Source organism: Arachis ipaensis, chromosome B5 (assembly GCF_059453495.1).
Source record: "Arachis ipaensis isolate K30076 ecotype BB chromosome B5, ASM5945349v1, whole genome shotgun sequence".
In the NCBI taxonomy this organism is placed as follows: domain Eukaryota; kingdom Viridiplantae; phylum Streptophyta; class Magnoliopsida; order Fabales; family Fabaceae; genus Arachis; species Arachis ipaensis.
In genome coordinates, this window is record NC_142440.1 from 155,228,953 (window position 1) to 155,450,733 (window position 221,781).

General features: G+C 30.9%; 19 protein-coding genes, 1 long non-coding RNA gene, 1 other non-coding gene and 3 pseudogenes across 33 annotated transcripts; 10 read left to right on the forward strand and 14 right to left on the reverse strand.

Moving 5' to 3' along the window:
* Positions 1–1,196: 1,196 nt before the first annotated feature.
* On the reverse strand, positions 1,197–8,929 carry LOC107641458 (subtilisin inhibitor CLSI-II-like). 2 transcript variants are annotated; one of them, XM_016344949.3, is made up of 2 exons: positions 8,688–8,929; positions 1,197–1,575 (listed from the first exon to the last, which is right to left on the reverse strand). In XM_016344949.3, the coding sequence occupies exons 1-2, from the start codon at positions 8,927–8,929 to the stop codon at positions 1,197–1,199; spliced, it is 621 nt and encodes a 206-aa protein (XP_016200435.1). The 2 variants fall into 2 exon arrangements, with proteins under 2 accessions (XP_016200435.1, XP_088344145.1); XM_088488019.1 differs by having other exon boundaries at positions 1,197–1,576; positions 8,683–8,929.
* On the forward strand, positions 4,327–8,099 carry LOC148566320 (uncharacterized). Its single transcript, XM_088488991.1, has 9 exons — positions 4,327–4,343; positions 4,406–4,467; positions 4,549–4,616; positions 5,597–5,972; positions 6,089–6,327; positions 6,406–6,618; positions 7,374–7,470; positions 7,597–7,694; positions 7,803–8,099. Exons 1-9 carry the CDS (start codon positions 4,327–4,329, stop codon positions 8,097–8,099), a joined length of 1,467 nt encoding a protein of 488 aa, XP_088345117.1.
* Positions 8,930–20,316: 11,387 nt separating the features above from the next.
* Positions 20,317–21,338, reverse strand: LOC107644663 (kunitz-type trypsin inhibitor-like 2 protein). Its single transcript, XM_016348574.3, has one exon. The coding sequence runs from the start codon at positions 21,282–21,284 to the stop codon at positions 20,655–20,657; it is 630 nt and encodes a 209-aa protein (XP_016204060.1). The 5' UTR covers positions 21,285–21,338; the 3' UTR covers positions 20,317–20,654.
* A 9,628-nt stretch (positions 21,339–30,966) lies between these two features.
* Positions 30,967–35,736, reverse strand: LOC110271654 (kinesin-like protein KIN-14I). Its single transcript, XM_088487503.1, has 10 exons — positions 35,422–35,736; positions 35,254–35,302; positions 33,821–33,901; positions 32,989–33,080; positions 32,520–32,547; positions 32,163–32,285; positions 31,978–32,065; positions 31,719–31,862; positions 31,365–31,406; positions 30,967–31,047 (listed from the first exon to the last, which is right to left on the reverse strand). Exons 6-10 carry the CDS (start codon positions 32,174–32,176, stop codon positions 30,967–30,969), a joined length of 369 nt encoding a protein of 122 aa, XP_088343629.1. The 5' UTR covers positions 32,177–32,285; positions 32,520–32,547; positions 32,989–33,080; positions 33,821–33,901; positions 35,254–35,302; positions 35,422–35,736.
* Positions 35,737–49,727: 13,991 nt separating this feature from the next.
* LOC148566321 (kunitz-type trypsin inhibitor-like 2 protein) lies at positions 49,728–50,586 on the forward strand. The gene has a single exon (XM_088488017.1). It carries the CDS (start codon positions 49,778–49,780, stop codon positions 50,420–50,422), a length of 645 nt encoding a protein of 214 aa, XP_088344143.1. The 5' UTR covers positions 49,728–49,777; the 3' UTR covers positions 50,423–50,586.
* Positions 50,587–52,133: 1,547 nt separating this feature from the next.
* Positions 52,134–53,069, reverse strand: LOC107644664 (kunitz-type trypsin inhibitor-like 1 protein). The gene has a single exon (XM_016348575.3). It carries the CDS (start codon positions 52,996–52,998, stop codon positions 52,303–52,305), a length of 696 nt encoding a protein of 231 aa, XP_016204061.2. The 5' UTR covers positions 52,999–53,069; the 3' UTR covers positions 52,134–52,302.
* Positions 53,070–61,689: 8,620 nt separating this feature from the next.
* LOC148566322 (kunitz-type trypsin inhibitor-like 1 protein) lies at positions 61,690–62,502 on the reverse strand (annotated as a pseudogene).
* A 9,867-nt stretch (positions 62,503–72,369) lies between these two features.
* Positions 72,370–75,175, forward strand: LOC107641459 (uncharacterized). Of its 4 annotated transcripts, XM_088488014.1 has the most exons (3): positions 72,390–74,545; positions 74,628–74,671; positions 74,765–75,175. In XM_088488014.1, the coding sequence occupies exon 1, from the start codon at positions 72,409–72,411 to the stop codon at positions 74,209–74,211; it is 1,803 nt and encodes a 600-aa protein (XP_088344140.1). In that variant the 5' UTR covers positions 72,390–72,408; the 3' UTR covers positions 74,212–74,545; positions 74,628–74,671; positions 74,765–75,175. The 4 variants fall into 4 exon arrangements, with proteins under 4 accessions (XP_016200436.1, XP_088344140.1, XP_088344139.1 ...); XM_016344950.3 differs by lacking the exon at positions 74,628–74,671 and having other exon boundaries at positions 72,370–74,545; XM_088488013.1 differs by having other exon boundaries at positions 72,390–74,671.
* A 1,918-nt stretch (positions 75,176–77,093) lies between these two features.
* LOC107644667 (uncharacterized) lies at positions 77,094–79,101 on the forward strand. Its single transcript, XM_016348577.3, has one exon. The coding sequence runs from the start codon at positions 77,258–77,260 to the stop codon at positions 79,055–79,057; it is 1,800 nt and encodes a 599-aa protein (XP_016204063.1). The 5' UTR covers positions 77,094–77,257; the 3' UTR covers positions 79,058–79,101.
* A 600-nt stretch (positions 79,102–79,701) lies between these two features.
* LOC107644670 (ENTH/ANTH/VHS superfamily protein) lies at positions 79,702–81,210 on the reverse strand. The gene has a single exon (XM_021103147.2). It carries the CDS (start codon positions 81,208–81,210, stop codon positions 80,041–80,043), a length of 1,170 nt encoding a protein of 389 aa, XP_020958806.1. The 3' UTR covers positions 79,702–80,040.
* A 3,868-nt stretch (positions 81,211–85,078) lies between these two features.
* LOC107644673 (Class I peptide chain release factor) lies at positions 85,079–88,029 on the reverse strand. 3 transcript variants are annotated; one of them, XM_016348592.3, is made up of 7 exons: positions 87,572–88,029; positions 87,408–87,483; positions 86,773–86,903; positions 86,593–86,663; positions 86,168–86,249; positions 85,955–86,003; positions 85,079–85,504 (listed from the first exon to the last, which is right to left on the reverse strand). In XM_016348592.3, exons 1-6 carry the CDS (start codon positions 88,004–88,006, stop codon positions 85,983–85,985), a joined length of 816 nt encoding a protein of 271 aa, XP_016204078.1. In that variant the 5' UTR covers positions 88,007–88,029; the 3' UTR covers positions 85,079–85,504; positions 85,955–85,982. The 3 variants fall into 3 exon arrangements, 2 of the variants coding, with proteins under 2 accessions (XP_016204078.1, XP_020958807.1); XM_021103148.2 differs by lacking the exon at positions 85,955–86,003; XR_002347552.2 differs by lacking the exon at positions 85,079–85,504 and having other exon boundaries at positions 85,953–86,003; positions 86,773–86,899.
* Positions 88,030–92,441: 4,412 nt separating this feature from the next.
* Positions 92,442–105,697, forward strand: LOC110262384 (histone-lysine N-methyltransferase ASHH3-like; annotated as a pseudogene). Its single transcript, XR_015883475.1, has 20 exons — positions 92,442–92,578; positions 92,815–92,926; positions 93,013–93,073; positions 93,675–93,713; positions 94,318–94,430; positions 94,574–94,799; positions 94,905–94,951; positions 95,158–95,251; positions 98,657–98,745; positions 98,891–99,020; positions 99,258–99,366; positions 99,479–99,578; positions 100,164–100,242; positions 100,350–100,521; positions 100,619–100,699; positions 100,862–100,967; positions 105,081–105,108; positions 105,300–105,384; positions 105,510–105,555; positions 105,628–105,697. The product of XR_015883475.1 is annotated as a histone-lysine N-methyltransferase ASHH3-like (transcript).
* Positions 105,698–114,479: 8,782 nt separating this feature from the next.
* Positions 114,480–116,965, forward strand: LOC107644671 (peroxidase 47). Its single transcript, XM_016348591.3, has 4 exons — positions 114,480–114,874; positions 115,701–115,889; positions 115,974–116,136; positions 116,398–116,965. The coding sequence occupies exons 1-4, from the start codon at positions 114,626–114,628 to the stop codon at positions 116,775–116,777; spliced, it is 981 nt and encodes a 326-aa protein (XP_016204077.1). The 5' UTR covers positions 114,480–114,625; the 3' UTR covers positions 116,778–116,965.
* A 7,996-nt stretch (positions 116,966–124,961) lies between these two features.
* On the forward strand, positions 124,962–126,782 carry LOC107644672 (peroxidase 47-like; annotated as a pseudogene). The gene is made up of 4 exons (XR_015883569.1): positions 124,962–125,208; positions 125,696–125,884; positions 125,965–126,127; positions 126,359–126,782. The product of XR_015883569.1 is annotated as a peroxidase 47-like (transcript).
* A 3,676-nt stretch (positions 126,783–130,458) lies between these two features.
* On the reverse strand, positions 130,459–131,886 carry LOC148566323 (protein NUCLEAR FUSION DEFECTIVE 4-like). The gene is made up of 2 exons (XM_088487504.1): positions 131,864–131,886; positions 130,459–131,268 (listed from the first exon to the last, which is right to left on the reverse strand). The coding sequence occupies exons 1-2, from the start codon at positions 131,884–131,886 to the stop codon at positions 130,467–130,469; spliced, it is 825 nt and encodes a 274-aa protein (XP_088343630.1). The 3' UTR covers positions 130,459–130,466.
* On the reverse strand, positions 131,133–134,349 carry LOC107641460 (protein NUCLEAR FUSION DEFECTIVE 4-like). The gene is made up of 3 exons (XM_088487655.1): positions 133,791–134,349; positions 132,166–132,728; positions 131,133–131,268 (listed from the first exon to the last, which is right to left on the reverse strand). Exons 1-2 carry the CDS (start codon positions 134,161–134,163, stop codon positions 132,178–132,180), a joined length of 924 nt encoding a protein of 307 aa, XP_088343781.1. The 5' UTR covers positions 134,164–134,349; the 3' UTR covers positions 131,133–131,268; positions 132,166–132,177.
* A 12,722-nt stretch (positions 134,350–147,071) lies between these two features.
* On the reverse strand, positions 147,072–151,703 carry LOC107644674 (large ribosomal subunit protein uL30y). Of its 3 annotated transcripts, none has more exons than XM_016348595.3 (7): positions 151,375–151,703; positions 148,827–149,005; positions 148,616–148,713; positions 148,448–148,505; positions 147,835–147,914; positions 147,644–147,746; positions 147,072–147,560 (listed from the first exon to the last, which is right to left on the reverse strand). In XM_016348595.3, exons 2-7 carry the CDS (start codon positions 149,001–149,003, stop codon positions 147,345–147,347), a joined length of 732 nt encoding a protein of 243 aa, XP_016204081.1. In that variant the 5' UTR covers positions 149,004–149,005; positions 151,375–151,703; the 3' UTR covers positions 147,072–147,344. The 3 variants fall into 3 exon arrangements, with proteins under 3 accessions (XP_016204081.1, XP_016204080.1, XP_016204079.1); XM_016348594.3 differs by having other exon boundaries at positions 150,207–151,698; XM_016348593.3 differs by lacking the exon at positions 151,375–151,703 and having other exon boundaries at positions 148,827–149,012.
* Positions 151,704–151,909: 206 nt separating this feature from the next.
* Positions 151,910–154,457, reverse strand: LOC107644675 (uncharacterized). Its single transcript, XM_016348596.3, has 4 exons — positions 154,325–154,457; positions 154,113–154,190; positions 153,602–153,700; positions 151,910–152,226 (listed from the first exon to the last, which is right to left on the reverse strand). Exons 1-4 carry the CDS (start codon positions 154,325–154,327, stop codon positions 152,155–152,157), a joined length of 252 nt encoding a protein of 83 aa, XP_016204082.1. The 5' UTR covers positions 154,328–154,457; the 3' UTR covers positions 151,910–152,154.
* A 495-nt stretch (positions 154,458–154,952) lies between these two features.
* TRNAY-GUA (transfer RNA tyrosine (anticodon GUA)) lies at positions 154,953–155,043 on the reverse strand. Its single transcript is given in 2 exon segments — positions 154,953–154,988; positions 155,007–155,043. It is a non-coding gene; the product is annotated as a tRNA-Tyr (tRNA).
* Positions 155,044–158,552: 3,509 nt separating this feature from the next.
* Positions 158,553–162,555, reverse strand: LOC107642192 (putative xyloglucan endotransglucosylase/hydrolase protein 32). Its single transcript, XM_016345494.3, has 4 exons — positions 162,222–162,555; positions 161,341–161,441; positions 160,995–161,212; positions 158,553–159,131 (listed from the first exon to the last, which is right to left on the reverse strand). The coding sequence occupies exons 1-4, from the start codon at positions 162,445–162,447 to the stop codon at positions 158,765–158,767; spliced, it is 912 nt and encodes a 303-aa protein (XP_016200980.1). The 5' UTR covers positions 162,448–162,555; the 3' UTR covers positions 158,553–158,764.
* A 7,849-nt stretch (positions 162,556–170,404) lies between these two features.
* On the forward strand, positions 170,405–171,508 carry LOC107641461 (protein FAR1-RELATED SEQUENCE 5-like). The gene has a single exon (XM_016344952.3). It carries the CDS (start codon positions 170,405–170,407, stop codon positions 171,506–171,508), a length of 1,104 nt encoding a protein of 367 aa, XP_016200438.3.
* A 54-nt stretch (positions 171,509–171,562) lies between these two features.
* Positions 171,563–172,384, forward strand: LOC148566325 (protein FAR1-RELATED SEQUENCE 5-like). The gene has a single exon (XM_088487505.1). It carries the CDS (start codon positions 171,563–171,565, stop codon positions 172,382–172,384), a length of 822 nt encoding a protein of 273 aa, XP_088343631.1.
* A 21,889-nt stretch (positions 172,385–194,273) lies between these two features.
* On the reverse strand, positions 194,274–201,880 carry LOC148566326 (uncharacterized). The gene is made up of 5 exons (XM_088487506.1): positions 201,706–201,880; positions 201,384–201,616; positions 201,018–201,274; positions 200,255–200,459; positions 194,274–194,330 (listed from the first exon to the last, which is right to left on the reverse strand). Exons 1-5 carry the CDS (start codon positions 201,878–201,880, stop codon positions 194,274–194,276), a joined length of 927 nt encoding a protein of 308 aa, XP_088343632.1.
* A 14,710-nt stretch (positions 201,881–216,590) lies between these two features.
* On the forward strand, positions 216,591–219,532 carry LOC107642193 (uncharacterized). Of its 3 annotated transcripts, XR_001620637.3 has the most exons (4): positions 216,591–217,351; positions 217,448–217,577; positions 217,696–217,793; positions 219,388–219,532. It is a non-coding gene; the product is annotated as an uncharacterized LOC107642193 (long non-coding RNA). The 3 variants fall into 3 exon arrangements; XR_015883239.1 differs by having other exon boundaries at positions 217,696–219,532; XR_002347553.2 differs by lacking the exon at positions 217,696–217,793.
* The last annotated feature ends 2,249 nt before the right edge of the window (positions 219,533–221,781 follow it).

Here is a 221,781-nt window from a genome sequence, read left to right on the forward strand (position 1 = left end):
TCATATAAAAAGTTTATAACCTAATTCGTAACATCCATATGATTATCCACATACAAATATCTTTATATAAAAATAAATAATAATTATCATAATAACACGTATTATATTAAAGAGTTTAGTTAAATCATTTTATAATATTCAACTATCACATTCATATAAAATCATCTTTATTAATGTGACTAGTCATGTTTTTTAATAATTTTCTTATTGTAATTACTCTAAGTATAATTAGACAATTATTTTATAACGGAAGAACGAATTATCAATGAATTTCTTCAGAAACGTAGCAACAGTAAGACAAAAAGAAAAATTTAAGAAAAATATAGGTAATCAATAACATTTTTGAACAATGTGTAAACAATATAAATTAATAGAGTTAAAAAAATAAATTAATTTTAAATTTAATTAATAGTATTAAATTAGAATATAATATATTTTTATTTGATTGATAGTTGTTTATTTTATTCAAGATGGTCATTGTTTACTTAGCACTCCCAAAATTTAAGAAAATAATCATTCATCGTCAATTAAAGTGATGAACATGAAAACATGACAATTAGAAGAGCAATTGTCACACGTATTGTAACAGATGCAAGATGTGTCACACATCACAAGATATAAGCCAATTTATTATATGACATTGATTGCTACATTATTCTTCAACATTATACACTAGCATATGATGATCATTTGATTCATGCAATAATGGAGTATCGTCCATCGACAACACCGGCATCTTCAAACACAACCTCATAGTTATCAATTAAAACTTTTTCAATATAAACAAATTTTATTGGTTGTACAAATAATTTAACTTTTCTAAACAAAATTTATGAACTTATGATAAACCTACTTTCATATGCAAGAAAGTGACTCATAGAAAAAGTTATTATATTTATTAAATGTGTTCGATATATAGTGAACACTTTTGCATCAAGATTCTTCTTGCAATTGTATACATCACAAGAAAAAGAGGAGTGCTAAGGGCAGTAAATTTTGTGTTTTGTAACCGTCAATTGGCTATCAATAGTATTTTTAATAGTGTGAAATTAAATCCAATAGTGTGAAATCATTCAATTTTTTTTTTTATGGTTAAATGTTGGTCAACTTTTTAAAAAATTACTGAGCCCGAAACTTTCCCTAAAAGAAATTATGATGATTATTCATTCAACCCTACTTTTACATGCATATTCAAATTAAACTACAGACCTAATTCCATTATTGTAAGAACTAGACTCTATGAACACAACATCAAAAGGTTCACCCTTAGTGAGATACAAACGCCTTCCACCTTCACCATTCTTATTAAACCTTCCAATATCCATACAATTTGATTCATAATAACAGAACGCAAGCTTGTACCCGAATTTGGCCCTCTTAATGGTAAATGTTCCTAGGAAAATATGCGGGTCATCAGGATTATGGTCATCGGGATCACCAATGCCCATGCAAGCTTTCTCGATTTCATTGTCAAAAAAGAGAATCCACTTGGAAGATTCTACGCATTTTGGCTTCTTTGTGAACTCTATTTTCAGAGAAGTATTCTCGTAAATCTGGAGGGTACTTATTCCCACACTACAACACACGCGGTGGATCTCTGCGCCGAACTTCCTGCGGTTTCACAAAACGTAGCGACTAAGGGTGAATTGCTGCGATTCATCTCCAAATTAGCCTTTCAACGCTTATTCGATCTGCTTTTGCGTCGAACCCACCAAACCCGCCGCTAATCCCAAACCATCTACCGATATTCTAACCCAACCTCGCCTCAGAATACCCAAAATCAAGTATCTGAGAAACCCGCCAAAGGAGAAAGCAGAGCGCGCGAAACTCTTCCCTGCTCTACCCTGGCTCAATCTGTGACCGTGGAGTCTCGTGGCTATCCATCCAGCCCTCTCCCTCCTGCCGTCGACCCTTTCCAGAATCAGATCCACAGCTCAGACTCTTCATCGCGCGAACACACTTTCGGGCAGAGGCACGAAACACATCTCCCCGCGCCTATCCTTGCCGCTGTTCTCCTCCGGACACCACTACTAGCTGCATCGCGCTTCCCGTTGCTGGTGGATCCATCGTCGACCAACTTCGTGGTTTACAATTCTGGTATGTACAAAACCCCTCTTTTTTAGTAAGGTTCTAGCTTGTTCTTCGTTTGTTAGCTCTGTCTCGCATATGAATTGTTCCATTTTTTTTTCGACTAAAAGTAACCGGTATCTGAAAGGGTAGATCAAAGGTTTGTGGGGGACTTTTTCAACAATTTTGCCTGAAACGATAAGCCATAGAAATAAATTGAAAGTGACAACTCCTTTCCATGTAGCAGAACCTACCACCAAATTTTCAAGTGTGCAAGTTAATGAGGTTGGATGAGTCCTAAAACTAGAAGCAGATAATTTGTATCAATTATATCTAGAATTATAGTCCAAAATAATGAATCCTGTTATCAAATATCAATGAAATAAAAGACTTGTTTGAATTTGAATATATACTATATCAATCCAAAGCTCTCATTTTTTTCCTCTGGCTCATAAGAGATGTGATAAGAACTTGGATTGCTGATACATAACAAAGCAGTACAAAGTTGCATTTTCAGTGACTTGGACATATAAGAGTTTGTCTCATGGTGGTGGCGGCTAACACTGGCCGTGTCGGATTGCATGAACGTTGAGACTGGAATGGCTGGATGAGCGGTAGCTGCATATGTAATGGAAGGGTAAAGTTTATACCAATAAGAAACACAAGCTGGTTGCCAAATATCCCAAATCAAGATTCAAGAAGCAAGAATTCTTTTTAGTGTTAACATAACAAAAGTTATTCATTATATAAACTGAAATGGGTAAATGGAGAATCTCACCAAATGAAGTGAAGATAAAGTTTGAGTTCTAAAGTTTGATATGTGTAGGACTGTTATCTTTGCAAAGAACTCAAGTATTATATCATCTATAGCATAGTACACCTTTTAGATTATTACTCTTATTTCTCAGTTCCTGTTATCTCATTATTACTTATTTCTCATCCCAATACACTGATCAATTACTCATACATATACAAAGAATACAGCTCCTACTACCATTCACAATCAAAAGGCCTAAGCTACCAACGGAAGTCATTGTTAAGAGTAAAGAAAAGTGCTGAAAGGACTAAGCTGCAACATTGGTCCAGTTAAAAATATTTCCTTTATTCCCTTGTTCTTTACCCCTTAAATATTTCCTTTTATTCCCTAACTTTGTAGAAATATTTTCTGCTAAGATGCAAGATTATAACCCCCATATTCCTGCTTTAGAATTCTTAGTTACTAAGTTTGGCTTTTGTGTTTTGAATCACATTTTTGTTTCCTCTTGCTCTGTTCAAGACCTTAGCACAAAAATCAGTGCTCTGTTCAAGACCTTACTAAGTTTAGCTTTTCTGTTACTTCGTTGACCGAGCTTGTTCCTTAAGATTGTGTTGGAGTTCTAGCACTGTTAGTATTTCAAATTAGTTCATGATTATTTCAATTTGTATTATTTTGTTCGCTGTAGTATTAATTATTGATTTGGTAATATAATATGACTAGTTGAGCTGTTTATGTAGCCTTGTATTAAGTTGAAAGTGAGGAAGTTTTGTCTGGTTGGTCTAAACAGAACACAGCAAGGTGTATCTTTTTGAGACTCATAGAGGCTTTGTTTTGGGGTATACTAATCAATTTTGTGTTCACTTTTTATGACCAAGTGTTGTGGTTTTTCCAATGGTGTAATTGATGATAGTGCAGCGGTATGCTATGTACAAGTGAAATATTTTACATCAACTTTGTTTTATGTTAATATATGATCGATGATATAATAAAGCTGCTGATTAGACTTCTTACTATATTTTTCTTCACTTGATATCTATTTGATGAGGTTATAAGCTATGGATTCTTCATTCGTTGTTTCTATAACTTGAATTTGCTGCTGAAATTAAGTGGAAAGTGATATATAGAAAAAAAGAAAAATTATTGAGTAGTGCAAGTTGTTCATCTATTTTAGTATTGAAGCATATTCACTAATTATTATAAACCTGAAAGTCTTGCACTATCGGATGTTCATCTTAAATTGGTTTTATTATTAATTGATGCAACTTCCTTGGCAGTCCTGTTATAATTCTGTTTAAAGGAAGATTGGAAGTTATATATAAGGCCACGCTTGTGCCAATGTGGATGTTACATATATATTGTGCCAACTTGTCATGTTTACCAAGGTATCTAATTCCCCATTTGGTATAAATTGGTCCAGACTGTTGAAGAACAAGTCAGAGCTTCTGTTGAGCACAACCTGGGAGAGCTTATTCTGGGTTTTTTGACAATAATACAAGGTTGACATGGTACATATGATGCTGTAAGTTCATCACAGAATTGGATTCAGCTCTGAAGTTGTTTTTTTGCCTATATGTTTTACAGTGGTGAGGACCGAAGAGAACACTTGGAAGCCCTCCTGCGTGAGTGCAAGAAAGAGGACGCAGGTACTTCATTACTTGAAAATTACATCATTTTCTACCCCTGCCTGCTACTTCTTGATTCATTTGATAATAAATTGGCTTTAGGATTTGCACTTTCTATGTTGTACTATAACTTGGTTTGCTTATTGGGAATGAATAGAAATCTTAGCAATGTGTGTTTGCGTCATGTCAATTAGCAACTCTCCTAAAGTCTGATTCTCGGCAATATTGCGGTATTGTACATGTATTTATGTTTATCTTGGCTGGTGATTATTCTTATCCAACAGAACTTCTTATGCTGTTAATAAGTTATGCTTCATGGTTTATGGTTGTCTATTATATTGAGATTTTCATTTTCATTAATTAGCATTCTTTTTCCTCCTTAATTTTTTCTTGATGAGCATACATGAAACCTAAAAGTATATAGTATGAGCTTGTTTAATTTGTGTCTGTGATCGGATTCAACAAAATTTGGCTTGTCATAACTACTTTTGAGAAGGATGACTCCGTAACATTAAGCTAGCTTAGTGGTTTATATTTAGATTTAGTTAGTTATAATCAAGTAGTGTGAGTTATGTTCAGGAGAAATCTATGAGAGCAGAATTATGCTGTGAATTCAATTAAAAATATCTGGAATAAATACACCTGTAATAAATAAGAATATTAATAATTGTAATTAATAATCTAATGCACTGGACCTGGCTCATGATATTAGAGAATTAGGAAACCAAGTAATTTATTTATGCTATGTGTACTAGGTTTCATTTTTCCAAAAGAATGAAATAAGGCTTTATTAGTGTCCCCGTCCATTAACAGCTTTCCCTTTGGACTTTGATTTTTCTAATTTACATGTAGTTGGATCATTTGGAAAAAGAGACGCTGTTAATATAATTAATATATGTACGTATATATATTGGTATTTACTATCTTGTAACATAGTTATAATGTGAGTAATGCTATTAGCCTAAGACGCGGTGGAACATAATTAACAGCCTGTAAATGTAGTCAATTTTAGCTAATATCGACTGTTTAATTAATGGGATTTAATACGACATAGAAGGTGAAAGAGAAATAGCAGTTATTTGTTGGTTAATTATTATATTCTTCCATGAGATATTAATCTATGTTGGCATGCTACATGTGTTTACAATAGGATTTTAAGATGCCCAGGAAAGCTCGCTTCAAGAAAGACACAAGAGTGGAGCCACCGCGTCAGCAGCCTCCAGCTACACCTCCTGTGTCTTCACCATCCGATGACGATGACTGGCTCATCCCTCCGCCCCCCAGTAATGGTGGTGTCTCCACAGCGGCTCTTCTACAACCCTTTCGTCCACCTAGGAGCGAACCAAGACCTGAGCCACAGGCCGCTAACGGTTCACAAGTGACAGAACCGTGCAATGAAGACATTGACCCGGAGGCGAACGAGGTAGATTCGTTTGATGAATACATTGACAGGATGTTTGCTACTTCTAATGCTGAAAAGCGCAAAGGACGAAAGACTACTGAGTTTTGGAATGTTGATCTCACTGGTAACAAGTGTTGAACTATAAAACTTGAACATTGATTAGCTAATGATATACTTATGTATGGCTCACATGTTGGGCACGTTGAACACGCTAATACCATTTTTTTTATTTTTTTATAGATTCTGAAGGAATAGTCAAGCAAGCTAAAATGAGTGTGAGGGAGGCTATGGAGCAGTCTCTTAATGGTAGCAAGATCATGCTGAGGTTCAATGAGGAACTGCAAGCAGTCGGAGATGGAGCTAGCCTGTTGAGTGGCATTCTAGGAGCGTTGAGTTCTGATTACAGCAAATTTCCTATCTGTGAAAAGAGTTGGGGAAAGGTGCGGGGCAAAGATAGGGTTTATGATGATTGCATAAAGGTAATGACTTTCGGCATTGTTTAATCATATCAAACCTTACAACTTGCAATTACTTACGGCTGGACATTGTCGTCGCAGGAGATGTTCCACTTTCAGGATAACAGTGGTAGAATCAAGAAAACACTTTTGAAACAAATGGGGAGGTTCTGGAAGGACACAAGGGGGAGGCTGTATGACTCGCATTACAAACCAACAAGGACACTTGAGCAGAATCTTGAGAAGTGCCCGGAGGGAATTCCTAGAGAGCATTGGAGGTGGTTCATTGACTATCATAATGATCTTGCAACAAAGGTACCCCATTTATTTAATTATGACCAGGCCAATTCAATCTGTAACACACAGATTCAATCTAATTAAGTGATTTAACCGGTTCAATTCTAATAACTATTGATCTAAAATCTGATCTAATACAGGTAATTTTTAAAAAAATGAAATCCTTTCAAATCTAAACATGCAATTTTGATCATTTTTTGATATGATCTGATATTCTTAAATAGTTTTTATTCCAATTTATTTGAATATGAACCCTGTTATTTAATATACATGTGTAATTAAATTTAATATAAACATACTCAGCACATGTCACGGTTCAGAAGGAATGTTTGGCTAAAATCATAATATATACCTGCATGATGATGAGATTGATGTACACCAACTTTCATTATTACAACCTTGCTATTTGTCTGTTACCGTATAAGACTTTTGATTTAATTTGAGTACCCCTATTATTATAATTTATGCTATATAATTGTTATTGGGCTATGTCACACATGCCTGCTAAAGCTTTTTAAACAAGGGTTGTATTTGCATATTAGAAATACAATAACATTGTTAACTTCTTATATGTAAATAGGGACCGCATGCATATAACTATTGTTCTTGTTAAAGCAATACTTAACTTAAGATTACGTACAGTTTATTCAATTTCCACACTTTCTTACTTACTGCTCCATTATTTTGAGTCTATTGCAACGTAGGATACATATATGCTACATAGTTATATTTATTACTTTAGTGAACAACAGTTTACTGTTGATTTTAAATAGTTGAAATGCAAGCAAAACGCGCTGAATCGAAAGAAGCAACTTTATACGCACACTGGCGGTTCTAAAAGCTTGGCTAGGGCAAGAGAAGAAGAGGTAATATAAATTTGTAATCAAGTATAAGTGGCATTTAGTGTTGATTTATTTATAGAGTAAAACAACAAAGAATTATTGGAAAATTTTAAAGAAGTGAAATTCATTGCATAAATTGTATTGTCACAATTAGAAAAGCAAGGGAGGAGAGTTGGTAGGGAAGAAGTATGGATCCTAAAGCACAAGAGACCTGACGGAAGCTATATACATGAAGAAGCTCGGAGAATTGGTGTAAGTACACCTAATTATTTATGCTGTAACATGTTGGGTTTAGTTCTTAAAATGTCTTGATTATGCTATTAGCCTAGTGTGATTGTGTAATTTTATTTATGTCTGCAGGAAAAAATATCTGAGATTGAGCAGCTGGATGAATCTACAAGAATATTGTTAGAAAATGATTTCCTTGCCCAAGCTCTCGGTAAAGAGCACACGGGTAGAGTGCGTGGGATGGGACACGGGCCGACACCAAGTCAACTCTTCCGTCAGAGCTTGCAGCCGCCGGTGGATAGAGCTCAAGTAGAAGAGGCCCAAAGGATACTGACCGGACATCGCTGCACGGATGAATTCTCTGGACGGACATGGCAGAAAATAGAAATTAGGTTTTATGTGATACTTTATTTTTTGCTATATGTTTAGTTTATGTTAAGTATGCAGCATTAATTATTAGCCAGGTACTTTATCTTTTTGGGTGACTATTGAAATACTTTATTGACATTATTAAAATAGATATGTTAGTTTGCTTCGCAGTTAAATATTCATGAGCTTTTTTTCCATAATAAAAAAGGTATAATATTCTTTAAATAAAAAAATGAAAAAATAATAAAATATAATAAAAAATATAAAAAATATTAAATAACGATAAGATTCTTTAGATAAAAAGAAATTAAAAAAAATTACCCAGGTTTGTCGAATTAATCAAAATAAATTATTAAACAAAATTCCTCGGAATAGCGGCGGTTTTAAACCGCCGCGAATAAAGTCCTTAAAAAACGAATTTGCAAATAGCGGCGGTTTGTGGTTGTCGCAAACACGCGTGGAAAATCACTTTTGGATGATATAGCGGTGGTTATAAACCGCCGCTAACTGTTCGCCGCAAAATGTGTTTCCTGCGCCTTTATCCGTTGTGGATACTGCTTTGTTGGCAACCTTTTTAATTGCGGTTTAAAACCGCCTCAATTCGGCAATTAAACCGCCGCCATTCTACGCGTGTCCTGTAGTGCTAGAATAGTAAATTTCACAGGGATGCCATTGACAACTTCAGAATAACCTTGAAGGACAGTAACTGGACACTTTGAGTTTCCGGTTGTGCCGAGCTTCACTCCGCCGCCGGGTGGGCCAGCTACGGATGGCAAGATATAGTACTCGCGACCGGGGAAAATGGGGTTGCCATTTGTGTCCAGAACTTGTTGAGCAAAGGCCAAGGGAAATGCAAAGAAGAGGAAGAGAGAAACTAGTGCCGCCTTCATTGTGTCTACACTACTACTAATGACTAAATTGAAAGAAATTTATTGAGGTTAAGTTGTTTGTGACTTGTGTTGTGGAGTTTGAATCGTCTCTTAAGTAGTCTTAGGTGTATATGATAGAAGAATGCAATATGGCAAAAGGAGCATGCATACTTGTGGTGTAGCTAACGGTGTGCAACGTATCTTTATTTGTCAAGATGGATTTCTTTTCACTTCAATATGCATGTATCAACTAATTAACCCATCATGATAATTGTCGAATATTAGATGTATCTACATAATTGTGGGTATGTATTTATTTGCAATCATAATAAATGTTACTAATATAAAATATATATTAAAATTTAATTAAATAATATATATTTATACATAAATATATATAATTGATTTTAATATATACAAATAATATTTTTTATTTACTTAATATTCTATATTTTTTGAATATTTGATTTTATAATATATATTATCAAAATTTTAAAAAAAGTTTAAACTTGGGATCTTTATTATAGAAAAAAAAAAAGAATTTAACCAAAAAAAAATGTTTATACAAAATTTATTTCTTAGGCTTAAAAAAAGATATTATTATATAAGATGTGCTAGATACATTATTATTTTGAAATAAGTAATTTATATGCAAATAAAGAACATTTGATACATAAATAATCAAGGTAGAGAAAAATTTAATAAACAATTTTAATTCATATTGGACAATATTTTTAGTCTAACGGTCAAATATTTTTAATTTAATAGTCTAATATTTTTTGTTTGGTCAATACTTTTAAATATTATGTATTAATTGTTAATGAGTTATAGTTTAAATGGTATAAATAAATAAATTATTCGACTAATTTAAATTGATTAAGTGTAAAATTTTATTTATATACGTCTAAAATACATAGAATTTGCTAATGAGTTATAACTCAAATGACATAGTCTCTCCATACTCAATTAAAAGGTCGCAGGTTCGAGTCTCCTATCTTTGATAAAAAAAAATACATAAAATTTATATTCTTTAAATTTTAAATTTTATTTTAAAAGATAAAATATGATCTTTTACTATTTATTTTATAAATAAAATAAAAAAAAAATAAAAAATTTATTTAAAATTAAAAGATTATATTTTATTTTCTAAAATAAAAATTTAAAATTTAGATTCATGCGGGGCTGTATGCATGTCTTCTGTGCCGTTGCTGCAGAGATACTATAGGGACGAGGTGCATGAATTAAAGATGTGGACCCAATTATTCGGTCAAATTTGATGACAATGACCTTGTGTATTTATTAGTTTATAATCATATGTTAACGTTGTTGTGCCGTGGAGTTTAATTTGTCGGAAAAAAAGTTTTAAATAGTTAATATTTAATTTAAAAATATAAAAATTAATAAATTTTTAAAATTTACAAAAATTTAATAAATTTTGAGTTTTGATATTTGTTTAAAGAATTTTTTTTAGGAGCCAATAGAATATTTGTACAATGTGTACAATAAGATTATGAGTTAAAAAATGAATATACTCTACTTAATTTTTTTCACAAAAAAATAAAATAAAGTATAAAATACAAAAATTTAAAATTTTCTAATTATTTTAGGTAAATACTTATTTGTACACCCAGAAATAAATTACTACTATAACATTCTAAATTTTTTAAAATTAAATAATAAGTTATTCATAATTTATTATTTTATTTAAAAAAATTATTCTTCTAAAAATAATTAAATTAAATTTTATGATACTTTAAATTTAAAATTTATTAAAATTTTTAAATAATTTTTATTATAATGAAATATTTTAAAAAAAATAATAAAAGAATTATCATTATTATTATTATTATTATTATTATTATTATTATTATTATTATTATTCAAAAAGGAGAAAAGAAAAAAGAAAAAAGAAATGGCCGAAGCCTTAAGGCAAAAGAAAAGAAAGCAATGAAAACGTGTCTTGTAAACATATTTGTGATTAAGAGGTTTCAAGTAAAGGCTTTTCGTTTTTTTTATTAAAATTCTATCCCGTATTTGCGAAGGCTCAATATTAAATAGAATTAGTATAAGATAAAAAGGTTTAGAGTTGAGTAGCGCTCAGACTTTTAATACGGTCATGAGGTGCTAAAAGTTAGATTGTTACATTATGGTATTAGAGCAGTTCGTTTCCGTTAGAGTCTTGGGAATGGACTGACTATACTTTACTACATACTCTGAGTGTCTGTCATGCAGTAGGACTTGTCCTAATGATAAGAGTTTGAGTTTCAAATGCATGATTGTCTATTGATTAATGCTGTTAGTCGACCGTTGCATCTCTCATGGTATTAGGTCTGGCCAACTTATTACTGATAATTTGTGCATATGGAAACACTAATGGATTGTAATAGACGAAATAGAATTAATAGGTGATGCGAGTTATGGGTTTTGGGAACTTTAAAAGTTGCATCTCGGGATTGCTCGGTCACGTATTTTGTTCTTCAATGGTTTATCTTGAAGTTTTGTTTGGGGATTCTTTCTAGGAAAGTGAACTAATTATTCCCCAATCCTGTTCCTTGTTCATATGTTATTTTCATTTGATCTTAACTGCATATGTTTACTTGAATTTCCTGAGATATCTGTTTTTCTTAAGATGCGGTTTGGTTCTTTTGCTTCTACTACAAGAATTTGACAAATTAGCGACGAATTTTTGTGAGAAATATTTTTTGTCACTAATTCATCACTAACTTGCCAGGAATTAGTGACGGACTAACGACAAAATTAATGAGCGGTCACAAAATATCCGAACTTGAAAAAAGCGACTGATTAGCGAGAGATTCACGAGTAAGTTTGTTTCTCGCAAATTGACTTTTGTAGCTAAAAAAAGAGCGGGGAAAATTTCCTCGCTAATTTGTCAAAAATTAATTAGCGAGTGACAATGTTCTAGCAAATCAGTCACTTAGGGGTTCAATCGAATAAAAGTAAAGTAGCGAGGAATATTATTGTCACTATTCCGTTGCAAGTGTTTGATATACAATTAGCGAGAAACAATTCACACACTAGTTCGTCGCTAAATAAATTTTGTGTGAAAAGTCTAATTAGTGAGGAACAATGTTACTAGCTAATCCGTCACAAAGACTAGAAATGCAATTTGCGATGGATAATTTCCTAGCTAATTTGTCACCAAAATTTCTATTTTTAGCGAGCAACTAGTTTCTCGCTATTTTTTCGCATAATATTGTAAAAATTCAAAATTAAGGTAGCGACAGAAAACAGTCGTCGCTAACTCGTCGCAATGGATAAATCATTCAGCTAGGGAAGTGTTCCTTGCTAATTAGTCGCTAAAGTGGAAATAAGATATTGAGCGACTGGGATCTAAGTAGCGAGAAATTTACGACCGTTTAACAACTGACACACTTCGTTCGCTGATTTTAAGTCGCTGATTAGCGGGCGAAATACATTTGTCGCTAAGTTGTCGCAATTTTAATTTAGCGAGCGACTTGGCAACTGCAATCTTGTCGCAAAGCAAAAGCTATATCTTACCTATTTTGTAACAAATTACTCGCTAATCTCGTTGGAAATCCGTCGCAAAGTTATAACAAACCCAAAGCTGATCAAGAAAATTTTAGAAGTAACTGGTCGCAATTGAGTCACTAATCAAAAGCTTATTTAGTGAGGAATTAGCGACCGTTTAACAACTGATAGACTTTTTTTTTGCTTATTTCATGTTGCTACTAATTTGTCAGAAAAAATATTAGTCCTTATTTTGTCCTTATTTCATGTTGCTACTACTCACTAACCTCTATATAAATCCATGAAAAATTCACGAAAAATTTGAAGCAAATTTGCCAAGCACACTAATATAATTTGTCACAATTTTGTCACTAATCTAAATCAATTTTAAATGAGAGAATAATTAAAATCTCAAAGTTGTGACTAATAATTAGCTAGCTAATTTTTAATAACTAATAACTTACAATATTCTAGCAAGATGTCAATTCTCAAAGTTTTCACAAACAACTCAAATCAAAAGCTTTTCCTTAAAAAAGATTTTTTTTCCCAATTAAATCACAAACTTGTGAATTTTAATGAAAAGTTTGCTATTAATTTGAATTGAAGTTTAAAATTAATATAATTTAAAGACAAATTTAAAAATTCAATATTTTTAGGAAATAAGAGCATAATATTGATAATTTTCGATCACAAAATATACTAGAAAAATATATAATAGATAAGATAAATAAATTGTTATATATGAGGATTTATGTATATGTCATTCCGATTGAATTTAGTTCTTTTGAAGTTTTTGTTTCGAACCTTACATTCTGAATTATTCCCTGCCTAATAGTGTTGTTAAACATTCTCTTGAATTCATGTGAACCCCGTCCATAAATTTTGTTCTTCTCTCCCTAAGTTTGATATCTTTTTAGGTAACTCAAGCTTGTTTTAGAGTAACATGCGATTCCTTGGATATCTGTCTTATGCTGTTTAAACTCCTTTTCTTGGCTCATGTATTCTCTGATGTAACTTTGGACTTATTGATGCATCAAAGAGAAATATAGAAATCTTTGTGAACATTGTCCTTGTTGCTTGTCCTTTCTCTGAGGTCTTGTATCTTTTTGAGTGACTTAAGACTTGTTTTGGTGACATGGGCAATCGTTAGATATAGCAAGCGATATGTTAGTTCTTTAGGATACGTTATGCGGACGTGGAAGGTGGAGTTTGTAAGTGTGCAACATCGGAGGATGTTGAGGAGCTTGATTCTTGCGAAGGAGTTTGGTTGATGTTAGACTTGTGCCTGTTAGTGGGTTGCGGAGTATTTGATGAGGTTGAGGATTCGCGGAGAATCTGTTTAATATGGTATGGTTGGGAGTGTTGAAGTTACGTTATGTTGAAGTTTAGGCAGTTGAAGCTCTAGATTTGGTATGAGTTCAGTGTGCAAATGATATATCCGTCGTTCTAATACCAGCCTGCCTTGTAATCTTTCTGCATCGAGCCTATCTTGTATCTTCCGTTTTGCGCCAGACTTTTCTTGGGTATATTAGTATGAGAAAATGACAAAGTCTTTTATTGTGTTTTGGTTTCAAGGAACGATTAGATGGCTTTCTTTAAAGAGATATTTGTCCCCACACTTAATTGCTATAGGGTTGATGGCAATACTCGCCCAGGATACAATGAAACCTAAGAATTTCTTAATTAGCAACAGTAAGAAATTCTCAACTCTTTTGAATAAAGAAAATATCTTAATAGTTGAGTAAATTGTACACTCAGTACTTACATTTTTGAAATAGTGGACAAGAACTTATTTATATATATTGCACGTAGCAATTATGATTAGTTACGTACTCAAATGGTTGTGTCTTTTCTATTACCAATAGATACAATGTTTTGAACATACACAATTCTGAAAGAGTTGTATCCCTTTAGCCAATAGACACAATATTTTGAACATACACAATCCTTAAAAGGTTGTGTCCTTTCAACCAAATGGTACTAAACGATTAGTAATCGTTCATTCATATTAATAATAATATTAATAATAATATCAATAATGTTAATAATATTAATTTAATCAAATTTGTAAATATCCTTCAATCCCCCACTATTTACAAAATTTAAATGACATACAAGTATATGCATAAAGAATATGTCACTAAGATTAAACATTCTTTTAGTGTAAATTTTAAAGTTCTAACGAAGTAATAGGTGTCTAGTCGATTAAACCTATACTCCATATGCTAGTACTAAAAATCACACATATTACTTATACCCTCCAAGTTCAAGAGTTTATAATTTTAAGCACTTATATGGCCTTGTGCTCATCCTGATTTCATGAATATTTACGAGAATAAAACCTCTAAAATTCTTGATTAGAGCGCCACCACTCTTATATTCATATAGGTATAATCTTTTGATAAATAATATTATCATTTCGTTAAGAGTTTTAACCCACCCTCCTAATTTATTGTAAATAGCAGTAAATCCTATACCTTAGTGCTCCAATTGCTAAATAACTTGTTATTACCCATTAAACCTTGAAACTAGTGGTCTACTAGAATAAGGTTGGGTTTTAATCATTTAGCAATAATAGATTTTAATTCCATTTTAGCATTAGTCTCTTTGATTTTATCCCTTGACAAACCTTTAGTCAAATGGTCTGCTAAATTTTTTTGAGATCTTACATAAGTGATGGTAGTTACACCATCATCTATTAGTTGCCTCACAAACTCATGTGTCAAACTTATATGTCTAGACTTTTCATTATAAACCTTATTATATGTTCGAGACATGGTTGATTCTCTATCACAGAAGATTGAAATGGCTGTCATCTGCTGTGGCCACAGCTTTATATCATACAACAAATTTCTTAACCATTTCGCTTCTTTATCTGCGGCGGCTGATAAAGCTACAAACTCAGCCTCCATAGTAGAATGTATAATACATGTTTGTTTCTTTGAGACCCAACTTATTGCTCCACCACCTATGGTGAAAATCTATCCTGAAGTAGATTTGTTATCACTAAGATTTGTAATCCAACTTGCGTTAGAATATCCTTCTAAAATTGTGGAATAATCACTATAATGTAATCCTAAGTTTATGGTTTTCTTGAGATAACCAAGAACTCTTGTTATAGATTTCCAATTTTGATTGCTAGGCTTTCCTGTAAACCTTGATAATTTACACACTGCAAATGCTATATCAGGTCTAATTCAATGCATTGTATATATTAAACTTCCTATAGCACTAGCATATTCTAATTGTGCTATAGGTATTCCCATATTTCCTTCTAATTTAAGATTAGGATCATAGGTCGTATTGGATTCTTTAATTGTGAGATGATCAAACTTTTTCAATACCTTTTTGATATAATGAGATTGACTTAAAATAAAGCCAACTTCATTCTTATGCACCTTTATGCCTAATATTGTATTAACTTCATTCAAATCCTTCATCTTGAATTTAGAAGTTAGATACTCCTTTGTTATACGAATTCCTTCTAAATTTGTTCCGATGATTAACATATCATCAACATATAAACAAATGATTACTCCATAATCGTTAGTAAATTTTGAGTAAATACATTTATCTGCACTATTGTGTGAGAAGCCATTTGATAACACCACTGAATCAAACTTCTCATGCCATTGTTTAGGCGCTTGTTTTAGCCCATACAAAAACTTAATTAATTTGTAAACTTTCTTTTCATTTCCGGGTAGCACATAGCCTTCTGGTTATTCCATATAAATTTCTTCATTAAGATCTCCATTTAGAAAAGCTGTTTTAATATTCATTTGATGTATATGAAGCTTGTGAATGGATGCTAATGCTATAAGAGTCCTAATAGAAGTCATTCTTGCCACAGGTGCGTAGGTATCAAAATAGTCTAGACCTTCTTATTGTCTAAATCCTTTGGCCACTAACCTTGCTTTAAAGGTTTGTAATGAACCATCAATATTATACTTTCTTCTAAATACCCACTTACATCCTATAGGCTTTGATCCTGGAGGCAAATCAACCAAGACCCAATTATTATTTGATAATATTGAGTCTATTTCATCATTTATTGCTTCTTTCCAAAAAGCAGAATCCCTTGAAGCCATAGCCTCTTTGAATGTTTGAGGATCACCCTCTATGTTCATCACAATAGGAATCTTGTTTGTCACAGAATCCCTAGTTCCTTCTACCAAAAAAGTGATAGCCTGAGAAGAAATAAAATCTGGACCCAAGTCCTTTTCTTTTCTCACTCTTAAGCTCTTCCTTAGTTCAATCAACTCTTTTTCACTTAGACGTTTATTATTTTGATTATTTATTTCTTGTGAAATATTAGTATCATTTTGGGGATATTCTAAATTAAAAGTTGAATCATTGATAAATTTATTTTCAATAAATTCTACCTCTCTTGATTCAACAACTACATTAGACACTAAGTCTAATATTCTATATGCTTTAGAATTTTGAGCATATCCTATAAAAGTGCCTTTTATGGCTCTTGGCACCAATTTGGTTCTCTTTTGATTAGAAACTCGATAAAAGGATAAACACCCCCAAACTTTAAGATAATTCAAATTAGGTTTTCTTCCTTTCCAAATTTCATAAGGATCGGAGAAACCTTTCTATGTCTTGATGGTATCTTATTATTATGAATATGACATGATGTCAATAATGTTTCACCCCATAAATTGTAAGGTAATTTTACATTTAATAACATTGAATTAACCATATCCACTAAGGTATAATTTTTTCTTTCCGCCAAATTATTTTGTTGCGGAGTATATGGAGCAGAAGATTCATGCATAATACCATGTAATTCACAAAAGTGATCAAATTCATTAGAAAAATATTCTCCATCTCGATCACTACGAATAACTTTTATTTTCTTATCGTGCATATTTTCTACTTCCATTTTATATTTTTTAAACATTTCAAAAGTTTCATCTTTATTTCTAAGCAAATACACATAAGTAAATCTAGAACAATTATCAATGAAATTAAAGTTATAAAATATCTTTTTTCTCCTCTAGTAATATTGCCATTTAATTCACAAATATCACTCTGAATCAATTCTAATAAATGTGTATTTCTTTTAACTTTGGAAAAAGGTTTCTTAGTAATTTTGGATTGTATGCAAATATCACATTTTTTATTAAAATAATCGTTGTTACTAACATCAATATAGTTATTTTTATGCATATATTCAATTGATTTGTAATTTAAGTGTGCTAATCAGCCTAATCTACTATGTCATAAATCACAAGAATCAACAACATACAAGAAAATATTCACTTTATTAATAGTAAGTTTAAACATGCCATCAGTACAATATTCTTTTCCTATGAATACATCATTCTTAAGCAAGATCACTTTATCGGATTCCATTACAACTTTGAATCATTTCTTACACAAGAGACTAACAGAAACTAAATTTTTTCTCAAATCTAGAACATGAAGTACATTTATTAAACTTAATTTCTTTCCAGATGTGAAATTCAATTCCACAGTTTCTTGACCACAAACTTTGGCTGAGTTATCATTGCTCATCAAGACTTCTCTATTGTTCACTTCTTCATATGTTTTGAATTGGTTGCTATCATTGCAAACGTGAACAATAGCCCCAGAATCTAACCACCACTCAAGTGATTTTCTTTGTGTTGCTATGTTGACTTCTGTAACCATGACAATATGCATGTTTTGTACTTTTTCTGCAACCATAGCAATTAGATCATTCTCTTCCACTAAGTTGGTCTTTGGTGCTTCCTTTTTCAGAAGTCTACATTCTTTGATATAGTGTCCTTTCTTGTGACAATGATAACACTCTCTTTGTCTTTTCTTATCTTGCTTTGAATCTTTAGATAACTTTTTTGTCTTCTTATTGGTATTATTTTCACCATTATGATTCACTTTAGAACTTTGAGAAATATACACAACATCACGTTTTTGAGTTTCCTCCTCTATACGTATATGCCTTGGTAATTTCTCAATTGTGGATTCCTCACCAAGATGTAAAAGTTTCTTCCTATAACCATTCCAAGATGAAGACAATTTTGAAATAATTGCTCCAACTTGTAATGATTCAGGGATCACCATTTGTAGATCACGAAGTCTACTTACAAGGATTTACAATTCATGAATTTGATCCATGACAGACATAGTATCATTCATAATAAATTCAAAATATTTCATCATAATAAACTTATATGTTCCTTGTCGTTCAGTATTGTACTTTTCTTCGAAAGATTTTCAAATCTCCAATAGTGATTGAATTGACATATAAAGATCATAGAGTCGGATAAAGTATTAATTAAGAATATGATCTCGACATGCAAAAGTATCTTCATCACGTTTCTTCTCCAATTGAACAATCTTTTCTTTCTTCTCTTCCAGTGTGGAATTTTCAGCGGCATCGGCAATTGGTGTAGTCTTTGGGTCAATCACATATGCAAGATTGAGAACCGAAAGAAGGAACATCATCTTGTCCTTCCAATGGTTGAAGTTTGTTCCATCAAAGCGATCTAACTTGACAAACTCTTTATTCATGACCTTGAATGTGGTGTTTTGATCTTCTGTCATCTTCAAGTATTATCTCTCTAAAAATGTTGGGTATATAAAGATGGTAAGATGACAAAATCTATATTGTGTTATGGTATCGTTTTTTTTAGAGAGATATTTATCCTTATACTTAGTTGCTATACGGTTGATAACAATACTTTTTTAGGATACAATGAAACCAATAAATTTTTTAATTAGTAATAATAAGAAATTCTCAACTCTCTTCAACTTAAAAAAAAGGAAAAAATAAGGCTTGATAAACAATTTTGTCTTGCCTTTTTTATTTTGAGTATAAGGGATATTTATATATATGTTGCATGAATAACTAGAAGTCACGTACCATGTTGAATGATTGTGACCCTTTGTTGTTTTGTGAATAATCATAATCCTTTTGTTGTTACATGAATAGACACAAAGTATCATTTCACATACAAACCATCACATACATACACATATCACCGATTAATCAATTAACTAACTCAAAACCGGTTAAGAATTTTAACTGTTCACTTAAATATTAAAGTGTTAATAATATAGTATTTTGAAATAATAAATATCTAATGTAATGAGCATAAATTTATCTTCATAAGTGTCTTTAATTGGAGGCCCACATCTGTAATAATGGCTGCAATTACTAGCAGTTGGTGCAGTAATAACATGCATGCATGCCCACATAATGTCTATATGGGTGGAGACAAACTAGTGTCGGCACTATTCCCAGCCAGATGCATGCATGCATGAACCCATATATATCAAGTTTGCAAACTAGATTTCCAATTCAAATTATTCATAGCCATGAGAGTGTCTCATCATATGACACTTTGTAGTTCACCATTTAGAATGTATATTATTCACCTTTTTCCGTTGTTGTTATTATTATTATTATTGTCTAATCCCTTAAGCTGATTTGTGTCAGTCTACGGATTATACTAATTTTTTTGGCGTATTTACTGACTCAATTTTTAGATTTTGACCGTTTGTAACAGTCCAACCAGTTATACGGACTGGATCATTTTTAAAAAATTGAAAAAAAAGCCTGTTTTTGGGAAAAAACTGAACAATGGGAATTTTTTTTTTGAAAAAGTCTAGGGATAAGTAATTTTTATGTTTTGTGGTTAGCAATTAACCATAAAAAAAAAGTGATTGATCTCCCATCATTATTGGATGAAATCTTACACCATTAAAAATGCTATTGATGATTAAAAAATACAAAAATTACTAACCCATAGCACTCTTTTTAGACCTTGTGAACTTTTTTTGCATTCCACTCTGTAAGACCTTTTATTGAGCTGGGTTTTTTTTGTTTTTTTGTTCTTAGCAACGTATTAATTAAGACAAAAGAAAAGCTTATTACCAAACGAAAAATATTTGGTAACCAAAGAAAATCAGCCAAAAACAACCATAACTTACTTTATTTAGCATTCATTAATTGTTGTGACATTTAATTAATAATAAATAAGACAAGTTCTGGCTGTTTTTTTTTGTCTACCTAACATTATCCCAACAAACTAATCATTCATCAATTAAAGTGATGAAACATCAACACATACATGACAATTAGAAGAGAGCAATTGTCACACTTATTGTAACAGTTGCAAGATGTCACAAATCACAAGATACAAGACAATTAACCCTAGCTACTAGTAGATCACATTTATTATTATTATATTATTCTTCAACATCAACATACACTACCACTAGCAGCATATGGTGGTCATTTGATTCATGCAACAATAGAGTAGTGTTCGTCAACAACACCAGCATCTTCAAACACAAGTTCATAAGCATCTTTATTCGTGAGAATCAAACGCCTTCCATGCTTATCATCGTACCTCCCAATATCATAACACAAACCAGGTGGTGCAGTTATACTGGGACAAAAAATAAGCTTGTAACTGAATGTTCCAACTTTCTCAATCTTAAAACTACCATCAATGATTATCTTCCCAGGATGATTTTCAGCACCACCAATAGCTACATATGGTGCTGGCAAATCATCAATAACCACCCATTTTGAAGATTCAGCGCAACCGGGTTTGTACTCAAAAGAAATTTCAAGTGGGGTTCCGGTGAAGATTATGCCGGGGCCTATGTCTTGCTTAATAGCAAACTTCACAGGAAGACCCTTTATAACCTCCGAATAATCTTGCAGGACGGTAACCGGACAGATTTGGTTACCAGTCCTGCCGAATTTGACTCCACCTCCAGCGGCGCCAAAAATATTTGGCATAATGTAGAATCTTCCGCCAGGAAAAATTGCGTTGCCGCTCGTGTCCACCACTTGTTCTGCTGCCATGATTAATGGCAGCAGAGTGGTGCTCAACGCAAAGAGGGCAAGCAACGCAAGCTTCATGGGATTTTTTTTTTTTAATTTCTTGAGCTATTAATTGAAAATATTGATGTGTTTGTGTGTGTTTGTGCTTTACGATTCAACTTCTATTTATAGTGGGAGTCTGTATACCTTTGTTTATTTACGAGAAATTTTAGAAGATTATCAAAATTTATTATTTTTAATAATTAATTAATTAGTTATTAATATTTAAAAATATAGATTGATATATGTTATTAAATTATTAAATTAAAAAAAATTGGATTAATAACTAAAAATGATGATTAAATAAAATAAATTTTGATAATTTTTTAATATTTTATTTATTTATTTGTTTACTTATTTATTTAATTTTATGGTGTTCTTCCATGAAATTTTATATATTATATTATTATTTTTATTCTTATTATTTAATTTTTTTTTGTGACTTATCTTATTATTCTTATTATTCAAATATAAATTTCTTACAATAAGTATGTCTAGTTAATGTACTCAACAGGTTTCAAAATAACTATAAAACATTACATTTTTAATAATAATAATAGTAAATTAATCTTGACAATGCATAAATTTATCTTTATATAATAGACCAAATTTTCTTTATTAATTATTATATAACAAGAATTAATATGTTTAAATTAAAATCATAGTCTTAATTTAAAAATAATTTTAAGAAAAAAAAGTTGCAAATGTAATTAATTATGCACATGATTGTTCATAAGAACCTCATTATTATTTGTTAATTGAAATGAGTAAGGAAATATTTTTCATCGAGAAGTGCACTTTACTTGCATGTCAACGTTCTCGTGTTGTTATTCGTGGTGGTTCAAGAGAATTATTAAAAGAGGAGTGTTAGGTAAATAATGACTATTTTAAACAATATGAATAATCACCAATCAAATAAAAATACATTACATTCTAATTTAATGCTACTAATTAAATTTAAGATTAATTTATTCTTTTAACCCTATTAATTCACATTATTCACACATTGTTCAAAAATATTATTAGTTACCTATACTTTTCCTTATTAAAATTAAAGTAATTTTTTTTCTTCTTGTACAATAATAAAGAGACATATATACATGTCTCTAGATATATTCGAATTAAACTAACTCTTTTCTTAGAATTTCGATTTAACTGATAAAATTTTTTAATATTATAATTTTAAATAAACTAATAAATTTTACAAAATTTATATTAAATATTATTTAAATCTTATTACGATTTCACGTATTTAATTAACTTTTTTTATTTTAGGTAAGATTTTGATTTTGTTTACCTTGTTAATTATACGGGCTACGTTCTGAAGGTCAAGTTAAGCATGTAATAAAATAGTTGCGCGCGTGTAAAACATTTGCATATATCTAAGGAGAAAATAAATAAATAAATTATTAATTAGAGTTGTTAAAAATGGAGTAATCAGTAATGTTATAATACAAAATAATCATAGTTAACTTAATATCTATAATAATCTTATTTTGCATATAACTTTTTTCATTTATTTTTTTTATTTTTTATTTTGTCTTGGAAAATAAAAAGAATTAAAATTTAGATATTTAGATCATAAAAATTTTGATATCATATTATAATATTATTTTTTTATAATTTAAATTAATAAAAAATATATAAATTATTATATTTTTAACCGTAAATGACAAAAAACAAGCAAACAAAAATTACTTACGGAATCTTTTTGTTACAAATATAATTTATGTTTTTTTTATTAATTTAAATTTTTATAAAAAATTTTTTATGAAATCTTAAAACTTAATTTTATGGAGCATATGAATCATGTCGTTGGAATTTCTTGTCTATGATATTAACAAGTCCTTTCATTAATTTTTTGGAGCAAAAGAATATCATCGATATTGGTGTTCAGAAAAATTAAAGATGATATATATAATGTAGAACTTAGGAAAATAGGTAATATTACGAATTTAATTATATGCTATATATGTCGTTCGTATTGGATTGCATTGCATTGTCGCTTTTCGTGGTTCTTGTGGATTTTTCATAAATAGTAAAAGAAAAATAAATATAGATAGACAATAAAAATATTAAATAATGTAAATAATAGATATATTAAATATTTATTTTATTAGATATATAAATAATTATTTTAATATTAAAATTTAAATAAATAATTTAAAAATATAATAATATATTTTTATTTAATTAATAATTATTCATATTATTTAAAATAGTTATTGTTTATCTAGTGCTCCTCCTAGTAAAACCCTAAGAACTTGCATTGTCAAAAGGATAAGCATGAATATTAGGTGGTGGCAATTTTAATACATGTTTTGGTTTCTTGCTTCAAAGCATAGCATGTGCAGGAGGCTCAACGTGTCAATCAATTATAACGAAGCATCTCGAAGAACTTAAACAATCAAAATAGATAAATGCTGAGTTATTTTGACCCAATTAAAATATAGATCAAGGTGGTTCGGGTCATTTAAATGAACTAACTACTAATAAAGTAAGTATCATATTCATTCACGAGCTTCACATGGGTGTTTAATTTACTAGGTATTACTCCTTAGGGCGAATATATTATAATTTTTCTCAACAAACTAAGAAGGGCGGATGATAAATGTAGCCATTAAAATGGGTCAAATAATGCATTGAGCTAAATTTAAGTTAATTTTCTATTATTTTTCAATTTTTTGTAGATAAATAACCAAGATGCTGATAACCCGGTGATAATAGGATTAATAGTCAAATTAATTTAAAAAATGAGATGTTTTTTAAATTTATTTTTAAAAAATTTTATCAATTAAATTAGTTTTTTAAAAATTATAAATTAATCATATTTATTTTTTAATACTTTATTTATAATTTTTGTATAATATATATGACACTTAACATGTTTAATTATTGGATACTGACAAAATATACTTATAAAAATTTATCTATTTAGTCGTTATGTCATATTAAGAATACCGTTTATGTAATTGGAAAAAATAACTAAATTAATAAATTTTCATAAACATATTTAGTTAATCTCCAATTAGACATGTTAGGTATTATATAGATGGAAAAGTATGAGGAGCCAATGTAATTGCTCTACAATATGTACAATGAGGATAATTTTGTAATTAAAATCAAATGATTAATTAAAATAATTAATTATCATTTATTTTAAATTTCAAATTAAAAGAAAATTAGGATTTTCTATTTGTTGTTACCTCCTTCATCTAACTCCCTCTCCTTTTGACCTAGCAGAAATTCCTTCCCCCAATTTGACGAGCAGCCATTGAAGAGAGTCCCACTGCCGGCACTAGAGAACCAATCTCCATGAAGTCCGCTGCAACTTGAGCAGTCGGCTCTACCCAACCGGTCCTCCCGCACGATTGGAATCTTCCCTTCATGCTTGGTGTTCACTGCTGCCATCGTCCCGTGTGCCTCCCTTGTGCTACCGTCAAGCGTCTGTCGTCGACTAAGAGCTCTCCATTGCCGTCGCCTGGCCGCTAGACATCCACACGCCCGCGCGGACCTGTGTCGCATCATACTCATCTCTGAACGCCGCGTCTTCTTTGCGCCGCCTGTGGTTTGCCGTCAACGAATCCAATGCCACCATTTTCTCTGCCTGATCGCGATGCTTCTCTTCGTCCCCCTCTTGGACTACAAAAGGTCAGTATAAAGCTATCTACTCTATAGTGTATGTTTGTTTGATACCTAAATTTCAGATGTTCTTTGATTTTGGGTTTGGCTGTTTAATGTGATTGATGTTAGATTTTAATTGATGTAAATGTTATGAACTGCTATGTAGACCAAATATAAAAGTTCAATTCCTGATCTTGTGATTGTTATTAGTTTTTTGAAATCCAAAAATAGTTATAACTCAACATAATGTAGCTTCATTTGAAATTGGGTGCGAATCTAAGGTTCAAGTACTATATGCAGTAGTTATTTTTATGGACAAAGTGGATATTTATCTACTTTATGCTATTGCTTTGTTACTTGATTTACTAGATTGTGCATGCTCATACTCCGCATGTTTCTTTTATTATGTGGTTTAGATTGGATTTTGTTTAATTTTGGTTGAATTAAAGTTGAATCTGAATTAAGCCATTTAAACATGATATTCAATCGGATACAGCTTCTTCTTACACAGAAACTCTAGAGCCGTGGCAAAAGTTGAGCATTTGGAAGCCACTTTTTTGCTATTTACACCATTAACCCCATAGACCAAGATTAAATAGATGATTTAACAAACCTTGAGTATTTTTCTCAAGAGGTAAAAATAATTTATTTATCTTTTTTAAAATAAATAAATAAATAGCTAATTGACTGCATAATTTAAAATAGTAGCATGAAAAAAATGAGGTATACAGGATGTGATGATGGAGATGTTAGCCAAAGATACAAAACTGTTCAAGTAAAGAGCGTTCGTTACTTATTTATTTCACTCAAGACAAGAAAAAATGAATGGATTAATCATCAGAGATGATAAAAATCAAGATTAATATAGGACATGTGCATTACACATGATCTTTTTTTCTTTTTTTTTTTACCTTTACCTTTATAAAAAGAACCATTTTCACTCTTCATTCAAAAACACTCCTCACCATAGTATTACCCCAATTTGTAACTTTATTGTGCAGGGAGGACTTGCTGGATATTTTGAAAGAGATTTACTACTTTAGTTGAAGATCATTTATATTACACTCTACTAATGGACAATCATAAAAAAATTAGATGTAAATATTGTATATGTTAAATTTGGTTGATTTAAATGTTGTATATGTTAAGCCATTTAAACATGTTGTAAATGTTGTATATGTTGCTTGAAACTTTTTAGAGTTTGTAATCTCGTACATAGTACGTATGTATGTATTTATTTATTCTAATTTTTCTTTATCTTGTATGTATAAGCACAAGACTTAGTTTCATTGAACATCTTGTTCCTCAATGAGTAATCACCGATGCTCCTATTGATGAATGCAGCAGCCCCTGTAAACTTGTTAATATATTCTATTAATAACAAAATTGGTTATTGATATTATATTATTAATATTATTGCTGAAATTGTTTATTAAATTGACAAAGATATAGTAATTTCAGCATGTGATTTTTTATGTATGTGCTTCCATGTCAAAATGTTTATGATGATTGGCTTAATTTGTATGTGTGTTGAATTAATTTGGTTGCTTAGTGAAGGTTTCTATAATTGCTATTTAGTTCATCGTGCGATACATAATTCATTTTGTTTTGGATTTGTGTATTTATTTGAGAATGAATGCCATGCAAGTTTCGAATCTTATTCAAGTTGGAAGTGATGAGACAGATCTTGGTCATCAAGTTTGGAATATAGTTTAATTTTGTTTTGTCATGAATCGCAGGTTTAAGTTGGTTTAATTTTGTTTTGTACTACTATGTTTTGCAGTGTAAAATTAGAACAAGGAACTGTCACATCTCTATTAGAAAAAAATGGAATTATCAAAGGAGTTCACTACAAAAATAAGAGTGGATAAGAACTTCCAGCAAAGGCTCCTCTCACCATAGTTTGTACTACTATGTTTATATTGCTCTTATTCATTGCCCTTTCTTTTTGGCATCAATGATTGAGATAAATCATGTACTATACTTTAAGCCATTTAAACTGAGGCGGATGTTCATTTTAGTATGATTGCGGATGGTTCTTTTCATTCTAAAGTGGATGATTACTGTGGGTATACAATTTATAGTATAATTTATGATCCTATTGTGTTCATGTAAACAAAAAATTAAAAGAGAAACTAAAATAGGCCGGATGTTCATTTTACTAGGTAGGACGATGGTTATTTTCATTGTAATTTGGATGTTCTATTTATTATTATGTTTCTTTCGGAGGAAAAAATAAGTTAATAAAGAAGTTGTAATTGTATTCATAAACGCATAATAAAAGACAAATTAGGATTAGTGGTCACTGAACATAGCCGTTACTTCCTATTTGAGATCCTACAAAGAAATTGACTTTGCTCTCTAATTTCTCTAGCATTTTTATTTTTGGTCCATAGCCAGCTATCCACACATTGAAGAAAAAAACAGTATCCTTAAGCATGCAACCACATAACATTAGAAAGTGTAGCTCCGTGTCTCTAACTAGTTTGACATATATTTATTGAAGACAAAATTAAGTTGGATATTAGCTTCAGTCTTACTATGATTAGTAGTTTAGTACTATTTTATTTCAACTTTTGCCCACAATAGACATAGTCCAATCTAATGCTCTTTTTCTTGTATTTTTTTTAAAGCTTTTCAAACATTCAGTTTTTTGTGCTTTTTGCCAACCCATTGTACACAAATAAGAACACGTTTTCTCTTATTGTAAATCACAGCTTTATAGGTTCTTGAGTTCATATATATAACATAAAGATTAACAAAATCAGAAAATTTATAGTATGTTATCATTTACATTGTTCAGTATTATAGAACAAAGAAATTCATGGAGCAAGCAATATCTTCTCAACATGTTGGCTGCTTTTTAGCTATGATGCAATGTGCCCCGCTGCCTCAGAGAGAGGGAAGTATTTGTACACGACAGGCTTTACCTTTCCTTCTGTAATTGCTGGCCAAACATTCTTCCCTTTATCTAACAATCACAGCTTTATTTTCAATGCTTCTATTCCGCAAGCCATCCCCTGCATTCAATCCAACAAAATTCTAGTTATTGGTTGTCATCAAGACCCCATAAGGCAGCACCTTTGATCACATTAAACCTCTTTCATACCCATTCAACAGATTTGTTTTCTTTACTCATTGCTTTTTGCTCCCATTCATTTCTTAATTTAAACTCCTTTTCTCATTTGAAGCTAATGTCAATGTTTATGAACCCCTGCTTCATGTTATTAGCCTTATTTCTCAAGAACCGTAACCCCCAACATGCTTCCTTCTTTCCATTAGGATACGAAAAAAAAGTAAAGCATAAAGATGTAATCACCAACCGTATATGTAAATCCATTTTCTGTTTGCCATGCAAGTGATAATTTTTAGCAGGAATTTAATTGGTCACACAGACCTGGTCAATCAATTAAAACTATAACAGCCACCAAGATAAATTATTTTCATACAATGCAACAACATCGCAGCCCCATAAAGCAGTTTTTATAGCGAAAAACAGCCATCCGAATAGATAATAAATTAGCCATCTATTTCAGTAAAAAATCGGTACTTACTATCTCAGATTATAACCCCATTTGAGCATCAAACATGCATTTGTTTACCTAACAAAAGCAAACCAAGAAAGGGAAAAAAAATAGCATGCAACCATAAGCTGATTCAAAGAAGACTTTAACATAATAAAATCAAACCAGTATTCACGATCATCAAAATCAATCAGCAAAATGTCCCAATAGTAACCATTTTTACTTAAGAGAAAAACCTTGTTTAGGCAAGCATGAAATTGAATACGAAAACCAACCATCCGATAACATATTGAAATAACCATCCAATTAAATAATCAAAGGATCTATCATACAGACCAACCATCCAATACCCTACTAATGTAACCATCCAATAAGGGATCAACCATCCCAGCAACACAATCTGTCTCTAGAACAAGATGCAACAGCAATGATGAATCATGAAATGAAGAAACTAGCCCACTTACCCTGGATGATCGACGACGCTCTGGTTATGTTGTTCGTGATGGTTCCGGTGAATGGTCCACGTCAGCCGGTGACCCAAGGCGTGGATCCTCCGCTGCGAACAGTGGCACGGGGATGCTTCAAGCAACAGCGTACAAGCGCGGGAATTGGGCGGTGCTCGGCGTGACGGACTGGTGGTTCAGTGCCGAGGTTGCAATGCGGATGCTGCCGGCGATGGTGTATGGTCGCGAACAGGAGTCGCCGACGCAGTTCGCGTCGGAGCTGATGCGGGTCATGCAAAAGGCGGGTGCGCGGCGAAGGGAGGTGGTTACCAACTACAGTGACGCGGCAGAGGGGGTTTGGGAGCAGCGACAATGATGTTTTTGAGGGTTAGGGTCATTGGGCGGTGCTCGGCGTGACGGACTGGTGGTTCAGCGCCAAGGTTGCGATGCGGATGCTGCCGGCGATGGTGTATGGTCGCGAACAGGAGTCGCCGATGCAGTTCGCGTCGGAGCTGATGCGGGTCGCGCGAAAGGCGGGTGCGCGGCGAAGGGAGGTGGTTACCAACTACAATGACGCGGCGGAGGGGGTTTGGGAGCAGCGACAGTGATGTTTTTGAGGGTTAGGGTCATGGATGGTCAACAATGGTAAATTGAGGGTAATTTGATTTAGGGATAGTAATTAGGATAAATTGGGATCATTAATTTAATTTGGGCTATATAAATAGCCCATTGTATACATTGTATAGAAACTTCATTGTCTCCCTAGCGGGACTCTATATATATTGTCAATTAACGTTTTACAATATCAATTGTTAGAATATATTAAGATTAATTATCTTTCATTAGAATTATTTAGCATATTTAAATATTTATTATAGGATATTATGTCTTTATAATTTCGATTCTCTAAACACTTATAAATATCTTTTTATATTGTATTATTCGATACAACTTGAATACATACAAACGTTTTCTCTACCGCTCTCTCATACCTTTCTAACATGGTATCAGAGTCATGGTATCCTTCTTAAGGAGGATAAGTTGTTTTTCTTCTGATAAAATCACCATATTTTTTATACTTTTCTTCCGTGTCATTTTTTTCCTTCTCTTTTGTCAATACTTTGATACTTTCTAACCTAACCGATTAGCTCATTCACTACTTACTTATTCTCATGGAGAAACCATATATTTTTGTCACCTTCTGATAGTTTGTCATCTCCTCGCACTTTGTCACTTTTCAACAAATTTTCGGCAATTTGCCATCTTTTCAGAAGTTTTCGACAATTGGCCACTCTTGCGACAATTCTGTCTGCACTTTCCTTGTGGCAGTTCTGTCTGCGTTTCTCTATAGCAGTTCCGTCTACGCTTCCTTGTGGCAGTTTCGTCTGCACTTCCATTACTACAAAAAATTTGGGTAAAAACGACGGTTTTTTGGGTAATTACGGCGGTTTGAACCGCCATTATTACCAAGTATGGCGGTTTTGAAAAACGCCGTAATTCAGAGCACCATTTTGGTTATTACAGCGGTTTTCTAAAAACCGCCACAATTTCCTGAGGTTAAAACGGCGGTTTTCTACTGGGTTAAAACGGCAGTTTTTTACTGGGTTAAAATGGCGGTTCAAACCGCCGTTATTTCCAGGTTAAAACGGCGATTTAAGGATTGGTTAAAATGGCAGTTTAAACCGTCATTATTACCCTCACAGAATGGCATTTTAGTCGGTTAAAATGGTATTTTTGAACCGCCATTTTTACCCTAATATTGGCATTTCAGTCGGTTAAAATGGTATTTTTGAACTGTCGTTTTTACCCTTACAAAGTGGCTTTTGATTGGTTAAAATGTCATTTTTGAACCGTCGTTTTAACCCTAACAGTGACACTTTTTTATCGTTTAAAAATGCAATTTTACCCTCGTTTTTATCGTATTAAACAAATAATATTTATTATTAGAAATCATAATCCATAAACAAAATATTATATAACTCAGAAACAAAGTATTAAACATAATATATGATTTTTTAGTATTAGAAATCAAAAGTAATAACTCTTATACAAAGTATCAAACATAACATATGTTTTCAACTATAAATGTCATAACATGTAACTCTTAATACATAAAATCTCCATCATATTTCATGCTGCTCTATTGCTTGCTCTAGAAGACCTACTTCCTAACTCTTTTGGCGATGAAATTTCACTCTCTTGATTCACTTCCTACAACAAAAATATAATTTAAAAACATAATAAACAAAATTACCCTTCTGATATTCAAGGTTTCCTAGTAAAGCTCTAGCTTCCTATGAGAAAATGGTCATTTACTCATTTAGTTTCATCTTATAATGAAGAGACATCTCAATCAATGAAATCATCAAGAATATATTAAGAAAGGAAGCAGATTTTCTCACACAATATTCTGCTAACACAACATTTCATAAATCATAACCATCACACTAAAAAGAAAAACAGGCCTTCAATAATGTCATTACAGCAATCATGCCATCACCAGTTACCTACCAAGCCCGAAATTTTACCTGTAAGTAATATGCATGCTCCCAAACATCTATGCCTCCTTCCTGTAAATAATGAAGCATTAAGCAAAAGAACTACTTAAAGATAACTCACACACGACATTAAATTGAGGCAACGCACAAACTTACCCGATGAAAAAATTTGCATGATGCGGGGAGTATAGAATATATTAATTGTTATTAGAATATCAGAGAGTGAGGAAACTAGTAAATACCACTTAGCAACCTGCTAATTGAATTCATGCCTCTTCCACCAGCTAAGTAATAATTAAAAAAAAAAAGTGGGAAGCCCCAATCTCTTTTATAATACTTTCATTTATCATTTCTTTTATAATAATAAAAAAAAGTAATAATCACCTGTTCCAAATCAAAAGTTTCAAAAGTGGGAAGCCCCAATCTCTCAAGAGCAACAAGAAAGTTCCTCACATTTTCAAAGTATTGATACATAGATAGTGCTTTTCCATCAGGAAAAACATCAACATCACTGGGGGCTTCAACCACCTAATAAACCAATTCAAGTCCAACAATTAGTCGTGATAATCAATAAGAACAATGTGAAACCAGATGAGCATAGAATATGACTGATTCCATGGAAAATAGAATAGAATAAACATACCTTGGATATGGCACCAGGTTGGATTTTGTTAAGAGCACTGCAATATCCTCTTACCATGATCAAGATCCCCTTTAATTTCTTGTTTTGGCTACATGATTTAAGAAATATTATAGGAAGAACATAATGAGAACAGATTAGAAAAGCTAAAGGGTAGTTTAATAATTAAGATTATAGACATAATTTACCATACAACTAACATGACTAATTTGATCCATACAAGTGATTTTCTCCCATATAAGTAATTTTGCTAGATACTGCTTCTCGGCAGTCATGGTGTTCACAGTTTCGGTGGTTGGACTGTCGTCCATCTACAAAAAAAAAAAATCCGCCAATTGCCAAAAGCAAAAAAGTAAAACACCACACCATGGTAGACTATTAAATACAATGAATTGATTAGTAAATTACGTTGTGCAGAAAAGGAGTGTCAACAAACAAGAATGTTGAAAAGGAGAATTAAGCAAGACAGAATAAATGCTGTGATAAAAGGTATGAAGAGGAAACTATAATTTCATTACGATATGGAAAGTATAAAACACACTTACCATGAATTAAAGGAAGCCTGTAAGTATGCTGCAACAGAGGAAAGTATAAATAATTGTAAAAGTAAAAGATAAATATAAAAAAAACCAAACCAAAGCACAGAGAAATTTCATCATGCTATTCATGTTTCATAGTTTACATGGATAATTCAACAACGCTAATAACTGATATGCTAACATAGAGTTGCTTTCACTCTGGAGTCAGACCAACAACCCCTGAATATCAAAAATATATCAAAAATGAATATCAAACAAAATGAATATCAAACTTCATACTATTTCATCTGTATTTGATGCTTTTTCTTCTGTGACAAAAATATATCAAATAAAATGAATATCAAACTTCATACTATTCATTAGCTTATTTTATCATATCTTCCTTCCTACATTTCATTGCTCAACCAACAAAAAGTATATGAATATTTACGAAAAATAGAAAATTATTAGTATTTTTCCATGCTATCATACATACCATTTACAGATGCCTCAGAAAGAAACTCAGAATTCAAGCTTGATAATGTTGTAAGAACAAATGGATGGGTACTGAGAACAGATTTGGGAATCCTGAAACGAACAAAAATTTAAAGAGAAATAGTAAAGCCAATGAAAAAAGAAACACATAAACCAAGATAATAATATTATTATTTGTCAGGATTGTGCAATAAAAAAGCATTGCTATTGCTATTGCTATTGCTCTAGAGTACTTCTAATTGGAAGAGAGACAAAAAAAACCTACCTTTATTCATTGTTAATGCTGCTAGCTTTCTTTTGGAAAAAATTGCTGCTCATTATTATTATTTTTAAATTATTATCTAATAAGGTCATATCATTTTCCTATTACTAAAGAAAAAATTGGCTAATATATATCAAATTTGCTCTGTACCGAATCTGTAGGAATTAGGAAACTAGGAATTGGTTTTCCAAATATTGCAAATAAGCATGCAAAAATTTTAGAATTAAAAAGTGCTTTACTAATAAGTAATAACTCGTTGCCAATTATTTTTGGGCACTTCTTGCGGCGTAAATTTTGCTTGATTCTTTGCCCGAACCCTGTAACTGATGACTGCATAGCATTTAAGTGGTAACTTTTGTAGATACTTTCTAGTTTAATCTTAAAAGTTAGTTTAATTAATAGTAACTTCTAAAACAGTTTGTGATTTCCAAAAAGCAATTAAATAAAGTTAACCAAAAAATGAATAAAGCTCACACTATAATTGCTCTAACACAAGTTAACAGACTGTTTTTTAGTTGTTCGAAAAGAAGAATACTCAAGAATACTCAAGAACTTCTACAACATGTCTTACCCTTGATTGTGCATCTGATGAATCCTGACCAGCACCTTTCAAAGGAAGTCCAAGAGGTGCTTCCCCTTTAGCAGCCGCCGCCTAAAAAAGTTGAAATGTCAGCAAAAACTATTACAATAACATTGATTGGGAGGAATCATACAAAGAAATGAATTATCTACATGTCATGGTCTGTTTTAGAGTTGTGTAGATCTAACAACCCCAGAAGCTAGCTGGTGGGGGGTGAGAAGCCCAAGCAATTATAAAGGCTATCATGCCCATATCTCCAAGCAATGGACACAACACACAAACTCTAAACCTAGGGCTGGCATCTACAGTGGCCCAATAACAACAATAGATTAGGGTCTAACACATCTCAAAACTGAGTAGGTCTAAATTAATACCAAAAGCTAGCAGAAGGGAAGAGGGATGTCCAAAGACTTAATAAACCGACAATGGCAATATCCCCAAGCAAAGTGGAACTAACCAGTGTGAAATGCATAATCAACGCATAATCTTTAACTAAATGAAGTCATGGATCCGCATTACAGATTAATATCAACAATCTACCTACTGCATGCATGAGTAACTTAATTATTCGAGTTACTCATTATATTATTGTAATAAGATAACTTGGCCAGTCTTCTCAAATTAAAAACTTAATGACATCCTATCATTGCTATTACGATAAACCTCTTGTGTTGTCCACAATGGATAAGCCCATGGTGGTGGTTTTGGCAAGAGAGCATCTCCATTTGCCAAGGGAATTCCACCTTTGGAAAGTTTATGAGGACTGGACGTGTCCTTGGAATTGCTATGATAAATGTTTTGTAGTGAAGGGAATATATCAGAAATATGTTTCTCATTTTATGAACTGCTATATTCTTTAAAACTCATGGGGATTACTATTGAAGTAATACATTATCATGTCACATCTCAATACTTCAACACAGATCATGTAAGGCGCATTCTCCCTAGAATTCAAGAGAACAGCTTCATCTTCAGGAATATAAAGCACACGGTACATGCCCTTTCCCAAAGGAAAACAAACTCCTAGGAATAAGGAAAGCAAGATTCATAGATAAATAAGAACCAAGTGAACCCATAAATAAAAGAATGCATACACACAAATTACACACAAAAAATGTGAGTTTAAAAGCAAAGAACTAACAACAACCAACAATTCCTTGAGTGCACAAATGAAAAGTTGATTAATAGTACCACTAAAAAAATGGCCCCCCAATAAACATCAGAATGGAAGTTTCTAAACATGCAAAGCAAGGCAACTAAAGAAGTATGGAAATTGGTGCTATTGCCACAAGGAGAATTTCTCAGACTAGATTTTGGGAATAAAATGCCATCTGATTCTGTTCGGACGAAACACATGACAAATAGTAAATCCTTTCAGCATCAAAGAACAATATTAACATCATATCATTCACAGTAAGAAGTACCTCCAGTATTCTGTGCCTCTGTCAAATGTAAATTGATCTCTGCTAGAGACTTAAAAGTTAAAACACAGAAACAGCAACAAATAGGTGTCAGAAGCCAATGATGGAACAGGTTCAAATAAGTAAATATATACATACATATTATCATTAAAAATATAATAAAAAAACAACCTCATGCAAAGCATGTTTGCAGTCTTCAACTGGAAATACATCAACTAACCCAAATGATGTCTCTTCTAATAGAATTAATCATACTTGTAAATCAAGAGGAAGTGAAACTTGTGTCTCTTCTATTTTAGCAGCAAGAGAGATGCAAGCGGCTGCTTCTTCTTCATGGTGAAGGTGAAGAGGAATCTGTGAAGGTAGTTAATAGCAAGAAGCTGTGAAAGCAGAGAATGAGAAATATGCATTCACTCTCAGAATCCATTCCTTGTTCTAGAAACACATGATCATGTTCCTCATCATCAAAATAATATTGTTCTAAGTAGTACAAAGAATCTATGTGTTCCTCATCATATGAAATAGAAGTATCAACGAATACTTGTTTAGCATGAGAATGAAAACTTAACTAGACATATTCTAGCAAATAGAAAGTTAAGTATTTATCCGGACAACCTTGGCTACCAGCAGGATTAACAATGTTTGATCCTTCTTCCAAGAAGGACCAACTGCTATCAATAATCGAAACATAGAAAGAATTCAAGCAACCAATAACTTATCCAGTTTTAAACAAGCAGAATTTAAGTTAAATCACAAAATCCTTGAAACTCAATTGCAACGAAGAACAAACTCCAGGTCTTAAACTGGGAGATACAGCCAAATACAGAACTAACAGAAGCAATTTTTAAGAAGCAAAATAACAAACACATAGAGTGCAATCAATGCATTATTACTAAATGTTTGTGAATCAAATTCACGCCGCCATTGATCTGTCCATGCATCATTCCTGCAATCATTGAAGTAATTAGAAAAAGAGGATGTGAATTTAGTTACAGATCTAGAAGTGAGAAGTTAGAACGCAAACTGAGAAATAGATCGAGGAGGAGAAGGCACGTCAATGCATGAGGAGAAGCTAGCAGAGCAGAAGCTCGAAAAAGGAGGAGAAGCTCACAGATCTAGAGAAAATCTTGACGGAGGAGGAGAACGCGCCGCCGGAGGAGAACATCGCCATAGGAGATTATCGCTCGAGAGATCGTCACTAAAGGAGATAAGGAGAGAGTTTTGGTTCACAACACAGAATCTCGATGGAGAGGAGATTCTGGTCAGAGGAGAACGCTGTTGAGAAGATCGGCGCTGGAGTAGATCGTCACCGGAGCAGATCAGAGTGACCACGTCATTTTCGTCCTTCTTCTAACACAGTGGCAGCGTCATTTTTGTTTTGGTATATAATTCTAGGGTTGAATCAGAGTTTGAGACTATTTTAAATAATGGGCACTGATAATGGCGGTTTAGAATCACCAAAATCTCTTAAAACTGCCATTTTATACAAATTAATTATGGCACTAAGATCCAATGCCATAATATCTGAATATTATGGCAATTTTTTAGAACCGCCATAATATAAATGCCATTTTAAACAGATTTTTTTGTAGTGCATGTGGCAGTTTTATCTGCACTTCCTTGTGGCAATTCTGTCTGCACTTCCTTCTGGCAATTCCGTCCGCGCTTCCTTCCGGCAGTTTCATATACACTTTTTTCTAACAGTTCCATATGCACCCATTTTATCAATTTATGCATTTTTTATTTCGTTATTTTAAATAAGTTTCAAACTCAAATTGTCACTTAAGTTTGAGCGGGATGTTAGAATATATTAGAATTAATTACCTTTCATTATAATTATTTAGTATATCTAAATATTTATTATAGGATATTATATCTTTATGATTTTGATTCTCTAAACCTTTATAAATATCTTTCTATATTGTATCATTTGATACAACTTGAATATACACAAACATTTTCTCTATCGCTCTCTCATACCTTTTTAACATCAATATTTGAAGAAAATTATTAATAGAGTAACTGGTGGACAAATAGGATTAAATTTTAATTTTTGATAGACTAATTTAATTGAAAAAATATTTTAAGAATGAATTTAAAGAACGTTTTATCTTTTAGAAATTAATTTGACTGTTAATCCAGTTATAATACCGTTGATTTTTATTGGCCCGTTTAAATTAAAGCTCAATTATGAAAAAGGCTCGGCCTGTGAAACCAAAAAACTGAATATTAATGAAGTCCACTGATGAGTTATCCACCAAGGTTATGAAAATCAGTTTGAACTGGTCGGTTGAACCGGTCGAACCTTAAATTGATAAAAATAACAATTTAATGGATGTTAAAATCGCAAAATAAAAGAAATCGTTGCTAGACCGTCAAACTAGCCAAAAATCGATCGGTCAAACCGAATCGTGATCTGGTCAGTTTTCAAAATTTTTGAAAAAACGACGTCGTTTGGCTTCAGGAGCCCTAACCATTACCAACCCAACCCTAACTCTACAACGCGCAGCACTCCCTTCAGTCATCTTTGAACTCGAGCTCCCCCTTCTCTCATCGTATCGAGATCACTCTCTCACTTCTGTCGAGCCACCGGCCTACTCCTGCCGTTGTCGCAACTTCCTTCCCCTCTCATCTTCGATCTTCAAACGTAGAAAAAGAGGCAACCCTAAGCCTCCATCTCCTCGCCCTTCTTCAAGCTGTCCAGCCACCTGCACTGTCACGTTTGCTCTGCCGTCGCTTGCATTGCTTCAGCGTCACATCAACGCGTCTATTACGCGTCTTTTCATCACGCTTCCACTACTTTTCAGCCTCTGTTCCATCGTGCTTCCGTTGATGTTCATCCTCTGGTCCGCCATGCTCCAGCCCTCGTCTTCCACTTCAAGTTCCTCATCTGTGCTCCCGCTCCCTTGCGTGTTTGAATTCCAGCCTTCGTTTGTGCTCCCTTTCCCTCATCTATTCGAGTTTGTACTCCATCTCCCTCGGCTATAAAAGGTGAATTCTTGTTGGTGCTGATTTCTTCTTTATTATGTTGTTTTTCTTGCTGCCATTTAAAGTTTAATTTAACATACATTTGTTTTATTTTTTTATTTAGATTTTAAACTCTTGTTTATTATGTTGTTATTTTGCTTTTGTTTCTTATCTAGTTCTGCTAGTATTTTTACTACTATTTTTAAAATTGCCACTGTTGTTACTGATGATGTGGAAACTCTTGTTACTGATGTAGTGTTATTAATTTCTTTTTATCTACAAAATTTGAATTTATGTTTTCTATTTCAATATTGAAAATGACAAAAGTTTAACTGGTGTTTGATCTTGTGAAAACTGAAAACTCTTGTTGCTGATACTGTCTTATTAAAATTCTGCCATTGTAGCATTCATGCACATGGTGTTTGATTAAATGCCTAAAAGAAATTAGAAAAACTTCTCGATGAATGTAATGAATTATTTGACTTTAATATTTATATTTTTTCTTTTGAATTTCTATGTTCTGATGGATAAATGGGTATCATAAGTATGTAAAAGAAAATAGTAATACTGAAAAAATTTATTATTAAAGATGAATGTTTATCAATTGATTTATATTTGTGTTAGTTGTGGTAGTAGTGTTATGATTCTAAAAAATTGTATGAATTAAGTTAAATAATTGTATAATTTGAATGATATTTTAAAGTTTATATTATACTATAATTATATTTTAGTGTGTTGTTTTATCCAAAATATATAGTATTTGACTATTTGTATTATAACTTCCAGCTTTTTAATTTATATTCGTTTGATACTGTTGAATTCATTTACTAAAGTTTGCTATCATTTAACTGAATTTTGTGAATTTAATGCAAATTTTTATTAGGATTGTTCTGGTATTTAATTTTGTCCTTTTGAAAAAGCTTTAATTTTAAATTTTAGATGCTTCTTTGCTTTATAAAGGGTCTAACTTAGTGCCCTTCTAAAAGTAACAACTTTTTCTTAGTATTCATAGTCAATAATAATCTTTTAGGTATTAGACTATTAATACGTGGATTCATAATTTGTCCTTTATTGGATCTTGTTATATTAGACATTATCATTACTAGCATCAAAGATTTTCCAAATAAATATGATAGCTATTTTCCATTGTGTTTTCTGTTTAAATGTTCCATCTATAAATTAAATAACTATCACTATATATATGCATGTATCTTTGACTTCAATTGCAATGTGGGTTTTCCAACTCTACATCCGTTATTGTGAATGTACAAGTTGCATTGCAAGCTAAGGTAGAAATTGTTTAGTGCCTATATGTGTCATGTGTATGTGTTCTTATCTATAACGAGCTATAAGCTACATTAATTAGCAACCATATAATTATAAATTTGATATATTTGTATATGTTCTCATAATCTTATTGTTTAACGTTTTAATAGTTACTTGAATTAATTATTTAATTTGTTCATTTATTTTATTAGTTGATATCTTAATTTGTAGTTTAATTAATCGTGAGATCGTGAGGTGACACTGATGAAGACCTTTAAGTATACCCATACTTTAAAGACAAACAACAAAAAATTTGCTTACGAGTTATCTGCAACTCATTATGTTAGTTTAAATTAATTCTAAGTTTTAACTTTATTTGGTTTAAAGTCAATTATTTAACTGTTATCCTAATCACAATTAACGTGTGTGACACAAGAAGATTACATGCAGAGGTTGAAGGTCGCAACCCAGCAATCTCAGCCGCCTAGTGGGAACGATGAAATCAGCTCCAATACCTCAATAATAAATCCTGGTAGGGTTTGGCATGAGACCGGTCCTGAACTCCACAAGAATTGCCGCTTCGGGTGGAGTCATTCTTCGCCAGTGACCTCCGCTCCTCCACGTTGGCGGCTTTCTCTGCTTCTATCTCTTCCACCAGCCCTGTTGATCCCCAGGAAGTTATTGACTTGAGGGAGGAGGTGCAGAAGCTAACACAGGAGCTTCACCGGCAAGCGGAGCAGTCTGAGCATGCCGTCAGCTTGGGCCTAACGGAGAAGTTGGAGCAGCTCGATCGGTTGCGACAGCGGATGGAGGAGTACAGCCAGCAAATGCACGCTGGAGGCAGCGGGACTGTTGGTTCCAGCGGCAATGCGGCTGGTGGGCACCGACGGTAGCACCTACTACGCCGCCTCAACATTGGGACCACGATGACGACGACGATTACTGGGATATGTAGGGTTAGATTTTTATGCATTTTTTTTCTATTTCATTTATTCTACTTCTGTAATATTTTATTGTATTCAGACCATTTATTTTTTTAATAAAATAATTTGTTAATTTTTACTAATTTTAAATTTCTGCTAACAATTTTGTTAACAAGAGTCTATTAATTATGGCTTAACTGTGCCAAAAAATATTATCGTCGGATAAATCTAATGGTAAAATGGTGCCAATGAGATGCAAGAAGTAATTATAATGATGATGATGTAGAAAAAAAATAATAAAAAGAACTCAAATGAAAAAAGAAGAAGAAGAAGAATAAGTGTATGATGACTTGATCGGACTTACTTGATTAAAAAGCTTAACATTTTTATTTTGAAAAGATACATTAAAAATAAAAAAATTTTATTTATGTTATTTTTTTCTTTGTTTCAAGATAATTGTCTTCTTCATTTTTTAAAATCATTGAAAAACTAATGTAATAAATTTACAAGCTACTATTATTTTAAATAATAGCTCCACATCCATGTCAAAAACCTAACCAAGTCATCCAAGTACTTTTTTGTCAACGCGCCTCCCCCTCTCCTAAGTTATGTGAAATACACGCGCTCCCCCTCCCCTTCCTATTAACGTAACAGAATTATGTAAAACTTCTTCTTCAACGTAAACATTCTTCAACGTTAATGATCTGATTATAATTTTTGGATCTGCTCTGCTGCTTGTCGTTCTTCTTATTTTTCTTCTCTGCTACTCGTCATTTTTCTCTGCTGCTTGTCGTTCTTCTTCCTATTCTTCTTCGTTTTCTACTTCGATATGTGGATTTATCTTCTTCGTTTTTAGATTTCAATAAACTATCAAAACAATGAATGACTCAACTTCAAATCAGTTGAATGAGAGCGATTTGGATTATTCTTTTGAATCGAATCAAGCGGACAAGGTTTTTATTATTGAATTGAATTGAATGCAACTGCTAAATTCTAGACGCAGGTGTTCTGATTTGGATTGAACCGAATTGAATTGAATGGAATGCAATCTCTGAATTTTAGATGCAGGTCTTTTGAATTTGATTATATATATACAATGTTCGAATTTGAATTTATATAATGGATAATGTTCCATTCATTTAGTACTATACAATGGTTTCACTTTAATAACATGTTCAGTTCATTATGCATACAGTTGTTCAAATTTGAATTTATATAATGAATAATCACTACAAGAAAATGAAGCATTTGTAACAAAAATTTTATATCAATTTTTAAATTGTTACAAATTGTTGTTTTTTTTGTAACAAAAATTAGTTATAGTTACAAAATAAGAATTTTTTGTAACAACATGATTTCTTTTGTTACAAATTGTGTTGGTTTTTGTAACGAAATGGTATTTTGTTACAAAAATTTATAATGTTTTGTAACAAAAAATTAAGTTACTGTAAAAGTTCAAAATATTTTATAACAAAAAATTAATTTGTCACAAAATTCAGTATTAAAAGATTTTTTGTAACTAAAACAGATTTTGTCACAAAATTTAAAAATTTTTTGTAACTAAAAAAGATTTTGTTTCGAGATATTAAAACCTTTAGTGTTGGAAAAAAATTATTTATATAATTTTTTACATGGTGATTTTTTTTCAAAACTTTAGTTTTCTAAAATATTGGTTTTGATAATTAAGTATTTTTTATAAAATATTAAAAATTAAATTATTAATTTAAAAAAATTGTAAAAATGATTTTTTTTAATCTTTTAAAAAAATTAATATATCTAACCCTTAGTAATCATCAGTTTTTTAAAAAATTAATATATCTAATATCTATTAGGAATCAATTCAGAATTCTCATTAGAAATTAATTTTTCAAATAAAAAATATTTAATAGTAAAATATATTTTATGATAATTTTATTTAAAGAAAATTATTTTTTCTAAAAGTAATTAAATTAAATTTTATGATACTTTGAGTTCAAAATTTATTACAATTTATAAAAAATTTTAAATAATTGAGTATTTTTATATTAAAAATTTAAAATTTTAGTAATTAAAAATAATGAGAGTTTTATACAATTTAAATTAAATATTTAAAAATTTTGATTAATTTTATAAATTTAAAAAATATATACTATTCTTAAAATTAATTATATTAAATTAAATTTATTTTTTAATTAATACTCTAATCAAATCCTAATCCCCAAATTAAAACCTTAATTTTACCTCACCTATCCTAACAACCCTCACATCTCTTCTTCCCACAGACCTCCTACACACACAGAAATAACAAAGACAGAAAGGTGAGAGAGTGAGCTGCAATAGAAGAAAAGAAGGAATGCGGCTGTCCCGCGCCGGCGTAGCGCCTCACCGTTTGTGAAGCCATGCGTCTTCGTCTCACAGCCGCTGAACGCCTGCTGTCGTCCCAGCGTGGCCGTCGAGGAGAGAGAGAGAGAGAGAGAGAGAGAGAGAGAGAGAGAGAGAGAGAGAGAGGGAGGGAGGGAGGGAGGGAGGGAGGGAGGGAGGGAGGGAGGGAGAGAGGGAGAGGGAGGGAGGGAGGGAGGGAGAGAGAGAGAGAGAGAGAGAGAGAGAGAGAGATGGGAGCTACAGTCACGTTCCGTCGTCGTTGTGGTGGTCCACGTCGCTATCGTCACTGCGAGTGCCACTGCATGCGTCGTCACTGCCGCTGAAGGTTCGTCGCCATCGCCGTTCGCGCCTCTATTTCACGCCACTGTGACTCCCGTCGTCGCCAGATCTGTCACTGTCGGGAGAGGACCAGAACGCAATGAGGAAATAGAGTTGGTTTCTGCCATCGTCGGGAAACGAAACCAGCATCTAGTCCCTCAGCTGGTGGTTGTTATCATCTTCGGTCAGCTTCCGTCACTGTCAGTTAGTCCCTGGAGGTGAGCTTCCTTCAGCCATATTCTTTTTTTTTTCAATTTCATTGCTGTAAATCATTACTATGCCTTCAATTTTTGGATGAAAGTTGAATTTGTTGCTGAAATTATGACTAAACTAAATTTTTTTTGTTGCTTAAAATCATATTTGGAGGTAAAATTTTGTGTTGCTGAAAAACATCACTGAGCCTTGTCTCTTCTCTATTTGCCAATTACTGATTTTTTTTATTCTGAGTTGTTGATGGTACTATGATGTTTCACTGCATTGTTAAGTTTTGTTAATTTTATAGATTCTGATTTCGGAGTTGTTAGTTGCTTATTTTTCTGATTTTGAGTTATTGATGGTGCTATGGTGCTGATTTTTTTTATTCTGAACTTGGACAGAATAACGTTGTTGCAACTTCTGTTGTTAAGTTTTTTGTTTCTATATATAATCTTTATGAAACTGGAATAACTGTTGATGGTTGATTTTAATGATTCTGGAATAATTTTGTTGATGGTGTTGTTAAAGCTGAAAAGCAGGAGCAATTAGAGTTCAAGAAAGTTTAAGATAGTGTGGCTTAGCTGTCAAGTTATTCAGTTTGTTATAAGTTGGTTAGGGAGCCTTTAGCTTTATTATCAACAGTCTTCTTCTATATAAGCCTAATACTTATTGTAATCCGATAGCATTTTTTATTCATTGTCAATTTGAGTTAATTCAGTTTTATTTTTCCATTCTTGCTATACTTCTCTATTTCTAAACTCTCTACATCACTATTGCTTCTGCAATAACATAAACTTGTTCAGGTACTTCACTGCTTTGTTAAATTTAGATGGTGTACTGCTTTGGAACTTTTTCTTTTTATGTTTGGATTTTCATTAGGATAATTATTGTAATGTTCTTATCTTGTGTTTTGACATAAACATCATTATGGAACTTTATGAGTGTAAAAGCATAAAAAGAAAAAAATCAAGTATATTTGTTATGAGAATTTTGGTGAAAATTGTGTTTTGTAGTGATTGTTTGACAATTGATACTTATGTAAATTTAATTAATTGAATTATGATTAATTAGCCCGAGTTTATATATTGAATTGTCAATTATTCTTGATCATTTGCATTCTTGATTGGCTAGTTTTAAACTTTGATAATAGATTCTTAAAGAATTAGTTAATTTTAACTTGTAAGTTCTAATTTAATTTTCACTCGGATAAAGATAGTATTATGTGTTGTTTTTTAATTTTGGTTTCCATTGTTCATATTTATATAGGAGTACAAAATTAATGTCAACATGCTAGACTTTATATTGGCTGAAATATGCTAGAAGAGTCAAGAATTATAAATTCAATATGATACAATTTTATGTTAGAAAAAAGTTATGTTTAGTTGAATTTGTAGAACTTATTTTATTGTAAAAGAATCTTAATGATATGTAAGATATTCTAATTATCTATATGATTATATATTATATAAATGTTAAGTTAGCATGTTTAGAAAATTAATTGATATATCAATTATTTAATTAAATATTTTAAAATAAATTTTCTATTTTTATAACTAAGAATAAAAAATGTTACAAAAGTAAGTAGTATTTTGTAACAAAATATTATGACACAAAAATTTAAATTGTTACGAAAAATATTTTAAAGGTAAAATATTGTTATCACTTTTGTAACAAATTTTAGTTTTTGTATTAAAAAAATTTGTTACAAAAACTTTTTGTAACAGGACATACTGCAACAGCCCCCTTTTTTGTTACAAATATATTTCGTTTCAAAATTTAGATTTTTTGTAACAATTTTTTTTGTTACAAATACTGCTTTTTCTTGTAGTGAATTAATGTTCCGTTTATTTAGTACTATACAATTGTTTCGCTTTAATAATGTGGTCGGTTCATTATGCAGACAGTTGTTCGAATTTGAATTTATGTAATGGATAATATTCCGTTCATTTAGTACTATACAATGGTTTCATTTTAATAATGTGTTCGGTTCATTATGCAGACCAGGTGTGTTGTGGATAAACAATTTATCCCAAAAGTTGGTATATATGATTTTCAAGACACTAGAAGAATTTAGAAAGTTCTACAAAAATTATTCCAAACTTGCCGGTTTTTCTACCAAAATAAGGAACACGACTCGAAAGGGAGATGAGATTAAGAATCAACTAATCGTATGCAGTAGAGAAGGGCTCTTGAGGTTTAGGTGTTTCTGAAACTGAATACTGATAAAAACATTTTTTTTCAAATTAGCTTTCTGCAATAGTGCTACATACACTTTTTTCGGTTTATCTAGTGTATTAATTTTGGTTCATTTGTGTTTTTGGAACTCTTGATGTTTGATAAATACCCTTAATCCATTCACTGTGAACCTAGAATAAAACAGCAGCCCAAACAGTTCTAACAGATATATACATTAACATTAGATTTTTTATTAACATTCACATATATACATTAAAATTAGATTTTCATTAACATTTACATTAATATTCATATATATATATATATATATATATATATATATATATATATATATATATATATATATATATATATATTAAAGAAGAAGTGTTTGCTTTTTTAAACAAGTTAAACAAATTAGTGTTAATTACAACGAGTAAAAGAAACTACAACCTATTTACTATCTATATTGCCAGATATGAATTTACAAAAAGAGTTTCAGAGGGCAGCAGATGGCTTGGGAAATCTTATGACTTCAGATACCTGAATTACTTGATCTCTTATTTTGTTAATTTTGTTCGTTGACCGCTGAGCTTGATATATTCTGCTTCAACTCCCTCTTCGTCCTCCATCAAAGGTTCTACCCTAACATAAACCCTCATCTGGGATATTATTAATTCCTGAAAAGGATATAAAATAAAATCAGGCATAAGGGGTGATTGAATAAAACGTGATAAACATTCAATCAGCAAGAAAAATATTTTTTGCATGCAAATGAACTCAAGTGAACACTTAACAATCAAGTGAATCTAAATCACCAACTCCAATGGACCGAACTCCTTTCATGTTTGAATAAAACATGATAAACATTCAATCAGCAAGAAAAATATTTCTGTATGCAAAAGAACTCAACTGAATACTTAATAATAAAGTGAATGTGAATCACTAACTCCAATGAACTGAACTCAATTCATATTTGAATAAAACGTGATAAACATTCAATCAGTAAGAAGAATATTTCTGCATGCAAAAGAACTCAACTGAACACTTAACAATCAAGTGAATCTAAATCACCAACTCCAATGAACCGAACTCCTTTAATGTTTGAATAAAACGTGATAAACATATTTCCATTCGTAAATCACCAACTCTAAAATATTTCTGTATGCAATTGAACTCAAGTGAACACTTAACAATCAAGTGAATGTAAATCACCAACTACAATGAACCGGGTTATATATCACAGAAATTAAAGCAAATAACAACACATGTCCAATCGTATGTCCTAGTTATAGAGAAAAAAATGGAATCAAAATAAGTCGATCTACTAAACGCACCAACTCAATCCACTAAACCTTAAATCGAACTAGGAGAAACGTGAGTTTTGCGCGAAATTAAATGAACATAATAACAATAGTTTTTCTCATACCTTGGGGAGTCTCTATTCTTATTTTTGTTTGTTTTTTTTCTTCCTTTCGAAAGCTTGATACGATTCTGGAGTAGCGGTAGTTTTCGCAAAGAACACGAACGAGGTTTGAGAGAGATTTAAAATTTTTCAGTAGTGGTTTCGACAGTGAAAAATGAACGTTGTTTCATATTCAAGCGCGAACGATAACATTTGTGGGAGAAGGGTTCAGCGCGTGTATACACATTTTATTTAATGAGATTGAGGTTTTTTAATTTTGGAACTGCTTGGATGGACTTAGATAAAAAATTGTTTGGATGTTATGTAGCCCAACTATATTTTAAAATAAAGTGAATATTTATTAGAATTTCAATTTAAGGTATTGTGAATATAAAATATTTTATTTATGTATTTAATTATATAAAATTTTGTCAATAAAATTAATTATTTTTATATTTTTTATTGTGCGAATAATTTAAAAAAAATAATAATATAAAATATTTTATTAAAGAACAAATGCTCAACGGTGCAAAATCGATTCGGACAAAACTTTATGGGAAGACCCAACACCGTTGATTTATATAAAGTCTCAACACCGTTCATTTGAACCTTGATCCTGTATGTTTTTATATATATATATACACACAACTGTGTTTGACAACTACATTAAGTTAGTATATTTCAAGTAAATTCAACAGCTGCTATGATCTTCGAACGACCCAATATCTACGTGGTTGTGGTCTTATGGACTATGGAGAGCTGTTTCTACTGTAGTAGCTTATATATTATTGGCTATGATTTCTTGATGTAAGGTTCTGGTTGGGGAATCCTAATTATTTGTGGTCTATTTCTATTTACTTTTTTTAATTAAAATATCTATCAATTTTGTATATATCTATCCCTCCTGTCTATTTAGATTTTAAATCTCTATGTAAAAAAATTTTTTTTTCCATAATAACACATATTTGTTGTTGAAAAATATTAGAGTATAACACTTTAATTTTAGTACAAAAAATAACAAATAACTAATATTGATTTAAATGTAAGATAAAAAAATATTAATTATCTAATTTTTTTATTTGTTATTTATTTTTTTAATGGGACAAAAAATGCCAAAAGGAATTATACATTTTTTTTTATAAGATTACACAACAATTATTTTAGAACTTACGCTCGCCTTATTAGCCTATTAGCTAAACAAAGAATTAAAAATAAAGTATTATTTATTTAAAGATGGTTAAAATAATTTTCTAATATATTCAATTAAATTATTTAATATAATTAACTGCTATCTTTAGTTAAAGAAACTAGTATAATCAACTTGACGTGAATAACCGTGTCAAAAATGTAGTAACTATAATGTAAAAAGTTATAACCAAATCTAGCTAATCTATAAGCAAACATATTAATAAATTTAGATCCGCTAAAATATTATTAAAAAAAGTAATACAGTAATATATATATTTTTTTTAGTGACCACAGTAATATTTTATTTTAAGAGTATATACTTATTTTGGTCCTCAAAGAATTTTAGACCAGACACTTTTGCTAACTAAAATTAATTACTCGATTGGTCCCTAACAATTAATTATGTCAGTCACTTAGGCCCTTAGCTCCGTCAACTCTAACGGAAGATAAAATAGTTCCTGACAACTCTAATAGGGGACAAAATGATCCCTGACAACTCTAACAAGGAACAAAATGATTTCTGACCCCTTTATTCGAAACGACACTGTTCTTCCCCAATTTTTATCATATCTCGCATAACTTTAATATTCATACTCTCCTTCTTCACTTTCACAATCTTTTTTTCCATCTTTTCCTTTCTCCTCTTTAACTCCAAGATTAAGCCATGGTATAATTGTCACACGTGTCGCACTTACCTCAACATGTCATTGAGCACACACTTCCTAAGTCTTTGTGACTAGTACATCCACCTCCTCTGCACTTCACCCACGAGAAGCATCTACTTCCACATCTTCGATAACATCATCTCCAACCCCGACAACGTCCACGACATCCTCAAGACCAAGTTTCACAACTACTCCAAAGACACGCCTTTCTCCACTCTCTGGCAAGTAATATAGATTGTTGGACATTAGAACATCATGAGAAGATTCTCCTTCGACATCATATGCAAATTCTCATTTGAAATAGATACGGAGTGCTTCATTCTTTCTTTCTCGGAGTCCAAGTTGGCAGACAGTTTCGACCTCGCATCCAATCTATCAGTACAACGAGCAATGTCGCTGTTGCTGCTCATATGGAAACTGAAGCGATTACTGAACATTGGTTCGGAGAAGAAGTTAAAAGATGAAATTGGAGTAATGGACAACGTGGTCATAGAGATGATAGGACAGAGGAGGAGGGAGATGGCAATGACGACGACGGGTCTTAACAAATTAGACTTGCTGTCTAGATTCATGAGATCTATCGAAGACGACAAGTAGTTGAGAGATATAGTCATTAGTTTTCTGAGTATGAATTAGTTGAGAATAAGTTGAGAATTTTTCTTTTTGTGAACATTAAAGTTATAGAGTATGTATTGTGTAACTTGAAGTTACAGTGTTAGACTGTTAGTATTATGCGAGATATGATAAAAATTGGAAGAGAACAGTGTCGTTTCAGAATAGAGGAGATCAGGAACTATTTTGTCCCCTGTTAGAGTTGTTAGAAACTATTTTGTCTTTCGTTAAAGTTGACGGAGTAAAAGACCTCAGTGATTGATGGAATTAATTATTAGTGACTAATTGAATAATTAATTTTAGTTAAAAACAAAAGTGTCTGATCTAAAATTCTTTGACAACCAAAATCGATATATACTCTCATCTTAATAATCAATCTGACCATGCTATATAAATAGTCGTCCAAAACACAAAGAAAACAAGCTGATATACTCTCACTAATAATAAACACCATGAAAGAAGCAGCCCTCTTCGTCTTAGGCTTTATTTCCCTTTTAGCCTTCTCATGTTCCGAAATAGTGCTGGACCGGGATGGCGACCGGGTAGTCTCCGGTAGCCCATACTTTCTTGGCGCAATTCGATGGTACCCCGTACATAACTATGAACGCGGAATAACCCTCGGCGCAACCGGGAAACAGGTAGACCCGGTTACCATCCAAGTTGACGATTCCATATCCTACTTCGACGGCATCCCAGTGAGCTTCTCCATCGTTGGAACACCAGATCCCGGTGTACCAATCGCCACGGAATCTCCGTTAGAGATCAAGTTCACAGGCATAAACACACCGATCTCAACAACGTGGATGGCATTCGTTAACAGCGAGATTCAAAGCTTGAGCGTGGGAATTGGAGGTCCTGAAGAACACTCTGGGGAAGCAACAATTGGAAGCACGTTTAGTATCCAGAAAGACACAATTTCGTACATCCTTAGGTACAGTGTGCCAACTCCTGGAATAGGGAATGGAATAAACTACCTTTTTGGAAACGTTACGGATTTCAAACCAGGTGAGAGCCCTCTGGTTCTCACTCAGGACTTCCCCACCTTACACTTTGATATCTTCAAAGATAGACCTGGTCCCACTCATACTGTGGTTTGAATGAGTAGAGTCAGTTACTATGGAAGCTAAGCAAAACCTCATCATCATCAACATATGTATGTAACTAATAAGTGTGCTTCCCACGTAGCTAGTGAATGGCTCTGTATATGTAACTGTAAGAGGTCCTGTATCTATATGATGAATAAATGATTACTAGTTTATTACGTGTGTTTTGCATTTTTATTTGTTGGAAAAGTATTGGTAAAAAATTTCTAACCATCAAACTTTAAACAATTATAATTAATAATCATTAATTTTATATTTTTAAAAAATAAAATTTAAATAATTATTAATTAATGATAATTAATTAATATAGAATGTAATACAAAAATACTTGTTGACTTATAGTTATTAGTTAAATCTTTGTTAGTTGTTAATAATTAAATCCCTATTGGTTACCTGAGAAATTGTTGTTTGTTGATTGCTTATATATGCATGTGCCACCTTTGTATTGCCAATTTTAATTTTTAATTTAAAATACTTAACATGATTTAAGTAAAGAGGGATGAATACTTGAATAGGATTAGCAGTAATCTACCATCTGGTATATATATTATTATAAATTTTAAACGGGTAACCATTTTTTAAATATTTTTATTCGACTGAACACATTTATAAATTAAAATGTTTGCACACAAAAATATTTGAGTAATGCACGCTTAAAGCGGTATATTTTATATTAAGGCGAAAATTCATATATAAATATATTTATATAAAATTAATAGATAAAATTTATTAGATAATAATTTAGTCAAATATATTAAATTATTTTATGATTTTTAATTATTAACTTTGTTGCTGAATCCCTACCGTTAAAATAACAGAATCAAGTTAGTAGAAAAAGTTTTCAAAGAGATTTCATTCGTGAGGGCAAAAATGATTGCAAACCGATTTCAGCAAAGTGCAAGAGAAAAAAAAAAGAAAGTAAAATATATTTTTTATTTTTAAAATTCGTTAAAAATTTTTAAAATATCTTTTAATTTTATTTTTTTAATTTTATCCCAAAAAATTTTTATTTATGACAAATATATTTTTAACGGCTAATTTTTTAAAATGATATATATGAATTTATTTTATTTCGTAGTTTTTTATTATCATTTATTTTAGTTTATATCTTTTAATTATTATTGGAATAATTAAATAATGTTAAAATAAATAAATATATTTATAAAATATTACATATATAAAATTAAAATATTAAATTAAATTAAATAATTTTAAGTAAACAAGTTTCCAAAACAGAACAAGCAGCAAGCGCATATATATATATATATATATATATATATATATCTAAAGCCTTATACTAACAGGACCAGACTAATTAGGCCTCATAAGAGAAAATATAATTCAAGAATGTGTGGAATTGTCATGTATAAGCTAAAGAGAAATATTAGAATCTAATTATTAGTTGATATTTAGCTAATATTTACTTTTATATTATTAAAATTTGGAATTTAAAATTTTATAGTTAGCTGATGCTTAATTAGTTTTTTATACTTATTTTAAGAAAAAATATTAAGAATTAATTTTTAATTATTTAATTTAAAAATTTAGATATATAATTTAAGATTTAAATTTAAATATTTATAATTTGAAATTTAAAATTTATGATTAACAAAATAATTTTTAAAAAATCAATTGAAATTAACTAAAAAAATTAATTTCTTAACATTAGACTGCTGAGTCTCATAAACAAACAAGCGCCAATATATAAGAAAGCATTTTTTATTTATTACATTAGATAGTACATCATATGTTCAACGCAAGCATGCATGAGTTGAACTTTTGCTTCCAGCACCCAATAACAGAAACTTACATCATTATTATTCATTTCAAAGCATATCATGAACATAGCCATGATAGCTCTATACATGCTTGATTCAGTAGGCAACAGTCTTGATAATTCCAGAAGAGTCTGAATCGGTTTTTTCAAGCCCAAAGTAGAAGACGGGGTCACTCACGAGGTTACCAGCAGTAAGAACAAGAAGGGAAGCCGGATAGTTTTGAAGGTGGGTCCCAACATCAGAACAAAGAGGTGAACCCTGGAACATATAACAGAACATAAAATTGTATCCAACTTGAGACTCTCGGATGTTAAAATACCCAAATAGTGTATTTTGGTCAGGGTGGTCCAAAGGACCACCAATGCCCACAACCGCTTTTTGGGTCTCAATATTGTCACCATAAACCATCCATTGGGATGATGAAGCACACTCTAGTGGGTTCTCATCCGAGAACTCAATCTCCAATGGGACACCTTGGGGGACTATTTTGCCGGGGGTGTTTGCCCATTCCGGTATGTTGAACTTCACCGGAGAACCAAACATTAAACCCGTGGTGTATGCGACAGAAACTGGGCACGTTGAGTTCCCAGTTTTGCCGTGTATAAGTCCGCCGCCATGTGGGGTTGGGTTTCCAGGTGTAAGTTGCCGAATTTGGTAAGGGATACCGGTGACAACGTCGTTGCCATGAATGTCCTTCACAGGTATAAAAACAGTCTGTGAGTAGGCTAAAGGAAAGGCTAAGAGGAGGAGGAAAGAAAGGGTAAGTAGTGATGCTACTGCTTGTTTCTTCATGGTGATGAATCTATGCAAACTCTCAATAATTGAAGATTTGATGGTGTTTGTAGCAATTGAAGTTTTGGTTTGTGTGTTTTGGAGCCTGCTAGCTAAGCTCTATTTATAGATGCATGTCCACCTAGGGTTACTTCATTGAACTTTTTTTTAAATTACTAGATGTATGTTAAAATTAGTCGTTAAAATTAATTATTATATATTTATGTGTAAATATTTATATAATTTAATTTATTTTTAATATATATTTTATATTAATAACTAATAAATATTTAATTACTTCTGTATATAGTTTAAAATAATGAGGTTAACAACATTATTTTTTTAAGAAAAAATAAGTATTTCATAAAAATAATAAACATTTTTTAGGATAATTACAAATAATTATTTGATAGAATATTTTTATGGTGAATGATTATAAAAAAGTGTTTAATATTTCTAGTTACCAGTCATTATTGTTGAATAATTTCTAGAGCAATGCTAGGAGACTAGCAACTTTTGTAATTGGTAACCATCAAATAGTCATCAATGATGATTTAATGGTGTGAGATTGGTATGAGATTTCATCTAATGACTAACCTTTTTCTACTAATTATATACTGGCCAAAATTCAATAATATTACTGCCCCTAGACTTTTTCTTCTAGAAACAATGTTCTAAAATTATATGATTAATAAAGTCGTTTATATAATAAAGTATTTTATGAGCGTATAAATCTCTTTCTCCATCCCTAAAGAAGGATAAAACTTGTCTAATATAATTGTTGAATATATAGGCTATTAATCTATTATAAGTGTCCAAAGAAAATTAAAATTTTAATTAAGATTGTAAAAAATTATTCCATGCATATTCATTAAAGTTCAACTATTAAATTAATTATTATATATTTTATTAATTAAATAATTAGTTATTAAAATAATAAAATATATACAATATAATAATTAAATATATAATGAACAAAAAAATTATTTACAATAATATAATAATATTTTTTATAAAATCTCAAATACATTATTTTTATGATGAATAAGTATGTTTTAATATACACAATAATAGGAATGTAAATTGTTTTTTTAAAAAAAAGCTATATATATTGTTAATATTCACCCAAAAGAACTTAAAACATTTAAGTAGGCCAAATTAAAAATATCCTCAAAGGCCGTTTCTATTAAAAATATTACCTTTCCTCTTTACATGTGAAATATAATGAAATTTGAAATTCTTTAAAATAATCTTACAATTAGAAATAGTGAATCCAAAATAATTATTTAGGAACTAGTTAAATGTGTAATAGGACCTGCGTTACTTAAAGGTTATTCCCCTTTATCACAATGTCAGAAAAATCACTCTCTAGTGCTAATTTGAGCCCAACAAAACACGTGATTATACATATATCTCTTTTCTATGGAATTTAATCATATATATTCTTATGTGATTGTCATTGTCTATATATAGGTGCCTATTATATTGAGTTGAACTAGTTTATTATTGTAAATCTATAGATTTTAGTTCAATCCGATAAAAAAAAAAGAAAGTTGTTGATTTGAGTTTGAAAAAAGTATCAATCTATTAATAAGTGGGAATTGATTAGTAGATTTAACAATTTTAAATTCATAAAAAGTCACGTAATCCATCTAACATCAAAGTAAAAAATACACATAATTTTAGTTAACTGAAAATAAATTATTATTTTTTGTTTTAATAAAAAAGATGAAATAGATCAATAATATGAGGAGTTAACTTATTAGTCATTGATCTAAGTTACGAAAATTCTACACGTAACATTTTAAAGACACAGATAGTTATCCTAAATATATATGTATTAATTAAAAAACTAGGAGATTAAACTTATGGTGGGCCTTTCACGCCTTAACCAAACTCATTGAGAACTCTTCAATAAAAATTATTTTTTATCATATTATAATAATTAATTATTTTAATTTTTAAAATTTTTAATTAAATATTTATCTTTTATTTTATTTTATTTTATTTAGTTTTATTCTATTACTTTCTTTTTTTATTTTAAGTATAATAAAATGAAATAAAAAACTAAAAAAAAAGCAGCATATATCACAATTTATTTCGTATTTATTCTCTATATTATTATTTCATCATACTTTATCTTCCATAAAAAAATTTATCATTTTTTCAATCAATCTATCTTTAGAATATTTTTTTATTAAAAATAAAAAAATGACAATCAAATAAGGATGTAACTTCATAATCATGTTCTACTCATTTGGGTATAAAAGAGTCAAATAAAGAAAAGGAAAAAGAGAAGCAAAAGAAAAACACACATATTCGAAGGTAATTTAGAATTTTTTAAAATAATAAGAGTATCACTATAGCAATTTAGACCCAAATAAATTATTGTTAACTATAATCATCATATACTTCTTTCTCTCAATTTCAATTATAATATTCATTTTATTTTATTTTATTAAAGTAAATTTATCTCTATCTCTACTCTACAGTCTTCATCGTTTCTATTTCCGTTGCTCTATTCTTGGAAGATCACAACTATGAACATTCTCAACCTCGTTCTTTTGTCTTGAGTTTTAAAACTTGAACACTTAGCTTAGAGATGTTCTTGACGCCAAGATGTATGTTAAATAAAGATGGAGAGATATCAAATTATCAATGGTATTGCGGTGCTTTTTTTTCCATAATCCAAATCTATTTGAAAATTGCCTCATTCCACTATTATTGCTAGCTTTGTGTTTCGTCGTTGAGAAAAAAGGTATGGATTGATCGCTTTGGCTAATTAAACATACGATAACAAACAAATGAATATCAAGTTTTAATTTGTTTAATTTCTTTTTTTGCATTTAATGATTGATTTTTTTATGTATATAATATTTTTATATTTTTTTATTCAATTCACAACAAAATACTATCTATTTTGATTTGTATTTCTATTTTTTATTTTTAAAATTAAAAAAAAAAAGAACACTTCGTTTATCTTTATTCAATTCTTGTCTTCCAAGTGCAGTTTTCATCGCCTTGTCACCGCATTTTCTCCCTCTACAGCCATGCTATAATAAATTCTATTATGATATATCGACTGTATGGATTTAGAATTATTGTAATCTTTTTCGTATAGATTTTTATTCTCTAGGATGAGCTGTACCTTCTCTGATGAACAGCTTCTCTATAAACTCTAGGAAGATTTTCAAGTGTACTGTCATATCAGTATATCAGTAATTTTTAATTGTTGATTTTAATTATATATATTATATATATATTTTTATAATTAAAATAAACGATTAAAAATAACTAAAATACTAGTATGACGGTAGACTTAAAAATTTTTTTAAACTCTATCAAGTGCAGGAAAGATTATAAATACTTATATATTTAAAACGTGAATTAACATAGATATATTTTATCTTATATTAAAATTTCATCTTTAATTTTTTGAGAGAGAGAGAGAGTCCCACACAAGACAAGTAGACAACCGTATCAATTAATTAGTTTATCCTAGTAATAATTGAATTATTCACATTAAAGGCACAATCATGTTATTATATATATATATATATATATATATAAACGTGTTTTTCGTTTTCCGAGATTTGGTCACTAAGAATAATAAGTCAATTGTCGCATACGTCTTTTAGTGTAAGATTTTTTTTTATTTGGAGTTTGAAATATAATATCAAAATTTTTTATATCAACTATATCAAATTTGTTTTTTTTCTTTTCCTAACAGTAATAATTGCATGTGACACATGTTTGTATATATACAGTGCAAGTTTATATTAAAATGAATTTTATAATGTCTATAATTTAATGTTTAATTTTTGTTTAATTTATTTTTAAAATTTTAAATATTTAATAATGATTTATTTTATATTTTAAAATTAAATATTAATTTTTAATTTTTTTAATAAATTAAATAAATATTGTTAAATATTATAATAATTATTTTATATTAATTAATACGAATTTATCATGACATGTTTGTAGCTATTTAATTAATTATTGTTGTTGCATATATGGGGAATAATGGTTATTGTCGTTTGGGATATGATATGGATAACAGAGAAACTGAGGAACTAGTCTTTATTGATAATGTAATTTACTAAGTTTTTCTTTTTTCTTTTCGTTAATGGAAAAAAAAAAGAAAAAAAGAGAGTAAGAATCTTAAAGAGCGCATAAAGACATACAAGAGTTTTATTCGTATTCTAACCCAAACAACTAGAGCGTCTAACAAAAATAAGGGGTTTAATCTATAAAAGGGCTTTTAATTTGTGGCCGATCTCTTTAAAGAGGTCGGACGCGCTGACAAAGGATTGAACCGTCTTTTTAAATCTCTCTATTTATTTTTATATTTTTTAAAAGATAGATTTTAACAACTTTAAGATAAAGGGAACGATTATTCTCTAATAAAAGTGGAATTATTTCAATAAAAGTGGTTAATATTTTACTATAAATACACTGCCGTCCCTCATATATAATTTATGTTCTAATCTATTAAAAATTTGTCTAAAATTTTTGCTGACGTAAATATTAGAGTCTCTTTATGAAGAATTCAAACAGCGGCACGTACTTCGACACTAAACAAGTTGGACGCTGCCTCACAAGAGACATAAATCTCACGTTCAGGCCCAAATCAACGTTTTAAGTAACTTTCGGAATAAATTTTATTGTTTGTGATACATAAAAAAAGGAAATTCATGTTATAGGAGCGAGAATAATTTTATGAGACAATTTGGGAGAGATGTTTCGTGAAGATGGAGAAGGGATTTTTTTATAAATTAAATTTTATATTTATACTTATATATGCATTTTCAAATTATTTATATTTCTATACTCTATTATTTATCTAGTTTATATTAAGTGAGTGATAGATATACATATATTACGTTTATATAATTTTATTATTTATTTTATTTACACTATAAATGAGATATATAAAAAAAGTATTTTTATAATATTATTTAAAATAATTTATTAGATAAAATCAATGCAATTTATTATAATTTGTTGGTTAAATTAGCAAACGACAGAGAGAGATAGAATCATCAAAAATTTGATAGAGAATAAGTATTTTTTATTAACTCTTTTGTATAAGTGTTGCAGGACGTAAAAATATTTTCGGAGGATCAGACGTCACAAGTTACAATATCATTAGAATTATTTGGAGAAACTTAATTTCACTTAGAGTAGAGTTATTTGTTTGGTTGTCTTGATAAATAGAATTAATACCAAGAAAAAATTGAGTAGAATGAGAATTATTCACTAAAAAAATAATATTTGTGTATTATATAAAAAATGTTAAATATATTCATTAATTATTTTTTGATTTGTGAATTTACTTAGTAAATATGATGGATGACTATCTAATTTTAGAAAGATTTGGTTTTTTTAGGCATGTTGAAGGAACATTTTGAGATTCTTGCATAATGCATACCATGAATCCATGATAATGAAATTCTTGCATTATTACACAATTTATTTAAAAGAGTTATTTAAATAAAGATACTTAAAACATTTTTTTTAAAGATATTTTTCAATAATTAAAATTTAATATATATTTTTATTAAAATAATTTACGTGTATTTTCTTGAGAGCACTTCAAAATACAAATTGTTTTAAGGAATAACGGTTAATTAACATATAATTTAAAACACACATCTCTAAAACATTTTATATATTATTAAGAATATAGAATTTACGTTTTTAAAATTAGTTTAAGAAAATGAGATAATATTACTAATTACTCACTCTTTATTTTATTTAAATAAAAAACCTGTTCATGAAGTGTTCCAATAAAGGGAATTTAACTCATATGGTGGCGGTGCGGTAATGGTTGAAAATTTACCTCAAGTTTGAATCTCGTCAATATAGCAAGAAATATTACAAACAAGAGAAAAATCTAATTACAACTTAGAACTGTGCCATTACGAATAAACGTAGCCTAATTTGGGGGAGAAAACAAACGCGTGCGAAAAGGATTAAGAAGGTAGAGAACAATGTGTGGCAATGTTTTTGAACATTATTATCATAATCGAATCGGTTCAGATTATTGAATTATTGGGTTATTAATTTAATTGGTGTATCACAGATTGAATTAGTTGATTCCATCATAATTAAATAATTACATCAAATTTTTTTATTTTCATAATAAATATATTTTTTTAATTTTTAATTTATATTTAATTAATTATTATTTTTAAATTTTAATAACTCATCAATTAGTTTATATTTATTATACTCTTCAAATATTTAAAAATTTAAATTTATTATACTCTTTAAATATTTATAAAAAAATAAAAATGACAATCATACAAATAAAAAATCTATTGTAGTTAATAAAATATTGTTTTTCCTTTAAATTTATAAATATAATTTAATTTTATTTAAATAATATATTTAATAAAAAAATATGTATAAAAAATAATTTTTTTTTTTAGCTTAACCGCGGATTTAACTGGGTCCATTTAAATCGATTTTGAATGAATTTGATTGAATTTTATCATGTTTATTTGACAAATTTTGATTGAATTAATTATTTAATCTATTCAATGATGATCCAAAGTTTTCAATCTGACCAACCGAATCGAACCAGATTTAATAAACGTTTTTGGACCCTCTCAAAAGTCTTAATCATAGTCATAGTGCAATTTTTTTTTGGGGGTAAAATAATATATAGTAGATAGTTGTCCCTTCGGAGTCATCCGATAAAATTGGAACCATACGGGAAAAATAATAGATAGTATGAAATTAGTCCCAAACGTGGTGCACGAGATTGGCTTTTTATTTATAATTAAATATATTTTATAAATTATATATGCAAAGCTATACAATTTGAGAAAATAAAAAATTAATTAAGATTTAACCAATAAAAAAATATAAATAAAAAACTTTTAATTAACCAATCAATTTTAAATAACTGTAATTAATAATTATTATTAATTTTATATTTTTAAAAAATTAAAATTTAAATAATTACTAATTAAAAATAATTAATTAGTATAAAATATAATTTAAAAATACTTATTAATTTACTATTGACTAAATTTTTATTAGTTACCTAGCAGAATTGCCAATAAAATGCAACAGGATTGACAAACAAGAAAAATCGTCACGTCCTTCTGTTCCGGTTAATTGTGCTTAGATACATTTCTTTCTACTAATATATTACTTTGTTTAAATATATAATTATTTAATATTGAAGGGGAAATTATGGTATAATCAATATTATTTAATTTATATAGTTAAATATTAAGACTGAGTTTCAGCCAACTCTCAAGTTCTTAGAACTTCTTTAAACATTATTGGGCTTCTATTAACTAATGAGTTCTTAATTTTATTATATTAAAAAAAGTTGAATAGAACCAATTTGGTTTAGTCATCAAATAGTCTATTTATTCGTATATTTAAATAAATATTAAAATTTGAATCATGCTTTAATTTATATATATACAGTTTTTTATTAATTAATAATAAATTTTTAAATAAAATTTTAATTTATAATAAATTAATTTTTAACTTGCTGAAGAAGACATATTATTGGACAAAAAAAAAAGAATAGATATATAATTTAGTAATTTTAAAGAAATTATTATGGCGTTCATCATGTTATTAGACTTTAAACTTAATAGTTTTTTTTTTTTTCACAGTACTTTAAACTTAATAGTTATCCGTGTACGTTAAATGTTAGTCTAGATCAGTTTAGATTATATGGTAACGATCCAAGTCCATTACTTGACGGAAATTATATGATTAGTTTAAATTATGCTAACTATAAACCCCATTAGTTGACAGAAATTATTTGTTGTGGAATTTTGGTAAATAGATTCTGTACCTTTTCATATAAAAAAAAAATATGATCCAATACCCATTGGGCCGTTGCTTCGGCGCATAAAGCAAAAATTATTCGGCTTCGTACACAAGATAATTATTCACATAAAAATAATTTTATCTAAAAATAATTAATAATTAAAAATTATTAGATAAATTTAATATATTTAATTAAATTTATTTATATAATATATATTTTTATTTATGTGTGAGAACTAAAGTTTTGTATTAATAGGATGAGATTGAATTTTTTTTAATTTTTTTATTTAAGGGAATAAAATATAATTTTTTATTATTACATATTTTATAGATAGAATTAAGAAGAAATATATAAAAAAATTAAAAAAATTAAAATTTATAATTTATACCAACAATTAAAAAAATTGAGAGAATATATTTTTTCGAAGAAAAAGGGATCAATATTCACATTTTGTATGTATATTATTGTTCATGCCGCATGTATTCAATGCTTTACATTATTGGTTGAAAAAGAGGGTACAAGATAAGCTAACAATAAGAACCATATAAGTATGACGCATTATTTTTCAATCTATATATAATGAAAATAGAATAAGTATACAATGTGTATAATGGGCTGATTTTTTGACCTAATAAAAAAAGTAACTATTGATTATCGTACAGATTTGAACATCTAGAGTAAAATACTACTAATTTATCAAACATAATACACTTATACTATCCAAAATAACTATTAGAATATCAGGGATAATAAACATCTGTTATCCTACTGAATCGCTTTAAATAAACATCCGATACTTTAATTTTAATTTGAAATTAATCCCATTATATACATTGTACGGAACATGTATTCGCTCCTTAAATTTCCTTTCAAATACATGAATAATGGACATTATTTCATTGAAACTATATGGTGGCGTCATCAACATTGGTGGCATCTACAAACACAATTTGAAAAGGATCATTGTTATTAGTCAAAACCAAACGCCTTCCATCTTCATCATCGTACCTTCCAACATCAGAGCAAGTAGCACCACTTATATTGGGACAAAACACAAGCTTGTAACTCAAATCATCATGTCTCTCAATGATAAACCTACCATTGATCAATTTCTTGCCCTCATGATCCCCAACACCACCAATACCAATCCAATCTCTTGGGAATTCGCCGTCTCCGACCACCACCACCCACTTTGAAGATTCCGCACACTCGGGCCTCTCTTCAAATGATATGTCTAGTGGCGTCGTGTCTGTGAAGATGATACCAGGACTTATTCCTGGTATCGTAAATTCCACAGACATGCTATTTATAACTGCAAGACAGTGACTAGACACGTTGAGTCAGGGATGGAGCTAGATGAAAGATTAGAGATGGGCAAAAAATATTTATATAATAAAATAAGACTAAAATAAAATTTTAAGGGGGCTAAACTAAAATTTACATATAATTTACATGTAAAAAATTAAAATTAGGGAACCATTGCCCCTTTTGTTACAATGTAGCTCTGCCCCTGCGTTGAGTTTCCGATCCTTCCAAGCCTAACTCCTCCGCCCGCCGCGCCAAAGATAGCTGGTTTGATATAGAGACTTTGCCCTGGGAAAATAGGGTTTCCATTTGATATCTACCATTTGTTCAACTGCAGCGTAAGAGAAGGATGGTTGAATGTAGGTGATTAGGGCAAAGAGAAAAGAAAGAGTTATGAGTAATGTTGGCTTCATGATTTATATATCAAGAAGAAAGTTTTGTTATATTTATTTGTGTTCATGCCCTTAATAAGGTCTTAACCTCTATTTAAAGTATTTATAGAGTTACAAGAGTTACATGTTTGAGAGAGTACGTATAGTGTGCGTGTGAATCTAAAACATCGGATGCATGCATGGAAAAATAGTATATATTTCTTTTTCCCAAATTGACACTCAAGTTCAAATTTATAAAATATTTTTTATTATGTTAAAATAAATATGTACACATTGGTTACTATTAGAATCTTTTGTATTAGCATCAAACTTTTGTGATGGATTTTTATGGGTTAATAATGAATATCAATGTTACTAACGAAATTAACTACGAATATTATTGGACAATAAAAATAGAAGAGAGTTAGGGACAGTGACGGATTCAGAAAATTTTGATAGTGGGAAAAAATTGATATAACATGATAATAATTTCTATAATAAAAATAATGTGTATATAAAAAAATTAAATATTAAATTATCTATTAGCCACTATATATCTATGTATAAATACATGTATTGTTTAACTTATTTTTAATGTGTATTTTATATTTTAATATATATTTTATACAGATAATTATTTTTTATGTATATATAACATGATTATTGTTATGATTATATTTTGTTATTGTAAAATATGATTAGCCTTCAAAATATCTAATATACAAATTAAAACACTAAAATAGTAATTTAAATAATATCTAATTTAAAATTTTATTCTTTTAGGTTTTATATTTTTAAAAAATTAATTAATTTTTTTCTTAATACTACCATCAAACTTTCTCTCTTTCCATATATATTACTGAACAATTATTTAAAAATTCACTCCCCAACACAATTAGAAGCCGACTCTTATTGATATTCATAGTTAAAAAAGTTCTTTCAATTAATATAGTTGCTACGCAAAAATTAAAACTAATTTGAAAAAAAGATAAATAATATTTTTTTGAATTGATTTTTAAAAAAAATATTAATTTCGTTTAAATATGAGAATTGATCATTCTAACGAATATCTAATATAAAATTTTTAAATTGACGATTAAGTACTAAAAATTGAGTAAAAGATTATTGTGATGTCAAATTTAATAATCTAATGGGGACAAATAAATATTATTATCATATACTACTAAAAAAATTCCAAATTCTAGTGGGAGCGTTTGCCCCCACACCAATATACTTGGAACCGTCCCTAGTTAGGGGTTAGTATAGATTTTGTAATTTATAATTATTAATTAATTATTATTAATATTTTAATGGTATAAAATTATATTTAATGATATGGAATTACTCACTTTTTTTTGCTGGTTAAATAGTAACCAAATTTTAATAAATACTGGTCTTTTAGACTTTCTGATAAAAATATTGTCACTAATAATGCAAAAAATTATAGTACGGAAGATAATTGCAAATAATTGTCTCATTTGTTTTAGCTCATTTAGGATTGAAATAGTATACTTTTAAATTTTAATATAAGACTTAGTTAGTTAAAACACTTTTGCATACAAAATAATAATAATAATAATAATAATAATAATAATAAATATTACTATTATTATTATTATTATTATTATTAGTAGTAGTAGTAGTAGTAGTAGTAGTAGTAGGTATTCCATTTGATATATATTGTGTTTTTATGTGTAAGAAAATACTTGTAAATAGAAATACTATATGATGATAAATAGAAAATAGCCCATGTGTTGGTACTTGGTAGAGTATGTTCCGTGCGGTTTTTATATGATTGAAAATAATAAAGGAACGATAAACGGCATAAACCCATTGATTGAAAAAAGTGGAACATAACATAATATATATATTATATAATATAATATAAAAGTAATATTAGAAAAAAAATTTTTAATTATTTTATTTAATTTAAAATATTTATTATAATTTAATATATATAATATCTAAAATTATATATTCATTATATTTAATATTATGTATTTATTTTAAAAATAATTAATAAATATAAAATAAAATAACTTTAAATTAATTTCAGCTGATTTTTATTATCTTAGATAGATAGATAAGTTAGTAGGACTTATTAAAATTTGGCTGATTTTAGTATATAAATAGTATTTTTATAGATTAAAACTTGGAATATTTTAGTAGAATTTGATATATTTAGGTTGAATTGTTATTGAAAACATTAAAAAATAGAAAAAAGACAGAGAAAATTTTAATTAGGTTAAACAAACCAACTCCTTTAATTTATAGGTTAACCAGTTCAAGTTCGTTACACTACAAAAAAAAGTCTATGGTCACAGTAAAAAATCGTGACCATAGCTAGTAAAAAGGGTGACGATAGATCTATGGTTACGGTTTTGGACCTATGGTTACGATTTTTTACTGTGGTCTATTCTTTCGTGGCCATAGGTCTATGATCACGATTTTTTTATCTATGGTCACGATTTCAATTTTTAAAATCTGACACTTTAGGCCACGTTTTTTCACCGTGACCATAGGTTAATCTATGGTCATGCGTAAAAACCGTGATCATAGTCTCTATGGTCACCCCTCCCTAAAACCGTGACCATAGCCTCTATGGTCACTCCTCTCTAAAACCGTGACCATAGCCTTATCTATGGTCACCCCTCCTTAAAACCGTGACCATAGCCTTATCTATGGTCATAGTTTTTCGCCGTGACCATAGCCTTATCTATGGTCACCGTTTTCACCGTGGCCATAGCTTATCTATGGTCACCCTATTTTTAAATGGTGACCATAACCTATTTTGTTTTATGAGATTTAATGTTTTTAAAAGCATAATCACATCTCAAAATGATGATAATCACAAAATAAATCTAAGAATGAGAAATTCAATAAATCTAAATCATAAAAGTTTCATTAAAAACTAGATATCCATTACAACACTAATTAAAATAAGGTGTAATTTATCCATTATTACATATAATATCGGATAAGGTCTCTTATAAAAAAGTAAAGAACATTCGAAGTTGTTATAAATGGTGCCGCAGTAACTAGTCAACTCCTGTTGTCTTTACCAATATGAAAAAATTATCTTGTACACAAAATAAAGCCAAAACAATTTTCAAGAGAAGATAAAGAACATTCGAGAGTAAGAAAACAAAATAATCAATTAACAAATACGAATCCTAAAAGAAACGAAAAGAAAAAGATAAAAAAAAAAAGCATTCTGTATATAGTTATCTCCATCAAGATACAAGAACTTAGAACCCAATTGCATGAAAGTAATTAAATTATCCCAACAAAAAAATGAGAAAGAAAGTCTGCATCAAAACTTTAATTTTTCTTTTCTTCTTAGCTGTACTTCAAATAATTAACGCTAACACAACCAAAGTCCATATAGCAGTCCTTGTTGTTTAATATGATTTCAATAAAATATACTAATCCGGATGAAAATTTTTGTTGAACTATATATTAATTATTCAATTTAATTCTAAAAGAATGCAACATTAACTTTTACCTATTTTGACACTCATAAATTACTAAGAATAACTTAAAGCAACTTCAGTTATACATAAAAACTGATTAGAAGAAAGGAACGGATAGCATTAGTGCTACACTGTTATAATTTCACAAAAGACCTAAATTAAAACTAATTAAATCAATAACAACAAAAATAGAAATTTTCTTGGACATTTCAACTTTTAGATCATAACCCATTTCTTAGAAAAAGCCTTGATGCCTACAATATATGTAACAAAACAAACAAACAAAATTTGGATAAGAAAGAAACATTAAACAAATCGCATCAACATTCAATTTTTTCGTTAATTAATAGGTAACATCATGCATATGAATCTTAATTGATGGATACTATTTAACTAAAAAGCAACGTGAGGAAACATCATAATGCCTTAGAACAACACAATTAGGCTAAAAAAGGAAACAGAATATTCATCACTTACATCATAAACTAACTTGTGTTAGTAGATATTATTACATAAGCATAAGCATTCTAAGTAATACAAGCATTTGAACATAGTCTTTCTAACTCTTACCTATTTGTACAGACTCAGATTCACAAGGTCAAAATCACAAATTCCAAATCTCTAAAATCCCTTAATATGAGTCACCCCTTTTACACAAAGAGACCAAACCCAAAAAGCTTAGATCGTTGACTATGGGTAACACACAAAACAAAGAACCCAAATCTACCCGGTTCTCAAAAAGGTAAACTTTTTATATCAAAAACAGCAAATACTTTCTGGGTATGGCAAATGTGAGTGTAAATCTGAACTTTCAGTGGTGGATGAAAATTGAGAAGAAGATTAATAATTTTAACAACAAATACACACATATGATAATAGAAACTTGAATAAGTAAAAATAGTTTTAACAGTTTCAATTGGATTAAAATAAAATATTATTTTTTCTAGCCATATTAAAAATTCAAGCTAAATTAATGCAACCTTAATACATACAAACAACACCACTGCTTTAGCTTCTTGCCCATGTGCTTCAACATCAAGCGACAGTACTTTTGTACCCTCTGCTCTCACCGTCTTCAACTCTCTTACCATCACTAGCTATTACTTCTTATTCACTCATTCAACTCCATAATGTAAATACTACCTACTAATCAAATCAAATGATATTTTTTTCTTTTTATTATCACATCTTCTACTAAGCTTCGTCATCTTTATTATTTTTCCTAATTTTTGAAATCAAAGCTAGCTACATTGTTCAACAGCAGAGACAATTTTTTATTTATATTTTTTTTCCAAACCTACTGATAATTTAAATTTAAGATCAGGGACTAGAAAAATGAAGTCTAAATTGCTAGCTAGTAGAATTTTAGTTAACTATGAAGACACAAGCAATTGACCCAAAACAAGAAAAGCCAGAAGAACTGCACCAATGCTTCAGACCAGATACATGATTTCCATACCATCTTGTCCACTTATTTTCTTCTTACTCTGTTTTTTTTTATTTCTCTTTCCATCATCTCGTTTTTTGTTTTTAATATTTTTCTAAAAAATTCGTACTTTATGAAAGCACTACTGATTTATTTAGCATTTATTGTCTATTTTATATCAATCAGAATCATATTTTCTATTTAAGATAGATAAGCTTGTTGGTTCAAGGCATTTTCAATTCAAAAAGTTTCTTTTGTTCAAGAAGGGAGAGATTAGAATTTAGAAATCAAAAAGGGCAAAACTTGTCGAGGTAAAGACTCGTGAAATAGACCTGTGAACAAGAACTTTTTATACATGATTTAAAAAAATTAAAGAGAAAAAATTAATTAAGCAAAACAACAGAATGCAAGTAACCAAACTCAAATATGAGCATGACAGAGAGAGTTAAATTACATGAATGTCTAAGTCATCCTGCATGTGCTTTGAACTTTGAGTGTTTCCCAACACCGCATCACCATCTCAAACTGAAATTAACTATGACGGAGCTTCCAATCACGGCGACACAGTTTCCAATGACGGCGACGGATCTTCCTGCTGTGGCGGTGGAGGATGCGTGGGTGTGAGGCCTGCGGTGGCTGTGGGGTTACGGGGAGGTGCAGCGGCTGCAGGAACAGATGCAGAGACTGCGTGGCTGCAGTAGCGGCAGAGAATGCGATGGCTGCGGGGGCGGGCTGCAGTGTTGGGTGGCTAGGCGCTAGGTTTAGTTCGTTGATACTGTGTAGTTTTAGACAGGAGAGGATCGTGGTGCTAAGTGAGTGTGGGTGTGGCTGCGTTGGTTTCTTAGCTTCTTTAGTTTTAGGGTTTTGACGTTTGTTTTTTTTTTTTCTAAAAAAACACAAAACTTAATAATTATTAAGTTTTAAATCATTTTTAATTTAAAATTAATAATATTCAACTTAATTTTTTATTTATAAAATTAGATTTAAAATTTTAATATTTTAAAGTAAATCACATAAAATTTTTATTAAATTTTAATTATTAAAATTTTTAAATTTTAAATATATAAAATATTTAAAATTATAAAAAATATATAAAAATCTAAATTAATTTTAATTTAAATGATTAAAACTGTGACTATAAATCCTTTTATATTAACTCTCAAAATCGTTATCATAGACTATTTTAGATCACCTCTCAAAACCATGACCACAGACCCTTTTAGGTCACCCTTTCAAAAAATCGTGACCATAGACCCTTTTAGGTCACTTCCCAAAACCGTGACCATAGACACCTTTAATTAGATCACCTCCCAAAATCGTGACTATAGACTTTTTTAGGTCACCCTTTCAAAAAACTGTGACTATAGGTCACCCCCAAAACGGTGACCATAGACCCCTTTAGCTCACACCCCAAAACGGTGACCATAGACCCCTTTAGGTCACCTCCCAAAATCATAACCATAGATCCCTTTAGGTCACCCCCAAAACCGTGACCATAAACCCTTTTAGGTCATCCTTCTGAAAAACCGTGACTATAGACCCTTTTTGGTCACTGTAAAAAACCGTGACCATAGATCCTTTTAGGTCACTCCCAAAATCGTGACCATAGACCCTTTAGGTCACCCCCAAAACCGTGACCATAGACCCTTTTAGGTCACCCTTCCGAAAAGTCGTGACCATAGGCCCTTTTTGGTCACTGTAAAAAATCGTGACCATAGACATCTTTAGGTCACCTCCAAAACTGTGACCATAAACTCTTTTAGGCCACTCCCAAAACCGTGACCATAGACCCCTTTAGGTCACCTCCCAAAACCATGACCATAGATCTTTTTAGGTCACCCTTTTTTGAAAAATCGTGACCATAGACCCTTTATGGTCACTGTAAAAAACCGTGACTATAGATCATTTTAGGCCACTTCCTAAAACCGTGACCATAGACCCTTTTAGGTCATCCTCCAAAACCGTGATCATAGATCCTTTTAGGTCACCCCTCAAAACCGTGACCATAGTTTTTTTTTGTCACGCTAAAAAATCGTAACTATAGAGAGTTTATGATATTGGTTTTTTATCGTAACAAAAAAAACTGTGACCATAGACCCAAAATATTGTAGTGTTAAGGTCTCATTTTCACAAGTCTATTTTTGGAGCAAAATATCCACCTAGTTCAAGTAGTTAATTAAACAGAAGAGTTCGACGAACTTAGCCCATTTGACATCCTACTTATTGGTTCCTATGCATACTTTTTAGTGTCAAGCTAGCCTAACAAATCAAGGGTTTTTCTTTTTATCCTTAAATTAATTTATTCTTGTCTTATTATACGAATTAAGAAACGCGTTCTTTTGTTAAGAATAAATATTATGCCATAACATACACATATTTTATATATATATATAGGGTAAAAACGTATTTAAAACAAGGGAAAAAATTTGTTACACAGATCAGACAAATAGAAATCTGATACATCAATCAACCAAAGCATGTTATTACGTAATTCGAAGCAACTTCTTTCGAATTACATTCCTACATAATTCGAAACAATATAGTTTGAATTATGCACAACGTTTTGTGAAGGTAAATCGAAGCAATTTGGTTCGATTTACTCCTTGGTTTTGTTTCTATATAATTCGAATGGGGCTAATTCGAATTACTATGCATTGAGCTATTACTCTATTACAAATTTTTATAGTATTCCAAACATCTTTTAAGTCATTTTTTAAAATTATTTTACATGGAATAAAATATTTTTTGTGATATAATTTAAAAAAATATTAAAAAAATTTATTAAACTATATATTTACTCAAATTTTAAATATAATACTCTTCTACATAATTAATAATTTAAAAATTAAAAAAATTATTTAAAATTTGAGTAAATATATAGTTTAATAAATTTTTTAAATATTTTTTAAAGTAAACCACAAAAAATATTTTATTCCATGTAAAATAATTATTTAAAAATTTTTTATTTAAAATTAAAAAAATTATTTAAAAATTAATTATGTAGAAGAGTATTATATTTAAAATTTGAGTAAATATATAGTTTAATAAATTTTTTTTATATTTTTTTAAATTAAACCACAAAAAATATTTTATTCCAGGTAAAATAATTTTAAAAAATAATTTAAAAGATGTTTGAAATACTATAAAAATTTGTAATAGAGTAATAGCTCAATGCATAGTAATTCGAATCAGCCTCATTCGAATTATATAGAAACAAAACCAAGGAGTAAATCGAACTAAGTTGCTTCGATTTACCTTCACAAAACGCTTGTGCATAATTCGAACTATATTGTTTCGAATTATGTAGGAATGTAATTCGAGAGAAGTTGCTTCGAATTACATAATAACATGCTTTGGTTGATTGATGTATCAGATTTCTATTTGGCTGATTTGTGTAACAAATTTTTTCCCTTGGTTTAAATACGTTTTTTACCCATATATATATATCATAAGAGGAGTTGTTAAAGTTATTAAATTAATAAAAAAATTTATGATAAAAAATTATGTAAAGTTTATTTTTTTAATATAATTATTGTGTATCTATTAAAATAAAATATTTAAAATTTTTTAGTAATAATAATCTTAATTTGTGTTCTAAAGATATATATTTGCTAAACTCTATTTTTGTTTTTGTTGCAAATTAAGTGTTATTTTTAATTTCAAGAAGCTATTAATTAATTTTTACTTACATTTTGGGTTTTAAAATAAGTATCACTTTGCTTTTTAGGTTCATTAAAAAATTATGTAGATACTAAATAGAAAGATAATTCTAGGAGATAAAATAATTAATGAAGAAAGAGATAGTATTAGAGATCTTTTTACTTTTTTCTCTTTTTTTTTTTTTTTTTTACCAAAGATAGAAGACTCGATCCCGCAACCTCTTAATTGAGTATGGGGAGACTATGCCATTTGAGCTATTACTCATTGGCAAAATTTAGAAAGATATGTAACTCGAACCCGCGACCTCTTAATTGAGTATGGGGAGTCTATGCCATTTTGAGTTATAACTCATTGGTTAAAAATTTGGAAAGATAGGAGACTCGAACCCGCAACATTTTAATTGAGTATGGGGAGTCTGTGTCATTTGAGCTATTATTCATTGGCTTAAATTTGGAAAGATAGGAGACTCGAACCCGCAACCTCTTAATTGAGTATGGAGAGTCTATGCCATTTGAGTTATTACTCATTGGTTAAAAAATTTGGAAAGATAGGAGACTCGAACCCGCAACCTCTTAATTGAGTATGGGGAGTCTATGCCATTTGAGCTATTACTCATTAGCTAAAAATTTGGAAAGATAGGAGACTCGAACCCGCAACCTTTTAATTAAGTATGGGGAGTCTATGCCATTTGAGCCTCGAACCCGCAACCTTTTAATTAAGTATGGGGAGTCTATGCCATTTGAGCTATTACTCATTGGCTAAAAATTTGGAAAGATAGGAGACTCAAACCCGCAACCTCTTAATTGAGTATGGGGAGTCTATGCCATTTGAGCTATTACTCATTGGCTAAAATTTTACTTTTTTCTCTTTTGAGTTTTGATTGCTTAAACTTTCAATATGATCTAATAATTGTCTTAATACTTATGCAAAATTAAACAGAGATACTTAATATAACAGGAGGAGGTACGAGCAACTAAGCTCACAATTTAGTAATTAAATAAGTTTATCAATTACATATCCTAATGTCACATGTTAATGTTATCAAATAAAAAAATATAAAAATACAAAATTTAAATTTTTAATATATTTATTGCTTATTTATTAAAGTAAAAAAAGTTTAAAACTTTTACTAATAGTTAAATTTAATATATTTTAAAGCTCTATGTATTTGAACTTAAAAAATTTAATTATAGAAATCTGGGCCGAAGCCCAAAGTTGCAGTGTAGAGAAAGATTGAGATTCCCATGGCTTAGGAATATTGGGCCAAACATGACTGGACTCATTGAGCCCAATTCTCAGTCCGAGTTGAAACTGAAACTCAACTCAACTCGCTCTCTGACTCAGTCCCTTACTCTCACTAGTCGCTCCAGAATCCATAGACATTAGACAATGCTGGGTTTACGAAAAACAAATTCCAAGTCTTGTTTGCTACGCCTTCAAAGGCTTGTTACACTTTCGAATCCCATAATTTCTTATAATTTCCCTTTTTCTTCTTCAAATTATTGTACCCATGATAGTCGCATAGGTGTTCATAAAACGGTGAACAGAACTCAACTCTTGAATTCTATTAGGAACCTCAAAAACGTTGATTCTGCTTTCAATTTGTTTCACAAAATGGTTTCAATGAATCCTTTACCATCTGAGAAGGACTTCAACTTGCTGTTTGGTTTCATTGTGAGGATGAAGGATTACACAACTGCAATTTCTTTGATTAAGCACATGTGCTCATTAGGTGTTTGTGTTAATGTCTGTACTCTCAATATTGTTATCAATTGTCTATGCCGTTTGGAGAACACGGCATTTGGTTTCTCTGTGATGGGGATGATGTTCAAAATTGGTTTGGAGCCTACAATGGTGACACTTAACACCATTGTTAATGGACTTTGTGTTGAAGGGAACGTGGATAGTGCTATATGGTTGGTCGAGCACATGGAAAACATTGGTTATCAACCCAATGGTGTCACCTTTGGAGCAATTATTAATGGGTTGTGTAAGATTGGAGACACAAATGCTGCAGTTGAGTGGTTGAAGAAGATGAATGAAAGGGATTGCAAGGCGAATGTTGTTGTTTACAACACAATTTTGGATGGTCTATGCAAGGATAGGTTGCTATCTCATGCTTTGAGATTGTTCGCTGAAATGACCAACAACGGTATTCGGCCTACCGTTATCACTTATAATTGCTTGATTCATGGCTTGTGTAACTTCGGTCGATGGAATGAGGCTGCTTCTTTACTGAATGAGATGATGCAGGGAGGAATTATGCCGGACGTGCACACTTTTACAATCTTGGTGGATGCTTTTTGCAAGGATGGCATGATTTTGGGGGCGAAAAGTGTGCTAAGTTTCATGCTGCAGATGGGAGAGGAGCCTAATGTTGTTACCTATAACTCTTTGATTGATGGATATTGTTTGCAAAGTCAAATGGAGGAGGCCATGAAATTATTTGATTTGATGGTTCATAAGAACTGCTTGCCAACCATTGTGACTTATAACTCTTTAATCCATGGATGGTGCAAAGTTAAAGACATCGATAAGGCCATGTGTCTCTTAGGAGAAATGGTTAACAAAGGATTACATCCAGGTGTTGTAACTTGGACCACTCTTATAGGTGGGTTTTGCAAAGCAGGTAAACCACTAGCTGCAAAGGAATTGTTTCTTGCAATGAACAAACATGGACAAGTTCCCAATCTCCAGACCTGTGCTGTTATATTGGATGGCCTATTCAATTGTCATTTCCATTCTGAAGCATTTTTGTTGTTTAAGGCAATGGAGCATAGTAATCTGGATCTTGATATTGCAATTTACAATATCATGCTTGACGGATTGTGCAAAGGTGGAAAATTCAATGATGCACAGAAGCTTCTTTCTTGTGTTCTAGTTAAAGGGATGAAAATTGATGCGTATACTTATAACATAATGATTAGAGGTCTATGCAAAGAAGGATTGTTGGATGATGCTGAAGACTTGCTCATGAAAATGGAAGAGAATGGTTGCCCACCTAATAGATGTTCTTATAATGTATTTGTCCAAGGGTTGCTGCAAAGATATGACATTTCAAGGTCAAGAAAATACCTTCAAAGAATGAAAAACAAGGGCTTTCCCTTAGATGCTACCACTGTAGAATTGCTTATCTGCGCCTTCTCAGCTAATAAAGGAGACAATGCATTGCAAGAGTTGCTGCAGAACTGAAGATTGTATTTAATCTCTCTTTTCATTGTTTAATAGGACCAAGGTATTCCTGCTGCCCCAAATGGTTGGAGTCTTCCTTGAACATGTTGTGGGTTCAATATCCGAAAACATTCAAAATCGGATGATTGAAAGTAATGAGTGGAAATTAAAGAGGAAAAGCAAGACTGAATAGTGTGCATCTAAGAAATTCCATCCTGAATTTTAAGATAAAGGTAGTGGGTTGGTAAATGGTAATGCATCCAAAGAGTTCAGAGAAGCAGGCATGTTTTGCTATGACATTATCAATGGCTACAAGAGGCTGTGTTTCTATAACCTGAAAAATTCCTATATGCAGGTATGTGTCAAAGCACCTAGACTAGAAACATATTCGATTTGATTAAGAATAATTCAATTTAGGTTGTGATTACTGATTACAGCTTGGCAGTCGGCAGATATCTCATTGTTTTCCTAGGCATCATGAGTATGTATTTAATGTGGAACAGAAGCATTGTGATGCCTAAAATATTGATTGATGTGTTGGTGATAGTACAATGGTGGTTTTCCTTGTTTTCAGATTGCCACAACAGAGCAAGAATCTCCTTTTGCAGAAGGCTGGCTGTGTGCTATAGCATTCAACCATTGTGTTTTTATAGACATAATTTACCGAGCAATATAAACAATATGAACATTGGTTTGAATGGTGAAATTTGACTTCAAATTCCAACATTCTTTTGTCTTATGATCACAGATCACCAGATTAAGAATCTCCCTATACAGAAGGTTGGCTTTGTTCTTGTACGAGCAAAAAATTGACACTGTATATATGTTATATTTAGATTTCATCTGATTCAAGAGTAGAGAGTGAACTAGTGATATTTATCATAGATTCATAGATCATGTTATTCTCAGCAAAATATGTGCAATATTCCAGGTTATGTAAACATGGAATAATTATTTTATTCTAATTCATGCTATTTTATGTCACTTTTAAAATACCCCTCATATTTAAATTAAACTGAATATTTCTAGATATATTTTTATGGGAACTTAATTGACAAATTTTGTAAACATTCAAACTTAGATTTCACATCTATCTATTCTTTTATCTTTTATTATATATAAAGGGGATATGTGCAATTTAGTGTTAAAATTATTTTCTTAAAATGTTTATTATATAATTCATAAAAAATAATTATTTTTAAGATTTGAACCCAAGATTTTTTAGTTAAATTATAAATTATTTATTATCTCGATTAAAATATAAATTAATTATTATCTCAATTAATTTAATCTTTATTATTTTTAGGGTACAGTATTAAATTGGTCTCCTATATTTGGGCGTAATTCTGTTTTAGTTCTTAAGGTTTAAAGTGTCCTATTTGAATCCAAAAAAGTTTCATTTAGCATCAATTTAGTCTCAGAGTGAGGTCAAACTTAAATAATTAACTGAATGTCCTACATAACAACAGTACAAGAACAAAATCAATAATATGGAGAACAAGTACAAGTTCTAGATGCACAAAATCAACCGTTGATGTATCAATATATTTATTTATTATTTTTCTTATAATATAAATAAAATATTTTCTATTGAACTAAAGAGAATGATAAATAAATGTATTGATGCATCAACGGTTGATTTTGTGCCTCTGGAGCTTGTACTTGTTCTCCAGATTATCGATTTTGTTCTTGTATTGTTGTTATGTAGGACATTCCGTTAATTATTTAACTTTGACCTCACTGTGGGACTAAATTAATGCTAAATGAAACTTTTTTGGATTCAATTCATTCAAATAGGACACTTTAAACTTTAAGGATCAAAACAGAATTACACCCAAATATAGAGACCAATTTAGTACTTTATCCTTATTTTTATACACAAGTAAAAGTAAAATGTTTTTATTCATCTATATTTTTCATAATATTAATGAATGATAATATATTTAAATTTACATATGCATTTGTTTTTTTTTTTAAATATTTAATTTTAATACACTGATAATGTAAAAGAACTTTACATATGCATTCAATTACTTATCGTCATATAAAAAAATAATTATCTTTTATAATCATTATGTAAATAATTATTTAAATAAATGAACGCAATTGAATGACTGAGTATCAAAATTAAATACTATATTTTTAAATTGTCAAAATAAAATAGTTCACACTATCGGCTATTATCTTTTATTAAACTTTTTATTATCACAAGATAATGAACAATTAGAAGTTTTGTAATAATAAAAAACAGATATGCAATAATATAATTAAGTTTTTATTATTTATACTTTTTTGCTTATGAATATTCTATTTTTTAATTTCTTTTTCACAATAATAACTTAATTAAATTTGTAATAAAATAATTTTAGCGTGTGTAATAATCTAATCACATATGTTCTCTTGAATAATTACTTATATAATTTATTAATTTTATTAATGTGAAAATATATAAATAGATAGATAAACATAAAAAATGAATACATGAATATTGAATCGCATGTATAAAATATTGAGTGTGTATAAAAATTAAATTATTTGCTAAAATGATAATACCTCCATATTAGTTAAAAATCATCCCTATTTTAATAATTTCATTCTACACGTAATTACACGTTTTTTTTTTCATTTGTACAAATTTATTAAAAAAATGATATTTTGATAAATACGAGTGGCAATATTTTCTTCTAGAAAAAGTCTAAAAGGCAGTAATTTTTGTGTTTTTTGGTGAATATTTAACAATCAAAATAAAAGTGAGTAATCTCTCATCAAGATGTCTCACATTATTAAAAACACTATTAATGACCAATTGATGGTTACAAAATACCAAAATTAGTGGCGTGGCATTCCTCTTTTTTCTATTAATTAAACAAAAGATGTACAGAAGCTAACTGAATCAACTTAATTTGTTGCCAGTACCCACCACACTCTGAATCACTGCGAAGTTCCGAAGAACAAGTGCTTCATCTTTATCTTTATCAATAATAACTTAGTAGCATTTTTAATCCCAAACATTCAGGATTCTCAATGATGCAAATGCTGTCTTGGATTCATTTCCATTTGAGGTGAGATGTTTCGAGGAAGAACATGTGCTTCTCTGCGTTTCTTACGCTATCACCATCTTCAACAGATTCAAGTTGGTATCTTTAACCCTAAACCCTCCTTTCTCCTTCACTCTCATCCATATTGTTCCACCATTGAGATTGAGGCAATGAAACACAAATCATACCGTGTAAGTTGTATTAGGAATCTGAAAAACGTTGATTCTGCTTTGCGTTTCTTTAACAGAATGGTTTCCATGAACTGTTTGCCATGTATGAGCGACTTTACCTTATTGTTTAGCTCTATTGTTAAGATGAAGCATTACACTGTTGCCATTTCTTTAATCAAACACTTGTTCTCCTTAGGAGTCAAATCTGATATCTCTATTCTCAATATTGTTGTCAATTGTTTGTGCCACTTGAACCACACAGCCTTTGGGTTCTCTGTGGTGGGGATGATGTTCAAAATCGGTGTGGAGCCCGATCTGCGCACGTTTAACACCATTGTTAATGGCCTTTGTATTGAAGGCAATGTGGATCATGCTATGTGGTTAGCTGACCACATGGATAACATGGGGTATCAACCCAACAGCCACACTTTTGGACCAATCTTACTTGGATTGTGCAAGAAAGGCAACACGCCTGCTGCTATTGAGATTCTAAGGAAGATGGAAGCAAGAAATTTCATACCACAAGTTTTCGTTTACAACATAGTTTTGGATGCCCTTTGTAAGGATGGGCTAGTAGATGAGGCTTTGAGTCTGTTCTTGGAAATGACGACAAAAGGTATACAACCCGATACTATCACTTACAATTGTTTAATCCAAGGACTTTGTACTTTCAGCAGATGGCAAGAGGCTGCATCTTTACTGAGTGAGAGGAAGCTAAAGGGCATTATGCCGGATATGCATACTTTTAATATTTTAATGGATGCTCTTTATAAAGAAGGAAAGATTTCAAGTGCTAGAGCTGTACTTGGTCAAATGGTTCGAGTGGGAGAGGAGCCTGATGTTGTCACCTATAACTCAATGATTGCTAGTTATTGTTCCCAAAATCAAATGGAGAAGGCCATGGAAGTATTTGATTTGATGGTTCACAAAGGATGCCAGCTTGACTCTAACACTTACACTTCATTAATACATGGATGGTGCAAGATCAAAAGCATTAATAAGGCTATTTATCTCTTGAATGAAATGATCAATAAAGGATTAAATCTAGATGTTGTGACTTGGACTGCTCTTATTGATGGATTTTGCAAAGTGGGGAAACCGTTAGTTGCTAAAGAATTGTTTCTTACAATGCACGAATTTGGCCAGCATCCTAATCTACAGACATGTGGAACTATATTGGATGGCCTATTTAGATGTCATTTGTTTTCTGATGCAATATCATTATTTAGAGAAATGGAGAACAATTTGGATCTTAATATTGTAATTTACTGTATTGTGCTCGATGGGATGTGCCATGCTGGAAAACTAGATGATGCACGAGAACTCTTCTCTTCTCTGCCAGGAAAAGGCTTAAAACCTAATGACTATGTTTATACAATAATGATCAAAGGTCTATGTAACGAAGGACTTTTGCTTGATGCTGAAGAGTTACTGATGAATATGGAAGAGGTTGGCTGCCTACCAAATTCCTGCACATATAATGTCTTTGTCCAAGGATTACTGCGAAGAAACGATGTTCCAAGGTCAATAAAATATCTTCAGATTATGAGAGACAAAGGTTTTACAGGAGATGCTACCACCACAGAATTGCTTTTAGATTACTTTTCTGCCCACAAAGGAGATAATGCTTTTCAAGAATTTGTGCAGAAATTTGTTTGAATATAACCTCCTGTTTCATTCTTTGAATTGAGGGTTTGATGTTTTAGCTGTTGTGTGGTATATATTCTATATTACTTGGTTGTCAAATTTTGAGGCTTTAGATTGGGATAATTTTGTCTCAACTTGCTGAAGCCTATGAATTTGATCCTTCCATGCTGTTCTTTGTTTTCAAATTTCCCACAGCAGAGCGAGAATCTCCTACTTGAGAAGGTTATGCTTTGTGTTATTCCAGTCATCTAGTTCCTTTTAAGTTTCATTCATGTGGATTTTTACAGAGCAAGGTAAAACATAGGATATCGTGGTTTGTGACCATTGAATTGGAATTGTTTCTTGATTGCTGTTATGTGTTTTATAGTGGACACAGTGGAGCAAGAGCCACCCTTTTGGAGAAGGTTGGCCTATTCTTCATATACCAACCAAAGCTCAATAGTCAATACTCAATACCCCCTTTTATTTATTTTTTAAATAAAACCATGTACCAAAGATCTTGTTATCAAGAAAATTTGTACAATAAAATAATTCTTATACTACAATCAGAATTAGTCTTTTGGAAAGTTCAAATAATCCAATATATATGGTTTCACCAAATTTTGAAACAATAACAAATACCAATCAATAATAACATTTTCCGTCTATGTATGTTGAATGACCAAAAGCTTTGTATACAATAATGAATTAAAACTATGAACATAGCCTTATATATAACTGAAAATAACCTATTCTATTGTTGTGCACTTCTATAACATTTGTGTCCTATATTTTCCACAGCAACATTGTTTTTTCCCCTCAAAAAAATTACATTCTTCTTTACCAAATTACTCTCCAATTAATAATATATTTGGCACACCACAGTGAAAGGGATTCACAGCATTATTAGTTTACCAAAACTATTGAAGAAACTCACCCAAACCTATATAGTTGATTTCAGGTTCAAACTTTGGAGAACATTCTTGTATCAGCAATAGGTGAAAATGGATTCAGCACTACACTTGTGATTCATTGGTAGGTTCGTCTTCAAATACCACCCATACCTTGCTTATTTTAGTCTCTAGTGTCCATGAAAAATGAGTAGTAGGTGGTGACAAATTTATCTCAATTTTCTCTTCCTTCTTTTCCCTTTCTGGTAATGATCCTTTGAATTGGTTTGAAATCTGAGGTGGGTTTGAGATGCCCATTCTTCTTGATAAAGAGACATGTGATTGTGAAGCCAAAGGTTGAATTTTTGGACTACCATATTGATCCAATGCAATTATATGATCCATGCTGATTAATTGGACAAACGGATATTCCAAACTTTTGTTTCTAACAATTTTCTTGCAACTTGCATACAGATCATGGAGCCTTTGGCTCTGCAATGAAGCTTTCTTGAGAATCTCACATGCTAGGCCTCTTGCCGATGGTGTTAGATCAAAGAGCATGTTGTCAAGTGCTGCGATCCCCTCAGAGAATGTCACATAAACTTGGAAGCTTTCCCTCAAGGTGTTGCTCATGGCAACTTGAGCAACAAGGCTATGATCTGACCCCAACATATCATTTGATGAGAATTCCAAAACCTTATCAATGAGAACTTGGCATTTTGGTAATGTTCTGAATACCATGTCAATGGATTTCTCATCATAGCTCCTAAACTCTAACCCTTTTGACACAATTGCTGGTTCAAGCTTCCCCGCTTGGTTGATTAGCCAACTCATCCTTTCTTCAATATAAGAAGCATATTTTTGTAGGAATCCAAGTGAACGATCATAACCATTCTTTGTGAAACATGGCCTTGTACTGATTTGTAAATGGCCAGAAACATGTGCCTTGCATAATTCCTTTTCAAATGACCTGTTTCCTCCTCGGAGGAGGCGGTGGATCAGGACAAGGGTCTTGAGGGCAACAAGGCTGTCCTTAGTTTTGGCAAGGCGGCAAGAGATCCTCTCGGCAAGAAAGGGGATGGAATTCGGAGAGTTTGAGACAAGGAAGAGGATCTCATGCATGTATTTGTCATCAATGGTGCCATTGTCATGACCGGTGGCGCGCAGAACTGCTATATTTATGCTGGTAAAGCCATCATATTGGTGATGGTTCATCAAGGCCTTACCAATAGACGCATGATCTTTCATAGAGCCAATAGCCAATTTGAGCTTGCCTTGTATATCTACTACACCCATATTCTTCTTAGCTTCTTGTTGAATCAAAAAGGAATGAAGAACTTCAATTATGATTAGAAGAAGCTAAGACTAATATGGAATAATTTGGTGTGTGTAGAGGACTAGAGGTAAGAAGTTGAAAGAGTATAAACATATAAAGGTGAGTAGGGAGAAGAGTGAGAAAAATAAAAGTGAGGTCCTTAAAATATTGGGGTGTAATTACAAATCATAGAATCAAATCTTTCATTTTTTATATACTGAGAATTGTAATGTGGACAAGAACATTCATCATGTAGAATAGTAAATTGGATTTATATATATATATATATATAAATTCTTGTGATGGATTAGCAGTCTACGCACCCAACAGCACTGCAATATGTCCTATAGGGGAAAAAGGCAATAACCTACATGCAAAGTCAACGAGTATATAATCAACAAGCTTCCTTTTCTTTTGGTCCTTTTAAAGTGGCTGAATTGCAAGATCAATGAAAATGCAAAGGATTTTGTTTTGTATAGTAAGCCTCTTTTGTTTTAGCCATGAGCTAACTACTAGAATGAATGGAGGAGAATGATGTAATTTTAACTAGTATTCATTTTAGACTTATCTTAAATTTTTAAAGAATAAACCACATTTCATCATATGGTAATAAAGTAATTAGTCTTGTGACTTTGGTTTGATATAAAAATACTTTTCTACCTCTTATCTGTATATCTTCTTATTTAACAATTTTACCACACAAAAAAAGTCACATAAATATTTTCTATTTGGAAGATAACCTACAACACAATTTACCTGGGGGCTAGGATTTAATTTTCATTTTTATCCTTGATGTTATATATGCACATGAGTATATTTGTTTTTGTTTTTCGGTTTTTCTTTTCCTCTTAAAGTCTTATTGTTCCTTTTTCTAGTTATTGCCTAACTTTCCTATTAAAGGTTATTTTATCTTTCACCAGCTTTACCTCACTCTCTTTTAGGAACTTTCTGTTTTCTACTAGAATTGAAGTAGCAATTATTTAGATAAGCTTGAAGTAAACCAAAGGTCAAAAAGCACTAAGGGATAATCAAATTAAAGGATAGTCATCAAGGTTACCATTTATTAAAGGTGTAATTGATTGATACAGATCAATATCATAACCAACATGGAATAATAAAGTTTGCCTTAGAAGGCTTTTCAAGGTTAATTAAGACTTTTTATGTCATTCTAAGAGAGTCAACGGTGGGAGGAAAAAAAAGTGGAAGGTGAGAAAGAACCTCATTCCACAAGCATATGATTCTTTTTAGCATTTAACTCTCTTGCCATTCACAAAAATACAAAATAATTTGACTTTGCCAAATCTTTCTTCTCCTCCACAGGTTCTATATATATATACATATCATGTAAACTTTGATTTTGGTGGGGAAGTTGAAGCCCCACCCACTGCCACAGAGATCCAAAGACAAAAAAGTGTTGTATGTTGTTGCTATATTCTATTCTACCAATAATAAACCAAGATGTTTCTACACCAAGGTAATGCATATAGAAAATAGATTTTTTTACATAAATTCTTGTATTTCATGTTCACATCCACTTCATTATTTTTAGATTTTAGTATGACTTATATTTTAATACATATGCTTTTTTTAATATTGGATTGCAATAAGCGTCTATAATTTTTTTTTTTTATTCATAGAATAAGAAAAAAGTTGCCTTATACCATTTATATTTGAACACGTCAGTTTTGTACATTATGATTTATTCATGCATTTGCTACATGTGTAATACAATAATTCGTGTTAGATTATAAAAAGTTGATGGAATAACTTTTCTTATAGTATGTAAGCATCTAGGATTTTTTCACTGTTTGTTATGTTGGGTGGGGGGGATTATAAACAAAATAACAACTTTTTTTTTAGATTATAAAAAATTGATGACTTTTTTATAGTTCCCTGTTGATGAATCCTGTTGGTTGAAGATGACAAATGAAAATAAAGCACTACCAAATTAAAAGTAAGGTTGTAAAGGAGTAGTCTAAACTCTAAACTCTAAACTGGGCATAAAAAAGGTAACTTTTTAGTGCAAGAGAACTATAGTTTTTGTTGCAACCTTGCACAAAGAGTATGCCTTGTTATGCCTTGTTATGGTAGTACAAAAGGAGAAAACAAGGTAGTATAAAGATATACAAAATTAGAATAGCAAAAGAAAAAAAAGAGCATAATTTACTCGAAATAATTTAAATTGAAACTATTTCTTAATTACTTTTCATTAGGTATCAAACAATTTAAAAATTTATAATTAAGTCCTTATATAAGATAAAAATTTATAATTAGATCTTTATTAATGGGTAGTTGTACGGTGACTTTAAAAAACCATCAACTTGCATTCTATAAGAATATTAGTTTTAGCTATTAAAGATCGTTGCAATAGACTAAGTAATTGGAATATCGTTCAAGAAGCGAATGCTTGTGTAGATAGATTGGCATGAGAAGAACATGAGTTTCAGTTGGGATGTCATTTTTTTTTTCTATTCTCTCTGTATATTTCTTTAAGTTTTCATGTAGATTTCATTGGAACTGTTTTCTCTAGAATAATTTCTGTCTAGTTTTCTTTCTTTTTAGGCTTTATGCCCAAATATGTATAAAAAAAATTATTATTTTTCATAAAAAAATATAATAATTTTAAAATATGTTATAACAATATCCTACATCAGACACAAAAAAGAATGTTATTAGTAGAAAAGAAATTAAAGCATCCAGTCATATGTGATGTATATGCTGTTGGCGGCTGGGAATATCCTTGGTATTCTGAAGGATGCCTAATCTAAAACAGCACTCACTATAATTGTTTTATTGTGGCATCAATTTCAAAGCTGACTATGGTTATTAGGTACTAATTCTAATGGACAAAGCTAAATAGCAAAGATTTTTCACAATGACTCAAACACAGTCCCATTATCTAATGGTCCATGTTACAATTTGCATACTTTCTTTGTGTATCTCTCTTTGACAAAGTCAAGTCAAGAAAGGAAGAATCTCCATGACCATTAACAGAGGAATTGAAAAGAAAGGATTTTCAGCCATTCAGGATTTCTGTACTCTACATGACTCTAACATTTTTTTTTTCTTTTTTAAGAAAAAAAATATATATTAGGGCTTAAACCAGAAGAAGAGGTCAGTCATCAGCCACTGTTTCTGGAATTTATAAATCACATGGTGGGAATTTGACCACTGAGAAAGGTGAAAGATGCTAATTTATGGATAATAAAATAGTGAAGAGATCAAGAGAATCACACATAGAATAAAAAAGTTAAGAAAATTGTCAAATTATGTTAGATAGTTACATGTACTTAATTTAACAAGATTTAGATGACAAAACTGAATTTCTACTAATTGATGTCACAAAATTATTTCATGATATCAACATCCATATCATTTTCTAGAATATAAATCCTTAACTAAAAGGCCAAAATAAATAATTAAATGAGGTTTATTTCCGATGAGCTTTAATTCCATATTTGCAACAGTTACACCCTTGTTCTTTTAGAAGTTCCAAAAACCAAAAAGCTAAAAGCATTTTAATCATTTTAATAACAAAACATTATGATTGTCAAAACATAAAAAAAAAGTAGTTTAAGATACAAGTGGAGTTCATGACTTCATAAACAGCAAGCACCATAGTAAAATTGGAAGACATAAATCTAGATGAGCATGGATTATGTTTCGTATCCAATGAATTGGTGCTGTATAATCATCCTATGAGTGGATTCCATTGAGTGAAGAACTATGATTATAATCATTAGTTACAAGAATAATTTGATTATTCTGATAATCATGCCACTAGAAACAAATAAAAAAAAAAAAAAAAGCAGTAAGCACATACCTTCCAGAAAAATCAAGAAATGAATAGTTATAAATTATAATCATTGTCTATAAAATCTACAAAGATCTGCATCTTGTATATCAGGTTGCCAACTTGATGTTCACTAGAAACAACTAAAATTAAAAAATTAAAATACAACCAGAAAAAAGAAAAAAAAGGGGAAAAAAAAATTACAAAAGTAGCTGTCAATGTTTTAACAAGGTGTACACAGGAATGCATCATGTATTTGAGGTTGCTGTCTTGATGCTGCTTCAGGCTTCACCTTCAACATATCATACAAAACCAGTTTCATTCCACTCTACACACGGAGTCTGATGAATAAGGTCTTAATTACAAGCAGAAATTCTGATTTCATTTGTAACCTTGATTCTTCACTGGAGAAAAATACCTTGTTATGGGCTCAAAGAATTTCCTTCAGTAGATATATGTATCCATGACACAAACTGAGACATCTGAAAGAAAAATATAGTAAAAATTAAGGAATATATCATAACTAATTTCAATAAAACTATGAATACTATATGTTCTTCAAATTTGGTTTTCATTTGTGGTGGAAATTAAAGAGTAAAGTTCATAAACTGTCCTTTCTTCTGCACCAAGTTTACCAACCAAATTGTTGTAGAAATTAAGTAGTTTGTTTTCTATAAATTTTTGTTGTGAAAGATGGGTCGAACTGTTGATCTTCATAACTGTAGTTAAATTTCAGAATAAACTCCTATTGACAATGTCCCATTTTTCTTGTGTCAAGTACCACTTAAAATAACAACGTATAACAACTTATTTTCCATTATTTAACCAAATTCCATGCATATTGGAGGTTTTCTCTATTCAACTGCATATATATACCCAAAATGTTGACTCAAATTGTGGGTCGTATGAGCAGGAGATAGAATAAATTGTACCTGCATATGGAGTGAAAATTCAGAGATTCTACTTGAGAGGCTTCATACCCTGTTCAAGCACCAAAAAGCAGATTCCGAATTACTATTTGTTAGATAAAACATGTCTTATCTGTTCATTCTATTTCTTTTTATGCTATTAACTAATTATACAAAACTTGAAGTGATCGATAAAATACAACTATTTTATGCCAGAGAAAACATAAAAAAGCATACCTTTGATGCCCGCAGTTCATTTACTTCCATTCTAAGTGAATCATCTGATAGAATTAACCGAGACAGTGCCCCAGTACTTAACCTGCAATATGTTTAATAAAAGCCAAAACAATTATAAACTTTTCACATAAATATAAAAGGTAAGCCAGTAGTTACAATAACAATATAGATATTGTCTAATAAATAAATAAATGATATCGGTTATCACAACAGTCCGGCTTAAACGAGAAATTGCTTCATGAGATGAGTGAAACTAGCCTATATCTCCTTCATTACTTTCATATCAAATATCAAATTTCAATTAGATTTGTGGGTATTCTATACATCCATCAGCTGGTAAAATATTCCATGTCTCATTTGATGAAAGTTTCACATGCTCAGAACATGGGAAAACAAAAATCTGACAGAAAACATGAGCCAAGTACCCAAGATATTTTGCAGCATCTGAGACGGAACCCTCAACTGCAAAAATGAGATCCAATAGAGCTTGCATTCCCTGTTGGAAAGGACACAATCAGTTTTTAAATTCTGTAAAATGCCTGGAGATAATGAAGAACAGAATGAAAAGCAAAAGACATTGGCACAAGGAGCAGAGATAAACATACCAGCAAAAACTTGGGGTTATTGGGTCCAATTTGTGGACCACAATCTGAACCTCTAATGGATGACTTGGGAGGAAGTATCTGAAGAAGCTCCCTTGGTGGCGAATAAGCTTCAAGATCCACTGTCTTCCTAACTAGCCCAACAAAAGAAATGCTATCTTATCTATCAGGAGAAAAAAAAAATCTGTGTACATTGCTTGCTATTAGTTAATATATATTTTCAATCTCATCTAAGAATGTAATGGGGAAAAAAAAACCTTCTCTAGAGTCCTAGATCAACTTTGTGAAATCAAATATATTTATCCACTACTTGCTAGTTTATTTAGGAAGCTAGTTATCCAGTGCTGATTCTTTTAAGTTGTACTAGTAAGCTTGAGGCCAGTTAGGGTTCAATTTTCTTTAAAGAAAAAATGCTTTTGTGCTCATTGTGAAGGACAGATGCTTCGTTGAGTTGCCGTATCCACGTGTATCCATGTGTCAGACACATTTCAATCACCAACACTCCAAACACACACATACAGAGACTCCCTTGGTAAATTCAATCAATTTCATATATTTATCTAAACATGTTTTCCTACCCAATGAAACAAGCAATCAAATTCCAGAGCTTGGAACAGCAAATAAATAATAGAGCTTACGTTTGAGAGCAATACGAGCACGAAGGCGTTTCAAAGCGGAAGCGCGATTCTTGTGCTGAGAGCGATCCTCGGAAGCCTATGCAAAACAAGAACAACACCGAAATTGAGGAATAAACCAAGCAAGACGAGATTTTGAGAAGGGGCAAAAGGGTAAAATGACATACCTGAGCGACGATGCCGGTAGGGAGGTGCTTGAGGCGGACGGCGGTGTCGCGTTTGTTGCGGTGCTGGCCGCCGGGGCCGGAGGTCCTGAAAGTTCCCATTTCGCACTGGCGCATGAGCTCGTCGTCAGTGAGCTCAAGGTAGCGTTTGGAAGCATCTTCGGTGGTGGCATCAACGGTGGTGGAGCACCACAGTCGGTTGTTGATTCTGTTTCTAGTTGCTGTTGTTGTTAACGGTGGTAGCAGTGATTTTGATTGAGAAAGTGGAAGAGAATAAGGTGTTGTTGTTAACGGCGGTAACAGTGATTGTGATTGTGATTGTGATTGAGAAAATGGAAGAGAATAAGAGTGTGAAGCGAAGATTCTAAGAGGAAGAAGGAAAATTGGTTTGCATATGAATAATAACATTCTGTGAGCCATTCGAAGAAGAAGGAGCATTGGTTTCGCTTTATCATTTATATATATGGGGTTACCAACTACCAATGTTTAACTAATTTCTTGAACTTAAATATCCTTTGTCAGTTACTGGTCCGAAAGGGCATCCCATTCTTGACATCAAATTGTTATTTAACCAACTTAGTTAGCTCCCATGCTTTTAAGCAAGTATTAAAAATTGGTTTTGTGAATGTGACCTATTGGAGCTTTTTTTTTTCTATTTAAATAAAAAAAATATTTACCGATTTAAATAAACGTATAAATATTTACTAAATTATATTTAGAGTCATATCTCGAATACAGTGGGAGAAGTCAAAAATTGAATGTATCTTGGACGCATTGATTCCGTTTTGTGATACGAGACGCGCTGATCATATCACGGGTGCACCCGAGATATGAACAAGAGAGCATCTCGAATACAATGCGTTCGAGATATGTGCATATTCTGACATAGAGCAGTGCATCCGAGATACGTGCAAGAAAAGAAAACAGGGACACTACATCCGAGATATATTCAAGATCCAATGTTATGAAAATATTGTATACTTTTTTAATGAAAATTTTGTAATATTGTAGATGAAAAATGGTCCCATAACAATTGAATTTAGGTATACAGAAATTATGCTTCATTACACATTAAACACATTTAATAACAATCAGTACATCGGAGTGATAACAGTGGAACAAAAAGACCTAAACGGCTAAACCCCAAATTGTATGCGTCGTCATGGATTCGAGTGCCGCGCATTGGGACACCCACGTCTGGTGTGGCCCTCTCCGCGGCAGAGCCCACATCTCTTCTCCGCATGCTCAATGGCATCTATCTCATTTCAGATCCGAGTGGATACCGGCCTACCCGATGTCTTCCTCCTCATGGCTGAGTTGGGCTTCAGGCATGCACCGTACCATGGAGGTTACATCTTTTCGTCTGGTATCGGCGGAAATTCTCTCTAGTATACCTTGAATACAGAGGCCATCGTGTACACGGGGTCCACAAAATGACCCCACTCAATACTCGCAGCTGCACATGCTGCCAGGGCATGTCGACATGGGTAATGCAATGACTGGAACAGGCCACAATCGCATGTACGCTCAGTCAGACAAACCTGATATGAAGTCTGTGACCAACCGTCTACTGGCTCCATCTCTTCCACGCTAAAAACGGATACCCTACGATCACAATGGGTGACTCGCAACATCGGCAGGTTCTCTCTGTTCTTATCTATGGCTGCCAATAGCCGCTGCGAGTGGATCTGTCCATCCTGTAACTGAGCATGTGCTTCGCGTCCTCTACGCACGAACAACTGTTGCCCGAACAATCGCTGCTACCAGAAGATTCCTCGTTCCCTTCAGCACGGCATTTGTACATTCCAATAGGTTCGTAGTCATGTGACTATACCATCGACCTTCGTCGCAATGTTGCAACCACAATTCCTTCCTAAAACGAAGAGCCCAATCCACCATCTCACGGGACAATGTACCTATAGCATCCAAGTACTAGTCGCATCCTTCCTTACTCGGACTGCACGCCGCATTTATTAGGTACCTCTTACCCTCGGTCGACTTGAACCTGAAATTGAAGTTTGAAGCCATGTGCCGGATGCAGTAAGCATGATATGCTGACGGGGAATGCCATCCACTGTGTGGTGCATTAATAGCGGCACGAATGGCCTGTGATTTATCTGATATGATCAAGATTCCTGGTTGTGGAGTAACATGTTGTCTTAAGTTTGAAAAGAAAAACGACTATGACTCCGTTGTCTCAGACTCCACCAGTGAGAAAGCTATAGGAAGAATATTGTTGTTACCATCTTGAGCCACAGCAATCAAAAGCACGCCCTCGTACTTGCTATACAGATGTGTTCCGTCCTCCGATACAAACGGCTTGCAATATTTGAACGCTTCAATACATGGAGAAAATGCCCAGAAAATCTTATCAAACTGACTCCACTATCCGTCAACCATATCCCCGTTATAATAAGGGACATCGTGGCATTCGTGGATCGTATCTGGGAGGCACTCCTGCAAGGCTTGTAAGAGTGTCGGAATCCTATTGTATGACTCTTCCCAGTCGCCAACTCGCCATAGATCTTGGCAATTGCCTTTTCCTTTGCCATTCACACCTTCCGATATGAGGGCTTAAAATGGTAACTTTGATGGACAGCACTTTGCAATACTGAGATAGACACCGAAGGATCAATCTTTATCATAGGTAACACAACCTTGCAAATCAACCCACTATCCAGTTGCGCATGGTCCTGAGACATGGTTGGTGCCAGACAGGTATGTGATCCACCGAACCGACGTACCTCCCTGCGAATATTGATTCAATGTCAATAACATGCTAAACAAAAAACAAACGTATAGAGTCTAATGCATCCACAATATAATGTAAAATATACCAGTAATTCAAGTTTTATCGTAATGCCACACATAGACTCCACGGACAACCATTGGAGAATTGCTTTCATCGACAGTGATATTTTAGCCTATCTGACTCCAGCACTCTGTACTCCGTATTCCGTCGAATACTATAGTTCTTCACCGCCAGTAGGAATGCTTCTCGGTTGCTGAACCTATGCCCAATTCGGAATTCCACCCCACCATCCGTGTTGTAATCCTCCCCGTCCCCTGCGCATTGCATCCAAGTTCAACGTCTGGTAATGGCTAGGAACGTCCGACAGTCGAGGAATGACCAAAGGCGGAGGTAGCAGAAACCTACCAACGCTGCCACTAGGAGTCTCTAGCACAAACTCATCATCTGACACTGTATCACTTGACGACTCGGACCCGGCAACATAGGTGGAATCGCCCTTACTGTCAGAATCGTCGGCACTATCATAAGGCTGGGCATAGTTGATCGGTATCGCCTCGAGCGGCACGACTTCAGGACCCAGAGGAGACGACCAATCCCCTACAACTGCATCACGGACCACAGAATACAACTCCATCACATGTTGGGGCATCAGTCGCGCATGTACATCGAACATTACCCTCACATGCTGATCCCCATCTATCCAGAATAACCGGTTCGTAAATCCATCATTCGGAAGCGCATACAAAAATCTATATGCAATCCTCCCAACCTCATTTGTTCCTACTCCTCCCATATTGCGCAGCATCATCGTCTTTAGCGCATCCAAGGTATCAACCCGGTGAGTGCGCAACATCACAGTGTTGTCAGACTAAAAAATTACTCCTTCATTACCATGTCTGACTATCCCATTCGGATAAACCACAAAAAAAGTATTGATTGTTCTCCATCAGAGAAAAATCGAAAGAAGAGAAATAAAAGAATGGTTTGTGAATTGTGTGAGGAGAGGTATTGGGATGATTTCTATAAATAGACTTATTGTACAATTTATCTTGGATGCTGAAACCCTAATATAATCTTGACTATATCTCGGATGCAGTGCCCCTGTTTTCCTTCCTTGCACGTATCTCGGATGCACTGCTCTATGTCAGAACATGCACATATCTCGGACGCAGTGTATCCGAAATGCTCTCTTGTTCATATCTCAGGTGCAACCGTGATATGACTAGCGCGTCTCGTATCACAAAACGGGATCCGTGCATCCGAGATACGTTCAATTTTTGGCTTCCCCACTGTATCCGAGATATGATTCTAAATGTAATTTGGTAAATACTTATACGTTTATTTAAATCGGTAAATATTATATTTTTTAATTTAAATAAAAAAAAAGTTCCTATTGGACAGCAGCAAATTTGTAAATGAAAAAAAATCAAGCCATAACTTACTTAATAATTTGTTTATTGTATTAAGAGTAAAGTGACAATTAAATCTTTAAAGATTTTGACTTAGACAGTGAATATGTATATCCTTCTATAGATATATGTCTATTGTTATCGCATGAGCATAGAAAAGAAACAATGTAATTTATATAACATTTATCACCTACTCTTTGTTTATCACAAATTCTATTAAAACTGGTGAAGTTTCGTTCTAAAAGTTATTATTATCTACATAACAATTTTTTATAAATAGACACGTTAAACATATAAACACTACAGTTAAATTTTATGTAATAAATTAATAAAATGACATAAAGTGTCTATTATTTACTATGATGATGACTAAATTGATACTTTTTTGTTTTCAGGGTTAATTAGTTCAAAATTTTAATTTTTGAGAATCCAAAGTACGTCTAGTTTGCGTTTTCATTTTTATTGTTTTTTGTTTTCTAGATTTTATAAAAAAAAAATAAAAATAGTAAAAGTAATAGTAATGAAATCTTATTTTCGGCTGATTTTACTTTTTTTTTCATAATATTTAAAAAATAGAAATGACTAAAAATAAAAACGGAAAATAAAAATACAAACCAAATATAACTTAATTGTCATTTTATTTTTGTATTAATGATATTAAAATATTAGTTAAAAAGTAAAAAAATTATAAATAAATTACCCCATAGTGGTAGCTGGCTAGGTTCTTCCAGAGCTCCGCTGCAGAACACCTTCTCTCTCTTATTTCAAACCCTTAACCCCTCTCCACCATTCTTCATCAGGCTTTTGTTAAAAAGCTTGCAACTTTCACATAATACAACAAGATTGGTAGTATGTTTTATTCCTTTCAGCTTTTTTCTTTTCTTCTATAGACTATTTTCAGTGTTAATTTTCTATTCCGAACTAAGTTCCAATCAATTCAGTTATTCGAAAAAAAGAAGTAAATTTAGGTCACTGATTATGTTAAAAGGAGAGTAGTGCGTTATATCTTTTAGTATGTTCTGTTGATTGCGATGCTTTGATACATAATGCAATGCAAACTAATGTTTAAAACCCTGATTTTGCAGAATGATGGAAGAGAAAGAGAAATTAGATAGTTACAAAGTTGGATCTTTGCCTACTGTAATATATATACCTGATTTCATCACAGATAGTGAACAAAGCTTTCTTCTTAACAATGTAACACTTCCTATTTCTTTTCTTTTCACTGTTGTGTTCATTTAGTGTTTTGGGTATTCTAAATTGGTTTTTCTGATGGTTATTAGATATATGGAGCCCCTGCATCAAAGTGGAAGTTGTTGAAGAATAGGAGGTTACAGAATTGGGGTACGATGGCCTCTTACTTTTTATATATCCGGTTTCCGTGTGCTAACTGTGTAGATTGTAAGTCAATGCAGAAACCATTTGAGTGTTTGGTTTTGCTTTTGTAGAACTCATTTTAGCTAGAATTACTTCTGGCAGAATTGGTTCAGTTTAGATTTGATTTTGATGTAAAGTGATGTATATTTGGTCATATATTTTCAAGTCTGCATGAATCAATTCTAGAAGCAAGAGTTGGTTTTGCAAACTAGTAACCAAACTTATAGTCAAAATTGATTCGAAGTGTAGAATTGATTTTGAGTTGCACTATCAAATCCTCAAAATTTCGGTATGTTTGAATTGATAGAAAGTGAAACATGATACAAAATAATTTAATTGAGGAACTGAACATGTTTTATGAGTACAGTAAATCTCCCTAGATCTCTTTTTTCCTTTGGGTGGGTTAAGGGGAGTCTTGTTTGTTAAGTAATTTCAAATTTTCAACATGCCCATGTCAATGATATTTCTTTTTTGCTTCGTTCATACAGCCAATCAAATTAATAGTATTTAGCAGAACCGCAGAGATGACACGAAAAATTTCTTTCTCATTAATATTGTTCATTGGCAGGTGGCGTTGTCCATGAGAAGGGCCTTCTACCTCAACCATGTAAGTTGGAAAATCTCTCTCCTTCCACAATCCAAATCTACAGTCTGCATGATTACGCATGATGCTAGCTATTGCAACTGAAAGGTCTCGATGTTATAGAAGTTATTCTTGTCCATCTTCAATTTGATTTTAGGCCGGTTTTCTCTTGAAATAACTAGTATAGTAACTCCTGCAATGCACTTAAAGATTTTACCACCTTTAAATATTGCTTTTCGCACACCTGAAACAGTAGGTTTATTCCTGTAGCATTTTTTGATTTGATGGCAATTGCTTCAGACATTATGTTATTAGATACCTGTTGCTCCATAAGTGGATGTGGATTGAATTTGAATTCTTATGTTGTTGTCTTGCATACACTGTGAGGTCTGAATTTGTGAGGGTGACTTTCAAATATGAGGATTGTTGAACCATTGTTATTGTTGATCTATACTGATTGGTTTTGAAACTGACCTAATCATGGAATGAGGAGAATATATCATAATACTTATGGATCTAATTTAATGAATAAAAATGTAACATTGAACTCCTTCTACCACTCTTTCTTAAGATATTTTTGTTTTTAATATGCTTCAAACATTTAAGTATATCTGTATCTGTCTTGCAGTGCCTCCATGGTTAACAAATCTTACACAAAAGATATCAGAAGAATCAGAACTATTTCCATCAGCAATCAATCATGTTCTCATCAATGAGTACTTACCTAACCAAGGCATAATGGTTTGTCCTTCACCTCTGTGCTTGCTTCTAGCCATATTCATTGGCGGAAATGCTTAACTATGGAATTTGCAATTCCTGTTCATTAATATTTTTCAAATGTACTCCGTTTTTATTGTTTTATTTTATTTTTTCAAATTCTACAGCCACATCAAGATGGTCCAGCTTACTTCCCAGTTGTAGCTATTCTTTCACTTGGATCGCCTGTCGTCATGGACTTTACACCTCATGCTAGATTTAAACTAGATCCGCAAGATGTTAATGGCAACGATTCTGATGGAGAAGATAAAAGGCTTGATGATAATTACCTCCCATTCTCTGTTCTATTGATGCCTCGCAGTCTACTGATATTCAAGGATAAGGCATACTCAGGTTCTTATTCTCAACTGCTATGAGCTATGGTTAACCCTTGAATTTGTGGTATCTTCTTTTAATCTTCCTAAAATTTTAGTAACATTCACTAATTGATCATTTCAGATTATTTGCATGGTATTAAAGATTGTGTGGTACAATGCTATGATGGGGTAAGCTACCTTGATTTAACTTTATATGTACTGTTAGTGTAAAAATATTTTACATAGTAACACACATTCAATCATGTATTGTCAAATTAGTAAAAATAACTACTTTTCACTTTCGCTGATTGAATAATCGCCCTAAAGAAAAAAGAAAAGATGTGATACTTGTTTCATTGTATCTCATGCTTTAAATTAAACTTCGTCATTTTTAGGCTGTAAATGAAATGGAAGCTTTGAAACACAATGAATCAGATAGACCCTATTTTGGCTCAGAGGAATCAGTGGAAACAATGGGGAAGGAAGAGAGTAAGGATATATCAAGAACATCCACTAGAGTTTCATTAACTTGTAGATTGGTACCAAAAGTTCACAAGAATTTGTTTAGGTTTTGAAAATTATAATTTTAAAATTTCCATCTTTTATCCAATTGTGTTAGTAGGAGTCTCACTCCATTGTGTTACAAAATCAGGACAAGTCTTTATTAATACCCTAATCCCGTTATTAATCTACTGTATGCACATATTTTAGATGCAGATATTGAAATAAAATGACTTAGAGTTTATTAAAAGGATTTTTGCTAATGGATGCCTTTATATCACTTGTTAGGAGGTTATAATTATGAAATTTGATTCAAAATGCATTGAAAATTATAAAATACTTTTTTCTATCAAATGTTTGTTGTTCCATAATCCTTAACAAAACCTTTATAATGAATGGCCATTTGAAATTTACACATTGAACTTAATTTTAATATATTGTTAGAATGAAATATCTAACTAAATGAGCTTTTGGTGTCTATAATATACCCCTTTTTTGGTGTTCTGTATAAAATATATTGTTTTTATTTTAGTCTAGTAAAATTTAAAGGTGTTTTTTTCCATCATTAATTTGTTTTGTGAAATACTATATTAAATACTGATGTAGTAAGCTGAAATATATATTTCTTTTGTCTTTCATGGTGTTTTCTGGTTCGACAGGTTAAGGACTAATATGACAAGACTTGTCATCAATATTTAATATATTATGTCTGTATTTAATGGAGTAAATTAAGGATTAAAAGAAAAACACTAAATTTTACATACCAAACTCAAGGAAAATTTTATAGGGACCAAAATAGAAATGGATATTTTATAGGCACTAAAAGCTTATTTATCCCTATATATTTTTATATTAGTAATAAGTAACTATAGTGTAAAATAGTTTTTATTTTAATTGTCATTCAATTGTACAATTACATTTTTAAGACTTATGAAAAACTGAAATTTAAATAAAAAGAAAACACATTTGTTAATACAACAATACATATTGGATATATGAAAGAAAGTCTTCCTATTAGATGGAGTCGACTAATAATACATTATTAGATATTTTGATAGAAAAATTTACAGTGATAATACATATAAACTAAATCTTCAGTGTTAACATGAAATAATTTTCTTTTCCTTTTTTTTTTTTGAAAAAAGTTACATATAACTATTTTTTATATTTAAAAATTATTAAATAATTTAATAAACTTAATTAAATCATCATCTAATAGTTCTTCTTTCTCAATCTTTAATTTCACATCAAAATAATTTGAATTTTTTTGTTTTATTTGTTGGGGTTAGGATTGGACTTTGGGGAAAAGCAGAAATTGCCACACGTGTATCAACCAACTGAAACTGACGTGTGATTTTCTGCCGCAAAAGACAGAACTGACGTGTTTACTTTGACATGAAAGTGACACGTGGTTAGTTCTCCTTCTTTTCACTGTTTTTCCATTCACAAGTCAAAGTCAACGGTATTATTGTTTCTTCAAAATCTACAGTTGACTTAAAGAGAACACAAAAGAAGCCTAAGTGTTCTGAACAATAAAATATTAAGTATTTACATATAAAAACAAACACAGTTTAATTTCTGAGTATTTTATTAAGGTGGCGTTATTCAGGTAAAATTCAAAATTTCCTTTTTTGAAAAATAATTAATACAAAATAACATTAGTGAATAGAAAATATTTAAAAAAAAAAAAATCTGACGTCAGTTTGAGTTGGTTATAAGCGGCTACCGCCACTATATATACCAAAATTTCTATCGTAATCCGTTTTTCCCATTTCATTGCCTCATTCATTCTTTCTCTTCTTCTTACTCCAACTTCGTTTCCAGGTTTGCTCTCTGTGTTTCTTCTTCAGATTATTGTGACAAATGTGGCAGATTTGCCCTCTCTCTTTCACTATCTTTGCTCTGTGATTGCGCTTCTTTTGTTCTGCTTTGACGATTCCCCTTTTGTGGATTCTAACAGATTACATTTCGACTTTTTTTTCCATCGCTTGTGTCTTCAATGTAGCCAATTCATTCCGCACAGTCTTTGATGAGATTTTGGATTTTTACCAACGTGTGTCTATTTTTTCTTTTTTTAATAATTATAATTTATTCACTGGTTTTCTCACACTAGTTTTTTTGACTTATGAGTCAAAGGTGGAGAGAAATGAAAATTTTCAATTCTTTTCTTTTGCTTCTTTGTTGTTTGATGTGAAGTTTTTTCTGGTGTTTGGAATTGGATTCAGTGGGAATTTTTTGTTTCGAAATTGTATGATTCCGAAATCTTCTTCAATCATTGTAGAAATCCTAGAACTTTGTTTCCTCTTTTATTTTTGTCCTTTTTGTTCTATGCAGACAGAAAGTGATAGAATTGCGCTTTTAAATTTAAAGTACCTGCTGTTTATTTATGGATTTGGGAATGATGATGCACATTGGAGATACTAGTTGTTGTCATCATCGTCATCGTCATGATGCTGTAATGAAGTGCATTATTTGGAAATAATCGATAATCGAAGAACGCTATTTTGTTAGCAAGAATTTGAAGTATTTAGTAAGAGGAGGACGTATCATTAAACTATTTATTTCAAAAGCTTAAGCTAGTAAGCGGATAAACACATGAATGGTTTATATCTTTAACAGGAGGAACTGTGGGAAGAGAAGTTGGAATTCTTGGAGTCTTAATTAAAGTGGTATTGGTCGGAAGGACTTACACTGAAAGCCGGAAACTTTGTGCATTGGGGATTTTCTTCTAGATTAGAATAGATATTTACAGAGAAGTTTTGTTAAGAATTGAGGTTGACAAGATTTCTGAAAGTTGTGGACTTGATCTTTTAAATTTCAGTAGATGTTTGAACTGAACCCTGTTATGTGCCAATATACCCTTTAATTTTTACTCCTATCCACATATTTAAATTACATTACTGTCCTCCAGTGCTGACATCTCTAAGTTGTTTCTGCATTCAAAACTGTTAAATGGATGAACAGAATAAAGTGGTTAATAAGAAACAGTCATAATATTTTCAAAATGAGCGAGTTGAATTGGTTGAGATACATGAGGGCACTGTATGGACTTTATATAAGGTCATTAAAGAATGGATTATTTTTATACCTTTTTTATGGGACAAATTTGGCCTAATTGTGAATTAATTTTTTTTTTGTTGACAGTCCAAAGGCAAAGTGTACCATCTGTCCACTAATCAATCAGCCTGTTTGATTTCTGTCTGTCAAATCCAGTTGAGCATGTTGATTTTGATTTTATTGATTTCGGAACCTCAATAGAGATATAGGTTTGATGTCTTAAATTTTTTGTCTTATGGTTGACAAATTGTTCATGTGTAGGCAAAGCGTGTTATTGAAGAAATTGAACAAGTCTTGTATGTGGATTTTGTGATATAATTTTCAATATTCAATTAGGAGCCTCTATTGAGAATCAATCTGAGATTGGGAGCTATCACATTGAAATATCTAGTCCTTCATCAGATTTCATGCATACGATGAAAAAGGTGGCTTGATGTTATCTTTAGCTTTTAGATTCCTTTGAGATTACATGTTGTGGATGTGGGTGTGTATCTTCGAAATTAATTTTGATGCAATTTTGGAATAGCGTTTGGGCTGCTGAGTGAGTTCCTTGATTTTTCTTTTTAACAGAATTCTGACCTGAGTGAGATTGGATCTGTATTCAACAACTTGGCTAAGCAGCTTGAGGAACCTGTTGACTTTGAGCTTCCAGATTCGTTTACCAAGAATAAACCTGTGCAGTATAGATCCATAAAGCGCAGTATCCTTTATAGATGTTGATCAAATGTTCTCAATAGCAGTGTTTGCGTTGAAAGCAGCATTTTCTATGGACCCAGCTAACATTAAAATCTCAAGTTGTTCATAAATCACAATTTCCATACTTGTTTTGAAGTATTTTACACTTTTAAATTTGTTTTTGTTTATCTTTCTTTTTCTTTTGGCTGTCCTATTGCTTTAGAAAAGCTTCCTTTGTTTGTTCTTATGTATCCAATCTAAGATATATATACTTCAAAGAAGTTTAAGAGACGGTTTGATGATGGCATATTCTGTTCTTGTACTCCTTCACCTGAATCTCCGAATGTGTGTGGTATTGATTGCCACTGTGGGTAAGTATTCGACATGGCGCCTGGGGTATGCTCTCTTTTATCATTTAATTGTAGATGCTATTACATTATGTGCAGCCATGCTCATTGTTCCTTTTGTTTTCTGTCCCTATAGGGTGCTTTTATCTTGCTGTTCTTCAGCCTGTAAATGTGGGAGCTCCTGTCTCAACAAACCATTTCAGCATCGTCGGGTGAAAAAGATGAAATTAGTTCAGGTACAACTTTTGGCTTAGGATGAGAGTAAACCACGAAAGCGATACTAGAAAGATTTTGCTGTTGGAAAATAGTCTCTAAAAGAATGAAATTCTCATATGGTTCCAAAAGATTATGGACATTTGACAAAATGGTCCAACCATGAATTTACTCCTCAACATATGCCTTGAATTTACTCATGGTTGGATCAAAATTTGTCAAACATATGTAATGTTTTGGAGGCCATAGGAGACTTATTCTCAGATTCTTTTTTGTTTGCTTCAAAGTCTTTTAGATACCGTTTTGATGGTTTACTCCTCAAGATTATTTTGTTGGTAATTTGCAATGTTATAATTCCAGTTTCTTGCATCATTTTATCTGTTTTATTATTTTTATTGATTCTTCATCCTCCTAATGTTTGAAATGAGTTCTGTGTTTCTTCCAAATTATTCCAGGATTTTCTTTTGCTTTAGAAAATCAATTTCCGCCCCTTTATTTATCTGTGCCACTTCTCTATCATTCAATACCTCTGCCTTATTAACTTTTTGTTCATGGATATCCCCCATATTTTTCGCACTTAACATTCTGTGTAAATATGTTGCTTGTAGACTGAGAAATGTGGCTCTGGTATTGTAGCTGCTGAAGATATTAAGCGTGGGGAGTTTGTTATAGAATATGTTGGAGAAGGTGATAAGCAATTAGTTTCGCTTGTATGCATTATAAAATTTTGAGAAAAGGTTATTGATAGTTTATTTGTGTTTTAAAAGCTACTTATAGATTACCTGTCTTATCAGTAATTGATGACAAAACATGTGAAGAAAGACTTTGGAACATGAAGTATCGTGGGGATTCAAACTTTTACTTATGTGAAATCAATCGAGATACTGTGATTGATGCCACATATAAGGGAAACAAATCTAGATATATCAATCATAGTTGCTGTCCCAATACCGAGATGCAGAAATGGTTGGCTATGAATTGTTTTGTTAGTGTTAGGTATCTGACATTTAGCAGCTAAGTTAATTACTCAGTCTAACACACTTTCTCTTCTTTCTATCTTAAGGATAGCAGATGGTGAAACCAGAATAGCCATTTTTGCTACACGAGACATTCAAAAGGGTGAACAACTCACCTACGATTACCGGTATGAGCACTTGACTATTTATTTGATCACCCCCTTTCATATGCACTATTTCTAATATATTACTAGTAGTATACACTCCTGTAGAAAGTTTGGGTGTCTCCAGAAACCAGAATGATACTCATATCTCTATGTTAGTGATGGTGGATTCTAACAATATAGCAGGTTTGTCCAATTTGGCGCAGACCAAGACTGTCACTGCGGTGCTGTTGCCTGCAGGCGTAAGCTGGGTGTCCAACCTACAAAGCCTAAAATGTCAGTTAAATGTCAGGTGGCTTCATCTTCTCTTAAATAGAAATTCTATCTGGATAATGGCTGTGACTTTCATTTTAACAAAGCACAGAACCAAACTTAAATTTCATCATTATTTTATTGCAAAACAATGCGATCTGAATCAGGGGAATAAACTCTCTCAACTTTTAATTAGCCTTGCAATGTATAGAACATTGCTACTTCACATTTCATGATTATAGGTTTTTTCTGAAGTCATTCTTTCCTTGGTTTCTTGGTGATGCTGGAGTCATCTGATTTATGTAGCCAACTCCACTTGGTGGAATAAGATCTAGTTCTTGTATATATTTTTTCTGGCAAAGGATATGTAACTTTAGCTTACATATCCATTAAATGACTTATTGAGTATAATGAAGAATGCAAATACATTGAAGATTTCAAGGTACCACTGAAGTAAAGAGAAAAGAAAAATGTGTGTATACCCTTAAATGTATTTTCATGTTTGATGGTTGTATTTGTTATTCTTTAATTAAAATATGAAGATGCTGATTATCTTAAGAGTATAAATGTATTCGTTTAGATCAGTCTAGTTGTCTGTGGATTGTATTCCCAGAGATAGCACGTTGTGGTCAATTGGTTGGTGCTGCCACACCTCACATTTTAGAATTGTACAGCCCAATAGGCACTCGTCCCATAGACTATCGTGATCCTTCTTTTTATTGTAGAAGTACTAATGGATCCCTCATTAGGCACATGATTCCATTTTGATGCTGTGTTTACATTTATTATAGAAGTATAAATACGTTTCCATATTACGCAGGTTAGTGCTGCATTTACATTCAGAATAAATTTGGCTCCTTTGAAGTGCATGGTGCACTTAGAAGGTAAATACACAATCTCAACAGTTGATGAAAAACTCATCAATTTGGGATTTCTAAAATACAAACACTTACAAGATACACATACCTCACAAGAGTATAACTACCCTTGAGTGGCTATTTCATTAAATAAAAAATTGGGATGTGGGGAATATAACATGATAGCCACTCTTCTCAGTAAAATTGAGACGTGGTTGTTCCAAGGGAAAGTTAGAAAAATGGTGCTTAAAATCAAGACCAAGGTGGACTACTTGAGAATAGATGCCTTTTCGAGCAAGAAAAAGAGTTGAGCTCTGATCCATTCCTTGTTAAACAGCTCAGATATAGGAATAAAAATAAGAAACACTAACCCACAATAGCTGAGGTGTTAAACTTTTAATGGATTAGAGAACCATTTTAGTCCTATTTGCTATTTTCTTTTAATTCTTTTCCCACTTTGAGAGCATCTAAGAATTTCTTGAAATAGCTTACCTGATGTGGACCTTGTCAACATTTTTCTTTAATTTCTACTTTTTAGCTAAAATTGGTCGAAATGGATGGACTGTTCCAAAATGTTTGGAACATTAGTGGAAGGATTTTAAATTCTTGAATTTGATTCTGAATTTCCTCAAAACTGGCTAAAATGTGTTTAGAATATATAAATCGGACAAATCTCAAAAATCTATATGAATATTGTTTTTAGAGGTCAAATGTATAGCGTTAAGGTTGATGCTCGTGCCATGGCGGTCATGGGTTCTAGTGATGAAAACAACCACCTCATCATGAGGAGTTTGTTCATTGGCACTTCCTATACCCCACCTTGTGTGTGTAAATTAGTTTAAAGGGGCTTTTATTTGCCTGCCTGAGATAAAATGACATACACATCAATTGAGTGCTTTCATCTATATTTATTTACTTCTTGATTCTATTTGGATTCTTAATATTGACAACTGATATTTAATGCTTAATGCTTGTGTTCATTTACCTTTATGTTAGCTTACTCATTTATTCTGCATCTTTGGTAATTCTTTTTGAAATGTGGGAAAGGAATGTGCATAATCCTTGTCATGTAAAAGAGGAGTGAATTTGACAAAAGATAAAAGCTTGGAACACTTCGTTTAAATAAAACTTAATGAATTAATTTAACAATCTTAGATATTTATAATCTGTATATTTCAAATTAAATACGGTATATATATATTTCACGCAGCCATAGGCTTAAAAAGTAGCTGGGACAGTGGATTGATTATACCACATTTATTTATCTACATTTAGGAATATCACAAAGCTGAAATTCTTGATGAAAACATGAGCATTGCTAAATCATACAAAAAGCTTTTCATGAAATTGTTCCACAAATGATGTGGCATAACTGTAATCCAGAGAAAAATATCGCATGGGAACCAAGTGACACACCTGCATTAACTTTTAATTTATGCATCGATTCACGAAATCAATTTCGTGCAAACGAGCATCAGCATAAAAAATTTATGCGTTAGGAACTAATAGTGGTCAAGATGTCCACATAGTGTTTATTAACTACTTATGAGTTAATCATTGTTTAATAATCCTTTTTGGTAAATTTTCCGTTTCCTTTTGTCATCTTCTGAACCAAACCCGATGTATCATCAAGTTTTCAGAGGAGTGTGTTTCTGTAGGGTGCCATCATTTCTTAAAAAGCTTCCAATATTTAAGTAATTAGTTGCTATATATATATATAACTAATTAATTAAGCTTATATCTCACTTTGAAAATAAAAAATAAACAATTGCTAGCTAGGTCAGCCTGTTGTTTATGTACTGTCATGGCCTAGATTTGAATTTTGATTCTCCTGTAGGTGGATCGTATGAAAATACCTTTATGAGCTCTTGTTGAGTCTAAAGGTATGCCCTAACGTTTGTCGCTTAGGACGAGTTTCTTACCTAAGTTTTACCATACAAAAGTTATTTTATTTATATGTCTAGGATGGAAATTCATATACTGACTGAATCTCCATTTTGAAGAGGTATCTTTTTTTGCCAATTTAGGAAGAATAATTTGGCAATATATATATTTCCGTTATGTAATTTGAGCAATGAAATCATCACAAAATGTGTCCCCCTTATAATTACTAATTTCCCTTATGCTGTGTAATTACTAGCAGATAGGGTCTAACATAAATCTAATAAAAAGTCTAACATGAATTAGGAACAACAAAATTAGAGATATATTAAAAAATTCTAGGAAATTAAATTCATCAAATACATCACTAATTAAATAAAGATAGAATTATAGTGCAGGGAGGGTACAGCTGCTCGCTGGCGGACTGAAATTGGTGGAGCCTGTCGCCATAGGAGAAAAGGCAGAGGGAGGGCATATTTAATTAGGGAAGGGTAGGGTTTTTTTTAATAAAACATAAATTCACAAATCTTCCCTTTAAAAGAAAAAACGAAAAGAATCCTGTCGCCATTCCTGCGACTGGCAACAGAGAAAGCGGTTGTTATGGCTGTGACCTGAAATCCACAACTCAACAGATTCTCATTGTGTTTTTCAGAAAATCTGCGCTGATATGGCTATTTGATAACACTGAACCCATGGGTATCTAAAATTCCTTCATGCACCAATATTACTTATAGGTAGAAACATATTTATCTAAGGTTTTCCGTTTCTAACCTCCTATAATGATCAGTAGTGTCAAAGTTCAATTTTTCCTGATCAGTAGTGGCAGGGAATAGCAGCTGCCATGGTTGCTACATGAAATCCACAATGTAACACGATTCTCATTGTTTTAGGAAAGCTGCACTATAGCTCTGTAGCGCTGAATATAGCGCTACAGCATATAGGTAGAAACATAATTTTCTAAGTTTTTCCATTTCTTATCTCGTATAACAAGTTTCAGGGTAAACTCAAATGTAGGGCATTAAGGGTAAGTATGATTGATTTGGGAATTTTAATTTCTGATATTAGGTAGATTTATAGATCCTACACAATCCATTTTCTCGGAGAATAGTCATTCCTTCATTTTGATGGAATTGTTCCGACTAGAAATGTGCTACCTAACTTTCAATACTGTAAATTCCTCCTCATTCTTATTCCATCTTATCCTCATCATTCAATCATACTATAAGTATAGCCTCAACAACAATCAGGTCTTATCCTATAGGCAAAGTTGGTTACACGGGTCATAATGCCGTAGTATCCTACTATCTTAAACCTTGTGTATTTCTTGAATTGCATTTGTATGTACTACATGTGTATCAAATAATAAGATATGCCTGGTTGACTAATGTTAACTCTCTTTTTTCAATTTTTTAAAGGTATATCAGAATGGAGGTTTGCAAATTGGTAAGCTTGCGTCTTTCTTACTCTTTATTACATTGAGTTATATAGCATGTTTAGTTAAGCTTTTTGGAATGCCTCAAGCCATGGTTTTGTGGTTCTAGAAAACTAAACAAAACATGTTAAAATACTATTTGATTTATGCTTAAAATTAGCTGTCATATCCATTTAGTTTTCCTTTTGTGCTTGAATTTCAGGCAGTTCTCAAGTTTTTGCGCAATCTAAAAGCTTAAAAGTTTGCATTGGGGAAGTTATTAGGATAAAACACCTTGAACATGTGAGGTACTAGATACTCTGCCTCTGAATTATATGCTTTTGATATTTATGTATTTAATCAACAAGTTCACTTTATCCACATTATGTGTAGAATTCAACTTCAACTCTTATGTATTCTTATTATGTTACAGGTTTGGGCTTATTAAATGGTTTAACAAATATTCCCAAAAACACTTGGTGAGAGAAACTTTGGTTGGGCTTTAAAAGCTTAGATCAACGTTGTGCTCATGTATCAATAAATTTTTGCAGATCCTGTTTGAAGATGGCTGTGTTGAAATTTGAGATGTCTAAAGAAGATTGGGAACTCACTAGTTTGTGACACAATTACTTTTGAGTGCTGCACTACCACTTACTTCCTTGTTAGTATTTTTTCAGTATTTATCTCTGTGACACTAGTAGTGTTTCTTCCTGATTATGTGCTTGTTATGATAGATTGACGCCTTAGGCGTTGATTTTGATTACTATGCTGTTTTTTTTTTATTTGTCTCCCTTGGCTACTTTTGAAGGATGTTCTTTGCATTGAGGGTGGGTTTAGTAAAGCTTATTGTGTTTGATAATTCAAAAAGATCATGTGCTTTTGTTTTTAGTTTTTAAAAGCAATAGGTGCTTTTAAAACACCTATGAAGATATTTTTTAAAGCTAGCTTATTCTTTTCAAGTCTAATATAATCTTATTATATATTAATGATTTTCTAGATTTATGCTTACTCTTTACATTTACTTTTATGTATATTAAAGTCCTTTGAAGTTTTAAAAACAATTTTACCGAACATAATTGTTATAGAGTATGCTTACTGAAAGCTAATTTTACCAAACCCACCTTGAATGCATGCTTTGATGAGCAGTATTTTCCATTCTAGATGAGGATTCTAAGCTAACAGAATTGCTATTAATGTCATTGTTCCTGCTGTGATAATTTTCTTGTCATTGTAGGAAAAAGAACAGGGCTATAGCTAATCCCTCTGTATTTTCATTTATTTTTATATATATAAATAGGAAAAAGCACGTGAAGGGAATTAAGTTAATTTCAGTTATTCCTCACTTATTTCTGCTAAATTCTGAAAATGAAAAGGAAATGTGTGGTGTTCCTTTGTGTGTTATTCCTTTAGCCAAATTCCTCCTAAGATTGCTATAACTGTGTTTCAGGTGTGTAGGTGAAAACTAGTGAAAATGGAGGCATTATTCTTTCATTTCAGTACATAATTCTTTGGAGTTGCTAAGGCTCTGAAAATTCATTCTGATAGAAAGCTTAATACCTAGACTAGATCATTGTTTCTGATTGAAGGCATTAATAAGCTGTTTTGGTTTCCATCCGAACAAGATGTATCGCGCCAACCTAGAAGATTGTTGTTACTTCTAGAGATATTTTGTGTCTCTGCAAATCTTGATTGTACTATAAAGTGAGAATTCATCTTGTAACCTTACCTTGGATTTGCACAATTGTTGTATCAAGTCACTTGAAATATACGAATGGAGTGAGACAAGGATTGTGTTTTGGATGAATTCCCTTGAGAGAATTATCTCCCAGCGTCAATATATATATATACATAGGTACAGAAATAAAATCCCTTAATACTAGGAGATATGATAGAATCAGATCCCTTAATACTAGGAGATAGAATCAGATCCCTTAATACTAGGAGATCCAACAGAATTAGATATCTAAAGATGGAAACTATATCAAAACAGATCTAATCTGATATTCAACACTCCCCCTCAAGCTGGAGCATATAAATCATATGCACCAAGCTTGTTACATATGTATTGTATCCGAGGACCCCGGAGAGCTTTGGTGAAAATATCTGCAAGTTGATCGTTGGAGTTGACAAAGGCTGTTACTATTTCCCCACTTTGCAACTTCTCCCTTATGAAATGGCAATCAATCTCTATGTGCTTGGTCCGTTCATGAAACACAGGGTTGGAAGCAATATGTAAGGCAGCTTGATTATCGCACACCAGTTCCATCTTACTCGGCTCACAAAACTTAAGTTCCTTAACTAATTGCTTCAACCATATAAGTTCACATGTGGCAAGTGCCATAGCTCTATATTCAGCTTCCGCACTAGATCTTGCTACAACATTTTGCTTCTTACTCTTCCAAGATATCAAGTTTCCACCAATAAAAACACAATAACCAGATGTAGAACGTCTATCAGATGGAGATCCTGCCCAATCTGCATCAGTATACCCAACAATCTGGTTATGTCCTTTATCTTCATACAACAAACCTTTTCCTGGAGCACCTTTGATATATCTAAGGACTCTAACAGCTGCGTCCCAATGACTATCGCATGGAGAGTCAAGAAACTGACTTAGGATACTTGTGGCAAATGAAATATCTGGCCGAGTGACTGTCAAATAATTCAATCGGCCAATTAATCTGCGATATCTACCAGGATCTGCAAGAGGTTCTCCTTGATTTGGACTAAGTTTTGTATTGGGATCCATTGGTGTATCTACAGGTCTAGAATCCAACATTCCAGTTTCTTCAAGAATATCTAGAGCATATTTTCTCTGTGAGATACAGATCCCCGCATTAGATTGTGCCACTTCAATTCCTAGGAAATATTTTAACTTCCCCATATCCTTAGTCTGAAAGTGATCAAACAAGTGCTGTTTTAACTGAGTGATTCCCTCATGATCATCTCCAGTAATGACAATATCATCCACATAAACAACCAGATATATGGAGGTCATGGAGGAAGAATGACGGAAGAAAACTGAATGATCTGCTTCACTTTGAATCATGCCAAATTTAGAAATAACAGCACTAAAGCGACCAAACCAAGCTCGAGGGGATTGTTTCAAGCCATATAAAGATCGGCGTAAATGACATACTAAGCCGGAAGACTCCCCCTGAGCAACAAACCCGGGAGGTTGCTCCATGTATACTTCCTCCTCGAGATCACCATGTAAGAAAGCATTTTTAATATCAAGTTGATGAAGAGGCCAATGGCGAATGGCAGCCATAGAAAGAAAAAGACGAACAGAGGCCATCTTCGCAACAGGAGAGAAGGTATCACCATAGTCCAAACCAAAGATTTGAGTGTAGCCCTTAGCCACAAGGCGGGCTTTTAATCGATCAATGGTTCCGTCTGAGCTGACCTTAATAGTATAGATCCAACGACAACCCACAGTAGATTTGCCCGGTGGCAGTGGAACAAGATCCCAAGTACCAGTAGAATGTAAGGCAGACATCTCCTCAATCATAGCCTGGCGCCACCCTGGATGTGAAAGAGCTTCTGCTGTTGTTTTGGGTATAGAAACAGAAGACAAAGAGGAGGTAAAAGCATAGTGCGAAGATGATAAACGATGGTAACTGAGAAAATTATAAATAGGATTAGGATTACGGGTGGAACGAGTACCTTGTCTGAGAGCAATAGGAGGACTACTGCTAACTCCCGAAGAAGGATCCAAGGACGGTTCAGCCACGGGTTCAGGAGATGAGTTATCTTGGACTGCAGGCCGTGGGCGGCGATGATAAACTTGGAGAGGCTTTGTGGGAATAGGAGGCCCATCTAAGTAAGGAACAGGAAGCACCTCCGTAATGGAAGGTGAAGTGATGTCGGGTGCAGAGAAAAAAGGGGTATTCTCAAGAAAAGTGACATCGGCAGACACGAAGAAACGATTAAGAGCTGGAGAATAACAACGATAACCCTTTTGAAATCGAGTGTACCCTAAGAAAACACATTGGATAGAACGAGCAGTTAACTTGTCTTTGCCTGGGGTAAGATCATGGATGAAACAAGTACAACCAAAGACTCGTAGTGGAAGAGAAAAAATGTGCTCATGAGGAAATAAAATGGAATGAGGAACTTGATTTTGCAAAACAGAAGAAGGCATACGATTAATTAAATAACATGCAGTCAGAACAGCCTCACCCCAAAATTTAAGGGGAACATGAGTATGGAGAAGAAGAGTGCGAGCAGTTTCAATCAAGTGACGATGTTTACGCTCAGCCACACCATTCTGTTGAGGGGTATGAGGACAAGATGACTGATGTAGAATGCCTTTGGAGGACAAGTAAGACGAAAAGGGTGCTGAAAAATACTCACGAGCATTATCACTTCGTAAAATTTTAATTGAAGTTTTGAATTGGTTTTGAATTTCAGAACAGAAAGACTTGAAATGTACAAATAATTCAGATCTGTCCTTCATTAAATATAGCCAAGTGCAACGAGAAAAGTCATCAATAAAGGTGACAAAATAACGAAAGCCTGAATGAGAAGTAACTCGACTAGGTCCCCATACATCAGAATGAATAACAGAAAAGGGAGACGCAGCCCGTGTATTGACACGACTTGAAAAAGAACTACGAACATGTTTACCTAAATGACAAGTTTGACACTCTAAGGTAGTAAGACGAGATAAACTCGGGACCATAGCTTGTAACTTCGAGAGGCTGGGATGTCCCAGGCGACAATGGACCACGTCCGGAGACTCAACAGCAGCAACAGAAGACACAGTAGTAGTGGGTAAGGCAAGCCGATACAGTCCTTGAGACTCACATCCTGTTCCAATCGTCTGTCCCGTCCCTCGATCCTGCACAATGACGGAGTCAGCAAAAAAGGTAACAGAACAATTGAGAGAACGAGTAAGTTGGCTAATAGAAATCAAATTGAAAGGACAATTGGGCATGTAAAGAACAGATTTCAAAGGTATTGTAGGAAGAGGAGTAGCTTGACCTATTCCCTTAGCACCAATTTTAGAACCATCAGCCAAAGTGATAGAAGGAAGAAATGCAGGGTGTTCAAGTTTAGAGAGGACAGAAGAAGTACCAGAAATGTGATCAGAAGCACCTGAGTCAAGGACCCATGGTCCAAGAGAAGAGGAATGAGAGATACAAGCAACAGAATTACCAGAGTGGGCCACCGAAGCAACGGGAGTAGATGCCTGCTTTGAAGCTTGGTACTTGAGAAACTCATCATAATCATTGCCAGAGACAAATATCCCTTGTGGTTGTGCGGCGGAGTGAACGTCAGATGGCTCATTAGTTTGGACAACATTAGCTACCTTAGTAGGACGACCATGGAGAGCATAACATTTATCCTGAGTATGACCAATCCTATGGCAATGGGTACAACTAGGGCGAGTACGATTACCACGACCATTACCACGACCCCCACGGCCGCCGCGAGTGGGCACTTGAAAGGACACTTGAGAAGAAGATTGGGATGCCAATGCAGTTTGGTCAAAAGTATGGGTCTCAAGAGAGGGGCCGGATTGCAAGAGTCGTGCAAATACGTCTTGAAGGGAAGGAACGGGTGAGGTGCCCAATATTTGTTGCCGAAGAGATTCAAGTTCAGCTGGCAACCCAAGTAACGTAAGTACCAAAAACAGCTTTCCCTGTTGAGCATGATGTTCATCAGCATTAGACACATAGGGAAGGAGAGTCGAAAACTCTTCCCTGACAGCTTCCACAGCCCCAACATAAGATTCCATATCAGTTCCTTGAAGCTGTAAACTACACAGCTTCTTAGCAACATGGTAAAGTCTTGCAATGTCATTAGTGTATAAAGCTTTAGCACGATCCCACACCTTTTTACAAGTTTTGTAAGCCCGAAACATAGTCAGCTTTGGTGGATCAATGGTCTGCCACATAAGGTTACATAGCTGGGCATCAATCTTCTTCCAAGTGGTTTTGTCAGCGGCGCGAACATCATCAACAGATTTAGTAAGGTGGTCTTCATAGCCTTGGCCCATGAACCAAAGTTCTACAGAATCAGCCCAAGAAAGGTAATTTTTGGCACCCATCAATTTTTCAGAGGTCATTGTAGCGGTTCCAGAAACGACAGTTGTTAGAACAGCCGGTTTACCACCATTGGAGTTGGTGTCGGGGATTACCTCAGAAGACATGATGGCAGACACTCAGAAACGGCCGGAAAACACCTGCAGAAGGGAAACGAGGGCCGGAAAAAGCCTGGGCAGCGGAGAAATTTTGGGGACAGGCCGAAAAAAACAATTTCTGACGAAGAGACACAACTGATAGTGTCAGCTGGTGGGAAAAGGGAACACGGCTGAGAGATTGCAGCCGGAAAAGAAGAAAAAAAAAAAAAAAATAGAAACCAGAGCCGGGTCGGAACCCGCTCTGATACCAACTTGAAATATACGAATGGAGTGAGACAAGGATTGTGTTTTGGATGAATTCCCTTGAGAGAATTATCTCCCAGCGTCAATATATATATATATACATAGGTACAGAAATAAAATCCCTTAATACTAGGAGATATGATAGAATCAGATCCCTTAATACTAGGAGATAGAATCAGATCCCTTAATACTAGGAGATCCAACAGAATTAGATATCTAAAGATGGAAACTATATCAAAACAGATCTAATCTGATATTCAACAAAGTCTATGATTTTTCTTTCTTTTTTGTATCCATTAGTTCTTTGATTCAAAGATCTTAAAATTTGTGATGAAATATGAGGGGGTTTCCTATAGTGAATGCAAGCAGGCTTATGTCAATAAAGAGAAGGCACATCAGTGTTGTGCTTAGCATGTATGTTTGTATTCATTTTTGTTGAATTTGTGTAGATCCATTTTTAGTGTTAAATTTTGTTGTTTCCACTGAGACATTATTTGGCAAAATTTATGGATTATGAGTTGGATGTACAAAACTTGGGATAACATGTAATTGGTTGATCTTGGAATGTAAGAACAAATCCATTGATGCTTTAATAATAGTGTGAAACTAAAACAATAATTGTGACTTTTAGCGCAAATGATTTTTATGATGTTTACACATGATAGAAGTGATAATCTTTTTAAAATTTGTCGTATGTTCTTGGTTTTAAATGCGACATCCATATAGTCATCAAAAAAAAAAAAAATGCGACATCCATATGTTTGAATGACAATTACCCTTGACACAATTGTTGGCCAATGATTTGAATATGGGACCATCTTGGAATTTACATTCTAGTTGGATAATGGCACTTAAAGTTCAAATAAAATTTGAGAAATGTTAAGTGATTCATAATTTTTTTTATATTTGCTTTGTATTGGAGTTAATATTAAGCAGTTCCCCATTTTTCTTTTATTACCATCGCAATTTAGACACCTACAAAAAATGCCAAAAAATTATACCATAAACTTATGAGTATCTATCTTACCCTTGAATCAAAATAATATTTGGTGAATAATATTTATACCAAATTTTATGGAAATAGACATTAATAAGCATGTAAGTAAAAATTCTTGTTTATTTATATTTTGAATAAATATATTATGTTAATTATCATGTATATATCTTGAATTGATATAAAATTTCCTAAAGATGATTTATAAGGTATAATTTCAAATCCAATGGTTAGTTTTTAAAAAAATTACGTTATTTGATCCTTACTCATAGATTATATATAAACTACGATTTGAATCTTCTAAAGTTTGAATTTCACTTTAGAGAGTAAAGTGTGATCTTCTACACTTGAATAGTTTCTCTTTCATATTTATTCTTGTTCCTACCTATGAAATCAATGGTGAGAGATCACACTTTACTCTCTAAAGTGAAATTCAAACTTTAGAGGATCCAAATCCTATAAACTAGATTCTAATTCAAAGTTATGAATAGTATATAATCCTACCTTTACATATACACTTGAATGGAACAAATCTGATTATATAACTATGCATAAATTCAACATATTATTTCATTTCATTTGATACAAATTAAAAAAGTGAGTAGCATGCTGATGCTCATAACATATACATACGGAATAAAAGACCTCTCCCACATGTAACTTAGACGCGTATGAACCACTTTACTAACTCACACAATAACAATAACATGCCACATACATTAACATTACTTTTTCATTACAAGTTTATTTGTACACTCTATACTCTCTATAAATGGCAGCCAGCTATAATGCTCTCTCTCTCTCTCTCTGTATATATATATACGCACAACCACCCCACTTCCCACTTTCTTACAGTTCATCCAATTCCAAATAATATGCAAGTCAATTTGCACTGTATTATGGAGGTTTCATAGTCAAAGTACTACTTGATTAAACCCTATTAATTGATTAAATTAATTTGGTTGTCAACCCTTAATTAGTGTTCCACAATTTCACTTTTTCTACTGTAAAAATAATTTACAATTATTTTCTGAATTTCAACAATTTTACTTATTTTATGAAATTTTAGGTAGCGTTTGTTTTGAGATATTAGGACAGAGACTGGGAGACTGAGACTCAATATTATGTTTGTTGGCTCAGAGACTGATACTAAAATTTCTGTCTCTGTTCCCAAAATTTCAGTATTTCAGTACCTCCAAAAAGTAGGGACACAGGAGACTGAAACTTTAATAACATTTTATACCTAAAATACCTTCATTTCAATTAATTAATTCCAATTTTATCCTTTGTACAAATTAAATTAGAGCTTCATTCTTATTTCAATTTCTGTCTCCCACTTTGCACCAAACAGAATACTGAGATTTATTTCAGTCTCTGTCTCTAAGTCTCTGTCCCTCAGTATCAGTCTTTCAGTCTCTGTCTCTCTACCAAAGGCTACCTTAGTTTCTGACTGATCAGCATGATTCTAAAAATTTTGATAAACTTATACGTTTGTATTGAATGCGACCTCTTATATTAGATATGTAATTTCAAAAAATTATAACGAAATAACTAATTTTCAAAATAACTTTTATTATAATTAAATAATTATAAAATTGTTTACTTACATCAAAATTAAACTCAATAAAATTATACATACAAGGTAGATTCAAGTGATGGAATGGTGAAGCCAATGAGTAATAGCTCAAATGGCATAGTCTCTCCATACTCAATTAAGAGGTTGCGGGTTTGAGTCTCCTATCTTTGACAAAAAAAAAAAGTGATGGAATGGTGAACACCCTTATTACGTGTCAACTTACATGCAATCACCATGCATCCATATACACATACATATATAGCATTCATATTGACCAATGTGATTACGTAGGATTCAAGAAATTTAGAAAACAAAAGTAAACGATAAACCACTATCCAGATATTTATTGTTTTTATTTACTTTTTATCCTTTTCAATCTCATCTTGATCTAATTGTGTGCTTACTTTATATATTTTCAATCATTATATATATAGCACATATACATATTGCAGTTTCCCCACTCTACAATGAATGTATTGTTCTGCCAGCTTTTTCCCACTAAGTAAAGTGTGTTCTTTAATTTAGTGCTACACACACATATATATATATATTTATATATATAGTAGTTGTGTTGTATCATTGATTAATATGGTGTACAAAAGGCCATTGAAGTGTTTGAAGATAGTGATGGCTAATTTGGTGACAGTGTTTGTTGTGATGGGAATTATAGTGAGTGGTTTCAGAATTGGAGCAGATGGTTTGAACATGAATTACTATTTGTTTAGTTGCCCTTTTGTTGAATCTGTTGTTAAGGACATTGTCAATAGGGCATTGGAAGATGATCCTTCACTTGCTGCTCCTCTTCTTAGAATGCACTTCCATGATTGTTTCATTCAGGTTCTTAATTTCATTTCCATTTTAATTTTGTGGTAATTAATAATCACCATCATGTTGTTGTATGGCGAAATTACTTAGTTGAGTTTGTTGTTAGGGTCTCAGTATCATGTTCGGGGATTTTGTTTTGGAGTTTCTGTGAGTAATATATTAAGTTAAAGAGAAATACTTGCACGTTCTTAAAACATATTTTATGTGCGTTTTATTTTAAAAATATTTATAATTTGTCATTTTTTTAATGTTGAAGAATAACGTTATTGACTTGGTAATTATAAATGTTTTTGGAATAAATATCAAATTTGTTATAAAAATTAGAAATATTGCCCTATTAATATAAATCATTGTTTTTTGAGGGGTTTTTTACTGCAAAACAAACATGCTTCTTTTTTTGTGAGTGTAAGTGATCAATAAATTATATATTTAAAAAAAAAAATCGAACATATGTTATCATTTTAATTGAGAAACTTAATATACTAACATGTTTTGATTTTCTTTGAGAATTGAATGGAATGAGTGAACAAGAACTTGAATGTTCTAAAACAATGAAAGACAGAGTGCAGAAATAAAAAAAGTAGTGATAACTGATAAGAGTAGATGTAGTTATATACATAAAGCTAAATTTACACACTTTAAAGTGGATAGGGTATCTATGTATGAATTGGAATAATGCATAAAAAAAGTGTCATTCTTATTAATTGGTATAGATAATAAGTAACTCACTAAAAAAATGTCATGCATGTTGTATCCATTTTTCTGCCATAAAATTGAACATATATTGCAGATTATAAATATTCTAACATATACGTGTGGTTGTGTGATCTGCTACTAGGGATGTGATGGATCAATTTTGATTGATTCCACAAAGGGTAACAAAGCAGAAAAGGATTCACCAGCAAATTTGAGTTTGAGAGGCTATGAAATTATAGATGACATCAAAGAAGAGCTTGAAAGACAATGCCCTGGAGTAGTTTCATGTGCTGATATTCTTGCTTTAGCTGCTAGAGATGCAGTTTTCTTTGTAAGATCAACCTACTTATATATTTTTCTACTTACCATTAATTTTATACTAATATATATTATGAATGGCACAATTCATGAGCAGGCACGGGGGCCAGTTTATGACATACCAAAGGGAAGAAAAGATGGAACAAGGTCCAAAATTGAGGATACCATTAATCTGCCATCTCCCAACTTCAATGCTTCTGATCTCATCAAGATGTTTGGCCAACATGGCTTTTCAGCACAAGAGATGGTGGCTCTCTCTGGTAATTATATACATATATGTCCCTATGCTTCTATTTATACCTCTACATGCTTGTTGATGAATAATGAATATCATAATTAAGTGAAACTTTTTGACAAAGGCTTCTAAATTCATAATTACTAGCTTTCACTATGTCATTCCTTCTGTTACAGAATATCTATATATCAAACTATAAATGCTTATAACTTTCAATAGAATAGTTGATAGAGATCATGCAACAAGGAAGCATTTTTAATAATGTTTTGTGGTTTTGAATTTTCAGGGGCTCATACAATAGGAGTAGCTAGGTGTTCTTCTTTCAAGAACAGGCTAACAAAAGTGGATCCAAATTTGAACTCAGAATTTGCAAAGACACTGTCCAGAACATGCAGTGATGGTGACAATGCTGAGCAGCCCTTTGATGAAACAAGGAATGATTTCGACAACTTGTACTTCGACGCTTTGGTTTCCAGCAATGGGGTTCTCACATCTGATCAAACATTGTTCACTAGTCCAAAAACTAGGAACTTTGTCAACTCTTATGCACAGAACCAAGCCTTGTTCTTCTTGGATTTCCAACAAGCCATGATCAAAATGACCTTGCTTGATATCAAAGAAGGTTCCAAGGGTCAAGTTAGAGACAACTGCCGCAGAATAAATTGAATTGGAGGATCTAGCTATGCCTTATTTAAAATTAATATATATGATATATGTATTTATATATCTATGGTTTGATAAATATTACATTAGCATTGATGAACATAATTGACAATTATTAACAGTTAATATAGAATTCAATAATTTCTCCAGAAATTTTGTAATTTCATTGAAATTGAATATGTTACATACTTCTAAATAATACATTGTTCCACCAAGATTGGTATCGACTATATGGATACTCGGCCTATGTAGGTTATGCCTCCTTAAAAAACCCCTATGGACCAAACCCCTGGAGCTTGGGAAAAAAATCCAATAGAGGAAAAAGAGTACATCAACCATGCATAATTTAAGGAATAATGAAAAAAAACTCAACAATTTTTAAAACCTCATACAACTAAGCTCTAGAATAAAGAACACCCTTGGAGTCGGCAAGAAGAAGGTGAGTGAGTTCCGGCGGAGGCCTATTCAGAAGAGAAAATGCAGAACTCGAACAAGAACCTATTTTTGCCAGAAAATCAGCACACGAATTTGCTTCTCTCATGACATGGTAGATAGTGACATCCCACTCAAGAAGCATGAACTGAAGAATTTCTTCTACAATATCTGCGAATTCCGGGAAGTCTCAGGCATTGTCATGAATAATCTCGAGAGCCACCATGCAATCACTTTCACATTCCACCTTTCTGTACCCAAACTGCCACGCCAACCACAAACCATGGCGAATAGCTACCAGTTCCGCTGCAATGCTGCCGGCGAAACCAATATGACTGACGAATCCGGTAATGCAGTTGCCATCTTGATCTCTAAGCAAGCCACCACATCCGGCTCTTCCTGGATTTCCTCTTGAACTTCCATCCACGTTGAGTTTGATAGCCCCTTCAGACGGTGGAACCCAGCGAACTAGCATCCTTTGTATACAAACACCGTAAATTGTCAAACTAAACGCAACTATATCTGATGATCTTCGTTGCCATATTCAAAGATGCTATTATAATTTTGCAATGATTCTGTAGTATGTACATAGCTAAGGAAAACCAATGGCAAAGAGAAAAACATGTGGGCACCAAAACCAACTAAAAGAGAAGGCAATATAACTAACAAGTTATATCCTAATGTTCATCTGTACACTAGGAATAACATACTAAAATTTTATAGAAATGGAGCAAGTTTATCGATTTAATCATATAAAAAATGGCATGCCCTTTTCCCCCAAATTTCTTCTTCTCCTTTGACGTCGAAGCCCCTGCTTTGTTTAGTTTTATTCAAAATGAATAAACTTTCTCTCTCTCTCTCTTCGTGCCTTTAGCTCTTTTCCTTTTATTGAATTATTTTTTTTAATTTGTGGGCCCACTAACAAATCTCCCCTCATCAACTTAAGTGGGGATAGGCTGTCCAACAAGTCCGCCTTCTCTTTGTAGGAATCAAATTTCACTGCAAGTAAACTCTTAGTCATCATATTTGAACCATTATCATCGGTATGGACTCCTCAAATGCATATGACTTCATCTCAAGCGCTTGACATATCCAATGATACCTCACCTCTATGTGCTTTGATCTGGAATGAAACATCGGATTCTTGCTAAGATGGATAGCACTCTGACTGTCACAAAATAACACAAACTTCTCTTGATTGATGCCTAACTCTTGTAGAAATTTCTTCATCCACAAGAGTTCCTTAGAAGTTTTAACAACAGCAATGTATTCTGCATCTGTAGTAGACAAAGCAACACATTTCTGAAGTCGAGATTGTCATGACACAGCTTTCCCTGCAAAAGTCATCATATAACCAGAAATAGACTTTCTTGAATCAAGATCCCCAGCCATATCCGCATCTATGTAACCATCCAACATAGGTTGGCCATTTCCAAATCATAAACAAACTCTGGAAGTACCATAAGGTATTTGAAAATCCACTTCATTGCTTGCCGTGTTCCTTGCCAGGATTAGAGAGAAACCGACTAAAAACTCCAACAGCATGAGCAATATCTGGCCTGGTGCAAACCATATCATACATCAAACTGCCAACTGCAGATGTATATGGAATTTTCTTCATTTCTGCTTTCTCTTTCTCACTTGTAGGACATTGTCATGAACTCAGTTTGAAATGACTAGCAAGTGGAGTACTAACAGGTATGAAATTACTCATGCTAAACCTCTCTAAAACCTTCTCAATATACTTCTGCTGTGACAACCACAGTTTTTCATTCTTCCTGCCACGAGTGATACTCATGTCAAGGATTTTCTTTGCAGGACCCAAATCCTTCATAGCAAAAGATTTGTTCAAATCTTTTTTAAGACTTTCAACTACTTAGTGTCATGACCAACAATCAACATGCCATCAACATAAAGCAAGAGAATTATAAAATCACCATCAGAGAATTTCTTAACATATACACAATGATCAGAAGAAGTCTTACTATACCCATGACCTTCCATGAAGGAATCAAACTTTGTGTACCACTGCCTTGGCGCTTGCGTCAGCCCATATAAGCTCTTTTTCAACTTGCATACAAGATTGTCCTTTCCTTTAACCTCGAAACCCTCTAGTTGTTTCATATAAATTTCTTTATCTATGTCACCGTGAAGGAATGCAGTCTTCGCATCAAGCTGCTCAACCTCTAAATTCAAACTAGCTGCCAATCCAAACACAACTTGAATAGAGGACATCTTCATAACTGGAGAAAAATTTTTCTCAAAATTAATACCTTTCTTTTGCTCAAAGCCTTTCACAACCAATCGAGCTTTGTACATTGGCCGTGAGACATTTTCATCCGCTTTCAATTTGAACACCCATTTCTTCTTGAATGCTCTCTTACCCTTCGGTAGCATCACCAATTCAAACGTATGATTCTCATGCAAGAATTTCATTTCTTCTTGCATGGCCTTCAACCAATCTTCCTTGTGCTCATCAGACGTAGCTTCCTGGTAGCTCTCTGGTTTTCCAATCTCAGTGTTCATCACATACTCATGAGGAGAGTATTTCTGAGAAGGATGACGCTCTCTAGTAGATCTTCTCAATTCAGCCTCAACTGGTGGTTCAGGTGGAAATTCAACATCTGGCACCTCAGGTTGAGGTGTAAGTTCATCATGCAAATCATCACCATCATTATCAACTTGTACATCTCCCTCATCAAGGACCAGGTTCATCATCAGCAAAACGTCTAACAGTTATTGTTGGCTTATCTGTCTTCTCAAGATCTTCAATAGTTTGGTCTTCAAAAAAAATTATTTCTCAACTTCTAATTATTTTCTTACTCACTGGATCCTATAATCTGTAACTAAAGTCTTCGTGACCATAATTCATGAAGATACACTACTTTGAATTTCCATCAAGCTTGGACCTTTCATCTCTTGGAATGTGAACAAAAGTCTTACAGCCGAACACTCGCAAGTGACTATAGGAGACATCTTTCTCTCTCTAAACTTTCTCTGGAACATCACCATACATTTAGTGGAACTGAAGGAGAAAGGTTGATCAAATCTACCGAAGTCCTCATTGCTTCACCCCAAAAGGATTTAGGCAACTTTGCATGAGAGAGCATACACCTAACTCTATCATTGATAGTGCAATTCATTCTCTCTGCAACTCCATTATATTGAGAAGTCTTACGAACTATTTTCTCAAGTTTAATCCCATGTCCTTTACAATACTCTTCAAACGGACCCCTGTATTCACCACCATTATCTGTTCGAACACATTTCAATTTCCTTCCTATTTCTCTTTCAACACTTGCATGAAAGTGTTTGAAGGTATCGAGCACCTGGTCTTTAGATTTCAAAACAAAAGCCCACATTTTTCGAAAATAATTATCAATAAAAATAACAAAGTATGATGCACCACCTAGTGTCTTAACATTCATGGTGCAAACATTAGTGTGAACTAAATCTAGAACATGTGATCTCCTATGAGGTCCAGAACTATAAAATGATACTCTAGCATGCTTTCCAACAAAACAATGAGTACGAGTATTTAAAGTTGTACCTTTCACGGAAAGTGAGTGCTTCTTGGCTAAGACGCTTAGTCCTTTCTCACTCCAGTGACCAAGCCTTATATGCCACAAATCAGAAGAGGAATCATTAGCTACATTCACCTCTTCTTTGCACAACTTTGCTTGCAACTGGTAGAGAGTAGTGAGACTATTGTCTTCTTTAGCAACAATGAGAGCTCCTTTAGTAATCTTGCATTTTTCACCACCAAAGGAAGTGCAATAACCCTCTTGATCCAATGCCTTGACTGAAATAAGATTGAACCACATATCTGGCGCATGCCTAACATTCTTCAACTGTAACTTGCATTCCATGTTGGTTTCAAGTCACATATCACCCATACCAATGATATCACATACTCCTTTATCTCCCAATTTAATCTTGTCAAAATTTCCAGTAGTATAGGAAGTGAAAAGTTCACACCTCAGAGTGACATGACATGAGGCACCAGAATCCATAATCCAAGTGGAATCATCACAGACAAGATTCACATAATTTTTATCATATGTGATAAGAACATCTTCATAAACAATAGCAGCAGTTTCTTTATCACTATCTTTACCTTTGTCTTTGTTTCTTCTCCTTGATTGTTCTCATTTCAAGAACCTACAATACCTCTTGATATGCCCCGACTTGCCACAATGGTGACAAATGAACTCCTTTCTTGGCTTGTATTTTTCTCTTGACTTGGTTTGACTCTGACTTGTCAGAACTGTGAGGTTTTCTACTTTGTCTTCTTCCCCGTGACTCTGAAAAAGTGCTTCTGACTGGGAGGAGGCATTAGTCAAACCATGCTTCTTCATTCAACATGCTCTCTTTAACCATTGCTAACGTCAACTTTTCTTTTGGAGCTAAGTGAGTTAGTGTCACAACCAAAACTTTCCAACTATCAGGCAAAGAGCTCAACAACAACAAGACTTGCAACTCGTCATTCAAAGTGATTTCATTATTTGTCAGTTGGTTCACCGTTTCTTGAAAAGTGCTCAAGTGCTTCAACATTAATTTACCTTCAATATATTTCATATTGACAAGCTTTCTAATCCAGAATGCTTTGTTTTGCACATTCTTTCTCTCATATAACTCCTTCAATTTATTCCACAACTTCTCAGCATTCGTTTCGGTGTCAACATATGAATATACGCTAAGATCAAGCCATTGCTTAATCAAAGCAATTGCCTTCCGATTCAGCTTCTTCCATTCAGCATCGGATTTTGTACCTTTTGATTTATCCCCCTCCACAGGATTATACAAGTCCTTGCTATACAACATATCTTCTATGAAGGTCTTCTAAATCAAGTAATTTTGAGAATTCAATTTGACCATATTTGGCCCATGAGTATTTTCCTCCATTTAATCAGCACAGCAATAAACAACCAAAGCTCTAGATACCACTTTGTTGGGAAAACTCAACAAAAATTCAAACAAGAACATGTCTAAAGCGAAAGCACCAAAAATAATTTTCCCACAACCTGTGCGATTAAATAGATAATACTAAAGATACTCCAAGTAGAAAATATAATGGTAGAAATTAAATAATCAGACACTAAAATTTTAACGTGAAAAAATTCCTAAAAAAAGGACAAAAAACCCACGAGACCTAGTCCAGTAAAATCTTCCACTATCAAAATAATGAGTACACAATCAGTCATTCTAGTAGCACTAGGACATCTCAACAATCAACAAGATACATTATCAAAATTGATAGAATCAACATAAATTATTTATAAAGTGGGTATCTCAAATCAGCAAAAAAAAATAATACAACTAACAAGTTATATTTTAATATTCATTTTTAGACTAAAAATAACATACTAAAATTTTATAAAAAATAAAACAAATTTACCAATTTAATGGGATAAAAAATAACCTGCCTTTTTTCCCTAAATTTCTTTTTCTCATTCGACGTCCAAGCCTGCTTCGTTTGGTTTTATTCAGAATAATGAATAAACCTTCTCTCCCTCTTCCTGGTTTTAGCCACTTCTCTTCCTTTTATTTAATTATTTTTTTTTTGTTTCAAACTTGTTGAGGCCCACCAACAATAGGTAATTATTATTATTGCAAATTTTTATTTTTTAAAAATTTAAAATTAAAAATTATTAAAAATTAATTAATTTAATTATCATCTGATTTTAATTTTTTTTTTATTATACACATTGTAATTAAATTTATTGTTTTCTTATACTAGTTATTCATAATTTTTTTTAGAGAAAAAGACAAATAAATTCTTGATCTTTTATCCTGCGTGAGAAGAAAGTCTGTCAGGTGACGCGTACCCGTGATCCACACGTACACGTGACAAGCATTAAAGTAGTCACGTCAGACTTTTCTATTGGGTCTGACAGATGCATTTGGACGGAGGAACTGATCCGTCCAAGTTTTGTGAAGCTCAGAAATTTAAAAATATCTTTTAATGGTTAGAGACGAAAATATCCGCAAGACAAAAGGTCAAAAACCTATTTATCCTTTTCCATTTTATATATATTTGCTTTGTATTGGAATTAATATTAATCAGTTCATTTTTCTTTTATTTCCATCGCAATTTAAACACCTTAAAAAAATACCAAAAAATTATACCATAAACTTATGAGGATCTATCTAACCCTTGAATCATAATAATATATGGTGAATAATATTTATACCAAATTTTTATGGAAATAGACATTAATAAGCATGTAATAAAAAATTCTTGTTTATTTATATTTTATTTGAATAAATATATTATGTTAATTATCATGTATATATCTTGAATAAATTACGTTATTTGATCCTTACTCATATATTATATATAAACTAGATTCTAATTCAAAGTTATGAATAGTTACAATCCTACCTTTACATATACACTTGAATGGAACAAATCTGATTATATAACTAAGCATAAATTCAACATATTATTTCATTTCATTTGATAAAAATTGAATACAGTGAGAGTTGCATGCTGCTCATAACATATACATTACACGGAATAAAAGACCTCTCCCGCATGTAACTTAGACGCGTATGAACCACTATACTAACTCACACAATAACAATAATTACAAGAGAAAATTTCACTCCCTCTCTTTCGATATGTTAAAATGACATTCTTTTTTCTTCTATTTTATAATTATACATTTCTCCCTTTTTTAACTTTTAAAAAATATTTTTTTAATTCATTTTAAATTTTTTGTATTAACTAATATTAACTTTATCTATTTTTAAAAAAAAAATTATTTTTTGAAAAAATACCTATTAACAAAAATTTTATTTTTTGTCATTAAATTTTACTTACTAAAATACCTTTTAATAAATTATTCTTTTATTGATTAAATTATATTTTTATCAAAATATTTTTTAAAAAATTAATAATTAAATTATTTTTTCTAAAATACCTACCATTCAATAATTTTTTAATTATTAAATTGTGATTTTATTAAAATTTTTGTTAATAATTATTTTTATATTTACCATTAATTTTTTGATATCAATATATATTATTTTAACATTAAATATAAAATCTTACCACTATTAATATGTATAACAATTAATATATATTGATATTGAAAAATAATCTTACTAAAATTTTTTATTTAATATTAAAATAATATATATAGATATCGAAAAATTAATAGTAAAATATAAAAAAAATTGTTAACAAAAATTTTGGTAAAATTATAATTTAATAATTAAAAAATTATTAAAAGATATTTTAAAAAATAATATAATTATTAAATTTCTTTAAAAATACAATTTAAACAATAAAAGAATAATTTATTATAATTAAATAATTATAACATCAAAATTAAACTCAATAAAATTATACATAGGTGAACATCCTTATTATTGTCAACTTACATGCAAATGCAATCACCATGCATCCATATATATACACATACATATATAGCATTCATATTGACCAATATGATTACGTAGGGTTCAAGAAATTTAGAAAACAAAAGTAAACGATAAACCACTATCCAGATATTTAATTTTTTTTTATTTACTTTTTATCCTTTCAATCTCACCTTAATCTAATTTTGTGCTTATTTTGTATATTTTCAATCATTATATATAGCACATATACATATTGCAGTTTCCTCACTCTACAATGAATGTATTGTTCTGCCAGCTTTTTCCCACTAAGTAAAGTGTGTTCTTTAATTTAGTGCTACACACACACACACACACATATATATATAGTATTGTGTATCATTGATTAATATGGTGTACAAAAGGCCATTGAAGTGTTTGAAGATAGTGATGACTAATTTGGTGACTGTTTGGTGTGATGGGAATTATTGTGAGTGGTTTCAGAATTGGAGCAGATGGTTTGAACATGAATTACTATTTGTTTAGTTGCCCTTTTGTTGAATCTGTTGTTAAGGACATTATCAATAGGGCATTGGAAGATGATCCTTCACTTGCTGCTCCTCTTCTCAGAATGTACTTCCATGATTGTTTCATTCAGGTTCTTAATTTCATTTCTATTTCAATTAAGTTTGTGGTAATTAATAATGATCATGTTGTTGTTTGGCGAAATTACTTAGTTGAGTTTGTTATTACGGTCATAGGGTGTCAGTATCATGTTCGAAGATTTTGTTTTGGAGTTTCTGTGAGTAATATAATAAGTTAGAGAAAAATACTTGCATGTTCTTAAAACATATTTAATGTGTGTTTTATTTTAAAAATATTTATAATTCTTCATTTTTTTAATGTTGAAGAATAACATTATTGACTTGGTAATTATAAATGTTTTTGGAATAAATATCAAATTTGTTATAAAAATTAGAAATATAGCTCAATATTAATATAAAATTTCAATTGGTATAGTAAATAAGTAACTCACTAAAAAGATGTCATGCATGTTGTATCCATTTTTCTGCCATAAAATTCAACATATATTGCAGATTATAAATATTCTAACATATATGTATGGTTGTGTGATCTGCTACTAGGGATGTGATGGATCAATTTTGATTGATTCCACAAAGGGTAACAAAGCAGAAAAGAATTCACCAGCAAATTTGAGTTTGAGAGGCTATGAAATCATTGATGACATCAAAGAAGAGCTTGAAAGACAATGCCCTGAAGTAGTTTCATGTGCTGATATTCTTGCTTTAGCTGCTAGGGATGCAGTTTTCTTTGTAAGATCAACCTACTTATATATTTTTCTATTTACCATTAATTTTATACTAATATATATTATGAATGGCACAATGAGCAGGCAGGGGGGCCAGTTTATGACATACCAAAGGGAAGAAAAGATGGAACAAGGTCCAAAATTGAGGATACCATTAATCTGCCATCTCCCAACTTCAATGCTTCTGATCTCATCAAGATGTTTGGCCAACATGGCTTTTCAGCACAAGAGATGGTGGCTCTCTCTGGTAATTAATATACATATATGTCCCTATGCTTCTATTTCTATCTATATATACATGCTTCTTGATGAATAGCTTCTAAATTAATAATTACTAGCTTTCACTATGTCATTCCTTCTGTTACAGAATATCTATATATTAAACTAGAAATGCATATAATTTTCAAATAGAATAGTTGATAGAGATTATGCAACAAGGAAACATTTTTAATAATGTTTTGTGGTTTTGAATCTTCAGGGGCTCACACAATAGGAGTAGGTAGGTGTTCTTCTTTCAAGAACAGGCTAACAAAAGTAGATCCAAATTTGAACTCAGAATTTGCAAAGACACTGTCCAGAACATGCAGTGCCGGTGACAATGCTGAGCAGCCCTTCGATGAAACAAGGGATGATTTCGACAATTTGTGATCAAACATCGTTCACTAGTCCAAGAGCTAGGAATTTTGTCAACTCTTATGCACAGAACCAAGCCTTGTTCTTCTTGGATTTGCAACAAGCCATGGTCAAAATGAGCTTGCTTGATATCAAAGAAGGTTCCAAGGGTCAAATTAGAGATAACTGCCGCAAAATGAATTGAATTGGAGAATCTAGCTATGACTTATTTAAAGCAAATATATGATCTATGTATTTATATATCTATAGTTTGATAAATATTACATTAGCACTGATGAACATAATTGACAATTATTAACAGTTAATATAGAATTGAATAATTTCTCCAGAAATTTTGTAATTTCATTGAAATTGAATATGTTACATAGTTCTGAATAGTACATTGTTCCACCAAGATTGGTATCGACTATATGGATACTCGGCTTATGTAGGTTATGCCTCCTTAAAAAACCCCTATGGACAAAACCCATGGAGCTTGGGAAAAAATCCAATAGAGGAAAAAGAGTACATCAACCATGCATAATTTAAGGAATAATGAAAAAAAACTCAACAATTTTTAAAACCTCATACAACTAAGCTCTAGAATAAAGAACACCCTTGGAGTCGGCAAGAAGAAGGTGAGTGAGTTCCGGCGGAGGCCTATTCAGAAGAGAAAATGCAGAACTCGAACAAGAACCTATTTTTGCCAGAAAATCAGCACACGAATTTGCTTCTCTCATGACATGGTAGATAGTGACATCCCACTCAAGAAGCATGAACTGAAGAATTTCTTCTACAATATCTGCGAATTCCGGGAAGTCTCAGGCATTGTCATGAATAATCTCGAGAGCCACCATGCAATCACTTTCACATTCCACCTTTCTGTACCCAAACTGCCACGCCAACCACAAACCATGGCGAATAGCTACCAGTTCCGCTGCAATGCTGCCGGCGAAACCAATATGACTGACGAATCCGGTAATGCAGTTGCCATCTTGATCTCTAAGCAAGCCACCACATCCGGCTCTTCCTGGATTTCCTCTTGAACTTCCATCGACGTTGAGTTTGATAGCCCCTTCAGACGGTGGAACCCAGCGAACTAGCATCCTTTGTATACAAACACCGTAAATTGTCAAACTAAACACAACTATATCGGATTTTCTTCGTTGCCATATTCAAAGATGCTATTATAATTTTGCAATGATTTTGTAGTGTGTACATAGCTAAGGAAAACCAATGGCAAAGAGAAAAACATGTGGGCACCAAAACCACAGGACTTCAATTTCGAACGAACTTATCATACATATGTGAAACATTTTTGTATATAAAATGGTACATGTTTGTAGCCAAAATAAAATATTAAGTAATAATAAAGAGATTATTTACTTGATTTTAGATTGGGTTGGATCACTGATTGAGAGAAATAGAATGATGTGATGAACAAAAACAAGAACTAGAACTTGAGTGGGTTGTGGGTTGATGGTATAACTGTAAGCGAATGAAATGATACCAGGCCTCAGTTGGAGAGGATGAGGAAAAGAGGGATTTGAGATGAGGTGAGAGAAGAGAGGATTTGAGAGTGAGCTTCAGATTGTAATTGTATTGTTCAATAACTGTTTGAACTGCATTGCTTAAATAGCACAGAGTAACTAATTGAACTCTCACGTGTAACGAACTGTTGACTCTCAAGTTATTTTATTTATGAATATGTCTAGTATAGAAATTTATATACCGACTGAATCCATTTTAAAGTGGTATCTTTTTTTTTTGCCGATTTAGGAAGAATAATTTGGCAATATGTATTTCCGTTACATAATTTGAGCGACGAAATCATTATAAAATGTGTCCCCCTTATAATTACTAATTTCCCTTTTGCTGGGTACTAGCAGATAGGGTAACATAAATCTAGCAAAAAGTCTAGGGTCACACTACGGTACACATACAAAGTACAGAAATTCTCCCTGAAATTTTTGTTTATGAACACTTGCCTTTACTCTCTCTCTTGTAACAATCAGAGCTTGTGATGGAAAAGCTGGTTTGGTTAAAATCATATTTGAGTGATCATATGTAAAAATTTGATAACCTTATTTATTAATGATTTCATAAATCAGTTGAATTAATTCTTTTTTTATATTATAAAATAAAACTTACACATAGATTACTAATTTTTTCTATGTATCTTTTTATTTGAATAATTATTTTTAAATAATGAATTAAATTATATCATATGTATTTCGTATTTTTTTTATTAGTTATTTTAATTTTATTTCTTTTTCGTTATACTATTCACTCTTACTTTGGGATTAGACATAAAATACATGAAAATGTTGAGTTTTTATTTATGCTTTTGAACGAATAAATTTTTTATTTTTTGGTTGTGTATTTTACTAATTTTAAAAAGATAAAAATAGCAAATAAATAATATGATCTTTAGTTTCTGAGAATATACGTAAAAATAAATTTTTAAAAGTCACACGGTAGGATGCTATCATATATATTAGTAGATACATTAACACATTCTTAAATTCTAAGTATATGTACACGAGTTAAATCTTAAAATGGTTTTTGAGATTGACGTCGTGCACTAAAATTGTCTCTGAGATTCTAATTGTACCAATTACGTCTCTGAGATGGACAAAAATGCACCATGTTTGTCTTTAACCTATTTTCCATTAAGGACGTGATTACATGACTTGATGACGTAGGCTGTTAGTGACATGTGTCGCTCCATGATTTAGCTACATGTAATAGTATGATGATGTGTTGACCAGGGACACGTGGCATGTTGACATGGATGGTTGTGCCACGTGTTACAGTGCTTTTTGGTCACATGTCTGTTTGTGCCACGTGTCGCAACAGTAGTCGTCCACGTGTCATCTATTATGTCATTATTGTAGATGCACCAAATTAGTCTCTTACTTTGCGTTAAGTAACTCATTTTAGTCCCTGAAATTGAATGTCGTGCACCAAATTAGTCACTTCACAAATTAGTCACTTCACTAGTTTTTTCTCCTTTTTTTTTTCTATAAATTCAAAATTCTCAATATCTTTGAATCCATTAATTTCAATTCTATTTTTCACATGTTATTTAAATACAAGTACTTTTATAAAATATTTTTTCTCTTGCGGGTACCCCTAACAGCCATTTTGGAGTTGACGTGAATATATTTCAAGCACCCTACTACTATCTCCGACTTCTTTCGTCTAGTCTGAAGAGGTCGGAGATGGTAGTGAGAATGCTTGAAGTGCTTTCAATGTAGCCCATTTCAGGGACGGATTTAAGGGGGGACAAGTGATGGCCTTGGCCCCCCCAACAAATTTTAAACTCATATATTATTATAATAGATGTATTATATAGAGTAAAATTTAATAGTGTAATAATAATAAAAAGAGTTAATATTTTTTATGTATTAGAGTTTAAATTTCTCTACATACATTTATATTATTTGTATTTTTTTATTTGATTTAAAGTTCTTTTTATATTTATTTTTTTAAATTAATTTTAACTTCTATAATTATATAAAAAATACTTTAATATTATTTACAATAATATTATTCTTTTTTTAATTGGTAATTTAGTTGTTTCTTTTTTTATTACTTTTACCTCTATTATTATATAAAAATACTTTAGTATATTTTAAATTCACATAACAAAATTGTTAGTGAGATTAATTTATATTATTTTATGTCATATTTTATAATGATATAAAACATAAAAATTTAATTCGCGGCACATAAATACTTATTAAAGTAAATTAATTAACAAAATATTTAAAAATAGATAATTTTATATTTTATTAGATGTAAAATCATAAAAAATTATGAAAAAAATTATAAAAATTGAGATAATAATTCTTTTATTTAATAAATATTTATTAATTTTTTAATTAAAAAATTAATTATAATTATATTTATTATTAAATATATGACATTATATTTGATTATATAAAATTTTAATTTTGGCCCCTCCATAGTTAAATTCCTGGATCCGTCCCTGCATGTGTCTGAATTTTCACCCTAAACTTCTTATAAATGTCACCTTTATAGAATTCCCTAGTCCTCAAGACCAAAATAAATGAGACTAAACAAGCAACTAATGTTGATGCTGTGATTATGAAAAATGGCAACCTATAACATTGTACTCCTAAACAAGTTAAGTCTTGTCCAACTTTTCTTTGTAGTCCTTTCATTTCCAATTGCTTCAAAGCTTTTTTATCATACAAAGAGCCTGTTACTTTCACATTTAGTATGAATGATCCAACAGGGCTAGCCACAGCTCCAAAATTGTACAATGTTGAGTAGTACTTGAGTCCAAAAATTTCGGATATGATTGCAAACATTAATGGCCATATGGCTCCAAAGCAGAATCCGATGATCACGGAGGCAAAGTATAATGAATTTGGGATTCCAAGCGCGATTAGAAGGTGGCCGACACAAGATAGAAGCATGACAAGGGAGAGCATCAACGGCGGGGGGAACTTGTATTTTTTTAGGAATACCTCGGACGCGAAACCTGAAGAGGCGTGTCCGAGGTAGTTCCATATGCTAACTAGGGATACAAATGTTGTGAGGCTCTTCTTGGGATAACCCAATGATTTACCAATTTGTCCCAAGTTGTCTAGTGCTGTTAATGTTCCACCAACACCAAATGTTGTTGCTATGAAGAGGATTAACATGTCAATGCTGAAAAGTGCTTGCAAGATTGTGTAGTCCTCTCCCCTGCTTGGGGGTTTGAATATGTTGCTTAGACATGAAGTTTCACCATGTGAAATGGCACTGTAATTAAAAGAAAAAATAAAAAAATTTATTGCATTTTGATACAAAATATTAATGTTTTGTTTATACTAGGAGAGGCACAAATATGTTTGACAAAAAAAGATTTTTTTACACAATAATTTATCCAATTTTTATCCGTCTAAATTTTAAACAATAACAAAGAGACAAACTTTCTATTATTTTTTATTATCTTAAATCATATTTACTAGTTAAGACATGACATCTAATACTGAAAGAACAAAGAGATAAAAAATATATTTAACACTCAAAAAATAAATTATTTATAGGGCTATTTATCTTGTGTTCTAAGAAAGATATATGTTAAAATTATAAATTAATTTTTTTATTAAAAATACAAAAAATAATAAGTTTTTTATGTATTTGTTTTAAATTTATTAAATAAAAGAAATTTAAAACATTTAACTAACATAAATTTATCATGTAACTTTAAAACACAGATTAACTAAATTTTTATTTATATTTTATTCTTCTACTAAAGAGTATTTTTTTTTTCTCTTTATTTATATATTATTGTCTTGTCTTAACTACTAAACACATTCTTATTTTCTCTTGAATTTTATATTAAATTACTTACCAATCTAATAAGATATTGGACATAATAACTAACATATATATAACATCCACATAACAAAAGTATTACTAAAAAAAAAAGTATAGGTAGATAATAAAAATATTAAATAATGTAAACAATAGATATATCGAATATTTATTTTACTAGTGTACGGATGGTTATTTTAATATTAAAATTTAGATGATTAATTTAAAGGTGTAGTGTGTTTTTATTTGATTAGTGATTGTTCATGTTAGTTCAAAATAATCATTGTTCCCTAGCATTCCCCGTTACTAAATTACTTGCACTTGAAATTTGAACACTACCTGTGAGTGTGATTATAGTTGGGACAATTCATTAGCAGGAGATGGAACCTGTGTGACAACTTTGAATCCAGAAGAAGAAGAAGAAGAAGAAGCATCATTGATGTTATTATGATGATTCTTCAAGATGTTAAGTTCCTCTCTAAAGACAACAACAAGTGGAAGAAGAAGCAACAAGAGAACAAAGATGCCATCAACAATGTACTGAACCCTGTTGAAACTCAACCTGTTCTGTAACACAATCAACAGCATCAGAAAAACAGCAACACCAAGTGATATATACAGAAGCTTGTAGAAAACTCTCAGCTCCTTCCGTTGCGGAACGATGTCGAGGATCCGAACCGTGGGTAAAAACAAGAAGCTTATAACAGCAGGAAGATATCCAATGAGCAAGATGAGAGCCTTAGAATCATCACCATAAAAAGCATGGTAGAGTTGAGTGAAGATTGCACCACTGAGTCCAACATAGCCTTTTAGAAGCCCAATAACACTTCCTCGGCTTCTTGGGAAGCTTTTCACACACGTTACCAATGCACCAGTGTTGGCAAATGATTGCGAATTAGCTCCTATGTCGCACAAATACAAATACAAATATAAATACGAATATTAAAAACTGTACGATAATATCTGAAGTTGCGTTTATTTTTTAGAACATGACAAGATAAGACACTAAAAACAAGATATAAACATAGACACACATAATTTAGTATTTTTGTATTTTGTTGTTAATAAAGTAGAACAAATTATAAAAATCTAATTTATTCTCATTTTTTTCATTCAAAAAATTTTAAAAAAAATGTAACAATAAAAAGTATAATTATGAAAAGTTAACAATAATAATAAAAGAAAAAATAAAAAATAAGTTATATCCCTTGTTAATATCTCTGTGTCCTTTTTGTCATGATGGACACAAAATACACAAATTTAATGTCTTTGGACACAATGTCCTTGTCAATGTCTCATTTGTCAAACATGACTCTGTGTCCCTGTCTCAGTGTCATGTCCCTATAAATAAACGCAGCCTAATAGTTTAAATAGCTTCATTCTAAGGCTGTGTTTGGAAAGGAGACAGAGACTAGATTAAGTTTTTGTATTATGTCTAGTATAAAATATACTAGATTATGTTATATCTCAAACTTATGTCTAAATTAAGATAAATATAGATATTAAGGAAAAAATTTAAAATTTAAAAAGTTAAATAAGGGTATTTTTTAAAAGAAATATTAAAATTTCAGTTCCATCTCTAAAAATTTAAGTTTTTTATATCCTCACTTTTTGAAGGTACTAAAATTTTGAGTTTTGAGACAGAATTTTTAATTTTAATCTCTAACCATCAAACACAATACTAAATCTCATTTTTAGTTTCTTAAACAAACGCTACCTAAAAACTACGTATTTATCAATTTGATTCTCAAAGTTCAAACTTATCTCACGTGTCATAAAATGAATTAGATGATGATATGTGGCAAAATGATTATGCTATGTTTTATCATCTAACTTATGAAATGATTAATTTGATTCACAACTGTATCTTTCAAAGATAAATTTAAAACGTTTGATTTTTTGGAGAATAAATTGATGCATATGGAACATAAATAGGAAAGTATAGAATGGAAGGATTTGTGCACCAATGTAGAAGTATAGGCACATTTGCCAAACGTGGGGAATTGCAACGTGGCCAGTGACAGAGAGCCAAACCATGAAGTAACCAAAGAAGTTCATGGCTGCACCAATGGAGAGAATCACCCATGGAGGTGTGAGTTCATTGATAAGCCCTGAGAATATGCCAAGATTTGCACCAAGGTCCTTGAAGAAGCTAATCAAGTTGAGGGTAGATTGGTCATATCCCAATGAGGATTTGACTTCATTGGAGTATAAACCAAACATGTATGTTGCTCCTGAGACTGACATGATTAAGCATGAGGCAAAGATCATGAACCACCTCCCAGTTACAATTTGGTAGCTCAACTTCTTCATTTTTCTCATCTCTTCTTCTACCATTTTTTGCTTCTTAGGAAACTTAGGCTATTTTGGAACCATGCATATAATATATGTACACATGGGTTGGCTAATATATATTATTTCTACACACAACTATATGCTGTATTATTTGTCTTTATGGCCAGACATATATATATATATATATATATTTTTTTTAAAAAAAAGAACATTATTGTTTTATGTATTATTACTATTCACATACAATGACATCTTAATTATTCTTTAATTTTTAAACCTATCATTGTCTCCCTATTATGCATATCTAATAATCTTTTATTTAAGGTATTAGTGTTGCAAGTTGTGTATGTGTCAACATAACATTGATTTAACTAAGGTTTCAAATTCTATAAGAATGTGATGGTGGGTATTATTTCTTAATATTAATAATGGACTAACAAATATCAAATCCACCTAAATTTTTTTTTTTTTTTTAATATAACAATTATAAAGTTTTATCTTACTAAGACAGATTAATTATATTAAGGGTAAAATATATTTTTTGTTTCTGAAGTTTGACAAAAGTTTTAAAAATATCGCTAAGTTTTATTTTGTTTCAATTTTGTCACAAAAGTTTTCGATTTGCATCAAATATATTCCCGACGGCTAATTTTTAAAAAAATTTAAGACCAATTCAATAACAATTTTATAAGAACAACTCTTAATACAACCAAATCAAGCATAATTTTCAAATATTATTATTAGATTGGTCTTAAATTTTTTGAAAATTTAGCCATCGAGTGTATATTTGATGCAAATCGAAAACTTATAAGATAAAATTGAAACAAAATAAAACTTAAGTATATTTTTAAATTTTTTACCAAATTTCAAGGACAAAAAGTATACTTTACCCTTATATTAATTAATTACTTGGATTAATTTTTTTAAGTATACTACTCAACCATTTTTCTTTTTAGATTCTAGTAAAATTAAACTTTGAATGCTACATATCTTGATATGATTGACAAAATAAATGGCTACTAGGATAAGAAAAATATACACTATAGGATGCCATATTGTAAGGTTTTGGAAAAGAAATTAAAGTAGGTTTCATGTGGGAACTTTATTCTCAACCAATTGATAAGCACTAGACAATGCTCCTTAACCAAACATCAAGGGAAGAACTTGGATTCAGTGGGAAACTTGGGAATAAATTAAAGGAAATCAAAAGATATATGCATTGTCCTTTTGTAATTGTATATATACTCTTCTCTCAAAAAAGGGAGATAAGGTATTTAAGATTTTTCTTTCTTTAAGGAAAAAAAAAATTGTTTTGAACTTTCTATCTAGTTTGATCATGCAAAAATAATTTGTTTTCTAACTTCAAGGGATATAAATTAAAGCAACAATAATAATTTGCTAACTAATTTCTATTTGATTGATTTACTTTTTAGTTTTTTTGAGAATGTTTATTTTTTTTCTATGTAATTGGTTCTATTTTTTTTTAGTTGTTAGATTATGAAGTATAAAGTTATTTATTATTATTCTAATAATAAAAAGTAGGTATTAAATTAATATATAAAATAAAAATAGCTGAAATAATATAATTCATTAATCGCATATACAGTTAGAAATGATTGCTTAATAACACTTAAGCATCAATGAATCTTGATTGAAATGGTCACATACTTGGGAAGAATCTGTTTGAAAGGTGGAAAGGGTCACATGCTAAAGAATATATATCAACTTTTTGAAGAATAATAATTTTACTTTTTGGATAAAATCACTTTTATTTGTTGTATGGAACAAATAATCAAATAAAAGATTCAACACCATTATTTCCAACACTTTATATTTAGATAATATAATTTAAAGAGTAAGCAAAATTCATGCAGTTTAATTTATTTTTAATATATATTTTATATTAATAACTAATTTTAATGTACACTTATTTTAAATAAAAAATCATTCTACAAATTAAAGCAAAAGTAAGCATATAACTGAAGATATATATATTCTTTTCCTCATAAAATAACAACTATATATCTTCATGATGATCAGAAGAGTTCTTCAAATTAAATGGAAAAACAAAGCAAAAATGTTTTACTTTTCTTCTTTCTTTTTGTTTTGTTTTGTTTTAATTTCTTTAGCAAATCATCTACTTAGCAAAATCCTCATAATTAATAAGATTGAGCCAAAATGGAGATATTTAATCACTAACTACACTTCTTTATTTTCAATAATTATATATAGGCCAAATGATGTGTTAATCAAATGAGACAAAACATGTGACCAGCCATGTGATTGCATTGGTTGTAACTTGTAATTAGGTGTGTTTAAGTATATACAATATATAAAATATAAATCTTTGACTGGTTTTGTATCGGCAATTTGATAAAAAAAAAATTTCAAATTAGAACAAAGTGTCATACTTCAATTCACGAGACAAAAGCATCATCACTTTGGGATAAACTCAATTAATCAATGTACAACATAAATTAATGGTTCACTAACATCTCATCATGGCTTTTCACAGCCAACAATAATGGTGCTTGGATTACCCACATTCATTGGTAATTATGGAAGATACTAGTATACTAAAGCTACCATTAACTAAGTGGGTTTGTTTTATTGATGTTATTACTATCTACAACATTAAAATGGATAATGATAACTATATACATACAAGAAATTAAAGTAGTTTATAAAAAGTATTAAGGTTACTTATATTAAAATTTTTTAATGTTTTTAATATATTCTTCGTACAATCATTAAATACTTTGTAAACTACAAATTTTAATTTTTTAAATTTTTTCATATATATTTAATATATGTTTTAATAAATAATGTTCTAAAGGTACTTGTTAACTCAATTGAGAGAGAGAGAGAGGCATATTGTATAGTATATAAAAAGTAATGTTTAAATTATGAAATGTATGCGATAATACGAATCAATTTGAATTGATTTAGTGGTTAGTTTACTACTATATTTAAATATAAATGAAATTTAGATTTAGATTAATTTTTAGACTGTCAAATTGAGATAAAAAAAAAAGAAAAAATAAAATACATGTTAGTATAAATTTAGCAACAAAAGAAGTGTCAAATTAAATTTCAACCCATGTCGGGAATTAAAGGCCCCTAATTAATATAAGGTACTATATATATATTATCAAGGAAAAGTATGAGGAGTTAATGGAATATTTGTATAATGTGTACAATGGAAGTTTAATGAGTATTAGAGATATAATTATTAATGTTATCTTTTCCCATCAGCTGAAACTTTTGTGATGAGTGGTATCATGACATGATATTAGAATGTTAGATCCGAAAAGTCAAGAGTTCAATCCTTGGTAAATCCCAAAATCAGTTTAAATTTTTGGAAAGATGTTTATTATCCCTAATACTCGGATGACTATTCTAGATAATATGGGAGATGTTCATTTTGTAACTCAATAGCTCATTGTACACATTGTACAAATAGTTCATTGTCTCCTTAACGAGATCCTATCATGAAGTGTTGAGAAGTTTTGCACAAGATTATAATTAAATTTCAATTTTCATATCCACTCACAATTTTCTCAAAAATGTTGAAAGAAAGAATTATTATTAGCAAATAAAATTCCATTGACGCTTAATATATATGTTAGAATAGAAATCCTTCATGATTTTCTGCAGAAGCTAAGCAATTTGGCAACGTGGTAATAGAAAGGGATGCTTTGGTGCTTTCTAGAAAAAGTGAAAAGGGCAGCTACCAAATTAATAGAATAATATTATAATAGCCACAATTTTAGCATAGGGCATGGACTTTGCATGATGATAACCCATAAAAGTGAGTACCCTTTCAATATTTTGTTTCCGAAAGTGATGAGAGAGTTATTATTAAGTATTTAAGCTAATTAATTTAGAGATAAGTAATAAGTTCAACCTGTTAAAATTATATCTCAAATGGTATAATTTTTTCATACTCACCTAAAAGATAGTGGATTTGAGTTTTTCTATTTTTAGTAAAAAAAAAAAGTAATAAGTTGAACCATATAAAAAGTCAAGTAACTTAATACCTGTTGGGAATAAGACACCATTCTCCCTTGAGAAAACACCTTTGACAGAGAAATAAAATAGATACAATCATAACACAAGAATTTAACGTGAAAACTCCAATTACCGGAGAAAAAACCACGGCCCTTGTCAAATGACAACCAAAGAATATCACTATGTGAAAATTGTTACAACACATAGACTTCTTTCTCTCTAACACCGGCACCCCAGTACACTCACACTCTCTCAAAGCAAATATTTAACTACACCTCAGAACACTCTCTAATCAAAGAGTACAAAGAAAAAGAAAAATTAGATACAAGCTTAAAGTGTTTCTGACTGGTGCAAAAACAAATGGAGAACTTAGCCTCATATTTATAGCCTAGGCCACCCACTCCATTTGCTATCCTAAACAATGTGGGACTAATTCAGGACATTATATATTATATATCAACAGTAACATTCAACCATAATTCTCTCCAAATTACATAGCAACATTCACCATCCAAAATTAATAACTAATTATCCAATAAATTGCAACCAAATATATATTCATCGACAAATTACTAAACATTAAACATACACCTGCATTCCAACTTATCCTATAGTCATCTAGTCTAAGTTTTCACAGAACATTATATATTAAATGCAAGAAACCTAAATCATACCTTGGCCAATTTCCACGTAACGACCAAAGCTATTTATTCAAAACCAAGACAGACCCTCAAAACTCAACTAATCCGCTTCCTCCAAGTTCCAGTATTCACAATTTCAAGCTCCAATTATTTATTCACAACCTAATACACATTCATAACACACATATATCCAATTTAATACTCAAAGCTCAAATTCAATGAAAATAAAATAGAATTATCGTATCCTCACCTTACCCAAGCTTCACGTAAGCAAGAGTGAACGTTTCTCTCAAGCTAATTGGATCCTAAAACATCAGAAATCAAAGAAATTTAACATTCCCACTTAAAATTCGAAAATTGGGGAAAATAAAGGCTGAGTGTAAAATAATGAGTTACCTATGAAATTTTTCCGATAGAAATGTAGAGCTCGATGTGGTGAACGCGTAGCCGCAAACGGTGCGACGATTGAAGCTCGAACGGGAAAGTTACGGAAAATTGAATTCACCGTAAACGAATTTCTCTTCTTCTCTTCCCTGGGAGGCTTGTTGCGTCGTTGAGGGAAATGAAGAGAAACAAGAGCCCGTGGCTCTTTTTAATTGTTGGACTAATTGGGCCCTCAGCCCGGTTTGGGTCCGGTTCAATCGGTTCGGCCCGTTCGGTCCTATCTTGGACTGATTTTTTTGAAATTGGTGTCAAAATTTTCGTTTCGATGAGCTCTATCCTAATTTGATATAATATTCGCGTTTCTAATATTCCTTATTAAAAATTAATTTATTGACTAATTATCTACTAATTTAACCGGAGTTTACATTATTCTCAAATGTGGAACCGTTTAATTAGATAAACAAAAATCGAATCGTCCGATGATTTATGAGAAGTACAGAAATCAGATTGTCTGATTTGTGAGGATACATAAATCGGACTAAGAGATTTGTAAAATCGGACTAAGGGATTTGTGAGAGAAGAGAAATCGGATCGAGGGAGATTTGTGTATCTTTCACACTTTTAAATAACACCAAAAATTATAATATTAAGATATATCACCACTTTTACTTTCATATAAAAAAAAAAAAAAAAGCCTAATTTAACAGCACTTTTAAGAAAATATATAAACACCTAATAATTAGAAAATGACGCCATCCAATAGTCCATGCTTGCGTCACTTCTCTCCAAAGCTCTGGTTCTTGGATAGAGACAACTTTTAATGTTTAGAGAAAATTTTAGATTAGATTGAAAAATAAAAAAGTTTTTTTTCTACATTTAATAAATTGTACTATAAAATTGTATGAGCTGTCATCTTCTTCACGTGGGAAGAATTAAACTTATATTAGAACCACAAAATTCATTTTGTATGGTTGATAATACACTCATATTTCCATTTGCTTCCCCACCTACTTAAGAATTAAGAAGAAATTTCAATGGAATCAATATAAGTGTTGATAAATGCTCATAACTTTAGATTTTCATATGATAAAAAAATGCTAGAAAAATTAAAAATAGTCATGATAATTATCTTGAAAAACAACGAGGTCCTTAACAAAAGAAAAAACTCAATCCGACCCTTGACAATTATCTCGAAAGGATAATGAGATTTCTGTGCAAAAAAAAAATTAATGTTATTTTTTTTTTTTGCACAAAGACTAATCAGTCCAAAAAAAAAAGATCAGGAACCGAATTGGGTGTTTTTTTTTTGAGAGGTTTCATTATCCTTTCGAAATAATTGTCAGGATCGGGTGAGGTATTCACTCTAAAAATGCAAGTTTAAGGGTTTTTTTCTTATGACAATTCTTTTTATCAATAATTTATAAATACCTCTATAAATACTTATCAAGTTTTAATCTCAAAGCTTATTAACTAATCAATACTCAATTGACCTAAACGTTTGTTTAAAAATAATAGAAATGTTCGAATTAATATTTACTCCATGCATCTATATATCCTCCTATTGATGCTGTTACATATGATAATAAGAACAATAGTAAGAATAATATATATATTGATAGCAGGTAACATATGGTGTAGAATTTAAAGTGAATTTAAGAATGAAATAATAGGATCTTAGGCCGATTTGGTTTGTCGTAACTTACAACCACAGAATACAAGTGGCCAATGGCTCATTTACTCGTGACCAAACTGGCAACCGGCGGCGCCAGTACTGAATACTTTAATTAATTATTTAATTACTATAATTTTTAAAAATATGATTATTTATGTATCTTTTCGTATTATTTTAAATTTCAAGAAAAATAATTTTATGACCTAATATCCAAATTTTTATGATAAAAAAGTGCTTAGTTCAATTTATATTGATTTTAAAATAAAAACAATTTAGTACAAGATAAATTTAAAAAAATACCTATAAATTTACACAAAATTTAAAATAAAGTTTTGCATAAAAAATATATTAAAAAATACAACAATTCATATATTTCTTTTCTATCAATTTAAACTTGTAAGAAAAATAATTTTATGACACATCTTAAAATGACGTATAGATAGCAAAGTTTTAAAGATATTTCAAAATAAAAAAATATTTTATATATATCCTTGTGGAAAAAAATATATTTTATAGAAAAAAAAATGGTTATGTTTCCATAAGAAAACGCCTTTTATACTTTCTAGTGTGAACCAAACAGATATGTAATTATTTACCTCTGCACTACTAAAAAATTTGGTATGTAATTATGTATGACCAACATCAAATAATTTTGAAATTAAAGGCCTTTCATCAATTTTCTTCTTCATATATAGACTCCACTACCATGGCTTGGTGGGTTAGTGACTTGTATGTTTGATCCAAGTACTCCTACTTCTCCTTTTTTGCTTCTGTCACCAACTACCTCAACATGAATCCTTCAAGTCAATAGTGCATTTAATTGACTTTGAAATACACAGAAGCAAGATTTATCATCTTATTAAGATAGCGTTTGGTGGAGAGACAGAGGCAGAAAGACTAAAACTGAGAGACAGAAATTAAGAGATAGAGATTAAAATAAATCTGAATATTCTGTTTGGTGCAAAATAGGAGACAGAAATTGAAATAAGAATGAAACTCTAATTTATTTTGCACAAAGGATAAAATTGGAATTAATTAATTGAAATGATGGTATTTTAGGTATAAAATGTTATTAAAGTTTCAGCCTCCATCTCTACAAATTTTAGTCTCCTGTGTTTCTACATTTTTGAAGTACTGAAATACTGAAATTTTGGAGATAGAGACAGAAATTTTAGTACCAATCTCTGAACCAACAAACATGATACTGAGTCCCACGTCTCTCAATTTCTGTCTCGGTACCTCAAAACAAACGCTACCTAAGAGTAGGTTAAGAGACATGAATATATAGACTTAATTGTCACAATACCATTAATCTTATTGAATATATATTTTTGTAACTTATCTAATAAATTATATAGCAGCCATTTATTTTATTATTTTTGTATAATCTCATTCCTTGGTAGCCAAGTAAACAAACCAAATCCAAAGACCAAAAAAATTAACTTTATTTTATTATTGTATATTGGTTGCAAATGATTCATTAGAATATTCCACCCCATGAAAAAAAAAACACCTACTTGTTATGAAATGTACACGAACTTTAGAATATTCTGTAAATTAGTTAATTATAGGATAGTTATTTAAATGGGTGTAAGTGATTCTTTTACATAGTCTTATAGAAACACCATGAAATGATGTCATGACTTTAAATTAATTAATCACAAGTAGGGAAGCGTTGGAGCCACAAATGCTTTGAATTGAAGTTATTTTCCAGAAACTTGGCTTTACTTTTGATCTTTACAGATGGACAAGGAGGAGAGGGATGATTTTCATTTTTCTATAAACGATGTGCTCATGATGATGACCTTAAATTCAAATAACGTTACGAAGGGTCCCATAAAATCACTTCCATAGATTCTCATGATATTTGTTGGGGTGGGGAGTTCCTATACATGTGTTTTTTTTTTTAACAATTCTTGAGAACTTTTTGGACAGAGTTTTTTTTGGGACAGACTTAATTTATTTCTCTGAAGTGCATAGATATTGGTTTTGGCCAGAAAATGGGAACTTTTTTTTTGGGTTGGGATAACTTGTTAGGCTTAGATACTCTTGTCCCTTGAGGGTGTAAATTTTGAGTCCAAAATCCAACATAGAAGCCTTTTAGAGTGAAAATGTTCAAAAAAATTTCTACTCTGTTTCTTAACAATCAACATCTCTAACCAAAAAAAAAAAATCAACATCCTCATACGTATAGGACTAGGACTCAATTAAAAAAAAGATAATATTAAGAGATAACTCTCTCCCGTTTTAATACAAAAAAAAAAACAGAACTCTTCTAGCCAATTCGAATTGGTCTAGTAATTAGTTCTCTAGTTTACTTAAACAAGTATTGAGAGTTTGAATTCTGGCTAGTGCCAGTTTTCCAAGTAGCTTTATGATTACGGTCTTGTACTCTTAATCTAAGTTATGTTAGATTGAAATTTGGCAAAATACAACAAAGGAATCTCGCCTTATGCATGCAGCAAACGACAAACTCTTAGGTTGCGTTTGTATATACAAAGACAGGACACTGAGACAGAGACTCAAAGACACAAAATCGTATTTGATAGAGGAGACATGAATAGAGACAATGTGTCTAGAGATACAGAATTAGTGTATTTTGTATCCATCATAACAAAGACACGGAGACACTAACAAATGACACAAATTATTTTTCATTTTTCTTTTATTATTCTTGTTAATTTTTTATAATTATATTTTTTATTATATTTTTCGTATCAAATTTTTTAAATGATAAAAGATAAAAATAAATTAGATTTTCATAATTTGTTCTAATTTATCACCAAAAAAAATATAAAAACACAAAATTAGTCTCTTTGATCCATAACAGATTAATCTTTGTCCCGTCAAACTAAGAGATAGCATGGAAGAAAAAAAGAGAAAACTCTTCTAATATCATTCTCCTGATTAGTGATTTAAATATGTAATTAAGGAGATACTATCGCTAGCTTCTAACTTTGTTATATATTATGAATTGAAGGCATTCTATGAACATTTGATTTTACGAGCAATGGATAAAAATATGAATGAAACAAATTCCTTCTAACAATTTTCAACAGAAAATATGAATTATGTTTTATATAGTAAAAACAAATGTAGATTAAATTTCAGAATCATTCATTTATTCTGTAATTTTTTTATTTTAATATTTTGCTAAAAGATTTATAATAAATATAAATATAATTTTTTTTTTGTAAATTTAAAATTTTTTTTATTAGTATCATTTTAAAAAATATTTAAATCCTTTTAACAAAATACATGACAATTTATTTTACACGTAAATTTTTTTAATGTATAAAATATTTTTTAAGAGGTGTTTTTCCATTTATTTTTACTAATATCATTTTCAAAAATACTTAAATTATTTTAGCTACATATTTTGAAGGAATATATTTTTTTTGTTTATTATTTCATTTCTTTGTTAATAATATCTGTTTAAATAAATATTTAAATATTTTTTTAGCAAAATGCATGTAATGAATTATATTCATTTATTCTGTAATTTTTTTATTTTAATATTTTGCTAAAAGATTTACAATTAAATATAAATTAAATAATAAAAATTAAGATTTAGAGTTTAGGGTTTATATTTTCAATAAAAACTATTATAATTAAACTTAGTAGTCAAATATAGCACTGAACTTGAAGATAATCAAATGCAATAAATATCTATAATCAAACTCAGCTACAAGCACTGAACCTGACTATAATCAAACCCAATAAACACTTATAATCAAACTTAGTAGTTAAATATAGCATCGAACTTGACTATAATAAACTCAGCAATGACCATTATCTCGTGATAATTCTGTTTTTTTAATAGATAATTATGGTTTATTTGGAGATATTTTTTTTATCAATTTCGTTATATATTTACGTATTTTTATCCACCAAATCTAAATTAAGTTGGTCCAAATCAAATAAAAATTGCTCACACATGTGCACGTGAATCACATTTTTTCTTCGAATGAAAAATAACACCAAACTTTTTTAACCATGACACATAAATTTTTTAATTTTGGCTCGAAAATTTTCAAGATTTTGAATTTGATGTATTTTATTTTTGTTTCTTCTTATTCTTTTTTTTCCCTCTCTTTATACAAAATTTATGTATTTTTATTTATAAAGTTACGTATCTTTCTTTCAAAAGTTTGTATTTATGGTAAAAAAATAAATAAATAAAAATAAAAAGTTGCATAATTCCTTAATTTTTTTTTGTTTGATTTTTTTTATTCTTCTTAAAAGGTAAAATAAAAAAAAATTAAAAGTGTGAAATAGAAAGATTTATAAAAATAAGAAAAAGGAGGAGGACGAAGAGAGAAAAAATTCGGAAAATATATAAAACAAAAAATAACAAAATATTTGTAAACTGCGACACAATAGTTTTTTAGAGAGTAAAGTGACAAATTTGCATTGATTTTTTTCTTTTCTCGTTTACTAATATTATTGTGGAAGATAGAAAATAGAAGAGGATAATAATGATGATGAGTAAAATATATAATAGTGATTATAATTATAATTATGAGAGTGCCCAATGCCGAATTAGTACATGGCGCTACTAGTAATAATAAAAAAGGGAGTTGGTGACAACACGTGGCAGAAAAGAAGAGTGTTTTTTTTTGGGAATTTTCCCGCATAAATCCATTCTCAAAATCAAATTCCCTCTCTTGCCTTTTATTTGCCTTTTATTTTTGGTGACTGAACATTAAAAAGAAACAAAAGAAATAAAAGAAGCAAACACGTATAATTAAACTCAGCAGTTAAATATAGCACTGAATCTCAATATAATCAAACTCGGTAAACGTGTATAATCAAACTCATTATACATTTATAATCAAATACAGTTGTCAAATATAGCACTGAATTTTAGCATAATCAAACTCAACAAACACGTAATCAAACTCAACAATCAAATATAGCACTGACCTGAATATAATCAAACTCGGTAAACATTTATAATCAAACTCATATTATAATCAAACTCATTAAACATATATAATCAAACTCTGTAGTCAAATATAGCACTAGACATGAGTATAATCAAACTTCAAAATATTTATAATCAAACTCAAAGTATAATCAAACTTTGTAAATATGTAAACATGTATAATCAAAGTCAGAGTATAATCAAAGTATTTTTGAAAATGATATTAGTAAAAAAAATTAAAAAAAGGTAAAACACCTCTTAAAAAACACTTTAGACACTAAAAGAATTTATGCGTAAAATAAATTGTCGTGTATTTTGCTAAAAGGATTTAAATATTTTTTAAATTGTTATTAGTCAAAATAAAAAGTTAAAAACTTACAAAGAAAGAAAAGAAGCAAGAAGGAGGAGCAAACACAAGTTCCAATGAAAAATAAGTTAGTTTGGCATTTTTACTATTCTTTGTTTTGATGTTAAAAATTAATAATTACTTGCTTCCTTTGATTATACTCTGAGTTTAATTATAGATAATTTAAAGTTTGATTATACTCAAGTTTAATGCTATATTTGATTATTGAGTTTGATTATACATGTTTATTGAGTTTGATTATAATTTGAGTTTGATTATACATGTTTATCGAGTTTGATTATATTCAGATTCAGTGCTATATTTGACTACTGAGTTTAATTATTTGTGTTTGCTGAGTTTGATTATGCTCAAGTTCAGTGTTATATTTGACTACTGTGTTTGATTATAAATTAAATTTGATTATACATGTTTACCAAGTTTGATTATACTCAGATTAGGTGCTATATTTAATTCCTGAATTTGATTATACAGTATACATGTTTACCAAGTTTGATTATACTCAGATTAGGTGCTATATTTAATTCCTAAGTTTGATTATACGGGTTTGCTAAGTTTGATTATACTCAGATTAGGTGCTATATTTAATTCCTAAGTTTGATTATACGGGTTTGCTAAGTTTGATTATGGGTTTGATTATGCTCAAGTTCAATGTGTTTGATTATAAAGATTTTCTTATTTTGATTACATTAAAATTTGATTATACATGTTTACCAAGTTTAATTATATTCAAGTTCAGTGCTATATTTAACTGTTAAGTTTGATTATACCTGTTTGATGAATTTGATTATACCTGTGTGCTGAATTTGATTATGCTATTCACCACATGAATCTAGTTCAATGTCATGTTTACTTAAATGGTTTAATTATAGTTTAGTTGAAACCAAAAATAAATTCAATCTGTCCTCTAACCCCTAACATTTCGACATATCTTAAATACTACCAGAACACTTATTTGAAAACAATTAATTAAAGCTAGTGCAATATGAAAATCACATATTTCTCGTAAAACGAGGGACTAAAAAAAACATTATAAACCGATAATACTCAATGTCTAAAGGACAACTCAACAAACTCTGTTTTGTAAAATGAAAAACAAAATAAACCTTGAACAAAGATTTTATCAGTGTCAGAAATGTATTACTTCCAAACTTCCAATAAACCTTGATCTAAAAAAGCCAATAAAAGACTGAATCCACTATGCTTGGAACAGAAGTCCACATCCTAATTCATTCTCCTGATAAGCTCATTGATGTAGTTCTCCCTGTTTCCGGCATCTCCTCCTTCAACATAGTGGTTTCTCTTCTTCTTCAGGCCACCCAATGGAGCCTTGAGCTTAAATGGCCAAAGGAAGTTGTTTGCTTCCTTGAAATGTGATCCAACGGTTATGATCTCATGGATAAGATCTTCGATGCAGATGATTCCATGTTCGCCCAGTGCCTGAAGCGTCATCCAAGGAAAGCAGTGAGTAGATAGAATCCATTTGAATTGTATATTCTAATGCTAAAAATAATATTACAGACCTTCTCAATGATGGAATTGTCGGTTAGGGCAATTCTCTGCTTGTTCAGCTTACCAAAGCCCCTCTTGTAAATAAGCTCTTTTACACTCTTCAGATTTGGGTATCTACAAAAGGAGAGGAACTATTACGCTTAGCCCAAAAAATAAGGGATTCATCACATTCAAAAAGGCATGACGGCACAAGTTTACATACCCATAGGTCACATATGGTTCAACCCTGTGAAGCATGTTCATTGTGGCCTTGTTCACCTTCAGAAAGACACCATTGAAGATCTGTTGCAAAAAAGAAAACAGAGGCAAGGGAGTAAAACATTAGTATGGGTACTTTACACAGTGTAAATGGCAAGATTTCAAACAGATAGTATTACAAACAAGTACCAAAAACATTACATATTTTCTTAATTGACTATGTCAAACTTCCATGACACTATATAGCCTCAAGACTTTTGGGCAAATGCAGTGAAAACACACATAAAGCCAAAGAACAAAAACATTAACACTCCTTGGGGAACAAAACAAGTGACAGAGAGAGGTTTGAGAATATGAGAGCAGACGTGTTTACTCCCCATTTTTTGTGACTCAACAACAAACAAAAATCTGCCTGTTCTAACATAAATTGAATAGTGTTTAACAAACCAATAAACAGGGACTTGAATTCAAGTTGAAACACCTCAATGATCATCACATTAAACATGGTTATAAAACAACAGTCATGAACTGTACTACTAACACCAAGTAAACCATAACAACGCCCACACAAGAAAATAACACAATAAAGCTCAACATTCAATGATTATAAGCAGTACCTGTCTCAACCTCAACAACTGCAAGATCTTTCTTGACTTGGGGTCCATGGCATTGATACTGAAAAAACACAACTAGAACAAGTAAGACCCAGATTACAGAATCGATTAAAACTTGGGACATAGTATTAATAGCATAAATATGGAGTAACAAAGGAAACAAACACATACCCACGGATACGGATGATAAACAGGAGCTTAGCCTCTGGATCAACATAGAATCCACCTTTCAGCTTTGCTTCCCGCTTCAATTGGATCAGCTGCTTTTCCTGTAATATAAAAGCGGGTCAATCTGGCAGAGAAAAATGCAAAACACAATAAAGGAAACAGAAACAAACATTAAAACAGAGAAAAAGGGAAATAGATTAAGGTGAAATGCAACCTGCTCCTGGTATTCATTTGCATATTGCTTTGCCCTGCGGTAAATGAGCTTGCGGCTCTCAGCTCTTTTCTTCTTTGCAGCATTAAGCTCCTCCTTTTTCTTCAAGGCCCATTCCTCCTCCCTTTTCTGCTTCTTAAGCACAGACTCGGGAACAATTGCTTTCACCTCCTCACCCATCTCTGCCATTCATTCAAAATAAAAATCTCGGTTATAATTAACATCCAACAAAGAATTCATTAGTTTTAATTATTATACTGACACATTTCAGCTCCAACTCAAAAGCTAAATGTTCAGTGTTTCAAACATACGATAATTAACATACAAAGTCATCACGTTGAAATCAACAAACACAAATACACAATAACTAACAAAGTCTTAATCCAATGAAATTCAACGACAAGAAATTAACATACGATAATAAAAGAAGTTTAAAAGTTTAGTAGTCAACATAAGATAAAATAAATATAAATTTTCAGTGTTTCAATGAGGACTGGCGCAGCAGGCAATGCAGTCAGAGATCTGATGCTTGTAGATTCATTTGGAAGAGGAACTGGCGCAGCACCAATCCATCATCATAACACAAAATCTCTTTCATGACCACTTATATGCTATTTTTTGTTTTCGTATCCTGTAAATTTCTGCAGATTTAAACAATAAGAAAGGAATTTTCCTAAACAAATACATTGAACAATCAGAAGCAATTTTCCTAAACAAATACATTGAACAGTGAACCACAACCAATTTCCCTAATCAAATAAATATACACATTCATAAGTTAAAACCCCCAAATACAACAATTAGAACCTAGAACCCTAACAATAAAAAACACACCTTCTTTAATAATCAGAACCTAGAACCCTAACAATTAAAAATAATACACATTCATAAGCTAAAACCCCCAAATACAACAAACTGCATAAACAAATACAACAATCAACAACAATTAGCAAATTCAAAATACACTGAACATAGAACATAAATTATTCAAACAGAAGCAGAAATTCAAACAAATCCAGCCGGTTGCGACATTCATGACTATCTGAGATACCATGAGAGCCGGCCAGAGCTGCAGATAAACCAGGAGATAGAGCTGGAGTTCGAGGATATATGCATTAAAAATCAAAATTGGAAACAAAGAATCATATAAAAGTTTAACAGAAGCAGCAGAACAACAAAATAAAATAGGTTCAACAAATAATCAATAACATTTCCAAAAAATCAACAACATGATTCTTTGTTAAAAGAGCGACAGAAAAGAAATGAAGCCCAAACAAGGAATGAAAATCAACAAACAATAGATCTGGAAATCGCAGAAGATTGAAGGAAGCACGAAGAGTGAAGAGAATAGACATTAACGGAGGGAATTGAGAGGGGACGAACCTGCTGAAAGTGGAACGCGAAGTCGCTCAGTGAGAGATTAGGGTTTTTGTGTACGGCGACTGAGATCAGAGGCTAAGTGCGGAAGGAGCTAGGGTTTTTGTAGTGCTCACTTCAGCTTAGCCTTCTCTTTCGTTTATTTACCATTCAGGGTCCCAACTTATTTTAATTTGTTTGGGCTTTAGCGTTTTGGATAAAGCCCACTATTGAGGAGAAAATATTAAATCAGTGGCCCAATTTGATATTTTATAATAACTAAAAACAAAAAAATAAAAAAACTTTCTCTGAGTGCTTGAAAGTTAGATCCTGAGTGTGAGTGTTGCTCCTTGCTAATGCTATTTTTAGTTCGGTCTCTCAATAAAGTTGTTATAACGGAGATAAAAATAACAAAGAATGACAGCAAAACAGTTGAGGGTTTCTTCACAGCCTATGAAAATTTATCTTTGTATTGGGTTGCCTGATTAGAGAATTAAACAAAGAAATTATATTTGTTTATGAAGTGTGTTAAGCTTTGCTTGACTTAGTAATGTTGAAACACTTTTAATAGAGATTGTTTGTTTTCAATTCCAAAAAACTCTTTTTTTTTTCGGTCTGGCAAAAACGACTTTCGATTGTGGAATGTAGTTGGGAAAAAAAAAAGATCGATCTTTTTTTTTTCAGAAATAGATCAAAAATCCACACTGATAGTAGGGGGGAGGCCTAACACTTAATTTTTCTCATTCCCTTTAAAAAAATTTCATTAATGCGATCAACCACAACTGATTTCCTTATGATAGAATGCATATCAAAGAATTAAAACAGAATGCAAATCAAAGAATGCATATCAGCATAAATAAGAAGTTAAGAATAAACAGTCAATAGCATATTCAATCAAGCTACCAAGCCACCAAACTAGTATCGATGTTTGACTTCATTCATAAATTAGAAGTTAGTTAGCATTTTAAAAATAGGAAAAAGAAGCTGTCCACAAAAGCATGAAAGAAGCTGTCCAGTAAAACAAATTTCATAAACAAATTCACAAAAAAATTTCAAAAGCATGAAACAAGCTGTCCATAGCCACAAACACAAGAATATATGATTATATGATAGAGCCATAACAAAAACAAAGAATAGGTAAACTGTAATCACAGTTCCTTATTTCAAAAAATAAAAAATAAAAATCTTCACTTACTGAAAGTCTGAAACACAGCCGCCAAGGAGCAGAGGAAGAGAGAGGAGCGCGCCGGGAATCCGCCGGACACAGAACCGTCGAGGCCCGAGAGGCAAAGGAGGAGAGATGAGCAGAGGATAGAGTAGAGGCAAGACCAAACAGCGCCGTCGGGGGTGCGATTCGGTGAAGACTGGCGAAAATCGTGATGAGACAGGGACCGGCGACTGGGAGACCGACGATGATGAGCTGCTGCCTGAAGGCTGAAGGAAGTCGAGGGTCAGGGTCTCTCAGTCTCAACTCTCAAGGTCAGGGAAGGGAAATTAGGGCCGGCTGTTGTTTGTGGTTGTGGGAAGGAAAAGTGAAATATTTTTATTTATATGATATGTAAATTTACAAAAATACCCTTAAAAAAATAAGATAGCAGCCCACTCCCATTTTTGACAGGTTCAACCCGTTTTGACATCCATACGTTCTATTAAAATGATCGATCAAGGCACGTTATTATCTATATAATATAGCATTCTTTTTTCTATTTTTATCTATCACTTACAGAATGTAGACCAAAATGATTTACGTTATGAAACATAATAACCTTGGGAAATGAAGTCGTGGTGATGACTAACTTTAAGCATATTCTCCTGTAAATTACAGAATAACATATTGAACATTTCTAGTCAGTTCTCATGCATCATGTTAAATTATACAGATAGCATTGTATTTGATGTCATTTTGATCTTTTCCTAGTTGGTGAAAGTTGGGAGCATTGCAACCACATATTGTTGATACTGATAACAATGGACGTTAATCCTGCTTGACATCTACACTTGCAGGTTTAATAGGTTCTACTTGAGCTGGTTCAGTATCGGCCTCAACCTGCCATAACATTAAGGTTTGGAGTTAAAATTATATTCATAAAGTTTATGAAGTTGAAGCATTCATACAAAAATACAAACATAATACAGCGCACGCATGATGCAACACCTCTGATGTGTGTTCCATGAGCATTTACAATCACTCGTTTTCTTTTAAAATGTTTGATAAGTATGTAAAACATTAAGAATAAGTGAGTGTGGATACTCTTTATACAGATTGCTTCTGACTTAATTGGATATCACTCCAGGAATTTCACGTCAATCACCCTGTTTATTTATAAGGATTAGGTTTTCCGCTTTTCCTTATTGCATATCATATTGTTGATGGCAGCTCCAGAACAAATCACAAATCAAGATAGTGCCATGCATATGCTAGGCAACAAGATTCAGAACCAATACCAGATCTAAATTCTAACTCCAGTTATAAGCTATAAGAGATAAGCTTGAAAGTAGAATACAAAATATCATTTTGTTCAACAGCTTTCCATAACATTATGTATTCAAGTTACTAAAGAGACACTGAGGAGATTAATGGGGTTCATGACCCAGCACACCATTGGCTATTTCCTGTAAACAAAGTGTTAAGTCTCTCTTACCAACCAGGATGAAATCATGGACAACTACGCTACTAGAAATTCAAAGAATTTACCTTAAAAATGAGCACAAATTCTCTATCATTATAATTAAAATGGGATTTCTCATTATGATGCACTTAAATTTTGGTTTGGAGAAAGTTTGCGCCACTTCAATTTCATGGAATGCCCCCACAACTCATTAGATGCTCATAAAAAATATATTTACAAGTGAGTTGCTAACAAAATAATCAAGGAATCTAACCCGAGTTATAGTGAAGTTTGAGCATTAAGTAAACTAGATGAGCAAACTCACGTTGGGTTCTATTTCTAACCACTACCTCGTTGAGCTCAAGCAGCAGAGATTGTTAGCCATCAGTCCAAGGTGGTTTTTTCCCCCAAGGGAAAGAAGGGAACTAATCCTTTTCGAGCACAATCAAGCATTCTCTCCACAAGTAGAACCTAGATTTTCCCCATTGCCGTAGAGTGCCTCTACTACTACACCATAACCCTTGGTGATAAAGGTCCTAGGATCAATTAAGGTTAACTAATGATTTGCCAATTATACACCCCAAAGGAAAATGAAAAAGGAAACAAAGATAGCTTCTTCACTCTTAATTTTGTAAAAAGGAATTAAACCCCCCAGTCCCCATGGTTGTTAACAACAGATAAGTTGAAGTTCACACCTGAAGTTAAACAATAACAAGGGCAAATTCAAAGTTCAAACAATATCCTATTGCATAGCTGTATATCATAAACCAGTTGCAATAATAATAATCATAAAATTCATTCATCATCGCTTACTTTAGCAGTATCCCTCTTGGCTGCAGGCTTGTATGGACATGCTGCAGGAGCCCTCTCTGGTTTCCTATACTCCCAACCAAAAAGCCTATAGATTTTCCCCTTTTGAAAAAAAAAAAACCATAAGCATCAATGTTAGAACCAATTACAAAAACAACACAAATATATGAAGCTTAAAAATTACTATGTTTTAAGGCTTTAGTACACATTAATTAATTAAACAAAAAAAATTCACCAGCATAGAAAAGAATTTTGCTTACTAAATTGTAAAATAACTACCATGAGTTAATTCAGATCACTAAAGTAAAGGTGAAATTGAGATAATCGTTACTACATTTTAGTTGAAATTCCAAACTAACAAATATTCATGGATTTCAATTTGTTCAGAAGAGTAACCAACCATAAATCCATAAGAATGAAAATCTGAATCATTTTGGCTATGCTCACAGAATCTAAAGTAATCAGAATTTCTGATCCGATTCGGTAGGATACATTACGAAACAGAAGAACTTACCATGATAAAATCGAAGAGGAGAGGGAGGATGTTGACGATGGGAACGAGGAACAGGGGCAACAAACAAGCCAAGCAAACCTACAAACACATATTATGAGAATTACTCAGCGTTCAATTCAATTATTAAATTCAGAATAAAACAAAAAAAAAATAAAATCATAATTGAAGTAAACAGAAGCATGAATTGAGCGATTGAGTGAGGGGAGAATTACCATGTTTGCGGTGAATGAATGTTTTGGGAGCTCAAAGCTGACAAAAGAAAACCGAAAACCAAGTAGCGTAGAGATTCAACAAGGACAAGGTAGGTAGCAGTTTGGTAATTTCAGAATCTCAGTTTGGGCCGTTTTGTCCTTTGAGCTTGGCCCCAAAAAAAATAAGCTTCACGAGAAGAGGTTGTGATACCAAAAACAAAAAAAGGATATGTCCAAAACCAACCAAAAAAGGAAGAGAATGAAAACCTTGACCAAGACTTTTTCTGCAGAATAAAAAAAATATCGTTACAAGGTAGAAAAATTATAGACTGGAAAATATTACAGATTAATTACCAATTTGGTGCCAAAAGATTCAGCTGCCAGCCAAAAAATTTTTAAAAAATATTATCAACAAAATATTCTAATTTAAAAATATGATAAAAAAAATTAATAAATATATTTTTTTTTAAATAACAATAAAACTTTTATATTTAATAAATAGCTTATAGAATCTAAATTTTTGTAATAATATTTGAATAAATATTTTTTTTGTAAATAACAACAAAATTTTTATATTTAATAAATAATTATTCAAATCTAAATTTTTGCATTTGAATAAATATTTAAAAGTAAATATTTTAATAAAATATCCGACCTGCCGGAATCGAACCAGCGACCTAAGGATTAACTGGCAGATTAATCACTACAGTCCTCCGCTCTACCAACTGAGCTAAAGTCGGATTTGTTGAAGGCAAGTTGTTGATAAACTTCTATTAGTGTCAAACAAACAATATTCTTTTACCATTACTTTTCATGGCCTTATATATGCAGAGTAAATTTTATGTGTGCGTAGAACATTTACTAGAATTTTATGGATAAAGTATTTTGGGTCGGTTATTCTTTTCTTTTTTTAATAATGTAATCATCTCTAAATCTCTAATTGTTGAGTAAATATTCCTTCAAATTTCAACATTTACTAGAATTTTTTTTTCACATACTTGATAGATGATGATGTAATTTACACCTCATAAGTAAGAACATTTTCACATCACAGAGAAGCCTAATGAAAAGAAAGTAGGAGAGAGTGGAGGATTATTGTATTTGTAATGCTAACCATATTTATGGCTGCGTTTGTTTCTAAGAATAGGATAGGATAAGACACTGAGAACAGGACAGGATAAGACACTGATGGACAGAGATATAAAATTTTGTGTTCTTGTATTCTGTTTGGTGATAAACTAGAACAAATTATAAAAATTCAATTTATTCTCATTTTTTTTTATTCAAAAAATTTGAGATGAAAAATATAACAATAAAAAATTATAATTATGAAAAATTAACAAGAATAATGAAAGAAAAAATAAAAAATAAGTTGTGTTCTTTGTTAGTGTCTCCGTGTCCTTCCTGTCAGGATGAACACAAAATATACTAATTCAGTGTCTCTGGACACATTGTCTCTGTCCATGTCTCCTCTGCCAAACATAATTTTATGTCTCAGTGTCCCTGTCTCAGTATCCTGTCTCTGTAAACAAACACAACCTATTTGTTTTTGAGAACATTCCATATATCATTTTCACTTTATTGATAATAATTCATCAAAAGCTCCCCACTAACAACCCTATTTATATGATCATTCATGCATTATGGGGCCTCTACATTATTTCCTAAATTATTTTTCTTCAACAAGAAGTTCATATATGTTAAATTGGAGGAACCATCACGTTTCATCAATTTATAGTATGCAACTTTAATAATTGTGTTGTTAGTTACATATTCTTATTGTCTTTGTACATTATTATTAATTATCACCCATGTGAATAATATATATTATATCAGTTTGGTTTACCAAAAGTTGAAACCTTATTTTTCAAGAGAGTAATGTTATATCACTGGCCAATGAATTGTTGTATACACAAAACGAAATTTAAATTTCTGACACTTGCTTAAGCGGACGAATGAGCTGATTATTTGACCAACCCAAATCGATTATTACTATCTAATATATATCTATCTAGTTTAGCTCTTTCATAGCACGTTCCTCTAATAACTTTACATTCATTACACTACAACATTTTCTCATATCTAATATAAACACAAAGAAAAAAGAACTAAATTTTCCCTTATTATACTAAAGAGTTACACTTATTACAATTGTTATGAACCAAAATGTTAATTAAAATTTTAAATAAACCAACAATAAAAATGGTTGCATGTGTTACACTTGGATACACGTTCTATTTAATTTCGCACTTGAAGGTTCCTTGGAGTAAATGAAATGAAAGAAACCAATTGAAAAGTTTCAGAACTACTGACAGTGTTTAAATTCTCTTATAGTTATTGCCATGGCATTTAGTTTCATATATTCCAAAATAAAGTAAGGTGAAAACTGAAAACTGAAAACTGAAAAGGAAAAATATTTAATTTTCAAGAAAAAAAAAATAGAAAGATGAACAAGAATACAAGATTCATGTGAATCAAACTCTCATCCATAGTTAAAAAAAAAAAAAAATAGAAAGTGGTCACATTCAACTTACACGGTACCGGATTCGATGGTCCCAGAATATTTAGATCATTAAATTGTCTCATAATAAAACATGTTTTTAAAGTTTTTTTAATAACTGCTACATAGTTCTTTAACTAATTTTAATTACAAATTAACTCCATATATTTTTTTTAATTATAAAAACTATTTTTTAACCCCATATTATTTTATGTTTATTAACAATAAAAAACAAAAGCAATAACGAATTAGATCTTCCATTAATCGTAATAAAGCTTTTGGCCATTCCAATTGATTAAAAGTTTATATTTGATCCGTGACGTTCGTGATCAACAATAAAATCGTGTTTCCTTCAAAACCAATCGATTGGATTATAGTTTATCACAAAACAATCGATTGGAAATTGCAAGGCAGCATGGTTTTCGCATAAATCAATCGATTAGTTATATGACCCAATCAATTGAACGATGAATAAAAAGTGAATTTTTGTAATTCAATCGATTGTTTATAATCTCTCTAAAATCCAGAAAGCTTCTCACGTTTTAGAAAATAGAAGTGTGAATACGCATGATTTTCTTGTTTAATAGATAGGCATTTCAAATTTCAATCGATTGGAATATATTAACAATCGATTGAATTCAGAAAAAAATAATTTACAACGCTTTCGATTGAATTGGAATTTACATACACAACTAATCTATTGAATTTGGCAAATTCATATTATTTTGGTGAATTCAATCGATTGAGTAACAAAACCAATCGATTGTTTTGGTGAGACCTCAGGTTGTTTTCAAGCATTCAATTGATTGGAGAGTATAAACAATCGATTGAATTACAAAAATCCACTTTTTATTCATCGTTCAATCGATTGGGTCATATAACCAATCGATTGATTTATGCAAAAACCATGCTGTTGCAATTTTCAATCGATTGTTTTGTGATAAACTGTAATTAAATCGATTGAGTTATAATTCAATCGATTGTTTTGAAATTCCAATCGATTGGTTTTCAAGGAAACACGATTTTATTGTTGATCACGAACGTCACGGATATTACGATCAATGGAAGATCTAATTCGTTATTGTTTTTATTTTTGATTGTTCATAAACATAATAGATGATTGATAAAATAATAATTTATAAAATTAAAAATAGTTTTTATAATTAAAAAAAATATATATCGAATTAATTTGTAATTAAAATTAGTTAAAAGATTATATAACAACTGTTAAAAAAATTTTAAAAATATATTTTATTATGAAATCATTTAATAGTCCAAATGTTCTGGTACCTCGAATCCTGTGGTATGTAAGTTGGCATAGGATTCGAAACTTACACGGTCAACAATAATATAATGAAGTAACTATGCATATATATGCATAATTACATACCTAAATTAAAAAAATGTAAAATAAAATAAAAGAAGGAAAAATATCATTACATAATTAAAGTAACAATATGACATAACAAAATGAGGACTGTGCTTATAATATTCGCACTCATAACTCAACTGTGCCACCATTATTCAGCTGACATAATAATTATTGACCCTCTGCTTCTCATTCTCTTTTCATTATTTTCCTTTTTTTTGTTTACCTTCTAAAAACAATAATAAAAAAAAAGTCCACACTTTTCATCAATGTTGCTTTCAAGCTAGGGGACCCCAACTCAAGTCATCACCACAAAATATAAAAAGCTTTCTTAAAAATATATAAGAAAAATTTTAACTAAAATTTCAGTCCTCACAAAATTAAAAATTATAATTTAGTTCCTCCGGGACCAATTTCATTTACTTTTTTAAAAATATTTGAACCAAAACGACATTAAAAAAAATTAAAATTCTATAGGGACTAAAATCATAATAAATCACTCATTTTACACCAAAAAACGGTTTTCTTAGGGCCTTAAATTATTAATAAAATGATTCACTTTATAATAATAAAATTTATATATAATTATAATTTAACCCCAACATTCAGGTGTTAATCTATGGTCCCTTTTGGGGTCTTGGCAATAGTTATAAACCATATGGTGTCTTTGGACCCACCTCATGGCCCAATATTGTTGCCTGGTCAAGCCACCGGACCTATATGGTGAGGCTGAGACTGGGTGGCACCACCGTGATGCATAGGCGGAGCAACCACTAGCCTTGAAATTTGTGTACCTTGCAACAAAAGGTTGGTACCTATAATCAGCTTTGTACTTGCCATCTTCAGTTGCCCATGATGATGCATCCCATATTGAACCATAAACCCACATTGGTCTTAGTGGAAATGTGTAAGCACTCTTTCTAGGGTACCTTCTTATTGGCACATCATCCACCAGGAATCTGATACATTATTATTGTTTAATTAATATAATAATAATAATGATGTTAGTTTAAAAAAAATGTGTAATTACTCTATTAGTCTTTATAATTTTATCGAATTTTCAATTAGACTCCTATACTTTTTTTTAAGTGAATCCCTATACTATATCAGATTGTGTAACTAAATCTCTGTCGTGACAAAAACGTTGGAATTAACAGAATATTATATTTAATTATACAGAATATTTAGTCAAGTGTTAGCATATTCGTTTTGTTTAACGAAATATTCCATTAATTCTAACGTTTTTGTCACGGCAGAGACTTAATTACAAAATTTAATACAGTATAAGGACTTAATCGAAAAGAAAAAAAATATAAAATCCTAATTGAAAGTTCAATAAAATTATAGAGACCGACAGAATAATTAAACTTTAAAAAATAATGTATATATAAACTTGTTAAATGGGAATTACTTATAATAAGGATTAATTAGTAGCACATGGCTAGCTACTAAAGTTAATTTTATAATAACTTTAATGAATGGTTTTAAAATAAACAAGTAGATTAATAAATTAATGAGAAAAAATCAGCATACAATTAGCAAAATTTATTTTAATTTTAGTCGATAAATTACTACATATACAGAAAGAAAGGAGATTTAAATTTATCACACTTATTTAAATCCAAGATAGTTCGTCAAATTGTTTTAACATGATTAAATATGTCAAATGCCTCTTTAGCTTTTTTTCCCTAAATTTCAGAGCAAATGAAATTATTTCTCTTTCATCTTTTAAAATATCATTAAAATTGTGTCTACACTGTGGTGCTTAATATTGTTGCTAATAAGGACCAATGATGTGAATGACACATACATATATATAGGATCCGAAACTAATTTTTTTATAAAATATACTTTTTTTATTATATAATATTTTTTCACATATTTTTTAAATTCCATTTAAAAATGTATGATAAAAATTACACTTTATAAAAGAAAAAAAAAATTGTGAACAACCATTCCACGTGGAATCCAACCTTAATTATTATAGATACACTATATTATTGATTGGTTTATTCTTTCTATGCTTTCTCTTACATATGCTTCAGCCTTCAGCAGAAAATGAAATGTGGCTATCATGTTTCTACTATATTCTCTATTGAAATAGGTCTCAAAAGTCAAAACAGTAATCTTGTTTTGACACTTGAAATGCTATACCTCTCATTACCACTGTGATTCTATTATTAACTAATAATGCATTATTTTTTTGGTTAATGAGCAATGGTTTTTAAAATACATTTTAATTGAGAGAAAATGATGTGACATTCTTATTCAAACTTAAATAAATAATAAGTTGCAATTATTGAGTTGAAATATAACATACATTATTATTTCCATCTCACAGATTATTGTGACTATATTTTTCTTATTATTTTTTTTGTTGTCTCGGTATCGTCTAATTCAACAGAAGAATAATTAATTCATCGTGAATTTAAATTTTATTTAAGGATTTGTTGTTGACTAATAAGTTATTGCATGCAAAAAGCAGAATTCAAATATTCGACACTTATTTAAAATGATGAGTGAGTTGAATACTCGACCAATCTAAATTAATTAAAATTTATTTATTTTTAGTAGTCTAGAGTTTGAGCTCTATGACAAGGGAAACAAATATACTAGAGATATAGTTACTATTTTAAATTAAATGAAATTAGCGAAATTCTTAAAAATATAATTTAAACAACAATAATAAAGGCAATATATTTTAGTATGAAATATTTGAAGGGTAGGACAAAACAAAAGAACTTTAATTTTGCTTAGAAAAATCTATTGTTTTTATATAATTTTAAAAAAGAAAAAGAGTCACAAGAGGAACAGTGACTTACATGATTTCTTTAGGAGACCAAAGAATAGCATAGTGATGAAAATCTTTGGTAGGATCAAACCACAAATGGAACTTCATCTCTCTTCCTATAATCGTTCCATCCCCACTTCCTCTTATGTAAACATTTGTTTGTAAAGTATAAGGTTTTCCAAATGTGGTCCCAAGAAACTCTATGTCCACTTCATCATGGAACCCAGGGTGTGCTTCATTGTTAGAAAGCTGCAATATAATTAATTATTTAATTAATTAAGCTAGCTAAACATGATTAATAATGTACAAAGCTAATTCAAATTGTTCATTTTGTAACTCAAATTAATTAATTTGATCATATGATGAAAATATTATACATAGAAAGCTGTTATAACTCCTGCAGTGTAGCCAGGGTGGAGCTTAATTGAAGCACCAAAGTAACCTGATCTAAATGGACGAACTGATTTGAATCCACTCCCTGTTAACCATAAAAAAGAGATACATTTCAATGATACATAGTAAATAGATTATTGACACATTTAATTAACCAAGAAAATAATTTTCTTTGTTGAGAATACTTGTACATTTACAATTTAAATAGCAGGTGTAATTATTCTGTTAGTCTTTATCATTTTTCTAAATTTGTAATTTAGAATTTTATACTTTTTTTTTAATTAGGTACATTATTTTTAATTTTATAATTAGGTCCTTGCTAGTGTAAAAAAAATTATAATTAACAAAATATTTATCCGCAAATTAAAGCATCTACAGTTAAAAACCTAATTATATCTTAAACCACATATTTTTTGAGAGAAATATTTTATTAATTTAATATTTTTATATGATAAAAATTTAGTTATAAAATTAAAAATAGTGTAGAGACTCAATTAAAAAATATATAAAGACTTAATTAAAAATTTGATAAAATTATAGAAACTAACAGAATAACTAAATCTTAATAGTTCATTTAATACTGTTTCAAAAATATCTTTATTTATTCTATTTTATTTTTTCTGTAACTTATATATATATATATATATATATATATATATATATATATATAAACAATGCATTAAATGTGGTTGAAAAAAACATGTAAGTACATTATTTCTTATAAATATATATAAAAAATAATTTTATAGGCATTTTGAAAAGAAAAATTAAATAAGTATGTGATAATGTGTTGAGTAATGCTATATAGTAGATAGATAATGCATTTAGCAAATTAAAATTAAAATGAGGGACAAATTAAACTAACCTGAGGTTCTATCAAGCCAAATTGTTAATGCATTATTGTTGTCAAGTGCTTGGTGTTGAGGACCCCAAAGGTTTCTAAATCCTTTGTAAAAGTTCATAGACCTGAATTTGTGACTTGGCCAGTATCCTGGTGAAGGAGGCCAATATCCACTGCTTGAATAACAAGGTTCCATAAACAGTGATGAAGAAATAGCAAAGAGAAATAATAGTAGAGCCTTCATCATCATATGAATGAATGAATTTGATGAAAGAAAAGAATGATGTATGCTGTTGATTCTGGTAAGTGTCTATAAATGCAGGTTTGTGTGAGTGTGAGAGTGAAAGAGAAAGACAGAGACTTATCAAGATCATGAACAAAAGAGTATGGTAGTAGTACATTATTTTTATATAATAATAAAATGAATATGAGAATAATTAATGGGCCCCCTTCTAAAGAGAAAAAAAAATTGTGGTGAATTTGAGGAGGGATTAAAATACTAGCTAATTAATCATATTAATCATTAATTGATGAATGGTGCATAGTCCAAATATTGTAGAATGTTTTATTAATATCAAAAAAATAAATACTAAACAATTAATATTTTTTATCATTATTAATCAATATTTTAAGCTAATAATTTATTTTTAATATTTAAAATTTAGAGTTTAAAATTTAAAATTTAGTATCGACAAAAAAAATATAAAATTTATGGTGAAAACTCATGTGCAGTCGATTTCACGTGAAGTTGATAGTTGAGAGTTGTTAGGTAAAAATTTAGTCAAATCAGTCAAATCATCTAACGGCTCTCGAATATCAACTTCACATGAAGTCGACTGGACCTGAGTTTCTACCAAAATTTATTGAGATTAAAATTTGGTTTAACTTGGTTTGAAAATTTGGAGAAGATGATATCACACAGAAGGAGGTAGATGAGGGTGTCTTAAATGCTCCCCAAAAAGTAAAAAACTGTGTCTGTGAAATATGAATTGTGTCTCTGATCTTTGCAAATAGTTGCTGGAATAACCCCCCATTTTTTTTACAATATATAAAAGTCTTTTCACCATCTATCTACCTCTTCATTTTGTCTGTTTTCTAGTCACTGTGAAAAGAAACGTGGGGATCAGATTTTGATGTAGTAAGTAGTAACGGAATAATTCTGCATAGTGGTACCCTTTTACTAATTTAATTTTGTAGATTCTGATTATATTATAGTGATAATCGAGATTGGATTTTGGATGTTATAGTCATTTTTTAACCCCTTTTCGAGGCTAATTTTTTTTGGTATGGAAAAAATATTGGTGTTTTTGTTGAAAATGGGAGTATTTGGTGTAATTACAGATGGGTGAATTTTTTAGGTGGGAAGCCAACACGTGGGGGGCGTGGTGGACACGTGGCAGCATTCTGGCCAACACGTGGGGGCGTGTTGGACACGTGGCAGCTTCTTAGCCAACACGTGGGGGGCGTGTTGAATGATTTCCATACTACTATAATACACTTCAAATATCAATATTCAACCAAAACATCATCTCTCTTTCCATATTAAAAATAATTTCTGCCTTTTCGATCTAACTTGGTAAATAGAATAATAATTTAGTATTTTTTTTGTTACACTAATTAGTCTGAAATAATGACGTTTTCGTTTTGAAGTCCAATGAAGGTTAAAATGATAATATTTTAGTTTTGGTGGACATGTAAAATGATTTTTATATCTTTATTTTAGTTTTTATTGAACGTGTATGAAGAAGGTAAAAGTTGAACTCGCAACTTTCTTTATATAATAACTTGTTATAAGTGAATAATTACTGAACTAATTAGTTAATTTAGTAATTTAAAACATTAATTTTTTATTTTTTATTTTATTAATATGTATAAAATTTGTAATGATTGAATTTTATATTTATTTTAAAAAGAATAATATTTTTACGGATAAAATAAAGTAGAATAAAATTTAGAATTTTAATGTGTGAGTAGAATTAGGATAGAGAAATTTTTAACTCACTAATAAAATAGAGTAAAGTTTTAATGTGAAAAATCCCGAATGAATGGAGTAAGTGGGCCAAGAACTAAAACTAATAATGGTCCCAATTTTTTATTTGAGGGTCTACCCCTATGATCCATTGCCGCGTTGAATAAATCCTTGTTTGCATGATTCATAATCTTAATATGGTTCTTGAATCACACTCTGATGTTACAAAATTTTTAATCTCTCACTCTGATCAAAAATAAAAAAAAAAGAACTCCATCAACATAAAGGGGAAATTCCAGAGTTTTCTAAAGTTATATATATATATACACGACACTCTTTTGTTTGAGATCAATGTGCGGAGACAAAGTTTGTAACATAATAAGTGCTGATACGTCTTGTACTATTAATGCGATACCATTTTCTCTTACTTTCGGCTATTCTATTATAATAAAACAATCTCCTTAGATAACCAATAGAGATTTAATCAACAATAAATCAATAAATATTTTTAAATTATATTTCATATTAAAAATAATTAATAATTATTTAAATTTTATTTTAAAAAATATAAAATTATTAATGATTAATTGTAATTATTTAAAATTAACTAATTAAAAATAGTTTAGCTTTACTTTTCCGTTCAATAATCATATTTAGTGTACTATGCCAGTGCTAACGTTCTTTCTCTTAGGGTGTAGTTACATGGCTCAAGATTCGGTGGTTCTAGAACTTTTGGATTACTTAATGGTCCCATTAGAAAGTATGTTTTTAGAGTTTTTTTAATAATTGCTACATAGTTCTTGAACTAATTTTAATTACAAATTAATCCCATATATTTTATTTAATTATAGAAACTGTTTTTTATTTTATAAATTATTATTTTATCAATTATCTATTATATTTATTAACAATCAAATACAAAAACAGCAACCAATTATATCCTCCATTGATCCTAATAAAGCTTTTGGTCATTCCAATCGATTAAAATATTAAATTTGATCTCGTGACGTTCGTCCATGGCTTCCAAATCGTGTTTCCTTGAAATTCAATCGATTGGATTACAGTGTATCACAAAACAATCGATTGAAAGTTGTAAGGTAGAATGGTTTTCGCTTAAACCAATCGATTGTTTATACTTTCCAATCGAATGAATGCCTCAAAACAATCGATTGTTTTTGTTACTCAATCGATTGAATTCACGAAAACAACATAGATTTGCCAAATACAATCGATTGGAAAGTGACGACATTGAAGTTTTAGCCAAATTCAATCGATTGGTAATGTAATCCAATCGATTGGAAGGTGATGAAGTTGAATTTTTTGCCAACTTCAATCGATTGGTAATGCTACCCAATCGATTGAAATGTGTCCTGCGCCTATTTCAATCTTGTTATCTTTTTAGAAATTATCTTCTTATTCATCAATCTTATCTTTAAAATTCTATCTTCAATTTTTGCTGTTTTATTTTGATGTAGATAAACTAATCTTATCTTTTCCTTAATGTTAACATTATAAATTGGTGAATAATGCATCACTAATTATTCAATCCCACCATTGAAATCGTGTATCATTTTCTTTGATTATAAAAAATTTAATTGTTTTTCTTTGGAACATCCATCTACTCAATATCCAATTTTTTTTTTATTTTTTTATCCGTCTATTTAATATCCACTATTTCTTCATCGTTAATCACCGTTGCAGCAATCAGCAAAGGTCCAATCAAGTTTTTCATTGTAGTGTTCAAAAAATAAACCATCGTTTTGATTACAAAATCGAGGTCAGTGAATAGTATCTCTAATTTTGCAGTTATTCGTTTCGATACTTTATTCGTGAAATTGATTGCGTAAGAAAAAAAATATTTTTTTATCTTTTATTAATTCATAGAAATTGAGAAATACTAAAAAGTAAATAGATGTTATTATTTTTATTATTAATTAATTAGCTAACAATCAGGACGAACCTAGAGGCGGCGAGTAGTGGTCTGGACACCCCAAAATTTTAAGAAACTATACTTATCTATAACAATTTATATTAGGAATACAGAGGGTTGGGTGTCGATTATTTTTTTTCTATTTTACCCCTATTTTACCCCATGACAGAATGATGTAACTGCTCGTTAAGATATTCTTATTGGATGTAAATTATTGTTACAAATATTTTTATTAAGATATGTTTTAAAGGAATAAAAGTAGAATAGTTCAATAAGGATTAATTTTTAAAAAAAATAAATTTACACTAATAATTTTTCTCTTCAAATTACTAACGTACTTTTCTAATATACTCTAAGTACCTACACAATATATAATATCAAATTTAAGTTCCAATATTGTTATTAATGAGAGAGGTTTATTAATTTTTAAACAAATTTACATACAATAAGTTTTGTATCAATATATCATGATTCATTTTAAAAATAATATTTATTCATCTAAGTTATAGAGTGTCTTGAAAAATCATATTTAAATAATTTTTTTATTTTTTAACTATTTTATATTTCTAGATTAAAAACTTTGTATTTTTTTTTGTTCAAGCTTTATTTTTATATTTTATTTTAATTATCTTATTCAAAACTATTAATATGAATTTTTATTTTGTAGGATAAATAAAAAGATGAGTTTTTTTAATAAATTAAATTATTGAAAAACTTACTTATTATAAAAGAAATTAAGTATATTTTTTTATTATAAGAATACATATAATTCACTTTTGAATGTAATCACAATAAATATAAATTTATTTAATTTTTTAAAATTTACATTAATTATTAAAATTGAGGATAGCCAAGAAATTTAATTATTAAAATTTTGACTGCTATCCTCAGATATTTGACTCATTGCTCTGCCAGTCCAAAAAGACAAACCGATCATTGCTCCGAAAGACGATTCGCCGAACATCACAACCACAAGCATTACTCCAGTTAGCCAAGAAACCAAACAAGAGGCGAAAACCGAGGAGACAGATGCAGCCGTTCCACCGGAATCCGAGACAGTGCCGAGCTTGGAGCAGCTGAAGATTTGAAGCTAATTGGAAAAAGGTCTTAGAGAGAGTCAATGGGAGATTTGATCTAGTTCTCATATGGCAATGCAATGAGTAGTGTAATATCATCATCATGACTTCCTTTTGACCTTTGTTGACCCCATTTTGTTCTGTTAAAATTTACATTAATTATTAAAATTGAGGATGGCATTACCAATCGATTGAAGTTGGCAAAAAATTCAACTTCATCACCTTCCAATCGATTAGATTACATTACCAATCGATTGAATTTGGCTAAAACTTCAATGTCGTCACTTTCCAATCGATTGTATTTGGCAAAACCATATTGTTTTCGTGAATTCAATCGATTGAGTAACAAAAACAATCGATTGTTTTGAGGCATTCATTCGATTGGAAAGTATAAACAATCGATTGGTTTAAGCGAAAACCATTCTACCTTACAACTTTCAATCCATTGTTTTGTGATACACTGTAATCCAATCGATTGAGTTATCATTCAATCGATTGTTTTAATAAACCAATTGATTGAATTTCAAGGAAACACGATTTGGAAGCCATGGACGAACGTCACGAGATGAAATTTAATATTTTAATCGATTGGAATGGCCAAAAGCTTTATTAGGATCAACGGAGGATATAATTAGTTGTTGTTTTTGTATTTGATTGTTAATAAATATAATAGATAATTGATAAAATAATAATTTATAAAATAAAAAACAGTTTTTATAATTAAATAAAATATATGGGGTTAATTTGTAATTAAAATTAGTTCAAGAACTATGTAGCAATTGTTAAAAAACTCTAAAAACATGTTTTCTAATGGGACCATTAAGTGGTCCAAAGGTTCTGGGACCACCGAATCCTGAGCCTTGTAACCATGTAACTAGGCTCAGGATTCGGTGGTCCGGGAACCTTTGGACCACTTAGTGGTCCAAGTAGAAAACATGTTTTTGGAGTTTTTTATCAATTGCTACGTAGTCCTTGAACTAATTTTAATTACAAACTAACCCCATATGTTTTATTTAATTATAAAAATAGTTTTTTATTTTATAAATTATTATTTTATCAATTATCTATTATATTTATTAACAATCAAATACAACAATAACAACCAATTATATCCTCCATTCATCCTAATAATTCCAATTGATTAAATAATTAACTTTGATCTCGTTACGTTCGTCCATGGCTTCCAAATCGTGTTTCCTTGAAATTCAATCGATTGGTTTACACTATATCACAAAACAATCGATTGAAAGTTGTAAGGTAGAATGGTAAAAAGCTTATACCAATCGATTGTTTATACTTTCCAATCGAATGAATGCCTCAAAACAATCGATTGTTGTTGTTACTCAATCGATTGAATTCACGAAAACAACATGGATTTGCCAAATACAATCGATTGGAAAGTGATGACATTGAAGTTTTAGCCAAATTCAATCGATTGGTAATGTAATCCAATCGATTGGAAGGTGATGAAGTTGAATGTTTTGCCAATTTCAATCGATTGGTAATGGTACCCAATCGATTAAAATGTGATCTGCGGCTATTTCAATCTTGTTATCTTTTTAGAAATTATCTTATTATTCATCTATCTTATCTTTAAAATTCTATCTTCAATTTTTTCTGTTTTATTTTTATGTAGATAAACTAATCTTATCTTTTCCTTAATATTAACATTATAAATTGGTGAATAATCCATCACTAATTATTCAATCCCACCATTGAAATCGTGCATCATTTTCTTTGATTATAAAAAATTTAATTATTTTTCTTTGGAACATCCATCTACTCAATATCCAATTTTTTTTTTAATTTTCATCCGTCTATTTAATATCCACTATTTCTTCATCGTTAATCACCGTTGCAGCAATCAGCAAAGATCCAATCAAGTTTTTCATTGTAGTGTTCAAAAAATAAACCATCGTTTTGATCAAAAAATCGAGGTTAGTGAATAGAATCTCTAATTTTGCAATTATTCTGTTCGATACTTTATTCGTGAAATTGATTGTGTAAGAAAAAAATATTTAAAAATATCTTTTATTAATGCATATAAATTGAGAAATACTAAAAAGTAAATAGATGTTATTATTTTTTATTATTAATTAATTAGCTAGCAATCAGCGACGGACCTAGAGGGGGTGAGTAGTGGCCCGGACACCCCAAAATTTTAAGAAACTATACTTATCTATAACAATTTATATTAGGAATACAGAGAGTTAGGTGTCGATTATTTTTTTTCTATTTTACCCCTATTTTACCCCATGACAGAATGATGTAACTGCTTGTTGAGATATTCTTATTGGATGTAAATTATTGTTACAAATATTTTAATTAAGATATGTTTTGAAGGAATAAAAATAGAATAGTTCAATAAGGATTAATTTTTTAAAAAAATAAATTTACACTAATAATTTTTCTCTTCAAATTATTAACGTACTTTTCTAATATACTCTAAGTACCTACACAATATATAATATCAATTAGCGTTCAAATTTAGGTTCCAATATTGTTATTAACGAGAGAGGTTTATTAATTTTTTAAAAAAAATACATACAATAAGTTTTGTATCAATATATCATGATTCATTTTAAAAATAATATTTATTCATCTAGGTTATAGAGTGTCTTGAAAAATCATATTTAAATAAGTATTTTATTTTTTAACTATTTTATATTTTTATAGATTAAAAACTTTGTATTTTTTTTTATTCAAGCTTTATTTTTAAATTTTATTTTAATTGTCTTATTCAAAACTATTAATATGAAATTTTATTTTGTAGGATAAATAAAAAGATGAGATTTTTTTAATAAATTAAATTATTGACAGACTTACTTATTATAAAAGAAGTTAAGTATATTTCTTGATTATAAGAATACATATAATTCACTTTTGATTGTAATCACAAGAAATATAAATTTATCCAATTTTTTAAAATTTATATTAATTATTAAAATTATAACATAATGAATGTACTCCTATACACATTTTTTCTTATTTTTGTGCTTTATTTTAATTTTGTTAAACAAAAAAGTTTAAATATTATTTACTTTTAATTTTTAACTTTTACTGCAAATAGAAATATATGACTTTGTGTGTATTAAATAATTTTTTTCATTGGACATTTTTAAGATGTCAGGTATATTTACAGACACTGAGATGAATGAGCAATACCAGGAGGACGATGACTTTAACCAACAAGAAGAGCTAGTAAGTGGCCAAGATATGATGGATGAACAGAATGAATTCGAACAAGATTTCAGAGATGAATTTACCGAGGGAGCGTTTTTTTTCTGAATCTGATATGTCAGATTATATCCTTGAAGCCGCTTATGCGGTTGACTCCGTGCAAGACATTACATCTTTGAAATTTAGTGAGAATGTTGCGGAGGAAATTGGCAAATACCACTTTTCTACTTTGCAGCTTGCATTTGATTTTTATATGAAGTACTCAAAGTCGAAGGGCTTTAGTGCAAGGAAGAGCAAGACCTTCAAGAATAGTAGTGGCGAGATTTACAGACAAATGTTTGTATGCCATAGGCAAGGATTCAGGATGGAGAAATATTACACGATGGAAAAAAGGAAGAAGGAGCCTAGATTGGAAACAAGAACTGGATGTGAAGCACGAATGGATGTTAAATTTGTACCAGAAAGTGGAAGGTGGCATATCTTTTATTTCTCTGACGAACACAACTATGATCTATTGGATACACAATTCAGTGCTATGTTGCCTGCCCACAGAAAAATGTCAGAGACAGATATTATGCAAATGATGAACATGCTAAAGTCAGGGATCAGCACCTCACAGATATTTGGTCTTCTAGCTAGTCAAGCAGGCGGGTACGAATTTGTTGGCTATGGTCCCAGAGATATGTACAATGAGATTGCTCGGCAAAGGCGTCAAATTCCTGGTGATGCAGCACGAGTGTTGAAGAAGTTAGAGGATATGCGGTTGAAGGATCCACAATTATATTTCAAGGCATGTCACGATTCAAGAGGTTTGTTACATAATTTGTTCTGGTCTGATGGGATTAGCCAACTAGACTACCGACTCTTCGGGGATGTTATTGCTTTTGATGCTACGTACAAGAAGAACAAGTATAGTTGTCCATTAGTAATATTCAGCGGGGTTAACCACCACAACCAAACAATTGTTTTTGCTGCTACGTTAATTGGGGACGAAACTACTGATACATATATTTGGCTCCTGCGTCAGCTCATGTTTGCGATGAGGGGCAAGACCCCGACCTCAATCATAACTGATGGGGCCATGGCGATTAGGAATGCAGTGAGAGATGTATTTCCCGAAGTCAGACATAGATTATGCGCTTGGCACCTTATTTGAAATGCAACTAGCAATGTTGGAAATCCATCGTTTACATCTAAATTTAGAAAAATCATGACAGGAGACTACGAGATTCCCGTGTTTAAGCGTAAGTGGGTTCAGCTTATTGAAGAATTTGGCATTGAAGATAAGCCGTGGGTGATCAATATGTACGAAGAGAAGCATATGTGGGCTACTGCATATCTAAGAGGAAAATTCTTTGCTGGCTTTAGAACTACATCAAGATGTGAAGGTTTACACTTAGTTGTGGGAAGGTATGTGGGGTCGCGGTATGATTTGACAAGTTTTGTAGAGTATTTTCAAAGGTGTGTAGCACACATGCGCTTTAACGAATTTAATGCTGATTATGAATCTACACGTGGGGTGCCCGTCATGCAAACTTGTATAGAGCTGCTAGAGAGATATGCTGCTGAGTTATACACTCATGAGATATTTCTTTTCTTTCAGCCATTTCTCTCCAGAGCTGGATCAATGCGGGTTCTGAACATAGATAATACCGATGATTGCATAAAGTACATTGTGTGTAAGCATGGGAGGCCCGATTTTACGTGGACCGTTGATTTTCGTCAAGAAGAAATGATCTTCATGTGTACCTGTTTACGAATGGAGTCATTTGGTATTCCCTGCGAACATATTGTGAAAGTTCTGGTTGACAAAGACATCCGTGAGATTCCCCGGTCATTGGTATTGGATAGATGGACAAAAAAGGTTAAATCAACACTCAATGATCCAAGTGGGTTCACCAGGGATGCTGTTGTTATTAGTCGTCAAAGTGCTTTGGTGGAATTTTCTAAACAACTGGCTGCTGTTGCTGCTAAAGTACCAGAGAGATATGAAGAGACACGTGATTTAATTATGGGATTGTACTCATCTTAAAAGGCTGCAGACGAAGGAGATAATCAACCTCACTCAGGTGTAGCTAGAAGTAGCAATCCGTATGTGCATCCAACCACTGGAGGCTCAGGACAACCATCTTAGAAGAAGAAGCGGCAACGTTGTAGTGTTTGTCAAATGGAAGGACATAAGAAGACAACATATCCTTGACAAAAGGACATTGACAACAACGTTATAGAAAATGAAGCAATCGGTTCGGACGATGGCGACATGTGTACCGAAGCAACGGCTGAGTTAGATAGTGATAGTTAGCAACCTCCATAAACTTATCTTTGTTTTTGGGTAGAAAATCAGTTCCATATTTGTATCTTTTCTTTTTCACTATATTAATGAGATTTTAGGCATTCTTCCAATAGTCGTGCTTATGCTTTCTAGGTGTAATAATTGTCAAATAAAAACCGATTAGCGATAACGGATAAACTGCTCCTCTCCCTTTTCGCTCACTCTCACTGGCAAAATCCTTAATTTTTTATTTTTTAAATCATTGCATGCATAAAAAATTATTTTTTTAGGTAGTTATTTGTGTAGGACATGGTTGCATCAAAGAATTATTTGGACGATCATTGTCCCACTTTCTTTGAACTTATTATAATTTAAGTTTTTAGATTCTTAAAATGTTGAATGTATGAAATTGATAATAATTTATATTATTAATTTAGTATAATTATTAATTGAAAATATATTAATAATTTATTTTATATGTGTATATTATTTTAATATCTAATAAATTAATCGAATTAATTAGTTGATATAAATAATTAATATAGTTGATTTAATTTAATAAATTAAAAATATATTAAAAAATATACTATACCAACTTTATCATCAAATACGAAAATTTTATTTTAATATAATATAATAGAATAATAGAGGATAGATTTTAAAACTCTTAATCACTAAAACTAAATAAAAACGACAACAACAAAATGTTAATTGATAAATGATAGGATTAGAACATTACTTGACCATAGTTTCAAATTTTTTAAAATAATTTATATTTTACCCTTAGTTTCTCCTTCATTTTCAAATAATTTATAATCACTTCTTCATTGTTAAACAACAACAACAACAAATGTTTAATTGCAACTATATTATTTATTTGGCCCAATAATACCGATGAGTAAAGTTAGAGAGTTAATTTTTTTATTTAATATTTATTAATTAATAATAATTAAAAAATATTAAATAAAATAAAATTTTATTAATATTTTTTGTCTATTTAGAATTACCGTAATTAGTATTCAATTGTTGTTTAGTGCTGCCGTGCTGGCTACTTATATATATTAATTATTTGATGACTCATAATACATTCATATACTTATTAATTTATTATAATATGTTTCTTTCTTTGTCTTTTTTATATATATGGAACTAATGATTATTTTTGCACTGTCATGTGTAGAAATAATTATTTTAGAATACTATATCATTAATTCCTTCGAATAAATAATACTATAGGTAAGTTGATCTTGGATGAATAATAGAAGAGATAAAACGCTAAAAGTACTATACTTTAATATTGATATGTGATATAGATTGCAACAACCACATACACAAATAGATCAAACAACATATTTGATATAAAGAAGGGTAGAATAACGGCTGATAATAAATTTTTAATACTATACATACATCTTTCACAATATTTCACAATAATAATATACTTGAATTAATCATTCTACTTATATGACAAGATTAATTTGCTTTCTTGGTGGGATTAGCAATTGGTTGCTTACAATTAAAAACAATCTAGCTAGCTAATAATCCTAGACTCCTAGCTAGTAGTACGTAGCTAGCTTCTTTAATATAAATAACGATTACAAGAATTTATTTTCATAAACACGATTAAAATGGATAAATTTAAGGTTTGAGTAGAACAAAAATGTGTTTTCATTTTTTTTCTTTAATTTCTTTTCATAATTTTAGAAACAAGAAGTAACAAAATAATATTATTTTCTTAATAAGTAAGAGAAAATCGTCATGGTTTTATTTTGCTTTATTTATTTACAAATTTATCACTTATAGTTTGAAATAATATTTGTATGGGATGGTTGTTGAAGTAATATTTGTATGGGATGGTTGTTGAAATAATCAATGGAAATGACATTACTTCATTATAAAAATATGTGTTTTTAAAATAAATTAAACTAAATCTCCATACGGTGCATAGAAATAGAGTAAAATTGCGAAAAGCAACTAAGCAATACATTTCTATTTAAGAAGTCATTTAAAGAAATAATAAAAAGAAGTACATCCACTAACTCTAACAAATAAATACGCACTAACCAAAGTATTACAATCTATCTAGATTAATTATAAGAACTGTGCATATTCCAAAACTCCTCGACCGATGCTATAATCTGTGGCTTCTTATGGTTGATCCGATTCCGGAGTATATGCACCGCGGTTATCATGCGAATATCATGATCATCAAGCTAGAAATTATACATTATGAATTAGTACCAAAAAATAGGGATTAAATATTAGAGAGTTGTTTAATAAATGCTCACCTTATTGTTACCATATGGCTTAAATTCATAAGTCATATCCATCCACTTCATCACCCAAGTTGCAGAGTTCAAGCTTGATGAACATTGAGGTATATCTTCTGGTCTTTCAATTTTGTAGTCATGAAATTTTTTATATCATCCTTGTAAAAGTTCGACGTGATGACTTGCTCCAGTACGTGTGCCTGATTTCATTTCACTGGTTAAATAATAAAAACAAAATAAGATCTAATAAGCTAATGTAAATTTTTCCACGGACTTACTAGTGTTTTCATAACATGTTCACGATAGCGAATTCTGTCATCATTAAAATGGGTGTCCAGGTGATAGATTGTTCGCTCGCAAACCGATATTACCATTAGATACCAGTGGTCATCCTCTTGAATAGGAACATATATCTAAACCATAAAAATTTGTCCCTCGGTTATGTATGCTAATAATGAAAAACTGTATCCAACAATGAATCTTAAGAAAAAATTCTTACCCATTTTAAATCAGCAGTAGGTTGCATAAATTTATAAATGTAGTCTTCCATCTTCTTCTTTAAATATTTTTTATTGAAGACATCCACCTAGTTCATTAATGCAAACCAATATAGTCTTTAGTAGATGATAAAGAAGTATAGTTCTATATAGCATTACATTTGTAACTTATGATAAATGAACTTATCTTTTCAGGGGTTATAGAACATACCGCAAATCTCGGTGGAAGTTGCCATGTTGTCTTGAAACTTACATCAGATTAATCATCAGTGCAGTTCAATGCCGCTAATTCAAGAATCTGAATCACAATCCAAATATATTACGAGATTATGCCCAGAACCAAACGTAGATTAACTGGTAGATTACTTGTGTACCTTATCAGTAATGGGTCTGTCAGGTATGAAATGTTCAAAGTCTGATCTAGTTGCTCTGATTGTATCTGTTACGACAAGCTCTTCACTATATCAATTAAAAACCGAAACTCATTCGACTGGCCCTCATTCATCGACAACAAAGATAATATTGAATTAACTTACGATGGATCTAACGATGCTGAAAATATATATGCACAGGCCTTTATCTAATCTTCCAAAAGACGCATGGTTGGAGTTGGCTTAAATTGACATTGCATTGACTACAAATTTTAATACAAAAGTATTAGCAATTCATCACTAAACATAATAATTAGCCGTGCCCATAAGAAACTAGATAATTTAAGTGGTAATTATGTTGGTAATGGAAAAGAAATAAACAGGTCTTCTATAGTCTTTTGTGAGTTGGCTCAGTGCATAAGACGCCTTCGATTTATTGACTGATTTGGGCTCAATCTTTGGCTTTCTAATTCTGCCTGGGTGAGTGAACGGTAATTTTTTCTGCGTCCCCATGATGCTCTTACCCTAAGAAAAAAAACAGTTTCAGTATATTCTTATTATCATGTTAAGAATATCAAATAATAAGTATGAAATTTTACTACACATGCATATACCTTTGACATATTTTTCTTTTTTGATGCAGATCTTATAGTTGGAGATACTGGTTTGTCCATATTGATCTTGATGTGGAACGGATCATTGTGGGTGAAAGACATATGATCCAATACAGTAAGATCATCCTCATCGTCTGATATAGCCGTATCAATATCAATAGCCGAACTCTTAGCCTTCAATCTTGAGATTGGGTGTCTGTTTTGTACAGAAAGCTTGGTCGGAGTTACGGAATCTTTGTTCAGACTGAGTTGTGATATCATTGTCTCAATGCAACTTACAGATTCAAGGATTTTATCAATTATTTCGTCCCGAGCCATGTTTACAATTCTCATTAACTGCAAAAAAAATGGTAAAAAGGTTATAATATCTAAATTATTTTACATAATATATATTAGTTACTATTTGTCACATCAAATTACCTCCATGCTAGAGAGGACCTTATCCACTTTACTAGACAATTCTTGAACTTTATTTAGATCCTCGCTTTGAATAACATCGTCATTAATAACTTGGTCATCCTGTAGAAAATAAAAAAAAATTAAAGTTTAAATTACTCGTAATACATTATACTAGATATTAAATACCCATTAAGTCTTAGCTTTGCACTAGGAATTGTAGTTCCAAGTTGATCACCAAAATCAACTTTGATAAAATTACAGTCCAGTGACATATTCTGTGTGTTGCATGCATCATTAGAGACCCCCACTATATCTTCGTTAGAAGGAATATCCATGATTATTATCAAGTTGAAAGGCAAATAGTTAAAATAATTTGTCAACGTAAACAAAATTAGTCGGATTGAACACATATATATACCCAAAAAAGATAACAAAATTTGAATTCTATATTTTTAAAATTTTTTAAAACAGCCCAATAATCTTAAAACTGTTTAAGATATCTTATCTTTTAATTAAAAACAAATACTTTTCAATTTCAACTTAAGAACATATTTTCAATTTAAGAAATTAAATTTGATCAATTTATCTAATTATATCTTATCTATAATTATCTTTAATTAGCTAAATACTCAAATGAAATTCAAAATAATAATAATAATAATAATAATAATAATAATAATAATAATAATAACAACAACAACAACAACAACAACAGTAGAAAAAAACAAATTAACAAAAGAGGAGATTAGACGCATCAGATTAATAACTAAATAAAACAAGATTTAAAACTGGTAGATAGGCTCACCAATCGATTAAGATAACAAGAGAGGATACTTCAATCGATTGCACTTAGAAAACAATTGATTGAAGCAGTAACTAAATCGATTCCAATCGATTACAACAACAGCACAATCGATTGAATGAGAGGTGTGTGTATTATTCAGTCGATTGCATTAAAATCCAATCGATTGAAATAATATATATATGAGTTCTCCAACCGATTTCACTGAATATTCAATCGATTGCAGTAAAAAAAATAGATTGAATTAGCAATTGAGGGTACAACAATCGATTTTACTACCAAACCAATCGATTGAAATAACAAGAGAGGATACTTCAATCGATTGCACTTAGAAAACAATCGATTGAAGCAGTAACTAAATCGATTCTAATCGATTACAACAACAACACAATCGATTGAATGAGAGGTGTGTGTATTATTCAATCGATTGCATTAAAATCCAATCGATTTCACTGAATATTCAATCGATTGCAGTAAAAAAAATAGATTGAATTAGCAATTGAGGGTACAACAATCGATTTTACTACCAAACCAATCGATTGATTTTCCATACACACCTGATTGCAGCTTAAGTTCCCAGATTTACATGCATAGCTAAGATGTTTTTACTTTAACTTCTTTGTATAATAAGATAGTTAGATTGCCATAATACATTAAAAACAAAATAAGCTTATCAATAAATTATGCTTCTGTTGCAATAGTAGTAGCATCAAACATACATAGGACTCTCAAAAGTGAAATGACACAATGAACAATAATACCTAGGACTCTCAAAAGTGAAATGACACATTTCATCATACAGTGAAGATAACACCTAGATTTTGTCCTACATTTTTGTTAACTCAACAATATTAACTCCCATTCAATCATCAATGGAGATCATAGGATGATGTGGAGTTCTAGATAACAATGTCTTCATGGTCCAGGCCTTGGGATGATGCCCCTTGGGTTTGTGATGCCCAGATTAGTGCATAGACTATCAATTGCTTCTCCTTGACGATTGATAGCTTCCGTTTGCCTGTCTTGACGCTGCCTCATATCAGCAAATTGCTCCTCCATATATACTCTCATGCTTCGCAATTCATCCATCAAATCTTGCATTGTTGGCGAAGGAGGGGGTGGTGGTGGGGGTGGCTCTGTTTGTGCTTGCACCTGGTCTTGTGGTTGCCCTTGAGCCTGAGGTTGTTGGGCATCCGGATCTCTTCCCATATGTCTTAGAGTGCTGTCATCAATCTTGGCTACATTAGTCAAGACAACACTTTTCTCTTCAGTCAAGTCAATTTCAAGCCATTTGAAAATCTTGGTCCAATGGCAAGCATATCCTAAACCAACACTTGATTTTCCTTTCTTCATCTCAAGCATATGATGAACCATAAAATAAGGCCAGTTTATCTCCTTTCCAGTCAGCATAGCCCAAAGCACTAAAATATCTTCGTTAAACAAGATTCCATGATTATGTTTTCTTGGAATCAACGTGTATGAAAATAAATACATCAATATACGCTGCTCAATCCCCAACCCACTGCAACTTATATTACCTCTAGCATCCATGTGTGGATTCTCATATTGTAAACTCTGCAAACCAACTAATCTGTTGTATTCTCCCCATTCCTCATCTGCCGCAATACCTCCAGTAAATTTTGCCCCATGATAACCTAGACTCCATTGTTCAGCTAGTTCTTGCAAACTAACTCTATAATGCTGTTTCCCTAAATCAAACTCAATCAGCGGCATTACCTCACCCTCTTCATCAGGTTCAGGAACAACATAATTCAAAGTACTATAAACAGCCCTAACCAAGTGCGGGTAATACTCATCCCTAGTTTGTACAAAATCAACTAAGTGCTGTGTTTGCAATGCATTCAACACCAAATTAAAACGTCTATCCTGAAGGAACTCAGTTGTTATGTACCTGGGAGGAATAATTGCCCTGGACTCAAACTTCTCTACATAGTTGTTCAATGCCCTGCGAGACGGCAGCCACCTTGCCATGTAATGGGATGAAGCAATTAGTCTAGCGGGGGCAAAGCTTTCTCCCTCAACCCTGGCTCTTTTGGCGTTCTTAGTTCTGGCCATTATGGGGATACTGGTTTTGTGGGTTTTGTAGGGATTTTGATGAGGGTTGGAACTATGTATGTGGTTGGAAGTGGATGTGGGTGAGAATGGAGAAGAAGAATGAAAAAGGGTTTCTGGATTTTAGAGAGAGGAGAGAGGTGCAGAAATGGGGTTCGAACGTTTAAAAGGGGGAGTGGGTGTGACTACTGAGGGTTATCTGCTTTAATACATAGCACGTTTCAAATTTCAATCGATTGGATTACATTACCAATCGATTGAATTTGGCCAAAAGTGATGAGATTGAACTTTTTAATCGATTGGATTGCATTACCAATCGATTGAATTTGGAAAAAATTCAAAGTCATCACATTTCAATCGATTGGGTACCATTACCAATCGATTGAAATTGGCAAAACATTCAACTTCATCACCTTCCAATCGATTGGATTACATTACCAATCGGTTGAATTTGGCTAAAACTTCAATGTCATCACTTTCCAATCGATTGTATTCGGCAAATCCATGTTGTTTTCGTGAATTCAATCGATTGAGTAACAACAACAATCGATTGTTTTGAGGCATTCATTCGATTGGAAAGTATAAACAATCGATTGGTATAAGCTTTTTACCATTCTACCTTACAACTTTCAATCGATTGTTTTGTGATATAGTGTAAACCAATCGATTGAATTTCAAGGAAACACGATTTGGAAGCCATGGACGAACGTAACGAGATCAAAGTTAATTATTTAATTAATTGGAATTATTAGGATGAATGGAAAATATAATTGGTTGTTATTGTTGTATTTGATTGTTAATAAATATAATAGATAATTGATAAAATAATAATTTATAAAATAAAAAACTATTTTTATAATTAAATAAAACATATGGGGTTAGTTTGTAATTAAAATTAGTTCAAGGACTACGTAGCAATTGATAAAAAAACTCCAAAAATATGTTTTCTACTTGGACCACTAAGTGGTCCAAAGGTTCCTGGACCACCGAATCCTGAGCCATAAAACAACGTATTATGGACATTTTGTCTGAGATAAAAAAAATTCAAATGTAGAATTACATAAAAAATGAGAATGAAATTATCATTTTGCTTTAAATATATATGTTATTTTAAAAAAAAACTTTAAAAATATTAAAAATATTAATTTTCTATTTAAAAAATAAGAGAATAATTAAAAAAAAAGAGTTTGGACTCCTAATTATTTTTATACAAATTAAGGCTTTGTTTGGTTGGAAGGAAAGAAATAGAAAAGAAAGAAATAGAAAGGAAAGAAAAGAAAGGAAACAAATTGAGTGGAATTTTATTTTCCTTAGATATGTTTGGATGAAAGGAAAATGAGAAGGAAGGAAATAGTATATAATGTTATGAAAAGACAATTTTATCCTTAGATATTTTAAAATATATTAAAAAATAGAGGGTAATATTAGAATATTGATACAAAATACATTTTCCTTTCATTTTCCATCCATTGTTGGAGGGAAAAATTTTTCAACGGGTCCCACCCATTTTTTACACTATTCATTATTTCCCTTTGACTTTTCCATTCAACCAAACAAAGGAAAATAGTTATTTTCCTTCCAATTTCTTTCCTTCACACAAGTATATACATTAGTTTAATCATTAAAATATGTTAGAAAATTAATATAAAAATAATTTAAATAATATATTTTGTAGTAATTTTGCATTGTCACGATATTTAATATTGGAAAATTAACTGCGAATGTAAGTTAGTGTTGTCAAAGTTGAATACTTGAATGACCAGAAGACACAAAAAAAAGAAGACTAAAAGACAAATAGGTCCCTGACCTTTTAAAACGGGAACATTTTCGTCCCTCAAGATTGGAAAATACATTTCGATCCCCACGTTTTAAAACGGGAGACAATTATACCCTTCCGTCCGTTTTGGGCCAAAAACGGCAACGGAGCCAGCTGACATGGAGGGGCAGTGAATGACGTGGCCGTTACGCTCGCTGAGGTGGATTGGGACGAAATTTAACTGGACAAATTCGTCCCTGAAGTGCCAAACGATGCCGTTTCCACCAGTGAGCCCTATTTCATCCAAACGCAAGGTGGAAGTCATGGCCGCTGCTTGTGCGATCGTCCATGATGAACGAGGGGGGGTTCTTCATGCACAAGATCTCTCACAATAAGAAACAGTTCAAAGGGGTTTGATCCTCCTCCACCTCCTAGATAATACTCATTGGTTTTCTTCACAAGCTCCATGATCCTAAGGTGTTCATCTTTCACAACTTTAAGCTCCTCCTCACATTCCTCTACAAACCCTTTCATTTCCTTAACAAATCCACCTCTCTCATTGTTCTCGCCACAACATTTGGTTACAATCTCTCGAATTTCGCTAACACGAGCATTGAGAATGTATAACATCCTAATGAAATTCTGATGATCAATTATTGCTGCTTTCTTTACTTCAGATAACTCATCCTTTATACCTCCCAATAACACTTGTAAACCAAGCATCAGATACTCTTTCTCTGTCTCATGTTGCACAAGGCTATTATTGTTTTCATTGGAGTTGCTTATATCACCGTTGATTTTGGGAATGTTATGCTTTTGATTCATAGCTTCTCTTCTTCCTTCTGACTGAGCCACCTGCTCTACAATGAAGTGTAGCAAACTAGTCTTCCCATCAATGCTTTTCACATCAGGAAGCTTCCTAAGAGCACTTAGGTTGAAACCTTGTGCATTTCCCCTAGAAGTTCCGGCATTCATCCGGTTTCCAGCTTTGAGAATTGCCTCAAGAAACTTCAGTAATAGGCCACTAGCCCTCATCTCCTTGCAACCCTTTTCAAGAACTTTGGCTTCAATTGGTTCTTATGACTTCCGTGAAGCGCACAAGCTCCAAAGGCGCGTGAAGGATGGTGACATTGCAAGATAACTTAGAGAGCAACCAAACTCTCAAACAGAAAGATAAAACAAACACAACTTTACCAAATCACCAAACCATGAAGAAGATCAACATCAATAAAATGAACTCAAATTCATCATATTCAACAAAGATCCATCAAATTCTAAGTCAAAATAACGAATCAAACAACCCCAAATCAAAACAAAAACTTCTTTTTTTTATCTATTTTGGGAAAAGATTAATAGAAAACTGACCCTGTAGAGTGTGTTCAAGCACTTGGAGCAGCCACCAAGACCAGGGAAGCCATTGACATTGTTGGTTCTACTGATGCAATTCTTCTCTAACCTTCTCACAGTTTTATTCCCAACAAGTTCACCATTTTCATTAACTGAAAATGCATCTGGGCAACTCAGAGGGTGAAGTCTTATCCCACAGAAGCAGAACACAACATCACATGTCTCATTGGGTCTTTTCAGCTGAATCCCTCTCACTTTCAATGCATTCTCTAAGTCATTCACACATGTTTCCGAGTCATCTGGTAACAATGGCATCTCATATGACAATGATGATGTGTGGGTATGGCTATGGGTTAATGCAGTGGAAGAATATGCAGAGTATAACCATGATGCAAGAACAGGGCAGCACCGTGTGCGGTGGAGCTCCATGTCAGAACCACCACCACCACCGCCTCCACAAGCATTCTTTATACTGTCAAAGAGTTCATCTGAGAGTGTCAAGGGGCAACCTTTGACATCAGATTGTTCAGGGAATGCAGGGATGGTCGCTGTTGATGGATGAGATGGGCCTGGGCCTGGGCTTTTGTTTGGGAGGATGGGCTTAAGGGTTTGAAAGGTTGTTGTTGATGATGAGTCATTGCACATGCAGTAATGAAAGAAGAAGATGATAATGCAGAAGAGGAAAAGGGTTAGTCGTAGTGGAGCTGACATGGTGTTTGATGAAATGTTTATGAGAGAAAAAGAAAGAAAGGGTATAATTGTCCACTAAAATTTCGTCCCAATCCACCTCACCAACTGTAACGGCCACGTCATTCACTGCCCCTCCATGTCAGCTGGTTCCGTTGCTGTTTTTGGCCCAAAATGGACGGAAGGGTATAATTGTCTCCCGTTTTAAAACGTGGGGGGATCGAAATGTATTTTCCAATCTTAAGGGACGAAAATGTCTCCGTTTTAAAAGGTCAGGGACCTATTTGTCTTTTAGTCAAAAAAGAAAAAAGGTTGAATGTACTATAAGATAAAGTTATTTTTCGGTGTTCCATTATTTTTTATTTTGGACAGCAGTGTTTCCATTATTAACTACATGTACAAGTTTAAGCTTGTTTTTTTAATCTTTGAAGGTTATGTTGGCCCCATTCGTTTAAGCCCAGTGTGAAATCCCATAAAATGGGACCGACCCGATCATATTAACTTAGGCGGATGCTACCGTGCTGAAGTAAGATTCTTTCAGCACGTACTTAAAGTGACTTGGCATGAAGGGAAGTAGGATGCATGTGTTAATTGTGTTGCACGCACAGACACAACCTGAGGCACTACAGTATTGGCAGGAAGGTATTATTCTGGGAGAGCGTAATTACTTCAGCGTAATCGGCAGCTAATGTTGATTAATTATTTGGATTTAGACTTTTTTGTTGAACAGGGGAATTTTTGGTTGCTATCGTGGGTTGGGGTTTATTGTACTGGCCACATGTCATTGGTTGAATAAGATCAGTATCTTGTTTATATTAAAATAAAGTTGGAGACAATTAAGGGTTAAAATTGGGCCTATCAAAGAATGGATATGCTGCTGTTTTTATTTTTAATTTTTTTTCTTTTTGTTGTCGTGCATCAGATAAAGTATGATATAGACAATGCATAAAAAGAGAAAATGGGAAAGCGACAGGAATAAGAATGAGAAGGAAAGGGAAAAAATTACATGTGCTCTTATAAAAGTTGTGGTAATTAAATAGGAATTAATAGTATTTAGTGGGTGTATTAATTTCTTAATTTGGAAAACAAGTGTTTTTGTTAAATTATGTATGGAAAAAAGGTCATTTTATTTTTAATTCAGTAATGTTAAAATAGGACCTTAAATGTTTGGTTAAAAATGTTGTCAAAGTAAACAAAAGACTTGTTTGGATGAATTTTTATAAAATATTTTTTTTCAAATGATATTTTTTAAAAAAATTTACTAACTTATTCCTATTAAGCATACTATAAAAAAATATATTTTATAAAAATTATTGTAAAAATTAATTTTTTTATGTTTTCAATGCAATAAATACATCAAAAGTATTAAAAAAATTTTATTATTATATTTTTAAAATGTGTCTTTAAGGCACAAGTTAGTTAAATCTTTTTTTTTTAAAAGATCTTATTGAAAAATAAGGCAATTTTATATTTAGTTATCTCATATAAAATTATTTTTTTATCTAATAATTATGTTTAAGTACAACAATATAAAATTATTTTTTGTTTATTTATTATGTTAAAAATATTTTTGTTTAAGTGAAAAATATAAAATATATAAATTGTAATTTCTAATTTTTTTTATTTTTTAATATTTTTATTTTTATTATTAAAATTTTTCCTAATAGTGAAGAAGAGAGGGAGACACATGACCAAGAGACAAAAAGTGGAAAACGAGCGAGAAATTTGAGTTAAAAAAGAATTTATGATATTATCACAATTTAAGATTTAGGATTTAAAATTTATCATTAGAGATTAGAATTTATTGTTTAATATTGAGGGTTTAGGGTACAATTATATAAATAAAATAAAATATAAATTTTTAATTTAAAATTTAAAATTAAATTTACTTAGTATGTGAATGTTATTGTGAAAATATTTAATTCACCATGGAGGAATAAGTTTAAAAATATGGTATTTAAAAAAAAATTCTTCCACCAATATTTTCAAGGTTCAATAGTTTTGAATATAATTTTATAAAAAATAAAAAGTTTAAAAAATTTTGAAAAATACGGTGAATACACGTTTTTTTTAGTGGTCTTCCTTAAAATATAATTATTTTTTGAAGTAATCTTAAATCAATGAAATTATTGTAAATTCTAAATTTTTTATTTAATCAATTGTTTGCTTTATATATAATCAGTTGTTTGCTTTAATCGATTGTTTGCTTTAAAGAATAAGTGACTAGTATTATTTTTAAATTATAATTTTAAATTAAAAAATTTACACAAACATAATGGTATTAATCTTAAAATTAAAAATTTTAAATTAAAAAAAATTGACGTAGTAGCAATTTATTGTTTTCTGGGCCTTTCCCTTTGTACCCTTCAATTTTTCCAGCCTTTCAGTATGTACTGCCGTCACCCTTTTCCCTCCTGAAATCGTTACAGTGTCTGAGTTATCCTAGTTCTTCCAAGGTTTCAACACTTCTTTCACATATTATTATTATTATTATTATTATTATTATTATTATTGGGACTAAGCCCAGAGAGGGATACATCATTCCAATCTATTCTTGTTGAATAAATCACCCAGCTTCAAAATTTTTTATTGAACTTGAAATAAAAATGGCCCAAACATTTAACCACATTAATTAACATAATGTAGTACTTATTTTATTAATCAGTTTTACATGTTAAAACCTGCTATTTCTACTTCTAGTCAGACTTGGTATTTTTTTGGGAAACAATTTTACACAGGTCCAACAACCATGTACTCCACGTTGCTTCAGCATGAAAGGAAAATTTTCTCTTTCATCACCGTAACACTGCCCACTAACTTAATCCTAGTGTGGTCGATTTTGGAAAAAGTCAAAAAATAGCTTGCGTCTCATTAGTATGATGAAATCATAATGACTTACATCTCATGAGTGTCATATTCTTTGTTGTTGAATGGATGCAAATCAGATTTTTTTCAACCGTCAACAGGTACTAGGTAAGGGGACTCAATCTCCTGTTGTGATTAGGATCCTTTATCACATTTTATGTAGATGTTTATTTTCTATGATATATAATTTTTTAAAAATGACTACATTTAATATGACACTTTTTAATTTGAATATGAAAAAAAAAGTGGTGTTGGACTCGAATGTGGGGAATACAGGTACTTCACAGCCATGTGGTGTCAGTGAATAGAACTCGGACCATGCGAGTTCTTCCTTTCATAAAAAAATTGATAACAACAAACAACTCGGAGGGTCCGTTTTCTAGTTTTCGAATTCATATTTGCCTAACCACAAGTCGGACCATGCGATTTATTGAGCAAAATTTTAAAATCAAACAACTCGCATGGTCCGATTTGTGTACTCTGAATTTTTTTAAATTTTTTAACACAAATCGGACCCACCGATTTGTGTACTCTGAATTTTTTTTAACTTTTTAAACACAAATCGAAGGGTCCGATTTGTGTACTCGCACAATTTTAAAAAACACCAAAAATTACCATGTTAAAGTATATCACTCATTTTATTTCCATATCAAAATTTTTTAGCCTTAATATGAAGTTAAAAAAGCTACCTTATATATATATATATATATATATATAGAGGCTTAAGCCTTTGACAATTACATAAGTAATATAAAAATATTTTTTTCTCTTATGCTTTTCTCTCTCTTTCATACTATTCTCCTTCTTATATACTTTATTATAATATTATTAAATATATTAATTATATCTACTATATTAATATAGTAATTCTAGTAAATATTACTACTTGAGTTATTTAATTATATTTTCATATTTTATATTTGTTACCTTTTTCTTATTTATTTAGTTATTTTACAACATGTTATCAGCACGAGACTCTGATCAAATTTTTAGGAAGACTCAGGTAATAAATTTTTATTATGTCGAAACTCTCTCATCTTGAATTCAATGCTCTTAATATATCTGAAAACAATTATTTATCATGGATATTAGATGCTGAAATCCATCTTGATTCAATGGATCTTGGAGATACAATTAAGGCTGAAAATAATACATCCCAGAAGGATAAAGCCAAAGCCATGATTTTTCTTCGACGTCATCTTGACGAAAGATTGAAAAATGAATATCTCACATTAAAAGATCCTGTAGATCTTTGGAAAGACCTTGAAGAAAGGTATAATCATCAAAAGACGGTGATACTTCCTCTAGCCCTATATGAATGGACGCACTTGCGTCTACAGGATTTTAAATTGATAAATGAATATAATTCTGCAATGTTTCGAATCACATCACGAATGAAATTATGTGGGAAAAGATAACTGATAATGATATGTTGGAGAAAACTTTCTCAACCTTCCATGCCGCGAATGTGCTCCTGCAGCAGCAGTATTGAGAAAAAGGATTTAAAAAATATTCTGAGTTAATTTCTTGCTTTCTTGTTACTGAACACAACAATGAGTTGCTCTTAAAAAATCATGAAGCGTGCCTAACTGGCGCCGCCCCATTTCTTGAAGTAAATGCGGCAAATTACCCCAAAAGAGGTAAATGGCAAGGTTTTAATAACAAAAAAAATTATGGAAGGAAAAGGAATTATGTTCAAAAGATAGGATCCCACCAGAAGTGGGATAAAAAAAGAAATTTTGGTTAAAATAAATCAACAGATGATAAGTGTTTCCGTTGTGGTGGAAAGGGTCATTGGTCGCGTACCTGTCGTATATCAAGGCACCTAATCGATCTTTATCAAGCATTTTTGAAAAAAGACGACAAAGGAAAGGAGACGAATTTCGTTTCAAATGATGTTGCTGAAAACTCCACCACTCATTATGATGTATCTGATTTCTTTGAGGACCCTGAAGGAAATATTGGTAATTTGATCAATGATGGAATAGTTTAATATGTGGGATTGTTAAGTATCTATGTAAATAAATAATGTAAAGAACTTATTGTTAAGTTTTATTTAAGTTTCAAATGTGATGTATATAAATAATGAAATATTAATGTTTATGAATTTTGAAATCATTAAATGTGTCAAGTTTTAAAATAAAATTTTAGTATATGACATTATTTTTATGTACAGTATTTCTTAGAAAAATAGTTCCGATCAAGTATTCAATTTAACTGTGCATACTACTCATTTTATTATTTATCTTTGAAGAAAATGGCAAGGATATATAATGAAGATGTATGCCTTGCGGATAGTGCAAGTTCGCACACCATTCTCAAAAGTGATATATATTTTACCCATCTTGTGCCAAAAGAAGAATATGTTAATACTATTATTGGCTCAGGCAATGTGATTGAAGGCTCCGGAAGAGCTATAATTTTGTTTTCCGGAGGAACAAAATTCATAATAAATAATGCACTATTGTTTGCTAAGTCTCTGAGAAACTTATTGAGTTTCAAAGATATTCGCCGAAATAGATATCATGTTGAGACAATGAATGAGAAAAATCATGAGTATTCATATATCACAACTCATGATTTAAATAAAAAAGTTATATTAGAAAAATTACCCTCACTTTCATCTGGGTTGTATTATACTAAGACTAGTGCAATTGAATCACATGCTACTGTAAACCAGAAGTTTACTAGCCCAAATGAATTCATAACTTGGCACGACCGATTGGGTCATTCGGGAACAACCATGATGCGGAGAATTATTGAAAACTCCCATGGACATTCACTAAAGAACCAAAAGATTCTTAAATCTAGTGAATTTTGTTGTGCTGCATGTTCTCAAGGGAAGTTAATTTTAAGGCCATCACCAGTAAAGATTGGATTTGAGTCCCCTGAATTCCTAGAAATGATTCAAGGTGATATATGTGGACCTATTCATCTACCATGTGACTCTTTTTGATATTTTATGGTCCTGATTATGGTCCTGATAGACGCATCTTCGAGATGGTCGCATGTGTGCTTATTGTCTTCTTGCAACCTGACATTTGCGAGATTACTGGCTCAAATCATTCGATTAAAAGCACAATTTCCAGAAAATCCAATCAAAGCAATTCGTCTTGATAATGCTGGTGAATTTACTTCCCAAGGTTTTGATGCCTATTGTATGGCTAATAGAATAAGTGTTGAACATCCCGTAGCTCATGTTCACACACAAAATGGGTTAGTAGAATCACTTATTAAACGCCTCCAATTAATTGCTAGACCCTTACTTATGAGAACAAATCTCCCAACTTCAGTTTGGAGGCATGCTATTTTACATGCCGCAGCACTTATTCGATTAAGGCCAACGAGTTACCATCAGTTCTCTCCTATGCAATTAGCTTTTGGCCAGCAGCCAAATATTTTCCATTTAAGAATAATTGGGTGTGCGATATATGTTTCTATTACACCACCTAATCGCACCAAAATGGGACCTCAAAGAAAATTGGGGATATATGTTGGATATGATTCTCCCTCTATAGTGAGGTATCTTGAGATACAAATTGGAGATGTATTTAAAGCACGGTTTGCGGATTGTCATTTTGATGAATCAAAATTTCCAACATTAGGGGGAGAGAATAAGCTTCCTGAAAAGGAACTTAATTGGAATGCGTCATCCTTGATGCATTTAGATCCTCGATCAGGGCAATGTGAAACTAGAAGTCAAAAGATTATACATTTGCAAAGAATAACAAATGAATTGCCTGATACATTTTCTGATACAAAGAGGATAACCAAATCTTATATACCAGTGGAAAATGCCCCAATTCAAATTGATGTCCCAGTTGGACAAATTGCCACTGAAGCAAATACATGCCAGAAGCGTGGCAGGCCTGTCGGTTCCAACGACAAAAATCCTCAAAAGAGAAAAGAGGTAAATACTATTCCTGTTGAAAAAGACATAGTAAAGAACCTGCATTTGTCCAAAATTCTGATATAATTTTAACGTCAGAAGACGTTCAGGTACCTGAAAATTGTGAAAATAAAGAGATCTCGATAAATTGTGTCTTTATAGGAGAGAAATGGGACTGAAATAAGACAATTGTCAATGAAATATCTGCATATAATGTGGCATTAAATATCATGCATGGAAAGTAAGTATCTTGAGCCAAGATCAGTCGAAGAATGTCGACAAATGAATGATTGGCCAAAATGGGAAGAAGCCATGAAGGCTAAATTAGACTCACTTGCAAAACGTGAAGTCTTTGGACCTGTAGTCCATACACCAAAAGATGTAAAACCTATTGGATACCGATGGGTATTTGTGAGAAAACGAAATGAAAAAAATGAAGTTGTGCGCTAGAAAGCCTTACTTGTGGCACAAGGTTTTTCACAAAGGCCCGGTATAGATTATGAAGAAACATATTCCCCTGTAGTGGATGCGATAACATTGCGTTATTTGGTCAGTTTATCTGCATATCATAAACTGCATATACATTTAATGGATGTGGTAACAGCCTATTTATACGGCTCATTAGATCGTGATATCTATATGAAAGTTCCTGAAGGACTGAAGATATCTAAACTATCCAATGAATATTCGCAGGGGTTATACTAAGTTAAATTGCAAAGATCTTTATATGGTCCAAAGCAATATGGACGAATGTGGTATAATTGTCTTACTGAGTATTTGGCCAAAAACGGATTCAAGAATGATGATATATGTCTGTGTGTTTTCATAAAGAAAACTGCATCTGCATTCATTATAATTGCTGTATACGTTGATGATTTAAATATCATTGGAACTCTTGAAGAGATTCCAACAATTATAAAAACTCTAAAAGAAGAGTTTGAGATGAAAGTTCTTGGAAAGACTAAATTTTGTCTCGGCCTGTAGATCGAGCATACAAAAAATGGGATCTTTATTCATCAAACGACATACACAAAAAAGATCTTGAAAAGATTTTATATGGATAAGTCACATACCTTGAGTATCCCAATGATCGTAAGATCTTTAGATGTGGAGAAGGATCAATTCCATCCTAAAGAAGAGAATGGAGATATCCTTGGTCCTGAAGTACCATATCTTAGTGCTATTGGAGCACTAATGTATCTTGCTAATAATACACGACCCGATATATCATTTTCTGTGAATTTACTAGCAAGATATAGTTCCTCGCCAACCAGAAGACATTGGAGTGGAGTCAAACAAATCTTTTGATATCTTCATGGATCAGTTGATATGGGATTATTTTATCCCTATGGATCCAAGTCACAATTAGTTGGCTATGCAGATGCTGGATACTTGTCTGATCCACATAAAGGAAGATCTCAAACAGGATATCTGTTCACATATGGTGGTACAGCTATATCATGGAGGTCCACAAAACAGACGATAGCTGCAACCTCCTCTAATCATGCTTAAATACTCGCGATACATGAAGCTAGTCGCGAGTGTTTTTGGCTTAGGAGTTTGATCCAATATATTCTGTCATCATGTGGACTGATTGACCATAAGATAGCTCCAAATGTCCTGTTTGAAGATAATACAGCATGTATTGCTCAACTTAAAGGTGGATATATCAAAGGTGATAGAACAAAGCATATTTCTTCCAAATCCTTCTTCACTCATGATCTTCAAAATCAAGGGACAATTGATGTCCAAAAGATCCGCTAAAGTGACAATCTGGCAGCTTTATTTACAAAGTCACTCCCAAAATCCTCCTTTGAAAGATTGGTACATGAGATTAGGATGCACCGATTTCGAGACATCAATTGATGTCGACAAGAGGGGGAGACTGTACTCTTTTTTTCTTGGTCAGGTTTTTTTCTCATTGGGTTTTTCTTGACAAGGTTTTTAATGAGGCAGTCCCCGTCACAAAGGATATTGTACTCTTTTTCCTTCACTAAGATTTTTTTCCCATTGGGTTTTTCTTTAGTAAGGTTTTAACGAGGCATAATCCTAAATGGTCATCCAAGGGGGTGTGTTGTGATAAGGATACTTTATCACACCTTACGTGAATGTCCATTTTCCATGATATATAGTTTCTCAAGGATGACTACATTTAATATGAAGTTGAAAAAGCTACCTCATGTACGTATATAAATAGAGGCTTAAGTCCCTGACAATTACATAAGCAATATAAAACAATATTCTCTCTCTTTTATGCTCTTATCTCTCTTTCATACTATTCTCTCTCTTATATACTTTATTATAATATTATTAAATATATTAATTATATCTACTATATTGATATAGTAATTCTAGTGATAATTACTACTTGAGTTATCTAATTATATTTCCATATTTTATATTTGTTACATCTTCCTTATTTATTTAGTTATTTTACAGCATCTCCTTCATACTTTTTTGTTATTGATAAATTATCTCAAGCTATAAAAGAACAGGTAAAAAGTGGTGAATGGAAGCCTATGAGTGCTGGAAGAGAAGACCCTCCTATATCCCATCTGTTATTTGTCGATGATCTTCTTCTTTTTATGGAAACTTTCTGCAAGCAAATAGAGGTTGTTATGCAAACGCTAAACTCCTTTAGTTTATCTTCTGGCCTAAAAATAAATGCAAACAAGACCTGGGACTAGGAAAGATATTAAATGAAGAAGTGGATTAAAGAAGTAGACTGTTTGGGACGCTACTTATGGGCCTTGTTCACTAATCAAATAAGGGGAATGAGAGGTATAAATCGGCCGTTAACAAAGTAAGAAATAAGTTGAAAGGGTGAAAAATTAATTGTCTATCTCTAGCAGGACAGCTCACTCTTGCCAAATCTATTATATGGCCAATCTTAAATTTTGATATGAATTAGGTTCGCATACCCAAAGGCATTTGTGATTAGGTAGAGAGATTACAACGCCAATTTGTTTGGGGAGAGGACGCAACTAGAAGAAGAATACACGCTGTGAGTTGGGAGCTTCTGTGTAAACCCCCTAAACATAGTGGCCTAGGGTTTAGAAAGCTTTCATGCATGAATGACGCCTTTATTATGAAAACTCTTTAGAGGGTTTTAACAGAGCCATATGAGCTAGGGGTTTCAGTCCTTTACAGGAAGTATGGAAGGAGCAAAAACCTTTTTCAGGAATTTCCTATGTCATCTAATGATTCAGATCTTTGGCATAACATGTATAAACTTTGGAATCAAGTTCGAGACCATGTCATCTTTGCTATGGACAATGGCCAATCTATTTGCTTTTGGAGGGACAGATGGATTAGAAAGGTAAATCCTCTTCTGGAATACACTATGACACATATTGAAGCAAATAACATTAATTTCAAAGCCACGAAGTATGTGCTCCCAGATGAAAATTGGAACATACCTTTGTTCTGTCAACTTCTTTTGATGAACATTATTGAAAAGATTATAGCTCAAATGCCCCCCCGTGAAGATTTAGGGGAGGAAAAAATAATGTGGGGCCTTACGCCCTTACCCCTCATGGAGATTTTTCAATTTCAAGTGCTTACAAGAGCATTTATTAAGCCCGGGGAGTATAAGATGGAATTTGGGAACTCCTTTGGAGGCGAAAGGGGACTTTGTAACACCCTACTATGCAGAGCCTTATGCTTAAGTCGTAAAGCAGAAGTGGCAAGGTTACGACCTCTAAAAGTAAAATACGTGCGTAAATATAGTTTAAAGAATTTATAATTAGGAGCCTTGTAGAAAAAGTTAAGCAAAAACGAAAACAGAAAATCGTGTCACACTCGCAAGGTTGATTATAAAATAGATAGGTAAGATCAAAAGAAGGCTAAAAACATAATATACGGATCAGAGTTCCAAAATTACAGATATCAAGCTCTAGACTCGACCTGCGAAACTAAGGCTGGCCAGAGTGTATATATATACAACCCAAAATATAACTCAAAGTACAGAATAAACACCTGTTTCTCCAAGTCAACCTCTAATAGAACATAAAATATATAAAGAGGAGAATCTATATACCTATATACATAGCATAAATACAAAATACAACATCCCAAAACTAACCCAACTTTGCTTGCACAGAAAACTCCAGACGCTCAACGAGGTGCCTGTCGACCTGCATTTGAAAAACAACAGAAATATGTATGGAATGAGAACTGGGGGTTCTCAACATGGTAAAGGTGCCCGTATAATTAATATAAAAAGTTCTGAAAAAGCTAGAGGCATTCCTAGAACTCCGACACTCAGATTTCAGCTTAAAGATCCAACTAAACCAGAAATTAAGTAAGTTATCTAAGGTATTTAGGTTCTAAATATAACTTTAACCTAACACTTCACTTTCTGTCTCCTTTCATTCTCCAAATCACCGGTGGAACAACTCCCTCCTCCCTCACACCTCCGCCAAGAGGGGTCTCTCAGAAAACATACACATACAATTCAAACAAGGAAAACACATATAGAGGTGCAATTAAAGCAAGTAGAACAAGTAGCAGATAAGCAAAGTTAAGCAATTAAGCAAATCAAAACAATGTACACTCAAGCAAAACATACAAATGCATATGATGTATGTCTGTCCTATGGCTGATAAGTCTTATCTGTCGGTTATATAGCCAACCCGACATGTCTTAGTAGCTAACCATTGGAAAGCCCCTCTATGCACGCATCCCCAATCTCAAAAATAATATCGATGGAGTCAAATTTCAAGCTCAAATATAATATTTCATGGAGTCAAACTCCAAATTCAATAATATAATATTTCATGGAGTCAAACTCCAAACTCAATAATATTCCGTGGAGTCAAACTCCAAGCTCAATAATATAATATTCTATGAAAAATCCCAAGCTCAATTTATCCATGGGTGAGACAACCCAAGCTCAAATTCATATATATATGCATGCTCATAGGAGAATCCGGATAGTTAAAGTGTCCGGTCGCATCTTGTGACAGAGGGTCAACAATTAATCTCAAAATATACAAGCCACATAATGATCTCTTTTTTTTTTGTTTTAAATAACATTTCAAATCAAATCTTCAATTTTTATAAAAATTTTGGCAGCATCTCCTCTAAAACTCAAATTTATGCCACCCTTCAAGGGTCCCAACCACCAAATCAAACACATCTCAGTCATTCAAATCATTCCTAGTATCAAATTATTTCAAAATCAAACAAATTTTAATATTAAATCTTTTTCAAAAACCAACCAACTTCAATAGCAAACCACTTACAAAATCGACTCTCACATCTCTCAAACAATCCATTCAATTCAATTTCGTAAACTCGCCATCAATCCTCAACACATCAACAATCGTCATTATTTTATACCTATCAAAGTCATAATCCAACAAATACAAATTCATTCATCCTTTATACACATATCATAAATCATATTCACAATCCATCGATAATTCATTAAATTCATTCTTATCTTAAGGTCTTCTAGCCTAAGTTTTCACGTAACATTAAACATTAATTACGAGAAACCAAAACCATACCTTGACTGATTCCTCCCTAAGCTCAGAACTCTTAAAAAACTTCTCCTGTCACAAGCTCCAAGCTTCCAAACGTCAATTCCTCAAGCTTAATCACCCGAATTTCGTTTCAAACTGCCAAACTGAACTCCAAATCGACAAGGGAACACAATCTAATTCACACAATATCACTATAATCATCATAGAGTTCATTAATTCAATAATTTACAATGGTTTAATAGTTTTCTACCTTACCCACAGATCAATTGGACAAAACCCAGTAATTACCCCACCGCTAGAGTTCACCTAAACCATCAAAATTATTCAATTCCTCAATATCCAAACTCAAAATCTACGAAATTGAAGAAAAAAAACTGGGTGAGAAATATAAATTTGTTACCACTTTTTTTAGATATAATCGAAGATAATTTTGAAATGAACACATGGTCGCTGACGGCTTATCAATCGGAATTCTGGATTTTAAGTTATGGGCGACGGAAGTTTACGGTGAATATCGTCTCCCCCAAATCACCGTGCTCTCTCTCTTCAACGTATGTTCAGTGATTGGAATGGAAGAAGGCTCATTTAGTGGTTTTATAGGTTGGGTTTTGGGCCCGGTTTGGATCCAGTCCAATCGATTCAGCCCATTAGTCCGATTTTGAACTAAAATTTTTTAAATTAGTGTTAAAATTCGTATTTTAAATATTTTTACTTCCCTAAACTATAAAATTTAATTTTTAATTTTTTTGAATAATAATTAATTTATTAACTAATTATTTATTAATTTTCCAGAGTTTATAGCCTCAAAAAATTAAAATATTTAACTGGCTAGCCTTACACAAAAAACTCCTAACCTCAAAACGTCGTGCACATTTTTTTGGTGTCTTCCCCTATTGCCACAGATGCAACGGATGTCCAGAAACCATAGAACATGTTTTGAGAGACTTTCTTGGTGCTTCAAGTTTATGGACACATTTAATACACCTTTCTAAGCTACATTTTTTTTTAGAGCTCCTTTTAATGTCTGATTTCGCTGGAATTTGACTGAATAAATTGAAAACCACAACCAAAATTATTGGACTTCAATTTTTCTTATCTCCACCTGGAAGTTCTGAAATTGGAGGAATCACGAAATCTTTGCTCCACCTTTTAAAAGACTAAAAGATTCTCGTCCAGTGATATATAACTTTATAAATTCAGTGCATGCAGCATTTCAAAGAGAATTGAGCATTAATGGAAGACGAAGGAAGATTGAGGCAAAAATTTGGTGGAACCCCCACCACATGGATGGATCAAAATCAATACGGATGGTTCCTCTTAAGAAAATTTGAGATTTACTGGATGTGGAGGACTCATTAGAGATGAACACGCAGATGAGTAGCAGGATTTATACACAATATTGGCTCTTGCTTTGCATATCAAGTAGAGATGTGGGGTTTGAGAAATGGGCTTAATATGACATGGGAACTTGAGTTTAGAAAAGTTGTTTTGGAGATAGATTCGAAGGCTGTCTTGGAATTAATTTTTAACAAGAGCAAGTGCAAAGACCATCCTGACCCCATAATAAAAAGCATTAATGATCTAATAAATAGAGAATGAAGGATTAAATTCAGGCACACCTTTTATGAAGGCAATAAAAGTGTGAACCTCTTGACCAGGGAGAGTCTTAAGTTTCTCCCAAACTTTCAATTTGTAGATTTCTCCTCACCTGTTCTACAGCTCCTTCTAAATGATGAATGTAGGAAGTTTCTACCCCGGACTAATCTCAGCTTTGTAATTTTTTTTGGGCTCTTAGTCCTTATATTTTATAAAAAAAAATGTGCTTGTTACTATTTTTTATTGAGATTTGAGTAATATTAAGTTTTTTATTGTGCTTTCATTGATAATTTTAGGAAACAAAATTTGAAATAATTATATTTCTTTTGACGTAATATAATAAAATCAAACAAAAAGATAAATTATCCATTTATAATTCTTTTATAATTGATTATTTAATGACAAATAGTGTTTTGAAAAATGGTAGTAAGAGATATTATAAAAAAACAAGAATTTTTTTTAAAGTGATGGAAAAGAAAAAAGTATAAAATAGAAAAATAAAAGTGAAAACTATTACAAAATGATAATATCGAAACACTGAAGTATACATGTGTACAATATAATATCTTATAATTCTTTTTTTAAAATTAATTATCTGCAACGGAAACCACCATAATGCATAGAAATATAAAAATTAGTTTTAATAGTTTGTAAAATTATAGATAGATAATAGTATTTGTAAATAAATCATGAATGTATTTAAGCAATGACTATTTATTAATTATCTCAATTAAATTTTATTATGATATAAGATTTTATTCATAAATCTTTCTTAATATCTTTCTTTTTTTTTTAATCTCATTTTTTAGCTGAACTTTTCTTAGATTTAATTTCTTTATTCATATAAATACAAAATAAAAAGTGTACTACAAAATTACTCATATCCCACAAGTATAAACATTTTCAAATTGAAATTATCTAATGTTATAGATCTTAAAGAATCAAGATATTATATAAAGTAAAATTTTAATTTACAGGCAATTTATGATCATTTTAAAATATTCTAATATTTTGAATAAAGTAAACCTCCAAAAAACACCATAAACAAATTTAAGTGTTAATAAAAATATTATTAAAAGATTAAAATGATCACGACACATCTAAAACATTTAAAAACATGAAACAATGTTGGAAAATGGTTTTTTAATAAGTAAATAAAAACATATATATAAACCTGTTTTTATCCTTTATTGTTTGATATATTCATGTATTAATAATTTCGTAAATCAGTTGAATTAATTATTTTTTGATGTTATAAAATAAAACTTACACATAGATTACTAATTTTTTCTATGTATTTTTTGATTTGGATAATTAATTTTAAACAATGAATTCAATTATATCATATGTATTTCGTATTTTCTTTTTATTATTTTTTTTTTCGTTATACCATTCACTATTATTTTGGAATTAGGCATAAAATACATGAAAATGTTGAATTTTTTTTCCGCTTTGAACCAATAAATTTTGTATTTTTTGGTTTTGTATTCTTAAAAAGATAAAAAATAACAAATAAATAATATGATCTTTAGTTTTTGACAATATACGTAAAAATAAATTTAAAAAAAAAAATCACACTGCAGGTTGCCAACATATATATTAGTAGATATATTAAAATCCTAAACATATGTACACAGCACTAGTTTGTAAATTTTATGGGTTTATTTACAACAATTCTCTATTTTTTTTGATAGTTTTCAAATTAGTCACAATGGGTAGTATTTATAACAAATAAAAAATATAAATTGATTAATGCTTTTTTTAAAAGTTTTTTTTATTGAATTTGTCGATTATTTGATAAATTGTAATTAGATAATTAGTTTTAACTTTGAAGATTTAACTTAGTAGATAATTAGTTTTAACTAGATAAATTGATTGATGCTTTTTTTAATTTTTTTACTAAAGTTAACTATTACTACTACTAATATAATTTTTTTAAATGTAGATTATTTTTTAAGCATCTTTGCTAGTAATTTTATATAATATTTTATATTGTTAATTTTATAACTCATCATTTTTACCATCACTTTTCTAAGAGATTCTAATATCTACTTAATATACTAAAATTGGGTTTTCTCCCAACTAATAAGAGTGAGGTGTCGATTCCTCATGAATCCATTTTCCCGCCAAAATGAATACACTATTTTCTCTTCTAAGTTTATTTTATAAAAATATCTTTATTATAATTATACTATAATTAACATTTAAGTAATAATGTATAATTATACTAATTTAAGAAAATATATTTATTTTTAGAAATTATTATTCTCATGTAATGAAAGCACTATTCTCTCTTCTAAATTATTTGTAGAAAAAATATCTTTATTATAATTATATTACAATTAGCATTTAATGAATAATGCATGATTATACTAATTTAGGAAAATATCTTTATTTTTAGAAAGTACTATTCTCTCTTCTAAAATTATTTTTAGAAAAATATCTTTATTATAATTATACTAGTGTATGAACCCGTGCTAAGCACGGAAAATTTTATAAAAGTAAAAAAAAATTTATATGTTTAGATATTTTAAAAAAAAACACAAAATAATTATTATGCTAAGAAATTTATAAAATTATTATCAAAATCAAAGTTTAACTTAAAAATAGTGAGTAATAATTATTTTACACTTTTTTTAAGTAAAATAATTATACATTGATACATAACTTAAAATAAAATTAAAATATTTATATTAGAATCCTATTTTTTCAAAGACTTCTTTATAAATAACATTGATGGTTGAATTTGTAGACATTCCTACGTGATTTATAAGTAAAATTTTTAAATTTCTCTTACTCTTAACTCTTGAAAGTGCCACATATAGTTGTCCATGTATAAAAACTGGTTTGGGCAAGTACAATCCAGCATGAGATAAAGTTTGTCCTTGAGACTTATTAATTGTCATGGCAAACGATACTATTATGGAAAACTGTCTTCGTTGGAATCTAACTGGGACGGTTTCATTTGTTGGTACCATATTCATTCTTGGAATCAAAGCAATATGACCAACATTGTTACCCGTTAAGACTTCACATTCTATGACATGATTTCCAAGTTTCCTAACTTGTAGTCTTGTACCATTACAAAGACCACTGGATTGGTCAATATTCCTCAGTAACATCATCGGAACACCAACTTTGAGTATTAATTTATGTGGAGGCAAACCAGAGTAATTTATGCTATTCAGTAATTCAAGACCATAGAAATCTAGTTGATTCTTCATATTCCCTTCATCCATACAAATCGAATCCGAACTAAGATATAATTTTTTTTCCTCCAGGAATGATAGCCATCAGATGGTTGTTGACCTCTTCAACGATGTCCAGCATGGGAGCTAGTATAGTTCTTTCTTTGAAAAAATCCTTTGAGGACATGTTATCCAAAATATTTGAATAAGAAAAATGAACCAACTCATCAAATGTCTGGTCCGAAGAAGGAATAACAATATCTCCTGGAAGACATATCTCAGATTCACCATCCATATTGTCACATATTAGACCATCACAAACTTTCAATAAGCACTCACCAAATTGCTCTGTCTCATCTTAATCTGAAGCAGTCGTCCCTATAGAGAGTCTCATGTTTTTTGTTAGTTTGAGCACGTGACAAAACTTTCAAAGGTAAGACTAATTTGTCTCGATCCTCATGAAATGATAGAAAGAATTTGTCTAAAGTCTCCACCTAGTACAACCACTTTTCCTCCAAAGGGCAAATCTTTATTATATATTGGAGAAAACCTCATGATATCACCTAAGAACTTATCAAGCGCTTCATAACAGTACCTACTAACTATTGGAGCCTCATCCCAAATTATAAGTTTGGCTTTCAACAGCAGCATTGCTTGAGGGGAACCAGGTTTGATGTTACATATAAAATCCTTAGTTATGTTCAGCGGTTTTTTGAACATTGAGTGTGCCGTTCTTCCATTAAGAAGAAGTAAAGATGCAATACCACTTGAAGCAATGTTTAACACAATATCACCCCTTGAGTGAATCTCAGCAGACATAAGGTTCCAGAGAAATATTTTTCCAGTACCCCCTGACCATACACAAAGAAAAAATTCCTTCATCACAATACACAGCTGTAATAATTTTATCGAATACATATTTCTGCTCAGGTGTTGCGATGGCTAACATGTCTGAGGCATTTTTCTTTAAATCATCCCTGTTAAAGTTTAGCTCTTCCCTGATAACTCTTTCGGTTAACAAAGAACTATCAACTTCAGTTGCTAAAGGCATAGGAGGATAGTCTTTCATGGTTTCACTATAGAAATATAAGATCTTGTCCATATCTATTAAGCACAACTGATTAATCTCATCATCTGACATGGTTAACTCTGCATATTATATGATACTGTAAAAATTCAACCAAACTAAAAATGATCAATAATGAAGAACTTTTATAATTGCAATTATAAAAACTTACCCCTCATGTTCATCATGGTTCTCTGTCGATACAAAATATCATCTGAGAGTTCATGCCAACATCTATCCCAGACATGTTCTGGTCTTGAGATATTATTGGATGTTAATAGAATGATAAATAACCTTCTAACATATAATTTTGAGGCCCACGAGTTTGCTTCCGTAATTGCATCCATGAATTCTTTGTCATTTTGCAAGAGTCCAAGGACGAAGCATGCATCTCTATACGTAGCATAAATTGTTCCTCCTACTATTTTTATATCTCAAAAATTCATACATCCTCTTTGAGTATTCAAGAGAAGTCATTGGTAATATTCTTTGGTATTTGCTGCAAAAAACTTGATTAAAATCCCACTTTTAAATTGCTAAATGAATTAGTCTATGCGATTTCAATTATTATGTAGCTACACATCCGCATAAGATTAATTTTTCTAAAAAATATAGAACAATTCTAAAATTGTATAATCTACAGATTATAACTGCTGAAAGTTATTTGAACATTTGTTTTCTAGTGTAGATAAATCGAATAAAATGGACGTGGGGTACATGCTATTAAGATTTTAAATTTAAATCATCAAATAAATAAGATCAAAATTGAATATAAACTTGTCATTACCTGCAGGTACATGAGTCAACCTTCCAATTGCGAAGCCTTGCTTTCAAGGAAATCACTTTAAAGCATCGTCCATCGAAACAAACTTGGTTAGAAACTCAGCATAAGTCTAGACTTCGAGCATAGGAATATGACATGTTCGCCGCCATCCATCCCAAAAACATGGACTTGAGATATTGCTCTTTCGACGATATCATTCACATTAGAAGTTTCACTATAAATCACATGTTGCTCATCCTCCAAATGGAATGGAAGTCTAATTACAAATGGTTCTTTCTCTTGGATTTCATATCCAAATAAACCAGACTGCCTCACATGCCAAAATGTACCTACAATCGTAGTAATTCCTAATTTTGTCAACAACTTGTGTTGCTTCTAACGGATCACCAGTGTTGTATAGGGTAGTTGTTACACGTTCATTGCCCTTGTGTACATACTTAAACAAATACTTAATAGAACTTGTTTGGCATGTGTATTCTACATTTATGTGGCACCCGAATTTAAGCAACAATTCTGGATTATAAGGAACAATGAACTTATTGTCTAGTACACATTTCCTTTTCTTCATTGTTCGACCGTTATTAGTATGCCTATATTTGAAAAATCCGGCTTCATCAATGAGTGTTCGCTGTCTAAACTCTTTGGGATAAAACTTTGAGCATGATCCATTCTTCATGCAAGGTGAATTCTTATTGTACGGACCACATGGACCATGTACCATGTAATTTTGAACAATTCCATGTAGATTTGGCCTTTCATTTTCATCAGAAATCTCAGCTGTTATATGTTTGTTTATGTCATCTGGTGTTTGTGACTTGAACTCGTTACTCATGAATAAAAGGATATGTGCATGCGGAATCCCTCTCTTTTGAAACTCTATAGTGCAAACATCTAAAAATTGAAAAAGACAAATGAGCAAAACATTACAACATAAGATTTTAATAAGGTGTTGCATAAACACAGACTTACATCCCAAAATTTTGCCAAAGATTTTTCCCTCTTTTAGGTCATCAATCAAACCATCAAGTTTGATCTTGAAAACTCGACACAATATATCAGGGCGATCTTCTGCCTTTAATCCAATGGGAGTCACTTCTCTTTTTATCTCATTCCATTTAGGGTTACAGGTCATAGTGATAAAATAGATAGGATATCCTGCATATCTGCAAATTACAAATGCATCTTTACAATTATTCATCATGTACCTAGGTCCACCGGTAAAAGTACTGGGAAAAATGATTCTTTTGCCAAGCCTTGCAGCATTTACATCTTTGTTTATAAGACTTTCATGCAGACATTTGTATTTATCAACCCTCAACTGTTGTTGTTTACACCTAAAGGATTTTAACCTCTCCGATTTCACCATTGTGTAGGCATCTACCAGAAACTGTTGGAATAATCTCTTTGATCTCAGAATTAACGGATATTCACCCGTCCTTTTCTGTACGTAGTTGAAAAGCAAAGAATTGTCGCAAAGTGATTGTTTTGTTTATCTTTGTAGGCCTAGCGGAGATAGAATCTGATATTGCAATACCCAAACGAAATCCATCCTCTCCATACGGAAACAACAATGGATATTGCAAGGCTAAATAAGATGGGTAAAAAATATCAATCTGTTGGAGCTTTCTAGTTTGACTCTTTATAATAATATATCTATCTTTGCTTAGTTGTTCGACATTGTCAATAATCAATGTAGCCACTTCAGATGCAGATGGCAAGTTGTATGTCCTGCCATCTGTAGTCCTTTTACTAATCAAATTAAGCTTTATGTTTGTGCAATTTTCCTGTTGGTACCTATCTCTCGCATAGCGAAAACTCTTTGCCAAACTATTATATTTGTCTAGCATGTTTCTTAATATTGCCACAATTTTCTTATCTCGCTCATTTATAGCTTCATTGGAACTGCCAAAAAAAAATACACACACAATAAATTTTATGTTATTTTCTCTCACAGATAAAAAATAACTAAAATGTTTGACTGGTTGCATGAAAATTACCGAAGTGTGCCTATCCGATTATCGATCTCATTTTCTATGTCATAGATATATAGCTGCGCAAATGTTGGTCGCAGACTATCCGGAGGAAGTAAGCTACCAATGCTATGGTAGTTTTGACCTCAGACTTAAAAATTAATGGAGCAGTTCCATTGTTCACCCCACGGTCAATTTTTCCGACCATTGATGTAAAACAAAATATTGAATTAAATGCCCTTATATTTTTTAGGAAATGAATTCTTCTTTGATCTCCTCTAGTATGAAGCTGAATGAGCTCATCAGGAGACACAAAAAGTAGAGAAAGTTCGATCTTTCCTTCCATACAATATAATAAAAACTTTAGTTGGGGTGACTATTTGAATTTAGTAAGCCTTTCTTCAAACCACATCCATGCTTTACAGTGTTAACATTGATAAATAGGATTTTCTATATCCCACACATCTGCCGAATGAACTCTCTTTAGATACTCAGTTGTCATACCGATGCAATTTAGTCCATGATGTACACAAAGATGCAAATAAATATACAGATAAAATTTTTACATACCGTCTAAAGTTTTCGAGGATGGTATAAAATTATCTTCTATATTCACATCCGATATTGAATCATGATAACCATTCAAATGGTTTCAACAGCAGAAACCACATACATTCAACTCTTTCACCATCTCAGTACAGGTCCGTTCAAATAGAGCTGCGGCCTCCTTATCGAACACAACAAAAGTTGTTGTAGCAGTATCATAAAAAACCAACAAATTCAACTTATACCTACTTTTTTTATTCAAAAACATCAATTAACACTTGGCCTGTCACCCTTTAGTTACAATAAAATCATAAAAATTATATTCAACATAATTTAAATGCTCAAACACAATTTTTTTTAAGCTTATCAATTTTCTAGATTTTAGTCTAACAGAGGAGACTTTGGTATAAAATTGTTGTAGGTATATGAATTTTTTCTATGCACTCTATATCATTTTGTCAATTTTTTTTTTTGTGGATAGACAATATTTCCATCAATCAAAGCAGTTTTTATTTTTAATAAATTGTTCTCTTATTGTCTATTAATTATTGGTATTAAGCTAGATATTGCTAAATAAATTAAAAAGAGACATAATCAATTACATAACTATATTATTTTTTTTATGAAAAGATTGCACAAATAAGTCCAATTAGAGTCGTACCTGTTAACCGCATTATTTACATCCTTATTACAGCCATCGCAGAATTATGTATCCGCATTAGCTTCTGCCTTCACGCTGCAAACACAAGATTTATACCACCAACTTAGAACAGGTTCAACATCAAGAATAGTAGCCAGAACAACATAGAATCCAACCTACATAGGAACAATTTGAAAGTAAAAAAAAAAAAACAAACAATGAACCAAACATAAAAAAGTAGTTTTCTATAAGGCACTCACATCCGCAGCCGTACGTAACTCCTTTATTGTCTTCCTCTCAGTGGAATATAAAACTTCATCTTCATTAACATACGTTGGTTTGCCAGAAAGCACAGACAAGTACTGCAAGATCTCTCTACAGTACATGCTACTTATCAATCACAACGCCATAAAAATACAGTCAATATGCACAACCATAAATAATTCACAATATTGGTACAATACCTTTTTCGAAGCATCACAGCCTCAGGAACATCTGGATTTATCAAGAACCTGGAACCATACATAATGTTCTGTAAAATATTGGTACCTATGTACAACAATCATTGCTTAAATGAGTTGTATAATTATACATGACAGAAAAATTATCGAATGGAAAGTAACCAAAAGTGTCCTTAGATTTAAAAAAATAACTATAATCTACTGTGAACCTAATTAATTAGTAAAAATTTTTATTTTAGTAATGAGCTATACAAAAAATATTTATTTTAAATATAAAATAATAAAAAATATTATATAATAACAAAAATATAGCTTGAAATTATATATTGATTAATTAATTGTTGAGTAATTCAACCGAATTTACAATAAAAAAATAAAAAACTGGTGATACAATTTATTCACGTGTATATAATAATATTTTTTATCACTTCAAATTTTAATTTCTAGAACGCCAGCCATTTGTCGGAATTGTTATTATTGTTTTTTATAATTTCACTTGTAATTCCATATGATCAAAAGTATTAAAACACAAAACACAGTACTTATAATTTTGCTTCCACGACATGTAGTATCACACTCTAAAATGTAAAAACAAAAATTTAAAAGAATATAGGTCGTTCTCCATTGCTGGCGTATATGCTTGCTTGCTGGGAGAGAGAAGACCCAAAAAGACTAAAAGAGGACTTTGGGTGCGGGTTGAAATTAATTGTATGAGATCCGGATAGGTTTTCTATCTGCCCAACTTGAAATCGGGATTAGTCTTCGTAGGCCCATATTTTGTTAAGATGCAATGAAAACAAGCAAGCTAACATGGTGTGGGCCTTACTTTTTTATTCTCTTTTTATCATAATTCACAAGTTCTATACTTTTTTTTATTGTTGTATAAATCATGGATCTACATTGGTCCGCCTAGGAAATTAATTTATTTTGCTTACGTTTTAGAATGAGTTTAATTAATAATTTGTTATATAAAATTATTTTATATTGTTAATAAATCAAATCTAATGATATTAGTTAATAATGCATAGAATAATTTCATTTAAAATGAAAAAAGTTTTGCCTTATATTACTTTTGCTTACGAAAATATAAAACTTAAAACTTAACAATCAAGGTAATATAAAAGGCCAATGAAATAAGATAATTTATAAATTATCTTTAATTTATATATAATATAATTAAATTTAACGAATTCAATTAGAATAAATAACAAATTATTTATTTTATTTCAGACTTTATAAATGAATAAACTAATTAACTAATATAAAAAATTACAATTAATGTAGTAAAATTAATCAAGTATTATATACTATAATAAATTATATTGATATTTAAATATCTAATCAAATCAATTAGCTGATATAATTAAGTCATATTAAAACACTTAAAAATATACTGTTCTTAATTAAATACTATCTATACTATATAAATCACATTTAAATCCATTTTTCCGTGCGTATATAATTTAAAGTAATTTACAATTTATTTGATTGAATATTATAATATAAAATAATTTATAAATTAACATTAATTCATATATAATATATAATTAAATTTAATAAATTTAATTAGAATAAACAATAAATTATTTATTTTATTTTAGACTTCATAAAGAAAAAAACCAATTCACTAATATAACGAATTACAATTAATGTAGTATAATTAATTAAGTAATATAAATTATAATAACTTATATTGATATTTAAATATTTAATCAAATCAATTAGTTGAAATAATTAAGTCATTGCAATAAATTGTATTGAATGAGTTAAAATAATTAAATTAGGAAATACTCTCCGGAGCATGCCACGTCAGCTCCATCATTAAATGCAGAAATCCGATTTTTATATAATAGAATAGATTATAATTAGCATTTAATAAATAATGCATGTTTATACTAATTTAGGAAAATATATTTATTATAATTATATAAAATAATCTACTTAATATACTAAAATTGGATTTTTCCCCAACTAATGAAAGTAAGGTGTTAATTCCTCATGAATTTATTTTTTTTTCAAAATAAAAGTACTATTCTCTCTTTTAAATTTATTTTAAAAAACATCTTTATTAGAATTATATTACAATGAGCATTTAATGAATAATGCACAATTATACTAATTTAAAAATATCTTAATTATAATTATATAAAAAATTAAACATAAATTTATAATTCTAATTGCTATAAATATGATACTAACGTTCATAGTGGTAAATTGATATTGCAATAATTAATTTCTATAATTATTTTTGTACTACTAAAGGCTATATATAGTGTTTCTTTGTGGTTAGTGAGTCTAAATCTAAAAATTAAAGCATTCTTTTTTTCTAATATGTTATTCTTCTTTGATTGGGCAATTGTTTCTAAGGAGCTTTGTAGGTCAAGTTCAAGTCACATTCCCTCCACGTTTTCTACGTTTGTCCGAAAATATTTGAAGTAGTGGAGCATATAATAAGATTGAATTTTCTCAATTTAGGTTCGGTTTTGAGAAATTTGTGCCAACCTTGAGGATGCAATTCAAAGATTGGTACTATATTTAATTTTTTTTCTCTTAAGCTTTTTGTATTAAAAATAATTTTATAACATATTGTGGTTTTTTTCAGAAACTACCGGCCTTCTGGTGCATTAATGCAATGCCATTGAGGAAAATAAAAGTCAATTTAATTTGACAATTTTAACAAGAAGATAGTCTGAATCTGTACAGATTCTAAGTGTTCGATCTTATGATGTTATTTCGGTTGGTTGTTACGAGAATGACTCTAATCTATATGTATCTAAGGATTAGAATAGATTAAATATTATTTAAACAATTTAGTTCTAATATTGGTAATTGATTAAATTAGTTTTAGAGAAATTTAAATTATTGTCTCAATTTATATATTATGACTATTCTTTTTGGATATGTTATTTTTAAACTTTTTAATATGAATTTTTTTTATTTTTAAGTTTGTTTTTTTTTTTGGATCTATGTATCACATTTTTTTTGTATTTCAGATTAGTAATGTAATTATTAAGAGAAATGTAATTCATCAATAAATTAGAATGATTAAAAGTTTAATTATATTGTGTGGATACAAGATTGATTAATTAAGATTAAGGCGTAAAAAAGGAAAAAGAGTCACAATACGTGGTTTTACTTTCTTGCTAAAAAGAGTCACATGAGAACATTCCAAACAAATTACCACTAATTTTTTTTTTTAGTTTTTAAATATATTATTTATTTAGAGTAATAACTAAATTTATTATAACTATAGTAAAATTATCTTTAAACTATTAGTATTATTAGTAAATTTTTAAAATCATTGACATATTATTAGTATATATAATAAGCAATAGTAAATTTCCTTTCATGTTTATCATTTAAAAAATTTATAATTTTTACATAGTCTTTATTTTATTTTTTTTCCATACCTAATAACTATTGACTATGATCCTATTAATAGTATCACCTATAGTAGATTATACGAAGAGAAAGTATGAAAAATAAAGACAAGAATTATAAGGTTATAAAAAGTCCCATTTAAGTTTGACAAGAGCAAGACGGTTTACATAGAAATAGTTCTAATAGATGATAAGATTAGTTGATTCATTTACTAAATTTTTTCAAGTAATGCTAAGTTCAATTTATAAATAGAGTTTAATTTTAATGCACTGACAGTGTAAAGTGTTTTACATAGTCGTGCAATCACATCCGTTATTTTGGATGACCATTAACGCGGTCGATATGAAAGGTATTTATTTTTATTGACGTGTCATTACATAATTGGATGCACATGTAAAACTACTTTATACTGTCAGAGTATCAAAACTAAATTCTTATAAATATTTGTAGTTCATATTTTAAGTTAATTTTATAAGTACACCATTTTACAAGTCAAAGACAATTCTTTTTAATAGCTTTGTAAATGTTAATAGCTTTTATATTTAATTTATTTTGCAATACGATAAAATTCAACGTTTAATAAAAAATTATTTGACAAAAATATTTGAGAATAAATTGGTAGAAAGGAAGATCTATGTCTTCTCAAATTTTGAGATTGAGAAATCAAGCGGAATATATCTTCTGACTGTAGACACATGCAAAATATCTTTTAAGATAGAGTCACGCATAGTACATACGGTCGATGATCGTAAAATTCCGGATAATCATTTTACTTTGCTTGCCCATGCTGATATGTTGAAACAAACAAATGAACGATTCTACTTATTTGGTATATAATTAATTTATATTAACCCATACAAAATTATTTTTCTTTTGATTTTAAATTTTGCCAAAAAATTGTATAATAGCATGATTTTATCGATAACAAAAATTTTAACAGTTTATTTATGAAAATATTTGAATTTGTATTGTAGCTTTTTTTTAAGGTATATCCTTTTATTAATATACTATTGTTAGTTTTATCGTTTAACATAAAATAAATTAGTAAATTTTTTTTATTTTATACATGTACAAATTTATAATTTCTTACATTATTCACTCATTTGTCTTTAATTTGTTACTTTTAATTCATTTTTTTTTTGTTTAATTAGATGTTATTAGATTCTTGACTAGAAAAGAAAAACTTATATCTACTAAATATACTAAAACTGGGTTTTCTCCCAATTAATGAAGGTGAGGTATCGATCTCTCATGACTCCATTTTCCCTCCAAAATGAACTTTCCTATTCTCTATTCTAAATTATTTTATAAAAATATCTTTATTATAATTATATTATAATTAATATTTAATGAATAATATAAAATTATACTAATTTAGAAACATATCTTTATTATAATTATATCAAATCAATATTTAATGCATTATTAAACTACTTATCAATTATCAATTGAAAATACTTTTAATCATTTTAATAATAATAATAATAATAATAATAATAATAATAATAATAATAATAATAATAACAACATAATAATAGTAATTATGATAAGAATATTTGAATCTAATCATAAAATGATCAAATTTTATGGTATTAATAACGCACATTAATTTTAAATATTTTTAGTCATTTTAATTATATTAATTTTTAAAATATTAATATAATTCTAATTCTTATTGATTATCCAACAATAATAATAATAATAATAATAATAATAATAATAATAATAATAATAATAATAATAATAACTTGAAAAATCCGTATATAAACTATTTCAATTACCCGTGTATTATTATTAAAATTCTATATGTTTTTAAATATAAGTCTTGAAAAACACGACATGGCACGGGCTATTAGTGTAGAGTTGTTTAGATTTGTTTAGAAAGATAAGATAGAATTTATATTTTTAAATTTCAAGACATATATTTCTATTTCAATCTGTGTATATCAGGTGTAATATTCTTATTCATTGTCCGGGATTTCTCTGATTATGATAGAAGATAATGATTCTAATCATATTATGAAAAATTATATAATTTTAACAAAATTAATATATGATGTGTAATTATTGTATATAATAAAAAATTACCTTAATAATAAATAATTTACATATTTATTTATGTTTTACTAAAGTCTATATATAATGTTTTTCTGTGGTACATGAATCTAAATTTGAGAATCAACTCATAATTTTATATTTACTATTTTTCTTTTACTACTTCATAGAATAAGAATGTATTCTTCGTTTTTCATCGAAGTTGATCTTTTTAAGGTACAATTTATAATTTTGATACACTATTAGTGTAAAGTAGTTTTACACAAATATTCAATGACTAAATATCATATCATAAAAAATAACTATCTTTTATATTGATTGCATTCACCTAAATGATAATCTAAAAAAATAGACATAATTAAATAATTATATAAAATATTTTATACTATCAATAATTAAAATTAGACTCTAATTTGTATCTAAAAATTTAAGATAAAATTATATATTAAATTAACTTAATAAAAACAAAATATTATTGTAACATTATTTAATTAATAAATTTATTTAGTTAAAGGTTATATTTATGTTTTTTTTTTCAATTCCACTTTAATATTTACCAGTAAATTGAAGAATTTTGTATTGAATATCTATTTTGATAATTAGTTCTGAAACATAAATTAAAATAAAAATTAATTAAAATATTAACGTATTTTGTACTTTTATCTATCTAAGTAACTAATTCTATTATTATTATTATTATTATTATTATTATTATTATTATTATTATTATTTGAAATTAATTTTTTGTCTTTCTTTTATTAAATAATTAAATAATAATTAAATAATTTATAAAATATATAATGAGAATATGAGAAATTTAGTATAAATTTTTTTTCTAAAATATCATTTATTGTATATAATTCATAAAAAAATATATTTCACTTTTTTTTATTGATTAGAAGATAACCTATTTATATTTTGATTAATTTTATTTATTATTATTATTATATTTAATTTACATAAAGATAAATTAATAACTATATTATTATTTATCAATATATTAATATTGATAATGATTACATAAAAATTATTTAATATTTAATATTTTTTTATATATTTATAAATATTTTTTATTATTTTTATATGCTATATGTTTACCTCCACTATTTAAAATTTTTGGATCCGTCACTACTTTTGAGCGTGTTTCTTAATTTATTTTTTATAATTCATTGAATATAATTTATTACAGTAAATTAATTATATCAACTAATTGATTTGATTAGATATTTAAATATCACACGATTTATTATAATTCATATCAATCAAATAATTATAATTTATTATATCAATTATTTTAATTCATTAATTTATAAGGTACATAATAGCATAGATGATTTGTTACTTATAATAATTAATGATTAAATACAGTAAATACAGATTAATTTAGTTAAAAAAATTATTGTCTCATATGTTTTCCTATTTATTTTTTTAATTTATTAAATCCAATAAATTATAATAAATTAATTATATCAACTAATTAATTCAATTAATTATTTTCTAATTTATTTTTTTTTGAATTCAATAAATCAAATAAAATCAATTATACTAATTATTTGTATCAACTAACTGATTTGATTAATTCTTAAAAATATATTTATTTAATTTATTTATTTATTTAAATACATGAATTATAACTGATTAGTTATTTAATTTTATTACGATAAATATCAAATTCTATTACGAATATAAAAATATAAAATTTTATTCCTTCCATTTTTATTTTACCACTATAAAAGACCATATATGCTAGAAGAAAATATCATTCATTTACCAATTACTTTTTCATTAGGTAGCTTTTACAACAATTCTTTTTCTTCCTATGAGGCGTTGTCGCAAGAAGGCAACTATCGTGGACACAAACCACCACACACTCTTCAACTCCCGTGCTCATCATTCAGAGCAATATATGATATGTTATCTATGAAGCATTTATAGACGATGGTGTTATCATGTATGCATAAATAAAAAAAAATTCCATAATTAAGCTTAAGTCATTTACCTGTTTGTGTCGTATATTATAGTGTGAAATTACTTTCAATTTGTGTTGTGCAATGATATTATGGTTTAATTTAAGCTTTTGTTTTGGAACTGTGTTATGATTTTATCTCATCATTTTCTCTTAGATATCAAGTTGATGTATTTTTATTTATAATTATTAAAACGAATGTGATATAAAATTTGTAAAAAAAAAAAAAACTCTCACACTCAATTTATTTTATTGTAATCTTTTATTTTATCTCTTCTATTTCTTTTTATTTTCTTCTTATTCATTTTATTTTCTTTTTAAATATCATATAATTTATTATAATTTATACCAATTAATTAATTATAATTTATTATATCAGTTAGTTTAATTCATTAATTTATAATATGCATGATAAAATAGATTATTTGTTACTTATACGTTTATTCTTCTAAAATCTAAATCTGAATAATTATATTTTTAGTTTTAGTTATGAACAACATATTATTAATAATAAATAATAATTAACCACTCATACTTTTAACCAAAGTGTTTGGATGATTTTTATATTTATTAATATTAATTATTGATTTTTCGTCAATAAATTGTATTATAATTTTATATTAGTTCGTAATTGATTAATGATTAATATTCATGAAGCTATGTTATTCTAAATTTTATATTTTACAAATATTTTATTTAAATGTATTTTAAACATAAAAATGAATTATTTTTAATAATATCATACTTTTACTTTTCTTAATTATATTCTAAATAAATATTTTATCAAATACTAATTAAAGCCATCCTTCCATTTGCTTTTACTAATTTATTATCTAACTATTATATAAAATTAAAATCGTATTAATGAATTTAATATTAAAGTTAATTTGGCTTTTTATTTATAGTATTTTTAATTTTTTTTAGTCTAATCCACCAAAACTATTCAATTATAAATAGTCACTTCTATCTTATTTTATATTATTAACTAATTAAAATTACTAAAATTTAATAATACAATTCTGTTTTATATTTTTATATTTAGTTCAATCCATCTAAATTATATAATAATCATTTTAATTTTTATATTTTGTAATGTAATACTACATACATTAATAGTAAAATAACATAGTAAATTTTCATGTTTTAATATTAAATATAAAATTAATACGTACAAAAGTTTTTAAGCTTTTAAATCAATATGAATCATTGTAAATAATACTTATTTATGGCATAAACAAAGAATACGGAATCTTAAGTTTTGCATATAAAAATTTAGGAACATGTTATATATACAAATGTAATTGCATAGTATTATTTTTTTTAATGGTGTGGACCAACAACTCTAATTTTATTTCACGGTCAAATTTAAAAAAAAAAGTCGTAATTTTAAAGGTAGTCAAAAAAAAACAACAAAATTAATCAAAAAAATAGTTAACTTATATTATTCTATTAATTTATTTAATATATTAAATTATTTTTATTTATATTAAGATTAATTTTAAATATTTTAAAATAAAAAGTATAATTAATTATAATTTGCATCTTAAATTATGTTGAGTACATGATATTCTATTGTGCTGCTAAAAGTAACAATGAGATAACAAATATAATTTTATCTCTTAATTCAGTATATTTATTTATATTTTATACTTCTTTTACGATTAATTTTGTGCGATGTTAGTATATTAAATAAAAATACATGTTATAATAAAAAAAATAAAATAAAATTTCAATTAATAATTTTATATTCTTTATTTTTTTTCAGTTTTATTTTGGATCTTAATTTATTACTAAAAGGTAGTGAAATTCTATTGATACTGAAATAAAGTTGCAAAAAGGTCCAAAGGGTAGAATAAGTAAAATAATGTGATACCCACATTACAACATCCAAATGAAACAACCTAGGATCTAAAATGTTTATCTTTCTCTTTCTCGCCGTCTATTATATTATCGATTCTATTATATAAAAATCGATTTTTTACATTTAATGATAGAGTCAACGTAGCATGTTTCTGAGAGTGTTTATTAATTTATTTTGTTTAACTCATTAAATACAATTCATTATGATGCATTAATTATATCAACTAATTGATTTGATTTTGCTTGTGTTAGCAGAGATTGGAAGGGAAGGTGGCAACGAGGCTGTCTGGGAACAATTGAGAGTCATAGCATTTTGCAAGGAGAGTTGTTTGCTATTTGGAGATGCTTTCTTTTAGCATGGGACTCGGGACAAAGAGACATTATATGTGAGACAGACTGTGTGGAGGCTTTTACTATTGTCAATAATTTGCAAGATTGCTCTGGGTTTATTGATCCTTTGGTGTTAAAAATCCGAGATATCATGTCTTGGAAATGGCGTGCTGATCTTCGGTTGATCTTGAGAGATGCAAATACAGTAGCAGACATCATGGCAAAGACTGCAATGAGGACTATTTCTCCCCAAGTGGAGCTTCCATTGCCTTGGAAGGAGTTTGAGAGTAGTATTCAGCGGGACTGCCTTTTTTAAGCAGTTTCTTGTTTTTTTTTTTCTTTCTTAGTTTTTGTTTATTTTCTTTTAAGTCACAAAAAAAAAATAATTTGATTAGATATTTAAGTATCACACAATTTAAAATTATGTATATTGATTTGATTTTTATGATATATAAATTTAAGGAATAAATTAAAATAATATAATTTATTACTTATTTAATTTGAATACAACAAATACAAAATTAATTTAGTCAAAAGTGTATTATTTTCTAATCTTCTATACATAAAAATGACAAAACAAAATTATAAAAATATCGTTTTTGCTATTTTAATTTTTTTCTTTACTTTTTTTATGTGTAATTTTATTTTATATTAACTTTATGTATTTAATAACAAAATATACTCATATTAATTTTATTATATAATAATATATTTTTCTCCTATGTTAATCAAAGAATTTCAATAGTTATCAACTACATCTAATAAAATGACTGATGTAAGACCCAAAATTTTTGAAAAGTCTTATTCTAAATTGATTTTAATTTATTTATTCATTAAAGACTTTAATTTTAAAAATTATTTAATTAAAACTAATTAAATTAAGTTTTGATAATTAGATAATATTTTTAAAATAATTTAAATGGATTAATTTAGAACTTAATTTAATATAATATCTCTTAATTTTATTAAAGTTAAACAAAATCCCAATTTGCCCCAAATCAAATCCTAAAATTCTCAATTAAAAACCCTAATTTACTATCCTACTTCTAACCTAACCTAACCCCACCTCACCGCCACTCCACACCGCCATTCCCTTGACCCAACCCCATCCCTTTCAGAAAGAAATAAGGAAAGAAACAGGAAAAAAGAAAAGAGAAGAGAGCAGAGGGCGTTGAGGAAGAAGGAGAAAGGGGGAAGAGGGAAGAGAGGAAGACGGCATCAGCGGGCATCACTGCCGCCGTGCCGTTGTGTCACCGTCAAAGGAGAGAGGGAGCCGCGCGGAGAAGCCTAGCCGAAGAGAGAAAGGAGGACATGAGCAAGGGAAGAAGAGAAGGGGAAGCTACCGCCGTTACCCGCGTCGCAGTCGAGGGAAGGGATCCGCCGCGCCCAGCCGCCACTGTTCAGTCTCATCTCGTCGCCAGTCGCTGTAGTTGTCGCCAATGATGGAGAAGAGAGAGAGACGAACGCGAGGAGAGGGAGAGAAGCCCTTCGCGTTGTTGCTGTCGCGCTGGAGAACTGACCGTCGAGGAAGCTATTGCTGCGAACTCATATTGCCTGCACCGCCGTGAGTCAAGCCGTCACCGTCATGCCATCATCGCGCCGTGGATCTGCTCCGTCACCGAACTGAGCTATGGGTGAAGGGTCAGAACTCGACGGGTAAGGGAGACTGTCTCGCCGTCAGAGCTGTGTCACCGTCGTGAACCGCCGCCGTTCTGGTCGTCGGAAGCCACCACCGCGCCTTGTCATCGCCAGAGTTGCCACCACCGCTTCTCACCGCTGAGGGTAAGCCTTGCCTACGTTGCTGCCTTCCGGGCCAGATTCACCGGTAACCCTGTTTCTTGCTTTCTTGAACCCTGTTCCACTTTCATTCTATTCCACTGTTTTAATTATTGTTGGTGTCTTTGCTGCCTTAATCACTCAGATTAATCCTACCGTCGTCACTGGCTTGCCATTTCTGCTCGGTCGTGCCCTTATTCGCCGTTCTGATTGTTGAAAGGAAATGTTGTCGAAGCTATAGCTTCTCCGTTCCCCATTCCCTTGTTTCTTTTCTGGTAAGACAAATTCTGTTGTACCTTATCATGCCATAATACTCCATTTCGACTCTCTTTTATTAGTGCGTAATGTTCCTCCTTGCCTTGCTTGGTGGTGTTTATTCTGTCTGTTACCTAGAGCTGCTGTGTTTGCGGTTATTACTTTTGCTTGCCGTTCTTCTCCGTTAGCAGAGGGTGCTTGGAATACAAATTATGATGTAGCTGCTGCAGAATAAGGTGAAAAGAGGGTTTATTGCGTTAAAATCGCTGCGGGTTTGATTCTTTGAAGTAGGGGATTTCTTAAAATCTATTTTATATTACAGAGTTGTGATAAATAGATATTGATGCAAAGAGATTTACTTCTGTAATTATATTTGTCTTATGGATGTGATGGTTTGCTGGACTGAATTATTGGGTGCTTGATTGCGTGAGTGGTGTGTGGTTGTGGATAAAAACCGGTTTGGAATGTCATTTACTTGATTATTAAGAAAGGTGGATTTTCTTGGTTGTAGAGTTTACTTAGTAATATAAATGAAACGATTTTGGAAATAATTTGAGATATGAAAATAAATTTATTCTGGGAGCGGTTTGATTGTGAGTTGGTTGGATTTTATGAATGATTTAATATTTGAGCTGATTCGATTTTAAAGAGAGTTTTATTGTTAGAATTGGTTGATTTGAAAATAATTTGATATTGGAATTGGTTCAATTCTGGAAAATGTTTGAAATTTGGAAATGGTTGAGAAAAGGTTTGAGAAATGTTTGGATGAGACCCGAAAAGGGTGGCAGTGTCCGAGTTTTAGGGGAGATGTTGCCGAAATTTTATAAAATTGAGAGTTTTATTTAAAGTAATTAATTAAAAAGATTTGTTTTTAAGTATTATACGTTTTAAGATTGATTTGTCTATTAAAGAAAGAATTTTGTTTTGGAATTGAGATTATTAACGAACAGAATGAAAAAGAGAATGAAAAAGAGGATGATAAGGATTTTATTTGAAATATGGCTTTGAAATGAACTTGGGAATGAGATTTGGATTGATGAATGATTATGATGTTGAGAATGTTGAGATGTGAACTTTGAATTATTCACATGGCTTATGAATTTGAAATATCTGAGATACGAGGTTCTCTGTATTAAGTGCCGTGGCTTGCCACCACATGTACTAGGTTGAGAACTCGATACTCTGTTGACCCTACGATGTAAGTGTGTGACCGGGCACTATATAAATTCCCGGGAATGTTACCCCCATTGAGTAATATTGATTATTTGAGAAAAAGCTATGCATAGACTCTTGGGGATGCACGTCGGGGGACAGTCTAAGTACAATTCAGACTTGTCGGGTTGGCTGGATAACCGACAGATGAGCCTCATCAGCCATAGGACAGGCATGCATCATATGCATTTGTATGCTTTGCTTGAGTTTGAACTTGTTTTGGTTTGCCTAATTGCTAGACTGTTCGTAACTGCTACTTGAACTATTTGCTGTAACTGCTGCCTACTTGTGCTTTCCTTGTCTGCCTTGCCTGTGTTTGTCTTGGCGTGCTACATTTGAGATTGAACTTTGGTGCTGAATTAATGATTGTGTTGTTTGATTGCGTGGTTGGTTTCTAATTGAGATTTTCTTATAAGAAAGGAAAGGTTTCGTATTTCTGAAAGATTAAACATTGTTTCTTTGAAAAGGTTTTGAACGATTACTTATTGGTTCTTTAAAAGATTCATAAGGCAATGATAATCACTGAGCTTGAAAACAGTTTTCCTATTAAATATCTTCTTATGACAACTTTGAAACTCTATGGTGAGACCGTGTGGTTAGGTTCTCACCCCCCTACAGCTTTACTTTTCAGGAACCGAATGAAGAAGCACTAAGAAGAGTTATACTGCGTTTGGTTTATATGTTGTTGTATTAATTAGATTATTTTCTTCCCTCGTCTTTGTTATTACAATTTTATAAGAGGGATAGGAGTTGTATGTCATATATATATATATATATATATATATATATATATATATATATATATATATATATATATAAGAAGTCTTGTATATGAATCTATACCTGTTTGTTTATTTTAGATGAAGTATGTATTTTCGGTTTATAAAGTGATTAGCGATACGGTGTTGAGTCACAGGCTCCTATTTTAATATTTAGAATGTAAAGTAGTAATACTTCTTGCTATCAGAGTAGCGCAGCCGGAAGCGTAACTTCTGATAGTGAGGGTGTTACAACTGAAAAGTGAGAATTACGATAAGTTAAACCCAGATTCAAAATACTAAAATGAAGAAAAGAAAACAGTGGATATATGATTAGAGAAAAATATATAATAACGAGAAATATACTAAAGTTGGATTTTTCCTCCAACTAATAAAAGTGAGGTGTCAATTCCTCATGAATTCATTTTTTCTCTAAAATGAAATCACTATTTTCTCTTCTAAATTTATTTTAGAAAAATATCTTTATTATAATTATATTACAATTAACATTTAACGAATAATGCATGATTATACTAATTTAGGAAAATATTTTTATTATAATTATATAAAATCAATATTTAATACATTATCAACTAATAAAAGTGAAGTGTCAATTCCTCTTGAATTCATTTTCCCTCTAAAATGAAAGTACTATTCTCTCTTTTAAATTTATTTTAGAAAAATATCTTTGTTATAATTATATTACAATATTACAATTATATTACAAGTAGCATTTAATGAATAATGCATAATTATAGTAATTTAGAAAAATAAAATAAAGTCCAGTAATTTATCTTTCGACTGCACACGTATGTAGAATAACTTTTAAGAAGGAGTCACGTATAGTAAATACGGTCGATGATTGTAAAACTGTATTCTAACATTGATATAATATTATTTCATGTATATGTTTTGCAGGTATAAAAAAAAGTGTTGAGTTATTTTTTAGTGGGTTTAAATTATTTATTATTTATTAGAGAATTTTGTGTATTAGAATTCTCTAATAACTTATTATTTATTTTGAGCTGATTTTGATATGTTCTTACTTGATAGTAAAACAACATATAAAAATTTGTTGGTGGGTCTAAGTATTACTAGGTTATTTATGGTCATATTGAGTATATATGTTTGATTTATTGAAAAAAGTAAATTACTAAAATTAATTAATAACTATTTTAGAGTTAATACATTTAATACTAGATTAAGAAAAAAAAAACAATACATAATATGTTACATTTTTATTAATCAAATTATTATAATTCAAATTAATCTTAACAAAAGAATTTAAAATTATAATTTCAATCTTATCACGTGCATGACACGGGCTATTACACTTATTTTATAATATTTGTCATCATTATTATGAGTTTATCACTTCAAATATTGCATAGCGTAAAATCCGTAAAATTAGTAAATAATTAGTTAATAAATTAATTATTAATAAAAAAATAAGATTTTATAGTTTAATGAGGTAGAACTAATTAAAATAAGAATGCTGACACTAATTTTAAAGAATCTGGCCCAAAATTGAACCAAACAGGCCGAACTAATTAAACTGGATCCAAGTGGGCCCAAGCCCACCAACCTAACCCCATGTATATAAGCTTGAAATCAAGCTTTCTTCTTCATTCATGCTTCTGTCCGCAGAGAAGAAAGGGAAGGGAAGCAAACATAAAACCCTTGCCACTCAATCTTTCATAACTTTTGATCCGGAACTCCGATTGATGAGTTGTTGGTGGCCACACATTCGTCTCAGAGTTCTATTCAATTCTATCTAATAAAGTGGTAAGTATTTCTATAATTCGCGCCCAGTTCTCTGTGCCCACTTTCTTCACAAAATTTGTTTGACTTTTGAGTAATTTTGATGATTTTTGTGGTTTAGGTGCAATCTAACATTGGATAATTGTTGGATTATACTTCAATCATCAATGGGTAAGGTAAGAAAACTCTAAACCCTTGTGGTTTGCCCAATTTTGCGTATCCTAGTGCTAATTTAGTGAATTGTATGAATTAGATTGAATTTATGTTAAATTGGAGGTTGAATTGGTGAATTGGAGCTCTTGGAACAAATCCTTGGTGGCTGAAATCATTGGAGTTGATTGAGAACCTTGAAGCTTGAATTTTAGTGGTTTTGAGCTTAGGGTAGAATCGGCCAAGGTATGATTTCGGTTTCTCGTAATTAAAATATAATGTGTCATGAAAATGTAGGTTAGTTGACCATAAGATAAGAGTTGAATTGTTGATTAGTGATATT

Excerpts from the sequence above, each read along its gene's own strand:
- LOC107644671 (XM_016348591.3), top strand. The coding sequence starts at position 114,626 with ATGGTGTACAAAAGGCCATTGAAGTGTTTGAAGATAGTGATGGCTAAT. Across the intron at positions 114,875-115,700 it reads TCCATGATTGTTTCATTCAG|GGATGTGATGGATCAATTTT; the intron begins GTTCTTAATTTC and ends ATCTGCTACTAG. Across the intron at positions 115,890-115,973 it reads CTAGAGATGCAGTTTTCTTT|GCACGGGGGCCAGTTTATGA; the intron begins GTAAGATCAACC and ends ATTCATGAGCAG.
- LOC148566326 (XM_088487506.1), bottom strand. The coding sequence starts at position 201,880 with ATGGATGCAATTACGGAAGCAAACTCGTGGGCCTCAAAATTATATGTT. Across the intron at positions 200,460-201,017 it reads TTCTTAGGTGATATCATGAG|CATAAATTACTCTGGTTTGC; the intron begins GTTTTCTCCAAT and ends ATTACTGAATAG. Across the intron at positions 194,331-200,254 it reads TGATTCCAAGAATGAATATG|GTCGACAGGCACCTCGTTGA; the intron begins GTACCAACAAAT and ends TTTCAAATGCAG.
- LOC107641460 (XM_088487655.1), bottom strand. The coding sequence starts at position 134,163 with ATGGTAGAAGAAGAGATGAGAAAAATGAAGAAGTTGAGCTACCAAATT. Across the intron at positions 132,729-133,790 it reads GTGCCTATACTTCTACATTG|GAGCTAATTCGCAATCATTT; the intron begins GTGCACAAATCC and ends TGTGCGACATAG.
- LOC107644667 (XM_016348577.3), top strand. The coding sequence starts at position 77,258 with ATGTTTCGAGGAAGAACATGTGCTTCTCTGCGTTTCTTACGCTATCAC.
- LOC107641458 (XM_088488019.1), bottom strand. The coding sequence starts at position 8,929 with ATGAAGGCGGCACTAGTTTCTCTCTTCCTCTTCTTTGCATTTCCCTTG. Across the intron at positions 1,577-8,682 it reads TGTGAAATTTACTATTCTAG|GTGTGGGAATAAGTACCCTC; the intron begins CACTACAGGACA and ends GCGTGTGTTGTA.
- LOC107644675 (XM_016348596.3), bottom strand. Across the intron at positions 153,701-154,112 it reads TCCTCTTCGATTTTATCATG|GGGAAAATCTATAGGCTTTT; the intron begins GTAAGTTCTTCT and ends TTTTTTCAAAAG. Across the intron at positions 152,227-153,601 it reads CCAAGAGGGATACTGCTAAA|GTTGAGGCCGATACTGAACC; the intron begins GTAAGCGATGAT and ends ATGTTATGGCAG.
- LOC148566320 (XM_088488991.1), top strand. Across the intron at positions 4,468-4,548 it reads GTGCAAGAAAGAGGACGCAG|GATTTGCACTTTCTATGTTG; the intron begins GTACTTCATTAC and ends AATTGGCTTTAG. Across the intron at positions 6,619-7,373 it reads ATAATGATCTTGCAACAAAG|TTGAAATGCAAGCAAAACGC; the intron begins GTACCCCATTTA and ends GATTTTAAATAG.
- LOC107644664 (XM_016348575.3), bottom strand. The coding sequence starts at position 52,998 with ATGAAGAAACAAGCAGTAGCATCACTACTTACCCTTTCTTTCCTCCTC.
- LOC107644673 (XM_021103148.2), bottom strand. The coding sequence starts at position 88,006 with ATGCTCCTTCTTCTTCGAATGGCTCACAGAATGTTATTATTCATATGC. Across the intron at positions 87,484-87,571 it reads CTACCGGCATCGTCGCTCAG|GCTTCCGAGGATCGCTCTCA; the intron begins GTATGTCATTTT and ends TGTTTTGCATAG. Across the intron at positions 86,904-87,407 it reads TGCTCGTATTGCTCTCAAAC|TTAGGAAGACAGTGGATCTT; the intron begins GTAAGCTCTATT and ends TTGTTGGGCTAG.
- LOC107644670 (XM_021103147.2), bottom strand. The coding sequence starts at position 81,210 with ATGGGTGTAGTAGATATACAAGGCAAGCTCAAATTGGCTATTGGCTCT.
- LOC107641461 (XM_016344952.3), top strand. The coding sequence starts at position 170,405 with ATGAATTCGAACAAGATTTCAGAGATGAATTTACCGAGGGAGCGTTTT.
- LOC148566325 (XM_088487505.1), top strand. The coding sequence starts at position 171,563 with ATGACAGGAGACTACGAGATTCCCGTGTTTAAGCGTAAGTGGGTTCAG.
- LOC110271654 (XM_088487503.1), bottom strand. Across the intron at positions 31,863-31,977 it reads AACCTGGTGCCATATCCAAG|GTGGTTGAAGCCCCCAGTGA; the intron begins GTATGTTTATTC and ends TTGGTTTATTAG. Across the intron at positions 31,407-31,718 it reads AAACTTTTGATTTGGAACAG|GAAGGAGGCATAGATGTTTG; the intron begins GTGATTATTACT and ends CATTATTTACAG.
- LOC107642192 (XM_016345494.3), bottom strand. The coding sequence starts at position 162,447 with ATGATGATGAAGGCTCTACTATTATTTCTCTTTGCTATTTCTTCATCA. Across the intron at positions 161,213-161,340 it reads GAGTTATAACAGCTTTCTAT|CTTTCTAACAATGAAGCACA; the intron begins GTATAATATTTT and ends ATTATATTGCAG. Across the intron at positions 159,132-160,994 it reads TGGTCTCCTAAAGAAATCAT|ATTCCTGGTGGATGATGTGC; the intron begins GTAAGTCACTGT and ends ATAATGTATCAG.
- LOC107644663 (XM_016348574.3), bottom strand. The coding sequence starts at position 21,284 with ATGAAGCTTGCGTTGCTTGCCCTCTTTGCGTTGAGCACCACTCTGCTG.
- LOC107644674 (XM_016348593.3), bottom strand. The coding sequence starts at position 149,012 with ATGGCAGAGATGGGTGAGGAGGTGAAAGCAATTGTTCCCGAGTCTGTG. Across the intron at positions 148,714-148,826 it reads CAAATGAATACCAGGAGCAG|GAAAAGCAGCTGATCCAATT; the intron begins GTTGCATTTCAC and ends TTTATATTACAG. Across the intron at positions 147,747-147,834 it reads GAACCATATGTGACCTATGG|ATACCCAAATCTGAAGAGTG; the intron begins GTATGTAAACTT and ends CTCCTTTTGTAG.
- LOC107641459 (XM_016344950.3), top strand. The coding sequence starts at position 72,409 with ATGCTGGGTTTACGAAAAACAAATTCCAAGTCTTGTTTGCTACGCCTT.
- LOC148566321 (XM_088488017.1), top strand. The coding sequence starts at position 49,778 with ATGAAAGAAGCAGCCCTCTTCGTCTTAGGCTTTATTTCCCTTTTAGCC.
- LOC148566323 (XM_088487504.1), bottom strand. The coding sequence starts at position 131,886 with ATGTCCAATATCTTATTAGATTG. Across the intron at positions 131,269-131,863 it reads TCCAATATCTTATTAGATTG|TGCCATTTCACATGGTGAAA; the intron begins GTAAGTAATTTA and ends TTTTAATTACAG.